Below are 231017 nucleotides of genomic sequence, written 5' to 3'. Positions count from 1 at the left end.
CAGAATCCCAGTGTGGTTGGTTTTACCCTCCTCTTTGCCTTGGTTGCATAGGGTAGTAGTGGACAAGAATTTTCTTTTTTAAGTTCATATGTTGGAAATAGGAAAAGGGGTATGTCAAGGTTGTATATTGTCACCCTGCTTATTTAACTTATATGCAGAGTACATCATGAGGAACGCTGGGCTGGAAGAAGCACAATCTGGAATCAAGATTGCTGGGTGAAATATCAATAACCTCAGATACGCAGATGACACCACTCTTATGGCAGAAAGTGAAGAGGAACTCAAAAGCCTCTTGATGAAAGTGAAAGAGGAGAGTGAAAAGGTTGAAGCTCAACATTCAGAAAACAAAGATCATGGCATCTGGTCCCATCACTTCATGGAAAATGGATGGGAAAACAGTGGAAACAGTGTCAGACTTTATTTTTTGGGGCTCCAAAATCACTGCAGATGCTGATTGTAGCCATGAAATTAAAAGACGCTTACTCCTTGGAAGGAAAGTTATGACCAACCTAGATAGTATATTAAAAGCAGAGACATTACTTTGCCAACAAAGATCCGTCTAGTCAAGGCTATGGTTTTTCCCATGGTCACGTATGGATGTGAGAGTTGGACTGTGAAGAAAGCTGATTGCCGAAGAATGGATGCTTTTGAACTGTGGTGTTGGAGAAGACTCTTGAGAGTCCCTTGGACTGCAAGGAGATGCAACCAGTCCATTCTAGAGGAGATCAGTCCTGGGTGTTCATTGGAAGGACTGATGCTAAAGCTGAAACTGCAATACTTTGGCCACCTCATGCGACGAGTTGACTCACTGGAAAAGAGTCTGATGCTGGGAAGGATTGGGGGCGGGAGAAGGGGAGGACAGAGAATGAGATGGCTGGATGGCATCACTGACTCGATGGACATGAGTTTGAGCGTACTCTGGGAGTTGGTGATGGACAGGGAGGCCTGGTATGCTGTGATTCATGGGGTTCCAAAGAGTCGGACTCGACTGAGTGACTGAACTGAACTGAACTTGGTTGCATAGGGTAGTAGTGGACAAGAATTTTCTTTTTTAAGTTCATATGTTGGAGATGAATCAAGAAGACCATGAGCATGAAAAGAAAAGTGTGATTTGCTTTCAGTTCAGTTCAGTTGCTCAGTCGTGTCCGACTCTCCGCGACCCCATGAATCACAGCACGCCAGGCCTCCCTGTCCACTTACTATAAAGCTAACTGTAAATAAGAGCATACGGAATTCCAGTGGTTAGACTCCTCGCTTTCACTGCAAGGCCCCAGTTGAATCCCTGGTCTGGGAACTAAGACCTCACAACCTTCTCAGCACAGACAAAAAAAAAAAAAAAGCCACAAGAGTATGGTTTTGTCTGTGTATAAGATAGAGTGCAGTACAGAGGGAGCGTTTCAAATCATTGGGGAAATATTTCTGGCACAGTTGAATGTCTAGGGAATAGGAACACTACATAGCTAATCCCCTGCATTATGTGTGTCTGACTCTTTGTGACCCGTGAACTGTAGCCCACCAGGTTCCTCTGTGGGATTTTCCAAGCAAGAGTACTATAGTGGGTTGCCATTCCCTTCTTCAGAAGATCTTCCTGACTCAGGAACTGAACCCATGTCTCTTGCATTGTCTGCATTTTCAGGCAGATTCTTTATCACTGAGCCACCTGGGAAGCTCACCCCTGCGTTATACCATATATGAAAAATTCCAGATAGAACTTATTTATTTATTTATTGTTAATGGTGGGTTTTTTTTTTGTTTGTTTTGGCCACACCATATGGCTTCTGGGATCTTAGTTCCCCAAGCAGGGATTGAACCCAGGCCCTCAGCAGTGAGAGCATGGAGTCCCAAACATTAGACCACCGGGGAACTCCAAGATACAATTCAAATATTAATATATGTATTTAGAGAAAATTTAGGAGAAAAATTGTATAACCTTGAGTAAAAAGGTGCTTCCTAAGCAATATGGGAAACAAACTATAAAGAAAAAATAGTCATTTAAGTGCATAAATTTTTAGTAAAAATTACTTATTAAAAGGCATTATAATAAAAGAAAGAAGTATATTTGTAACAAGTAAGATAGTAAAAGGCTAATATTCCTAATGTGAAAAGTACTCCCCATAAATTGATAAGAAAAAGACAATCCCATAGAAAAATGGGCAAAGAATGTGGATAGGTCCTATTTTATACTTTTTCAGATAATGAATTTATCAAATCTTCATAATAACCCTCAAAGTGGATACTATTATTGTCCTCATTTTAAAAATGGGAAAACTGAGGCACACAGGCAAAATGAGTACTGAGTGGCAAAACTAGCTCCAGTATTTACATATGTAACCACTATTTTTTGCTCTTTCTTAGGAAAAAAATTCAAATGGACCATAAATGAGAAAAATATGCTCAATCTCATTAATCAAATAAATGTGCATGCGTGCTAAGTTGCTTCAGTAATGGCTGACTGTTTGGGACCCCTTGAATCCATCAGGCTCCCCTGACAATGGGATTCTCCGGGCAAGAATACTGGAGTGGGTTGCCATGCCCTCCTCCAGGGGATCTTTCCGACCCAGGAATCAAACCCTCATCTAAGCAAATATGAAATACTGTTTTCTGTCTAGCATACTGGCAAAAATAAAAAGTAACAGAAACAAGGATTTCCCTAGTGGTCCAGTGCTTAAGACTCTGCGCTCCCAACGCAGAGGGCCCTGGTTGGAACCCTGGTAGGGGAACTAGATCCCGAATGCTGCAACTAAGACTTCATAAGCTGAAACTAAGGATCCTGCAGGCCCCAACTGAGATCTAGTGCAGCCAAATAAATAACTAAAAAAAGAAAAACAAGAACAGAAACAGTGTTATGGAGACTATAGGGAAATAGACAATTTGCTCATATTTATCAAAATTAAAGATATTTGGAAAAAAATATTTAGGATACTTTGATCCCCAAATCCAACTTTTGCTGCAAGAGACTATAGTACTTAAGAATGTAATCACAAGAATGTTTATTGCAGCTTTATTTGTTGTGGCGAAAACTGAAAACAGCCTGAATTATAAATGCTCGGATTATAGTATATTCAAACTATGGGAAAGTATATAATATTTTATGTAATTTACATGTAATATATGAGTTAAATAATAGAGTAAATGAAATAGTTCTACTTTTATTTAAGATGTTAGAATATACCTATTTTTAGTTATTAGAATTGGAAGAGAAGGGACTTCCCTGGTGGTCCAGTGGCTGAGACTTTGCACTCTCAATGCAGGGGCCCTGGGTTTGATCCCTGGTCAGGGATGCTGCAACTAAGACCCAGCACAGCCAAAAAAATAAAAATTTTAAAATGAATTAGAAGAGGAATATCCATGATATTTTGGAAAAAAGGATCAAAGAATAATATGTGCGGTATGATCCCATTTGGGTAAACAAATAAAAGCCTGTCAGTCTACGCATGAAAGGATATACACCAGACTGTTAACACTGTTAACTCAAGAAAGGGTGGTAATTGAAGTGAGGAGTAGAGATGAAAAGATACAAACATAATCTAAGCATGGGCTAGATTACAGAAAACTATAACCAATTTTATGTTTTCCTAATGGTCCATTTCTAGACAAATTATGTCAATTCGCCTGTATTACTGTGGGTACCTGGAGAGTTGTGTTCCTTGAGTATGTATTAACTTGTCATAGCTAGGTAGTTCTGGTCACTAAGATCATCCATTCCTGTTTATTCAGAGATCACCAAACAGTCAGCCGATCGTAATTTCATTTTTGTGAGGACTTTCTTTTTTTTAATTTTTTTGAATTGAAATATAGTTGATTTATAATGTGTTAGTTTCAGGTGTTCAGCGAAGTAATTGCATTATGTATTATGTATATGTATATATGTGTGTTTATATATATTCTTTTTCAGATTCTCTTCCATTTAGATTATTACAAGATATTAAATATAGTTCCCTGTGCTACACAGTAAATCCTTGTTGTTTATCTATTTTATATATAGTAGTGTGTATCTGTTAATTTATCCTTCTCCCCCACCCTTTCCCTTTTGTTTTTCTGTGTCTGTGAGTGTTTCTGTTTTGTAAGTTCATTTGTATCATTTTTTTTTAGATTCCACATATAAGTGATATCATGTGGTATTTGTCTTTCTCTGACTTACATATATGATAATCTCTAGGTCCATCCATATTGCTGCAAATGACAATATTTCATGCTTTTATGGTTGAGTAATATTCCATTTTACATACAAACCACATCTTCTTTATCCATTTATCTCTTGTTGGACACTTCCATTGCTTCCATATCTTGACTGTTGTAAACAATGCTGCTGTGAACATTGGAGTGCATGTATCTTTTAAACTTAGAGTTTTCAGCTTTTCCTGATAAATACCCAGGAGTGGGATTACTAGATCATAGGATAACTGTTTTTAATTTTTTAAGGAACTTCCGTACTGTTTTCTATAGTGGCTACCCCAATTTATATTCCCACTAACAGTATAGAAAATTTCCCTTTTCTCCACACTCTTTCCAGAATTTATTATTTGTAGACTTTTTGATGATAGCCATTCTGACTGTGCGAGGTGATACTTCATTGTAGTTTTGACTTGCATTTCTTTAAGAATCAGCGATGTCAAACATCTCATGCGTTCATTGGCCATCTGTATGGCTTCTTTTGAGAAATGTCTATTTAAGTCTTCTGCCAAGTTTTTGATTGGGTTGTTTCCTTTTGATATTGAGTTGTCTGAGCTTTTTGTATGTATTGGAAATTAAGCACTTATCGATTGCATTATTTGCATATATTTTCTCCTATTCCATAGGTTTGTCCTTTTGTTTTATTAATGTCCTTTTGCTGTGCAAAAGCTTGTAAATTTGATTAGGTCTTATTTGTTTATTTTTACTTTTATTTCTTTTGCCTTGGGAGATTGATCTTAGTATTGCTACAATTGACTACAGAAAATGTTTTGCCTGTGTTTTCTTCTAGGAGCTTTTTGGTGTTACATCTTATATTTAAGTCTTTAAGTCATTTTGAGTTTATTTTTGTGTATGGTGTGAGGACATGTTCTGACGTCATTGATTTACTGGGACTGTCCAACTTTCCCAACACCACTTGCTGGAGAGACTGTCTTTTCTCCATTGTATGTTTTTGCCTTTCTTGTCAAAGATTAATTGACCAGATGTGTTTGGACTTATTTTTGGACTCTATTATGTTCCGCTCAACCTTTTGTCTGTTTTTGTGCCAATACTACTCTGTTTTGATTATTGTAGCTTTGAGATATTGTTTGAAGTCTGAGAGGGTTATGCCTCCAGCTTTGTCCTTTTTTTTCAGCATTGCTTTGGTAATTCTGGGTCTTTTGTGGTTCTGTGTACATTTTCCCATTATTTATTAAGAGGACCTTCTTGCAGGCAAAAGGAAATTCTGCCTTGTGGGTGCAGCTACTTTATATTTTCATTTTAAACTTGTGAATTAAGGTTCTATCTTATCAACCAGCATCTTGTGAGCTTGACTTGCACCACTGCCCCAAGCCTGATCACTTCTGAGGAAAATGATAAAACCGAGTAGCTAGACCTCCAGAGTATCAGACTCTGAATTTGTGGCAAACCTAATAAAGTCCTGGAAACTTCTCAAGGGCCATCCTGGCCACTCTTATGTCATTTTTCTAGATCACACCCTGACCCACCTCCAAACATCTGCTCCCAGCCTGCTGAGAATTCCTGAAGAAAATCCTATACTGACTGGCAGCTTTGCACATTTATGGTTTCTAATCTCAGCTGACCCTTCAACGTGCTTCAGCAATCCCTTATTTTATTTGCTTCTCAGATAAAATGTTTTGCAACCCTCTTCCTGAAACTCTCAGCATGTAACCTCACTTCATGCAGCACACAGAAAAGTAAAAGCCACAAAACTCAGTACTTCCTTCCTCCCACTGAAGACTACGTACAATGAGTCACCCTCAGAAATTCTGAACTGTAAGGCATGCCCAGACCACTAACAGCTTTTGAGAATGTGGGCATTTTCAGATTTAGTATTGAGGGAATTTATAAACACTGTGATTTGTTTGTTCATTTTAAATAAAACATTTACATGATTCAAAAGTCAAAGTGCACTTAAGAGTATCCATTGAAACACCTGCCTCCAGTCCCTATCTGCAGCCATCTACTTCCCCTTTCTATTGACAGCCACAGTTACCAGTTTCTTGCTGCATATCTTTGTGTCCTTCCAGAAATAGTCCAGCATGTAAAATGTGTGTGTTTATATACATATGTATTATATAACAGAAATGGCATCATAGAATACACACTTTTGCACCTTCTTTTACTTAACAGTATATCTTGGAGCTAATCCACACTTAATATAGCAGTAAAGTATTTCATTGCATGATGTTCCATAATTTATTCAACTGGTCTCTGAAAGGGAGCAAAATGTGTGACCCCAAAATATGCCACTTTGGCATGTGGATTATCTTGAATGGAGGACAATCAAGGTGCAACTGACTTCAGAAACACATGTACCTCTTTCCTCACTATCTAAAAGAAAGTAGATGGGGGCCTGGCCCAGAGACAGCTATTACCAAAGATAGATTTTGTCTGAATGACCTATCTCTGTGGCAAGGCAAACATCCTAATTGCCAGACATCTGCTTCTCTTACTGTCCTCTGAATTACTGCCCTTCCCTCTGGAAGCCCCAGACCCCTATCCCACTTCCTAGCTCAGGATGACTCATAAGCTTTAACTTGCTCTAGTTGCTTGCTTCTATGGGACTCTGCTACATACAAAATTAAGTTTGTTTCTCTTGTGTTTTATGTCCATTTGGTTATTATCTACGCTAGAAGCAAGTCCACAAATTTTTAGGTTTCCCAATGCATACACATATGTTTACACTACACTGTAGTCTGTTCACAATGAAATGTCTCCAAAAACAATGTACAAACCTTAATTAAAAAATAATGCTGTGGGAAAGATAGCACTGATAGACCTGTTCCACAATGAGTTGCCGCAAAGCTTCAATTTGTAAAAAGTGCAGTATCCGCACAGCACAATAAAGCAAAGCAGGTTAAAACTTTCAGCCCCACCCCCTGCCTCCTGGGAATGTGGCAGACAGAAGAGGGCAAGGAAGAGCCTTGCGCCCCGCCCCCCATACTTTGCCCTGTGCATCTCTTCCATTTGGCTATTCCTGAGCTGTAATCCTGTAAAATAAGCGTAAACATAAAGTATTTTTTTTCTTTTCTGAGTTCTGTAAGTCAAATTATCAAAACTTAGGGGGAAGAGGGTCATGAGAGTCCTCAAATTGGTAACCAATTAGGCACCTGGTGGCTCAGATGGTAAGGAATCTGCCCACATTGCGGGAGTCCCAGGTTCAATCCCTGGGTCGGGAAGATCCTCTGGAGAAGGAAATGGCAATCCACTTCAGTATTCTTGCCTAGAAGAGGAGCCTAGTGGGTACAGTCCATGGATTCGCAAAGAATCAGACATGACTGAGCGACTAACACTTTCACTTTTCAGGCAGCAGGCAGAAGCGAGTAGCTTAGGTACCCCATTTAAGGCTGGTGTCTGCAGTCTGTGGGTCTAAGTCTTTAACCTGCAGGGTCTGTGTTAACTCTGGGTAGTGAGTGTCAGAATTGAATTGTTGCATACCCAGCTGGGGTTGGAGAATCAGAAGCTTTGGAGATGATGTTAAGCCTTTCTAGGAACATATCAGATAGTCTCTATCCTTCTCTTAAAGTTGTTTTCTACTTCCACGATCAGGAAGGGGTAAGTGCAGGGGTTTGCTCCCTGGACTGAGAGTTTAGGGTCTTGGGGAAGCTAATACTTTAGTTGAACATATCTTCACATTGATCTTTTTGGTATTTTTGTTCATGATTTCTTTTAAAGGAGAGGCAAGTAACTTTCCTGACAACTCAGTGGTTAAGACTCTGCACTTCCACTGCAAGAGGCATGGTTTGATCCACATTTGGGGAGCTAAGATCCTCCATGTGTGCCACGTGACAAAAAAAAAAAAAGAAGAAGAAGCGGCAAGACCAGGAGTGAGCCACTCAGCAAAATAAGTCTAGTAAATGTGACTCACAGAAGGCAGGTTAGTGAGCACCTGTTGATCTGTTGTGTTTTGGGCATACCCTTTGAGGGATATTACTCCCCACCCTGAGACACACTCAGTTTTGTCTAACACATACATAATTCTCCATTTTGTTACGCGTGTGTGTGTGATTTAGTGTCTCTTCTGTATTGGTAAACCAGGCAGTACCCAGATGGTTGTGTCAACATCAGAAACCCCCTCTCTTGCTATTTTCAAGTTCTTCCCCATCAATTAAGCCATTTTCCCTATATCTTGTCTTTACCCTTTGTGGTAGCCATAAGAATGTGCCTCTCAGCTCTCTAGCCTCAGGAAACAGAATTAACCAATGACCTCAGCTGCTATGCGCTGAAATTTCATTACTGCATTTGCTCTGAGTCCACATTTCCCATGGTTGCTCCCAGCTGAATGCTGAGTACACCAACCAATGGTTGAGGACTGCTCAGCCATCAGGAATATAGGACCCATTACTGGGTGAGGAGGGACTCCCCTCTTATAGATGACTTTGGATCCAATGTCTGGAAGAGTCAAAAGCAGCCACGACAATGAGCGATTTCTGTCCCTGGTCAAGTGGTTGACTTCTGAAAAAAATAGAAAGGCACAGGATTCCTTTTGAAATTGAAAGTCTATGATATCATACAGTGTGACTGATTTCAACCATATAAGGTTAGGCAAGGTTAGTGCAAACCTGAATTGGGGTGAAAATATGCAAGTCCTCAGCTGCAGGAACAGTGGGAACCAGGTATTTGTATTCCTTCTCTCAAGAAAATGGATTATGAACTTTCTGAGTAAAGAGCCATCAATGCTCAGAGCAGTGTTCCTCAATCATTCATATGCCCACAGCTCACCTGGGGATTGGGCAGAACTACAGATTCTGATACAGGAGTTCTAGGATGAGGCCTGAGATTTTGCATTTCTGGCAAGTTCTAGAAAATGCCATTGTTGCTGGTCTCCAGACTGTAGCAGATAGAAAGGATCTAGAGAATCTCAAGAATGCCATATATATTGATTTGTTGGTGGGGCAGGGAGAGGGCCATTTCCAGAACCAATGGCATTATGTGGTGTCCTTAGCTGAGTAGATATGTCCCCCTTAGAACTCTTAAATCCTTCTAGCCATTCATGTGACAAACAGTTGCTAAGCAAGTGCTGTGAGCCAAGTGCTGTGCTAGGAAAGGAGGGAAGGTGGTGAACAAGATAACAGTTTTTATTTACAGGATCTTTCAGTATGGTCATAGGGACCTGCCAGTAGAGTGTGATGAGAGCCACATAGCCTAGTCTCGAGGGGAGTAGAGAAAGAATTCCAGAAGGAAGCAACAGTAAACATGGGACTTGAAGTTGGTGTGTGACACACAAAGCATCTGTGATTTGGGTGTGCCTCTGTGTGGGAGGTACATTCCAGAGATAGAGGTAAACATATGCCGAGGCCCAGAGGAAAGCACTGCTGGGGAACTCCAGGTAGTTAGCACTACTGGATGAAAGAGCAAAATGACAAGGACTAAGGCCAGAAGGCATTTCAGCCAATGTTTACAGTTCTGGACATTATCTAGAGACATTCTAAAGGAAACCACTGAATGAGAGTGACTTGATTTTTAGTTTAGAAAGATCACTCTGGCAGAACTAAGGTGGTAGCAGTGGGAATGTAGAGAAGAGAATGGACTTGAGAAATAATTGCCCCTGTATGGATGTGAGAGTTGGACCAAAAAGAGAGCTGGGCACCGAAGAATTGATGCTTTTGAACTGTGGTGTTGGAGAAGACTCTTGAGAGTCCCTTGGACTGCAAGAAGATCCAACCAGTCCATTCTAAAGGAAATCAGTCCTGAATATTCATTGGAAGGACTGATGCTGAAGCAAACTCCAATACTTTGGCCACCTGCTGTGAAGAACTGACTCGTTGGAAAAGACCCTGGTGCTGGGAAAGATTGAAAGCAGGAGGAGAAGGGGACAACAGAGGATGACCAACTCAATGGACATGAGTTTGAGTAAACTCGGGGAGTTGATGATTGACAGGGAAGTCTGGCGTGCTGCAGTCTATGGGGTTACAAAGAGTAGGACACGACTGAGCGACTGAACTGAACTGAACTGCTCTGCACCTGTTTCTTTGATTTGACCTAAAGAAGGGACTGCATTAAGAAATGGAGGACTATCCAGACTGGATATCTGTGAGATGCCAAATCTCAGGATGCAAACAGCACCATAACTCCTATAGGGAGGAGAAAGTCCTGGCCAATCTGTGTGAAATGGTGTCAGCATTCTAGTGAAAGGCCTTGCCACCAGAATACCAGCTTTGGTTCCTAGTTGTGTCTGCAAAGGAAGTAAGCTCTTCTAACTACATTTAGGAATGCATCTTCATAGGTGTTGTATTTGGCCAGAACCTGTGGATTTTTTTTTTTTTTTTTATTTTGTCAAGTGTTTTGTTTGTTTCTTTGTTTTTTTTTATTTTGGTTGCACTGGGTCTTTGTTGCTGCACAGGCTTTTCTCTAGTGTGACAAACGTGGTCTACTCTCTAGTTGTGTTCATGGGCTTCTCATTTCACTGGCTTCTATGGTTGTGGAGCATGAGCTCTAGGCTGCACAGGCTTTAGTAGCTGCGGAGCCTGGGCTCAGGAATTGCCCCTCCTGAGCTCTAGAGCACAGGTGTGCAGGCATGTCAAACCTTCACAGACCAGGGATCAAACCCATGTCTCCTGCACTGGCAGGTGGATTCTTAACCACTAGGCCAACAGGTAAGTCTTGTGGATTGGTTTTGATAGAGAGATTGACCAGTCCTGCTGCAACAAGGCTTGATTCACTCAGCTGCTTAATGCTCCCAGATTTATACTTACCTCAGTCTAGAGTACGGGCATATTACTACAGTGTTTGCCACCCCCACACCCACACACACTCACCCAGGCAACCTTGTGCTATTTCTGTTTGTTGTCCTATTGACTGTCTAAGTCAGTCTCATCCCACTTATTCTTAAGCAATTCCTCTGATATTTACATCCTTTCTGCTGTAAATCACTTGTGAGTCATCTTTCTTTTCTCCTTTCTCATCTACTCTTCACCCCGCCCCCCGCCATATCTTAGTTTGGTTAGACTGCAGAATTCTCCATACTGCCTTACTTTCTCTAATCTCTTCTATCCATTACGCAGAATACTAGCATGATTTACACATCACCATTGATATGTTTTTGTACTAGAAATATTTCTCATCTAGAAATTTATACTTTACATAAACGTGTCTGACTTGAAGACTGTACTATGAGCAAATCATATTCTATTAAGTCAGGGTTTGGTAGAACATGGGAAAAATCCTTAGTAGATGAGCAACCCTAGAAAAGTTACTTTGCCTGCCTGTGCCTCTGTTTCTTTGTGTATAAAATGGGGACAACAATAGTATCTACCTTACAAGGTGGTTATGAGCATTGAGAATTAATATTTGTAAAACACTGAGAACAGTACCAGACATGTGGTAAGCCCTGAAATGCCTAGAATCTGTGAAGGAGATTGGAAATGACCTTATCTAGGAAGAAAGAATGTGGTTGGAAAATCATAGGAAGAAGCCTTGAAGCTATGATTAGAAGTGACTGGTGGTGTATGGCTAGGTCTGTGAGCAGATGATATTCAATCAGTGTTGCAACTAAATGAATCAAGTACTCAAAAGCTTGATCCTCTTGACCAGAAAGCTGAGCTTAAATCTACTGACAGAATGTTTCAAAGCCTTTATTTATCTACTGTCATTTTAGATTCAAAACATTAGGTTTTCATAGGCATTTCTGTCTAAGGTAATGTCAGTTAATTAGGTCCCAAGTAAAACATCTGGCATGGGAGATTTACATTACCATAGCCTGCATATGCGAAAGTCAAAAATTTCAAAATATCGTTAGTTCCAGAGTATATTTTTGATAAACCAGCTTGAATACTGCCTTGTGGATAACAAGGTTAAATAAAGGTTCTAATAAGACAAACAACGACAATTTAAATAAATCAGATGTTTTTGTCGAAGATTACTCTGTGATTTTCTCCAATTATTCATGACATTTCACCCATTCATATTGTGATCTGCTTTAATAGTGGAAGGAAAAAAAACCTTGTCTCCTTGTTTATTCTTTGTTCTCAAGGAGATAAGCTGTTTATAAAGATACGTTATTTGTTATTTAAATCACTTTTACTGAAGTTGTTTATTTCCTTGTTTCAGTTTCTAAAAATATTGCAACAATTGTAATGCTTCTTAGAGATGTCTATTCAATTCACAGTGATTTGTACTGAAATTCTTTGCTAAATGGGCACAGGTGCTATGTGTATAACATGCTAGAGTGAGTCAAAACTAATAAACGCTAAACAACAACAAAAAAGACAACAGGAGTATACTTGTATTAATTTTCAAAATCTGGGATTAAACATTTTAGACCTAACATCTTGGAGAAGGAAATGGCAACCCACTCCAGTGTTCCTGCCTGGAGAATCCCAGGGACGGGGGAGCCTGGTGGGCTTCCGTCCATGGGGTCACACAGAGTCGGACACGACTGAAGTGACTTAGCAGCAGCAGACCTAACATCTCAGATATTTGTAAATGTCAAACTCTATACTTGCCATTTCATAACTATTTAATAATAGTAATAACATAATAGTAACTTAGATAACACCAAAAGTATAAGCAGAAAAATTGTGTAATTTAAGTCCAGAAATCTATTTCTTAGAAAATGCCCTTTTTAGACTTTCAAGATCGCTAATATATAAAAGTAATTAAATAAAAAGAAAACTTAGCTGGTATTATTCTTGCCTGGAGAATCCCATGGACGGAGAAGCCTGGTAGGCTACAGTCCACGGGGTCGCAAAGAGTCGGACACGACTGAGCGACGGAACGGAACGGAAAGTATCAAATTAAAGCTGAAAAACAGTACCTATAAACAGAATTATATTAAAAAAAATTGTTGAGTAGCAAACACAGGAAGTCATATCTCTTGTTTCTCTCTTTGCTATGCATAAAATCACTTCCAGGATAAATTTTAGTAATTTAACACTATAAAACTGGATAGTAGTATAGCATGCAACACTAAAATACATGCCTTGCATATCAGTCTGTAAACTCAAACTATGGCTTGTCTTGAGTAATCAACAGGATTGATATGTGAAATAAAGCCAAGTAGATTTGATATTTTAAGGGACAGTTGATTATTTCCAAGAACAAAAGCTTCAAAATCCAGCTGGGTTGATTTGGACTAAAGAATGAAGCCTGGTATCATGAATTATAGTATGTATTCCTGCTGAGTAAGCCCTGGATATGGCAAACTCAGATCTGTGGATGCACATCACTCCCTTTGAAGCTGATGAGAATTACTTGGCCTAAGTGAGGTACATGCTGGGAAAATTGGGCCCTTATTATTGGTGTATATAGACATTAGCTGTCTCATGATCCTTTCCTCATCTGGTGCCTTAGTTTTCTCTAGTCTTGGTTTTGGCAGAAGACACCCTTCTTGAGTTAGATATGTCCCATGACCAAAAGGTATTTAAGTTTTATCATCTAGAAAGTCTAGCTTGAGAACTTCTCTATTATCGGTAAAGTTGGATAATTATTTATCCAAGTAATCTTCCCAAGATGTCCATTTGAAAATAAAACACCAGCTGATTCCTTTGAAGTCTAGGCCAAATCATGGCTAATTCTGAGTGTTGACTACTACCTGGTGCAAGAACTAACACTTATAAACAAATGAGTTCACACAGCTTTATGATTGCATCTTTGAGTCTTGATGAATAGCTGCAATTTAATTTTAGTTCCTCTGAAAAAACAATCTATAGAACTGAACAATATTGAGTCTATTTGATTGCCTGGATATGCATTGCATCAAATTTAACTAACCAGACAACAAAACTAGATTGATTATGACCATCACTATGTGACAATCAAAATTCTTATAGCACAGTATATTTTTTGCCTATATATAGGTCTCATTTCAAGACCATTTGAAGAAATATCTAATTAAATAAATAAGTTTTCAGTCTCTTTTACTGTTCAGTTAATTTCAAGAATGAGCGGTGCCTGTGTTATCTTGGGTAAATTATTCTCTCTTAGGATCACTGAGTCTCAATATGTAAAATTCAGTTCAGTTCAGTCGCTCAATAGTGTCTGACTCTTTGCGACCCCATGGACTGCAGCATGCCAGACTTCCCTGTCCATCACCAACTCCCAGAGCTTACTCAAACTCATGTCCATCTTGGGAATATGTAAAATGGCTGGGTTAAAATCAGATCTTTAAGGTACCTTTAAGATTTAGAAGTTACCTGGCTTCCCTGATGACTCAGATGGTAAAGAATCTGCCTGCAGTGCAAAAGACCCAGGTTCAATCCCTGAGTCAGGAAGATCCCTGGAGGAGGAAATGGCAACCCATTCCAGTACTCTTGCCTGGAGAATTCCATGGATAGGCTATAGGTGATATACAATCCACGGGGTTGCAAAGAGTTGGACACAACTGAGCGACTAACACACACACAAGATTTAAAAATAACTTTTCTCATAAATCTGGATATCCATATACATGGCATTTTTTTGTTTTTGTAATGATAAATACTGAATACATATGCAGTATTAAACCTGGAACATTCTTGGAGTTGCCCTGGAAATATTCAATTACTAGTTTTCATGATTCTTTTTTTAAAATTGAAGTATGGTTGAACAAATGTGTTAGTTTTTGGTATACAGCAAAATGATTCAGTTACACACATATACATACATATTCTTTTCCATTATGGTTTATTACAGGATATTGAATATAGCTCTCTGTGCTACACAGGAGGACTTGTTGTTTATATAATGTATATATAGTAATTTGTATCTGCTAATCCCAGTAGTTATTTTTTTTTTTCTAATTAAAAAAGTATCAGAACACACTTAGGAAATAAAGTTGGGGATAGGGAGTAGGAAGATGAGATCAGTTTTCCAGTTTTTTTGAAAATAATATATATGGAGATTCCTGAGAACAAATGAGATACGTAAATCACAGGGCTCCATTCATTCAATATGAGAAGACAGTAAGGTAGGTAGGAACCATATCTTGATTTTTTAAAGGTACATAATAAGTTGTATTTCCTTCCATAGACTTCAGGGAGGCATTACAAGTTTAGAATCTGTGATGGAATGCAGTCAGATAAGTCATATTTTTGGATTTTTACTTTTTAAAGTGGACTTCCCTGTGGCTCAGATGGTAAAGCATCTGTCTACAATGTGGGAGACCTGGGTTCGATCCCTGGGTTGGGAAGATCCCCTGGAAAAGGAAATGGCAACCTACTCCAGTACTCTTGCCTGGAAAATCCCATGCATGGAGGAGCCTGGTAGGCTGCAGTCCATGGGGTCACTAGGAGTCAGACAGAATCTGTGATGGAATGTAGTCAGATAGGTCATACTTTTGGATTTTTATTTTTAAAAAATTATTGATTTATTTGGCTGAGCCAGGTCTTAGTTGCAGCATGTGGGATCTAGTTGCCTGACCAGGGATGGAACCTAGACCCCTTGTATTGGGAGTGTGGCGTGTTAGCCACTGGAACACCAGGGAAGTCCCTGGGATTGATGTTTTAATAAAATAGTTTTACAATGGCTACTTGATTAGTCTTCTATCATAATAAATTCTCTTGAATACAAAAAATGTAATTTATTTCTAAGCTACCTTATATTTGTACACAATAAAGTTCATTTGCCATGTTTCTGTCCACTTGTATAGTCATGTGAACATTTCCTGTAAATCTTCCTAGAACTTCCTATACGTGAGTTCTTATTTTACTTCCATAATTATTAAACTTAGAATCTTTAACAAGAGGTAATTTCATTGACCAAGACAAGCAGTAGTTTTCCAAGAGCAAATAAAATGATACTCAGACACTCTCCGAAAGTCTTGAGTGTGATATATGTGTAAGACAAGGAAGAAATAGTCCAATTTTTTTCAAAAGGTCTTTCACAAAGTGTCACACCAAAAATTAGTGATATTAAATGAAACAAACATGCAGGAATAGTTCATCCTTTCAGACGTAATTAAACATAGAAAAAAATAATTTGACAACATATTTTGGAAGACAATCAAAATAATTTTTCCATAAATGATTTGACAGTCAGTAGGGACGGCGGAGCCTGGTTGGCTGCCGTCTATGGGGTTGCACAGACTGAGTCGGACACGACTGAAGCGACTTAGCAGCAGCAGCAGCAGGGAAGTCTCCAAAATATTATACCGTGCTACATGCTCTCTTTTTCCTGTTTCTTTGGAATCTTCTATCGTAGAAGATTTTGTCAGAACTCTTCACTATGACTGGCCCCTCCTGGGTGGCCCTGCAGGGCCTGGCTCATGGCTGCATTGAGTCAGCCAAGTCCTTTCACCACCACAAGGCTGTGATGGGTTAGAAGGTCTACTGTAGACCAACCACCCAATTTTCTGGAACTCTTTCTAGTATAGTTTGAAACTTGGCTTTCTCCTTCCTGTAATCCATATTTTCTTTCCTGCCTTAACTCACTCTATTCCTTGTTCTTGGAAGGTCTTCATTTCCCGTTGAAAGTAAAGCTTCTAGAAGGTCTTCCTGATTTCCCAGCCAAAGTGTTCTGTCATTGATTCCACAACACATTTTAAACCTTTTGTGGTTGTCTTTATCCCTCCTACTGGATTGACTGACTCTTCAGGTCAGCAGTTTGTATTTCCAATGTATTTAGCATAGTGACTCAAAACAGTTTTTGGTTAATCAAAATAGGGCAGATCACTTAGAAATTCTTCTTTAGATACACTGTCCCACGGCCACTCTATCCACTCATTCATTTTGGGCCATTGGGTTTCCCATGTTACATACATTTCCCCATGTTTTTAAAAACATTTGAGTGCACGCCACATCAAAAATAATTTATGGTATTAAAATACAGAAAGCAAAAGTGGTAGGAGCACATTTCAGATACTCTGCTGAAGATGAGTTGGATGCTGGAGGCAAATAAACTGGGGCCACCATTTATGGACGGTGACATCAATATTTCGTTAAAATATGAGCCTTCACTTTAGGTTTTGGAACCTCGGTCAGGTTCTCTAACCTAAAAGGCCCAGGGATGGCTGTTTGAATACAAGCTGTAATCACGTCCTAACTCCTAGAAAGTGTTTTGGAATCCTCTGCTGCAGCCTCCGGGTGGACAATTGTCCCTCTCTCCAGGCTTGAGCTGCCCGCCCCGCCCTTGGTGCCGCCGCACTGCATGCTGGGAGTCGTAGTCCAGATTTGCTGTGTCGGGAAGGAGCCAAAGGGCATCGGAGGCCAGCCCGCCCCCTGGCTACTAGAGGTCGAGTTCTTCCGCTGCTCATTCTCCCGGGCGGAGCCTTCTGTGAACCCGGCTACGTTTGTCTGTGCTACCGTCTCTCTTCTGGGTTTCAATAAAGTTTTCCCCTTCCTCCCCTGGTACGGAGCTCAAGATGGCGGCCTCATGGTCGCCCTTGGTTACCCTGCGCTTAACGCAGAGCCGGCTGAGAGGGAGATGTGTTGGGTGCAGGGCTTGGGCCTCTGCTCTCACCCCTTCGGCCACCGCCCCTGGAAACCCTCTTTGTAAAGGTTAGTGACTGTGTCTGGAGTAAGCCGAGCCCACTGCTTATGACCCAGGAAGCCTCGGGGCAATCAGCCCTCCTCGAGCTCCATATGTACTGCCGCTTTGGTTCCGTTTTCGACAGATTTCCTCCTCTCGTGCTCTCCTGTTATTGCCTGCTCCAGGAGGAGCACTGAGCACCGAGGGAGGTAGCCCAGAATGACCTTTCATTTTGAGGGTCAGGGGTCGACTCAGGGTTTGTTGTCCCCCGGACCCCGGCTGTCAGAGTTGAGACTTTGTAAGCCCAGGTGTGGGAGTACCTGGCTTGAAGGGATTCAAGTGTGGGGTTGAGCTCTGGGAACTCTTCCAGCCTGCCAGTCGCAGTCCCAAGGTCTCCAGGCTGGTCCCCGGACTGTAATGAAAAGCCAAGCCTCTGACACCTGCAGGCTCCGCGAGCTCTCTGGATGCTGGGATTGCAAATGTACAAGCATTCTCAGATTGAGGGATCGAGTTCTCATGTACTTTTCAAGTTACTAGAGGCTTCAGCGAAGTGTATTTTGTAACCAGGCTTGCACCATTCATTCATTTGAATTGTTATGTATTCATGAATGAATGAACATATATTTTTAAGTGAACAAGCCCACCAGGAGTGCTAATTTTATTGCTCTGTTCATATACTTACACTTAATTGCAGGTTACTCAAAGGCAAGGACCAGATGTCAGTTTCCTCAGCACTTAGCACAATGTTTGGCGCCTAATATATATATAAATATATATTTTTTTGAGTGATGTTATTCTTATTGCTCCCTCATCTACATAACTTTCTTTTAAAAAAAAACAAAACAAAACTCCAGGCCTCTCCCCCCATAGATCTCGATAAATTGTTTCTCATTGTCTAATTTAGCTAAAACTCTATCAGTCTTTGATTATTATCAACAATATAATTGAAATTAATACTGGAACTGTGATTAAGTCCCTTTAGGTTTTATTGTAAAGTTTAGCATAATCCACCTCCTATATTGGAGAAGGAAATGGCAACCCACTCCAGTATTCTTGCCTGGAGAATCCCATGGATAGAGCAGCCTGGCAGACTACAGTCCATAGGGTGGCACAGAGTAGAACAAGACTGAAATGGCTTAGTACACTTACTATATAATGGAATATTTTGGTAGCATGAGGTTTCTTCGATCATAATATAATATTAGATTTTTTTTTTAATTTTGCAGAATAGACACTAGAAGTAAACAATACAAAATTCAAAGGTACAAAAAGGAATTAGGTAAAATGTTGACTTTCTTCCACCCCTGTCCCACAGCCACTTAGTCTTTCTTCCCAGAAGCAACTACTGATACTTGTTTCTTGTGTATTCTCCCAGAGACATTCTGTGTGTGTGTACATGTATATACACATATATATATTTATAAATATCTGTGGTAAAGAAAAATAGAAGTGGTAATGTACTGCACACACTTTTCTGTCCTTTTTTTTTTTCATGTATTGATACTATATCTTGGCAGTCATTCCACATCAATAATGTGTAGAACTGCCTCACATTTTAAATGGTTAAAATAGAATTCCACTCTATACATGTACCATTTGGATGGGGTCATACAGTATGCTAAGTGCTTTCTACATACCTTACCTTGTTTAATTCTCATTATCCTTATTTTGGGGATGAGAAACTCAAGGTTGCAAAAGTTATATGGCTAGTTAAGTGACAGAACTTGTGGATTCAAGTAATTTGGACTTACATCTGAGCCTAAGGCCAGTGCTATTAACCTGAACTCATACTATCTCCTATACTCAAGATTTAGCCAGTTTTGAATGTGGACATTTGATGAAAATGCAATTAGGGTAGAAGTCAATTTAACTGTAAAATTGCTCCCTCCCCTTCTTTAAGTAAAAGAAGAAATTTAAGTTAAATGTTATTCAGTATTTGGAGTCTGATTTAAGTTTGTTTTCTATCCTTTTCTTGATTTTTTTTTTGATGGGGTTACTTACTGTTTATATTTTAAAAATTTATATTTTACATTGAAATATAGTTGATTAACAACATTGTGTTTTGGGTATAAAGTGATTCAGTTGTACATATACATATATTCATTCTTTTTCAGATTCTTTTCCATATAAGTTATTACAGAATCTTGAGTAGAGTTTCCTGTGCTATTTATGTAAAGTTGTTATCTCTATTTTGTAGATAAACAGTCTGACCACTCTAGTGGTATTTGAACCCAGGCATTTTTGCTCCAGAAGCACAAACTTAATCACTATGTTCTACTAGCTCTTTAGCAAGATGATGAACATTAACACCAACATAATCTAGGCTCATCTGAAGTCCTGTAGGACTACACAAAAGAAAGCAGCTTTGCTTGAAAATGGAAGGGCTTTTAAGCAAAAGTGTAGAAGTGGGTTGTGACTGTCCCTTATTGGTGTACGTATAGTCCCTCAAGGGGAGTAGGTAGAGATGAAGCTTGGCAGGTGGGCCAGATTCTGGTTAGAAGAGTCTTGTATAGTATGCAAACATGTAGGCTCAGGGTGATTTTGTTGAATATTTCTTGAGAAGTGATCAGGTCCACTTTAGCATAATTGTCCTTGGGGCCACCTGAAAAACAGATCAGGAATGCCTGAATGGGGAAATACTGGAAGCATGATGATTATCTAGGAGAGTGACTTAGGGCCTGAATTACTAGTAAAAATGGTAAGAATGGAGAAAGTGAAGTCGCTCAGTCATGTCCCACTCTTTGCAACCCCATGGACTATAGCCCACCAGGCTCCTCCATCCATGGAATTTTCTAGGCAAGAGTACTGGAGTGGGTTACTATTTCCTTTTCCAGGGGATCTTTCCCAACCAGGGGAGCAGGGCAGCAAAGGAGGGAGTTCAGAGATACTGTTTTGGTAAAATCAACCCGCTCTGGGGGAGACAAGGAAAGAGCAGAGTTAAGGTCAGTTTGGGTTTCCTAGTTTGGGCAACTTAATGGCATCATATTCCATCTATCAAAGAAAACTAAACAAACAAAAAGTAAGGCCAGAGGTATTTTAGGGGAGGTTCCATTTTGAATATATTAAATTTGAGACATTAGTGATAATTCCAGGTAAATAAATCTAATTAGTTGTAGGAAATATGAGCTATGCATCTAAGAAGGGAAGTAGGAGGTGCTGAGAGACATGAGAATGGAAGAACTAGCTTGGTAATATTTGTAGAATGAAAAGGAGGAAAGGCTAGGAATGACTTCTTAAGGAAAACTTATTTTATGAGCAAAAGAATGTGACCTTGTCATGGAGCAGTTAGAGAGGTCATAGGAGTAATAGGAGAGAAACCAAGGAGGAGAATGCTTTTAATTTTTCTAGAACTTAAAATCAGCATATCTGTTTTACTTAAGCTAGCCTTAGAAATGCAGAAGGCAATGGCAAGCCACTCCAGTACTCTTGCCTAGAAAATCCCATGGATGGAGGCCTGGTAGGCTGCAGTCCGTGGGGTCGCTAAGGGTCGGACTCGACTGAGCGACTTCACTTTCACTTTTCGCTTTCACACATTGGAGAAGGAAATGGCAACCCACTCCAGTGTTCTTGCCTGGAGAATCCCAGGGACGGGGCAGCCTGGTGGGCTGCCGTCTATGGGGTCACACAGAGTCGGACAAGACTGAAGTGACTTAGCAGCAGCAGCCTTAGAAATCGTTTGTTTCATAGAGGTGAGAGAATATGAGAGTCACATCTTGTGATTTCTTATTATTATACTGTCCTTCTGCATCTCAATGTTATATTTTTAGATCTCTCTGTTAACTGATGATTCATATTTACCTTTAGCTCACAATCTCTTTTTTAGTACATGCACGTTGGAGATCCTCATTAGGTATTAATGTGAATAGAACTCAACCGTTTGAGTTAGTATTATTTATCGGTGGTATAGATTAGTGATTAAGAAAATGGACTTTGGACTTTTACTACCCAATTAGATGAATACCCTGTGTGAACTTCATGTTTCTTGGATTTCCACTAACATTTATTATTGTATTAGAAAAGAATATTCATGCCTCCTCCTGAGACTGATTAACTTCATGATAATGGTTTCTTTAGGCTTCCCTGGTGGCTCAGTGGTAAAGATTCCACCTGCCAGTACAGGAGATGTGAGTTTGATCCCTGGGTGGGGAAGATCCTCTGGAGAAGGAAATGGCAACCCACTCCAGTATTCTTGCCTGGGAAATCCCATGGACAGAGGAGCCTGGCGTGCTGCAGTCCATAGGGTCGCAAAAGAGTCGGATACGACTTCAGTTTCGTTTCAGTTTAGTCGCTCAGTCGTGTCTGACTCTCTGCGACCCCATGAATCACAGCACACCAGGCCTCCCTGTCCATCACCAACTCCCGGAGTTCACTCAAACTCATGTCCACAGAGTCGGTGATGCCATCCAGCCATCTCGTTCTCTGTCGTCCCCTTCTCCTCCCGCCCCCAACCTTTCCCAGCATCAGAGTCTTTTCCAGTGAGTCAACTCGTCACATGAGGTGGCCAAAGTATTGCAGTTTCAGCTTTAGCATCAGTCCTTCCAGTGAACACCCAGGATTGATCTCCTTTAGAATGGACTGGTTGGATCTCCTTGCAGCCAGTGACTAAACAACAACAGGTTTCTTTCAGTTAATTTTTTTAAAGCATAGTACAACTTACTACATGGCATCAGTTCAGTTCAGTTCAGTCTCTCAGTCGTGTCCGACTCTCCGCGACCCCATGAACTACAGCATGCCAGGCTTCCCTGTCCATCACCAACTCCCGGAGTTCACTCAAACTCATGTCCACAGAGTTGGTGATGCCATCCAGCCATCTCATTCTCCGTCGTCCCCTTCTCCTCCCGCCCCCAACCTTTCCCAGCATCAGAGTCTTTTCCAGTGAAAATGTAATTCTGGGGTTGAGGGTTGGCAGATGAAATAGGATGGATTCAAGAGTGGAACTTTTGAACAGGGCTACCTTGATAGCTCAGTTGGTAAAGAATCCGCCTGCAATGCAGGAGACCCCAGTTTGATTCCTGGGTCGGGAAGATCCACTGGAGAAGGGGTAAGCTACCCACTCCAGTATTCTTGGGCTTCCCTTGTGGCTCAGCTGGTAAAGAATCTGCATGCAATGCGGGAGACCTGTGTTTCATCCCTGAATTGGGAAGATCCCCTGGAGAAGGAAAAGGCTACCCACTCCAGTATTCTGGCCTAGAGAATTCCATGGACTGTCTTAGTCCATGGGGTCTCAAAGAGTTGAACACAACTGAGCCACTTTCACTTACTTACTTAAGAGTGGAACCCATTAAAAAGGAACTTTAGAGGTCTAGAGACATTACTGATCTTCCGAAGATTAGCACTGCTTTTTACCTCATGATCTTCATTCTCTTTAAGTGAATCTTGAATGTTTAAATGGATTTAATTATTTTGGATTTGTCTTTTCACAGAAGTACTACAGAAATAATTGTTGTCAATAGTCTTGAAATTGATAGTTCAACTTTGGCACCAGTACATTAATATGCTCTATAAATTGACAGAAGGTTATGCAGGCTCAGCTTGATTATCTCTCACACTGTTTCCCTAGGTCTCTCATGATTTTCTCTGACTAGTGACTAAGATTTGTTCTAATTTCTCTCTTAAGAGCCTTTTGAATATGTCTGTTCTTCCTGCTGTGTTTTGTCTTCCTTTCCTGAAGTCCTCTTTTGAGGTTTCATTTCTGTGTGTACCCTGCTGGAGGTAACTCATACTTTAATCTTTGGAATCTTTTTCATAACCTTCTTTCACTGTCTTTCTTGTCCTTCTTATTTCTTCTCTCCATTCAGCTCATCCTCAAAGATACTTTTCTACATTATCTGTCCATGTTCTTGACCAGGTACACCTGTTTTCAGCAATTTTTAAAGCTTGAACATGTGGATCTTAGTTACTTTAAAGCTCCATAATGCAATTTATATCTTAAATATAACTCCTATAGATTCCATTTAAAAATTCTCTTTTATATATGTGTGTAAAAAATTTTAAATGAACATAACAAATAGATGTTATTTTTCTTTATTGTTTGAAAGAAAATAGATCCCTTAGATTTCATTATTAAGTAGTGTTTGGAAAGAGTGAATATTAAGGAGTTACTCAGTATGCTAGGCCATGCCTATAATTACTTCAGAATAGCTTTATTCAGATTTTTAGGCAGTATTTTACTGATTTGTTATGAAATTTAAAGTACTGTTTTTTTTTCCTTTTGTAAAGTTACACACATTGACAGATTGAAGATTAACTAGCTTCTAAAGGAAAAGAATGATAACTGGCAAGCATTTAGTTTCAATTTTCATAATTTTTCTATTTAAATCAAAAGCACCCTTTTAAAGCCCCTAAATCAGCCATTTATAAATAAAGTAAATCATCTTGTGATGCATTCCTTGATGATGGCTTATGTTGTTTTTCTAAAGAAAGAGTTTAATTAAGATTTGATTTTCTTCTATTCTGCACTTTGTTTATTCATCACTGAATCAAACCATAGGTCTTTTAGTGTCACTGGTAAATCTGACTTTTTGGGTCATTGATGACCATTGCAGTTTTCAGAAAGGCAGCTGAATATTTTTCTTTGGGTATGAATAGACCATAATAGAGCATAAACAGGCTGCATATGACCTTAGTATGGGCTTCTGTCATTGTAGGAAAACGTTTCTGGTCAGTGGCCACTGTTTATAGTTTGTTAAAATCAACACAAATGTACAAAACACTCATGAATAATTGTGAACACAGTATTTGAATGGATGTTTAATAAATATGCATTAAAAATCTAATTACAGTAATGAAGTTTACAGCTGAAATTTTAATCCAACCCTTTAGAAATATTAAACGTGCTTTTCCTGATTGTGCATTTTTCTCACAGCAGTTGGGTAAACATTTTAAACTGGAAATCTAAATTCCTCATATAGTTTTGATTTCATTTAACTAAGCGTGTGTTCTTTTTGGCAACAGTCTTCTTTCTCTTTGTGAAAAAGTAAAGCTCCTTTTATCCCATAACTATTACTTAGAAGAATTCTGATCAGTTCTGTTTTAGGACTAATGAACATATGGGATACATGATGAATAATAAAATGTAACCTGGGAAGACTAGATTGTGATTTTGGTTTCATCCTCTGGTACTGGATCAGTCATTTAATTTGATATTTCCTTTTTCTTATCTGTCGAATGGGATTAGTCATCCTAACAAACATGTCATCATGAGGCTTAAATGTCATCTGTGAGGCTCAAATAAGTTATTGTATGAGAAAGTCCTTTGAAAACCATAAGAAATGTTATTTAAATGTGGGGCTATGCCAGGAGTAATTGAAATAGTAATATTGAAATGGTAGAGGTGGTGTATTCCAGTCAGGAAAAGGAATAGGATGAACTCAACTCTATGTATAATTACTAAAACCTTTTTGATTTGGGGGGAAGACTCACTTATATTAACAATGGCAAAGGACTCAGTCTGATTTCAATGCTTTGAATTCTAGAAAATGCAATTTTGATTTTTCTAAGATTGTGTGGAGGGCCTCTACAGATAACCAGGATGGTTGTTGTTATCCTGGATTTAACTACCTTTTCTCTGATTATTCTGAATATATCTAGAGGGTCTTAGAAAATATGAGCTACTGCTTTCATCATGATGTTTCAAAGACAGCTGTTGAAATTTGATTTATAGTATGCAGGTAAGTCACTTAGGTAACATATCTTCATTTAGTAAGATATTGTTTATGGATACTGTTTTCAAAGTAACTCTAGTTGTTAATTATTTGCTGTGCAGCAAGATATGACGATAACATTTCATAGGATCATAGAATAATAGAGCTAAAGAGGACCTCTGGGTTATGTAGTCAAATGTCAGATGGGAATGTACTTTCTGCGTTTATTGTTTCTTTTTGAGGCATTCTGTTCATTTTTGGGTAGAACTAATTGCTAGAAAATACTTTAATAGGCTGAGATTTGAGCTTTTCTGTAACTTCTCCTTATTCATCTTGACTCTTTCCCCAGGGACAGCTTATGTAACTCTAGTTCTCATTGTTCTTATGCCAGTTTTCTAAGTATATCAAGACTGATGATATATATCTTAATTTATATAGTCATTTATTAATTTATCACATTTCCTTGTCCCAATTCCATTTGACAGCCTTTGAAACATCAAAGACGTATTTCTCCCATTCATCTGTTCATTCATTCTGCAAATATTTCTTGGTGCCCCCTGTATGCTAGACACAAAGTGCTGGGATGTTGTTACTCTCTCCTCAGTGTCAGCCATCTCTTGTCTTATCAGTCACATCTTATGACAGTCTTATGAAATCTTATGGTTTCTAGATCCTTGAAGTACTTCCCTTCTTGAGACTACGGTATGGTTTCTGAATGTCACTCTGAAAAAGTGGTCCACATATCAGTATAATCCTTTGGACATTTCTGGCCAGAACAGGACTTTAGGTTACCTTTTCTGTATCCTGTTGCATTAACTTGGTGGCCAGATAATATTCATGTCTCACCTTAAGACTCCTTGGGCTATTAAGACAGGTCTCCTTTGTTTATACTTGATGAGTTATCTTTTTCTATTAAAAGTAAATTATTTTTATTATAAAAATACTGCATGTGCATAGTAGAAAATACAGGAAAGATAATTACTGTGAACTTCATTTTTAAGTATACTTATTAAAGTATACGATTCATTTAGAAAAGTACACAAGCGGTAATTGTAAAGCCTACTGAATTTTTATAAACAGATTTGTGTAAATACAACCCAAATCAAGAGCAGAACATTTGTAGTACTCAAAGGCTCACATTTTGTACCCTTAAAGTCATTAGTTTTTTACTCAAAATGGCAGCCAACACCCTGGTTTATGTTACTGTTGATTTATCCTTTCATATGTTGATTTACACTTGTTTTCATGTGTTGGCTATTTAAATAATGCTGCAATGGACAGAGGAGCCTGACAGGCCACAGTTCATGGGGTCACAAAGAGTGGGACACAACTTAGTGGCTGAGCGTGCATGCACACAGCGGACATGGGGGTGCAGTTATTTTTTTGGGATAGTGATTTTGTTTCCTTCAGAGAAATACTCATAGGTGAAATTGTTGGATTCTATCTCTTGATGAATTATGTCAGATTATAGATTGCAAATGTTTTCTCCCATTCTGCGGGTTGTATCATCACTTTCTTGGCCATGTCCTTTAGAATACAAATGTATTAATTTTGATGAAGTCCAATTTATTTTTTCTTTGGTCGCTTTTGCTTTTGGTCTCATAACTAAGAAATCATTGCCTAATCCAAGGTCATGAAGATTTACAATGATGTTTTCTTCTAAACATTTTATAATTTTAGCTCTTATGGTTATGTTTTTGATCCATTACTACAGGGATTTAATTGGGATTCATTAAGTCTGAGTTTCACAGACGATTGTCATTGTCCAGACAGGATTGGTTTTAGAGAGTCCACACCTGTTAGAGTAAGTCAGGGATTGGCAACCTTTTTCTGGAAAGGGTCAGGTAATACTTTTGTCCTTGCCTGCCATGGTCTCTGTTGCAACTGTAATTGGCCATCCTTATTTTTGAGTTGAACATCTGCGGATACAGAGGGCCAACTGTATTTATTGTACTGTACCATTTTATATCAGGGACTTGAGCATTTGTGGATTTTGGTATATGAAGGGGCTCCTTGAACCAATCTCCTGCAGATACCAAGAAACAACTGTACTCAATTCTGGTACTGTGAAAACAGCCAGAGACAATAGACTAATGAGCATAGCTGTTTGGCCTGCTGGCCATAGTTTGCAGACCACTGGACTAGGAAGATATTCACCTGTACTTTATTTTTTTGGTTTGAAATTTTTAATGTATCTACATTTTAAAGCCATCTGGAAAGTATTTTGGTATGTACTATGACTTTGCCAACCAAGGTCCGTCTAGTCAAGGCTATGGTTTTTCCAGTGGTCATGCATGGATGTGAGTTGGACTGTGAAGAAAACTGATCGCTGAAGAATTGATGCTTTTGAACTGTGGTGCTGGAGAAGACTCTTGAGAGTCCCTTGGACTGCAAGGAGATCCAGCCAGTCCATTCTAAAGGAGATCAGTCCTGGGTGTTCATTGGAAGGACTGATGTTAAAGCTGAAACTCCAATACTTTGGCCACCTCATGCGAAGAGTTGACTCACTGGAAAAGACTTTGATGCTGGGAGGGATTGGGGGCAGGAAGAGAAGGGGACGACCGAGAATGAAATGGCTGGATGGCATCACCAACTCGATGGAGGTGAGTTTGAGTGTACTCCGGGAGTTGGTGATGGACAGGGAGGCCTGGCGTGCTGTGATTCATGGGGTCGCAAAGAGTTGGACACGACTGAGCGACTGAACTGAACTGATGAGGGGATAATCTAAATTAACTTTTCTATTGTGTTCCAGTTGTCTAGCTGTCACTTGTTGAATGATCTCTTGGCTCCCATTGCTTAATTCATTTATTCAACAAATATTTATTGTGTGCCTATCATATGCCAGGCATTGTAGGTGCAAGGTATACAGTAAATTAAACAGACATGATATATTCTCTTTTGGCTTTCCTGCTGGTAAAGAATCCTCCTGCAGTGCAAGAGACCTGGGTTCTATCCCTGGTTGGGAAAATCTCCTGGAGAAAGGAAGGGCTATTCACTGAACTATTTTGGCCTGGAGAACTCCAAGGACTATGTAGTCCATTGGGTCGCAAATAGTCAGACAAGGCTGAATGAATTTTACCTTCCCTTTTGTGACTTGTAGTCTAGTTGAGAGAGACAGACATAAAGTAAATAACAAAGAAATAATTTCAAGTTGGGTGATAAAAGAACAGTGATAAGATTTAGTATACCTTCCTTTTTTATTATCTGTATTAAGTTATTTCATGAAGAGTTGCTTTGGAATATCTATTCTGTTCATTGATCTTTGGATCACAGTGTTTTATAATTATTTTCTCATCTGGTAGATAAGATCCTCATTACTTCACATCTTCATGATTTTCTAAAGATGTTGAATTTGGAATTTGATAGAACTGTATTTAATCTGTAAATTAATTTGTGAAGAATTGACAGTGTTATAATGTTGTGACTTTCTTTTCCATAACATTGTGTCCAGTTTTCCAAATTTTCATTTATGCCTTTGAAAATTTATTTCTCTTCACACAGATCTTACACATTGATTGTTAATACGACTTCTTTATTTTAGACTTTTTAATCTTAATTGTAAGTGGGATCCTTTTTTCCCTGTTTGCAACAGGTCATTGCTACTATGTCAGAAGGATGAAGCTGTTAAATTGTTTTCCAGTATCCTTCTCCTTGCGCTTTTCTGGTGGCTCAAACAGTAAAGAATCCGCCTGCAATATGGGAGACCAGGGTTCGATCCCTGGGTTGGGAAGATCCCCTGGAGGAGGGCATGGCAACCCACTCCAGTATTCTTGCCTGGAGAATCCCCATGGACAGAGGAGCCTGGCAGACCACAGTTCATGGGCTCTCAGGGAGTCAGACACAGCTGAACAACTAAGCACAGCACAGCACAGCATCCTTCTCCTTTGCTTTAGAGGAGGTGTAATTAAGCCACCAAGTTCTTTAAAACTCATAAGTGGCTCCCTGGTATCTTCAGTATTAAATTAAAAAACTATTGAATTTATCTTTAAATTTACTATTGTAAAGCCCTGTGTCACCTGGTTTCTTTTTATTTTTCTAGTATCTTAATTCTTGCCCCCTGTGCCTTTAATATTTTATCTCAGTACTGAACTTGTTTCATTTTCTTTAGTGTACCATCCTCTCATATTTCAGAGCCTTCTCTCAGCCTGATGCACTTCCTTCTCTTTTTTTCCTATTTTTCCTGGCTAACTCCTGTTTCTCTTTTTTGCTCTCCAACATCATTTCCTGAGTAACCTTACTTAACCTTCTTAACCTAGGTTACTGGCTTTGGCTCTGATCTCATAGCATCCTTCTCTTCCCTTTACTTGGTACCACACTTTATTAAAGTTGTTTATCCACTTGTTTAAATCTCCCCCAGTGCCCTGTTGGCATTTTGAGTGCAGTTACAATGTCTGTCTAGATGGTTGTGTTTGAAGTTTTTAGTACAGAACTTTATACTCTATGGCTACTTTATTTGTTGTTCGTTATTCAATTCTTCTGCTGAATAGGTTTTCAATAGATTCTTTTCAGTCTAATTAAGTTTTTGAACCTGTTTACACCTTTTGGTACTTTTATCCCATTTTGTGGCACATCAACATCATTTTGAATCACAACTGTGATCCAGCATTGGTCTGTCTCCTAACTTTGTATCATCTTTGTTTTTGAGAGCTAGGTCTTCATTTAGTGCCAAATATGTTAATACTTGGTTCTCAAAACTCAAAAAGGTGTACATTAATCTAGTTAGTCAGAATTCTTAAGAGCCAGTTATGTGAAATATAAGAGCTTTTATATTTATATAGAAGGAATTTCTTTCCTCTAACATTTCAACTTTGGGCTTTTAGTAAAAAAGCTGCTGATTCATACATATAGGAAAAAAACTTATGATTACCACGGAGGAGTGGAGAGAGGAGAGATAAATCAGGAGTAAACAACAAGGACCTACTATCTGGAACCATCAACTATATTCAATATCTTATAATAGCCTGTAATGAAACAAAATCTGAAAAAAGCATATAGATGTGTGCAACTGAGTCACTTTGTTGTACAGCTGAAACTAACACAGCATTGTAAACCAACTATACTTCAGTAAAAAAAAAATCTGCTGCTGCTGCTGGGTTTTGGAAGAGTACTGTTTATTAGCAGAGGGAGGTTGACCCCAGAGTGCAGGCAGGTCAGAGCTCTAGCTGGGCCTAAGTAGGGTGGAAACCCAGGAGTGGGTCAATGGTTGCTCCAGGAGGCTTGAGTACTTCAAATTAGAGGGCCTGAGAGAGGTTTGTGTTTTGATTTTCTGTTGCCTGGCTGCGATAAATGTGAGCACAGTCTTCACTTGTCTATAGTGTTATGGTGATTTTAATGAGTGCAGTATCCTGGTGGTTTGGGGTCGTTTAGCTTGAGCTCCTGTCTTGCACATTTACTTAACATTTTCTCACTTTTTGTAGTTCCCTCATTTGTAAGGAATAGCAATGCCTACCTTAGATTTTTTTGGAGAAGTAAGATAATATATAGAACATGGTGTCTGTACGCTGGCTACGTAGGAGGCACTTGTTAGTGTTTTCTTTAACTTTCAGGATTCTATTTCTCATGTTTTCAAATGAATCGAAGCTTTTCAAAGAAAATCTTAAGTTGTTAAAATGAACATAAAGCACATGACTTTTCTGGGTTACAAAAGTACCTCTTGTAATCTGTTGATTTTATATAATGTCCTTAATTCTAGTGAAGTAAACACATGCAATGTTTTCAAATAGACTCATCAAAAATTTTATTGAATATTTTTGGACATATAGCTGTCTTGGAAGGAAGAATGCAAAAAGATAATTTTCTTTACCTTGAAAACTCTTTAAATTTGTATGATCATGTGTTATCTTGCATATCTTCAGTTCTTTAATCACAGGATATTTTTGAGCTGAGAATTCTTCACTAGTATGTTTTTGAGCTGAACTACTTTACCAACAAGTTGTATGTAAAATTTCTGCACATTAAACAACATCTCTACCGATTTTGAGTATGAAGTTGGAGATGGGTTCTCAAAAATATTTAATACCAAGTTAAAACCCTTAAGGGTGAAACAAACCTGTAAAATAGCATTTCTGAAAGAAAAATGCTTACTTTCTGTTGAAATAGCCTGGTCCACCATTTTAATTAAATCTTTAAGATTTTCTTAACTATCTACTTTGTGTAGAATTTGAAATTCCATTCCTATTTAAAGCCCAAAGAGCACAGACACCATACATCCCCTTTGCTATTATTACTCTAGCTCTATGGAAACACAGTTAAGCTTTATGACGTATATTTTAGTCAGGGTTCTCCAGAGATTTATTATAAGAGGTTTATTAGATTTATTAGAAAGAGATTTATTATAAGAAATCATCAGCTCATGCAATTATGGAGGTTGACAAGTGCCAAGATCTACAGTCTACTGGTATGCTGAAGACCCAGAGACCCAGGAGAGTTGGTGGTGTTAATTCCCATCTGAGTCCAAAGGCCTGAGAGCCAGGAGTGCAAATAGTGTAGTTCTAGTCCGAAGACTGGTAGGCTTAAGACCCAGGAAGAACCAACATTTCAGTTTGAGTCTAAAGGCAGGAGAAAACCAGTGTTACAGCTTAAAGGCATCCAGGTTCAAGGAGTTCCCTCTTACTCAGGGGAAGATGAGTCTTCTGTTCAGGACTTCAACTGATTGGATGACACCCTCCCACATAATGGAGAGCAGTCTACTCAGTCTACTGCTTCAGATGTTAATCTTATCAGAAATACCCTCACAGACGCATCTAGAGTAGTGTTTGACCAGATGTATTGGCACTCCATGGCCCGGTCAAGTTGACACATAAAATTAACTATCACAACATATATCAAGATTATTGTTGTCCTCAGTGTGTCAGTGGCATTTCCTTTCATGTTCTGAAGGTACTTGCAGCAGTCCAGGTATGTTGATTTCACAGGTAAAAGTACAGAGGCAGGAAGGAATGAGTTTCTGTCCTAGTCATCTTTTGAAGAGCATCAGGAGAACTCTGGCAGAAGTTAACTTCCTCTTAGGCATCATTGACTAGGACTGTGATCTTGTGACCAACTTGCTATGATCCAGAGTCGAAATGGTGGAGTCAGGAGATAAAGCTGGAGGGTATGACTCCAGAGCCCATGCCCCTTCCACCATAACATCCTGCCTCCCTGCTGGACCTAGGTACAAATGCTGGCTCTGCCACTACCTAGCAATGGGGACATGGACAAGTTACTTACTTAGTCCCTTTGTGCTTCAGTTTCTTTAAGTTAGGGATAATGTTAGTACCTACATCAAAAGATGGTTGTGAAGATTAAATGATTTGAAGTGTGTAAAGTACTGAGAAAAGTACTCGGCACTTTGTGAGTACTCACTAAAGGTTGGCAATTTTTGCTGCTGTTGTTATTACTATATGATCTTGGTCAGTTTACTTAACCTGCAATGCTAACTCTTTGGTCTAAATCATAGATATCTCTGAACTGTACTGTTCTTAGAGTTTCCTAACTGGTCTCTCTGCCTTTTTTAAAAAAAAGAAAAGGAAAGAAAAATTCTTCTACTTGATCTTATCAAATCCATGCTATTTACCATGGTTTGTAAGACCCTGCATGATCTGGTACTTCCTCTCTTTTCCAACTTCATTTTATAACATATTCTGCACCTTGTGAACTTTCTCATCCTTCCTTGAAAATGTGAAGCTTATTTCCGTTTTCATTTTAAGGTTTTGCCAGAGCTCTTTTCTCTTCCTGGGCAGTTCTCCCAGTTCTTCCTTAGGACCACTCTTTCGGATATTAGGTGTCAACTTATGTTACTTCCACAGGAAGGCTTTTCTTAATAATCTATAGGAGTCCTCAATCCTTCCCTAGCATAGTGCTTCTCAGACTTCAGTGTGCATATGAAACACCTATATATTTTGTTAAAAATGCAAATTTTGATTCAGACCCCTGGGGTGGTGCCTAAAATTCTGTACGTTTGTTGAGCTCCCTGGGGAGGTCAGAGGTCCTGGGATATCGCTCAGTTTTATTTTCACCACTATACTGATCATTACATGATCCTTTGTTGCTTCTTCATTTAATTTTTTTGTCTGTCTTTCCCTTGACTGGAGGGAAGTCTCTACAAGGAAAGGTATTTAAGTGTAGTTTCACTGGTGATAAGAATAGTGCCTGAGCTACAAAGTTGGTTCTCAAGAAATGTGAATGAATGAATTGATGAACAGATTCATTTATGTGTGTTTTTAGTTATTTGTATAATAGGATTATTGTGCAGAGTAAAGCAAATAATTATGTGAAGTTACTTAACCTAGTCCCTAGTACACTGTAGGTGCTCAATAAATGTGAGCTGCTATTAATAGAATTTTCTTTTAAACTCAAAATTTTGACAATTCTTTTTAAAACAGTGATTCTTAAGCAGTTTTTGTTCACTTGTTTGAAATTCTGAAGGAATCTGTAGTATATTTAGAGATCTTACCTCAAGAAAAATGCACAAACGTACACACAGATACTATTTAATTTCAGAAAGCTCTCAGACTCCCCCCCTCCCATTCACTGCCAGCCTGTTACGACCCTAAGGATTCGTGTCAATGTATGGCAAAAACAACCAATATATTAATGTAAAGTAATTAGCCTCCAAAAACAAAAAAAGTGAAGAAAAAAAAATGATACAGGATGCTCGGGGCTGGTGTACGGGGATGACCCAGAGGGAGGATATGGGGAGGAGGGAGGTGGGAGGGGGGTTCAAGAAGGGGAACACATGTACACCCGGGGCGGATTCATGTCAATGTATGGCAAAACCAACCAATATAATATTGTAAAGTAATTAGCCTCCAATAAAAAAATAAAATTAAAAAATGATAATAGTAAAAAAAAATAAAAGACCTTATTTAAAAAAATACAAAAAACAATCCATGTGTATATAACAATTCTTGTTAGGCTGTTTGCGTCAATTTGCCTTTTTCTAATTTCTTAACAGTTGTACTGTCGAATTGCCTCTTCTTTCTGCGTTATAAGTTATTACGTGCCATTAAGAAGAACATGAGTGCTTGTGTGCTCAGTCGCTCAGTTATGTCCTACTCTTTGTGACCCCATGAGCTGTAGCCTGCCAGTCTCCTCTGTTCATGGGATTTTCCAGGCAAGGATACTAGAATAGGTTGCCATGCCCTCCTCCAGGGATCTTTTGGACCCAGGGATTGAACTCATGGCTCTTGCTTCTCCTGCTTTGGTGGATTCTTTACCACGGAGTCACCTGGAAAGCCCCAAAAGAGCATAATGGCGGTTTATACTATTAATGCAATGAGATTATTTAAGTGGAACATGTTAGCATAGACTTTAAGAGTGCAGAACTTAAGACTTTTTTTGTTCTAAGTCTCTGTTTTAAGATGAAATCTTAAATATTGGGGGAACTCCCTTCTTTTCCTGCCAGTAGCGCCCCCGCAACAGATGTGATTTGTGTTCTTAAAACTTGCTGGACTTCTGTAAGAAGTGTGCCAAGCATTAAACCCACAAAGTGACACAGGACACGAAGGGCAAGGATTCTTTGAATGCCCAGGAAAAGTAGTCTTATGACAGGAAGCAGAGAGGCTATGATGGGCAGCTGAGCTGCTTTTCTGGAAAAAAGGCTAAAATTACAAAAGGTGATTGTGCTGAGGCTTGAATTCATTGAGCCTAGGAAGTGCTGCAAATTTAGAGTGCTGACTGTTAAGACCTGCAAGCATTTTGAACTGGGAGGAGATAAAAGGGCTAACTGGTCCAGTCCTGAGCTTCATCTTTTATTTTTTTATGAAGACAGTAAAATCTTAAGCTTATGTTCATTAAAAAAAAAAAAGTTGGTGGAGGGGTAGCTGAAGTAATAACAAATAAACCTATTAAAGCCTGGGGAAACTAATTTTTTTTTTCCTTAGGGAGAAAAATAGATGTAATTGTTAGAATACTATCTAGAAAATTATAATAGATTATTCAGATGCTAAAATATCATGATATTGACTAAATCTTATAGCAGGTGGGCTATGGAGTGTAGTAGAATCTTCCTAAAACTTAGTTTAGGAGAGAGTAGTGAAATAAGGTAGAAAATTGAGGTATTAAAACAGTTTAGTTTGGGTTTTTTTGCCTCTAAAATCTCCCATTTATGTTTGTGGATTAGTGTGTGGATCTTCAGAATGGCATTTTCCCACTGTCCATTTGGAGTACAATAAGGCAAATTAATACAAATCAAAATAATATGGCATCAGCATCACATAATTTGTGTACACTGATGTAGTAACAGATTTAATTTAGTGCAGCTTTTGAGAAGTCTTTTGTGTTTCAATTTATACAGCTGCTATCCAGGCCTAAGCTGGCCAATCTTTCAGCCTTGAGCATCTTGCCTGACTGATTCTTTCTTTTTAAAAAGACTGTATTATTTGTTTTAGAGCAGTTTTAGGTTCACAGCAAAATTCAGAGAAAGGTACAGAGATTTGCCAAATACCCGCTGCCTGCCCCTCAACATGTCCCCATTATCACTGTCCCATCCAGAGAGGTACATTTGTTACAGTTGATGAACCTCCATTGACACAGCATCATCATCCAAAGTCCATAGTAGGGTTCACTCTTGGTGTGGTATAGTCTGCAAATGTGGACAAATGTATAATGACATGTATCCATCAGTATAGTATATTTTAAGGTATTTTCACTACCCTAAAAATCCTCTGTGTTCTGCCTATTCACACCTTCTTCCTATCTACTTGCTTCCTTTTTCTACTACTGATCTTTTTACTATCTTCACAGTTTTGCTTTTTCTGGAATGTCGTTGTCGTATAATTAGGATATAGGACCTTACAGTACATAGCTTTTTCAAATTGATCTTTCACTTAGTTATGTGCTTTTACATTTTTTTTTTTAATTTATGTGTTTTCATGGTTTGATAGACTCATTTCCTTTTAGTGCTGAGTAATATTCCATTTTCAGGGTGTGCCAGTTTATTTATCCATTCTCCTTCTGAAGGACATCTTGGTTGCTTCCAAGTTATGGCAATTATGAATATATATGTGTGCAGGTTTTTTGTGGACTAAGTTTCCAGCTTCTGTGGGTAAATACCAAGGAGCATAATTGTTGGATTGTATGATAAGAGTATGTTTAGTTTTGTAACAAACCACCAAATTGTCTTTTAAAGTGGCTGTACCATTTTGCATGCTTATCAAGAAAGAGAGGTCCTATTGCTCCACATCCTGGCCAGCGTTTGTCAGTGTTCTGGATTTTGGCCATTCTAATAGGCGTGTAGTGGTATCTCATTGTTGTTTTAATTTGCATTTCTGTGATGGCATATGATGTGGAGATCTTTTCATATGCTTCTTTGTCATATGTGTATCTTCTTTGGTGAGGTTTCTGTTAAAGTTTTTAGCCCAGTTCTTAATCAGATTGTTTTCTAGTGAGTTTTTAGAGTTCGTTATGTGTTTTGGAAAATATTCTTTTATCAGATGGGTCTTTGGCAAATATTTTCTCCCAGTCTGTGGCTTGTCTTCTTATGAGACCATGACATTGTCTTTTGCAGAATTGAAGTTTTTAATTAAGTCTAGCTTATCAAAATGATTTCTCTCACGAATTGTACCTTTGGTATTATATCTAAAAAGTTAAAACAGTACCCAAGATCATCTAGGTTTTGTCTGTATTTCTTGCATGATATCCTCTAAGAGTTTTATAGTTTGATTTTTTACATTTAGTCCTATGATGCATATTTTAAAAAATATTTATTTATTTGGCTGCATCTGGTCTCAGTTGTGGCATGTGAACTCTTGATTGAGGCATGTGGTATCTAGTTCCCTGACTAGGGATCGAACTGGGCCCCCCTGCATTGGGAGTGCAGAGTTTTAGTCACTGGACCACCAAGGAAGACCGCCTATGAGGCAATCTGAGTTAATTTTTGTGAGGTGTAAGGTCTGTGTCTAGATTCACTTTTTTGCATGTGGATGTGCTGTTGTCCCAGGATCATTTATTGAAAAGATTGTCTTTGCTTCACTGTATTACCTTTACTCCTCTGTCATAATTAATTGACTATATTTATGTGGTTGTATTTCTGGACTCTCTATTCTGTTTTATTGCTCTGTTTGTCTGTTCTTTTGGCAATACGGTGCTATCATGATTATTGTAGCTTTATAGTAGGTCTTGAAGTTGGGTAGGTTCAGTCCTCCAATTTTGTTCTTCTCCATTGGTATTGTATTGGTTATTTTGGGTCTCTCTTGCTTCTTCATTTAAACTTTAGAATTATTTGTCAGTATCCACAAACTAACTTGCCAGAATTTTAATTGAGATTCCGTTGAATCTGTAGATCAAGTTGGGAAGAACTGACATTTTGACAATATTTAGTCTATCCGTGAGCATAGAATATTTCTCCATTTTTAAATTCTTTGATTTTGTTCATCAGTGTTCTGTCATTTTCTGCGTATAGATCTTTTACATATTTTGTTAGATTTACACCTTAGTATTTCATTTTTGGGAGTGATAATGTAAGTGGTATTTTAAAAAAATTATTAATTCAGCTGTGCTGGTCTTAGTTGTGGCACACAAGATCTTTGATCTTACATTGGGGCGTGTGGGAATCTTTAGCTGTGGCATGGGGGATCTAGTTCCATGACCAGGGATTGAACCTGGGCTCCCTGTGTTGGGAGTGGAGAATCTTAGCCACTGGACCACCAGGGAAGTCCTTAAATGCTATTGTTTTTAATTTTACATTCCACTGTTCACTGCAGGCATACATGAAAGTGATTGACTTTTGTATATTAACCTTGTATCTTATAACCTTACGGGAGTTGCTTGTTAGTCCTAGAAATCTTATTTTGATGTTTCTTTTGTATTTTCTATATAGACAATTATGTCATTTGGGAACAGAATATTTTATTTCTTCCTTTTCAGTCTGCATACCTTTTATTTCCTCTTTTTGTCTTAAGGCATTATTTAATGCTGGGCTGATACGGAGTGAAGAGAGGGGACATCCTTTCCTTGTTCTTGATCTTAGTGGGACACTTCTAGGCTCTTACTGTTCAGTATATTTTTAGCTGTAGGGTTTTTGTAGATATTCTTTATCGAGATAAGGAAGTTCCCTCCATTCTTAGTTTACTGAGTGTTCTTATCATGAACTGGTGTTCAGTTCAGTTCAGTCGCTCAGTCGTGTCCGACTCTCCGCGACCCCATGAATCACAGCACGCCAGGCCTCCCTGTCCATCACCAACTCCCGAGTACACTCAAACTCATGTCCACAGAGTCGGTGATGCCATCCAGCCATCTCATTCTCCGTCGTCCCCTTCTCCTCCCGCCCCCAACCTTTCCAGCATCAGAGTCTTTTCCAGTGAGTCAGCTCGTCGCATGAGGTGGCCAAAGTATTGCAGCTTCAGCTTTAGCATCAGTCCCTCCAATGAACATCCAGGATTGATCTCCTCTAGAATGGACTGGTTGGATATCCTTGCAGTATAAGGAACTCTCAAGAGTCTTCTCCAACACCACAGTTCAAAAGCATCGATTCTTCGGCGATCAGCTTTCTTCACAGTCCAACTCTCACATCCATACATGACCACTGGAAAAACCATTGCCTTGACTAGTCAAATGCTTTTTCTGTGTTTATTGATTCCTTGAACCTCAGAATGAGAACACCTTCTGTGTTGGGGATCCCCTTAAGACTACCCTCTGGTGATTTACTAAAAGACTTAGAGGACTCAGCATACAGTTGTACTCAAGGCTACCATTTATTATTGTGAAAGGATACAAAGCACAGTCAGCAAAGGGGAAAGGCATGTGGGGGAAAGTTTGGGGAAAAATTAGAAGCTTATAAGCATCTTATCTCAGTGGAGTCAAACAGAGCATGCTTAATACCTCCAGAAACTTTGACAACAGGTGTGAAATGTTGTCTGTTAGGAAGATTCATTAGAGACTCAAGGCCTAGGGTCGAGTGGTAGTTATGGACGCACCCTCTGCCTGTCCATGCACGCGTGCTTAGTTGCTTCAGTCATGTCTGACTCTGCAGCTCTATGGACTGTAGGCCGCCAGGCTCCTCCTTCCATGGGCAAGAATACTGGAGTGGGTTGCCATGGTCTCCGTCAGGGGATCTTCCCTACCCAGGGATTAAACCTGCATCTCTTATACCTCCTGCATTGGGAGGTGGGTTCTTTACTACTAGTGCCACCTGGGAAGCCCATCCTCTGCCTAGCCTGTGCCAAAATTCCAGACTTGTAGAAGGAAACTTGGTGTTCAGCATAAACCATATTGCTTATATATAATACAAGCATTTAGGCACAGTGAGTCACTCTTACTCTTTCTGGGATTGATGGGAACTCTCTGGGAATTCAAGTTCCTAGTCAAGGTCCCACTTTTGCAAGCAGGCATTTCTGAGCTCTGCAGTCTGAGGCCTGCTGCGTTAACTCTTTTCTGTGCACTGTTCTCACTTAATGTGATCCTATAAGGTGGGGAAGAGGCCTTAGGGGCTACTTTGGAAATGAAGGGATATGAGTGTCAGAATGAGGGAGATGTGGAGAGGACGGGACTTTGTTACCCCTTTCTTCTTTTCTCTTAAGTAAATTTAGGATCCAGTGGAAGGTTTTGTATATAAAAAAGGTGCTGCTGTTAAAATTACATTTGAAAATCACTCCTTTAAACAATGAGATGAATTTTATGCCAAATATTGATAAAATCACATTTGGATTTTAGCAGGATCATTTCTGTTGTTGATGGAAGATATGTTTTTAAGAGATTGTGGTCAAGATAAATTTGAGGCTGGAGATGATCAGAGGCAGGGAGACTAAGCCAGAGATAATTAAGAGCCTCGGCTGGAGTGGTTATATGAAGAAGGAGGAGGGAATAGATTAGAGAGACTTAAGGATGTAAAATTGGGTAGAGAGCTTCTCTGATGGCTCAGACGGTAGAGAGTCTGCCTGCAGTGTGAGAGACTTGGGTTTGATCCCTGGGATGCGAAGATCCCCTGGAGAAGGAAATGGCAACCCACTCTAGTATTCTTGCCTGGAAAAATCCCTTCGACGGAGGAGCCTGGTGGGCTACAGTCCATGGAGTTGCAAAGAGTCACACACAACTGAGAGACTAACATAAACACAGAAAATTGGGTAGCATTGATGATTGATTGGCTGAGGACCTGGTTGCAGTCTGGGGAAGGGGTTTGGGGATGGGGAAGGAAATTAGCATTATCTTAGGTATTTTACTTAGTTGATTCCAGGGAGTGGAAAAGAGCATTTTCCCTGGTTGTGAAAGTCTCAAATCCTCCAACACTACTGGGTATCCAGTAGTGGATACCTACACTATCTACCTGAAGGTAGTAGCATCAGCTCCCACATGTTAAAGGCCAATTCCATAAAAATGGTGCTACTTCAGAGGCCAGCTGCAACTGTGCTGCCCTGCTTCCCACCCTTCTGCGTGGCTGAATTCAAATTCAGGGGGTTGATAATTGCTAAGTTTGATAATTTTCTAGTAATGGTCATAGAACTCAGAAACAAACACTTTAAATATGTTTATCAGTTTGTTATAAAAGGTACGTACAACTCAGGAACAGGCAAATGGAAGGGATGCACAGGGTAAGGGATTGTGCTTCCATGCCCTCTCTGGGTACGTCACCTTCCCTTGATGTGTTCACCATCCTGGATGCTTTCCAAATCTTATTGTTCAAGAGTGTTTATAGAGTTTAATCTCCAGCCTCCCTTCCCCTCATAGGTTGGTGGGTGGGACTGAAAGTTCCAACTTTCTAAACACTTGGTCTTTCTGGGAACCAGCCCTGTCCTGAGACTATTTTCAGGACCTTCCCTGAGTTCATTAGCATATGTGTGATGGAAAGAGGCTCATTATGAATAACAAAAGATGTTCTATCACTTAGGAAATTCCAAGGATTTTATGAGCTCTGTGCCAGGGACTGTGGACCAACTGCAAGTATGTTTCTTAAACCACCCTGGTAAACATCTCAAATCACTGGAAACCTCTGCGGAACTCTCAACCTGTGCCTTCAGTTTCAGCATGAACCCAAATCTTGTCCTTGTCCTGTGAGGCCTAGGATCCCAGGAGACCCTTAGTTTGGTTCTCTATTGCAGGCTGTAAGCCCCATGTATTAGTTAGGGTACAATTTAGGCCTCTGTAACAAAGAGACCCCAAAATACACTGCTTGAAAAGCAAGATAGACGTTTATTTTACATAAAAATCCAGGCAGGTGGTCCAGAGCTGGTTTGGCAGCTCAGCATTGTTGGGGAACTTTGCTCTGCTTTGCTCAGCATTCTGTGTGCCTCTCCTTGCCAGGTTGGCTCTTCCAGCTGCAGCCATGGCACTTTCTTTCCAGACAGAGGGAGGGGAGGGAAAGAGAGGAGGGGAATTTGCCCTTTCCCTTTAAGTGCTCCAGAGCAGAGCACACAAATTTCAGCTTACATCCCATTGGTCACGTGGCCATCCTCGCTGCCAGAGAGACCAGGGTATGGAATATTTTACTGGGCTGACTTGGACCCAGCTAAAACCCCTATTTAGAAAGGGAGAACAGTTATTAGGGGATAGCCCTGCCCTATCCTCAACAGTCACAGTATATTTAAGGATTTTTTTCCCTTTCTTAGAAAAAGATGAAAATAATGTTGTGACTTAATTTTTTTTTCTAAATTAAGTAATTTTCATATCATTTAAACAGAGGAAACATGGTATTCAATGAAACAAGAGAAACTCTGGCAAAATACCCTTGCAAAATCTTTGCCTAAAAATGTGCCAGCTTGAACCTGCCCCAAATAAGGAATGGAGTTATAACTGGACCTTACCAGAGATAATCAGTTTTCTTCCTTGAGAAGCTAAAAATAGGATGAACACACCTCCCTGCTTTGAAACACTCTTCTTGTCTGTCAGCTCTTTGTGTTCAACCTAAAGGTAATGGAAAAAGAGAAAGAATCTTGTAAACAGAGAACTGAATTCAACATGGTAACGTCTGAATGCTGTGTTGTTTTGGATAGGGATTAAAGAGGCAATGGAAAACCCTTTGTGACTAGTCTCTAAATCTCTGCCTTGGTATTAAAGAGCCAGATTTAGGCCTAATGCAAAGAAAGGCACCACCTCTGCTGTGGGGAAGGATGCAGTGAACCTTGGTGGCATTCAATGGAGTGGAGGTAAAGCTGGCACTGTAGAGGGGGTTAGACTTCCTAGAGGGCTTCTCTGGTGATTCAGACAGTAAAGAATCCACCTGCAATGCAGGAGACCTGGGTTCAATCCCTGGGTTGGGACGATCTCCTGAAGGAGGGCATGGCAAACCACTCCAGTATTCGTGCCTGGAAAAATCCCATGGACAGAGGAGCCTACAGTCTGTGGGGTCACAAAGAGTAGAACATGACTGAGTGACTAAACACACACAAAGGCTTCCTAGAAGAGGGGTTATAGTGATAGGTTATGAGTTTGGGGTTTATTAAATTGAGTCAATCATTTATATATTTATTGCACAAAATGTGTATGCTTTTAAAAAATTATTTATTTATTTGGCTGCTCTGAGTCTTAGTGGTAGCATGTGAGATCTAGTTCCCTAACCAGGGATCCAACCAGACCCCCTGCGTTGGGAACACAGAGTCTTAATCACTGGACCACCGGAGAAGTCCCCAAAGCGTGTTTTATATTTTGGTTTTCATCAAAATGATTTTTACAACAGCTGCTCAAATATGTACAGTTGTAAGTGGTTAAAAGTTTAAAGAAACAGTATCAAGCACTATGAAATGCCTTCATTTCAGAAAGTCTTAAATCTTATATATATATATTTGTTTATAGCCTATTCAGTTCAGCCCCCTGAGAGTATGTCTCCAACTGCTGCTACAGAGGCTTATTCAAAAGCTTTAGCTGTTTGCGATGGACCATTGGACCACTATGACTTTCTGATCAAAGCTCGTGAGCTAAAGGATGATGAACATCAAAGAAGAGTCATACAATGTCTGCAGAAACTGCATGAGGACCTTAAAGGATACAGGATAGAGGAAGAAGGCCTTTTTTCTAAGGTAAGATTTGTGTCATGTTAAAGATGGAACAGTTAAAAGTGTGAGCATTTTAGAAATGGATTAAATGCAGTTGGGTACACTCATGAAAGAGCTTGAAAATTTCCTACCAGTTCCTTTAAACAAGCTCTGTTGGATCCCCATTTCTGACCTCTTGATGTTCTGTAGCTTTCTTTTACCTTCGAGGGGATTCAAATAGCTTCATACTGAGGTAGTAAAAAGAATACCTAAATACTAGTTACAGTGAAAACTTGTATGCAATTCAAAGCTTCCCCCTTGCTCTAGCTCAGGCCTGGCCTGGGATCAGTAGCAGAGAAGAAGGAGTGACTTGTTCTTTTTTCTCTCCCCTTCTCCTCTCTCTGCTAGCTTGGCTTCCCTAGGGTCAGAATGAGGGGGATAGAAGATTAGAGTGAAACAGCAGAGTCTTGAGTGACTAGTTAAGGGCCATTTGTGTGGTAGAAGCTGACGTGCTAGCTCTCTGTGAGGAGCGTTATGTGCGTTCTTCAGGACTCCAATGAGGACCTCCCCGCTGCTTCACTGTGACCGATCTCCTATGACTCTAAGGAACAGACATCTCACAGCATGGCCTTGTGGTATGGGGATGGCCTTGCCCTTGCACTTAGCCTTCTTCAGTGGGGTCCTTTCAGGACAGCTCTAGCCAGGTCACCTTTGTGGTGTCTACTGAGACCACCCCAAGTAACACACCTCCTTTCTCCAAACCCTACTGCATGGGCAGCTTCAGTCAGTCTCCTGCCCTTAGACTTCTGCAGATATAAGAAGCAAACACCAGTGTCTGTTCTCTGTACTCCTGGGGTCACGTACATGTCAGGTTCTTCTGTGAACTCTTTCACACCCTACTTGGGTAGCTGTCTGCAGATTTTCTCCACGTAAGTGAGCATCCAGCTGGGGAGAGGATGCCCATTTTGCCTTAATTCTAATCTGTTTGGATGTTTCTCTTGGGGACCCCTTGCACTTGACATGAGGTTGGTTCATCCAGGGGAAATGCCACAGAATTCTTTACCCAGCTAACAATTTTCTACCTTGATTACTTTGGTTGTAGGGCTGTTTTTTATTCCCATCCCCCTCTTTTTAAGGAATTCCTGCATATATACAACTAGTGCCTCTCTTTAGTGTCTAGGAGGACCTGTTTCTCTTGTCCTCAGCTTTGAGTTTTTGCTGAAATTCTGAAACAACAGAGAAAACTCCCATTCCTTGTCCTGCTATAGAAGATCTGTTATCAGTGGTGTCATCCTTGAATTATAAGGGATATTAATAGTAATAAGAGTTAGAATATGGTTCAACCTAGGAAACTAGTTTTCCTTTAATCAACTGGCCAAACTACTTACCCCCCTTAACACAAATATCCTTTTATTATAAGGTCCTTATAAGAAAGGTACTGTATAACAATATAACTGTAACAATAGTACTTTATTTATAAGTTCTACTGAAAGTAATTTTACTCTTTAAAAAGCACTTGAGAATGCAACAAAATAGTTTTATTTTTATGTAAGGGAAAACACTACATTGTATTAACATGTTTTGGTTAAAAACAATAAAGTATTATTTAGGCTTGAGAAAGAAATGGAGATGTAGGATAAGATTATAAAAGAAAATAGCAACAAAGAGCCTCTCCATCACTCAGCCAGGCCTCACAGAGCCTGCACCAGCTCTTGGCACCATTCTCAGGTGGCGCAGCGGTAAAAAATCCACCTGCCAGTGCAGGAGATGCAAGAGACATGGGTTCAGTCCCTGGGTTGGGAAGATTCCCTGGAGAAGGAAGTGGCAACCCACTCCAATTTTCTTTCCTGGAGAATTCCTTGGATGAGGAACCTGGCAGGCTACAGTCCACGCTGTTGCAGTCAGACACGACTGAGCAACTGAGCACCGTGGCTCTGAAAGCTCTGATGACTTGTAGGAAGTGGCCCCTGTTGATTCTTCAGTGCCCTGCCATTCATAAAGAGTGATCTGTTTACTCTTTGCTCCTTTTCCCCATTCTCTTTCCCACTCTGTTCATCCTACCAGCTCCTCATTTCTTTTCCTGTATCTGTGGTTTAAGTTCCCGAGGAAGAATCTGAGAGGCCACCCAAACCCTTCATCCCTGTTTGGGCAGAAGTTTCACACCAGCTTTCCAGGGGCTGCTAGTCAGCACAAAGATTGGCTCTCTGTGTAAGGTGCTATCCAGTGCTCCCGTGAGCAGGGCAGTTTCCCTTAGAAGTGGACTGTGAGGCTGGGCACCAGGGTGTGTTGGCTAGTCCAACACAATGGTTATGGGAAATAATGATGAATTATCCCTTTTGATGGCCAATGTTTTCTCTTTTTCTTGTGTTCCCAAAAGTTTATGAGTGAATCAAGAAGTAAGAAGTTTGGAAAACATAGATTGCTTAAGTACTACATACTTAATTATAGTTTGTATTACAGGAGGTCTTCCAAATAAAATAATGACTTTGTTATGTGTCCTAGCCAGGAGACAAGATGTTTTACTTACCAGATTTTTGTTGTTATCTGAAAATTAAAATTTCTCTCATGACTTTTGTATCTTATTCCACCTTTGATATATGAATTGGCTATGCTGAATCTGCCTCTAAATAGACAGCTATTTAGCAGTAAGTAAATGCAATACTTTACTATCTAGAGGCCCTTGTTTTATTGTGTAATTCTTATGTAAGGAGGAAATTTGACAAGTCAGGTGGTTTCTAATGTGTCTAGTGAAAGCTTATATTTGTTAATCCCAATGCATATGTGAATGAATATTTAGTAGATTGATCAACATCTTTTTGTGGTAGTATTTGTCCTGTCATTTCTTAAGCCCACAAAATATTTAGCATTGCAGAAGACCCAAATAACAAATTTAGTCTGAATAAACCATGTAAAACCTCAGTTTTGAAGATTATAAAGATGCCACAAGACTATTTCTTCTAAAAATACTGACATGCCAATTATCAGAGAAGGAAAATTTAAACTGTTAGATTTTCTAGCAATAGAACTTTGTTAGTAGTGTAGAGTCCCTTTTTTTAAAAAATAATGTTATTTATGTCTGTGCTGGATCTTTGTTGCTGTGTGGGCTATTCTCTAGTTACTGTGAGATGGGGCTCCTCTCCAGTTGCAGTGTGTAGGCTTCTCATTGTGGTGGCTCCTCTTGTTGCAGAGCACAGGCTCTGGGGCATGTGGGCTCTAGTAGTTATGGCATGTGGGCTCAGGGCTCAGTAGTTGCAGTTCCTGGGCTCTAGGACACAGGCTAAAGAGTTATGGTGTACAGTCTTAGTTTCTCTGTGGCATGTGGGATCTTTCTGGACCGGGATCAAACCCGTGTCTCCTGCATTGGCAATCTGATTCTTTACCACTGAGCCACCAGAGAAGCCCAGTATGTAGAATTTTTGATTTTCATAAATAGGGTTTACAATTTCATGGACATTTGATTCTTCCTCCAGCTTTATTGAGATATTATTGACAGATAACATACCTAAGTTTAAATTGTGCAGTGTGATGATTCATACCTGAATACATTGCTAAATGAGTCTGTCAGGCGAGTGTATTCTCCTCGGTTTTACCTCTCACAACAAAGATTTGGAGCGACGGGCTTTAATCCGTGCGTCACAGCTCTCGGGTCTTGGACAAACTGTGTTATAACTCTTAGACAAGTCAGTGTTGCAGCTCTATTTTATTTAGAAGATAGCAGGAGAATCCATCCTCAAAGTGTAAGGGCATGCCGACCCAAAGACGGGAAGAGAAGAGAGTGGAGGAGCATGCCAGTACACGTGGGAGGGGGGAGAGAGAGAGAGAGAAAGCGCTTTGGCTTCTCCTTTTATATGTTTTTTCCTCCCCCTGGGTCTGCCCTATGCAAATTGGGCTTAGCCAGGAGTGCTGTTTGTTCTACCTGAGGTCCTCACTCCAGTCCTCGGACCTTCCTTTGACCTTTCTTTGTTCTATTTTCCCAGGCTTTTCCCTTCCTTGTCTTTTAGCTATTTTGGATTCCTGTTTCCTATTCTAACTACCTAACAATTCCGTAATAAAATTAGTTAACCCCTATATCCCCTGACTGGAGAAGGAAATGGCAACCCACTCCAGTGTTCTTGCCTGGAGAATCCCAGGGACGGGGGAGCCTGATGGGCTGCCGTCTATGGGGTCACACAGAGTCGGATACGACTGAAGTGACTTAGCAGCAGCAGCAGCATATCCCCTGACATCGGAGAAGGCAATGGCTCCCCACTCCAGTACTGTTGCCTGGAAAATCCCATGGACAGAGGAGCCTGGTAGGCTGCAATCCATGGGGTCGCTAAGAGCCGGACACGACTGAGCGACTTCACTTTCACTCTTCACTTGCATGCATTGTAGAAGGAAATGGCAACCCACTCCAGTGTTCTTGCCTGAAGAATTCCAGGGACGGGGGAGCCTGGTGGGCGTCGTCTATGGGGTCGCACAGAGTTGGACACGACTGAAGCGACTTAGCAGCAGCAGCAGCAGCATATCCCCTGACATAATTACTATTTCTTTTTGTGGTGAAAATATTTAAGATCTACTCTTCTGACAACTTTCAAATATTAATATACTATTGTATTACTAATTATAGTCACCATGCTGTACATTAGATCTTATAGTTGGGAGGTTGTACCCTTTGACCAATATTTCACCATTTCCCCTGCCCCACAGCTCTTGATAACCACCATCCTATGAGTTAGGCTCTTGTAAAATTATGCCTGTAAGTGAGAACATACAGGACTGTCTTTGTCTGACTTAATTTCAGTTAGCATATATGCAGATTTGATTTTGTTTTTGTACAGATGTTTAAATATTCACTTTGGTGGACTTAAAAAAAATTGTACTCCTAAGAAACGTTCCATAATGCACATAATGTTAGAATAAAATGCACATTCTCCGCAAAATGCTGGAGTTATTTATCAGTGAGGAGAATTGGTGGCAGACCATTAGGCTGCTTTCACTTACCTATGTAACAGTTTTCTCTAGTAAAAATTTGAAAGAGTTATGAGCAGATGACCGAGCTATATGAGCAACAAACTAGGAAGAATGAGCATTTATGAACACTTTACTTTTGTTATCAAATAAAACTTACAACCAGGTTAGTCTGACACATTTAATGTATGCATAATTGTTATTGTGCTGTGAGGTAATTAGGCATAAATGGTAAGTAGTTCATGTAAATCACTATAATTAGTATTACTTTTACACAGCCAAATCAAGCATTTCTAGAGTCATGGGGGAAAGAATTAAACAGGGTGTGGAGCTGCTCTGAAAATCTCTGTTTCCATTAATCAGGGGTATATAGGCAGCTAGGTTTTTTCATCTCTGGGGAGGAGACACCATAGCCAAAGAGACCCAGGAACTGGGAAGGGGAGCAGGGGTCAAAATTCCTATTCCTTTTCTCCTGCTCTCTACAAAATAATTTTGTTTTTCCCTAATGAGAAATTATTGTTTCAGACTTCCTTTTACGACCTATTATGGTCTTTTATTTGGATACCTCTCCTCACTCTCCTAAGAACAATGCATGTAGCAGGTAGAAATGACCTGCGCTGCCTTGAATTCAGCTGGTGTAAGGTCTTGGTGCTTTCTGTGATCTGGCTCCTAGCACCTGGCAGCTGTGAGCTAGATACCTGGAATGCTGTACTGTGGACTTTTCAGGAGATGCAGGAGACCCGTTGTCTGGATCCCTTCAGTTATTTATCCAAGACTAGCTAGTTTGCTGGTTTTTCCTCAGTTCCTCCCTTCTCTCCTCCAGCTAAGGAAGTGAGCCCTTACTCAGTTCCTTTTCTTAAAACTGACATTTCCTGTAGGTGAAGTAGGTTGAGCAGTGTGATTTAAGTAAAGCTTCCCTGTTCTCTGGTAATTTAGCCTTTAGAACATAATAAGCAGCATTGACTTTGGAATAGATATCTATCACTACAGCTTTATTAAAGACCAGAAATATTTTTAAATGTATATTTTTTTGTATCGAATTTTTATGAAAGCCCAAGCAAAAGATTATGTCCTAACCCAATGACAGCTTTATCTGTAAGGAAGCAAGATTGGGAGTCAAACTGCATTGTTTTTTGGGAACTTAAACACATGCCAAAGACTCATTTATGTCTGAAATTTGAGAAAGAGAGTGTAATGGGCCTGCTTCCATCTCCAGAATAATTAACAAATGTATTCAATTACATTTTAAATTTGTCATGGTTCCAGAGGTAAAATTATGCTGTCAGTGTAGATGAGAATGTGTATTTTTGTTTTTTTTCTTCCAGTTTTATTGAGATATATTTGATATATGGCACTATATAACTAAGGTGTAGACCATACTAATTTGACTTACATGCATGTGTGGTGCTAAATCGCTTCAGTTGTGTCAGACTCTTTGCGACCCTATGGACTGTAGCCTGCTAGCCTCCTCTGTCAGATCCTCCAGACAAGGATACTGGAGTGGGTTGCCATTTCCTCCTCCAGGGGGTCTTCCCAACCTCAGAATCAAACCTGCATCTCTTGTGTCCCGTGCATTGGCAGGTGGCTTCTTTACTGCTAGCATCACCTGACTTACATGCATGGTGGAATGATTACCATTGAAGTCCAGTGAACATCCATCATCTCATGTAGATACAAAAAAAAATAAAGAAAAAAAATTTTGTGTGTGTGATAAGAACTCTCAGGATTCACTCTCCAAACAACTTTCACATATAACATGTATCAGTATTAATTATATTAATCATGTTGTACATTATATCCCTGTTATTTATCTTATAACTAGAAGTTTGTACTTTTGGACTGCCTTCATCCATTTCTCCCCCACACCCCCTCACTAGATGAGAATATCTTTTATAAATTCCTTAAAGTAAATTGAAAGAAAAGGGGAATAACCCTAATGTCTTAAGATAGGAATTTTATTGTCATTGTCAGCCAAAACTGACTACTTTGGTTATGGCAGCAGAATTATGTAGGCCATAAAGAGGCATTGGAGCCATGGGATCTACGGTGAGATTTTGGTCAGGTCTTTAGATCAGGGGCTGGTGAATATTTTCTGTAAAGGACCATGTAGGAAATCTTTTAGGTTTTAGGGACCATATGATCTCTGGCATAGCTCTTCAGTTCTGCCATTGTAGTCAAAGTAGCCACGGACAATACATAAATAAATGAATTTTGATAAATATTTATTTATAAAAACAGATGTCAGGCTGGATTTAGCCCACAGGCCAAAACTTGCTGACCCCTGCTATAGATGGATGACTGCCTCCTGACTGGATTTGAGGGTGGTGGGAGACCATTAATAGTATTCAAAGTTCTACCAGAAATGTACTTAGTCTAGGTTTCCAGTCTAATTTTCTGTTACTTTCCTATATATATGTCTGCCTCTAGTCAACAGAACTATTCACTGATCACTTATTATATAGACAAACAGACAAGTGGAACAAAATAGAATACATGAAGACCTGATACACCATTGAACTGGCACTGAAAATCAGTGGAAAAGATGCTCTAGTCAGTATGGGATGACAGTTGATTATCTTTGTGAAAAGTAAAATTAGATATCTACCTTTCTAAACATAAACATAAGTTCCACAGAATCAGTGTCCTAAATTTAAAGTGAACCTTTAAAACTTCTTGAATAAAATGTAGAGGATTATCTTTGTGACCGTGGGGAAAGGAAGACCGGCTTATACAAGATATGAAGGCTTAAGTTATAAAGGTAAGTTGGATACATTTGACCCTACTAAAATTTAAAACTTATAGTCGACAAAAAGCACTCTAGAAAGGTTAAAAGGCAGACCACAGACTGGAAGAAAATATTTACATAAAAAATAATTGACTTAGGGAGGTGGGAGCGAGGTTCAAAAGAAAGCTGACATATGTATACCTATGGCTTATTCATGTTGATGTATGGCAAGAAACTAACACAATATTGTAAGGCAGTTATCCTCCAATTAAGAATAAAAAAAATTGACCGTAGATTGCTATCTAGAATATATAAAGAACTCCTACCAAAAAGAGAAAAAAAATCAAACAAGCTGGTAGAAAAATGGTCAAAGAAGAGTCTTTTTTGGGGGAATAAGTAGTAGATGCCACAAAAAGATAAGTAAATCAGAACATACTTTTAAAATGAAATGTTCACTCTGAGGAAGAAGGGCACAAAACTGGGGGGGGGCATCAACTGTATCTAATTTTTTTTAACTTTTGGAATAAATATGCCAAAATATAAAGATTTGATAAAGTTGAAAACGAAGTAACCAGGTGGTCAATATTTTCTCCAATTTAGCCTATTTATAATATTCCATAATGAAAGTATCTTTAAGTTTAATTGCAAGATATTGCAACAGGTTTGTTGATTTTAAAAAATAATTTTAAGGAAATTATAACTTTCCCTGATAATATAATTCTACTAGTTCAGCATTTGCTTCTTACAAATAGACTGAGGAAGGGGTGAGCTCAGAAAGTACTCAGCAAAGCATGGGAAATATCTTAGTAAAAGGTTTTTGGCTGAGTGAAAACCTCTATTTGGAAATGAGAGAACTATAAAGAAAAAGCAATTCTAACCCATGCTATCATCTCCAGTGGAGATGTGCAGATATTAGGACCTGAACACTGAATGTACATTTCAGGCCAAAGTGCCACAGCCATGTGTAGCTTTTTCAGAAGTGTGAAGCATAGCTTCAACGCATCCATAGTCTCTTCATGGCAATGAAAAGCACCACAGAAGTGCATTCAGTTAACTTTGCCCTGCTGCTGCTGCTGCTAAGTCACTTCAGTCGTGTCCGACTCTGTGTGACCCCATGACGGAAGCCCACCACACTCCCCCGTCCCTGGGACTCTCCAGGCAAGAACAGTGGAGTGGGTTGCCATTTCCTTCTCCAATGTGTGAAAGTGAAAGTGAAGTCGCTCAGTCGTGTCCGACCCTTAGCGACCCCACGGACTGCAGCCTACCAGGCTCCTCCATCCATGGGATTTCCTAGGCAATAGTACTGGAGTGGCTTGCCATTGCCTTCTCCGAACTTTGCCCTGATGAACCACAAAAAGTCCCCATAAGTATTTCTCCCTGAATCACACTAACACCTGGCAGGGGTGGCTTGTCAGCAGAGCAGATACAGGTAGTTTTGCCTTTTCCTCCAGTTTCCTCTCATCATCCACGCTGTATCAATAATGATATTTATAACAGATAACCTGGTTGGGCCATTCTCCTGCTTAAGGCTTCCCAGTGCCCTCCAGATAAAGTACAAACTCTTGAGCGTGTTCTACATAGTTCCTGAGAGCCTGCCTGGTCCCTGCCTCTTACCAGCCTCATCTGTCTTTGTTATCATCTGTCCCCAGTTGTGACAAGCTACTTAAAGATTGTTAAACAAGACAGAAACCTTCTCTTGCCTCTGGGTTTTTGTTAAGGCTGCCTGTCTCCCCATCCTTTTACTTATGGCTCATCTCACATGGCCTACCTGGTGACCACACATTGCTTTAGTACATACCATGTCACTGTTTTCTGGATTGCCTAGATCTGCAGACCTTAGTTCACTGCCTGATACAAAGTAGGTGCTTGATGTTCAATTCATGTCTCTGGAATAAATTAAAAAAGACAAAGGAAGATTTGAATGAATAACAAAGCAATCACTGAAGATTCACAAAATAGTTGCCCATGAGCCTATCCTTATGTCTGTGTGAGGGTATAGGTGTTTTTGTGAGTTTTACATTCACTTGCTTCTCTGTGGACATGTTTGTGTTCTCATTTCCTCCATAGTGCCAGTTCTTTGAAAATCCAGGAAAAGCCTGGATGGCCATTTTAATCCCTCAAATTCAGAACCTCAACTGGGTTCAGAATGGAATATTTTCCACATCTTTCTTTTGATAAACTCCAGGTCAGTTTGAAAATTATACTTATGTCCTAGATGTCCCTCTGAACAAGTGGTGGACTTGGAGTAGGTCACACCTAAGCTAGTCCAGAATTTCAATTCAGTCAGGAGTGAGTAAACTGGAAGGATTTGCTGAAGAAATTAGCTCATTTGTCTGACATGTATAGACGCTTAGAAATGCTTGTTACTTGAATGCATGCAGCATTAAAAAGTCATTTGCATCTTGCAATTCTGTTGTAATCAGAAATTGAGCCATTTCTTAGGCCAGTTGTTTTAGAGATTTAAACTCCCTCCCACCCTCCTCCTGCTAGTTGTTTAGCTACTTAAAGGCTTAATTATACTAGTAAACTGAACAAATCGGTGTGCTTTAGGTTACAGGGATTCTTTTGCAGCTGAAGACATTTAACAAAAGACTTTCATTTAAAGAGAATTTACGGGGGCTAACATATAGTTCAGTTTTTTAGTTTTTAATGGTCTTCGAAACCTGAAGTGGTCTACTTTTATCAAACAGTGGTTTATGTTGAGAATGATATAATGTTTATTTTTAAAAGATGTAATTATGTTCAGCATTCCAGCTGGAATCATTGTTTCTGATTCTGTCATTTTGGGAGATAATAATGGAATGGTGAGGGGTGTGTGGAGAAGCAGGAAAAGTAATATTCCTGCATTTTAAACAAATTGAAAGCTCTTTTTATTTTAAAGCACCATTATCTTAATTGCCCTAACGGAAATTATGCTTGACTAGCAAGTGGACAGTAACCCAGAAAGGTGGAGGACATGCTATTTTAATTTACAGCTTTGATGAGAATCACCTTGGATTATTTTTAATGCTTGAATTTTAATATTATAAGGAACAAAGGATAAAGTTAGAATGATTAAATCAAAATATTTGGAACGATGGATGACAAATGTTTACTTTGCAGAAGTTAAATAAATAGTTTTGAAAGCAATTGTCTAAAATGCAAATATGTAGATACTTTTGGAATAATTTAAGACTTAGTTCAAAAGTAAAAGTAATACAGTAATTAATCACTGTTACAAATTTTGCATTTTGTTTTATCCAACTTTTTATTTTGAAAAATTTCAACAATACCCTTAAAACGGTCAACATTTTGCCGCCTTAGGGCTTTTTTCTCTCAGTATTTTCTCTTTAATCATCTGAAAATAAGTTGTAATATTAAAACACTTGACCTCCAAAAACATCATTATGTATCTCCTAACAAGGACCTTTCCCTGCATAACTATATTACCATTATCACACCAAGAAACTTTGTTTTTATTGGACTATAATTGCTTTATAATATTGTGCTAGTTTCTGCTGTACAAGGAAGTGAATAGACTATGTGTACACATCTATTCTCTCCCTCTTGAGCCTCCCTTCCCCTCTCCCTCCATTCCCACCCATCCAGGTTCTCACAGAGCACAGAGCTGAACTCCCTATGCTACACAGCAGGTTCTCACTGGCTATTTATTCTATACATGGTAGTGTGTATATGTGCATCTTAATCTCCCAATTCATCCCACCCATCCCTTCCCCTGCCTGTGTTCCACATGTCTGTTCTCTACATCTGTGTCTCTATTCCTGCCCTGGAAATAGTTTCACCTATGCCATTTTTCTAGATTCCACATAAATGCATTAATATACAACATTTATTTTTCTCTTTTTGACTTATTTCACTCTGTATGACAGACTCTAGGTCCATCTACATCTCTACAAATGATCCAGTTTCATTCCTTTTTATGGCTGAGTAATTTTCCACTGTATATATGTACCATATCTTCTTTTTAAAAAAATTAATTATATTTTTGGCTGGGCTGGGTTTCATTGCTGTGTGCAGGCTTTCCCTAGTCGCTGGGAATGGGGCCTACTCTCAAGTCGCAGTGCTTGGGCTTCTCATTGCGGTGGCCTCTCTTGTTGTGGAGCATGGGCTCTAGGGCGCTCAGGCTTCTGTAGTTGTGGCTCGTGGGCTTAATTGCTCCCCGGCATGTGGGATCTTCCCAGACTGGGGATGGAACCTGTGTCCTTTGCGTTGGCAGGCAGATTCTTAACCACTGGGCCACCAAGGAAGTCCCTGTACCATATCCTCTTTATCCATTTATCTGTTGCTAGACAGTTAGACATTTAGGTTGTTTCCATGTCCTGGCTATTGTAAATAGTGCTACAGTGAACACTGAGGTATGTGTGTCATTTTGAATTATGCCTAGATTTTCTCAGGGTATACGTCCAGTAGTGGGATTGCTGGGTCATATGGTAGTTCTGATTTTAGTTTTGTAAGGAACCTTTATACTATTCTCCATAGTGGCTATATCAATTTACATTCCCACCAACAATGCAAGAGAGTTCCCTTTCCTCTACACCCTCTCCAGTATTTATTGTTTGTAGACTTTTTGATGATCGCTATTCTGACGGGTGGTTAGAATGTGGTAACTCATTGTAGTTTTTTTTAAACATATGTTTGGCTGTGCTGGGTCCTAGTTGCCTCACTCAGGATCTTTGGTCCATCTTCCTTATGGCATGCGGGATCTTTAGCGGCGACATGTAGGATCTAGTTCTTTGACCAGGAATTGAACCCAGGCCCTCTGCAGTGGGTGGGGAGGCTTAGCCACTGGACTACCAAGGAAGTCCCTCTCATTGTAGTTTTGATTTGAATTTATCTAGTAATGAGCAGTGTTGAGCATCTTTGCATGTATTTGTTGGTCATCTGTATATTTTCTTTGGAGAAATGTCTGTTTAGGTCTTCCACCATTTTTTGATTGGATTGTTTACTTTTTCTTTTGACATTGAGCTCCATGAGTTGTTTGTATATTTTGGAGATTAATCCCTTCTTGCTTCATTTGCAAGTATTTTCTCTTAATGTTGATGCAGTGATATATAAAATAGGGTCACTCAATTTAGCAAATAAAAATAAAGTCCAAATAAACTTGAATTTCAGATAGTTAGGTAGGTAGTTCAGTCACTCAGTCATGTCTGACTCTTTGCGACCCCATGAATCACAGCACGCCAGGCCTCCCTGTCCATCACCAACTCCCGGAGTTCACTCAGACTCATGTCCATCGAGTCGGTGATGCCATCCAGCCATCTCATTCTCTGTCGTCCCCTTCTCCACCCACCCCCAGTCCTTCCCAGCATCAGAGTCTTTTCCAGTGAGTCAACTCGTCGCATGAGGTGGCCAAAGTATTGCAGTTTCAGCTTTAGCATCAGTCCTTCCAATGAACACCCAAGATTGATCTCCTTTAGAATGGACTGGTTGGATCTCCTTGCAGTCCAAGGGACTCTCAAGAGTCTTCTCCAGCACCACAGTTCAAAAGCATCAATTCTTTGGTGATCAGCTTTATTCACAGTCCAACACTCACATCCATACATGACCACTGGAAAAACCATAGCCTTGACTAGACGGACTTTTGTTGGCAAAGTAATGTCTCTGCTTTTTAATATAGTATCTAGGTTGGTCATAACTTTCCGTCCAAGGAGTAAGCATCTTTTAATTTCCTGGCTGCAGTCAGCATCCGCAGTGATTTTGGAGCCCCCCAAAATAAAGTCTGACACTGTTTCCACTGTTTCCCCATCTATTTCCCATGAAGTGATGGGGCCAGATGCCGTGATCTTTGTTTTCTGAATGTTGAGCTTCAAGCCAACCTTTTCACTCTTTCACTTTCATCAAGAGGCTTTTTAGTTCCTCTTCACTTTCTGCCATAAGTGTGCTGTCATCTATATATCTGAGGTTATTGATATTTCTCCCGGCAGTCTTGATTCCAGCTTGTGCTTCTTCCAGCCCAGCGTTCCTCATGATGTACTCTGCGTATAAGTTAAATAGGCAGGGTGACAATATACAACCTTGACGTACTCCTTTTCCTATTTGGAACCAGTCTGTTGTTCCATGTCCAGTTCTAACTGTTGCTTCCTGACCTGCATACAGGTTTCTCAAGAGGCAGGTCAGGTGGTATTGTATTCCCATCTCTTGAAGAATGTTCCACAGTTTATTGCGATCCACACAGTCAAAGTCTTTGGCATAGTCAATGAAGCAGAAATAGATGTTTTTCTGGAACTCTCTTGCTTTCTCCATGATCCAGCAGATGTTGGCAATTTGATCTTTGGTGCCTCTGCCTTTTCTAAAACCTGCTTGAACATCTGGAAGTTCACGGTTCACATATTGCTGACGCCTGGCTTGGAGAATTTTGAGCATGACTTTACTAGCGTGTGAGATGAGTGCAATTTCAGATAAATAATAGTATTTTAGTGTATGTATGTCCCATTCAACATTATATGATATCAGTGTGAAACTCAGATTTAACTGGGCATCTGGTATTTTATCTCATAATATAAAGTAATTAATATGGGCTAAATATGAAGTCCATATTTATATTTCTTCAGTTGTCCCCCAAATGTTCTTTTAACTATATGTGTGTATGTGAATCCAGTAATCATGTTTTACATTTGACTTTGTCTAATAAAATTTTGATAGAATAATTATCAGGTATTTACTTTAAAAATATGAACCTCATGTACAAAAGATTCTTTGTGTGAAAGTGGGCTTTCCATGTATATGCAATTAAAAACATAAATTTTTACTAAATTTAGTGGTTTGGAGTGTCATCCCCAAAATGTCTGACAACTAGGACCCCAAGCACTTGTGACATTAGCACATTTCCTTGTTGGACAACTGGCAATTTAGTCATTATGTTTAAAAAAAATTTTATAACATTGTTTCTGACAGCTGCTTTTCTTGTTATCCTCCCTTTTGATTTTGTGTTATAGTATTCTATTACTTATTATAGTAAATCTCCTAAACTTGATATGCTCTCTTGACTCATTACCTGTGAGTTTAGTTGTTTTTTAGATTCCATGTATGAGTTCATACATTGTCTTTCTTTGTCTGATTTATTTCTCTTAGCTTAATGCCTTCAGTGTCCATCAGTGTTGTCACAAATGTCAGAATTCCTTTCTTTTTTAATGGTTGAATAATTTCCCTTCTGTGTGTGTGTATAACACTTAGGTTGTTACCATTTTTTGGCTATTGTAAATAATGCTGCAATGAACAGGGAGTTGTAGATCTCTCTTTGAGCTAGTGTTTTCATTTGGATAAATATCCAGAAGTGGAATTGCTAAATTATATGGTAGTGCTATTTTTAATTTTTTGAGGAACCTGCATACTGTTTTTCACAGTGGCTGTACCAATGTACATTCCAACAGTGCATGAGGTTCCCTTTCTCTCAGCAACACTTACTTCAAGCAGGGGCTCCTCTTTGGTTGCAGTGTGAGGGTTTCTCATTGTGGCGGCTTCTCTTATTAAGGAGCATGATCTCTAAGCACATGGGCTTCAGTAATTGTGGCATGTGGGCTCAGTAGTTGTGGCTCCCAGGCTCTGGAGCAAAGGCTCAGTAGTTGTCACGCATGGACTTAGTTGCTCCGAGGCACGTGGAACCTTCCCAGATGAGGGATCAAATCCATGTCTCCTATGTTGGCAGGTGGATTCTTTACCACTGGGCCACCAGGGAAGAAGCCCTGGAGATCTTCTTTATCTTGTCCTCCTGATTATTTTGACTTTGTGTTCAGCTTGACTTATGTCAGAGTAGCAAACTGGCATCACATCTATGCAGCGTACTGCCCAGAAGACAAGAGCTCTTTTACCTGGAGATGAATAACAGAACTCCCCTTGGTTGAACTTAGTCATAAACTTTCCCCTGAAACCCTCATCTGGTTGTGGAGGATAGAGCAGGGAGTAATGACTATTCTCATCTAAAGGACATGGCTGTTGCACAGTTGTATAAGACTGTTGAGAAGAGTCTGAAAACCCTGAGGAGTACCCCTCCATTTTGTCAACAAATCTATTTCACTGGGTAGTTTACTCTGTCTCTGAACAATTCTCTCGAGCCTTCTTAGCTCCCTTCAAGCTAAACTACACTTCCCCCATCACTTTCAACAGATGTCTTCGTCTTTATAAAGAGAAAACAGAAGGCATTGTGTTGGCCCTCCTTCAGCCTCCTATATGAAGTTGCAATCCCAGAAGTCTGGGTGAATGTGAAGGAATGTGAAAGAAAGTCAGTATCTTAGGATGAGTTTTTTCTGTTTTTAGCTATCCTTCCATATTTAATTTTATTCCATTAGGTAGGAGTACAGTGATTCTTTGAATATATATAGATTTCTTCTATTGCTTAGAATATGAATAGTATTTGAAAATGTGCTCCCTGTTCTTGAATATATTCTTGATTTGTTTGGTAGAATTTATATAGATATGAAATAGCTTAAGTGTACATTAATGTTCAGATCTTTGAGAGGGGTGTGTCAAAGGGTGTGATGTTTCTTCTTTTGTGGCCCGTAGGTTTGGATAGAGGTGGGTATCAGTACATGAAGTTTGCAGTCTTCAGTGTGAGTGAGTGGGCCTTGTGATTAGGCGTGCAGAGGTGGGCAGTGGATGGGAACTCCCCTGTGCTGTGCCCTGAATCCAATAGATAAGGAAGCAGCAGAGCCTAGAGTTGGTGTGGCTTACCCAGAGTCAGATAGCTAATAAGTAGCAGAATCAGAATTTGTACCAAGATCTTTTCAGTTCAGCTCTACTACTCTTTCCTTGTGGAGGCAGGTGATAGTTTTCCACTGTCTTCCAACATCATCCTTATGCTTACTCTCTGCAGAGTCTATAATACAGTATCACTGTATCCCTATCAAAAACCCATTAGAGAAGGTGTCATGATCCTACTTCACAAATTCCCTAAGATATAGTTAATGTGACAGATTTTACAGCTGGTCACTTGAGAAACTTACATTCAGATTTCCAAGTTTTTGTCTAGTATGAAGTGTGTGTATTTTAGAGGTTGGGCATGTATCAGAGTTCTGGTAGGAAACTGTTCACAGCAGTTTCAAATAAAGACTGAATCAATAAATGACTTAGAGTTGTGGGCAGGGCGTCCTAAGGCGGCAAACAGGGCATGGAGGAGTGAAGGAGTAGCCTGCAGAGAGCTGGAGCTGTGGCACAGGACCTCATGGCTCTGGAGGGAAGCCTCTCTGCCCGAGACACACCCTGGAAGCAGGGAGGCAGCGGGACAGAATGACCAGGCTTTCTCTCCACCCATTCCCTCCTGCCTCCTACAAGCAGTGCCTCCCAGAGGCTGAACCCAGCTAGCAGCCATCCATCAAGGTTTCCCCCTAGGGTAGAGAGCAGAACATCGGAGGCTTGTTGGGGGATCGGAGCATGTGGCGCATCCCAGCACCTAGGAACTAGGCCAGGGTGGCGTGCTCTGAGACATAAGAATACATTACAGGAAATTAAAACATTGAGAAAGGGAAATTAATGGACCTGAAAAATAGGGTAAATTGTGAGAAAATATAAATTAGGAGCATGTAAATGATGTGAGTTCCTGTATAGTTATTTTGAAGAAACTGTGTGAACCTGACTCTCCCTGAATTCACTACGATGAATAAAGAACTTAGAAACTTCTTTAGGACCCATTTTACAGCCTTGTAAATAGTTTTACTGTTCTCCATTCAATCCTCTGACTTTCCCATTAAAATATAGATTTTTAATCCTTTGAAATAATTACAATAATTTTTGGAAGACTGAAATTTTATTAGGAGAAAATCAGCTTGCCTCTCCAAGTGAAAATACTTGGTGCATATAATACAGTTTAGATGGGTGATATCTAACATTTATCATTAGGGGAGTATCCATTGTGTTTATCAACTTCTTTGGAGTAAAATCTTTCATTGGAGTAAAATCTGCATCTTAAATAGTATTTATGCTATACTGCTGCTGCTGCTGCTAAGTCGCTTCAGTCGTGTCTGACTCTGTGCGACCCCATAGATGGCGGCCCACCAGGCTCCGCCGTCCCTGAGATTCTCTAGGCAAGAACACTGGAGTGGGTTGCCATTTCCTTCTCCGATGCATGCAAGTGAAAAGTGAAAGTGAAGTCTCTCAGTCGTGTCCGACTCTTTGCGACCCCATGGACTGCAGCCTACCAGGCTCCTCCGTCCATGGGATTTTCCGGGCAAGAGTACTGGAGTGGGTTACCATTGCCTTCTCCGTTACGCTATACGAGATATCTGTGATTTCACATGTTTGAGAATCTTTTTCTTTGGTACTCTATAACCATCTGTTACCTCTTTATCATCTTCTAAATGTTGCCTTAAATATAATATAAATTATCTATGTGATATATAATGTAGTATGATGGTGGTGGTGGTTCAGTCGCTAAGTCATGTCTGACTCTTGGAACCGCATGGACTGTAGCCTGCCAGGCTACTCTGTTCATGGGATTCTCCAGGCAAGAATACTGGAGTGGGTTGCCATTTCCTTCTCCAATAATGCAGTATAATATTTGCCAAACTGCTTTTTCAAAAATACATTCAGTTCAGTTTAGTTCAGTCGCTCAGTCGTGTCCGACTCTTTGCAACGCCATGAATCACAGCACACCTTGAATTTCACTGATTCAGCGCATGTTGATTATATTCTGACTAGACCATGGACAATTTCTGTAAATTATGTTCAGTCAAGTTCAGTTCAGTTGCTCAGTCATGTCCAACTCTTTGCGATCCCATGGACTGCAGCATGCCAGGCTTCGCTATTTATCACCGACTCCCGAAGCTTGCTCAAACTCATGTCCATCAAGTTGTTGATGCCATCCAACCATCTCATCTTCTGTCATCCCCTTCTTCTCCTGCCTTCGATCTTTCCCAGCATCAGGGTCTTTTCCAGTGAGTCAGTTCTTTGCATCAGGTGGCCAAAATATTGGAGTTTCAGCTTCAGCATCAGTCCTTCCAATGACTATTCAGGACTGATTTCCTTTAAGATTGACTGGTTTGATCTTGCAGAGCAAGGGACTCTCAAAAGAGTCTTCTCCAACACCACAGTTCAGAAGCATCAACTGTGCGGTACTCAGCTTTCTTTATAGTCCAACTCTCACATCCGTACATGACTACTAAAGAAACCATAGCTTTGACTAGATGGACATTTGTTGGCAAAGTAATGTCTCTGCTTTTTAATATGCTGTCTAGGTTGGTCATAACTTTTCTTCCAAGGAGCAAGCGTCTTTTAATTTCATGGCTGCAGTGATTTTGGAGCCCAAAAAACTAAAGTCTCTCACTGTTTCCATTGTTTTCCCACCTATTTGCCATGAACTGATGGGACTGGATGCTGTGAGCTTCGTTTTCTAAATGTTGAGTTTTAAACCAACTTTTCCACTCTCCTCTTTCACTTTCATCAAGAGGATTTTTAGTTCTTCTTCGCTTTCTACCATAAGGGTGGTGTCATCTGTTTATCTAAGGTTATTGATATTTCTCCCAGCAATCTCGATTCCAGCTTCTGCTTTATCCAGCCCAGCATTTCACATGATATACTCTGCATATAAGTTAAATAAGCAGGGTGACAGTATCCAACCTTGACGTACTCCTTTTCTTATTTGGAATCAGTCTGTTGTTCCATGTCCAGTTCTAACTGTTGCTTCCTCACCTCTGTACAGATTTCTCAGAAGGCAGGTCAGGTGGTCTGGTATTCCCATCTCTTGAAGAATTTTCCACAGTTTGTTGTGATCCACACAGTCAAAGTCTTTGGCATAGTCAATAAAGCAGAAGCAGATATTTTTCTGGAACTCTTGCTTTTTCAATGATCCAATGGATGTTGGCAACTTGATCTCTGGTTCCTGTGCCTTTTCTAAATCCAGCTTGAACATCTGGAAGTTCATGGCTCATGTACTGTTGAAGCCTGGCTTGGAGAATTTTGAGCATTACTTTGCTAGCATGAGAGATGAGTGCAGTTGTGCAGTAGTTTGAACATTCTTTGGCATTGCCTTTCTTTGGAATGAAAATTGAACTTTTCCAGTTCTGTGGCCACTGCTGAGTTTTCCATATTTGCTGGCATTCTGAGTGCAGCACTTTAACAGCATCCTCTTTTAGGATTTGAAATAGCTCAAGTGGAATTCCATCACCTCCATTAGCTTTGTTTGTAGTGATGCTTCCTAAGGCCCACTTGACTTTACATTCCAGAATGTCTGGCTCTAGGTGAGTGATCACACCATCGTGGTTATCTGGGTCAGGAAGATGTTTTTTTGTATAGTTCTTCTGTTGATTCGTGCCGCCTCTTAATATCTTCTGCTTCTGTTAGGTCCATGCCATTTCTGTCCTTTATTGAGCCCATCGTTGCATGAAATGTTCCCTTGGTATCACTAATTTTCTTGAAGAGATCTCTAGTCCTTCCCATTCTGTTATTTCCCTCTATTTCTTTGCATTGGTCACTGAGGAAGGCTTTCTTCTCCATCCTATTCTTTGGAACTCTATATTGAAATGGGTATATCTTTCCTTTTCTCCCTTGCTTTTAGCTTCTCTTCTTTTCTCAGCTACTTGTAAGGCCTCCTCAGACAACCATTTTTCCTTTTTGCATTTCTTTTTGTTGGGGATGGTCTTAATCACTGCCTCCTGTATAATGTCACAAACCTCCGTTCATAGTTCTTCAGGTACTCTGTCTGTCAGATCTAATCCCTTGAATCTATTTGAATCACAGCAAAATATGTTGTGAGGAAGTAATCAGTTGCTGTGACATTGCCAGTTACTTTATGCAAAAGTTGTTTTCAAAAGATTTCTAATACATAAAATGTACTTAGAGATTATTAGGTTGTATATAAGTTTTCTAATTTGAAGCTGTTTTAAAATTACTGAGGAACATATTGGTTTTTTCCTGGAAAGTTGAAAATAGAATAACCAATGTATAAGAATGGTTCATGTAAGATATTAAAACAAGACAAATTAAGAAGTTTTGGCAGGAGTAGTTTCTTCTTTCTGTTGAGATTTAAGAATAGATGGAGAGTTAATTTGCAGAAGAACACAGGGAAGGCATCCAGTTGGCAGAATCAAAGCAAAGCAGATTCTTTTGCCTAAACTGTGGTGAAGGTTCTTCTGGAAGGGGCTGATGAAGTCAGGGGCTGGATTTATAGAGAAAGCTAAGAGACAGGAAAGCAAGAGAGGTTTCTGAGCCTTACCGGAGTGAATCCACATATTAAAAAATAAAAGCATTATTTTATAATGTTTTATAAGCGTTTATAAAGATCCTGAAATCTAGCTTTTGCAAATGTTCTCTGTCAAATTATCTACTGCTGTGGTTGGTGCTAAATGGCATAACCTTTGCTTCCTTCTGCTTTTGTTGTTGCTTAGTCATTAAGTCATGTCCGACTCTTTGGCACCACCAGGCTCCTTTGTCCAGGGGATTTCCCCGGCAAGAATGCTGGCATGGGTTGCCATTTCCTTCTCTAGGGGATCTTCCTGACCCAGGGATCAAACCTGCATCTTCTGCTTTGGCAGGTGGATTCTTTACTACTGAGCCACCTGCTGCTGCTAAGTCACTTCAGTCGTGGCCGACTCTGTGCGACCCCATAGACGGAAGCCCACCAGGCTCCCCCGTCCCTGGAAGCCCCCTTTTCTGCTTTTATTCTTTCTGCACTCTCTTGTACCTGGCTCACCTTCGTTTTTACATAGGTGTCTAGGGAACTGTCATGGAGTTTGAAGGTTACTCTTCTAAGTGGGACAAAATTTAGAATGGTAATTTGGGTTGATAATGTCAGACAAAGAGAAGTTCCATTTTGTTTCTTTTTTGAAGCCTTCATCTTCCTGTTTTGGTCTGTACTTGATTGCTTTCTTGTCCTGCTTGTGCCACTGTGGTTCTAGAGCAACTCTATCTTATCAGGGTGTTCTTCCCAGGATCCTCTGTATTTCATGGAGCCTAGGTGTTCATATTTCTGTTGGGGAGGATTTTTTAAGACCCTGTAAATATGGAATGTCAATTTCCATTTTCACACTTGATGGTTAGATTGGAAATCATTGTCTCTCAAATTTTACTCAAATTTTATCAGTTTTTTATGACTTGTCTCTATCACCTCCCTCCTCCACTGCCACCTTGGATGTTTGTAAGATTTTCTTTATATTCCTTGTGTCAGAAATTTCAGGATTGTGACTTGGTGAGTGAGAATGAGCTAAGTTGCTTCAGTCGTGTCCAACTCTTTGTGACCTCATGGACTGTAACCCACCAGGCTCCTCTGTTCATGGGATTCTCCAGGCAAGAATACTGGAGTGGGTTGCCATGCCCACCTCCACAGGATCTTTGCAACCCAGGGATTGAACTGGTGTCTCTTATGTCTCCTGCATTGGCAGGCAGGATCTTTACCACTAGCACCACCTGGGAGGCTCTTGTGACTTGGTATGGGTCTTAATTCCCTCATTGTGCTGGACACTTACTCTGTCCTCCTCATCTTGAAAGTTCATCCTTCAGATCTGAAAAAGTCTTAGATAATTTCCTTCTCTCTTTTTTAGCTTTTCCCTTTCTGGAATTCCTTTTGGCTAGCTCTTGGACCTCCTGAATTAATCCCATAATTTTGTTATATTTTCCATCTTTTATTGTTACCATTTGTTTTATTTCTGGCATTTTATTTCTGGTACTGTATGTTAAATTTCAAAGTACTCTCTTCTGTTCTTAGTATTCCTTTTAAAAATTGCATTTTTTTCTTGCTTTATAGTTTTAATAACTTATTTTCCTCAGCATATTAGTTATACTGGTTACAGTTTTATTTTGAAGTTTCCTTTTGCTGTCTGTGTAATCTCTGTTTCCTCTGTGTATTTGCTGTGGTCTCCAACTTTTGTAATGAGAATTTTTTTTTTTCCTTCCAATTTCTATTGATTCTAAGCTGTCAAATCATTTTAGTGTCATTTCAGATACTAATGAGCTGATTGAAGGCTGTATCTTAAGAGATTTGTTGACTAGTGTGCTTTACTGTAAGGTGATCTGATAGGCATCCCGTTCTTTCTTTGGGTGAAACCAACACACAAGTGCCTTTTTTTCTGGAAACCATTTAGTTTCTCCATAAAAAGTCTTTCGATCTCTTGGTTGCTGGGAATGAACTAGGCTGTCATTGTTTGGGGAGCCCATTTGCAAAAGAGTGGGACGAATACATGGTTAGTAAATGGTGAAGGAGGTGTAAACTTAAGTTGTGTGATTTCAGAGCTTTGCTCTGAGCTACTGATTCTTGCCTTCTATGTTAAAATCTAAGTGGGACATTCATAGCCTTTACATCAAGTTTTTTGTACTTACTGTGTGCAGTAGCCTGTTTCACTCCTACATATAGCTTGGTTAGGAACACTATGTGTATGATGATATTCATTTATTTCCACATTGGAGATTTATAATTTGTTCTTAATTTGCAGCTTTTTTCAAGGAGCAAGCCTCCAAGGGGCCTGTATGTTTATGGAGATGTGGGTAAGTGTTTTAAAATAAGTTTTAAGTGGTCTGAACAAAAAGTTTCCTAGCTTTCACTCAGCGATAACTTCCATTTCTATCTTTCAACCCACCACCAGCAGGAATAGGATGGGGTGAGGCAAAATAGGGGAGAGGAGAGGATTGTAGATTTCTTAGTTTTTACTTTTATTTCTCATGGGCTGTGACTGTAGTTGAAGGCATGATTAGTTAGCATGTTAAGGTGCAAACATTGTTTTAATGTATAAAGTCAGTCGATCTCCGTGACAGAAATCACCTCTAGATAGGTTATTTAATAAATCAGAATCTCATTGCTCTGTGCTATTTGACTCAGCTTAATAACTTAAAACAATAAGTTGCTCATTTTTACTTTTAATTTCCACTAATACTTCTACTCATAATCTAAACTCTTGCCCCTAATTTAGTTATCTTTAGTATAGTGATGACTGCACATTCTAAACATATAAGTGGTAACATTTCCTTCTCGCACTTCCAGTCATTGGGCACGAAGACTCATTTTCTTGGAAACTTTGTGAACTGTCAGTTTCTGTAATATGTGGGCATGCTCAGTCATGTTCGATTCTTTGCAGCCCTGTGAACCGTAACCCGACAGGCTCCCCTATCCATGGAATTTTCCAGGCAGGAATAGTGGAGTGGGTTGCCATTTCCTACTCCAGGAGATCTTCCTGACCCAGGGATTGAACCCACATCTCTGGTGTCTCCTGCATTGGCGGGTGAATGAGCCACCTGGTAAACCTTTCTGTAATAGATTTTCCTAATCAGTTGGCTTGCTTCTTCCTTGACTGCATTATTGATGAAGTTGTCTGTTTTCTGGCTTCAGTTTTCCTTCAACCAAATCCTGTTGTTCTAGTCCTAAACCTTTCCGTAGTTATCCACCTTCACTGATGTCATGAAAGTGGCTCTTCTGTCATCTGGCCTTATGGCTTGTCAGTCACTTCAGTTTTAGTCCTTGACTGATCAACAAGCTTCAGACTCCCCTGTAGCCATAACAAATTTTCATTGTGAGGAAGTGGTGGCAGAGGTTTATTATCTTAGTAAGAATTTTAGGATAATAGGAGTTGGATAAGCAGTTACACTGCCTTAAAGGTCAGACTGTTCTTTTCTTTTCTTGGTCGTCTCTCTTACTCTGATGTTTAGTAATTCCTCTAAATGCCTGTTTTACATTTATAGATTTAGCAAATGTAATAAATGATTATTGTTCAGTTTTTAAAAAGGGAATGATAGAGATTCCTGAAGTCCTTTTGTATTTCTTTCTAAATTATTAAAAACATTTTTATTGGCGTTTAGCTGCTTTACAATGTCATGTTAGTTTCTGCTCCATAGGAGAGTGAGTCAGCTCTACCTACACATATATCCCCTCTTTGTAACTGCAGAGCATTGAGTAGAGGGTCCTGTGCTTTGCAGTGGCTTCTCCTTAGTTTTCTGTTTCATGCATCAGTTCAGTTCAGTTCAGTCGCTCAGTCGTGTCCGACTCTCCGCGACCCCATGAATCACAGCACGCCAGGCCTCCCTGTCCATCACCAACTCCCGGAGCTCACTCAAACTCATGTCCACAGAGTCGGTGATGCCATCCAGCCATCTCATTCTCCGTCGTCCCCTTCTCCTCCCACCCCCAACCTTTCCCAGCATCAGAGTCTTTTCCAGTGAGTCAACTCGTCGCATGAGGTGGCCAAAGTATTGCAGTTTCAGCTTTAGCATCAGTCCCTCCAATGAACATCCAGGATTGATCTCCTTTAGAATGGACTGGTTGGATCTCCTTGCAGTATAATGGACTCTCAAGAGTCTTCTCCAACACCACAGTTCAAAAGCATCGATTCTTCGGCGATCAGCCTTCTTCACAGTCCAACTCTCACATCCATACATGACCACGGGAAAAACCATTGCCTTGACTAGATGGACCTTGGTTGGCAAAGTAATGTCTCTGCTTTTTAATATACTATCAAGGTTGGTCATAACTTTCCTTCCAAGGAGCAAGCGTCTTTTAATTTCATGGCTGCAATCAGCATCTGCAGTGATTCTGGAGCCCAAAAAAACAAAGTCTGACACTGTTTCCACTGTTTTTCCATCTATTTCCCATGAAGTGATGGGACCAGATGCCATGATCTTTGTTTTCTGAATGTTGAGCTTCATAGCAGTGTATATATGTCAGGCCCAGTCTCCCAATTCATCCCATCCACCCTTTCCCCTCTTGGTGTCCATACGTTTGTTCTCTGTGTCTTTGTCTCTATATCTGCTTTGCAGGTAGGTTCATTTGAACCATTTTTCTAGATCCCACATATACGTGTAAATATGATATTTGTTTTTCTCTTTTAAGTTCTTGAAACTTGTAGATTTAAAAAATGTGAAAGAATCTCAAACTATTCTTTTTCTTTGTTCATCAGCTAATTGATATTTCTGAGACCAATGTATGCTTACTTAGCATCTAATTTATATCAGGTACTTGATCAGGTTTATGTGTCTGCACCTTTGGCTATCGCTGGGCGATCTCATTTTTTTGCCTCTTTGGAGAACATTTACTTCCTGTACCTTTACTTTCTTGTTCAGTCATTGCTAAAATCAGAATCTTTGTTTCCCCTGTTATTTTAACCACTTAACCATAAATGAAGATGGTTAGTAAAGCACAACTGTTTCCACTTCTGCAAAAGGACTTAAAAAAAAAAGCACAAATATGGAGGTTGTTGGGTTTTAGTTTTGAAAATACAACCATATTCTAATACATTGAAGGGAGGTACAATAAACATAATTCATCTGAATGAAAGAATTGGAAAAGATGTGATAACATGCTATATTCATGTTATCATGAATAGGCTGGATGTGTGGTAATCTTTGGCTAGGCACATCTTCATAATGTAGAGAGGGGAAGAGAAAGGAATTCTGAAACAGGAAGTGAGGTGAACATTTTAGTGGCTTTACTCTTTAGTTTAGAATTCTTACAAAGCAGATAATAAAAGATAGGTCAAATTTTCATTTTTGTGGGGCTTGCTGGCTGGGAGAGTAGCCTTGGAATGTCTTCACAAGCTCTTATTCTTTGTTATTTTTCTTTTTTAGACTTGGGAAACAAGTATTCAATTTTAAAGAGACTTGATGGAAAAGATGTCTGTTTTATAGCAATCCCTTTTCCTCTCCTTATTCCTGCCCTTGGCTTGGGCTCTGTTATACCCACTTCACTCTGCTCTTATCTTCATAGGTGTGTTGAGATAATTGATCAGGTAGGCTAGGGAACCCCAGGAACATTGATATCATCATGGTTCAATCTTGAGATGTTTCATTAATAAAAAGCTTATTATATCTCATGCAAAAACCAAAGGCTGCAGTAGTAGTATTTTGTGGCTTCATTCTTATCCTACAACTGGCTTTCTTACAGCAAGGTTTCAGCTCTAGACTAACAGAATGTGTGATATGACAGGGTTAATGATTTCTCTCGTATATTAGAAGAGAATAAAGTCCCTTTTTTGCAGTCTCCTGGTTTAACCTCACCTTTAATTTTACCAGTGGAAAGGTAGACTGGTTTTAAGGTTAGGTGTTGGAAAGCAAAATTCTGCTGAGTGGGAGGCAATGATGGAAGTACAATAAGGAGCACTTCCAGCTCCTTCTGTGGGGGAGTTGGGGGAGGAGGGTGTCAGCTGTGAAAAGGGCACCACTAGAGGGGGCTCTTGAGTAATCATTTTTGGCTTCCCAGCTATGGGCTTAAAAGTTAGAATTTACTAGAGTTTACATGGCTTCCCAGGTGGCACTAGTGATAAAGAGTCCTCCTGCCATTGCAGGAGATACGAGATGCAGCTTTGATCCCTGGGTTGGAATGATCCCCTGGAGAAGGGCATGGCAACCCTCTCCAGTATTTTTGCCTGGACAGTTCCATGGACAGAGGAACCTGGTGGGCTACAGTCCATAAGGTTGCAAAGAGTCCGGTGTGATTGAAGCGACTTATCACGCACAAGAGTTTAGGTTTTATAAATGAGTCCCCTAGTAAGATTGTCTTGAGAAAATTACAAGGTTTTATTTAGGATTCTGTAGATGCCAAAGCAAAATTGTGAGGTAAGGGAAATTTAGTGTTGGTTGCTTCCCTACTTTTCCCCAACATTCTTCCAGTTACTTGACAAATAAGCACCTGCCTTGTGCCAGGTCGTCTGATGTTTCTGGAAATGTCATGGTGAATGAAAGCAGACACAGCCTTTGCTCACTCAAGGTTTACAAGCTGTGTCAATGGCTTTTTGGGATGTGATGCACAGTCATTTACTTTACATCCTGAGGTAGTATAGCCTTGGGTGTGTGCACACCACACACATATAAACTTCTTTATCCTGTAGGATTTCCTATAACCTGGACATTGCTGATGCACACTGAAGTGTGATGTGAGTCTTCCAATTTTGTCTTTTTCAAGATTATTTTGGCTATTCTATTGCCTTTGCATTTCCACGTTCATTTTAGAATTAGTTTGTTCATTAAAAAAAAAATCCTGATCCTGGGATTTTGACTGGGAGTATGTTAAAAATCAATGTCTACAGAGAATTGATAGCTTAAAATATTGAGCATTCCAATCTATCAGCATGGTATATTTCTTAATTTTAAAATATTTTCTTTAATTTCTCTCAGTGGTGTTCTTTAGTTTGTAGTACAGAGGTCTGCCATGTGTTTCGATAAATTTATTCCAGTGACCAGTGTTTTCTGTGTTTTCTAATGCTACTGCAAATGGTTGTTGTTGGTCGTCGCTCAGTCGTGTCTGACTCTTTGTAACTCCATGGACTGCAGCACGCCAGGCTTCCCTGTCCTTCACCATCTTCCAGAGCTTGATCAAACTCATGTCCATTGAGTTGGTGATGCCACCATCCTACCATCTCATTCTCTGTCATCCCCTTCTCCTCCTGTCTTCAATCTTTTCCAACATCAGAGTCTTTTCTAATGAGTCAGGTCTTTGCATCAGATGGCCAGAGTATTGGAGCTTCAGCTTCAGCATCAGTCCTTTCAATGAATATTCAGGATTGATTTCTTTTGGGATTGACTAGTTAGATCTCCTTACAGTCCAAGGGAATCTAGAGAGTCTTCACCAACACCAAGTTCCAAAGCATCAATTCTTCAGCGCTCAGCCTTCTTTGTGGTCCAACTCTCACATCCATACATGACCACTGGAAAAACCATAGCTTTGACTAGATGGACCTTTGTTGGCAAAGTAATGTCGCTGCTTTTTAATATGCTATCTAGGTTTATCATAGCTTTTCTTCCAAGGAACAAGCATCTTTTAATTTCATGGCTGTAGTCACCATCCCCAGTGATTTTGGAGCCTAAGAAAATGAAATCTGTCACTGTTCCACTTTATCACCTCTCATTTGCCATGAAGTGATGGAACCGGATGCCATGATCTTCGTGTTTTGAATGTTGAGTTTTAAGCCAGCTTTTTCACTCTCCTCTTTCACCTTCATCAGGAGGCTCTTTAATTCTTCACTTTCTGCCATAAGGGTGGTGTCATCTGCATATCTGAGGTTATTGATATTTCTCCCAGCAATCTTGATTCCAGCTTGTGCTTCATCCAGACCGGCATTTCACATGATGTATTCTGCATATAAATTAAATAAGCACGGTGACAATATACAGCCTTGACGTACTCCTTTCCCTATTTGGAACCAGTGCGTTGTTCCATGTCTGGTTCTAACTGTTGCTTTTTGACTTGCATACAGGTTTCTCAGGAGGCAGGTAAGGTAGTCTGGTATTCCCATCTCTTGAATTTTCCAGTTTGTTGTGATCCACACAGTCAAAAGCTTTAGCAAATGGTATTGTATGTTAACATTTAAATTTCCAGTTGATCACTGCTAATATGTAGAATCAATTGATTTTTTGATGACTTTGCTAAACTCAGTTATTAACTCTAGTGGTTATTTGGTATGCAATCATGTCTGTAAATAAAAGCAGTTTACTTTCTCCCTTTATAATGTCTATGCCTTCTGTTCAATAGTTATTTTTGTTGCCTCATTTCATTAGCTAGAATGCCGTACAGTGTTGAATAGAAGTCATGACAGTGGGTGTCCTTGTGTCAAATTTTAGGGAGAAGTGTTCAGTCTTCCTTAGTAAGTATGATGTTGACTATAGGGGGTGTGTGTGTTAATGTATTAGTTTTTTGTTGTGGTGGTGGTGGCAACATATATATAAATTTTATTTTTTAACTGTATGGTTCAAAGGCATTAAGTACATTGAAATTGTTGTGCAGATATCACCTCTATTTGTCTCCAAACACTTTCGTCTTCCCTAACTGAAACTCTGTACCTATTAAACAATAATACCCCATTCTATAACTCCTCCCTCTCAGTCCCTGGCAACCAACATTCTACTTCTGTCTCTAGGAATTTGACTACTTTTAGTTCAGTTGCTCAGTTGTGTCTGACTCCCTGTGACACCATGGAGTACAGCACGCCAGGCCTCCCTGTCCATCATCAACTCCTGAAGCTTTCTCAAACCCATGTGCATCGAGTTGGTGATGTCATCCAACTATCTCATCCTCTGTCATCCCCTTCTCCTCCTGCCTTCAATCTTCCCAGCATCAGGGTCTTTTCCAGTAAGTTAGTTCTTCGCATCTGGTGGCCAAAGATTTGGAGTTTCAGGTTCAGCATCAGTTCTTCCAGTCAATATTCAGGACTGATTTCCTTTAGGATGGACTGGTTGGATCTCCTTGCAGTCCATGAGATTCTCAAGAGTTTTCTCCAACACTTCAGTTCAAAAGCATCAATTCTTTGGTGCTCAGCTTTCTTTCTGATCCAACTCTCATGTCCACACATGACTGCTGAAAAACCGTAGCTTTGACTATATGGACCTTTGTTGGCAAAGTAATGTCCTCTGCCTTTTAATATGCTGTCTAGGTTGGTCATAGCTTCTCTTCCAAGGAGCAAGCGTCTTTTAATTTCCTGACTGCAGTCACCATCTGCAGTGATCTTGGATCACTCACTGCTACTTTAGGACCTCTTGTAAGTAGGATCGTATAATGCTTACTTATCCTTTTGTTTCTGAGTCATTTCATCTAGCATAGTGTCTTCAGGATTCATCCGTGTTGTAGTGTATGTCAGAATTTCATGCTTTCTTAAAGGCTAAATAATATTCTATCGTATTGTTTATACCAGTTTTGTTTATTCATTCATCTACTGATGGATGTTTGGGTTGTTCCCATCTTTTGACTAGTGAATAATGCTGCTGTAAACATTGATGTACAAATATTGTTTGAATCCCAACTTTCAGTTGTTTTGTATATATCCAGTAGTGGAATTGCTAGATCACCTGATCATTTTATGTTTAATTTTTTTAGGAACTGCCATACTGTTTTCCATAGCAACGGCACCATTTTACATTCCCGCCAGTAATGTACAAGTTTTCCCATTTTTCCGCATCTTTATCAACCTGACTTTGTTTGTTGTTTTCATAATATCTATCGTAATGGATATGAAGTTGTATCTCATTGTAGTTTTAATTCGAATTTTTGAAAGGTTATTGAGTATCTTTTCACTGTAGGTTTTTTGGCATTTGTCCTTTATGAGGTCAAGGAAGTTTGCTTCTTTTTGTAGTTTGCTCAGTTTTTACTGTGAATGTGTGTTGAATTTTTTCACATTTTTTTTCAAACAATGTGAGAATTATATAATCTTTAAAAGTTTTTAACAGGAATGTAGTTGATTTACAATGTTGTGTTACTTTCTGCTATACAGCGGAGTGAATCAGTTTATATATATATACATACACCCACTCCTTTTTAGATTCTTTTCCCATATAGACCATTACAGGGTACTGAGTAGGTTTCCCTATGCTATACAGCAGGTTCTAATTGTTTTCTGTTTTACATATAATAGTATGTATGTGGGCTTTCCTGGTGGCTCAGATGGTAAAGAATCCGCCTGTAATGCAGGAGACCTGAGTTCAATCCCTGGGTCGGGAAGATCCCCTGGAGGAGGGCATGGCAACCCACTTCAGTATTCTTGCCTGGAGAATCCCATGGACAGAGGAGCCTGGTGGGCTACAATCCATAGGGTCTCAAAGAGTCAGACATGACTGAGGCAACTTAGTACACATGCACAGTATATATATATGTCAGTCCCAATCTCCCGGTTTATCCCTCCCTTCTCCTTATCCTCTGGTAACTCTAAGTTTGTTTCCTATATCTTTGACTCTACTTCTGTTTTGGAAATAAGTTCACTTATACCCTTTTTTTAAGATTCCACATGTAAGCCATATCATATGGTATTTGTCTTTCTGTTGTCTGACTTACTTCACTCATTGTGATAATCTCTAAGTCCCTCCAAGTTGCTGTAAGAGGCATTATTTTGTTCTTTTTCATTGTTGAATAACATTCCATCGTATATATGTATCACATCTTCTTTATCCATTACTCTGTTGATTGACATTTAGGTTGCTTCCATGTCCTGGCTATTGTAAATAGTGTTGCAGTGAACATTTGGGTGCCTATATCTTTTTGAATTATTGTTTTCTTTGGGTATATGCCCAGTTGTGGGATTGTTGGATGATATGGTAATTCTATTTTTAGTTTCTTAAGGAACCTCCATACTATTCTCCATAATGGCTGTACTACTTTACATTCCCACCAACAGTATAGGAGGATTCCAGGATTATCTAATTTTTTTTAATTGACAAGTTTTTCTAGTTTTATTGAGATGTAATTCATATATAACATTATGATTCATATATGACATATGTAAGCTTAAGTTGAACAACACAGTGAATGTATTGCAAAACTAAACTTATTTCAAACTTACAGCAATAAGTTTAGTTTCCATTCATCATCTCAGTTTAATATAAATATATATGGATGTGAGAGTTGGACTATAAAGATAGCTGAGCACTGAAGAATTGATGCTTTTGAACTGTGGTGTTAGAGAAGACTTGAGAGTCCCTTGGACTGCAAGGAGATCCAACCAGTCCATCCTAAAGGAGATCAGTCCTGAGTGTTCATTGGAATGACTGATGTTAAAGCTGAAACTCCAATATTTTGGCCACCTGATGCGAAGAGCTGACTCATTTGAAAAGACCCTGATGCTGGGAAAGATTGAAGGTAGGAGAAGGGATGACAGAGGATGAGATGGTTGGATGGCATCACCAACTCAATGGACATGAGTTTGGGTAAACTACGGGAGTTGGTGATGGACAGGGAGGCCTGAGGTGCTGCAGTCCGTGGGGTTGCGGAATGTTGGACACGACTGAGCGACTGAACTGAGCTGAACTGAACAGTATAGGAGGGTTCCAGGAGTATCTAATTTTTATCTGTTGAATTTTATGGTGACAGGTAGTTAAGTTACTTACATGCCAGCTTGATTTATTTGAAGTAATTTTTATTTGAAAATGTCATTGAGATAATTATAGATTCAGATGGAGTTATAAGAAGTAATGCAGAGAGATCTCTATGCACTTTACTCATTTCCCTGCTAAGGCAACATTTTGCAAAAGTGTAGTATAAATATCAAAACCAGGATATTGACATTGATTCAATTCACTGATCCTATTCAGATTTCTCCAGCTTTACTTGTATAGTCATCCCTAGGTATCCACAGGGTATTGGTTCCAGTAGTCCTCGAGGATATAAAAATTTGGTAATATTCATGTCCCTTATATAAAATGGCATAGTGCAAGGAATGCACTTGGCCCTCTGTATCTGGGAGTTCCACATCGGCTGTGCTGTACTCACTTAGGTGTATATATTTATTTCTATACAGTTTATCACCTATGTAAGTTCATATATCCACTGCCCTAGTCAAGGTACTGAACGGTTGTATTACCACAAGATTTCCTTGTATTGCCCATCATTTTATAACCATACCTATTCACTCTCCATTTCTACATCCTGGCAACCACTCCTCTCTTCTCCATTTCTAAAATTCTGTCATTTCAAGAATGTTATATAAATAAGAAAGCTTGTAGCTTTTTAAGATTGGCTTCCTTTTTTTCACTCAGCATAATTCAGTGGACCGTCATTCAAGTCGTTGTATGTATCAGTATCTCTGGAAATGGCTCATCTCACAGCTTTCTTTGCCTCGAGTCATGAGGTATCACCTTACATGTAAACAGCTGTTATTCAGTGAAAGACTGAAGAGTGCCCACGGGGCTCTTTCATTATATAACTGCCCCTTCTCTGGCACTTTGCCTCACAATTTTCACCTGCATTTTGGACTCCCACAATCCTCATCTCTTAGCCCAACTCAGTTAGACCTGGGTGTTTTACTTGGATTCCCTCTTTCTGTGCAGCGATCTGGAGAGTGCCTGCAAGCTAAAATCTGGAGTGACACAGGGCTCATCTTCTTAACCCAGTTGTCTGCTGATGGGCAGTTGGGTTGCTTCCACATCTTGGCTGCTGTAAATAGTGCTTCCGTGAACATTGTGATGCATGCATCTTTTAAAGTTGGTGTTTTCATTCTTTCCAGATATATACCCAAGAGTAGAATTGCTGGATCACATGGTAGTTCTATTTTTAGTTTTTAAAGCTATCTCCATACTGTTTTCCATAGATACTGCACCAATTTACATTCCCACCAACAGTGTACAAGGGATAGTAGAGGAAGCCGTGAGGATGAGAGACAAGACCAGCATTCCCTGGCCTGCCTGCTGGGGAATGCTGGGTGTGAAATGAACTTGATCACTTGCAGTGTCCCCAGAGCTCTGGGCTTTCTGTGAGGGAATAGGCTTCCTGTGCATGCCTTGTTAAATGCTCAGGCTGTTGATTCTTCGATTACTAATGTGATCATAGTGATTGAAAGTTTCAGAGTGTGTGTATTTATTTAACTTTAAAATTATTAAAGTTGGATAATTTAATTATAAAGGTTAACCATATCTGAATTTAACTGTATCTGTATCTGAATTTCTTTTAAAAGCCTATATTCTCAGCTTTTTAAAAAAGTATTATAATTGTCAGTTATCCAGCTCTAATCTACAGCTATTATTTATTTGCAGTTTTTATGTTAGAGCTAGTCTATATTTTCTTATTTTTACTGGTGAATTTTCTATAGTACCTAAGACAGTTCTACCGGCTTCCCTGGTGGCTCAGATGATAAAGAATCTGCCTAGGATGAGGGAAACCCAGGTTTGATCCTCGGGTCTGGAAGATACCCTGGAGAAGGGAATGGCTAGCCACTCCAATATTCTTGCCTGGAGAATTCCATGGACAGAGGAGCCTGGTGGGCTCAGTCCACAGGGTTGCAAGAAGTCAGACATGACTGAGTTACTGACACTTTTTTTCATGCTAAGTAAGGGCCATTACTTATTTTATTATCATTTTAAATAATAAAATAATTATTTTATTTATTCTTGTGCCTTTCAGAAGAGAAACTGACTGATAAATAATCTGTAAATCTTGCCAGTTATGAACATAGTTCTCTGGAGGATAATAGTCCCCAAAGTGCTAGCTAGATGTTGTATTTCCTAAAAACAGGATTTTTAACAGAAAAGAATAATATCAACATTTTATTTTTAGGTAGTTTAACATAAGAAATAAACACTCCTTTAAAAAAAAAAAAGTAACATAGTATTAAGTTTTCCAGTAGCAGAGTGTGGGTTCATTATGCCAAAGCTAATGAACAATCGGTAGAGCAATCAGTACCTACTGTTTTTAATAGTATTTTTTTTTTTAAGGTACAGGGAAAACAATGGTGATGGACATGTTTTATGCTTATGTGGAAATGAAGAGGAAAAAACGTGTTCATTTTCATGGTTTCATGCTAGACGTTCACCAAAGTAAGTTGATGATCTGAAAGAAGTGATTTTTAAGTGGCCAAACACTACAGAGTAATTTTCCTCATTTTAAAGTTCTTAATCTAAAAAATTAGATTTTTGCTAAAAGTAAGATTTTGTTTAGTTTCATTTGTTTTGTGCTATATTGAAATAATTAGTAATGTGTCCAGAGTTGGTCCTAGAGACAAATTCATTCCTTCCAAATCAGAGAGCAGAGGTTACTCTGTGAAGGCCAGACATTTCCTCTGTCTACTAAAGATCGGTAAGAAATGTTAAAGCCTCACCTGTCTCACCAAGGTATTCTTGATTAGGCCCTTTCCTCTGTGTCACCTTAGCATGTAGGCGTTCAGTTTGTTCTTGTATGTATGCTTTATTGCTTTGTCAGTGCTCTTAGGTTATTTCATCTTTGCATTATTTGTTTACCAGCCATACTGTAACCTCCTCAGGGCAGGAATATTGTACTTTTCTTTGAATACTTTCAGCATTTAGTAATATATCCACCTGACCTGCCTCTTGAGAAACCTGTATGCAGGTCAGGAAGCAACAGTTAGAACTGGACATGCAACAACAGACTGGTTCCAAATAGGAAAAGGAGTACATCAAGGTTGTATATTATCACCCTGCTTATTTAACTTATATGCAGAGTGCATCATGAGGAACGCTGGGCTGGAAGAAGCACAAGCTGGAATCAAGATTGCCGGGAGAAATATCAATAACCTCAGATATGCAGATGACACCACCCTTATGGCAGAAAGTGAAGAGGAACTCAAAAGCCTCTTGATGAAAGTGAAAGAGGAGAGTGCAAAGGTCGGCTTGAAGCTCAACATTCAGAAAACTAAGATCATGGCATCTGGTCCCATCACTTCATGGGAAATAGGGAAACAGTGGAAACAGTGTCAGACTTTATTTTTTTGGGCTCCAAAATCACTGAAGATGCTGATTGCAGCCAGGAAATTAAAAGACGCTTACTCCTTGGAAGGAAAGTTATGACCAACCTAGATAGCATATTGAAAAGCAGAGATATTACTTTGCCAACCAAGGTCCATCTAGTCAAGGCTATGGTTTTTCCCCTGGTCATGTATGGATGTGAGAGTTGGACTGTGAAGAAAGCTGATCGCCGAAGAATTGATGCTTTTGAACTGTGGCGCTGGAGAAGACTCTTGAGAGTCCCTTGGACTGCAAGGAGATCCACCCAGTCCATTCTAAAGGAGATCAATCCTGGGTGTTCATTGGAAGGACTGATGCTAAAGCTGAAACTGCAATACTTTGGCCACCTCATGCGACGAGTTGACTCACTGGAAAAGACTCTGATGCTGGGAGGGATTGGGGGTGGGAGGAGATGGGGACGACAGAGAATGAGATGGCTGGATGGCATCACTGACTCGATGGACATGAGTTTGAGTGAACTCCGGGAGTTGGTGATGGACAGGGAGGCCTGGCGTACTGTGATTCATGGGGTCGCAGAGAGTCGGACACGACTGAGCGACTGAACTGAACTGAAGTGAATGAGTGTGACTGGCTGGAAGTAAGGGAACATCTTGATTAGCCATGCAAGACACAGAGGGCAGGATGACCTCTTGCGCCTACATCCCTGAAGTCCTCAGGGCTAAAATCCATCTGTTGATCTATCAGCCACCATCTAATTATCTGTTCTGTCACTTTGTCATCTCCAAAGTGGCTGAAGAGTGGAAATGGAATGACCACAGAGTGTCCTTACAACCATGGGAATGTAGTAATATGTGAACAACTTATTTCAAGGTAGAGAAACTGCAACCAGCCTCAAAAATCATATTTGCTTATATGTGAAATGTAAACTTCATTTGTATATTTACAGTGTTTCATTTAGAGGTTTAAAAAGTGTGTACTTAGTTGTCTAAAATGTACTTTTAGTACAATATTTGATTTGTGTTTAATTTCATCCATTTAAGGAATACACCGCCTTAAACAGAGTTTGCCAAAGAGGAAACCGGGATTCATGGCTAAATCATATGATCCAATAGCTCCTATAGCTGAAGAAATTAGTGAAGAAGCATGTCTCTTATGTTTTGATGAATTTCAGGTAAGGTAAAGATGTTTCATAGATGTAGAATGGTGTACTGAGTTAAGTGTGAGTATTTCAATTCTGTTCCTGATTTTATCAGTTTTTATAAATTAATTTAATACTTTATCTCTTAAGACTTTAATTTTATTTATCTAGTCCTTGAGTCAGCACAGCATCACTTGCACAGGGCAAACTGACCCATCTACTTTTGAATGGCCAGTGAGAAAAGAAAGATTTTTATATTTTTTTAAAGAAGGAAAAGAGGGCTTTCCTGGTGGCTCATTGGTAAAGAATCCACCTGCCAGTGCAGGGAGGCAAGTTCTTTCCCTGGCCTGGGGAGATCCCACGTGCTGTGAAGCAACTAAGCCCACAGATATTGAGTCTGCGCTTAAGCCTGGAAACCTCAACTATCAACTCCTGAAGCCCGTGCACCTAGAGCCTGTGCCCCTCAACAAGAGAAGCCACCACAATAAGTTTGCACGCTGTTACGAAGCATAACCTCTGTTCACCACAAGTAGAGAAAGGCCTGCACAGCAACAAAGACCCAGAACAGCCAAAAATAAATAAATGAAATTATTAAAAAAAAAAAACACGTGAAAGTGCATCAGATAATCTATATGGCTGGCAAAGCCTAAAATGTTTACTATTCTTCCTTTTGTAGGAAGATTTTGGGCTCCAGAATCACTGCAGATGCTGATTGTAGCCAGGAAATTAAAAGACGCTTACTCCTTGGAAGGAAAGTTATGACCAACCTAGACAGCATATTAAAAAGCAGAGATATTACTTTGCCAACCAAGGTCCGTCTATTCAAGGCTATGGTTTTTCCCCTGGTCATGCCTATCCTATATTCTAATCAATGGATTCACATTTCCCCTGCATCATGATGTACATCATATGCAGGGGAAATAATAATATGATTACAAAATAATATCTTTAAAGATATTTGAAGTATTTAAGTGTTATATAAAAAATAAGGGATTCACACATCTCATTTAAGCCTCATCACTTATCTGTGATGAAGGAAGGGAATTGCTTGAGTTGAAATTTTAAAGTTTGTTCTGGTTTTAGGATTTGAAATTGTGCATTTGAATTGGTAAGACGTTATTTCCTGGTCTTTATTTCCTTTGAGAGCAATTTTCGCATCAAGGCAAACACCATCTTATGCTTATTCTGTACCCTTCTGTATCCCAGTGTTACGATAGTAGTGGTAGGAAAAATAACAGCAACAACAATAGTAATGATACAAGATACTCTAGGTTAAGAATTATTTTCTCTTTATTTGACTGTTCTTTTTGGTAGTTCTGAAATGTTTTTTCTAAGATGCAATTGGTTATTGGAATGAAAATAGAAAAATCCACGAGTACGGAATATAAGCTTAAAATAAATCCATGAGTACTAAATATAAGTTTAAAAATAGGGCGTCACACCCAAAACTTTTGAAAAAATATTTCTGGACCCGAATGCAGAAACTCCTGTGTCTGATTGCCTAGAATAAAGGCCGAGAGAACTTTAAAGAGTAGGAGACTAACATTAGTTATATGCCTACCCATGACTCAACTGGTAAAGATTCTGCCTGCCATGCGGGAGACCTGAGTTCAATCCGTAGGTGGGGAAGATCCCCTGGAGAAGGGAACGGCTACCCACTCCATTATTCTGGCCTGGAGAATTCCATGAACTATAGTCCATGGGGGTCTCAAAGAGTCCGATACGACTGGGCGACTTTCACTTTTCACTTTACCTCAAGGCAGGCCCTGGGTGACTCATTCATCTCATCTAAGCCGCACAATGTATTTGTAATGAAGTGAGGAAATTGCCCTGGTTGAATTTTAAAGTTTCTTCCAGTTTTAAGATTCTCTGAAATTATGCATTTAGATTGGTAGTGCATTATTTCCTGTTCTTCTGTGCGAGCTAGTGGGTAGATCTATGGCCAGGATGCCTTTATCCCAAATGAGGCAAGTAGGTCTCCTCTAGCAACTCAATACACACAGCTCACAACGGTCTCAGTTTATGATAGAGGAGAAAGGAGAATCTTTTTTTTTAAACCAGGAATGGTGTTACACTGAACCATCTGGAGAGGAGGAATTTTTACCTCTTTCTCCCTTCAGTCATATTCAGACAGCCTGGCATTCACATTCACCCTTTGTATTGTCAACCTACAAAGGTCTTCAGAAGAAAGGCTTATGGAAAGAGATGTTCCTCAGCTGCTCTGAAGGGGTGCACTAAGTACACGAGTGTACTACAGAAAGAGAAGGGCCTTATTTAGTTCTAAAAATAGCACTGAGTTAACAGTTATGTGGCCTTCAACAAGTCAGTGATGAATCACTGAAGGCCATCTCTCTTGGTTTCTCATGAGTTTTAACCAAAATATCTCTAAAAAAATTTGAATCGACAGAGTTAAATTTTTTTTCCCCTTAGAAACAGAAGTTTTACTGAAACAGGGAAACCAGTGATGTGAACAAAGCACTACTTCTGTATGTTACTTGTGTTGTGTCAGCTTTTTAAAACAAAATAAACTTTTAGGTACATGACTCTCAGTAGCTTCTTTGGCCACAGTTATCAGGTATTCAACGCATTAAATTTTTGATTAAAGGTATTGAAATTAAAAATTTTAAAATATATTATTACCCAAACTTGTTAAGTAATTCATGGCTTACAAAGTATCCTTACTTCACTTAATTCTATTAAATAGTTATTCTGCATGATGGAAATAACTAATAGAATTGGCAGGACCATTGACAGGACTGTTTAAGAAAGTTAGGAGAAGATAGAAATCTGGCTGTGCAAAGATCCTGAGAAGATTTATGCCAAGCAGGGCCAAATTACCCACTAGGCACAACAGGTGCAGTGCTGAGGGTCCGTGATACTTTTAGGGGCCCATGAAAATAATTTCTTTTATAATTTGGAGAAGAAATGAATATATCAATAATGAATCCAGCCTGTATCTGTCTGTATCTGTACTATATTTGTTTATACCAACACAGTTATAAAATACAATTTATATGTATATAGATGTATATTTATATATATATATTTAAATAAATTTATATTGTAATTGAGGAAAGGTCTTCTGAAGGGCCCATGAAAATCATATTGCTATCCTGATAGTGAGGTCCTAACAGAAACCTGTCTGATTGCTGGGTATTCTCTGTTGAGTTCAAATTTTAGAAGACTGATACATGGTTGTGAAAAAGGAAACAAAAGCAACTATCTATCGGGATGAATCAAAGTAAATGAAATGTAAGGCAACAGAAAAGATTTTTCAAATGATATATTAAGGGAGATCAAGAGGGAGACAGACCCCTTGCTTATAAAATGTTGCTTGCTAATAGGAGGTCAATCCTGGGTGTTCATTGGAAGGACTGATGCTAAAGCTGAAACTGCAATTCTTTGGCCACTTCATGCGACAAGTTGACTCACTGGAAAAGACTCTGATGCTGGGAAAGGTTGGGAGCGGGAGGAGAAGGGGACGACAGAGAATGAGATGGCTGGATGGCATCACCGACTCTGTGGACATGAGTTTGAGTGAACTCCGGGAGTTGGTGATGGACAGGGAGGCCAGGCGTGCTGTGATTCATGGGGTCGCGGAGAGTCAGACACGACTGAGCGACTGAACTGAACTGAACAAAGAGAAAGTGAATGTGAAGGAGCTGTCTGTCATCTCCTACTTTATCCAGAGCTGGTTCATTTATTCATTTAGTCATTTACCCCAGTTGTCTTAAAGACCCTTATTCCTTTCTGTAGGACCCTATCTGTCCCACAGTCACTTGGATCATGTCAGGACATCTGATCTATGAGTAGCTAGTCTACAAGCTTGTCAACATGCTTGGACTTGCATGGTGTGGCCTAGTGATTAAGCCAGTCATACACTTTTTCTTGTGTATTTGAAGTAAAGGGTACAGAGGGAAGTTCCCACTTAGTAATGAGCCAGGAACAAAGAGATTTAGGAAGTAGCTGAATCACATTAGCAGAAGGAGTACCAGGGTGCTCCCTAGACAGCTGCTGAGCTCTCCAGAGCAACCTGTAATTTCAGGCGAATTTCCAGCACCAGTTCCCAGAAGGTGCTTTCAGTGCTATTTCATCCTGGGATCTCAAGTATAAACAACCCCTTTCCTTTAGCTGAATCTCCTGTTTCTTGCCAAGAGTTTTGATGAGAAAGGAACTATTCAATTTATGTCTTGCTTTTATCTTCTGTATTGAAAAAATTTTTCCTGTGATCTAGAACAGATAGAGTGAATAGAAGTGAAGTAATGTGAGGAAATGTCATCTTGCTTAGTATCTGTTACCTCTAATGGGAGGAGGTTTACCTTGATGAACCAAAGCCTAAGAAAAGCAAAGAGAAGAGGTATACATTAGGATGCTTTTGGCTGCAGGTAACAGAAAACCCAACTTAAAAGGGCTTAAACTCTAAGGGAGGATATATTGTAAGATGGGATTATAAGGTAGGAGAAAGGAATGGCAACCCACTCCGGAATTCTTGCCTGGGAAATCCCATGGACAGAGGAGTCTGGCAGGCTACAGTCCATGGGGGTCACAAAAAGTCGGACACTGAGACTTTCACTTTTCAAGATGGTGTCATCCCCCTTGTTCAACCCCCTCCCCCGCCCCCCGCTTCCTCCCTAACCTTATCACCCTTACTTTCAGACTCACTGAATGCTCCCTACTTTTTTCAGTCCTATTTTCTTCATAGATTAGGGAACCATAGGTAATGGCGGTTTTTATACCAAATGCTTGTTTCGCACCAGAGTTCTGAAAAAAATATGCACAAAGACAACAGAATAAGACTGAAAAACAGCTTGAGTGCTTTTATTTGCCCCCGTATTTCAGGGGAGCATGCTAGTATGGTAGCGTTTACCCTCTTCCCTTGGGCACAGTTGGCCTGAATGTCCTAGAATGAAAAGTGTTAATAGTCTTGCACTTTTGTTTTCCCTGCAGTACCAAACTTGAACCTTGGAGCTTACCACTGCATGCAAGAAAAGACTAATATCTGCATATACCTTTTGGAGAAAAGCCAAGGGAAGCGAGAATATAAGGACAAGAATGAGGGCAGAGTTGATCACTGAGCAGAGCCTAGATTTCTTAATTTCAGTATCCTGTGAACTGTCTTCCACTGGTCTTAGAAAAGCTCCTTCTAGAACATCAAAACTGGGTTAACTGCCAGTTCAGGTCTCTACTTGTCCTCCTTTTCTAAAAATCAAGAAGGTAAAATGATACCTCAGAGTATTGCTGCACCAGCACTCTGACCCCAGCGTCTATACAGTTTAGAACAGACAAGCCAAGCCTTTGCACTTTCTGCATGGAATGGCCTCCCCTACATGTCCATCATGATACTCTCTTACTTCTTCAGATCTTTGCTTAGTTATACCCTTAACAAGGCCGATACCCTGTTTAAAAATACGATTGACTATCACAATCAAAAGTTACTAAAGCCCCTATCCTTTTATTTCCCATAACATATATTACCTCTGACATATATCTACTTATTTATTGTTTACTACTTATTATACATATTTCTCTACAGGAATCTAAACTCAAAGGTTGTTTTGCTGATTGATATATCTCAAATGTCTAGAACAGTGCTCAAGTGTAAATGAATGAACAAATAATAATGAGTGAGCAAATGAATGAATAAATCTTCAGTTCAGTTCAGTCGCTCAGTCGTGTCCGACTCTCCGCGACCCCATGAATCACAGCACGCCAGGCCTCCCTGTCCATCACCAACTCCCAGAGATCACTCAAACTCATGTCCATCGAGTGGGTGATGCCATCCAGCCATCTCATTCTCTGTCGTTCCCGTCTCCTCCCACCCCCAATCCTTCCTAGCATCAGACTCTTTTCCAGTGAGTCAATTAATAACTACTGAAGTTATTGAAGTGGTCCCCCAACTAAGCCCACTTCCTTCATATATAACAACCTGCATTTTTTCCTGTCAGTGTTCTGAATTATCTTAGCATTTTTGTCTAATGGATGAAAAATGGGATCTCATTGTTTTAATTATTTTCTTTTAAGTAATAATATGGTTTGTCTTTTCTGTATCTATTTGCTTATGTTAAATCCATCTTTTGTGAACTAACTGTTGGATTCAATGACCATTTATTTATTAGGGTGCTTTTATTCTATTAGTATATGCTGTAATAATATTAGCTGTTGTTTACTGAGTGTTTTCTATGTGCCTGTGTTCCTAACTACTGTACTATGCTATGCATCATTCCATCCGCAGCTAAAATTCTATACAGTTATATATAAATCATATGGTCTTATCCTAGCATACATAACATACAGAGGTAACAGTCATAATGAACATTTCTTGAGGATTTACTATATGTATCATAATGATTTTGCAAGGTAGTTGTTGTTACTGCCTTTATTGGATGGATGAGAGAATTAAGGGTCAGAGAAGCTGAGTTACTTTTCCAAGGTTACAGAGCTGGTAACTCAGTTTGAATCCATCATCAGTGTTCTTATTCACTAGTAATAAAGGCTATGTTGTATGTTCTTTTTGCTATATGTCTTCTATTATATGTTTAAATATATAGACCTAGAACTAGGTGGGCTTTTAGAAAATCTTTTAATGATAGAGTGTAGAAATTATCCGTAAGCCTAGTACATCCATTGCTGATTTGCTAGCGCAGAGTTTTTAGGCACTTTAATCTCTATGACAGTGTGTCTGCAATCACCACTTCACTTTTAAAATTGAATCCTATTACTGGTCTTGATTTTTAACTAGTTATTATTGACCATTAGATGGTGTTAATTAATATAATATTTATTTTATAGGGGGATGAATAGGAACAATTGTTGCTTAAAAACAATAATATATTGTTTCTTTTCTCTTAAATTTAGGGCTTTTTTAAGATTATGTTTTGGTAGCATTCGGATTACATTTACAGAAGGTCAGTTTTACCAAGCGTAGTATTTCAATTTTACCTGTGTTATCAAATACACTGTTCTTGTTTGAGAGATTTGTCTAGATAGAATATTTTTATGTGTTTTAATTACTAATTACTGAAATAGAAGAATAGGTTTTCCTTAAAGTTTTCTTTAGGGTCTTCGTTATATTCTCTTTGAATATTAATGTTTATTATTAAGCCATTTATGATTCTGAAGATATCAGAATACTGAAGGAGACTGAATTTTTAAAAAAATGTTTTCTCATGTTTCTTTTAGGGACACTGGATAGATGTTTTACTAATATGGTCCAAAAAAAAAGAAATCTGATGAGCAGAGTATCATGCAAAATTCTCCTCTATAAGCTATCAATATCATTTAAAAAATAGTTTTGACCGTTTTTATAAAACAGGAAAGCTATTAAAGACTGCTAATAAAAAATAGGTGCTTATTTTTGTGCTAATACTAATTACTAATAATGCATGCTTATGTTTGTCACTCATTACATGGCCCTGTACCAATCAGTAGATGACTGAGACTCAAGTACTTACACATGTAAATTAACCATTAGATTTTTTTCCCCTTTTTTTTACTTAAGTGAGTCATGATGGAAAGCAACTCTAGGTCATAAAAAAATCTTTTCTCTTTAATGCTAATGAAATGTCTCCACTCTGTATTAGCAGACTACCCTTAGTGGTAATCTGTAGCCTTCTCTTTTGTTCCTGGTGGTAATGAAATGCTGGGTGATGAAAAAGCTCGCTCTTCAAGAATGTGTGGCCAGTTGTCTTCTGTTCACTTATACTGTAAAATTACTGTTCCCCAGCAAAGCTGAACAAGTGTAAGGACAAGATCAAAAGAGTATGCATTGGCACCCGGCTACCCCAAGTGACTCCTGCTTTATTAATTAGCCATAGCTTCTCCAAGTTAATTTACTCTGCTAGAGCAAAAACATTCTGTAATACAAAAACAACAAATTGTAATTCAACCACCAGTCCTTATTGCTTGCTTTTTCAACTTTCAGTTTAAACCTTTGCACAGTGTTATAAGCTGTCCCTTCACTTATCTGAACCTTAGGGCACAAAAGCTATTTTAATTTTTTTCAAGAAAATCAGTAAGATAGTCAAATAATCATTTTTATTCTCTAAAACTGGGTGATTTTAATTAATAACCATTCTTTTAAAAAGTCAGTATATTGGGAATCCAATTTAAAAGTGCAGTTGCTCCTAAAATTTGCAAGCTTGTTCTGTCCTCTCATCAGAAATGCCACTGGTGTTTAAGCATTTGAAAAGGGCCTTCTCTGTGAGTGTTTTGGCGGAAGCAAAATTTGACAGTGATCCTAAGCTCCAAATTAAATAATATCAGTACCACTTTCCTTTTAATCACCACTTTGTAAGTTCTTTAGATCTTTTTAATTTTTTTTAGTTAATGGTTTAAAGTTAAAGCCTGAGACAGCAAAAAAAAAAAAAAAGATCTGCAAATTCCCATATCCTGGTTTGATTTGGTTTTGTTCAGGTGGGAAGGAAATAATTAAACTTTTGAGTGAGATATCAGCTAAAAGAGAGAAGTGATTTAGACTTCTGTCACCCAGGTTGTTGTTAGTTGTGTTATAACCATTTAGTTGGTCACTTTTAGTGTTTTGATCTAATTTGAAAGAATGTCACTAGTTTCTGTTTACTTTAGCATGGTTTAAAAATAACAATGTGATATATATTGTGTGATATATTTTTGTGAATATAAAATAAGTTTTATTGAGATTACCTAAAATGTGCTGTTAAAGGAAGATCAAAACATTTTTACACTGAGAGTATCTAAAACCATGTTATTATATTCATAGGGTAAGATGCAATAATTAATATCAACCTTCACTATATATTTGTGAAGTCAACTTCCTTCCCTCCCTAATTTCTATATTTCTTTGTGATTTTAAAAAGCTTTTTTAAGATTGCTTGTTAATTGTGTATTAAAAAATAATCTTAGAAAGTATCAGTGGTCATATTATCTCTGTAACTTAGATGAAATAGTTTTATCTGCATTGTTTATTTCTGTTTTAGTCAGAAGCTGTTTTTTTTTTTTCAACACCATGTTAACCATTCTTATAAGGTTGGTTTTTTTGCTTTTTTTTTTTGTAGAAGGAATATTTGTGTTTGCGAAGGTTAGCAGAGGCTGGCTGTGCTGGAAATGACTGCAGTGCCTTTTGATTATTCATGGACAGTAATAGAAGGCACTTAAAAAGAACAATGAAATTGCTTATTTTTGTGATGGGCCATCTGTTGAATTGTTTTGTGCAACAATCGCACAATAGTATCTATGTCATATCATTCTATTTTCAACAGCAGCTGATTTTGTCTCACAGGCTACTTGTCCTTATTTCAAAAGTCCCATGACCATTTAAAGTCACCTTTTCAGGGACCTTTGCCAGAAAGGTGTTAGAAATCTCAAACAGCCTGTGTATTTTTTTTTTCTCTCTTTTTTCCTCTCTCCTCTTTATTTGGGGAGAGAGGCTGTAATGGGAGTAGGAGGGGGAGTAGGAGGGGGGAGTTGGTTATGTTCGTTCTAATTAGTTAGATTTCCTAAATGTTTAGGACAATTATCTGTGCTTTCCACCTGTAGTTCTATGAAAGAAGTTAACATAGAATCATTTGATAATTTGCGTAGAAATGATAGGCTTGCAAAAAAGAAGAGTCAAGTTTAACCGACTACAGTCTTTCATGCTTTTAATTATCTACTCTTTTCTTCATGATAATTAGAATTTTTCTCTTGGAATTCACTTCCATATTAAAAAAAAAAAAAGATGAGCCATTAGCAAATTTGTTAGAGCAGAAGTGAAATTAAAATAAAACAAATGTGTTGCTGTCCATAGGTCACTGACATTGCTGATGCCATGATTCTGAAACAGCTTTTTGAAAATCTGTTCAAAAACGGGGTCGTCGTTGTGGCAACATCCAACAGGCCACCGGAAGGTAAAAACAAACATTGTGCTAGTCTTATCCAATTAGGTGGAAATGAATAAGCTTTTAAAAATTCATAATTTTGTACTCATTTTATTATGTTAATAAATCTGATGACTTTGTTTTATCCTAAGTTTTATAACTGACTTAATTTGAAAAATCAGTCGGTATTTGTATTTGAAAATGTTTTAGCAAGCTAAATCCAGGTGATCGCCTGTGTTTGATGCACTTGCAGTTTTTCTCTGAGTATTAGATATGCATATTAAAAATACTGGCCTTTCTAACTGCTTTTTATGGGTCATAAAAGAAACTCAGTGAAATGAAAGGAAAAATTCCTAATTGAATCTTGGGAAAAGACTTAAAGCTTGCTTGCATAAGTGGTTTCTGATACTTCATTTATCATTTCTGAAAAAGCACTCGTGGCTTATTAGGACATTATTTAAGAATTAAAATATAAGAATATATAGATAAAAATAGCAAGTTAAAATCTTGTATCTTTCAGCCCATCATGTGGTCAATTGAAGGTTGAATACTACCAAAAAATAGTATTTTATGTTTTCTTAATGTTAGCATCTGATTGGAATGCTATTATACCAGATATCTGCATGGTTAAGTCCTTACCTCTTTCAGGTCTTTGCTCAAAGTTTATTTTGCCAATGACACCTAGACTCATTTCCCATTTGAATCTACAAAACATCCATTTCCCCTGGCATCGCTTCTTCTTACCTGCTCTGTTTTTTTCATGTAGCATTTATGGATCTACCATGTACTTTATTTATTTATTTATTTTACTGTATTTATAGTTTATTATCTGTGCTCTTCCAGGATGCAAAAGCTTCAGGAGGGCAACAACTTTTACCTCTTCTTTTCACATATATATGTATTTTAAGCACCTGAAACAATGCCTTGCACATATTTGGATCTCAGTAAATAGTCTTAGAACGAATATTGAGTAAATGTGTATTTTTAACGGAGAAGGCAATGGCAAGCCACTCCAGTACTATTGCCTAGAAAATCCCATGGAAGGAGGAGCCTGGTAGGCTGCAGTCTGTGGGGTCGCTAAGGGTTGGACACGACTGAGCGACTTCACTTTCACTTTTCACTTTCACACATTGGAGAAGGAAATGGCAACCCACTCCAGTGTTCTTGCCTGGAGAATCCCAGGGACAGGGGAGCCTGGTGGGCTTCCGTCTATGGGGTCGCACAGAGTCGGACACGACTGAAGTGACTTAGCAGCAGCAGCAGCAGCAGTGTATTTTTAAAGGTTCTCTCTGCAGTATTGAGAATAGATTGTGGGTGTGAGGTTTCAAGGTTGGAAGTCGGGAGACCGTTTAGAAGATGACTGTAACAATCCTGAGGGCAGATGATGGAGCAGTGAAGGTGGTGAGAGTAGTCAGGTTTTGTAGGCAGTCAAAAGGATTTAATGATGGAATGAATATGGGTTATTAAAAAAAAAAGATCAAGAGTGGCTCAAAGATTGTGACCTGAGCAATTGGAAGGATAACTTGGCTGTTTATTGTAATGGGAAAGACTATAGGAGAAGCTAATTTGGGAAGGGAGGTGGAAGTAGGGTTCTGGGGTTTCTATGGTTATGAGGCTGCTGCTGCTGCTGAGTCACTTCAGTCGTGTCCAACTCTGTGTGACCCCATAGACGGAAGCCCACCAGGCTCCCCCGTCCCTGGGATTCTCCAGGCAAGAACACTGGAGTGGGTTGCCATTTCCTTCTCCAATGTGTGAAAGTGAAAAGTGAAAGTGAAGTCGCTCAGTCGTGTCCGACCCTTAGCGACCCCACGGACTGCAGCCTACCAGGCTCCTCCATCCATGGGATTTTCTAGGTTATGAGGCAGATGCATATAAATTTGGATTTCAAAGAAAGGTTTGAACTGGAGATAGAAATTTGGGAGTCATCCGTCCTAAAGGAAGCTTGTAAGAGCTGCCAGTGAGTAGGAGAGCCAAGAAGAGTATGTTGAACAAGGAAAATGGAAGTGGTACAAAAAAGATGGATGATCACCTTTGTTAAATGCTGCTAGGAGGTGAAAAATGAGGTTGAGAGTTGATCATTGGAATTGGTGACATGGAGCTCATCACTGAACCTGAAAAGAGCAATGTAATGGTGTGAGTTTTTTGTTCTGTTTTTTTTTAATTGTCATGTCACATTAATGACTTATAGTGAGTCTGTAATCTACTAATATGCCCAGATATTACTGTGTGAGCTGCTGTCAAACTAGGTCTCTCTCTTTCTCTATTTTTATAGTTGATCTCTTTTTTCTTCCTATTTCAGCTTCCTATTAGTTTGTCTGTGTTTTTCCATATTATTGACTTATGTTGATATTTCTTGAAGCATGATTCTAACATTATTTTTAGCTACCCCTACTAGCTATGACATTTATAAGCTTAGTAACTGTGCTTCTATATCTTCAGCTGTTCATTAATTAAAATGTATAAATAGGGTTAGGCCAAGTTTAGACTCCTCTCGAATACCATGAGATGCCATATTTTAGGGAAACATTAATTAGTTCATCAGTACCTTAAGATCTAGTTATTCAAACAATTATAGTTATATGTAATCTGTTATACTATAGAGAATTATGAATGATTTTTCAGATGCATTTATTAAACGCCTTATAATATTCTGTATCTCATTCTTGTGATTTACTAGTCTAACACCCCTATGAGACAAGGCAATGAGTTTTTTCATATTAGATCATCAATGGGGACAGAAGGCTTGACTCTACTCCTGCCACTCGTTGACTTAATAGTACCTTCAGTATTACCTTTAGGCATTCAGGATAAGCTGTGTTCATAAAGAGCAAGGTGCTTGAACAAGCTTGGAATGACTCCCCAAGCAAAGACTGCTGAGAAGAAAATTGCTGGCGGCTGCTCAAGCTACTGCAGTGTGTAAACTGAGGAGGGCCAGCCACAGGAGAGGTTAGCAACATTCTGGAGCTCATATCTTTGTTGGAGTAAACAAAGTTACATGCCCACCAAGGTAGCACATAAAAATCTGAGATGGAACCGTCCCTATGGAGCAGACTGAAGGTCCAAGATGCAGGATTCCAAAAATGGGGCATTAGCCACAAATTTAAAGAAAGCCTTTTCTAAATATGAACCTAGATGGGATGCTTAGCATACACCAGGTTTTTTAACCATGGCAGACAATCCGTCATCATAGTAACTTACTATTTTAATATAAAGAAGATGGTATCTATGTTATATATATATGCCATCTCCTGCTGGTGTGTGTGTGTGTTTCTTCATGAATGACGAAACAAGACTTAGGAAGATTAGGAAAAGGTAAATGTGTAGGACAGAGAATGGGTCAGTGGTTGCCAGGGGCCTGGAGTGATAAGGTGTGTGACTACAAAAGGCCAGCACCAGAGAATTTGACGGGGAGTTTGGAACTATTTTGTATCCTGATTGTACTGGTGGTTACATGTGTTAAACTTCATAGAATTGGACAACAAAAAAGTTAGTTTTCCTGTTTATAGATTACAAAGAAATCCCATGGATAGCAAGTGACAGGACAGAGACTAGAATGTAGGTTTGGGGACTCTCTGACACACTGTCCTCTATCTTTCCTTCTTGTTGGTCATCACTGATCTCTGTCTACCCCATCCCAGGCATAGTGTGTCCTCTTTTCCCGCCAACAGAATGCATTCAGCTTTTTCTTTAGGTTACTGCTTTTAACCTACAGTCCCCGGGTACTTATTATTGTTTTCAAAAAAGCTTCTGCTTATTCTCAGAGTGTTTGGCAGAGGGTTGAGGCAAAGCGCAGTGATTGGAGAGAGGATGACCTGTTTGAGGAACTGAAAGATAACCAATGTGGCTGGAATACACTGATGAAGGGGAAGTAGTATATAGTGAGGTACAGGATGAATCTGGAGAAGTGAGAGCTAGGACCTTATAAAGCAGTAATAAGGATTTTGGATTTTATTATAAGAGAAATGGGAAGCCACTATAGTGTTTTAAGTAGAGACTGGTAAGATTGGATTTGGAATACCACTCTGGTTATAGTATGGAGAATGGGTTATCGGATGGGGTACAGTAATATGGTGGATTCAGGGAGACACTCTAGTAGGTAATTGCTATATACACTGGACAAGAAATGATAATAACTTGGTATAAGGCAGTGATCTCATCTTGGGGGCTGTTTTGCAAACCAGGAGCTATTTGGCAATATTGGAGACATCTTTGGTTGTCACCACCAGGCAGTAAGGAGGAGTTGGTGCTGCTACTGGCATCTCATAGTAGAAGTCAGAAATTCTGCCAAACCAGGGATACCCCCCCAAAACTGAGAATTATCAAGTCTAAAATATCAATAGATATGAGGTTGAGAAAACTTGATATAGGATACAGAGAGGATAGATTTGAAAAATAGTTAAGAAGTAAAATGGGTATCACCTGGTTATATGTTGGATATTGAGGAAAAGGAAAGGACAATTTCTAAATTTCTGGCTTGTACAACTGGGTGGGTGGTAGTGCCTTTATTCAGTAAAGACAGAATAATCTGGAGGCTGGAAGTCCAGAAGATACTGCCTAGTGGAGAAGAACACTGTATTCCCACCCCCTCTCTGTTATCTTTAGCTGCTATGCTTAACTTTCTTCCACATCATTCATCTTATCCCCTCCATTTCTCGTTAGAATGCATCAATTTCCTGGATAAGAATAAAGGTTGTTGTTGGTAGAAATTACAGTTATACCTTTATTGTCAATTTGTAGATAAATAAGTTATTAATTTTAACAGAAAGTGATTCAGTTCAGTTCAGTTGCTCAGTCGTGTCTGACTCTTTGCGACCCCATGAATCACAGCACGCCAGGCCTCCCTGTCCATCACCAACTCCCGGAGTTCACTCACACTCATGTCCATTGAGTCAGTGGTGCCATCCAGCCATCTCATTCTCTGTCGTCCCCTTCTCCTGCCCCCAATCCCTCCCAGCATCAGAGTCTTTTCCAGTGAGTCAACTCTTCACATGAGGTGACCAAAGTATTGAAGTTCCAGCTTTAGCATCAGTCTTTCCAATGAACACCCAGGACTGATCTCCTTTAGAATGGACTGGTTGGATCTCCTTTCAGTCCAAGGGACTCTCAAGAGTCTTCTCCAACACCACAGTTCAAAAGCATCAATTCTTCGGCGATCAGCTTTCTTCACAGTTCAACTCTCACATCCATACATGACCACGGGAAAAACCATAGCCTTGACTAGACGGACCTTGGTTGGCAAAGTAATGTCTCTGCTTTTTAATATGCTGTCTCGGTTGGTCATAACTTTCCTTCCAAGGAGTAAGTGTCTTTTAATTTCATGGCTGCAGTCAGCATCCGCAGTGATTTTGGAGCCCCCCAAATTAGAAACCTTTAGTTTTAATAGAAAATAATTGTTAGCCAAGTAAAAGCAAGACCAGAATTTAGGAACTTGGAAGAGAAAATAGCTCTGGAGGTAGTAGTCTGGGAAAGTCCAGTACAAGTAAAGAAAGGGAAGCAATACTTGAGGGGTGAAGGGAATAAGGTACCAAAGAGTGACTGCCTGTGTGTCACTGTTTTTTCAGTCCTCACTTCTAAGTTCTACATTGCTCCGGTCCATGGCCTCATTGTCTGCACCACATAGTTGTTAAAATCTCAAACCAGTGTCAGCTCATGATTACTACTTTGGCTTTTAGCTCCCTGATTGTTTACTGGTTTGGAGGGATTTTTCTATTTTCTTGTAAGCTCAAAATATGTTTAATGTATTTTAAACATTTGTAACATAGCATTTGGAGTGCTGTTTTACATTTTCTAGGGTAATCTGGTTAAGATTCTTGAACTTTAAGCAGAGAGGATCCACAGGAATAGGGAATTGCTGGGAAGTTTTTAGATAAAATATATCTAGGTTTATATTCAATTTCTTACTTTTATAAACTCTCAAGTAAATGATTTATTTAGCATTTTTGTCATTTAGGTAAATACAAATGTACATGTACAAATGCTTATGTACAAATAGGCATATTTTTACATTTTGAAGATGATACTGTCAGATCATTAGAAGAGCCAGAAACAAAATCCATAATTAAAATATATATATGCTGCTGCTGCTAAGTCACTTCAGTCGTGTCCGACTCTATGTGACCCCATAGACAGCAGCCCACCAGGCTCCCCATCCCCAGGATTCTCCAGGCAAGAACACTGGAGTGGGTTGCCATTTCCTTCTCCCATATATATGCTACTCACTTTCTAACAAAATTTTCTTAATTTCATGATATTCTAGTAGGAAAAAGCAATGCTATAGATTAAGTGCATGGAGACTCTAAGAATAAATTAATAATAGATTGGTAGATTAAGTTAATTAAATTGAAATTAATAATTAAACTTAAGAACTTGTTCAATCAAAAATACGAATATATTTTTGTAAAGAAAAAGAATATGCAAGTTGAAATGGCTGTGCTTTTTGACAGTAAAACAAAAACTGCTAAAAGAAAAAAATCCCTTGTTGACTGAGGAATGCATTGTGGACTTCTAGTTTCTTATTTATTTATTTATTTTTGCTGCTGCTGAGTCTTCATTGCTGAACATGGGCTTCCTCTGGTTGCGGTGAGCTGGGGCTTGCACTGTTCGTTGCAGTGCAAGGGCATCTCATTGTGGTGGCTTCCCCTGTGGAGCACAGGCGCTAGGTGTGTGGGCTTCAGCAGTTGTGGCGCACAGGCCCAGTAGTTGTGACCTGCGGGCCCTAGAGCACAGGATCAGTAGTTGTGGCACACAGGGCTTAGTTGTTCACCGCACGTGGAATCTTCTTGGACCAGGGATTGAACCTGTGTCCTCTGCATTGGCAGGCGGATTCTTATCCACTGGACCACTGGGGAAGTCTCCTGGACTTTTTAGTTTTTAATTCACTATTTATTATAATGAAAATACTATAGATAGCCTTAAAATGTTCAAGAATAATCCTGTGCTACTTAGATTATCAGGCAACAACACTGTGTGATTCTTACTCAAGCCAATCTGTTTGTAGTAAATAAAAGACTGGATATCACTGGGAAGTTGGTACATGCACACACACACATGCTCATGTAATTTATCATATTAATACTTCTAGGGGGTCTTCCCTGGTTGCTCAGATGGTAAAGAATCCACCTTCAATGTGGGACACCTGGGTTCGATCCCTGGGTGGGGAAGATCCCCTGGAGGAGGTGGTGGCACCCCACTCCAGTATTCTTGCCTGGAGAATCCCCATGGACAGAGGAGCCTGGCAGGCTACAGTCCATGGGGTTGCAAAGAGTCAGACACGACTGAGCAACTAAGCGTGCGCACACACACACAATACTTCTTGGGAGAAATAATCCATTGATGTTCTCCATAAAAGCATGAAAGAGCACTTGACAAAATTCAACGTCTTGATATAATCACACCATGACATATAAATAGATGGAGAGTTTCTTAATGTGATACCAAGTATATGTATGTCAGTTCAAAAGACAGAATTATGCTTACTGGAAACATCGTGGTATATCTACTACAAGAATGAACAAGACAAGGATGTCAGTTATCACTTTTTAACATTGATAACATTGAACTACAGTATAGACTGAAATATTATAAGAACGACTAGGTGGGTAGGGAAAGAGGAATCCCCATATATCTTAGATTACAGGAGCTCTTGAAGATTAGTCATACCACTCCTTTTTCAAGGTTATGTAAATAGAAAACACTTTAATATGGGAACAATAAGTAGGAAAGAGAAGTAAGCAAGCATTAGAAGATTGTTTTGTATTCTTTAAAAATAAAGGAAGCATAGACTCTGTAATATAGAAGATCTAAGCTGAGAGAAGACAAAAAAATGTGTTGAAAACCTTTTCACTAAGAATTCAGATGAAATTTAAAAAAACTACATGCAATAAAGGGGTTTAAATTAAATCAGTTAAAATCAGTATTAGAAACACTGAAATGTAGAATTGAAACCATAGAAAATGAAATCAGTGATGAAGGAAAACCACTTATGAAGCTCTGGCAGTGTGCAGAAAGAGGATAAAGAATGAAAAAAATTTTTTAAAAAGTCATTGAGTCCTCTGGAAGAAAGAGGTCTTAAAATATGAACTTATTAAAAAGAAGTGTTGGAAATAAGAAAACTGATCATAACAGTGAATTGAGTTTAAGTGGATATTTGTAGTTTCTGCTTGCTTATTTATTTGTAAATTTTGTGCCCCTTGGAGAGAGAGTTTACAGATCCTAAGTGATAGTGTCAATATTTGTGGCACTGAACACTAGGGAAAAAATAATATATATGTTGTCAAGTATATTAGAATTTAAGATACCCCGTCTACTTTTCAAATTGCTAGAAAAGATGAGGGATCAAAGTAAAAGTATTTCTTAAAGCAAAAGCTGGAAAGCAGAAGAAACAGCAAAAAAAAAAAAGAATAAAAAGCATGAAACACAATCAAGCATGTCAATGACAGGAAATATAAATGGGTTACATCCTCTATTAAAAACTAAAACTTCTTCTGGTGTGGCTGAATAAGCTCTTAACCAAAAGACCTTCTTGCAGACAGCCATAATACATTCTAAACAAAATAAACACAACTATCTGAAGCTCCCAGAAAGATTATAGAAGGGAGACAAAGCTTGGAAGAGAACCAAAATGAAGAGAATTTTCTTTTAATTTTTTTTCTTTCTTTCTTTTTAAAAAATGGTTATCAGCTTTAGGGCAGATAAAGTTAGTGATGCATTTGATGACTAAAATTCTGATAGAAAAACCACACTGTTTGTGGCTAGAATAACCAGATTACAGCGTTTAGGGCAAGTATAGCTGCTGGAAAATGAAAAATGAATCCCAGGGAGAACTAGATTGATATAGCCCCAGGTTCTCAAATTCTGTGTATAAATTCTCTGCCTGGCCTCTGAACCATACAGTTGCAGAGCAAACTAGAAGCTTCCTAAGGATAGGATACTGAATTTAGATTTGAATTTATAGTTTTAGTCCAACCAAGGTAATTTCCTGTTAAGACAAAAATATCAACGGTCTTCCGAAACAGAATCCAGAAGGTCCAGAATACCACCCAAAAGTGAAGAATGAGGAGATATTACCCATTTTCAAGAGAAAAAACCATCAGCAGATAACAACTCCAGTATGCCCAAGATATTGGAATTAATAAACAAGGACTAAAGCAAGGACTGTAACTATAATTTAGGGGGAAATGAGGTAAAGAAAATATGTTTGTAATAGACGGGGACGACAGAGAATGAGATGGCTGGATGGCATCACCGACTCGATGGACATGAGTTTGAGTGAGCTCTGGGAGTGGGTGATGGACAGGGAGGCCTGGCGTGCTGTGATTCATGGGGTCGCAAAGAGTCGGACACAACTGAACTGAACTGAACTGAATGAATGAAAGGATAAGGAATGTCAGCAGAGAAATACAAACCATAAAAAAGTACCAAATTTAAATTTTAAAACTGAAAGAAGACAGTATTTTAAATAAAAATTCACTTCAAGAGCTTAATAGCAGAATGGGGATAACAGACAAAGAGCTAGAAGAAAACTTAAAATTAGCCAATGTGAAGAATAGAAAACGACAGAAGTAAAGAAAAAGAGGCTTAAGAATTTGTGGAGCTATAACAAGCTTTCTAATATATTTCTAATTGGAATCCCAGAAGGCAAGGAGAGATAATGGGTAGAAAAACTTTTGAAGAAATAATGATCGAAAATTTCCCCAACTTGAGTGAAGACATAAATTTACATATTCAAGAACCTCAGTGAAATCCAAGCAGAATAAATACAAGAAAGTACTGCTTAGACACGTTGTAATTGAATTTCTAAAAGCCTATGGTAAAGAGGAAATCTAGAAAGCAGCAGAGAAAAATGATGTTAAATACAGGAAACAATGATTTTCTCTTGATGACTTCCATTAGAAACTGTGGAGGCCAGAGACAGTGGAATGACATCTTTAAAATGCTGGGGAAGTTATCAACCAAGAATTTTATAGCAAATAAAAATTTCCTTCAAGAATAAAGACAAAATAAAGATATTCTGATACCAAAGAAAGCTAAACAAATTCATTAGCATCAGATATGCAATACAAGCTATTCTAAAAGAAGTTCTACAGGTAGAAAGGAAATGATATTTGGATCCTCAAGAAGAAAAGAAGAGCATCAGAAATGGTAAATACTGGAGTAAATATAAGTAACTACTTTTTATTTTTAATTTATTAAAAATAGAAATTACTGTTTTGTGAGAAATTATCATCTTCTGGGACTTATAATGTATGTAGATATGATGCAAATGACACATAGTACAAAGTAGGGTGTTTAGATGGACTTATGTGGATGCAAAGTTTCTACATTTTTTTGTGTGAAGTGGTATGATATTAATTCTAAGTGTGAAAAGTTAAGGATACTGGTAAGCTTGGAAATATTGCAGGTTTGATCCTCAGTTCAGTTCAGTTGTTCAGTCGTGTCCAACTCTGTGACTCCATGGACTGCAGCACACCAAGCCTCCCTGTCCATCACCAACTCCTGGAGTTTACTCAAACTTATGACCATTGGGTTGGTGATGCCATCCAACCATCTCATCTTCTGTCATCCCCTTCTCCTCCCGCCTTCAATCTTTCCCAGCATCAGGGTCTTTTCCAGTGAGTCAGTTCTTTGCATCAGGTGGCCAAAGTATTGGAGTTTCAACTTCAGCATCAATCCTTCCAATGAATACTCAGGACTGATTTCCTTTAGGATGGACTGGTTGGATTTCCTTGCAGTCCAAGGGACTCTGAAGAGTCTTCTCCAACACTACAATTCAAAAGCATCAATTCTTCAGCGCTCAGCTTGCTTTATAGTCCAACTCTCACATCCATACATGACTACTGGAAAAACCATAGCCTTGACTAGATGGACCTTGGTTGGCAAAGTAATGTCTCTGCTTTTTAATATGCTGTCTAGGTTTATCACAGTTTCTTTTCCAAGGAGCAAGCATCTTTTAATTTCATGGCTGCAATCACCGTCTGCAGTGATTTTCGGCCCCCCCCTAAAAAAAAAATGTCTGTCACTGTTTCCATTGTTTCGCTATCTAGTTGCCGTGAAGTGATGGGACCAGATGCCATGTTCTTTGTTTTCTGAATGTTGAGCTTTTAGCCAACTTTTTCACTCTCCTCTTTCACTTTCATCAAGAGGCTCTTTAGTTCTTCTTCACTTTCTGCCATAAGGGTGGTGTCATCTGCATATCTGAGGTTATTGATATTTTTCCTGGCAATCTTGATTCCAGCTTGTGCTTCATCCAGCCCGGCATTTCACGTGATGTACTCTGCATATAAGTTAAATAAGCAGGGTGACAATATACAGCCTTGACGGACTCCTTTCCTGATTTGGAACCAGTCTGTTGTTCCATGTCCAGTTTTAACTGTTGCTTCTTGACTGGCATACAGATTTCTTAGGAGGCAGGTCAAGTGGTCTGGTATTCCATCTCTTGAAGAATTTTCCAGTTTGTTGTGATCCACACAGTCAAAGGCTTTGTCATAGTCAATAAAACAGAAGTAGATGTTTTCCTGGAACTCTTTCACTTTTTTGATGATCCAGCAGATGTTGGCAGTTGATCTCTGGTTCCTCTGCCTTTTCTAAATCCAACTTGAATATCTGGAAGTTCATGGTTTGGTTCTAGACCACTGCAATAAAGTGAATCACATGATTTTTTTGACTTCCTAGTGCATCTGTCGCACAGAGTCGAACACGACTAAAGCGACTTAGGAGCAGCAGCAGCAGCAGTGCATCTGAAGATTTTGTTTATACTACTGTAGTCTATAAATATGTAATAGCATTATGTCTGAAAAAGCAACATATACACCTTAATTAAAAAATATTTTATTGCCAAGAAATACAAATCATTATCTGAGCCTTTAGTGAGCTGATATCTTTTTATAATAGTAATATAACCAAACCCAGATTTGATTGCTTGCTGCTCATAAGCCAATAATTTGAGAAGCAAGTGTCAGTAGAAAAGAAAGTTGCTTTAATCATAAAAGGCAGCAATCTGGACAGAAGGTAGACTCATGTCCAGAAACCAACTCCAAAGATTCTGCTTAGCCATGACAGTTTTTAAAGGGAAAAATGACAGTTTTTAAAAGAATCTCAGTGAATCATTGAGGATGTTGGGTTTTGCATCATTCTTCATTGAGTGCAGACTGGCTGACTCTTCAGATGTTATCTCACCTTCATGATCTGCCTGCGAGATTGCTAAAGAGGCTGTTGAGGGTAGAGAGCTAGTAATTTTGTAACTGCTTGATTCTTCATTCTTTCTTTTTATCTAGGAAAAGAATCAACAGATTTGACAAGGCATGGCACAGCATTCAAGAGAGCTTAAATCAGGAGTTAGTTTCAATTGCTTAGTAACCGCATTCCTGTAATTAGACTCTTTTATTAATTATAGAGGGGAACAGAAATGGACAAGCAGGAAAGGGGCCAAAGAGCTGCTTTCAGTAACATAAAAGGTCACTAACTGTAGATCACCATAACAAATATAATAATAAGGGAAAAGTTTGAAATATTGTGAAAATTACCAAAATATGACATTGAGATATGAAGTGCACAAATGCTGTTAAAAATATGGTGCTGATAGGCAACACAGGGTTGCCATAAACTTTCAATTTGAAAAAAATGCAGTATCTGCAAAGCTCAGTACAGCAAAGCAATATAAAATGAGGTTAATATAGTGTCAGCCCTAGAACAACAACAAAAATAAAATAAAGGCCAGCTGACAAAAAGGAATTTTAAGATATATTCAAATAATTTTTAAAAAGGCAAGAAAAGAACAGATGAAGAAAAAGCAGAAGAGACAAAAAGAAAACAATAATTAAATCATAGCCCTAAATATTAAATGCTAAACGATCTTGAAAAAGAAGAATGGAGCTGGAGGAATCAACCTTCCTGACTTCAAACTATACTACAAAGCTTCAGTCATTAAGACAATATGATACTGGCACAAAAACAGAAATATAGACCAGTGGAAAAGGTAGAAAGCTTGGAGATAAATCCATGCACCTGTGGGCACTTTATCTTTGACAAAGGAGGCAAAAATACACAATAGAGAAAAGACAGTCTCTCAATAAGCAGTGCTGTGAAAACTGGTCATGTACATGTAAAAGAATGAAATTAGAACACTTCCTAACACCATAGTTCAAAAACATCAATTCTTCGGTGCTCAGCCTTCTTTATCGTCCAACTCTCACATCCATACACAACTACTGGGCTTCCCAGGTGGTACTAGTGGTAAAGAACCCACCTGCCAACGCAGGAGACATAAGAGATGTGGGTTTGATTCCACGTCTGAGATGCGGGTTCAATCCTTGGGTCAGGAAGATCCTCTGAAGGAGGGCACAGCAACCCACTCCACTATTCTTGCCTCGAGAATCCCATGGACAGAGGAGCCTGGTGAGCTACAGTCCATAGGGTGGGAAAGAGTCTTTTACATGTACATGTAAAGTCTGTACATTAATATACAGTATTTGTCTGAAGAGACTTAGCACTCACACACACTTCAGACTCCAAAGACAACCTTCAGGGCCAAAGTGAAAGCTGTTGGCTGAGCCTCAGCCTGTCACAGTTGATAATGAAATAGATGGTTCTAAAAGTTAACCAAAGAGTCGAGGTCTCTGCCATTAGTTTTTGCCTGACTGCTTTGGGGTCGTTTTTGTGTACAGGGATTCCCCAAAGTACCTAAGGTTTGTTTTCTCATTGAAGACTCCAGTCATTATATTTCCATTCATTGATTCTGTATATAAAATGAAACTCTGGTGTGAAAAACTACTTCATTCGTGTTTGACCTACTGAAAGTAAATATATAAGTGTATGGATGGTAGTATTTTTGTAATCAAGATTTTATGTAACACTTTGTTGTTTCTCTTTCGTTGTTGTTTTTTTATTCCTGTGGAGCTTTTTGCTTGGACCCCTGTTATCACTGTTATAGGGAATTGCAGCATTTAAAATGTCATAGGATATCTAAAATGGGGGCTGGCAGTTATTATTTGAATAAAAAGATAGATTCAATTTATAGGACTATTCATAGAATTGATGGATAGGATTTCATCTTCCTGACTTCTCTAAAGCAGTTTTCATTCAAGATACTAGCGAAGGATACATTTGGTAAATTATCATCAGCAACAGTAAAGGTGCAAGATGACCCTAACTTCTCTTTCAGATTTTTAAATCTGTGTGTTGCTAAACACATTGTTGACACTAGCAGTGAGAAGGAATGAGCACATCACAACATGGATAAATTTTAGAAAGGAGTTAAAGCAGCCTTATACGAAGGAATATATACTCTATAATTTCATTTTTATGGAGTTTTATATAAGGCTTTATGGTTTGCTTTGAGATTTTAGTACATATGCTTAACTTATCACAGTCTACCATCAAGTGATATTAGACTGTTTCAGGTAAAGTATAAGAACTTAGCATAGTATATACCCATTTTTCTCCTTCCAAACTTTGTGCCATTGTTTCCATACACTTTACTTCCATGTTATTAATCCCACAATATATTGCTATTATTTTAGCTTTAAATTGTGATCTTTTAAAAGGATTTAGATAGTAACTTTTAAAAGGCTCCTGTCTGTCCAGAGTTGCCATTTCTGGTGCTCTTTACTCCTTTATGTGTTCCAGGGTTCCATCCAATATTATTTTTCTCCCTGAGGACTTTAAAAGATTTCTTATAGTTTTGGTGTTTTGGGAATGAATTCTTTCAGCATTTGTATGTCACAGAAAGTCCCTACTTAGGAAGATATTTTTGTACAGGGTAGAATCATATGTTGACAGTTTTGTTTCTTTTCTTTTGACCTTTAAAAATGTTGCTCCAGTGTGTTCTGGCTTGTGTTGTTTCAAGTGAGAAGTTACTATCATTCTAATCCTTCTGTATGTAATGTATCTTTTTTCTCTCCATGCTTCCTTTGACTGTTTTCTATTGCCATGATCTAAAGCTCAGATTCTAAAGGAAATCAATCCTGGGTGTTCATTGGAGGGACTGATGCTAAAGCTGAAACTCCAATACTTTGGCCACCTCATGTGACAAGTTGACTCACTGGAAAAGAGTCTGATGCTGGGTGGGATTGGGGGTGCGAGGAGAAGGGACGACAGAGAATGAGATGGCTGGATGGCATCACCGACTGGATGGACATGAGTTTGAGTGAACTCCGGGAGTTGGTGATGGACAGGGAGGCCTGGCGTGCTGTGATTCATGGGGTCGCGGAGAGTCGGACACGACTGAGCGACTGAACTGAGTTGAAAGCTCAGTAATATTTTCTTCTGCAGTATCTAATCTGCTGTTATTCCCATCCAGCATATTTTTTGTCTCACATATTATAGTTTCCATCTTGAAAAATTCTTCTTCAGTTAAAAAAATTTTTTTTCCACGTCTTTATTTGATATGCTTACTCTTCCCGTTGCTTGAACACATCAGTTCAGTTCAGTTCAGTCGCTCAGTCGTGTCCGACTCTTTGCGACCCCATGAATCACAGCACGCCAGCCCTCCCTGTCCATCACCAACTCCCGGAGTTCACTCAAACTCATGTCCATTGAGTCGGTGATGCCACCCAGCCATCTCATTCTCTGTCATCTACTCTCCTCCTGCCCCCAATCCCTTCCAGCATCAGAGTCTTTTCCAGTGAGTCAACTCTTCCCATGAGGTGGCCAAAGTATTGGAGTTTCAGCTTCAACATCAGTCCTTCCAATGAACACCCAGGACTGATCTCCTTTAGAATGGACTGTTTGGATCTCCTTGCAGTCCAAGGGACTCTCAAGAGTCTTCTCCAACACCACAGTTCAAAAGCATCAATTCTTCGGCGATCAGCTTTCTTCACAGTCCAACTCTCACATCCATACATGACCACTGGAAAAACCATAGCCTTGACTAGATGGACCTTGGTTGGCAAAGTAATGTCTCTGCTTTTTAATATGCTATCTCGGTTGGTCATAACTTTCCTTCCCAGGAGTAAACGTCTTAATACATAGAATATAGCAAAACTGTTTTAATGTTTTTCTAAATTTATTATCTTTGTCATTCCTTGGTCTGTTTCTGTTGACTGAATTTTTTCCTTTTTGTTCTGGGCCATATTTTCCTGTTTCCCTGCATGCCTGGTAATTTTTTTTTTATTATTAGATGTCAAACAATATGAATTTTACTTGATTGGATATTGGATATTTTTATATCCCTATATACATTCTTGAGCTCTGTTCTCTTTCTTACAAACAATTTGATTCTTTTAGCTATTGCTTTTAAATTTTGTATGGCAGGACTAGAGCATATTTAGTCTAGGACTAATTTTTCTTGCTACTGAGATAAATCTCTTCTCAATATTCTGCTCAGTACCCTGTAAATTTAGAAGTTTTCCAGTCTGTCTGGTAGAGACAGGCACTATTCCTAGCCATGTGTGAGCCCTAGTGATGGTTTTCTTGAGTACTTTTGAATGATTCTTCTCTTGGCTTTAGGTAGCTTCCTCACACATTTATGCTGGTCAGTACTCACCTGGGAACTCAGCTGGGACCCTCGTCAGGTCCTTAGCACTTTTTCACTAAGCAGCTCTCTTTACTCTGGTACACTGACTGCCCTGTGAACTCTAGCTACGTTTTCTTCTCTAGACTCTCACCCATCTCTTCAGTTGGGGAATCTGAGCCAGGCTTTGCTGGGGTTCCCCCTCCTAGTGCAAAAATGCTTAAGTTTCCTATTTTCCAGGCACAAAGTAAGCTTAAGTTTCCTATTCTCAGAACCGTCCCTTTTTTTCTGATGTCCAGTGTTTATACAAAGCTGTGCTGACCAGGACTAGCATTATGGAATGCCACTCTTGAAGTCTGCCCGCAATAGTGTATTCAAGGAAGGCTTGTTAGAAAATGTGGATTTGAGCCGTAGATTGTATAGAAAAGAAAGTAAAGTCATGAGCTGGGGCTCACTCTTCTGCCAGGGATACCCTTCCTTTCTCTCTGCTTGGTGGCACCCTGATTATTTTTCCAAGGTACTCTAGTCCCATGGTTACCTGCAAAGCTGCCTTTGAACCCAGATGAGATGAATAGTTCTCATTCTTTATGTTGTGTTTATACCTTGTATCCTTTTATACCTTGTATCCTGGTTATGATCTGGTTGCGTCTGTCAGCTGCAACAAGTCCAGCTGGTTACACTGTGGTTCTGAAAAAGTCTATTAGTTTTAACCTCATTAAAGGTCTTCCTCTGAACTTTCTAGATATACCAATTACTAGCTGGAAATCAGCAAATTATTTTAAAAAATCTGAGTGTCAGTTTCTTTGTCTGTAAAATAGAGATAGAAATATTTACTATGTAGGATTATTAAGATTATCGTTTGTGTGAAATGTCTAACAAATTGCCTGACTCGTGCTAGGTATTCTGTAGATGCTAGTTCCTTCTTTTATTTATTTTTTGGCCTCAGCAATCATTTCAGTGCAAATAATAGGAATACATGAATGTATGTTGAATTGATTATAAAATTGTAGTATGCCATCAAATGGACATATTTAATTCACTATAATATCTACACATTTGGTATAAAATTGTTTGAACTCCAGTTAGATTTTTTAAAAGAAGCTGAGTAGCTCTTCCTGCTTACATGGCTTAAAGATGCCGTTTTGTTTTAATCTACACTAAAACAAGCATCTCCTGGAAGGGTAAACCAGGTTGGTTCTATAGAATCATATAAGTATTTTATGTTAATTTTTAGGAAAACTCCATTTAATTACCTATCTTAAAAGTTTTTCTTACTCAAAACCCCTATTTCTTATATAAATAGGTGTTATTCATCCTGGTCATTTTGACCCTGGATTTTAAGGAAAAGATCTACATTTCTGTGGGCATCTCCAAAGTATTTATGTAGATCCTTGTAGTTACTTTAAAAGTCCTCTTTGCATGTATTTCATCTGTAAGTATTATTACAGTTATTCACTGTGGAGAATGTAGAGGTCCTTATACCATTCTCAAAAAATGAATGTCCTATGATTCCAGTACTCTCTCTTATATGACCGAGTGCTCATTTAGCTCTGGTTAGTGATCATTTAAAAATTGTAGGCAAGAACTTCTGTTGAATTTTAAAATGCTATTTAGTAAATAATGACAAATGTTGATTTAAATATATTATAAAATCTTTATGTCTAAGAAAAATAATATTAAACAACTAAATATTAAAAATTCTGGTAGCTAAATAACATTTCAAGAGATGTATCTATTGTATTGATAATTAGCATAATATTTGAATTGCAAAAACTCTTCAGTTTAACAAGTACAGTCCTTTTTCACTTAAGTGTCCTATAAAAACCTAAAGGTTTTCAAGCCAAATGAATTCTGTTTAGAATTTTGTTTAGAAAATACTTCCCAGATCATGAAGTTTGAATTATATATCCTGTTAAAGGCTGATTTTTTTAAAGTTAAAGCTTTAAAACTTAAATCTCAAAGATTTGAAAGCATTATTATTGTACTTTAATTTTGCTCAGTGGAAATCTTTTAATCAAGAATATTACAAGTGGGCCTTTAGATTTCTCATTGCCATTAACCTTCTGAACAGTGCATGCCTATTAATCTACATCTTGTGTGAATGCATGCTAAGTTGCTTCAGTTGTGTCCCGACTCTTTACGACCCCGTGGACTGTGGCCTGCCAGGGTCCTCTGTCCATGGGATTCTCCAGGCAAGAATACTGGAGTGGGTTGCCTTGCCCTCCTCCAGAAACTACATCTTAAGGTGTGCCCTATGCTGCTTATGTCCAACTCTGTGCGACCCCATAGACGGAAGCCCACCAGGCTGCCCTGTCCCTGGGATTCTCCAGGCCAGAACACTGGAGTGGGTTGCCATTTCCTTTTCCAGTGCATGAAAGTGAAAAGTGAAGTCACTCAGTTGTGTCCGACTCTTAGCGACCCCACGGACTGTAGCCTACCAGGCTTCTCTTTCCATGGGGTTTTCCAGGCAGGAGTACTGGAGTGGGTTGCCATTGCCTTCCCCAAAGGTGTGCCCTATATGTCCATTCAAAAAGATATTTTGTGAGTAAGACCAAAAGCCAAAAAGTTACTTAACATAGATTAAACTTTCATTAGTGTACTATTTTGGTTTTAATTCTGTTTAACATTTCATTTTTTTTATATTCACTAGTGTTGTGTATGTTTCTTTCCCTAATAAATTTTCAAAGAGCTTATTAAATCATAACTGACATACAATAAATGGCACGTTTTTAAAGGATGCAATAATAATACAATATTACAATTATAATGCAGTAATACTGACATAGGTATATATCTGTGAAATCATCACCACAATCAATATAATTAACATTTCCATCACATCCCCAGTGTTCCTCCTTCCTTGTTTCATCTCTCCCTGCCATCGCTGTCCCAATCTGTCCCTTCTTGAGAAAACTGATTTGCTTTGTATTGCTATAGATGAGTCAGCTTTTTGTAGAGTTTTTTTATACATGGGATCACACATTCTGGTACTCTTTTTTTAAGGGGTGGAGGGTATTACTTCTTTTACTCCGTATAATTATTTTAAGATCCATCTATTTTTTGGTATCCATAAATAGTTTGTCTTTTTTATTGCTGAGTACTATTTCACTATGCAGATGTGCCACAATTTGTCCATTCACCTAATGATGGCCATCTGGATTCCTTCCAGTTTTTGGCTGTTACAGATAAATCTACAGTTTCTAGCTGTTATGATAGAGCTGCTGTAAACATTGTGTGTGTTTAAAAATTATTTCATTTTTGATTTTTATTACTTACTGGCAATCATGACCGTTGATTCTTTATCATATAGCAATATTTTTATGCACATTCCCCAACAACTTTATAACTAGGGAAGACTATGGAAACATCTTGCTTTAAACCCATTTCCTACATTTTACCCATTTTACTCATTTGAGGTATTGATTATAGGAAAAAAAGATCTCATTTTCAATTTTGAGATCCTTACAATCTGGCTAGCATTATCTTACTTTTTGTAATATCACTAAATAAAAATTTTAAATGTAACTGAATTTAAAGCCTGTAGTCCTTAATTAACCAAAGAGCTTATGCAAATACTTTCTTCGCTATAATGATGTTATGATGAATATTTTTCTAAAGAGAATAAATGTTTTCTAATGACCATATTTTATTTCCAGAAGTAAGTGTGGCACTTGAAATCTTAGTTACCAAATTTTCTTTAAACAAGAAAATATAGAAAGCAGCCCATAATGCAATACTTAAAAAGGAAAATTGAGACATTAACTTGTAATTTTTATCATTTGGAAGACTTTACTGTTATTTTTATACTTTTTTATTTTTTAAATCTTATTACTTTATAGAGTTGACTTTTAAAAGGAATGCTTTATTTATTTTGGCTGTGCCATGCAGCTTGTGGGATCTTAATTCTCCTACCAGGGACTGAACTTGGGCCCTCAGCAGTAAGTGCATGGAGTCTTAACCACTGGACTGCCAGGGAATTTCCTAAAAGTAATGTTTAATATTCAATAAAATTTCAACCTTCTGAAAAAATATTCCAAGTCTCCATTTTTAACAAAAAATATGCAAAGCTTAACATTTGTTTCCTTTTCCCCACTTACTGGTCCTTAATAATGTGTGTTTATGTATGTGTATATGTGTATGAACATATACTGCGGCACGTGCACATACATAAATCACCATTCTAAGACAGTAAAAACTACCTGTTTATGATATATAGCTATGTTAAATTTATAGTCTAGTAAGAATGGAGTTTTAATCCCTAGGTAGTTTCTTTTTTCCTTCAATTTTGGCTGTGCTGGGTCTTCATTGCAGTGCACAAGCTCTTTGTGGTGCTCAGGCTTTTCTGTGGTTGCAGCATGTTGGCTCTGAGTTATGGCATGTGGGTTCTGCAGTTGCAATATGCAGGTTCTCCAGTTGTGGCGCTCAGGCTTGGTTGCCCTGTGGTATGTGGAATCTTAGTTCACTGACCAGGGATTGAACCTGCATATCCTGCATTGGAAGGCAGATTTTAAACCACTGGACCACCAAGGAAGTCATTAGGTAGTTTCTTTTAAAGTAGAGTGTCCCTAATGTTATTTACTTTAATGGCAAATATATAACTTTGACACAAATACATACACAATTCTATCTATTGGTGTGTTTTCTTAAAAGGCACTGTATTACACAGTTTTCTGTACTGAGAACTTTTATTATGGGTGAGGTAAGGGGGATATAATTTGTTTCCTGATAGAATCTAGGTGTTCAAATAATAATAATTTTAAATAGATCATCTATTTAAAACATTGAGTTATTGATTTAGGATCATTTGTGATATCGTCCAAATTTTTTGCTTGCATTTTATTATAGTTTAAAGCTAATTTGGTCGAAGGTCTTTTGATGTTCTTTCTATGATTGTTAATTTTTTCTATTATTAAGAACATAACAAATTTTGTATAGTACCAGAATAGAGACGAATTTTGGTTATTTTTATTCTCCTTCGCTGCTTTATCTTTTTCATCAGTAGAAAGCTTTATTTGTTTGGCTAAAATATAACCTAACATTATGATTTAGTCTAAGTGAAAAGCTAATACTAGTTTTTTCTTTCAGATCTCTATAAAAATGGACTCCAAAGAGCTAATTTTGTCCCATTCATAGCTGTCCTGAAGGTAAGAAAAATCACTTACTTGTGTTCAGTGACTAATATCATATTGATTGGTAATCAAGGACTTTTACAGGATCACTATGATCTTGCATTCAAGCAGAATTTATTTTGATATTTATAGTAATAGTTAAAGATACTAAAGAAGAAAGAACTCTTTTTTATATGGTATTCATCAATTTGTATGCAGGAAAAATTGCAAAATATGGTATAAATTATTGTCTAGCTGAAACATTCGATAGTTTGCATTTTATGAATTTTAATTTGAGGTTTGCTCATAAATATTATAGTGGAATGTTTGAACTTATACATTGCTTTCTGAAAAAACACTTAATGTTCCTTGTTTCCTTCTGGTTAATGACCATTAACCTGTTTTCCCAGCTGTTAAAGTTGCTATTTTAGAGTAGCATTATTACAAAAATATTCTAATATATTTAAATGTGATTGCCATCAAGTTATCATGAAATTATGTCAAGTTGAGGCACATAGTTTAAATATTTGTGTGTATCATCACTGCATAGAGTTTAAAACAGTCTTCATTACAATATGATTAAGAATAAAGTAGTCACCTTTTTTACTGTTAATTTTAATAATTTTAATGCAATTATTTAATAATTATGCATTCTACCAATATTTATTGGGAACCTACTATGTGCAAAGTACTACATTAGGTATAATGGATAATATGATCATTAAGTAAGTTGTGTTTCTTGCAAGTCATTTGTAATCTAGTTGGGTATATACTATGTACCCAAATACCTCTAACATAAAGCAGAATGTGATAAGTATTAAAAAGAAGCACATATGCCCAAAATAATTCCTGTAATTCTCAGGCACATTTTTCACTGTCCATGAAAGCATATCGAAAGAAAGGATAGAACTGTATTTTTTTTAAAAGACGTAAAACTCAAAAATTCTTACCAAGAAGGAGGAGTAAAAAAATATTCTGAAGATGTAGTCGGACAATCTTTTTGAAATATACTTCAGTGGGAGCTATTGTTAGTGCCAAACTTTATTCCCTGTGTTATCCAAACATCTGTTTCCTTGACCAGTTTTAGGCTCCCAGAGGATTTTAATTTCTCTGAGATATTTATAGATATAGGAAAAAGTACTTTTTGAAGATTTATGCTGTTAATATTTTTTTCCCCTTTATATTCTTATTTTACATTTGAGGAGAAGGTAGATTTGCAGTATTTTCTCCACCTGGGAGTCTAAAGTAATGTGGTGTATGTAGATACCAAAATATAAACAGGGAAGCTAAGAAAAATAGATGCTAAAAATAGTTTCTTCATGTAGCATAAAATACACAAAGTACAAAGAGAAGGCTCACAGAATGAAACAAATTAAAAGGTTCTCAGACATCTTTGTAGCTGTACATTTTTTTAAACCCCAAACCTTAGTTTTTGTGATATTTTAACATATCATTGCTAATAGGAAACAAAATTGGCCAGGTTGAATTTAATTCCTTCCCTTTCCTACCCTTAATTTTTTTTCTTTTTGTTATTTGGAAACTCAGAGCCATATTTTTCCATAGATACAAAAATATAAATGGAATAATTGTAAAAAGGGAAAAAGAAAGCAGTGATGGGAATGTCTTTCTTTCCCAAGTTTAGAGGATTTGTTAAGTAAATTATAGTATAGTCACATGAGGGAATATAGTATAGTTATTTAGAATGACATTTTTAAAAATTGTATGATAATATAAAATAATGCTCAAGGATAATATGAGTGGAAAAATACAGTGTAAGTATATCTATTACTCTTCTTGGAAATAATATACATACATAGAAAATACTGAAAATAAATATCCCTAAATGTAAACAGAACTTTTTTCTGAATGATAAGATTATAGATGATTTAAAATTATCTGTTTTAGACCTTTCAAAGATTTCTGGAATGATATTGAATTATTTTTATACTAAAAACTTTTTAGTATAAGTAAAAAGTTCCTAGAAAATCAGCAGACCTGAATAAGACTACCCATATTCAAAACTGGGAAATCAGCAGAAGGTAAAATAAACTGAACATGGGTTCCATGTAGAGACTATTAAAAAAATGAAATGGCAGCAATAAGAAGGAAGTATCAGGAGTAGATGGGGGAGAGGTAGGCATGAACTAAACAAGTGAAAACACATGAAAACTTGCTTTAGAAGAATTATCCCAGGAAATGGGAGATTTTTTTCAGTTAAAACTTTGTTATATTTTAAAAGAAACTAAAGTTATGGTACCAATGAAATAAGAAACCAGAGATGAAAAACTGTAAGATTAGATGAAAAATAAGCTGGCAGAGCAAAGAAAAGACTGAAGGCAGATCCATTAAAAAGTGAAAAGCATCTTACCAAAAATAAGTCAAAGAATCAACACTACTGAAAATAAAACCAGTGATAAAGAGATCAGACTTATGAAAAGAAATCACACAAAATGAAGCCAAAATAGTCAGAAATTAAAAACTATTACAGAGAAGGTGTTAGTATGGAAACTAGACAACAGATCAAATATTCACATAATTTGTATTTCTAAAAAAGAAAACATAAACATAAAATAGAAGAATAATGTGCTTTTCTAGTGTAAAACTGAACTTAAAGGATAGAGACTCCTACAATTATGTAGAAGAAGAACCAATGGGAAAAAAATCAAGCTGGACTGAGACTTTTTCACCTAAAGCTGGTTCTGCAATAATGTAGAATAGTTTTTACTAAATTGAAAAAGAATAGATGTGCCCTCTTGTCAACTGGACTGTTATGAAAATCCAAGCCCAAAATGTGTATTTTTGGATATATGGTAATTCAAAAATTACAATCCTCATGAAGCTTCCTGAACAAACTAAGATTTTGCTGTACCAGTCAAAATTAATAACTTATTAATGGAGATATTATGGTAAGAAAATATTGGTGGTGGTCACTGAATTTGATTTAATAGTGTCTTGGGCATTGTCTACAATCAGACAATAAAGTTTTTTTGTTTTCATTTCATTGTCTACAATCAGACAATAAAGTTTTTTTGTTTTCTGTAGTATTTAAGTTAACTACAGAGTGCAGAGTATAAAAAAGAGACCTCAGCCCACACTAGTAGTTTGAGTAGAGGAAATGGCACATGTCAGGATTATTTCCAAAGAGCAGGTTATGAAAAATTAGTTACCAGACAAAGCAGGAAAGGGCATTCAACATGGAGGAAAAAGCTGATGGGAAAAGCATGAGAATTATATAGATTAAAAATGTTGTGCTTAGTACTTAGCTCATTGAATTTTCATAGAATAGTAACTACTGTTCTTCTGTTTACTTGAGACTTGGGATTTTATTTAAAACTCAGATTCCCTTCGCCCAAAATAAAAGCAGAGTATGTTTGGTATTGTGTGTAAGTGTATAAAAAAAAATCGGCAGTTAACATTTCCTGATTTATATAAAAAGATGGTTAATATTTTGCTTATTGTGCCTACTTGAAACTTCATATTACTTAATATTCTGATTTTGATGATTTATTCTTGAAGAATCTTTGTCTTGATTTTAATAAAACCTAGGTAATTCTTTTTAAGTATGCAAACAGATATAGTTGTGAAAGCATTTGTTGGTATCTACATAGCACCAATTTATAAAATTAAATATATCTGTCTCAGTTTCTGCACTGCAGTATTTTAGAGTAGACTGCTAATCTATACCAGGGGTTAATAAACTACAGACAGTGGTCAAATCTCGCTTGTGCCTGTTTATGTAAATAAAGTTTTATTGAAAAGCTTAATGCTCCTTTGTTTATATTTTGTCTATTTCTATTTTCCCACTGTCGTTGTAGAGTTATGTAATTGTGGCAGAGAAGTATGGTCTTTAAAGTCTGAAATGTTTACTCTCTGGCTCTTTAAAGAATTTGTTACCCCTAATCTATGCAATATACAAAGGACAGAGAGACAAACAACTGTTAAAAACAACACATAAATAGCACTTGTTTTCTATAAATTTGTTTTATGTGGTGGAAAACATGTGTCAGCATAGATTCATTAGTAGGTCTTGGAGAAAGTGACATTTTGAGAACTTGCTGGATAAATGGTTGACTGAAGGGAGAATGCTTGATGAACTAAAGGCAAGAGAGTGGTCTAGCATCAGCTTCAAATAATTTGGTAGCCTAAGAAACATCAGCTTTGTTAGGATCAGCTTTCTTAGAATGTCTTCTGTTGTATACATTTAAAAAGAATAATGTCTTAAGTGTACATGCATTTAATAACATTTGAACATAATCTCACTGCGTTGCATGCATTATTTGAAACTACTGAGGTTGAAAAAGGGAACCGGTTGATATTTTGGTCCTAAGAAAGTTTCTTGGGTTAATTTCATCTAGACTATTATTGGTCTCCTTGATAAATGGATTGCCTGGCAAACACTGCTCTTCCCATTTGGTCAAATCTTGTACACTATCATATTTTGGAGGATGTTTTCTGTTTGGGTTAAAAAAAAAATCTCTGTTCACTCCATCACTTACACCCACATCAACCATTTTGTTTGATTCATTCTGTAATGAGCCCTGAAAGAGATAAATGCTGTCATAATTTTTAGAGTTAAAATCTCCATGTAAATTTCATTAACTTTCTTTTTATGATTTTCTTATTTCATTTAACAGTATGGACAAATCTAAAATAATTCCCCCGAGGAAATATTCTTATGCAATATAAAAGTGTAGTGTTTTTGCCACATGGTGATAGATTCTATTGTCAATAATATAGCACTTTAACTCTCACTGATAGTAACATTTTAGAAAACTAATTATTAAGTTTTTTACTTTTGTTTAAAATTAAGTGAGTTAGATGATTAATAGATTATTGAAATGATAACTGTAAATTGATCAGAAGTAACCAACAAGGGATTCGACAGTGTAATTTTCTCTTTGGTGAGTGTCAGATGAAGAAATTAGAAAAAACAAGATACTAACATTAACACTTATAAATGTGAATTTTCCCTTTCCTGATGAAGAGTTGCCCCTTTGGAAAGCATCATAATCTGCTTTAGTTTAACATTTGTTGAGTTGAAATATGCAGTACATAAAAATACTTTATAATCTAAGGTAGTAATAGTTTTGTTATTATAATTTTTATAATACTTGTTTAATGTTCAAGCAATGACTTCATTTCTTCTACTTGGTTGTTAATATTTCTAAGCTGTTATGCATCCTTTATTTAAAACTTAAATTTACCTATGTACTAGCATTTGTGTTTTTGTTTTCCTGAGGAATTTTTCTGAATTTTATACCTACTGTGAACTCTTTGAGGCTATTACCATGGTGTGATCTCTAGTTATAAACTAGCAAAATTGTGTATAACCCTTATGTAAAGTGCTTCAGTGTTCAGCCTTTGTTCAGCCACCTGCATTAGGATTTATAGACTTGCTAAGTGTATGTTTGCCATTTTTTTCCTGCCACAATTTTCATTTCATTGGTGAAATTGATTTGTCAGTTTGTTCATTACCACTTTCAATACTGGAGCTTTCACAGGGCTAAATAATCAGAATCAGCCTTTGAGGTCAGTGTCAGCCCCGCTGACCTCTACTGTGTTGTCACCTGAGTCAGCCTAGCAAGGATTAACCCTTTGTTAGTGTGATAATGTCTTTACTTATGAGTTGGCTTTTTAATACTTAAGATTGAAAGAAACAAAAAACAGAACAAAAGTAGTTAACTGAACTCCCAAAGTGAAAAGAGTTTTGGCTTTCCCCTATAAATCACTGAAGTATTCATTTGAATTTTAGTATTTAATATTTTAAGATATAAAAATTACTATTTGACTTCTAAAATATTCCTATAATTACCAAGTTTGAGGCAAATAAAGTACATAAATTACCTGAGATATTTTTATAAACCTATTTTATATATATTTGAGGAAAAATATTTTTTAAAAATTGGCTTCAGTACAAGTGCTAAGCTTTATGTGTAGTAGTGTTTTGTGCTGTGTCCATGAAATTAATAAGTATCTAGAATAAAAATTGTTGTTATAGGACTTAAAATGTAATTCTTGTCCATCTTCATACCAGAATATATACCTTCTATTAGTCTGAGCCTACCTATGTAAACGTAACTTGGGGTGTATGCCTTTTAAAATATTATTTCCCATAAATGTCTTATATAAAATGAGAATAACAATTTCCCATGAAATATTTAAATATATATTTGTATCTATATAATTATGTATAAAAAATATATAACTACATATTTATATCAAACTGGAACATAGCAAGCTATTGCTTATGTAAAACACGTACTGTTTAGGTCTTGAATTCTCTTCTCTTAGAATAATAAATAGTTATTTTTGGTTAAATTACAAGAAATCAATTCTTTGATGACGAAAATGGTTTAAGGGAAGTGTGTCTTAAATATGAATTAGTTGTTTCTTTGACTCATGAGACAAATTAGTTTAATTACATGTGGCGATTTTCTTGGCTAGTGATGTAATGTGAAATAAAATTCTCCCTTTCCCCTCCCTGAAAACTCAAGCCAATTAATAGAACTTTTAAGCTCTTTGTCATAGGCCACCATGGAGGTCTGCAGAGAAGAACTTTAATCCAATAAACATTTCATTTAGATCATGAAAAGAAAGCCTGAGGAGAAGCTCCTGTAAGAGAGGGTGTTACTATGATTCCAACCATGAAGAGATGTGAGGAATTTGCCAAATTAACCAAGAGGTCCTCATATTTAACGCATAAATGTGTCAAAACTAACAGAATAATTATTTAATTTGCTTGAACTCTATATTGAGAAAACTCTAAAAAGCCATGACTGTTTTCTTCAAAGCCTTCACTGTTGGGCTGGATGGACAGGGCAAAGGGAGGTTGTGAGAAATCCAGATAGCAAATAACACTGGCCGGAGCTGGTCAGAAAAGGGAATAGATAATTAGACGTAATTAGCGTGTATGAATTGTTGTCTCTCTGCCCTTAGCTTGAATAAATTTTGAAGAAAAAACCCTAGTGGTGAAAATCCTTTGATGTAGGAAGAGTCATTGTGGCTTGGCAGCATAAAGGCAGTGTTTTATACTGCTTACATAATGGTGGTGATACAGAAAGAGTGAATGGATTCGCACTCCCCTGTCTGCTTTATAGCAAGGACTTTTGGATTCTCTTGAAACAAAATGCATCACAAGTTTTCAGTTGTTAGTAATGAGGTAGCAGCAGACCTCATCAGTGCTCAGAGGAAGCCATCTTTAGCTTTTGTTTAAATCTTAATCACATTTTTTTTTTTCCTTTCTGGGAAATCTGTTTTCTTGAATCAAAACTTCTTTTCTCTTCTTTGCTTGTGCCTCCAATAAGAGAAAGGAATAACGATCAAGAAAACTTAATAAAGAGTCAAACAAAAATTATCACATTAAAGACTTATTTTTTGTTGTTTTTAAATTCATGTGTAAAAGATGCTTATTATATTACTTTTTGCCTCATATTGTTATTTGCCTCATAACATTCTAGTGAGGTTGCTTTATAATATGTATGAGAAAACATATAGTGATTTTAGATTGACTTTCAAAAGAACTTACTTTTCAAATTGAAATTACACAAAGTAAAATGATAACTATGTTTCTATTTCACTGTAGTTAAGTTTTTAAATGGAAATCAGTTTAGTTTAAAAATGTCACTCAGTAGATTTACCATAAACTTTACTTAATTTGAGGTACTTAGTGGAAATCCAGGTTTGGGAATCTGTTCTGTATGGGTATTCTATATCTACTACTGGAAACACAAGAAATATCCTTGAGAAAGCATTGCATTTATTTTCAAATTTTCTAAGACTCTGAGACAGTAAATCATCTAAAATGTAGTAACAATTTATTCAGGTAGTTAATTATGTTACTTTGGCTATCTAAAATATTTTAAAAAATTAGTCCTCAGCAAAAAGAGAAATTAGCTATTTCAGAACTCTAGTGTAAATCATGTATTTGGTGGGGGTGGCTAAAACACTTTACATATTATCTTCAATATCAGAATAGTATCTCTAAGTTTATATTTCTGATTAATTTTTACCCTGTTCCATCAGCTCTTTTGGAATTGTGTTTTTTTAAAATTTGCCCTTCAGATACTTAAGTGTTCAGATTTCCTTCTAATTAATATTCTTCTTTTAACATATTTTATTTAAAAGATTTTCTGCAGTAGTTGTCAGTGATCTGTTTCTTAATGTGTAATCTATGAATCTATTTTTATAAGTACTGCTTTGCTTTAGTGTATTTTTGTTCTGACATTTTGATTCTGGATAGACTTCTTTCAAGCCACAATGCTCTGAGATGCTTTGGCTACTTAACCCATTTTGCATATTGTGCCATTTGTAGAATAAAGTAGCCTTTTATACTTGAAGTTGATTTGAACTCTGAAAGGCAACACCTGAACATCTCACAAAACTGGATAATTATGGCTGATTGTGTTTTTCAGGTATAGGTCACAGGAAATTCATTTGGGGTAAAGTATGTACAAAGCTAAGAAATATGCAGATTTTCTGTTGTAGGATTGTGTAAAAATTATTTACAGTTAATACTTGCATAAAGGTTAGAAAGGTTGATGAAGTGATATTTAGTTTTGCTTTACTATTCACTGCATGTCAGAATGTAATTATGACTGATTCATGAAACTGTCTTAGAAACGAACCATCTTTATTAAAATGCTGATCAAGATAAGAGCTGACAGTAATAAAGAATAGAACATTTTAGTCTTGTTGCTTTTGAATGATTGCTAATTACCCCAGAGGTCATGTATAGTGCTTGGTAGGATTCATTGACATTATTTCTTTTAAGTCTGCTGTTTCAACAACATCTGAGCATGAAGACGCAAACTGTGTGCATATTGAACAATAGTTTGGCCAAGTTTTTAAACCTTCAAGATATCCAAGAAATCTTTTTCTGCTATAATAAGTTTAGCTTCTTTCTCAAAATTATAGTATTTCAGGGGTGCTTGGTCCAAAAGACTTTATATATTTATTTACTACTGATTGTAGTAACTGATCTATACCTCCCATTTTTAAGTTGGTGTTAAATAGTATATGTAGATTACTGAGACAATGAATATACACACAAACACATAAAATTAATAAGAACAAAATGTAGATTGGCACTTAAATTAGACTTAATAGAAAAGACTTCTTAATGTGTAATTAGAATGTACCCTTAATATCTGTGGTTAGTGTTCAGTTTGTTTTTGTGGTTATTAAATGTAAATTTTGTAATTTGTTTCTAAAGACATGTGAAAGTCCTTTTAGTGTATTCCTCAGCAAATAGTGAATGAATAATAATTGCTGGGTTTCATAGATTATAAAGATATAGCTCATCAACTGAATAAACTCTGGCATAATGTCTAAAATAACTTAAATTATTAAAATTCTTAAAACTGAAAGTAGAAGAAACCATGTAGTCATGTCACATATTTACATGGTTTCCATGATATAACAGAAAACACAATGGATTAAGAAGACTGTCTGTTGTGAACCTGGCTATGTCACTGACTTTGGGCAAGTTTCAAGTCCTAGGCTAGCTAGTCTACAGAAGTGTGACTGCCCAAGAAGCTCAAATATTACACCTTTGTAAAATAAAATAGAAGATGATAATATTTAGATTTTGACATGCACTTAATAGTGCCTAGTCACTGGAGTTACAGTGAGGAATATTGTCCTGAGGTGAATCCTGCCATCAAGGAAATCAGTCAAATTCTAGTCAAGGAATTAGAAACACCAACAAATAATTATAATATAGGAAAAATATCATGCTACAGTACAAAATGAGTGAAGAATGATTAACTGTATGTTGGGAGAGTATAATGTTAACAGTTATATAAGACAACAGTGTATTAAAATAAAGCCACAAATTCTAAATAAGTTTTCTACCTTCTAGAAATGCTGGTAATTATGGGGAATGAGTGAATGAAATGGAAATTTATATGAATTTTGAATGGACTCCTTTTAAGTGTCTACAAATTTCAGAAGGTTGATGAAACTGGAGCTTTGTTTTGTCTTTAAAATTTTTTTAAAAATTTATTTTGCTTTCTTTGTGTTTTGTTTTTGGTTTTGTGTGTTTGGCCTTTTAATTTCTCTATTTGGATGTATCACTACCATCATTCTTAGTTTAATAATCATGCTTATGATATTTTCTTGCTCTAATTGGAATGAAGTAGAGGCTTTCTTGAGAAAACTACACAAGGTTTAGAAGGGAGAAGGTGAAAGCAGAGGAAGAAAGCTAAAAATAGTTTCAGTGTATGTGGGAAGTTACTTGACATGGAACTAAATAAGGTATGAGTGAACTAAATAAGAAACTCAATGAGGTGAGAGATGAGAAATACAGAACAGAAAATGTACAGAAACTTTTTGAGGGAGGAGAAAGGTAGTAGGAAGGAATTGTACTCTTAAATTTTAACTGGAGGTTAAGGAGGGCCTATTTAACTTTGGAATATCCTCATTGTGTGTGGAAGGCAGACTGCAAACATAGGGATATACATGTTAGACAGTTTGTAATTTGGAGGTGGTTGTAAATAGGATGATAATTCACACTGTTTAACAACTGGTACAGCATTGACAGACCAATCAGAACAGGTGCTGGCCTATGAACAGTCAGTCATGCCTTACTGGTGTGAGCTAGTGAGTACCAGCCTTGCCTGTAAATAAAAGTATGTATATGTGTGTGTACATACAGCGTGTCAGTTTGAAGGAGAAACATTTATCTTACCACCTTGTGGGGCAGTGGAGGTAACTGACTCATGCCTTAGATCACCCAGCTACTGGCAGAGCCAAGTCTAAATAAGTTTCCTGCTTTTTATTGAGAGTTCTTTCTTCCAAACCATGTTGCACTGTGTGTGTGTGTGTGTGTGTGTGTGTATGTATTAACATTATATATTCATTATATTTATATATTATAATCTTACTGTAATTGGGTAGAATTAATTATATTCTTAGTTGCTTTTATCAATAAGGCCCTTTTTATCCTTTATAAAAGTGTAATTTATTAGTCTACCTTTGGTTATATGCAATGATAAATTAAATATAGTGATATCTCAATATTGTTTTAGCTAATAGCTTAAAGTTTACTCTTCAGATCTTTTATCAGTGATAAGAATAAGCTGAAAGATTGCATTTGTCTTCTTTCCCTTCCTCTTTTCATCTTCAAATAAAAGTGCTAATGAACAGTGAAGTGACAAAAAGTTGAGCAAATACAATGAAGAAAGAGCAGAATCAGAATTTAGAATATTTATAAATGCTTCCCTGGTTACTGAAAGTCTTAATAATGAACTCTCTGAAAATAGAAATATATTATGAGGTTTAATTTTTCTTATTATTCTGGAAGTTGTGATTATAGTGTGAATGAATTGTATGCATTATGGACTTTGTATATTTGTAGTGCAGTTATACATTTTGAGATAGAAAAGTTATTTACCTCTGATTATTTGTTTAGGAGAAGGAAAAATATTGTGGATAAATTTATTAAATTTGAAAAAATAGAGTTTGCAAAACTGCATATATAGTGGGAAATTCCTGTTCACCTGGGAATGTATTACACAGTTCCTTTTTGTGGGAGAAAATGAAAGCTTATAGGAGCTGCAGTTTGTATTTGGTAGCAAGCATTGCTTGTGGCTCAGCTGGTAAAGAGAATCTGCCTGCAATGCAGGAGACTTGGGTTTAATCCCTGGGTTGGGAAGATCCCTTGGAGAAGGGAAAGGCTATCCACTCCAGTATTCTGGCCTAGAGAATTCCATGGACTGCATAGTCCATGGGGTTGCAAAGAGTCGGACATGACTGAACGACTTTCACTTCACCTGCTTATAAAAAGGATTCTCAATAGGTATAGGTATCGACTTTTTCTAGTCTGTTGTATGTCATTCTTATGATTTTCTTTTTTTAACTTCCAGAATGAGAACTCTGGTTTTCTTGGATAAAGTAAATAGTGGGAGAACAATGGAATATTAATTAAAATTCTGTTTGTTATGAAAAAGCTGGAAATCTATAATAGCTGTGATTTCAGTAAGATAGCTATCAGCTTTTTCCAGGCACTACTGCTGCTGCTGCTGCTAAGTCACTTCAGTCATGTCCGACTCTCTGTGACCCCATAGACGGAAGCCCACCAGGCTCCCCCGTCCCTGGGATTCTCCAGGCAAGAACACTAGAGTGGGTTGCCATTTTCTTCTCCAATGCATGAAAGTGAAAAGTGAAGTCACTCAGTCGTGTCCGACCCTTAGCAACCCCACGGACTGCAGCCTACCAGGCTCCTCCATCCATGGGATTTTCTAGGCAAGAGTACTGGAGTGGCTTGCCATTGCCTTCTCCTCAGGCACTACTATTTGGGCATAATACGTGGAATTCTGTAAGATCTTTCTTTTTATACAATTTCATGAAAGATAAGTGAATGTGTTAAGTTAAAAAGTCCAAACATCAGTTTAGTGTGTATATATATATATATATATCGGAGAAGGCAATGGCAAGCCACTCCAGTACTATTGCCTAGAAAATCCCATGGATGGAGGAGCCTGGTAGGCTGCAGTCCGTGGGGTCGCTAAGGGTCAGACACGACTGAGCGACTTCACTTTCACTTTTCACTTTCCACTTTCACACATTGGAGAAGGAAATGGCAACCCACTCCAGTGTTCTTGCCTGGAGAATCCCAGGGACGGGGGAGCCTGGTGGGCTTCCGTCTATGGGGTCACACAGAGTCGGACACGACTGAAGTGACGCAGCAGCAGCAGCAGCAGCATATATATATATATATATATATATATATACACACTGCATATTGAAATCTCCCCCTTCACTACTCTCTCCCCATTTTCTCCCACCTTCCACCCTGACCTCATTACTACTTTCCTCCTCAGGAGTAACCGCTCTTAAAAATGGAATGTGGAGAATTGACATCAGCACCAAGGCTAAATAAGATACCTTGCGTTCATGTTCCCCCCTCCACTGCCAATAATTTGGCATCCATCCACAGACAGAAGTAACTTTGTGAGATTCAGCACCATACACCAAGGGACCTGGGAGGACACTGCCCACCCATGTGTCAGGAAACATATATATAGACCTCAGTCTTTGCTGTGGACCCTACAGTGGCCATGAACCAGCTCCAGCCATCCTGACCGTGTTCTGGGAGCCCCTGGATACACTATCTTAAACAGTCGCACAGGACAAGGGAAAGCTTTTGTGGATGTCCAGATTTTTAGTGGAGAAGTTCCAGTACACTGTTGGAGCAAAAACAAATATGACTTTGGATTCATGGGAAAGGGTAAGAGAAATACTTTGACTTTTTATCCACATCACTCTTCCGCAGGCAGCACAGCTTGGGGCCAGGAGAGATTTCTTGGATGTGAGCTGCGTGCCTGGAGCATGGGAAGAGGTTGAGAGAGCAGCAGATAGGATTCTAGGAAGGAGGATCCTACTAACTGCTTCATGGATGCCTTCAAGAAGCTTGCCTGCCAGCTATGGGGGGCACCTTGCCCACTTATCCCCATCATGTGGCCCTAGTCGTCCCCAGGGTTTTATGTGCCTCCTCTCATCACACCCCCCAACTCTGAGACTGGTGCCCTGTGAGTGCCCCTAATGGTGCTAGTGAGAGCTTTGGCAGATGGTTTGTGAGCATGTTCAGAAAATCAGCCTGAAAATGTGGGCCAGGGAGAGACCACAAATTTGAGCTTCAGTCTTATCTTTGGAAAAACAGAAGGGAGTCTGTCAGCACGAGGCTTGGTGTGTTACAGGATCCAGAGAGGGCATACAAGCTTAAGAATTCTTCCACAAGAGGGAGCAAGAATCATCAAGTAGTGAGTGAAGCTGCTCAGCTTTTCTGACTCTTTGCAACCTCATGGACTATATATAGTCTATGGAATTCTCCAGGCCAGAATACTGGAGTGGGTACCCTTTCCCTTCTACAGTGGATCTTCCCAACCCAGGGATCGAACCCAGGTCTCCTGCATTGCGGGTGGATTCTTCAATAGCTGAGCCACAGGGAAGTCCAAGAATACTGGAGTGTGTAGCCTATCCCTTCGCCAGCAGATCTTCCTGACCCAGGAGTCGAACCAGGGGCTCCTGTATTGCAGGCGGATTCTTTACCAACTGAGCTATCAGGGAAGCCCTGTAGCCTTAGAAGGTCTGAGAAAGCCTCGACATCTCTACTAGGGCTGATGGAAGATATTTCTGTCCTTAAAGCAATTAGTAAAGACTAGACGAGATGACTGCTCCCCTGGAGAAGGGATAGGCTACCCTCTCCAGTATTCTTGGGCTGCCCTTGTGGCTCAGCTGGTAAAGAATCTGCCTGCAATGCAGGAGACCTGGGTTCGATCCCTGGGTTGGGAAGATCCCCTGGAGAAGGGAAAGGCTACCCACTCCAGTATTCTGGCCTGGAGAATTCTATGGACTGTATAGCCCATGGGGTCACAAAGAGTCAGACACAACTGAGCATCAGTAAGGCTGAGAGGAGAGACAACTGCTACTTAAAATGTGAAGACAGCACAAAACAGCAGGGACAGAAAAAGTGAGGAGTGTGACACCACAGGGCCACAGAAAGCATCCAACAACTGATCCCAGAGATGTGGAAGTATGAGATTTACCCCGCAAAGAATTTAGAAAAGTTGTTTTAAGGAAATTCAGTAGCTATAAGAAAACACAAAGATAATTGGACAAAATCAAGAAAAAATGCATTACGTGAAAAGTTTAACAAAGATATAAAAATCATAAAAAAGAATCAAGCAGAAATTGTGAAACTGAAGAATACAATGAATGCAATGAGCAAACATGCCATAGAGAACATTCAGTATTACAGCTGATCAAGGAGAAGAAAGAATCCATGAGGTTGAAGACAGGAACTTTAAAATTATTCAGTTGAAGGAGAATAAAGAAAAGACAGAAAGACTACATAATCTATGAGATACCTTCAAAAGAATCTGTGAATTGTTGGGGTTCCAGAAGAAGAAGAAAAGGGAAAGGGAGTAGAAAGCTTATTTAAAGAAATAATGGCTAAGACCTTCCTAGTCCTGGTGAGAGATTTATATATCCAGGTTCATGAAGCTTCTAGATCATCAAACAATCTCAACTTAAAGAATCCTCTCCAAGACACCTTATAATAAAACGGTCAAAAGTCAAAGACAAAGAGAGGATCTTAAAAGCTGCCAAAGAAAAGAAACTTGTGTCTTATTAGGGGAACCTCTGTAAGGCTATTAGCAGATTTTTTAGCAGAAACCTTACAGGCCAGGAGAGAGAGGGATGTGTTTTATTTCAAAGTGCTATTAAAACTGGCCAACCAAGAGTTATCCTTTTGAAAAACAGTGTAGATAGCAACTTTCCCTGGCAACTAGAAGCTGAGGTCGTACATTACTGCTAGATCTGCCTGACAAGAAATGCTTAAAGAGGTTCTTCAAACTGAAACAAAAGGACAATAGTAACATGAAACATGAAAATAACACACTGGTAGAGATATGGCAAGCCACTCCAGTACTATTGCCTAGAAAATCCCACGGATGGAGGAGCCTGGTAGGCTGCAGTCCATGGGGTCGCTGAGGGTCGGACATGACTGAGCAACTTCACTTTCACTTTTCACTTTCACACATTGGAGAAGGAAATGGCAACCCACTCCAGTGTTCTTGCCTGGAGAATCCCAGGGACGGGGGAGCCTGGTGGGCTTCCGTCTATGGGGTCACACAGAGTCGGACACGACTGAAGTGACTCAGCAGCAGCAGCAGAGATAAGTACATAGTCAAATTCAGGATACCCTAATACTGTAAGGTGGTGTGTTAGCCATTTAGCTCTAGTATAAAGGTTAAATGGAAAGAGTATTAAAAATAACTACAGTAACAATAATTTGTTAATGGACATACAATATAAAATAGGTGAATTGTGACATCAAAAACGAAAAAGATGGGTAGTAAAAGGGTAGAGTTTTTGCATGTGATTGAAGTTAAGTTGTTATCAATGTAAAATAGACTGCTGTATACCAGTCCATTCTAAAGGAGATCAATCCTGGGTGTTCATTGGAAGGACTGATGCTAAAGCTGAAACTCCAATACTTTGGCCACCTCATGCGACGAGTTGACTCACTGGAAAAGACTCTGATGCTGGGAGGGACTGGGGGCGGGAGGAGACGGGGACGACAGAGGATGAGATGGCTGGATGGCATCACCAAATCGATGGACATGAGTTTGAGTGAACTCCGTGGGTTGGTGATGGACAGGGAGGCCTGGCGTGCTGTGATTCATGGGGTCGCGGAGAGTTGGACATGACTGAGCGACTGAACTGAACTGAATGCATAATATGTTTTATGTAAGCCTCATGGTAACCACAAAACAAAAACCTAGAGTAGGTTCACAGACAATAAAGAGAAGGGAGTTATAGCATACCACTAAGGAAAATCATCTGTTTGCAAAGGAAGGCAGCTAGAGAGGAAGGAGGGGACAAGGGCACTATAAAACTTAACAAGATGGCAGTAATAAGTCCTCTCCTATCAATAATTACTCTAAATGTAAATAGATTAACTCTCCAGTCAAAAGGTATAGAGTAGCTGGATGGATCGGAAAAAAAAAAGACCAAACTATATGCTGCCTACATGAGACACACTTGAGCTTTAAGGACACATAGGCTCAAGATGAAGGGATTGAAAAAGATATTCAGTACAAGTGGAAACCAAGAGTAGGGATAGCTATACGTATATCAAAGTAGACTTTAAATAAAAAAGCTGCAATAAGAGGCAAAAAAAATCATAATAATGATAAAAGGATCAATTCATCCCAAGATATAACAATAATAAATACGAATGCATGCAGTATTGGAGCGACTAAGTATATTAAGCAAATACTAACAGATCTGAAGGGAAAACTAGGCCACTAGTACACTGTTAATAGGATACTTCTAAAAATGGACAGAGGAACTGAATAGACATTTTTCCAAAGAAGATATACAAATGGCCAACAAGTATCTGAAAAGATGCTCAAAATCAATAATCACATCAGGGCAATGGAAATCAAAATGACAGTGCTGTATCGCCTCTCATCCATTAAAACAGCTGCTCTCCAAAGGATAAGAGATAAATGCTGAGAATGTGGAGAAAAGGGAATCCTCACGTACTGCCAGTGGGGCTGTGAATTGTTGCAGCCACTATGGAAAACAGCATAGAAGTTGCTCAGAAAATTAAGAATAGAGCTGGCATATTATCCAGCAGTCCCACTTCTGGGTATTTATTCAGAGGAGACGAAATCTTTTTCTCAATGGGGAGAAAATGCCTGCATCTCCATGTTCCTTGCAGCATTTTTCATAGTAGTGAAAATGTAGAAGCAACCTAAGTTTCAGTCAGTGGGTGAATGGATAAAAATGCTGTCTCTCTGTCTGTCTCTCACACACACACACACAGAGGAATATTTTTCAGCCATGAGAAAGAAGGAAATCCTGCCATTTATGATAAAATAGATGAACCTTGAGGACATTATGCTAAGTGAAACAGAGAAGAGAAAGACAGATATTAGATGATATCTCTTCCGTGTGGAATCTAAAAAATCTGAACTGATGGAAACAGAATAGATGGTGTTTTCCAGGGGCTTGAAGATGGGGGAAATGAGGAAATGTTGGTTAAAAGGTACAAACTTTTCAGTTATGAGATGATTAATGTACAGTATAGTGATTATGGTTCAGGATATTGTATTATATACTGGAAAGTTGCTAAGAGAGTAAGTATATTCTTACCACAAAAAGAAACGACAATTATGTAGTGTGATGGAGGTGTTAACCAATGCTGCTGTGGTAATTTTTGCAATATACCAAGTATATCAGTTATACAACTTAAACTTACACAAGGTTATATGTCAATTATATCACTTTAAGCTGGAAAAAATTTAGTGTATCTTTTCAAGCATTTATGCATATATATATCTCTATATATTACCTAAATATACAATTTTGTTTTGTTGTAAATCAGTGGGGTTACAATAGTTACATCTTAATCTGACTTGTGCTTTTATCCATTGTAAATATCCTGGAGATCTTTTGATCCCAAATTTGACGCTATCTTATTCTTTTAAATGGCTGCTTTGTAGTTTACATTATGTCTGCAGTGTCATTTTTATAACTAATCTGCTATTTTTGTATACTTAGGTTTATTTTAGTTATTTGCTTTTCAGATAGTGCTTAAAAAATGTGTTTACAAATGTTTAATCACATGAGTCAGTGTTTCCCTAGGTTAGACTCCTATAAATGGAACTTGTGGATCAAAGGTTCTATGCAATTAAAGCTTTGTTAGATTTTGTCAAATTACTCTTTACTTGTGTATTGGCTAACCCTGAAAATTAGATGGTGAAATTGAATTTACAAATGGTAACATTCCATATTTTTATGAAGCCACATTAACCCTTGTGCAACAGAGTAGGTTATAAATAAATGACAAGAAATCATGCGGAGTTGCTGACTTACAGGCTTGAAACAAATCTGTTTCTATTATCTCAGTCATTGTAGGGAAACTTCAGACTCTTATGTACAATATAATATAGCTGAACAGAATCTCTAAAAATCTGCCCTGTGTCATTTTTGTGTGAAGTTAGTTTGGATGTAGATAAGCAGATCTGTTCATTGTAACATAGCTGCTTCTCCAGATAACCATCAAGACTAGAGGCCTTACTCAGCATATGAACAACAAAAGTAGGACTTTTCCCCAGCAGGCTGACAGTGTACCGCAACTTCCCAGTAAGCCTATGTGAATATTCAGTTGCTTTGTATATCCAAGCAAGAGCCCTGATTGCTTGAACATACCTTAAGGTGTCAATATGGCAAAGTAGTTAAGAATATAAACACTGCAACCAAAATGCTTGGGTTGAATCCTACCACTTTTATGCTCTTTGACAATGGGCAAGTTTCATAACTTCTCTGTGCTTTATTTCTTTATTCCTCTGTAAAATGAGAAGAAGAAGAATGCCTACTTTTTAGAGTGGTAGTCACTAATAAGAATATTATTAATAATTAAATACAGAGCATTTAGAATGGATCCTGGCACTTTGCTCCTTGATAATGTTGATGATATAGGCCCACTTATTTACATCGCAAATTCTTTTACTGAGTTTATGGCAGTTTTATTGAGATATTTAAAAAATATGAACAGAATCTTCATCTGTAGTTTATAGAAGAGAATCATCATTAAAGGTTAGTTTGTACTTTCCTTTTTCTTCCCATGATAGGAAGATCATCACCACATTGGACTCCAGTCCAACTTTGTAGGGCCTGTGAGTACATGCAGCAAGTTAAGCAGGCAGACACTGCTCTTGGAGTTTACCTTCCAAGACAGACAGCATTGGTATAGATGATCAAGTAAAGGTCATAAAAATAGTGGACTATGAGTTGACCAGACACTTTAAACATAGAAGATGTCCTATACAATGGAAATTTACTGTATTGTAACCCATTAAGGTATAGAGTTTAGTAGCGGGTACATATATCTCACATGGTTTTGCACTAAATACTTAGAGGAAATCATAATAGAATCATACAGTGTGGACCTCCAGAAGAGTGATTAGGAAATTTATACTGGGCAGAGGTAATTACTGTGGAACAGGGATAGAGGAGTTGGGGAGCAAAAATTAATCCTGTAAATTGTATAAAGTAAAAGAAAACAGATCCTGTGGCTACTGCTTAACAAAGCAGTGTGACATGGTGGGAAGACTTGATATGGTGGGTAGACCATGGATTTGGGGGCAAGAATAACCTGGGCAAATCATGGCTCAGCTATTTGCAGACTCTGTGACCTCTCTGGACCTCTTTAAATTCTAAGGAAAGCTGTTTTCCCTTCCAACTGTAGCTACAGAAAAGGTAAGATTTGTAGTTCAACTTAGAAGCAGGTGTATTCTGGTGTGCTTTTTCATTTCAGCCCTGACTTTTTTTTTTTAATTTCATAATTATTTCTTTCCTTTTACTCTTAAAAAATGCTTTCCTGTGTACTTATTAATGGAGTAAGAATATTAGTGATTGTATTGATTAAGGCTACCATAACAAAATACCACAGCCTGGATGGCTCAAATCACAGAAATGTATTTTCTCATAGTTCTGGAGGTTAGAAGTCCAAAATCAAGGTATTGAGGGGGATGATTTCCTCTGAGGTTTCTCTCCTTGACTTGAAGATGGCTGTCTTCTTTCTGTCTTCTCATGGTCCTTCCTTTGTGCATACACATGTCTGTGTCCTAATTTCCTCCTCTTATAAGGACACCAGTCATACTGAATTGGGACCCACCATAAACACTTCACTTTTTTTCCCACTTGTCACAACAAACACTTCACTTTAATGCAGTCACCTTTCAGAGACTCTCATCTCTTTCATAGTCACATTCTGAGTATTTAAGATTAGGACTTTAACATATGAATTTGCAGGGGACACAGTTTAACCCATGACAGTGATTTAAGAAAAAAATAACCTCCCTCATAAATTTCCTTAACTGTAAAATGGGCATATAAAAATGATTACCTTGTTCTATGTATGATTATTGTAAGGATTATAATGAGATAAATTCAAGTCAGTTTCCTGGCACAACTGAGTCATATAATAGGTACTTTGCAGGTGTTAAATGTCTTCCTTTCCTGCTTTTTGACAGGGGAAAGAAATTTTGAAATTGCGGGATAAAAAGGAGAGATACAGATCTTCCTTGCTGAGGTGATAGGGTGTGGGTATTTTTTTTTAGCTTTTTATTTTATATTGGATCATAGCTGATTAACAGTGTTGTGATAGTTTCAGGTGAACAGCAAAGAGACTCAACCATATATAACTGTATACATTCAACTGTATACATTCTCTCCCAAACTCCCCTTCTGTTCAGGCTGCCACATAACATTGAGCAGAGTTCCATGTTCCATACAGTAGGTTCTTGTTGGTTACCAATTTTTAATATAGCAATGTGTACATGTCCATCCCAAATTTCCTATCTCTTCCCCCTGGCAGCCATAAGTTTATTTTCTAAGTCCTTGAATTTCTTTCTGTTTTGTATATAAATTCATTTGTTCATTTTTTAATATTCTGTATATAAGTGATACCATATGATATTGGTCTTTTTCTGTCTGACTTCCTTCACTCAGTATGACAATCTCTGGGTCCATCCATGTTACTGCAAATAGCATTATTTCATCCTTTTTAATGGTTGAGTAATATTGCGACATTATATACCAGTGTCTCCTACATTACAGGCAGATTCTTTACCCACTGAGCCATCCATCAGGGAAGCCCCAGTATATGTATCACATCTTCTTTATCCATTCTGTCAATGAACGTTTAGGTTGCTTCCATGTTGGTTATTGTAAACAGTGCTGCAATGAGCATTGGGGTGCACATAACCTTTTAGATCATGTTTTTCTCCAGGCATACGCCCAGCAGTAGGATTGCAGGGTCATATGGTAGCTCTACTTTTAGTTTTTTTAAGGAACCTCTATACTTTTCTTCATAGTGACTGTACCAGCTTATAGTTCCACCAGCAGAGTAGGAGGGTTCCCTTCTCTCCAGGTTGTGGATGTTTTAAGTGTCAGAGAAACTGGGATAGCCAGTGTAGGAGGGGTGGGGCAGTGGAGAAAAAAGTTTTTATTTACTTTGGAGCATGAAATGATCAAGAGCAAAGGAGCTGAGGTGACTTGAGGTAGGCTCTGGGGCTGGGGTCTACTCCAGAATTCAAAAAACCCAGAGAAGGTCTTAGCCCTGAACTGAGAGAACTTCAGCAATAACATTAAGAATTGTAGACTGAAAAGGATCATGATTCAATTCCTTATTTTATGGAGGAGAAAGCTGACATCCAGAGAGATTAAGTGACAGGCTAAATCATAGAGCTAAGCAATTGGTGGAAGACTAAATCTGAAAAATTATGCTTGTGATTGGAAGGAGAAGGATATGATAACTTGAGGAAAACATCTGAATTCTACCAGACTTTCAGAGCTAAAGCTATATCTTATTCATTATTGTATTTCCAGTAACCAAGGATATGCCCAACATTTAGTATTCAATGATAATTGTTAAGTTGATTCAAAATAAATATTGAATTTGCAGGGGACTTGTTAAACCGTAGGTAGTTGTACATTTTTGTAAGTAAAACAATGCAGCATGTTTATGAAATATATGGACCATCTATAGTATAATCCTAAAAATCATACATAAAAAATTACTTCAATAAGTGAGTTTCTAAAACTGCTGAATCTAAGGACACTATTCAAAAACTGATTGTTTTACTTTATACCAGTAGCAAATACATAATTATAAATTCCCATACACTTCTATTGGGAGTGTAGATTGCACAATCACCTTGGAAAATTGGCAGTATCCTCTAAAGCTGAGTATGCTCTTACCCAAACAATAGAATGGGAAAGACTAGAGATCTCTTCAAGAAAATTAGAGATGCCAAGGGAACATTTCATGCAAAGATGTGCACAATAAAGCACGGAAACGGTATGGACCTAACAGAAGCACAAGATATTAAGAAGAGGTGGCAAGAATACACAGAAGAACTATACAAAAAAGATCTTCATGACCAGATAACCACAATGGTGTAATCAATCACCAGACATCCTGAAATGTGAAGTCAGGTGGGCCTTAGGAAGCATCACTAAGGAAGTGGGCCTTAGGAAGCTAGTGGAGGTGATGGAATTCCAGTTGAGCTATTTCAAATCCTAAAAGAGGATGCTGTGAAAGTGCTGCATCCAACATGCCAACAAATTTGGAAAACTCAGCAGTGGCCACAGGACTGGAAAAGGTCAGTTTTCATTCCAGTCCCAAGAAAAGGCAATGCCAAAGAATGTTCAAACTACCACACAATTGTAGTCATCTCACATGTTAGCAAAGTCATGCTCAAAATTCTCCCAGCCAGGCTTCAACACTATATGAACTGTGAACTTCCAGATGTTCAAGCTGGTTTAGAAAAGGCAGAGGAACCAGAGATCAAATTGCCAACATCCACTAGATCATCAAAAAAACAAGAGAGTTCCAGGAAAACATCTACTTCTGCTTTATTGACTACACCAAAGCCTTTGACTGTGTGGATCACAAAAAACTGGAAAATTCTTCAAGAGATGGGACCACTATCTCTTGAAGTATACCAGAAGTATACCAGACCACCTGAAGTATACCAGACCACCTGAAGTATACCAGACCACCTGACCTGCCTCCTGAGAAATCTGTATGGAGGTCAGGAAGCAATAGTTAGAACTGGACATGAAACAATGGACTGGTTCCAAGTTGGGAAAGGAGTACATCAAGGCTGTATATTGTCACTCTGCCTATTTAACGTATATGCAGAGTACATAATGTGAAATGCCGGGCTGAATGAAGCACAAATTGGAATCAAGATTGCCGGGAAAAATATCAATAACCTCAGATATGCAGATGACACCACCCTTATGGCAGAAAGCGAAGAACTAAAGAGCCTCTTGATGAAAGTGAAAGAGGAGAGTGAAAAAGTTGGCTTAAAATGCAACATTCAGAAAACTAAGATCATGGCATCTGGTCCCATCACTTCCTGGCAAATAGATGGGGAAACAGTGGAAACAATGGCTGACTTTATTTTTCTGGGCTCCAAAATCACTGCAGATGGTGATTGCAGCCATGAAATTAAAAGACGCTTGCTCCTTGGAAGGAAAGTTATGACCAACCTAGATAGCATATTAAAAAGCAGAGACATTACTTTGCCAACCAAGGTCCGTCTAGTCAAGGCTATGGTTTTTCCAGTGGTCATGTGTGGATGTGAGAGTTGGACTGTAAAGAAAGCTGAGGGCTGAAGAATTGATGCTTTTGAACTGTGGTGTTGGAGAAGACTCTTGAGAGTCCCTTGGACTGCAAGGAGATCCAGCCTGTCCATCCTAGAGGAGATCAATCCTGGGTGTTCATTGGAAGGACTGATGCCGAAGTTGAAACTCCAATACTTTGGCCACCTAATGCGAAGAACTGGCTCATTTGAAAAGACCCTGATGCTGGGAAAGATTGAGGGCAGGAGGAGAAGGGGACGACAGAGGATAAGATAGTTGGATGGCATTACCAACTTGACGGACATGAGTTTGAGTAAGCTCTGGGAGTTGGTGATGAACAGGGAGGCCTGGCATGCTGCAGTCCTTGGGGTCGCAAAGAGTCAGACACAACTGAGCGACTGATGATCAAGTAGTTAACTCTTTGGGTAGTATATATCCAGCAAGAGCATGTATGCATATGTACTAAAAATTATGTGCAGGAATGTTTGCGGCTGCATTATTTGAAAGAGCTAGTAACTAGAAACAGCCCAAATGTCCATCAACAGTAGAATGAATAAATCATGCTTATTCACACTGTGGGTATGACACAGCAATCAATAAACTACAAATACATAATACATATGGATGAATAAATCTTGTAAAACAAAAAATAGCCCAGTCACAAAAGAATGCATATTGAATACTGTATAATTTCACTTTTATATAAAGCTCCAGAAACAGGCAAAATTCTATGATACTAGAATCAGGATACTGGTTACGTTTGGAAAGGTGAAAAAGGATAATAGAGGGGCCTTAGAAGTGCTAGTAATGTTCTGTTTCTTGATTGAGCTGGATGCTTATTTTTAGATTTTTATATATTTGTTATACTTAAATTACAAAAGGCTTAGAAGTGTATAGAAGTTTGTGTATTGAATTTTTATATATCATTGCTTAAGCTTCGAAATGGTAGCACGTAAGTATTTTAAATGAGATTGAAGCAGCTATCTTAGAATGTATAGCTGCTTCAGTATATATATTTAGATGTATAGCTGCCTAAAAACATAAATAAAATTTGAAAAGACATCCCCACCCAGTCTCCCACCCTTTTTTTGGTTCAGCGTATTTTTTGTACTCTTACTTGGCATTTATTTATGGAATTGTATTTTTAGTAAACAGAATAGTAGGGTATGCAGTATAGCTTTCCAGTATTTAAAGATAATAGTTATTTCTCTCACAGAACTTTTAAGATATCAAAAAGGATTAAGCTTAGAAGTGTGTATAATATGCTCCCAATTTCTCTTTCTATCATCATCTCTACATGTAAAGGAAAAACTTGAAGGATATAAGCTGTATACATACTTTTTTCTGAGAAGGTGATAAACTTTCTATTTTTATATGTTTGATATTTGAAGTTTTTGAAATAAGCATGGGTCACTTTTTGGTTTGAAAAATGTAAACTTTTTAAGAATTAAGCAAAAAGATAAATCTTAGTTATTACAATATTTTACATTATAGAACTAGAAAAATTCTCAATTTTTTTCCTTTTATGCTTTCTTATTAAAACTGTATAAAACTTACCAGTTGAATACTATCAAGAAAAATCTTTTCATCTTTGAATTCCCAATTAATGTAATAATTTAGATAAGCATAAAACTTTGATTTATGTGGTTGGTTTTTTCTTCCTATTTTCCAAATTTCCTGGCCTGAGCATTAGTACTTTTATAATAAAAGAGTATTTAACAAACAGAAATCTTTATTATTTCAATTTTTGCTTACAAGATTAATACATTGTACCTTTAAAGGATTTTTCTCTGCAATATTTATTGTTCTTTTGTTCCAACTGGGAAGGGAAAAACCAGACTGCAAGCTGTAAGAAGTTATTTTTGTGAGATGCTATTTTTCTAACAGTATTATCCAGAATTGCTAAAAATACACACAGTAGATCTTGAAAATGTAAACTCTGGAATACGATCCTTTTAGTTGTATATTTTTCTTTCCAGAGTCAAGGCCTTTGACTCATGAGTATGCTCCCAAGGTGTTAACCTCCCTCCTTTTCCTCCTTGAATTTCCTAATTGCATTTTTAGCTTGTATAATTGTATTTGTCCTCTGTATACATAAATATACAAACCGTCTTAAAATAAATTCAGTTTGATGGCTGATTAGTTGTATGCATTTGAATTGGTTGGTGATAAGAGGTCACAGGTCTTGTAAATATCCTTGGAAATTAGGAGATTGCTTAGAGATCATACCCTTTTGACTAGATTCATCCTCAACTTGGAAATAGCCTAGTTTTCACCCCCCTCCATTCTCCTGCAAAGTGGTCTGAAGACTCTAACTTAAGTGAATGAAATCAGAAATTTAGAGGTTTATTTTTCTTTAAAAATATAAACTGAGTGTTAGTATTTTTCAGACAATTAAGAACTAACATCTAAGGGCTTTGGTTATATTTCTTATGCTGCTGATTAGGTATTCCTTGGAGGTGATTAGTGGATGTACAAATGCAATCATTTGGTAGGGCTTAATCACTCATATGAGAGAGAAGTTAGTTACCCAGAAGGAAAAATTGAAACTTGTATAACTTTCATTAGCCTTATTTTTTTAATAGCAAAAAAAAAAAGAACAATATTTGACTAAATTTAGGAATATTGAGTAATATAAGATAAATTGTTGTTTAAAAGAAATAGAGAACCTGGGGGATACACTTATATGAAGATACTGGTCCACTGTGTAGTATATTGTCTGTAGTACAGGTAGATTATGAATAGTTGACCCTTATCAAACCAGGACAGATTTCCCTCATAGAGACAGAGAGAAAGAAGTGTACCCGAACAAGTGCATCTCCTTCTTTCTTTGTATTGGGTAGTTGAAACCCAAATTTATAGCAGGTTTACTACATTACTCAAATTGAGAAGAAGAGAAATGTATGGCTATACCTTTTTTTTCTCCACAGGTCATCTGAGGCAAGGGGAGAGTGAAATGCATATATTTGGGCAATGCTGTATTTCTCTGTGGTGAGATGGGTTAAGGGCATGAGTCCTGAGGGTGGTTTAGAACCACTTGGAATGATGAGCTAGGGATGTGTGGGTGGTGGCTTAGGCCAAGCATTGCACGGTGCTGTGACTGTTAGGTTCAGAAGTGACTCTTTAAAGGTGTAGTTCAAAAGCTTAGCTTTGTAGGCTATCTAAAGGCCTGGCCTTTTACTGGGGATTATTCTAACCTGATTCAGTTCAGTTCTGTTCAGTCGCTCAGTTGTGTCTGACTCTTTGTGACCCCATGGACTGCAGCATGCCAGGCGCCCCTTTCCATCACCAACTCCTGGAGCTTGCTCAAACTCATATCCATCTAGTCGGTGATGCCATCCAACCATCTCATCGTCTGTTGTCCCCTGCTCCTCTTGCCTTCAATCTTTCCCAGCATCAGGGTCTTTTCCAGTGAGTCATTTCTTCGAATCAGGTGGCCAGAGTATTGGAGCTTCAGCTTCAGCATCTGTCCTTCCAATGAATATTCAGGGTTGATTACCTTTAGGATTGACTGGTTTGATCTTGCCGTTCAAGGGACTCTCAAGAGTCTTCTCCAACACCACAGTTCAAAAGCATCTATTCTTTGGCGCTCACCTTTCTTTGTGGTCCAACTCTCACATCCATACATGAGTACTGGAAAAACCATAGCCTTGACTGGACGGACCTTTGTTGGCAAAGTAATATCTTTGCTTTTTAATATGCTATGTTGGTCATAGCTTTTCTTCCAAGGAGCAAGCACCTTTAATTTCATGGCTGCAGTCACCATCTGCAGTGATTTTGGAGCCCAAGAAAATAAAGTCTGTCACTGTTTCCATTGTTTCCTCATCTATTTGCCATGAACTGATAGGACCAGATGCCATGATTTTAGTTTTTTGAATGTTGAATTTTAAGCCAACTTTTTCTCTCTCCTCTTTCATTTTCATCAAGAGGCTCTTCAGTTCCTCTTCGCTTTCTGCCATAAGGGTGGTATCATCTGCATATCTGAGGTTATTGATATTTCTCCTGGCAATCTTGATTATAGCTTGTGCTTCATCCAGCCTGGCATTTCACGTGACGTACCCTGCATATAAGTTAAATAAGCAGGGTGACAATATACAGCCTTGACATACTCCTTCCCCTATTTGAAACCAGTTGTTCCATGTCTGGTTCTAACTGTTGCTTCTTGTCCTGCATACAGATTTCTCAGGATGCAGGTCAGGTGATCTGGTATTCCCATCTCTTGAAGAATTTTCCAGAGTTTGTTGTGATCCACGCAGTCAAAGGGTTTGGCGTAGTTGATAAAGCAGAAGTAGATGTTTTTCTGGAACTCTGTTGCTTTTTCTATGATTCAACAGATGTTGACAATTTGATCTCTGGTTCCTCTGCCTTTTCTAAATCCAGCTTGAACATCTGGAAGTTCTTGGTTCACATACTATTGCAGCCTGGCTTGGATAATTTTGAGCATTCCTTTGCTAGTGTGTGAGATGAGTGCAATTGTGCGGTAGTTTGAACTTTCTTTGGGATTGCCTTTCCTTGGGATTGGAATGAAAACTGACCTTTTCCAGTTCTGTGGCCACTGCTGAGTTTTCCACGTTTGCTGGCATGTTGGGTGCAGCACTTTCACAGCATCCTCTTTTAGGATTTGAAATAGCTCAAGTGGAATTCCATCACCTCCACTAGCTTTGTTCATAGTGATGCTTCATAAGGCCCCCTTTGACTTCGCATTCCAGGATGTCTGGCTCTAGGTGAGTGAACACACCATCGTGGTTATCTGGGTCATTAAGTTCTTTTTTGTATAGTTCTTCTGTGTATTCTTGCTCCCTCTTCTTAATATCTTCTGCTTCTGTTAGGTCCATACCATTTCTGTCCTTTATTGTGCCCATCTTTGCATGAAATGTTCCCTTGGTATCTCTGATTTTCTTGAAGTGATCTCTAGTCTTCCCCATTCTGTTGTTTTCCTCTATTTCTTTGCACTGATCACTTAGGAAGGCTTTCTTTTCTCTCCTTGCTTTTTGTTGGAACTCTGCATTCAGATGGGTTTATCTTTCCTTTTCTCCTTTTCCTTCCGCTTCTCTTCTTTTCTCAGCTATTTGTAAGGCCTCCTCAGACAACCATTTTGCCTTTTTGCATTTCTTTTTGTTGGGGATGGTCTTAATCACTGCCTCCTATACAATGTCATGAACCTCTAATCATAGTTCTTTAGGCACTCTGTCTATCAGATCTAATCCCTGAATCTGTTTGTCACTTCCACTGTATAATTGTTAGGCATTTGACTTCGGTTATACCTGAATGGTCTGGTTTCCCCTACTTTCTTCATTTGAAGTATGAATTTTGCAATAAGGAGTTCATGATTTGAGCCATGGTCAGCTCCAGGTCTTGTTTTTTCTGACTGTATAGAGCTTCTCCATCTTCCACTGCAAAGAATATCATCAATATGATTTCAATATTGACCATCTGGTGATGTACATGTGTAGAGTCATCTCTTGTGTTGTTGGAAGAGAGTGTTTATGACCAATGTGTTCTCTTGGCAAAACTCTGTTAGCCTTGGCCCTGCTTCATTTTGTACTCCAAGGTCAAACTTGCCTGTTACTCCTTGACTCCCTACTTTTGCATTCCTGTCCCCTATGATGAAAAGGACGTCTTTTTTTTGGTTTTAGTTGTAGAAGGTCTTGCACGGAACCATTCACCTTCAGCTTCTTCAGCATTAGTGGTTGGGGCATAGACTTGGATTACTGTGATATTGAATGGTTTGCCTTGGAAATGAACAGAGATAAGATCATTCTGTCTTTTTGAGATTGCACCCAAGTACTGCATTTCAGACTTTTTTGTTGACTATGAGGGCTACTCCATTTCTTCTAAGGGATTCTTGCCAACAGAAATAGGTGTAATGGTCATCTGAATTAAATATGCCCATTCCAGTCCATTTTAGTTCACTGATTCCTAAAATGTTGATGTTCACTACTCCTGCATCTCCTGTATGACCATTTCCAGTTTACCTTGATTCAATTTACCTTGAATCCATCCAGGATTTTCGATCCATCCAGGCCAGATTTCAGGGCCTTCTCTCCGAGGGTGCCCATGACTTTTGTGGTGTTAGCACTGAAAATGTTGCTTCAAGAAAAAACCCTCAATCTTGGGGAAACTTCTCAGTCTCAGATGGATGGTTGATCAGCCTGACTTACTTCCCTGAGCCCCTTAGCTGCTGTCCCATGGGAGGAGGGGAAATCCATTCTCACTGCCACCGTGTACAGTCTGCTCCCTGTGGTGCAGATGCTGAGCAGTGCCTGCAGAGGAGTACTTTCCAGGATGTAATTTCAGGGAGGAGGAATGTCGCTGTCTCCCAAGTGTGCCCAGATGGTGCTCTTCTGACTTACCTATTGCTGCATAACAAATGACTGCAAAATTTAGAGGCTTAAAATAATGTTCTGTTATCCTCCTGATTTCTGTGTTTCTGGGATTTGAGAAAAGCTCAGCTGACAATTGTGGATCCCTCACTGAATTAGCAGCTACAACTGGAACAGCTGGGGACTGGTCAGACACCTCTTGTCTTCATGTCATCTTAAGGTGTCTCTGTACAGGCTAAACTTCAAGCTCTCCTCGTTGTCTCCAGGCAGGTGGTACTTACCTGACAGTTTAGGGTGCCAGAGCAAGTGTTCCAGCCAACAAGTAGGAAGCTGCCTCAAATGTCACATCAGGTATTATTGCACAGCATCATTTTCACCATAGCCACAGGATTCAGGTGATGTGCGTAGACTTCTTGATGATTAGAAGGTCTGTTGGGATGGAGACATTACTGCAACCATCTTTGGAAGATATAATCTTGAAAAATTATCTTAGAGGTTAGAAGATCTGTTGAGATGGAGACATTATTGCACCTATCTTTGGAAAATACAATCTGCCACAGTTACCTTAGCTTCCAAATATAGTTTTTCATTAGTAAAAGTAGTGAAGTTGTCAAAATATTATTTTTCCTTCTCAATTTTTGTAATGCAATTTTTATTTTGCTTGAAAACAAAAAGATCAGACTGTAAATGTTTCTTGAATTATTCTGAAAACCCTTTACCATGTTCTACTAGAATGAGTAAGTATATATGTGTATGTGTTTGTATTACATGTATGTATGTGTGTGACTCTCTCTTTATATATATATATTCCAGAAAAGTCAACTGACCTGGTGTGGCAAGAGTTCATTTGCTTCCATAGTAAGAATTTTCGGATGTGTGAGTGATGTATGGCAGTTTCCATACACATATGCACCCCAGAGGCTAGAAAGGAAAGAATAATTGTGAGGAGGCAACTACAGTAGGGGCTTAGGATCACTTCAGGTTGAAGAAGGGGTCCATAGCAGGCTAGAACTCCGAAGACATGGGGGCTGGAGAGGGAGCCAAGGAACAAGGGCAGTGGCTATCATTTAGAAGTGAAGGGCAGGTATACGTGTAACATCCCTTTGGTATCATCATTCAGTTTGAAATGGGGATACTAATGCTGTGATGCAGCTTTCTTAGACTGTCTGACTCCCATTGTGATGCTTAAGATCTGTGAATCATTCTTTCTGATAGCCTCCATCTTCTCACTTCAGAGTAATGGAAATTGGAATTTTAAAAAATCCAATGCAATTTTTTGGGGAATTTGCTGACAGTGCAGTTTTAGCAAAGTTTCAGGAAAGCATGCTACAAATCTGAATTTTATTAAACTGATATTTTTTGGTTTGATATGTGTTTTATATTGCAACATTTACAATTCTTACATGAGTTCTATTGTTTTGTCCTAAACATTTTATTGAGGAAAATTTCAAAAATTAAAATGGGATAGCAGAAAGATTATAATTCTAAGCAACCATTTGTTTAAAAAGATATTTTATGTGTTTGAATTGCAGGAATACTGTAATACAGTCCAGCTAGATTCTGGGATAGATTATCGGAAAAGGGAACTTCCTGCTGCAGGAAAACTCTACTACCTGTAAGTTTTATTTTTAATTTTAATGTTCTTAAGTTTAATATCTAATAATTTATCAGGAAAAGATGAGAAAAATAAGCAAGGTAATTATTAGAACGTGAAAGGCTAATTCTGAAGCCTGTGATTTTGCAAATACAAAATGTTGTAATGTTAACTTCTTTAAACTGTGTTTTTTGCCATCCACATTTGCATGATTTATAATGTGTGATTGGAGGAAACCCTAATTAGTTTTTTAGGGAGGAGTGATGACAGATGGTTAGAAAGTAATGAGTATCCTCTTATAAGAAACTCTAGTATTAAGAGAATATCTTTATTGTGCTAAAGTAATTAATTATTTGTGGACATCTTCTGACAAATGTGTCATTTCTGTTCCCTGAAAATTGTGTTTTATTTTGTCAGACAATCTGTTTGTATTTATCACTGTTGATTGACTTCCATACATAACTATGTAAAATATATATACACAAGTACAACTGGATATATTTTGTCTTCTAGAAGCTCATTCTCCCAAGTAGGAGCAATTTATAATAATAGATGTAGTCAGCTTGTGTAGTTAATGCTGAAAACAAGTATAGTTTGTTTTAAAATGTCACTTGTGAGAACCTGAAAAGGAAAAAGTTGCTTTACCAATGCAAGTGTGTTTAGCATATGCTGCTAATGTTGGACGCATAGTGGGTTCTCAGTAAATAGATCTGTCTAAGGGCTAATTGTGATTTTACTCAAAGGCATGTTTCTACTAATTTAAATTTTGATGACAATGTGCGTGTGAGAGGTTCAGGAAAGTTCTCGTCTCTGCCACCTTGTAAGCAGAAGTACTTTACTGTTTTTGAAGCAGAAATTAGCTAGAAAAATCACGTAATTAAAATTGCATACTTTAGTGTACCAAGGGGACTATTTCAGTTTATTATTCAGATTCTGATGATTATTATAGGAGGTTCTTCATCTGCCCTTAAGTGCTTTGTCTTTAAAGTACTTTATAATTTTGAAAAATTCTTAGAGCACTTTTTTTCTGCTTTAACTAGGACTTTTTCCTCTCCATTTCTTTTATCTTTGGGCTTTCCTGTCTTTTATTTTCCTGACCTTCACAAGATTTCCCTGAAGCTTTGCTACCTATTTCTCAATATGCCAGATGTATGGTACTTAGAAATTAATTTATTACTATTCCTTTTATTTTTTCAACAAATCCTTGTTCCCTGTTTTCCCACAAAATATATCCTTATGTCGAAGAATTGAAACATTTTCCTGAAAGGAAATCCCTTCACTAAAGATGGTTGTCTAAGTCATGAAATTTGTTTCTTGGACCTTGAGAGGTCTCAGTGGAATTTACAGGAGGTGGAAAGTCTGCTTTTGCTTCAGCAGAGCCTCTTTTTCTCTGAGCTACCCTGTGTTGCTTCTTCCTCTTCCTGATGAAAGTAATATAATTCTAACACATCGAAATTCAGGTTTGTACTTTAAACATGTACTGGAAGAAGTCAGAATCTAACAACATCCCAGAGTCCAGAAAACGAGAATGTACAAAGGCTACCATGAAACTCTGGAATAGCTTTCTTAAAAATATATAAATTCTTTAATCCTCAAAGAAAGTAGATTTATTTATGAATTTAACATCAAAAGAGCTTTACCACAGTCTGATAATGAAGAATAGAGAGCCTGGGGGCACACCTCAGAGGGAAGGCAGATATGTGCACCAGAGAAGAATTAGGAATTAAAGTCATCTCAGAAGTGGGAGAATAAAGATGCCCAGATGGGATGCTAGGGTTTTCATTTATATTGTTGCACAGGAACCTTTGGGTAGAACTTCTTTCATGAGAAAGTAAAAGAAGAGTTCCTGGGGTCATGTTAACATTTCTGATTTAATTAGGTTTCGTTTTATCTTGTTCCTGCAGGAAAATTTATTAATTTCCCCTCTATGACAGATTTTAATATGCCATGTTATTTATTGCCCTTTTATGACAGGAAACACCACTGCTGAGGGGTCCATAGGTTGCTGCCCCTGACCATTTTGCTGTCAGTCCTGTGAAAGGTTTTGTTTTCCTGAAGAGAGGGGATCAGATCACCTTAGACTCACCCTCCCTCTCTGTCTCTTTTCCTTTTTCATTCAGGATCTGAGTGGTACAGGTTCTTTTTTTCTGACTAAATCTGTTGAAGAAAGTTCCTGTTCAAACACTGTATCTCTACCATGCTCACATGCAAACACCCTGCCCCCAGCATGGAAGCCATGGCCTCAATGGAATATTTTAAACTGAACCAAAAAGGGTAGAGGCAGGTGTTGGGATTTGATTTTGGATTTGATTTTGCCCTACTTACGAAGTAATAGCTTTGCCTGTATTGTTTCATGGATGCTGGCAGAAGACACAAGAAACCTGTGTCAGAGACAAAGGATTTTATTACTCTAGGCACAGATAGCATGTTGAGTCAGTTCCCTTCTCGCTTCCTAGTCCCATTAGGGAGGGGAAGAGGAGTTTTGCTGAGGGCCCAGATGGATGCCTGCACATGCAATGAGTTGTGTTACAGGAGAGGGACTCTGAGTATGGGGAATGGACCACTTAATAGCCAGAAGTAAGCAAGACTACTTTTTGTCTCAAAGGAGATATTGCCTCATCATTCAAGGCTTCTTGCTACAAACACACCTTAAGAGACGGTTAAGGCCTTGCATTCTTGGCATACTCAGCAAGCCGTATGGGTGAGTGGGAGACTCAGAGAAGACTGTCTGTCCTCACAGGGGATGTCTAACAGACTTTTATCCTTTATTTATTAAAGAAATAAAATTTCCCTTTATTTCCCTTGATTCCTATCTGCCAAAATCATCTACCACTTCAACAAATTACTTCTGACTACCATTCAGTTATTTAACCCCTGAATTGTTTCAAGACCATTTCAGCTCCATGTATATGGAAACTATGATCATACTGAAATGAACATTTTATGTTACAACTCACCTACCAATGCAGAAGACGTAAGAGACGTGAGTTTGACCCCTGGGTTGGGAAGATCCCCTGGAGGAGGACATGGTAACCCACTCCAATATTCTTGCCTGGAGAATTCCATGGACAGAGGAGCCTAGTGGGCTATGGACCACAGGGCCACAAAGAGTCAGAAATGACTGAAGCTACTTAGCACAGCACGGCACATGTGTTACAACTATTCAGGCACAGACCAAATACTCACATATTTTTACCTGACTAATATAATACATGTATTCATCCATCTTTTGAACAGTTTTAAGGAGTTTATGGATGGAGGTTTGTGACATTGTATGGGAGACAAGGATCAAGACCATCCCCATGGAAAAGAAATTCAAAAAACAAAATGGCTGTCTGGGGAGGCCTTACAAATAGCTGTGAAAAGAAGAGAAGCAAAAAGCAAAGGAGAAAAGGAAAGATACAAGCATCTGAATGCAGAGTTCCAGAGAATAGCAAGGAGAGATAAGAAAGCCTTCCTCAGCAATCAATGCAAAGAAATAGAGGAAAACAATAGAATAGGAAAGACTAGAGATCTCTTCATGAAAATTAGAGAATCCAAGGGAACATTTCATGCAAAGATGGGCTCAATATAATAAAGGACAGAAATGGTATGGACCTAACAGAAGCAGAAGATATTAAGAAGAGGTGACAAGAATACACAGAAGAACTTTACAAAAGATCTTCACGACCCAGATAATCACGATGATGTGATCACTCACCAAGAGCCAGACATCCTGGAATGTGAAGTCAAGTGGGCCTTAGAAAGCATCACCATGAACAAAGCTAGTGGAGGTGATAGAATTCCAGTTGAGCTATTTCAAATCCTAAAAGATGATGCTGTGAAGGTGCTGCACTCAATATGCCAGCAAATTTGGAAAACTCAGCAGTGGCCACAGGACTGGAAAAGGTCAGTTTTCGTTCCAATCCCAAAGAAAGGCAATGCCAAAGAATGCTCAAACTACCGCACAATTGCACTCATCTCACGCGCTAGTGAAGTCATGCTCAAAATTCTCCAAGCCAGGCTTTAGCAATATGTGAACCGTGAACTTCCAGATGTTCAAGCTGGTTTTAGAAAAGGCAGAGGAACCAGAGATCAAATTGCCAACATCTGCTGGATCATGGAAAAAGCAAGAGAGTTCCAGAAAAACATCTATTTCTGCTTCATTGACTATGCCAAAGCCTTGGACTGTGTGGATCACAATAAACTGGAAAATTCTGAAAGAGATGGGGATACCAGACCACCTGACCTGCCTCTTGAGAAACCTGTATGCAGGTCAGGAAGCAACAGTTAGAACTGGACATGGAACAACAGACTGGTTCCAAATAGGAAAAGGAGTACGTCAAGGCTGTAGGTTGTCACCCTGCTTATTTAACTTATATGCAGAGTACATCATGAGAAACGCTGGGCTGGAGGAAGCACAAGCTGGAATCAAGATTGCTGGGAGAAATATCAATAACCTCAGATATGCAGATGACACCACCCTTATGGCAGAAAGTGAAGAGGAGCTAAAGAGCCTCTTGATGAAAGTGAAAGAGGAGAGTGAAAAAGTTGGCTTGAAGCTCAACATTGAGAAAACGAAGATCATGGCATCTGGTCCCATCACTTCATGGGAAATAGATGTGGAAACAGTGTCAGACTTTATTTTCTTGGGCTCCAAAATCACTGCAGATGGTGATTGCAGCCATGAAATTAAAAGACGCTTACTCCTTGGAAGGAAAGTTATGACCAACCTAGACAGCATATTAAAAAGCAGAGACATTACTTTGCCAACAAAGGTCCGTCTAGTCAAAGCTATAGTTTTTCCAGTGGTCATGTGTGGATGTGAGAGTTGGACTGTGAAGAAAGCTGATCTCCGAAGAATTGATGCTTTTGAACTGTGGTGTTGAAGAAGACTCTTGAGAGTCCCTTGGACTGCAGGGAGATCCAACCAGTCCATTCTAGAGGAGATCGATCCTGGGTGTTCATTGAAAGGACTGATGCTAAAGCTGAAACTCCAATACTTTGGCCACCTCATGCGACGAGTTTACTCATTGGAAAAGACTGTGATGCTGGGAGGGATTGGGGGTAGGAGGAGAAGGGGATGATAGAGGATGAGATGGCTGGATGGCATCACCGACTCGATGGACATGAGTCGAGTTGAGTAAACTCTGGGAGTTGGTGATGGACAGGGAGGCCTGGCGTGCTGTGATTCATGGGGTCGCTAAGAGTCAGACACGACTGAGTGACCGAACTGAACTGAAGTGAAGGAGTTTATTCTTAAATACTTTTACCAATGGAAACTTCACGTCCCAAGTGCTCTTAATTTTCCGCTTCGGAAACGTCTATTCCAAATAGGAAATTACTTCTAAGAATATATCTTCGAGCATCATTAAAAAAAAAATTTGCTGCTAGAAAAACACAGCTCTTCAAGGTTCGAGCTCTGTTTTAGAAGAAAAGTCTGTGAAAACAAAGACTGGAACTCATCCATGTTGAAACTTACTCCCTTGCAATTAAAAACTTCTGTGTTTACCTCTGACATTCCCTGCTCATGTTCCCCTGCCCCCAACTGGGACAACGATCGATGAAAATATAAAGCATTTTGTTAGCTTGACTGTCACATCTTCTCATCCCTAAAACTTCGACAGAGATCTGTCCTCTGCCTGAAAGGTTGCCACCTTCTGGATCAGCAGAATCTCTAGGGCATCTTGGGGCCTTCTCCCCATCCCCCATCATTACCATTAAAGGTGTTTCTGAAACAGACATTGAAATCTGCAGTTTCAGTCTTAGTTTTTCTAATCAAATATCAATCCAGTCATTTCCTGTTTCACTTCCCACTGAGGAACCTCTGAAATATCTGCCAACAGAAGCAACTTGAAAATTGCTGAGTTAGCCCCCTCCTGTTTAGACTGCGATTTGTTTCATTTCTGTGAACTTGACTGCCCAAGGTCCCTACAGCAGGGTCTGTGTGTTACTTCACTGAAACACTTGATCTCTGGTCACCTACAACAAAGTTTTTGTAGTTTGATGCTAAACCACGGGCCTGCTGTACTTTCTCTAAAATCTCTCATGTATCTTTTAGAGTCTTCAACATTCAAGTTAGTCTTACTTCTGATGCTAGTGCATGGTGTCACAGTGGAGCTGTGTTGGTATTGAAGAGAAGATGGCACACATTTAAAGATTATGAAATTTGTCTAGCACCAAAGGTATAGAAACACATCCATATGGAGGCAGTTAGACAAAACAGAAGACAACATAGCATATTCTCATTGAAAGTTTGTTTCTCCAGCCCATGAAGCTGACAATATAGCCCCTGATCAGCATGAGGATCCCAGCAGGTTATGTTTATCATTCTTGGTTGAGTGGTTTAGAGAGACTCTGGCTACGTGCCTGCCTGTTCACCAGGTGTTGTTGTGTCTTGTTTAGTCACTCAGTCATGTCCGACACTTTGTGACACCATAAACTTTAGCCTGCCAGGCTCCTCTATCCTTGGGATTCTCCAGGCAAGAATACTAGAGTGGGTTGCCATGCCCTTCTCCAGGGGATCTTCCCAACCCAGGGATCGAACCCAGGTCTCCTGCATTGCAGGTGGATTCTTTACCATCTGAGCCACCAAGGAAGCCCGTTCACCAGGTACAATGACCAGATACAAATCCTAGGACGAGCCTGAATGTTCACTGTCAATCAGTGTGAATCAAAGTTCAGTTTCTCATCCTTAGTTAAGACTAGACTCTGCCTTCCTGAAATCTGTTCCTTAGAGGGTAGAGGACAGAATTTCTGCCTCTGGCAGTTAGAGAAACTGTCTAGTTTAATGAGGTTCAGGCTGTTGATTTGGTTATTTCTTAAGTCTGGGGAAGGGATGAAGACTGTTGGGGACATTTTTGATGTTTATAGATTAAATTTTATTGTTAGCTTTATGACACAGAACATATAGGTTTATCTACTTAAGTCATCAACATAGTCAAAAACTAAAGTGTGTGTTAGTCGCTCAGTCGTGTCTGACTCTTTGTGACTCCATGGACTGTACAGCCCTCCAGGCTCTTCTGTCCATGGGATTTTCCAGGCAAGGATACTGGAGCGGGTTGCCATTTTCTTCTCCAATAAACTAAAGTATTAACAGATAAAATAATACAGTGTATGGGATGTGCTTTAAAATAATCCAGGGTGGAAGAATTGAGAGGAGGTATAGATGAAACAATAGTGCCCATGTACTGAGTGTTACATCATGATTGTTACATCAGGTTTATTGTACTATTGTTGTCTTTATGTGTATATATGTGTGAAATTTTCTACAATAAAAAGGTTTTTTTTGAAAAAAGTTTAAATTTTCTCTATTTTTTCTGATTAGGCTAGTGAGAGTTTTATTAATCTATTCATCTTCTCAGAGAAATAGCTTTTGTTTTATTGTCTCTATTGCTTAAAGTTTTATTGATTTCTTTTCATTTTGTCAATAATTTCCTTTGCTGTGCAAAAGTTTTTAAGTCTAATTCAGTTCAGTTCAGTTCAGTTCAGTTGCTCAGTCGTGTCCGACTCTCTGCGACCCCATAAATCACAGCACGCCAGGCCTCCCTGTCCGTCACCAACTCCCGGAGTTCACCCAAACTCATGTCCACAGAGTTGGTGATGCCATCCAGCCATCTCATTCTCTGTCGTCCCCTTCTCCTCCCGCCCCCAACCTTTCCCAGCATCAGAGTCTTTTCCAGTGAGTGAACTCGTCGCATGAGGTGGCCAGAGTATTGCAGTTTCAACTTTAGCATCAGTCCCTCCAAGGAACACCCAGGATTGATCTCCCCTAGAATGGACTGGTTGGATCTCCTTGCAGTCCAAGGGACTCTCAAGAGTCTTCTCCAACACCACAGTTCAAAAGCATCAATTCTTTGGCGATCAGCCTTCTTCATAGTCCAACTCTCACATCCATACATGACCATGGGAAAGACCATAGCCTTGACTAGACGGACCTTTGTTGGCAAAGTAATGTCTCTGCTTTTTAATATACTATCTAGGTTGGTCATAACTTTCCTTCCAAGGATTAAGCGTCTTTTAATTACATGGCTGCAATCAGCATCTGCAGTGATTTTGGAGCCCAAAAAAATAAAGTCTGACACTTAGGTCCCATTTATTTGTTTTTACTTCTGTTTCCTTTCCTCTAGGAGATTGATCCAAAAAAAATATTGCCATGATTTCTGTCAGCATTTTTGGCTTATATTTTCTTATAGGAGTTTTATGGTTTCGGGTCTTACATTTAGGTCTTTAGTCCATTTTGAGTTTATTTTCAATTTATATATGATGTGAGAAACTGTTCTAATTTCATTCTTATACATATTTTGCCTATTTTTAAATTCGATCATTTGTCTTTTTATTATTGAATTTTAAGTGTCTTTATTCTAGATACAAGTCACTTGTCAGATATATGATTTGCAAATATTCTCACATTCTGTTTTTTTTTTTAAATTTTCTTGACAGTGTCTTTGAAGCACAAAATTTAAAAATTTTAATTAAGATCAATGTATTTTTTCTTTTGTTGCTTATGCTTTTGGTGTGTCACATTTGAGAAACTGTTGTCTAATCCAGGGTCACAATAATTTTTACCTATATTTTCTTCTAAGAGTTTTACAGTTTTAGCTCTTATATTTGTGTGTTTGGTTAATTTCAAGTTATTTTATATGTGGTGCGAACAAGTTATTTTTATATTTTTTATATATTTTTATATGTGGTCTATCTTCTTTCTGTTGCTTGGAGATACTCAGTTGGCCTAGTACTGTTTGTTGAAAAGAGTATTCTTGCCCTAGTGAATTGTATTGACCTCAACGATCAGTGCAAAGAAATAGAGGGAAACAACAGAATAGGAAAAACAAGAGATCTCTTCAAGAAAATTAGAGATTCCAAGGGAACATTTCATGCAAAGATGGGCTCGATAAAGGACAGAAATGGTATGGACCTAACAGAAGCAGAAGATATTAAGAAGTGGCAAGAACACACAGAAGAACTGTACAAAAAAGATCTTCACAACCCAAATAATCACGATGGTGTGATCACTCACCTAGAGCCAGACATCCTGGAATGTGAAGTCAAGTGGGCCTTAGAAAGCATCACCATGAACAAAGCTAGTGGAGGTGATAGAATTCCAGTTGAGCTATTTCAAATCCTAAAAGATGATGCTGTGAAGGTGCTGCACTTAATATGCCAGCAAATTTGGAAAACTCAGCAGTGGCCACAGGACTGGAAAAGGTCAGTTTTTGTTCCAATCCCAAAGAAAGGCAATGCCAAAGAATGCTCAAACTATTGCACAATTGCACTCATCTCACGTGCTAGTAAAGTCATGCTCAAAATTCTCCAAGCCAGGCTTCAGCAATATGTGAACCGTGAACTTCCAGATGTTCAAGCTGGTTTTAGAAAAGGCAGAGGAACCAGAGATCAAATTGCCAACATCTGCTGAATCATGGAAAAAGCAAGAGAGTTCCAGAAAAACATCTATTTCTGCTTCATTGACTATGCCAAAGCCTTTGACTGTGTGGATCACAATAAACTGGAAAATTCTGAAAGAGATGGGGATACCAGACCACCTGACCTGCCTCTTGAGAAACCTGTATGCAGGTCAGGAAGCAACAGTTAGAACTGGACATGGAACAACAGACTGGTTCCAAATAGGAAAAGGAGTACGTCAAGGCTGTAGGTTGTCACCCTGCTTATTTAACTTATATGCAGAGTACATCATGAGAAACGCTGGGCTGGAGGAAGCACAAGCTGGAATCAAGATTGCTGGGAGAAATATCAATAACCTCAGATATGCAGATGACACCACCCTTATGGCAGAAAGTGACGAGGAGCTAAAGAGCCTCTTGATGAAAGTGAAAGAGGAGAGTGAAAAGTTGGCTTAAAGCTCAACATTGAGAAAACGAAGATCATGGCATCTGGTCCCATCACTTCATGGGAAATAGATGTGGAAACCATGTCAGACTTTATTTTTCTGGGCTCCAAAATCACTGCAGATGGTGACTGCAGCCATGAAATTAAAAGATGCTTACTCCTTGGAAGGAAAGTCTTGACCAACCTAGACAGCATATTAAAAAGCAGAGACATTACTTTGCCAACAAAGGTCCATCTTGTCAAGGCTATGTTTTTTCCCATGGTCTTGTATGGATGTGAGAGTTGGACTGTGAAGAAAGCTGATTGCCAAAGAATTGATGCTTTTGAACTGTGATGCTGGAGAAGACTCTTGAGAGTCCCTTGGACTGCAAGGAGATCCAGCCAGTCCATCCTAAGGGAGATCAGTCCTGGGTGTTCATTGGAAGGACTGATCCTAAAGCTGAAACTCCAATACTTTGGCCACCTGATATGCAGAGCTGACTCATTGGAAAAGACCCTGATGCTGGGAAAGATTGAGGGCAGGAGGAGAAGGGGACGAAGAGGATAAGATGGTTGGATGGCATTACTGACTCAAGGGACATGGGTTTTGGTGGACTCCCGGAGTTGGTAATGGACAGGGAGGCCTGGCGTGCTGGGGTTTATGGGGTCGCAAAGAGTCGGACACGACTGAGCGACTGAACTGAACTGATGTCTTTGTCTGATTTTCCTGTCAAGGTAATACTGGCCTCATAGAATGAGTTTTGAAGAATTCCCTCCTGTTCTATTTAGCTTTTATCTTTTTTCTTGAGTCAGCTTCAGTGATACGTGTCTTTCTAGGAATTTTCCTGTTTATCGAAGTTACCTATTTTATTGGTACAGTTGTTAATATTATTCCCTTATAATTCTTTTTTATTTCTATAAGGTTGGTAGTAATGTACTCTCTTTCATCTCTGATTTTAGTACTTTTAGTTTTCATTCTTTTCTTTAGCTAAAAGGTTGTCCATTTTATTCCCCTTTGCAAAGAATTAACTTTTGTTTTTATTATTTGGTCTATTATTTTTATATTCTTTACTTCATTAATTTCCACTCTAATCTTTATTATTTCTACTTGTTTTAGATTAATTTTCTAAGAGTCTTATGGTAGAAAGTTAGATTATTAGTTTGAGATTTTTCTTCTTTTTTAATGTAGGCATTTATAGCTATAAATTTACCCATAAGCACTACTTCAGCTGCATCTCATAAGTTTGGTATATTATGTCTTCATTTTCTTTGTTTCAAAGTATTTTCTAATTTTCTTTTTCATTTCTCTTTTTGACCCATTGGTTACTTAGGAGTGTGCTGTTTTATTTCCACACATTTGTGAATTTTCCAAATACGTCTTTGTTACCAATTTCTAATTTCACACTGCTGTGACTAGAGAATATTCTGCATAATTTCAATTCCTTTTAATTGAAAAATTGTTTTATGGCATAAGATATGATCTTTCTTTGAGAATGTTTCAAGTGCATTTGAGAAAAATGTATATTTCTTGGTTATTGAGTGGAGTGTTTATATGTTAGTCTAATTTGTGTGTAGTGTATTCAAGTCTTATTATTTCTTGTTGATCTTCCCCCTAGATGTTCTTTCTACTATTGAAAGTTGGATATTGAAGTCTCCAAACTATTACTGTTGGATTGTCTATTTCTCCTTTCAGTTATGTCAGTTTTTGCTTCATGAATTTTGAGGGCTTTGTTTCTATGCACATACATATTTATAATTGTTATATCATCCTGATAGCTCGATATTTTTATTATTATAAAATGTTCCTTTTAGTTTCTAATCACATTTTTGTTGTTTTAAAGTCTGTTTTGTCTGATATTAATAGTGGTTGCTTTTTTCATGATATATCTTCTTTTCATTCTTTTATTTTCAACCTATTTGTATCTTTGAATGTAAAGTATATCTTCTATAGATAGCATATAGTTGTAACTCACTTTTTTATCCAGTCCACCAATCTCTGCCTTTTGATTAAATTGTTTAATTCATTCACAAATTATGTTATTATTGATATAATTGGATTTACATCAGCTTTTACTTTTCATTTTCTGTATGCTTCATTACTTTTTGTTTCTCTGTTCTTCCTTATTTCTCTTACATTAAGTATGTGTTTTTAGTGTAACATTTTCATCCTTTTAATGAATTTTCCATTATATTTTTGGTCATTTTTTAGTGAAGAACTTTTATCTCTATGAAACATGTAAAATATAATGTTTCATTCAAACTGAAATGTCTCAAATTCAAAATGAAGTATTGTATGTTGCTATATGTTTTGATAATTAAAATGTCAGTAATGGTAATGAATCTTTACTCTAACGTCACCTGTAGGGAAAAGATAATTGATTCTCCAAAGTAGTTTACACAGTAGTATCTTTGTCATAAGAACTCCTCAGTTCAGTTCAGTTCAGTCGCTCAGTCATGTCCGACTCTTTGCAACCCCATGAATCACAGCACGCCAGGCCTCCCTGTCCATCACCAACTCCCGGAGTTCACTCAAACTCATGTCCATCGAGTTGGTGATGCCATCCATCCATCTCATTCTCTGTCGTCCCCGTCTCCTCCCGCCCCCAATCCCTCCCAGCATCAGACTCTTTTCCAGTGAGTCAACTCATCTCATGAGGTGGCCAAAGTATTGGAGTTTCAGTTTTAGCATCAGTCCTTCCAGTGAACACCCAGGACTGATATCCTTTAGAATGGACTGGTTGGATCTCCCTGCAGTCCAAGGGACTCTCAAGAGTCTTCTCCAACACCACAGTTCAAAAGCATCGATTCTTCGGCAGTCAGCCTTCTTCACAGTCCAACTCTCACATCCATACATGACCACGGGAAAAACCATAGCCTTGACTAGATGGACCTTTGTTGGCAAAGTAATGTCTCTGCTTTTTAATATGCTATCTAGGTTGGTCATAACTTTCCTTCCAAGGAGTAAACGTCTTTTAATTTCATGGCTGCAATCACCATCTGCAGTGATTTTGGAGCCCAAGAAAATAAAGTCTGACACTGCTTCCACTGTTTCCCCATCTATTTCCCATGAAGTGATGGGACCAGATGCCATGATCTTTGTTTTCTGAATGTTGAGCTTCAAGCCAACCTTTTCACTCTCCTCTTTCACTTTCATCAAGAGGCTTTTGAGTTCCTCTTCACTTTCTGCCATAAGGGTAGTGTCATCTGCATATCTGAGGTTATTGATATTTCTCCCGGCAATCTTGATTCTCGCTTGTGCTTCTTCCAGCCCAGCGTTCCTCATGATGTACTCTGCATAGAAGTTAAATAAGCAGGGTGACAATATACAGCCTTGACGCACTCCTTTTCCTATTTGGAACCAGTCTGTTGTTCCATGTCATTTTATCTATGAGTGACTCTGTGTGACATTGCAAGCTTACAGCTGTATCAGTTCAGTCGCTCAGTCATGTCCGATTCTTTGGGACCCCATGGACTGCAGCACGCCAGGCCTCCCTGTCCATCACAAACTCCTGGAGTCTACCCAAACTCATGTCCATTGAGTTGGTGATGCCATCCAACCATCTCATCCTCTGTCGTCCCCTTCTTCTCCGGCCTTCAATCTTTACAACTGTATACTAGTAAAATATAACAGTAACAGTTTTCTATTTTATATACTATAGGACATAGTCAGGTAGGCCATTTATTGTGTCTTTCAAAAATCACAAAATTGTCTTATTTGGCATAATTTATATGTAAATTAAAATTTATTAATTTTATATTACCTTAAGGACTCCTGAATTAAAATGTCAAGGATTTGAAATTTGAATATTTGAAATATTTGAAACAGCAGCAAAAGAAGTCCATCTTCTATGTATTTCAGTATTAGTTTCCATTATTCAGCTCAGCATACCTTTTATCATCTATCCATTTATTGAGCTGTAATTTAACAGCATATTACAGTGTTTATTTTTCAGCAGCCTAGACAGGACCAGAATGGAGCTGTCCATTTGGTCCACCATTTCCAGCTACACATATTGACAAAAATGTTCAGTTGTATGACTGTACTCATCTAGTAAAGTATAAATAGGCTATATATATAATATGTACATGTGTAGATAATATATATACTTACACATATAAAAGTACAGAGGAAAGTTGCTAACTTTCCTTAGAATTCTTATCTTGTTATTTCATCTTCAAATATATCACGTTTATAAGTAAAAATCTTCAACATAAGTCAAGCTGATCTGGCAAAAGCCCTATGTCTTTAGTTAATTTTGCTGTGTACCTTTTTTTTTTAACCTACTGAAACTCCCTGGCCTCTTTTTCTGAGGTGGATGTGACTATCTTCTTCACTTAAACAGGAGTTAGAGATTCTTATTCTCCAGCTTCCTTTTTGTTTTTATTATTGTTGTTTAAAATGTTCAATTATTTTAGCCTTTCTGAAAATTTAAGAAAAATAATTATTTTTGGATCTACCAAGTTGCAATTTTACTTGTTACACCATTGATTTATTTGTGGGCAATGTAATATATAGATTTAGTAGAAATTTTATATGGAGAGTGGGACTGAGAAGGAGGGTTGAAGGTCTGGAATTTGAGAGTTAAAGGCACTAGATCCTGCTTGCTTGCATTATACATAGGTCAAGATTAATGGAACCAGTTAAGTTACTCCCCAGGTGATTGAGAAGGGTGGGAAATTTAGAGACTGAAATGGATCTCTGCACAATCAATTAAGTCTTTGAGTGATTGTGAGGAAGATAAGTACTCGGACAAAATCTACCCTAACAACTGATTCTGTTATGTAAAACAAACCTACAGGATTTGAAATGCAACCAAGTCTGTTTCATATTAAGGCGAGTATAAACCAACTTAATCTTAGACCTGCCTCCAGCCCCAGATTATGTTTGGTATGAGCACAAAGAGCTGTACAGCGTGAATGCACAAGGAATCAGTAGAGTGAGAAGGCTCACTGCCAGGGAAGTTTGGCACAAGAACTCTAAGAGGAAGGGGAAATTTCTCCCTCGTTGAATCAACTTTGGCTCTGTGGAATAGAGAACATGAAGAGAGAGGGACCAAGGAAAGCCAATGCTATTCTACTTGTTGATACCTTAACAAGCTGTTGATTTTTAAAGGGGGATAAAGGGGCAAAGTGTGGGTAGCATTCTGTTCCTCTGAGTCAATCCTAATGAAGTAGGAGGTTCTTGAAGAAATCAATTTCCATTTAAATTCATGTGTGACCCTCTTCTAGAAACCTCCCCTTGTTTTGGAATTTTTGTTGAGAATTTCAAACAATTCAGCAACAATAAGGTCTCTTTTGACATACTCTGTTTCTTGAGTGTAAGTTTTATGTTGAATGCCTGATTTTAGCCATAGAAATTTTCTCAAAATTGAGATTACTGATTACTTTCCTCTCTGTTTACTAATTCATTATGGAAAAATAAATTACGATTCTCATACTTTTGAAGCAGTCAGGCTTTTAATCCAGGATTCCTATAGTTGTTGATGCCAAATTTCCTGGCAATGAAATAGTGGTCGATTCCAGGGCTTTTCTGACTTAAAGACACAGTAGTTCTACTTGACAGAAAATAGAAACCTGCCCCTCTACTGCAATTTCTGAGTCTAGCATAAAAGTGACAGAAGCAATGAAATAGGTGGATTTTACACAGAGCATTTAGAACAGAGGAAAAAGAGTCTGTGCTCTGCTTGGGTCCCTCATACTCTGACCCCTGCCAAGAAAAAAAACATTGGAAAAGAGTGACTCTGCTTATTCTTCAAATATGACTTAATTCTCTGACCATAGTCACCTTTTGATTATCTGTGAGCAGATTTTCTGTTTTGCATCTCATCTGCTCTACCGAGGCATCCCATTGATGGGACAGTTATCCAGAATTAGAATTCCCTTAAATTCTTTATCCCTACTCACTTGTAGGAGCTTATGTTTCTGTCTTCCCTTATGAGAGAAAAGGGAATATGATTCAGAGCATCTGAGCTTAATTCCTGTATTTTCTCCTGATCGTTTGATGCTACTCAAGTCACTCTTCTTTAAGATATGCCTCTGTGGTTAAAATTGAACTACACAAAGCTGAGCAGAACACATTCTTCCATCCATGTGACATGATATTCTTATAGCCCCAGAAGAAAATTCTGAATTTAGCTCCCCTTTTACACTGAAAAAAATTATGTTTAATTTAGTGGCATCTTTATGCTCTAGCTTTTCCATGCAACTGCTTTTGACTACCAGGCTTCATCCCTCCTTAGTTTTACTGGTTAGGCTGGAATACTTTCAAGTATGTTTGTAATTTGAGAGTAATTTTAATCACTATTTGTATTTTATATAGTCTATATCCTTGTGTGGTTTTTGTACATTTGTTTTCTGAATACACCTGTTGACAACCTTACATTGTATGTTCTAAACACTAGTTTTGTTTTTGTTTTTTTTGAAGCTAGCTGACCCTTAACCTTTTTTAGAGCTTCACAGAAATGATTGTACCTCTGAGAATAGATTTTTAGCGTAAGATAATGCTGCTGTCTTTTTAAATAGTTTCACTGGAAAACTGACAAGAGGGTCCTGGAGTTGCAGAATCACTGCTGTTACTCTTGTTTTTCTCCATTATAAGTGCATTTACGCCCACCCCCCTTTTGGAAGTTAAAGACATTTTCTCTGGTTGAAATTTTTATAATAAAGTTATATTCTTGAAATTTACTACTTAAAAAAAGTCAAGCGATCTTAGGCGTTTTAAGAATAGATTTAAATTTTTCCATGTATATCATAGCTTCATTTTACCAAGAAAATGCTTCTGGATTAACTGTTGCAGTGATTAAATCATATTTGTATTTTTATTTCATTTCTAAAAATAATATGAGGCAATTTAGATTAAAATTATTTATCATATGTCTACCATAATCACTAAAATGGAATATAAGGAGAATACCAAGTGTTGGCAAAGATATGGAACAAGTAGAACTTTTTGTGCACTGCAAGTGTGAGAATAAATTGCTTCAACTCCTTTGGAAAGCTGCAGTATCTGCAGTAGATACTGGTCGTTTCTACTAAGCTGAATGCAGATTTATCCTATGAATAGCAATTCTACTCTAGCAAACATGTATAAGACATTTACCAAAAGGCTCATACTAGAATGTTCACAGTAGTACTATTCATAGTAGCCCCAAACTATAAATTACACAAATGCTCATTGTTAGGGACTGAATTGTGTTCCTCTAAAATTCATAGTTGGAGTCCTAACTCAAATGGGACTGTATTTGGGGGTAGGGCCTTTAAGGAGGTAATTAATTACATGAGGTCATATGGGTGGAACCCTCATCTCATAGGACTGGTGCTTCTATAAGAAGAGGAAGAGACGCCAGAGGAAAGCCCATGTGAGGACATAGCAATGAGATGGCCATGTGCAAGCCAAGATAAACTTCAAAAGAAATGAAACCTGACTACAATTTGGTCTTAAGACTTCCATCCTCCAGAACTGTGATAAAATATATTTCTGTTGTTTAAGCCACCAGTCTGTGGTATTCTTTTGTGGCAGCCCTAGCAGACTAATATATTCATCAACAGTAGAATAATAAATTGTGGTGTTTTAATGCAATAGAATATACCGTACAGGAAAAAAAATACATTGGTCAATAAGGATGCTGCTGCTGCTGCTGCTGCTAAGTCACTTCAGTCGTATCCGACTCTGTGTGACCCCATAGACGGAAGCCCACCAGGCTCCCCCGTCCCTGGGATTCTCCAGGCAAGAACACTGGAGTGGGTTGCTATTTCCTTCTCCAATGTGTGAAAGTGAAAAGTGAAAGTGAAGTCGCTCAGTCGTGTCCGACCCTTAGCGACCCCACGGACTGCAGCCCACCAGGCTCCTCCATCCATGGGATTCTCCAGGCAACAGTACTGGAGTGGCCTGCCATTGCCTTCTCCGCAATAAGGATGAATCTCACATAATATTGAGTAAACAAACCAGACACTTGCTATTAAAGGAAATGAGTTTATATGAAGCAATATGTATCCTAATACCCAAGTTGAAAATGATTCAGGACACACTGTCATTGATTTGATCAATATAGGTACAAAATCAAAGACATTTTCCTGTGTTTGGAATATTTATTAACCAGAAAAGGTCAGGACTATCAGATTTGGTAATTAATACTATGTGCTTTAAAAAACTTTTAAAAATAATAAATATAAAAACTTTAAAAAATGATGACTTTCACATATTAAATTTCTGATGTATTTAAATTTTAAAATACTTTTGTTTAGCATTTATTTTGTGTTAATATTTCCTTCTAATGTTTTCTACTATCATAAGTCTTTATCAGGTAAAGATCATTTTCATACTATTGAAGTACATAATCTTGTCATAGTATATTGACTTATACTAGTGATAAGCCATGAATTTATTATTATTATAAAGTTTTTTGGATTGGAAACTGCTGAAACTTTTAGTATAACCCTATAATAGAAAAATGATTCATTGTTTGTTATTATGGACACTCATTATTTGAGGACACATGAAGTATTGTGATAAATACAGATTTACTTAGAATTTCAGAAATTTTCCAGATTGATATCTTTTGGCAACTTAGAAACACTTTTTCTGAAATTCCCCCTGGTTTTCCAGCTCTGTGATTACCTGCTACTCTCCTCTGGTTCTTCATGCTTTAAGGACTGTAGGTTTTCTATTGGGATTTTAGTTACCCTGAGCAGTATGATTTTATTGTCTTTAGTCTGAAAGCTATAAAAATGAGTATCATGCCATTTTCCCCTTCTCCCAAGGGTGGGTTTCTTCTAGAATCTACCTGCTTTCCAGTGCCTTCAAGTTACCTATTCTTGTACCTTGTGCCGTGTTTACAGCCGTCATCATCAGGAGAGTCAGTTAGGGCAGAGCTTCGTCCTCCAAGCAGTATAACTCTTCTCTCTGTTCTGATAGAGCACACCTTCCACTATCTTCCTGAGAAGACTGCATGGGAAATATATATTTTTGAGGGTCCATCTGTCCAAAAATGTCCTTATTTGATTTGATTAATAATTAGGGTGTGAATAATTTGACAGTAATTTTACATAATAATTTGAATGTTCCCTTCAAAACTTCTAGGCACTATAACCATTAATCTTCACATTTCCATTATTGCTGTTGTGAAGTTTGACGTGAAAGTTTCTTGATCTTTTATGTTTGACCTGTTTTTCTCTTTGAAATTCTTTAGGATATTTTTTCTTTATTCCTACTTTCCTGAAACTTGATGATAATGTGCCTTAGAATGTTTTTTTCCTACCCTTCTTTGTGCTTGGTATTCATTGGATTCTTTCAATTTAGAAAATCATGTCCTTCAGTTCTAGAAAATGTAGTTTTCTTTTTTCTTTGATAATTTGATTCTTCATTCTCCCCACCACCCCAGACTTTAGAATGACTCCCAGTTAGATATTGAACCTTCTGGATTTATCTTCTAATTTTTAAATTTTCTATTTTCCATCTTTTTTCTATTTCTGCTATATTTTCTGAAAGATTGCTTCAATCTTTTCCCTTAAATTTCTCTATTTTTAGCTTTTTATTTTGTATTGGGATATAGCCAATTAACAAACAATGTTCTGATAGTTTCAGGTGACCATTTCCCTAAATTTCTTATTTAGCATTCTTATTCAGAGCTCTTTCTTAGGCCCTAATTGTCCTTTTGGTTTATAGCATTTATGCAATGCAATGTGCCTATATAAAAGGCATATTAGAGTATAACTTTCCCCTTTTGGTCTCTGTATTTTTTTTCTTCCCTTCCTCCAAGATCCTTTTCTCTATTTCTTTATGTGATCTTTATCTTTTATCCTAGAGGATTTCTTTAAATGCCTAGAAATGCTTTTGTTGTCCATTCACCTTAAGAATGAAGCTTATGAGAAGTTTGTGTGCATAGATGGGGTTTTATTGATTGGTGGACTTAACAAGAGGGTAATAAGGTAGCAGGTCAGGTTTTCCATTGAAGAACCCCCAAATGTCAGTATCAGCAGGTCTTTATTTTTTTCACTATTCATTTCCTCCAGAAAGTTGTCTCCAGTCTTTCTGTCTGCTTCTTGGGATGGAAGCTTCCTAGACTGGTAGAGTTCTGGATGCTGAAGAGGTAAGGACTGTTGGTTTCGTTGTTTACTTTGAAGAATTGCAGTTTAGTGACTTTCAACCTTTCTCAGTGTTAAAACTGTCCCAGACAGTAAATGTACCGGTTTCAGCTGGAGTGGAGGTGTTACAGGAGTCTGGCTGTCCAGGTGAAAAGAGGGAATCTAAGGAATTGCCTTTGTGTTATTTTCAGACAATGCTCTTGTCTCCAGCCTGACCCTCACCTGTGTCTTTGAGTGTATCTAGTACTGTCAAACCTTGGTGGTGGTGGTAGTGGCCGGGGGTAGGGTGGGGGAGGCTGTTGTGAGAAATGAATTGCTTCATCTCGGCCCACCTACCTTCTGATTTCTTAGTCTGCTAAGGTCCTGCTTATCAAAAGCAATGCCAGTCTTTCCTTCTTCCAGTCCTCCCTTATCTTGCCTCATGATATTCTTAGAATCACTTTCCCTCATCACTTGTTTTGCGGGGAGTAAATCACCCTCTTCTCTCCTAAAGGGAAGGGAGGGAAAAAGCTCTCATCACAAATATGAGACACAAAAGCCAGCAATTCCTGACTTTCTTTCCCCTCCTTCTAAAGACACTATGGTGTGGTAGGGGTGCATGACATTTGCAATAGGACTGGTTATTCTCATGATTTAACCACAGGGGCAAGAGCCTGAATCCAGTTATTGGTGGCTTATTGGTGGTTCTTTCTAGCAATTTGGGGGTACTTACCACTTCTACCCATCAACTTTGAGCCTTAATTACAATTCTAGGACAAGAGGGGAAAATTGCATATAATGACCTATTGTATAAGTGGATCCAAATGTACTTCAAATTCCCCATTGTTGGACATTTTGGTTCTTTACACTTTAAAAAGAATGTATTTACTTTTGGTTGGGATAGGTCTCCCTTACTCTGTGTGGGTTTTCTTTAGTTGTGATGAGTGGAGGCTACTATTTGTTGTGGTGCTCAGCCTTCTCACTTTGATGGCTTCTCTTGTTGTGGAGCAAAGATTCTGGGCTCATGGGCTTCAGTAGCTGCAGCACATGGGTTCAGTAGTTTCAGCTCCTGGGCTCTAGAGCGCGGGCTCAGTAGTTGTGTTGCATGGGCTTAGTTGCTCCCGGGCATGTGGAATCTTTCTGGACCAAGGATCCGACTCATGTCCCCTGTGTTGGTAGGTGGACTGTTAGCCACTATACCACCAAGGAAGCCCTCTTTTATACTTTTTTTTGATGCTAGCAGTGTCACAGTGAACATCCGTACAGTCATTAACCATTATTATTTACACATGAGATTCCTATGAGTGGAATAGTGGGGTGATATGATATGCATGTTTTTAATGCTTTTATTACATATTATCTGGTTACCTTGAACTCTTGTACCAATTTTACATTCTATGGTGCATGAGAAGGTTCTTTTCCCCCTTACCTATGCTTGTTCCAGCTATTTTATCTTTTTCCTTATCTCTGCCAGTTTGGATAAAACAATGGTCTGTCATGATTTTACACTGCATTTTTATCACTAGTAAGAATGAACCACTTTACATATGCATTTTGCCCACTGAGCTATTTTTTTTTAATGCCATTTGCCTGTTCAGGTCATTTGACAGTTTTCCTATTGGAGTATTCAATTTTCTATATATGCCATAAATGTTGCCTATGTGTTTCCCAGTTTAATGTGCCTATATATTTTATTTATAATACTTTCCATTATACAAAGAATTTAAAATTTTATGTATTCAGATCTTATATAAAATGACCTATTTCTCTGAGTTTCATTTTTCTCTTTAATAAAAATGTGATAATAATACATACTACATGGCAAGTAGGGATGGTATAGGTAAACTTACTGCTGCATAATAGCTGTTCAACAAATGATAGCTTTTTTATTCCATGTGTGACACATTGAAAATGTTTAGAATCATCCAAATTTTTGACTAGAATTACAAAACACACTCAATATGTTTAAACCAGATATATATGAACATGAATGTTCATAAACTATCTTTAGGCTGGTAGAGACAGGTAAACTTTAATTTCTCTTGTTACTTGTCTAATTTTTATTCTTAAAAAAATTGATGAGCTCTGACTGATGCATCCTCTTAAGTAAGGAAATCTGAAGTCTGAATGGAATGTGAGACTAGTGTTATCATTTAAGTTATTGTTAAGGAATTAAGAATATATTCATTTCTGATAATGATTTCTTTCATTGCATGTTTATTTTATATCAGTATAGATACATCTGATAAAACCAAAATCACACACTCACTCATCCTTCTGTTAAACAATATGAAGATAAGGTTTCTATCATCCAGAAGGTCAGTAGAACTTACTCCCTGAGGTCAAGTGCAAGTTGGCCTTAGGTGGATAACAATATGTTCAGTTGTGAGCTTACATAAACTGCTTTTATGAATGTTATTTTTAGACTAATTTATAAAAATAAAAATTTTTATTTTAGGTGTTGTAACCTCTGAGCAATCTTTTATGATAATATAATGGATTTCTTATACAATGCTGTTATAATAAAAATAATTTTATCATTTCACATATAATTTCACTATAAATGAAATCACTTATAGTAATTTCACAGATGTGGCCTGACTAAAGTCTAGTGAGCCATATTTTAATATTATAGTATATTTGAGCACAGAATAAAGAGAATCACCACTGAGGAAGTTTATAAGAAACTGTTTGTTTACCAGATACGCTTTTAGAAACATCAGTTCAGTTCAGTTCAGTCGATCAGTCATGTCCGACTCTTTGAGACCCCATGAATTGCAGCACGCCAGGCCTCCCTGTCCATCACCAACTCCCGGAGTTCACTCAACCTCATGTCCATCAAGTCGGTGATGCCATCCAGCCATCTCATTCTCTATCGTCCCCTTTTCCTCCCGCCCGCAATCCCTCCCAGCATCAGAGTCTTTTCCAGTGAGTCAACTCTTTGCATGAGGTGGCCAAAGTATTGGAGTTTCCGCTTCAGCGTCAGTCCTTCCAATGAACACCCAGGACTGATCTCCTTTAGAATGGACTGGTTGGATCTCCTTGCAGCAAGGGACTCTCAAGAGTCTTCTCCAGCACCACAGTTCAAAAGCATCAATTCTTCGGCGATCAGCTTTCTTCACAGTTCAACTCTCACATCCATACATGACCACTGGAAAAACCATAGCGTTGACTAGACGGACCTTTATTGGCAAAGTAACATCTCTGCTTTTTAATATGCTATCTAGGTTGGTCATAACTTTCCTTCCAAGGAGTAAGTGTCTTTTAATTTCATGGCTGCAGTCACCATCTTCAGTGATTTTGGAGCCCAAAAAAATAAAATCTGACACTATTTCCACTGTTTCCCCATCTAACTGTCTTCTATTTTGGTTATTTTTCCAAATTCATTTTCCCCTCTTTACTGGGTAACATGCCTAACATAAGGACAGGGTAACTTACTGAAAGCCAGCAGATGTCCAGGGTTGTCGACATTGTTCTCTTCTTTATATATCCATTAAAAAATATCTCCCTTATCCATCAGTTGTGTGTATATACACCACTATTGCAAAGTAGAGATGATTCCAAATGAATCCCTGTGAATGATGTTGGCAAAGCCATCTAAACATACATGTGCTTGGTGTGGGCACTGACATTTATGTTAGTTTGTAGGATTTCTTTGTGCCTTCAAAATTATTTATTCTCTCTATAATCACTCTTTCTGTAGTGTCATTTTATTACCTTAATACAGCTCTATTCAATTATCATACAAGTCTTTATATAAGTCAAATAGCATTCCCCTGCAAAGCTAACCATTGCAAATGATATTTTAAAGATCCTTGAGGTAGAGTGGTTACTACTTGAAATGTGACAGTTCCAAACTCTTCATAGTGACTGTGTGCTTTGTTGCATTTTAAAGACATTTACTGTAGAACATTTGAAGAATTAGGTGCTTGTGTGTTAAATGCCTGCCACCTGACAATTATCTCAAGGAAGAAATTATTTCGGTTTAGTTTAAGCTTAATGTAAAGAAAAAATAATTTATAAGTTTTGAATAAGACTTTAAGATGGATTCCAGAACTGAGTTTAATTGCTTCCACACCTAGATAAGAGTGATTTGTGTGTCAAAATTAAGCATATTGGCAGGTCATCCTGTGTAAGTTTGTACATAGAGTTGAAGTAAACTTATATTTTCACTTGAAGTTTTTTTAACAGCATTTATTTCTTCTGCCAGTTATTTTGGTTTATTGACTGTTAATTTATCAACCCATCTTTAAAAAAAATGTGAGAGGAAAAAAGGCCATAGTATTATCACATTTGTATATGTGGGTTTCCTAAACCATATGGTGATTTCTAATTAGAATACAAAGGATTCTTTGAGGAGACTAACTTCATAGTATCTGCAATGGTGGGCATCACAGAAGAAGAGAATTTTCTTGGATTTCCAACAAGGATATTTTTGAGAGAAACTGTGTGGTCTGTAATCGTCCTTGTATTCGAAGTCTGATAAAGTTATTGATGTGCAGATCAAGTTGGTATTTTGAAGCTGGTAATTTAATTCTGGATGTTTGATCCTCTCAGTCAGTGGTTTGACTTGATTTTTTTAAAAGGCAGCTTCAATATTTAATTTCACATGTACCCTCTCAGTAGAGATTTCAAAGGATACTTTGCTGGATCCTTGACTGCCTTGTCTATTTGTTCTTGTTTTGCATGCAAGAGAGAGCCAGAAGCCTTTCTTCTCATTGTGTACACATAGTATTAATGGATTTACTCTGCCTGTATCGTCTCATTACTGGAAACAGCCAGAAGCACAGAAGTCTTTCAGTGTATGCAAATAAGGCAGAATCATCTACCTGAGAGTTAATATTCTCTGCTTTTAAGTGTATTCTAAATCTAATGTTTGTATTTAGAGCATAACATCCTGTTCTTTTTTTTATAGGCAAAAAGCTAAGCAGGCTCAGGCAGCTGTTTGATGTTGGCTTCAAGTGTTATTAATTTCATATTCTATTATTCTTTTCACTGTAGCACAAGTGAAGCTGATGTGGAGGCTGTCATGGATAAGTTGTTTGATGAGCTGGCTCAGAAACAAAATGATTGTACGTAAGTTAATTTCTCTTGAAAGAGAATACATTTAGAACACAATGCCCAATCTCCACTGACCAATTAATAAGTTCCATTGCTGTATATGGGTTGATGCCATGCTCAAGTGGCAGTCATTGTATCAGCATTTTGTCTAATTTATGTGTTGAATCATGTGCTATTATTCATCAAGCTATGCATTTCCTATCTGTAAGAGATGAATTTTATAGTAATTATCCAGACAAGATTGAGTCTTTGTTCATGTTCCCATAGTAACTAGACCAAGGATTCTAAAAGTGCAAGGCAGAGAGCTGCGGCTGAATAAAGCCTGTGGAACCATTGCCGACTGCACATTTGAAGAGCTGTGTGAGAGAGTGAGTATCCAGACACATTCAGACTCAGTGGCCTTTCACATGTTAAAATACTTCATATTTTCCTCTGTGCCTGTTTCAAATTTTAAAATTCAGTTTACCAAGTCAGAACTGGTTTATTAGTCTCATTAAGAGAAATACTCATCTGTATATGCCCATGTGCTTTTTATAGATATTGGCAAAAAATTTACACTTAGAAGGGCTCTAACACAAAATTAGAAATACAGAGAGAGCTGTCAACTATTGCTGGAAGCAAAACTAAAATGGGCTTTAGGGATATTGTGTAAAAGTCAAACGTAAGAAAAAAATTTTTTTAAAAAGATGTGAGGTTAGTATGTGGGGAAAAGAAGATGACGTAATACGACCGTGATCCAGGAAGTATGATGTAAAAGAGTTTCCATTCCTTGTTCTCATGGATCCTCAGTCATTGTTATAATATCTGACTCATTTGGGTCAGGTTAAGGAAAGTGAATTTTTTAAACTGTGACATCTATATTATATAACAGTATACCAACAGAGAAAAAAATATATACACACATTTTCATATAAATAAGAGAGACATTGATTGCAAATTAATTATAGATATGAATTCTTTCTTTTAAAAGCTCTGGGAATTCTCAGGACTCAATGAGTATTCAGTTGACTATAAATCTTAAGAAAAACAAAGTCAATTAAATATAACTTTAAGCATAATACCTCATTGTCATGTATAATTTATCATTCCAACTGGTCTCTCTGATTTATCTTGACTTTTAGGTAGCTAAAGGAATTACTTTTCAGGGAGAAGAGAAAATATTTTTTATACCTGCTAGCCAATTTATGGCTACTTTTCTTAAAAACTAGTAACTTCATTACTTCTAAATTTGTAATTTTCAACCCGGAGAGATGAATCCAATCTACAGATGTTATCACGGTAATAAAGCACTTCAAGACCCATAATGATTAGAATGAATTAGAATCCTCAGACAGGTTGATAATGTCAAGTGTCTGGTTATGAAAGTCATTCTGGGTGATATGGACCCTTCATACTTCTATTGGGTCAATCTCATCAAGGTCCAAATAACCTAATCTCTTTAGGCATAATTTTATTAGGGCTTCCATTTAAGTTTTACTTACTTTGCCCAAGAAATAAACTTGGGAAAAATCTTATATTATCTGAGAAGCTGGCTTCCATTTAAGTTTTACTTACTTTGCCCAAGAAATAAACTTGGGAAAAATCTTATATTATCTGAGAAGCTTACCCTACTTCCATAGAAGGGGACCTAGTGAGGAAAGGGAAGGACAGATCAATTGTGTCTTGGGGTAGTAGGGCAAAGGTAGGTCTCTTGGAACAACTACTGAGTTTTTGTCTCTTTTTTTTCTATGTGCTTATTATTTCAGGATACTTAGTACCAAGAAAAGGTCACTAATCAGGGACTAAAATCTTCATGGTCTACTGTATGGGGGTCGTGAGGAAGAAGAGTGATTGGAACATTACCTTGAAAAATTGAGATAACACATAAAAATAATTATTTTTATCTTATTTGACCAAAAAATGGATTATAATAGCAACTAAGAACTAAATTCCTAAAATAAACAATGAACAAATTACTATTTATTTTTTGGCATACCTTTCTTGACAAAATTTTAGGGTGATGAAATAGTATATCCTATGTTTCATAATTTGGTTGTTTGAGTACATGGAAAGCCCTGTTTAATTCATGACTATTTCAGTTACTTTCTTTTAAAGTTCTTATGGTGTCATTGTCCTTGTTGAGTTTTTTCTTTCTTCAAGTTGGCTAGATCTTCATTTGTCAGTGACTTTGCTTGAATACATTTGCTTTATATCCATATTGTAATTGTGGGATACTTACTACATCAGACTGGATGACTGACATTGAATATTGACATGGTAGGTTGGATTAAGCTAGTATTAAGCTGTGATGCAAGTTTGAGGAAGGATTATATTTTTTTTTAATTGAAGTATAACTGACCTACTAACGTATTAGTTTCTGGTGTACGACAGTGATTTCAATACTTTTATACATTGCAAAATGACCACCACAGTAAGTCTAGTTAACACCTATTACCTTATATAGTTAAAACTATTTTTTTTGTAATGAGAATTTTTAAGATCTACTAGCAACTTTCATGGAGAAGGAAATGGCACCCCACTCCAGTGTTCTTGCCTGGAGAATCCCAGGGACGGGGGAGCCTGGTAGACTGCCGTCTGTGGGGTCACACAGAGTCGGACACGACTGAAGTGACTTTGCAGCAGCAGCAGCAGCAACTTTCAAATATGCAATATAATATTATTAATTATAATTCTCATGCTATACATTATATCCCTATGACTTATTTATTTTATAACTGAAAGTTTGTACCTTTTGACCTCTTTCACCCATTTCTCCCACTCCGCAAGTCCCATCCCTTGCAGCCACCAATCTGCTGTCTGTAGGTATAAGCTTGTTTTCTTGTTTTGTTTTTGTATTTTTAGATTCCACATGTAAGTGAGATCATGCAGTATTTGTCTTTCTCTCTCTAACTTACTTCACTTAGCATAATGCCCTCAAGGTCAATCCATGTTGTTGCAAATGGCAAGATTTCATTCTTTTTTATGGCCGAATAATATTTCATCTTTCATTATGTAGGTATACCACATTTGCTTTCATTTATTGACTGGCACTTAGGTTGTTTCCATGTCTGCTGCTGCTGCTGCTGCTGCGTCACTTCAGTTGTGTCCGACTCTGTGTGACCCCATAGACAGCAGCCCACCAGGCTCCCGCGTCCCTGGGATTCTCCAGGCAAGAACACTGGAGTGTATTGTAAATAATGCTGCAGTGATTATGTGGTACATATTATAATTTCAAGTTACTGTCTTTATTGTCTTCAGATAAACACTGAGTAGTAGAACTGCTGGATCATATGGTAGTTCTATTTTTAATTTTTCAAGGAACTTCCATAATGTTTTCCATGCTATCTGCACCAATTTACATTACCACCAATAGTGTTCAAGAGTCCTTTTTCTCTATACCCTCACCAACGCTTATATCTTGTCTTTTTTATGCTAGCCATTCCAACTGATGTAAGGTGATATTTCACTGTGGATTTGAATTGTATTTCCCTGAGGATTAGTGATGTTACACATTATCTGATGGCCATCTATATTTTCTTTGGAAAAATATCTGTTTAGGTCATCTGCCCGTTTTAAAATTGGATTTTATCTATTTTTTTGCTATTGAATGAGTTCTTCATATATTTTGGATATTAACCCCTTATCAGATGTATGATTTGCAAATTTTCTTCCATTCAATAGGTTGCCTTTTCATTTTGCTGATGGTTTCCTTTACTGTGCAGAAGTTTTTTAGTCTGATGTATTCCCACTTTATTTTTGATTTTGTTGCTTTTGGTTTTCATGCTAGATTTAAAAAACATCACCAAGGTCTAGGTTAAGGAGCTTACTGCCCATGTTTTCTTCTAAGAGTTTTATGGTTTCAGGTGTTACCTTCAATTTTTTAATCCATTTTGAGTTAATTTTTGTATTTGGGGTAAGATAGTGATCAAGTTTCATTCTTTTGCATGTGGCTGTCCACTTTTCACACCCTTTATTGGAAAGACTGTCCTTTCCCTATTGTATGTTCTTGGCTCCTTTGTCATTAATTAATTGACCATATACATGGATTCATTTCTGGGTTCTCTGTTCTGTTCCATTAATCTATGTACCTGCTGCTGCTGCTGCTAAGTCACTTCAGTCGTGTCCGACTCTGTGTGACCCCACAGACGGAAGCCCACCAGACTCCCCCGTCCCTGGGATTCTCCAGGCAACAACACTGGAGTGGAGTTGCCATTTCCTTCTCCAATGTGTGAAAGTGAAAAGTGAAAGTGAAGTCGCTCAGTCATGTCCGACCCTTAGCGACCCCACGGGCTGCAGCCTACCAGGCTCCTCCATCCATGGGATTTTCTAGGCAACAGTACTGGAGTGGCTTACCATTGCCTTCTCCGAATCTATGTACCTTGTTTCATACAAATATTATACTGTTTTGGTTGCTATCTGTTCCGTTCCGTCGCTCACGACTCTTTGCGACCCCGTGGACTGTAGCCTACCAGGCTTCTCCGTCCATGGGATTCTCCAGGCAAGAATACCGGAGTGGGTTACCGTTTCCTTCTCCAGGGTATCTTCCCGATGCAGGGATCGAACCCGGGTCCCCCGCATTGGAGGCAGACGCTTTAACCTCTGAGCCACCAGGGATAGCATTGTAATATAGTTTGAAATTGGAGAGCATGATGCCTATAGCCGACAAAAATTCTCAAGATTTCTTTGGGTATTCAGGCTCTTCTTTAGTTCTACATAAATTTTTTGATTTTTCTATTTTTATGAAAAGTACCATTGGAGTTTTGATAGGGATTGCATTGGGTCTATAGATTGCTTTGGGTAGTGCGGACATTTTAACAATATTAATTCTTCTGATCCATAAGCGTGGACTATCCTTTCATTTATTTGTATCTTCTTTCATTTCTTTCATTAATCTCTTGTAGTTTTCAGCAAATAGGTCTTTCCTCCTCTTAGTTAAATTTATTCTCAAGTATTTTATTCTTTTTGATGCAGTTATAAATCAGATTGTTTTCTTAATTTCTCTTTCTGATAGTTTGTTATTAATATATAGAAACATAAATTTTTGTATATGATTTTGTATCCTATGACTTTGCTGAATTCTTTTTATTAGTTTTAACAGTTTTTTGGTGGAGTCTTTAGAGTGTTCTATATATGGCATGGCATCTGCAAACAGTGACAGTTTTATTTCTTCCCTTTCAATTTGGATGCCTTTTACTTCTTTTTCTTGCTTAATTGCTCTAGCTAAAACTTGCAATAATATGTTGAATGAGAGTTCTGAGAGTGGGCATCTTTGTCTTGTTCTTGATCTGAGAGGAAAAACTTTTAACTTTTTGCCATAGAGTCTAATGTTAGCTATGGGCTTATTATATATGTTCTTTACCATACTGAGGTACATTACCTCTGTATCCACTTTGTTTAAAATTTTTATCATAAATGGATGTTGAATTGTGTCCAAATGCTTTTACTGAATCTCTTGAGATCATTAAATGATTTATATCCTTCATTGTGTTAATTTAGTGTGCCCAAATTGACTACTTTGCACATGTTGAACCATCCTTGCATAACTGGAATAAATCCCAATTCCATTTTAATATTGTGTGATCCTTTTAATGTATTGTTGAACTTGGTTTGCTAGTATTTTTTCAAGATTTTTGCATCTGTGTTCCTCAGGGATATGCATTCTCGGTTGTGTCTGATTCTTTGTGACCACATGGACTGTAGCCCAGCAGGTTTCTCTGTCCGTGTGATTATCCTGGCAAGAATACTGGAATGGGTTGGCATTTCCTCCTCTAGGGGATCTTCCCAACCCAGGGATCTAACCTGTGTCTCCTGCATTGCAGGCGGATTCTTTACCACTCAGTCACTTGGGAAGCCATCAGGGGTATTGGCCTATAATTTTCTTTTCTTATGACATCCTTGTCTGGTTTTGGTATCAGGATAATGCCAGGCTTGTTAAATGAATTTGGAAGTGTTACCTCTTCTATTGTTTAGAAAAGTTTGGGAAGTATTGGTATTACTTCTTCTTTGAATGCTTCATAGAATTCACCAGTGAAACTGTCTGGTTTTTGATTTGGGGAGGTTTTTGATTTTTGATTCAATGTCACTGCTAAATTTGCTGTATTTTTTTAATGATTCAGTCTTGGTACGTTGTATGCTTCTAGGAATTTATCCATTTCTTCTAGGTTGTCAAATTTGTTGATGTGTAATTGTTCATAAGAGTCTCTTTTTAATTTAATTTTTAAATTGAAGTATAGTTGATTTACAGTGTTGTGCCAATCTCTGCTATACAGCAAAGTGACTCAAACACATATAGACATTCAGTTTTTTTAAAAGTATTCTTTTCCATTATGATTTATCACAGGATATTGAATATAGTTCCCTATGCTATGTCGTAGGACCTTGTTATTTATCCACCTTATATATGGTAGTTTACATCTGCTAATTCTACACTCTCAGTCCTCCCCATCCCTCTCCCCCTCCCCCTTGGAAACCACAAGTCTATTCTCTGTGTCTGTGTCTATTTCTGTTTTGTGGATATGCTTATTTGTGCCATATTTTAGATTCCATGTATAAGTAATATCACATGGTATTTGTCTTTCTCTTTCTGACTGACTTCACTTAGTGTGATAATCTCTGGTTGTATCCATATTGCTGCAAATGACATTATTTTCCTGTTTTTTTATGGGTGAGTAGTATTTCATTATATATAGGGACCACATCTTTTTTATCCATTCATCAGCCAGACATTTAGGTTGTCTCTATGTTTTGGTTATTGTAAATAATACTTCTGTGTACACATAATAGTCTCTTTGATCCCTTGTATTTCTGTGGTACCAATTGTAATGTATCCTCTTTAATTTCTGATTTTATTTAAGTCCTCTGTTTTTCTCTTGGTGAATCTAGCTAAAGGTTTGTGAATTTTATGTTTTCAAAGAACCAGTTCCTAGTTTTATTGATCTTTTCCATTGTCTTTGTAGGCTCTATTTTATTTATTTCCATGCTGATCTTTGTTATTTCATGAAGGGCTACATTTTAAAGTTTGTTTGTTAGTATTTTCTTGGTATGATGATTTTGCTTTTCTCTGCAACCCTTAAAAACTATCAGTTCAGATATTGAATACTTTGCAGGAAGAGGACTCCTATACCCCTCCCAGCTCCAAGCACAGTTCCTCAGATCTGGAATCCTGCAACTGAACATCTGGTCTTTTGGTCTGTGGGATTCCCATTCTCTGCTAATCTACAGTTCAACACTATCCTGCCCAGAGAAACAGTCTCAATTAGGAGACCCACGGAGAAGCCTGGTAGGCTACAGTCCACGGGGTCGCAAAGAGTTGGACACGACTGAGCGACTGAACGGAACGGAACGGAACGGATAGTACCTTCATAGTAATAGTAGCAAACATTACCATGTACAGGCATCATTCTAAGTACTTTGTATATATTAATTAATTTAATATTTAAAATAGGTAGTTACTACTATCCCAATTTATAGGTGGAGAAATTGAGGCACCAAGATATTAAGTTACTTTCCCAAGATCACATAGCTAGTCAGTGGCAGAGCCCAAGACTTGAACTCCTTGGTAGTCTAGGAGTCAGATTCTGTGCTCTTAATCACTACAGTATATCTGAAATACTGTTCTGGAAAAATTCTACATCAAATCTTTAATATAATTCTGATTCTCCCATGAAGTACAATCAGGTACTTTGTGAATTGCCACATCTGAGCTAAACCTTAAGCCTTATGTAAAGCATGAAACTGGCTGGGGAGAAGATAGCCTCCAGTCTGAGAGACCTGCCTCTTTGTTAGAACCTTGGTGCAGAACTGTCCAACTCACATACCTTGGAATGTCCACTGGGAATGGGCCCAGCTACTGACCTCTCCATCCTCCTAAAGGCAACCTAGGGCCTGTACCTTCAGGATAGGGGCCTCAAGCCTTAGGCAGCCGCATTCCTTTACTCCTTAGTAAAAAGTATCATTTTTTACCTCCCAATCATGATATGAAAAAAGTTGGGAAGCCCTGCCTCAGAGAACTGTGGGAAGGTAAAAGAGAATAAGTTTGAATGATCTTTGTTCCCTGTCACTCCCTCCACATTAGACCTGTGGTAAGGAAAGTGGAACAAATTCATTTCTTCAGACATAACATGAACTTTAGGGTTTCCTTTCCTTTCCTTGACATAGTTACTTGGCTTAATCACAGGGTGATGGAGAAGTCAGAAATATCATTAGTTAAGTCAGTGGTTTTTGAAGTGTGGTTCTTAGAAGTCCAGGGGCTAGAGACACTTTCAGAAGTCCTGGGGGTCAAAACTCTCTATAATAATACTAGGATACTGTTTGCCTTTTTCATTGTGGTGACATTTGCAGTAATAGAGCAAAAGCAATGGTGGCTAAAACTGGTGGCGCTTTAGCATGAATCAAGGCAATGGCACCAAACAATGTTATATTCTTCATTGCCCATGTACTTACAGTTCCACTCTAAAATGCCCTTGAAGAAGCAGTAAAAATGATTGATATTGTTAAATCTCACCTGTTGAGAAACATGGTCATGAAGGAAGAATATATAAAGTTCTCTTGCTGTATTCCAAATATGAGGGTTGTCTTTAGTAAAAGCATTTGTGCAGTTGTTTGATTTGTTAGCTAAACTACCTACTTTTTTCATGGAACACCATTTTCACTTGGAAGGATAAGTGATAGACAGACTATGGTTGGGTTTGGCAGACATTTTCTCACAGTGTTTAACAGACATTTTCTTGAAAATGAATAAAGAAAAAAGTTCACTTCTTTCACTTTAAGAAAGCAACTACCAGTATTTGTTGCCAATGATAAAATTTGAGCAAATGAGTGAAAAGTAGAATTTTGGAAAACTTGTTGCTGCCACCATGAACTTGGTATCTCTTCCCAGTTCTTAAATATTTTTTTTTCCTGATGAGATTGATAGTGATATTAACAAAGTTCTGGTATTATATAATTAAATACATTTAGAAGATATCCATAACTCTTTGAATGAATATTTTCCAGTAACCAATGTATACTCTTATGGTGAAGGTCCATTTAAAATACAAGAAAGATTAATGGATTTTAATATAACAGAATTTTAAAAATATGCTAATATAGTTTCATATTCTACATTACAACTGTCATTTTAAAAATTAATTCTTGTCAAATTTTTAAAAAATTTTGAATAGACTTATTTTTTAGAATTTTAAACTTATAGAAAACTTGAGAAGGTAGTCCAGAGAGTTTCCGTATACTCCCAAATCCAGCTTGCCCTGTTATTAACATCATACATTACTATGGTATATTTGTTGTCATTAATGAGCCAATATTGATAGTATTATTATTTTATCTATTTATTCATTTATTTAGCTGCATCAAGTCTTGGTTGCACGGTGCATAGTCTGGGTAGTTATGTAGCTTGGGCTTAGTTGCCCTGTGGCATGTGGGATCTTAGTTTCCTGACCAGGAATCACCCCTGCGTCTCCTGCACTGGAAGGCCGGTTCTTAACCATTGGACCAGGGAAGTCCCTATATTGAATTGTTAACTAAAGTTCATATATTATTCAGATTTCCTAGTTTTTACCCAGTCTTCATTTTCTGTTCCAGGATCCATCCAGAGCGCCACATTACCTTTAGTCATCGTGCCTCCTTAGATTCCTCTTGGTTGTAACAGTTTCTCAGACTTTCCTTGTTTTTGATGACCCTGACAATTTTGAGGCTTGCTGGTCAGTTATTTTGTAGAATGTCCGTCAGTTGAGATTTGTGTGGTGTTTTCTGCTATCTTGACTGGAAATGTGGACTTCAGGAGGAAGACCACAGAGGTCAAGTATTATTTTCATCAGATCATATCAAAGGTACATATTATTAACATGACTTATCACTGTTGATGTTAACCTTGATCACACTTGTCTGATGTAGTGTTTTTTGGGCTTCTCCACAATAAAGTTACCCTTTTCCTCCTTTTTCCATAGTGAGCTCTTTGGAAGGAAGTTCTTATTGAGTTTTCATATAGCAGCAAAGAAGAAAATCCACATTTATCTAATAAGGCTGTTAAAAGACTTTTCCCTTTTCCACTGCATATTTGTGTGAGGCTAGATTTTCTTCAACCAATCTAAGGTTGGTTCAACCAAAGCAACATGTCACAGTATTTTGACTATAGAAGCAGGTTGAGAATTCCACTGTCTTCTATCATGCCAGGCATTAAAAAGATGTGCAAAAAGTATAAAACAATGCTATTCCTCTTATAAAATTATTTTCATTTTAGAAAATATAATTATTTTCACAAAAGTTTGATTTCTGTTATTTTATAGGTTGAATATCAGTTTTATCATTGCTATTTTAAATAAATTAATATTTTAGAATTTTTTCAGTTTTCATTTCTAATACAGTAAATATTGGGAGATGTAACCCAATATTTCTTCAATATTCTTTTTATTCAATAGTTCTTCAATAGTTTTCAAGAGTGTTAGGGAGTTCTGAAACCAAAAAGTTTGGGAACTACTTTCTTTTGAGTTAAATTTCTGTGAACCTAAAATGAAAGTACCCTTTATTCAAAGAAAGCAAACTAAAACTGAATTCTAAAGGCTTAATGAGTGAACTGACTATACCTAAATTTTCCTTATTGAGAAATGTAATTTTTACACCTGCAGAAAATTGTTTTCTCAACTGATAACTGTGCTCACAAGTAACTGTTTGCAAGAGTAGTTTGTTATTTGTGTCTTAAAAATAATGACAGGTGGCCAGGTGTGTTTGCGAAAAGTCTGAGCACAGAATGTATCAGTTGATGCATATGCATGGGTGTATACGTTGTTCACTGTCAACTTTTTGTTCATTAGCTTTCTTCTTTGGTTCTTAGTATTCAAGGAATGGAGATCCATCAGATATGTGTTTTGCTTTTCAACTGTCTATTAGTCTTGATTATATCATATTAATTTGTATATTGTTAGACTTATCAAACTGTATCAAACAGAATCTTTTGGGGAGTGTTGCTAAAAGAGGTTTCCGTTCTCATTCTTTGTTCTGTCTCTATTTCATTTGTTGCATTCCAAATGAAACCACTGAATAGGGACTACTTCTGGTTTGTGTACCTGGTACACTCTCAGTAAATACTGAAGGATGAATAGCTTTTATTTCCACTGTTTGGCCGAGAGTCAAGGCTGATGGTGTTTGGATGCCAGTGGTGGTGATTAGCATCAGGGAATAAGGGCATTAATCACCAGAGCTGAGGCAGCCCAAGAATCTCCTTGGCTGTTTACCTTCCTGGCAGCAAAACCATTCTGGTAACATGGCTGATCCATGTGTGTCTGTTCCCCAGATACTCTGACCTCTGTCTGAATAAGGCAGTCTACCACCCTGGCTAAAGCATAGGAACAGGTAGGGCAGAAGTGAGATTCCAAAGAGCTGAGTAGAGAATGGTTCAAATTATTGCAGGGAGGAAGGTAAATCCAATGTCAAAAATGAGTCTTAGGTCTTTCTGTCCTTTACCCTGACCTCATTCCCAGTCGACCTTTTAGGTAAAGTCATAGTCGATGTTGAAAGTCACCTTGAAAGCCATCTTATCTACCAACCATTTATCCAATCCTGAATTTTCCCTACAAACCCTTGCTTGCCTTGCTGTGCCAGTTTGAGGGGTGCAATTAAATGTATGAGAAGGAATTTAGGACATATGTAGTAAGATGATTGGGGAGAATGGAATTGTAGCATGTATATTATCATAAGTGACCAGTCTAGGTTCGACGCATAAATTTTCCTCTGTTCATTTCTTTGCATTTTTGCTTTTTTAATAAAAATACTTTTAACTGTAAAAAAAAAAAAAAAAAGTTTCAACATACGTACCTGGACCCAACTGTTTCATATTGGCCCTCCGGATTATGAGGAAAGTTTTTGGAATGAAACCTCATAATTGACCTATACCATGATCTGATTTAAAAAGCTAAGGTATATACTAGTAACTTTTAACCTGAATCTACATAATTATCCTGAAATTTTAAAAATGAAAAAATAAGAATTTGCTGTAAGGTTGGAAGTTAGAGTGAAAGATCAGTTTTTACTAATTGTTGATGATAATTAGTCTTTTTCAGGGAAATAACTATATATTGGGTTAAAAGTTATGTTTTGTGTGTGTGTGTGTTTACTATTTTAAAGAAAAAAGACTTTAAGAGAAATGCCCATTTAAAAGGGGGCTGCTGCTGTTGCTGCCAAGTCGCGTCAGTCGTGTCCAACTCTGTGCGATCCCAGAGATAGCAGCCCACCAGGCTCCCCTGTCCCTGGGATTCTGCAGGCAAGAACACTGGATTGGGTTGCCATTTCCTTCTCCAGTGCATGAAAGTGAAAAGTGAAAGGGAAGTCGCTCAGTTGTGTCTGACTCTTAGCGACCCCACGGACTGCAGCCTACCAGGCTCCTCCATCCATGGGAGTTTCCAGGTGAGAGTACTGGAGTGGGGTGCCATTGCCTTCTCCAAAAAGGGGCTAGATTAGAAATTAGAAAACTGTGGCCACTTAGAATAATTGTGGTCATTTTCATGATATAAATGGAGGTAAAAATAATCTGAAGGACTGGAGAAAAACTGGGTGGAGAGAGCACCTTCCTAGTTTATTCATATGGGAAGTTTTCACACAGACACACTGTGAGACTAAGTAGTCTTGCTCAGCTTCTGTTCCTAGATTGGAGTAAGGACATCTCCTTAGCTGATGCAGCGCGTATGACAACAAAAATTTAAGCTCTTCAGGCCATGGACTTAGACACAGCTGCTTGAAGCCTTTCTTAGGGAGAAAATTTATTTTCATTTTCTTGAATTATATTTATGTCATGTTGCTAACTTAAATAATTTAAAATGTATTCAGTCCCTGTAACTGGAGAGAAGTTGCTTCAGGATTCCCAGGGGGTCTGAAGGGAAGAGGAAGTGTGCTGAGAACTGTATACCTTCAACATGTCCTTTTTTTCCCTTAGAAATAAAATTACTTTGAGGCTCAGATCTAGTAGTAGATGCAACTCCTCATATTCCTCTCAAAATCACTTCTACTCTAGGAAGGCCTGACAAAGTAGTATTTAATACTTGCTTCGGTCTTTGGAAGGAGTGTGTCTACTGTTCCAACAATGCTTTAGTTCAGTTCAGTTCAGTTCAGTCGCTCTGTCGTGTCCGACTCTCCGCGACCCCATGAATCACAGCACGCCAGGCCTCCCTGTCCATCACCAACTCCCGGAGTTCACTCAAACTTATGTCCACAGAGTTGGTGATGCCATCCAGCCATCTCATTCTCTGTCGTCCCCTTCTCCTCCCGCCCCTAACCTTTCCCAGCATCAGAGTCTTTTCCAGTGAGTCAACTCGTTTCATGAGGTGGCCAAAGTATTGCAGCTTCAGCTTTAGCATCAGTCCTTACAATGAACACCCAGGATTGATCTCCTTTAGAATGGACTGGTTGGATCTCCTTGCAGTCCAAGGGACTCTCAAGAGTCTTCTCCAGCACCACGGTTCAAAAGCATCCATTCTTTGGCGATCAGCCTTCTTCACAGTCCAACTCTCACATCCATACATGACCACAGGAAAAACCATAGCCTTGACTAGACGGACCTTGGTTGGCAAAGTAATGTCTCTGCTTTTTAATACACTATCAAGGTTGGTCATAACTTTCCTTCCAAGGAGTAAGCGTCTTTTAATTTCATGGCTGCAATCAGCATCTGCAGTGATTTTGGAGCCCAAAAAACTAAAGTCTGTCACTGTTTCCACTGTTTTTCCATCTATTTCCCATGAAGTGATGGGACCAGATACCATGATCTTTGTTTTCTGAACATTGAGCTTCAAGCCAACCTTTTCACTCTCCTCTTTCACTTTCATCAAGAGGCTTTTGAGTTTCTCTTCACTTTCTGCCATAAGGGTAGTGTCATCTGCATATCTGAGGTTATTGATATTTCTCCCGGCAATCTTGATTCCAGCTTGTGCTTCTTCCAGCCCAGCGTTCCTCATGATGTACTCTGCATATAAGTTAAATGAGCAAGGTGACAATATACAGCCTTGACGTACTCCTTTTCCTATTTGGAACCAGTCTGTTGTTCCATGTACAGTTCTGACTGTTGCTTCCTGACTTGCGTACAGGTTTCTCCAGAGGCAGGTCAGGTGGTCTGGTATCCCCATCTCTTTCAGAATTTTCCACAGTTTATTGTGATCCACACAGTCCAAGGCTTTGGCATAGTCAATGAAGCAGAAATAGATGTTTTTCTGGAACTCTCTTGCTTTCTCCATGAGGTGTAAATTAAAAATTTAAATTAAAGAGGTTATTAACTTTGTAAAATGAGAATTTAATGTACATGGTATCACTTGACTTTTAATAATACATGTATCATAGCCCTAAATAATAGTCAGGAATAGTTCCCTAAACAGAAGACCTGTGTAATGAAATGATGAGTAAAGGGTTAGGAAAATCTAGGCCAGTCAGTTAACATGACTATAAAACACTTTAAACATACTTGTTTGATTTTTTAAAAGAGCTCTAACACTGGTGGTTTTCCTAATACCAACCTGCAATTGGCTTGATTTTTTTTTTTTTAAGAAAAAAAATTTTAACCAAGTATTCCTTTGATTTGTAATTTTAAAGTTTTTCTATTTCTCATTGTAAAGTATATGATTTGATATATTTCATAGTACCTTCCCCTAGATTGGATCAGTTAACTCAAAATTAGTAATTACTCCCTACATTGCTAATTAAAATATTCAGTAAGGTACATCTCACTAGACATATTATTACTTTGAGATGTAAATATTTTATAGAAAGAAGCAGGAAAATTATTAGAATATACTGTTTTGTTTCTTAAAATAACTTTTGAAGACACTGTTGAGTCAGGGAGAAGATTATGAGAAAAAAAGCTAGAAGTGAGGGATAGTATTATGAAATTATGAGATTTCCAAGTATTTTAGGGTATCAACTAGAAAAAGAGCACATGTGAGAGCTGTGAGTTCAGTTTCATTTGAGGACTTCCTGAGGACTCTAGTCCAGAGACAGCCTCTCAGATAGGTCTGTGGGACTGCTTCGAAGAGCTAAGGGCTAGGTCAGTATATACGTAATTTTGGCTAAGAGGATACGTGCAATTAAGCATACACCAAGGTTGCTGTTAGTCTTGAGGAGCAGATGCTTCTGTTAGTGATTTTCATGCTTTTCTAAGTAAGAGAAGATGCAAGAAATTCGGTTCATAAAATTTTTTCTCAAAAAAATCTATCTGAAGGCCTGTTCTGCCAGTTTTCCCGGAGAACAGAGTGCTTCCTTCCTGATCTCCACCCTGAACTCCTTTCAGAGCATGTTAAAGGTCAGCAACTACCATGGCTGCTGCTGCTGCTGCTGCTGCTAAGTCACTTCAGTCGTGTCCGACTCTGTGTGACCCCATAGACGGAAGCCCACCAGGCTCCCCCGTCCCTGGGATTCTCCAGGCAAGAACACTGGAGTGGGTTGCCATTTCCTTCTCCAACCATGCCTAGTGGCTTCATTCTTATAGAACCAGAACAACATTATTTGTTGTCAAGGATCAAGTTCTATTTAACTCTATTAATCAAAACACATGTGTTTTGTAAGGTTTCCCTCCCAAGTTTCCTACAATGATTCAGTGGTCAGCAACTATTTCTTAAGTGCCTCCATATCAATATGCCACAGTGTTATGAGCAATATAAAAAGAGTGGAAGGAGTTTCTTTCAAAGAGTTTATAATTTAATAAGGGAAATCACATGAATCAAATACTAGACAATGCAGTAGAGTGGAAAGAGGCCTAGCTTAATCAAGAAATATGAATCCCAGTTGTTACTCAGGTACTATATAGCTGAGTGGCCTTAGGTCACTTAATCTCTCTGGGTTCAAGTACTGTACCTCATCTGTAAAATGCATGATGTGATCAGCTAATTTCTTTCACTCTTTTCAGCTTTAACAGTCTATTTTAAAGAGCTGTGCTTTTTAAGTACATATTATGAGTACATCAGGAGGTCAGGATGATAAGAATTAGGAAGGCTCTGAGGAGACATGAGATTTAAGGAAAAAAGTGATCTTGCCCTTGAAAGACAAGTAGAATTCAGATGAGCAGACTGAAGATGATCTGAAGGCAAGCAACAGTGTTACAGGAGGAAGAGAAGATACTTGCCTAATGAGAGCAGAGTGCCATGTTGGAGAGAAAAGGGAAGTAAGAATGAAAATCCCAGACAGATTAGCCATAAAATCAGGCAGAGGAGCATATACTTCTTAACCTGATTCACAGAGAGTCATCAGCAGAGGTTTTGAGCAGAACATGGTATATAAAACAATGTTTTAGGAAAACTAATGGGGCAGTAAACTCTAGAAAAGGTTATAACTTTCACCAGCATGTGCTAGTGGATAGGCAAATAGTATCTCCTCTTGAGAATGTTATCTTTTCAGGAAGGAAACTTCCTAAATAAATAAGCCAACATGCTAGTTATTGGAGTAATCTTTAAATAAAGTAGGATAGCAGAGAGAGTCCTACCCATTTTATATTAATATTTATAGCCCTTTCCTCCAGTCATTCAACAGATATTCACTGAGTACAGTAGTCCCCCTGTATCTGTGGGGGATATGTTCCAATCCTGAAACGTATTGGATACTTGCAATTAAGAGTGGGTGGGTGCCTGAAACTGTTAATACTATATATACAATTGTTTTTCCTACACATACATATCTATGATAAAGTTTAATTTATATAAATTAGGCATAGTACTCCTTGGAAGGAAAGTTATGACCAAGCCAGATAGTATATTAAAAAGCAGAGACATTACTTTGCCAACAAAGGTCCGTCTAGTCAAGGCTATGGTTTTTCCAGTGGTCATGTATGGATGTGAGAGTTGGACTGTGAAGAAAGCTGATCACCGAAGAATTGATGCTTTTGAACTGTGGTGCTGGAGAAGACTCTTGAGAGTCCCTTAGACTGCAAGGAGATCCAACCAGTCCATTCTAAAGGAGATCAATCCTGGGTGTTCATTGGAAGGACTGATGCTGAAACTGAAACTCCAATACTTTGGCCACCTCATGCGACGAGTTGACTCACTGGAAAAGAGTCTGATGCTGGGAGGGATTGGGGGTGGGAGGAGATGGGGACGACAGAGAATGAGATGGCTGGATGGCATCACTGACTCGATGGACATGAGTTTGAGTGAACTCTGGGAGCTGGTGATGGCCAGGGAGGCCTGGCGTGTTGTGATTCATGGGGTCGCAAAGAGTCGGACACGACTGAGCGACTGAACTGAAGACAATAACAACAGTAACTAATAGTAAAATAGGTTAATTATCCACCAGGTTGCAAAAGAGTCAGACACAACTTAGTGACTAAACAACAACAGCTATGATAAAAGTTTTAAGAATATGGTCTCTCTCTCAGAGTATCTTATTGTACAAATATAATGCCTTTTCCATCTTAACTAGGCACTTGTCATGCACTGTGGCTGTAACTTTTACAGTTTAAGATGCAGCAGCAAAGTTAGCATGAAATTCTTTTTCCTTCACAATTTTGCAAGGAGATGATTCATTCTTACCATAGATTTTAGCAATCTCAGCATAAATTTTGTTTTCATTCCTTATTCAGTCGGGAACATTTACCTTTTCACTAAAAGGAAGCACCTTACGGTTTCTCTTTGGTATATCTGAATTACCAACATCACTACTTTTGCACTTTGGGCCATTATTAAGTAAAATAAGGGTTACTTCAACCTAAGCACTGGGATATCCAGAGAATTGATCTGATACTTGAGATGGCTACTAAGTGACAACTGGGTGGAATACCCTTGACCAAGGTGTGATTCACATTCTGAACTGGATGGTGCAAGATTTTATCACACTACACAGAACAATGTGCAATTTAAAGACTTATGAATTGTTTATTTCTGGAATTTTCCATTTAATGTTTTCAGACCAGGGTTCACCACAGTTAATGGAAATTGTAGAAAGTGAAACCTACTGTACTTAATGGAAAGCTAAGTGTGGTAGGTAGATGTATAAGAGTCAGTCACCACTTAGTTTAGAGGAGGAAATCTGAGTAGAATATAGCATGTGAGGAAGATTATAATTAGGGCCTGTACGACCAGACTCCGGTAGGTAGTCAGAGAGGGACTGAGCATTGAAGGCTGCAGGGTTGGAGACACTGCTGGCGCAGGAAAGGAGGGTGAGGGCGTGAGGGGTGGCTGTTTGGTTGTTCCTAAGGATGAGGAGGGATCATGAGGGCAACATTTGTGATCTCTTCCTCCTCTGAGGTTTTATGCTTCTATGAAAAACACAGAAGTAGAAAATTTCAGAGTATATTTAGAGATTTGAAGACCCCAGAGGGTCCTCCTTCCACTAATAATAGAGTATCTCCTGTCTGACCAACCGACCTATAGATCACAACTGTCACTCTGGACAAAATCTAAAGAATAATTATCTGGAAGGCATTATTGAGCTACCAAAAGCAGGGAGAAAGTGGAGCACTATCCACACATGGGGAAAATATTGACTCTGATGAATTCTTATTTTTATAGTTGTTTTTTTTTTTTTGGCCTGAGAGCAGATCACAGTTGACTTTTTATGGGCTATCTACAAATAGATGGAAACCTGCAGTATTCCTAACTTGAGGAATCAGAGGAGAGTGACCATAGCAGCTGGAGAATAAGAGGAGAACTTATGGAAATGAGAGAAAGAGTCCAACATTCTTCATATAAACTCTGCCTAAGTCTTGGGTTAAACTATATATGTGCAACTAAGGCTAAAAATAAATTGAACAGAGATTTTTAGTCCCTGCCCATCACAGAGGAGACAGAGTTTGGAGTTTGAGACTAGCCAGATTAATTATCTGCTAAGATAGCAACAACAACAAAATCAGTATACTTTGGTGGAATATAAAAGAATCTTAAGTCTCTACAACATATCATCTACAATATTAAGAATATAATAAAAAATTACTAAATATTTTTGGAAATCTGACCCATTTTAAAAGAGAAAAAGGTGATCAATAGAAACTGAACCTGAAATGACACAGATGGTAGAATTATAGGCGAAGATTTTGAAGTAGCTTTTATATTTATACTCAGGAATATGAAAGAGCTATATACTGGTATTGAATGAACAAAAAGGAAATCATAAAAGAGAAATTGAAACTATAAAAAAAGAACCAAATGAAAGTTCTAAGACTTCTGGAAGAGACACAGGTGTATAGAACAGTCTTTGGGACTCTGTGGGAGAGGGTGAGGGTGGGATGATTTGGGAGAATGGCATTGAAACATGTATATTATCATATGTGCAATGAATCACCAGTCCAGTTTCAACACATGATACAGGATGCTCGGGCTGGTGCACGGGGATGAACCAGAGGGAGGATATGGGGAGGAGGGAGGTGGGAGGGGGGTTCAAGAAGGGGAACACATGTACACCTGGGGCGGATTCATGTCAATGTATGGCAAAACCAACCAATATAATATTGTAAAGTAATTAGCCTCCAATTAAAAAAAAAAAAAAGAAAAAAAAAACCCAAACAAAAAGAAAAGAAATTCTAGACTAAAAATTTTAAGTTTACCATATGTACTTAACACTAGATTGCAAATGGTAAGAGAGTAGGTACGCTTAAAGATAGATCAGTAGAAGTTTTTAAAACTATTTATTTATTATTTTTGGCTGTGCTGGGTCTTTGCTGCTGTGCTTGGGCTTTCTTTAGTTGCGGGGAGCAGGGGCTTCTCTCTAGTTGTGGGGCACGGGCTTCCCATTGAGGTGGCGTCTCTTGAAGAGCACAGGCTCCACACTGGTTCTAGGGAGTGAGCTTCAAGCACATGGGCTTTTTTACCCCTCAGCACATGAAATCTTCAGGGACCAGGGACTGAACTCGTATCCTCTGCATTGGCAGGTGGATTCTTAACCACTGGACCATGAGGGAGGTCTGGAGATGAAGAGAAATTATGTCATCTGAAAAACAGAAAAAGATTTTTTAAAACAAAGCCTCCTGACTTAAACTATATCAAAAGGTTTAACTCATATGTCATTAGAATCCCAGAAAGAAAAAGGAGACAGACTAGGGCCGAAAAAAATTTTTGAAGAAAAAATGGCTGAAATTTAGTAAAAGATGTAATTTTACAGATTCTTGAAGCTCAAAAAACTTTGAGATAGCAGATACAAAGAAAATCACTCCTAAGCACGTCATGGTCAAACTGTTGAAAATCAAAGATAAAATTTCAAAGCAGCTAGAGGAACAAGGATATAATTAAGGACCAACTTCTCATTGAAAGCGATGGAAACCTGAAAACTACAACAGCATCTTTAAAGTGCCGAAAGGAAAAAACTGATGATTCAAAATTCCGTCTAGAGAATTTAAGAGTCTTGGCTGGAACTTACGTGTGGGAGAGTGATGTGCACTCAGGCAGGATAGAAGGGTTGAAGTCAGTGTAAAGGGGCTTGCGTTATCAGGTAGTAGAGTTTGGATGAGAACCTTCTTCAGCATAAAGCAAACTAGTCATTATTTTTTTTAGCAGATCTGTATGGGATAATCTGGCAAAGAAATACAGAATTGGCTCTGCTGCTCCCATATGTGGAGCCTTGTATGCATTAGATAAAGCTGCCCTTGAAGATGGACATGGACCTAAGTGAGCAGTAATGCCATTATGTGGAAAAAAGTGTGCCCTTTCCTCTTGATGGATGCTTCCCCTCATCAAGGTGCATGGCTTAGCAAACAGAGCATGGACTGGATTTGAGCTCCTAGTTGCCCCATCACCCAGAGACATAAACCAAATTTTCACAATAGATTGAAAGAACAGATGAATATGAGAGAGATCTGTTGGATATAGAAGGATCTTAGGTCCAAGGCGAGTCACTGAGAGCTCTGACATTTTCAGTTTGGATGAGCAGAGGAACAGCAGGACCCTTAACAGAAATACCAGAAGTAAGAGAAGGGTTGTTACAAACGATTGGAAGTCTAGTATGGAAGTTATAGACCTGGAAGATATTTATAGGGGTGTATTAATTTGGAGCCTCAAGGGGTCAATGAAATCACCTGAACTGACATAAAAAATGGAAGAGATGTAGGGGTGGGTTTGGAAAATACATTATCACGAGAGTCAGTTGAAGGAAACAGAGAAAGGTGCTAGCATAGATGAATCAAAGGTTCAGCAGGAATAATAGTATTTCCCACCCTTTTAAAGAATTTTTAAACATGGAAGTAACTTACTAGATGGTAGCATCTTGGGATTTGGATATTGCTTTGTAGAAGGCCTTAATAGACCATAACAAGCACCTCATCTTAATCTAATTTTACAGCTTTCACCTTTAATGTATGTAGAAACTCTGTAAACAGCAAATTATTATACACATTTACATGAAGATATAAAAATTATCTTGCATACCTTTTGGTATTATCAGCTTCCGTGAACTTCTACATTTCTCTGTCATGTCCTAATACAAATCCAAATTTTTAAACATTCACTTCATTCTGGACTGCTGCAGCCTCTACAGTACATTTCCTAATCTCCTTCACTGCTTTATTAAGGCCAGTGATGGTTTGCTTTTGTCAAGCTTCTTCTTCCTTCACCAAATTGCATTTAATTCTACATTTATGGAGTAGATTTCTACTTTCCTACACCAGAAAATTTCCTTTTCCATTGAAAAACCCACCTTCTCTAATACCACTCTCTACATTTAGTACTATGTAACTGATGGGTGTTCAGTACATACTTGTTAAATGACAAAACTAAGAGGCACTGCTGTTTATTATTTAGGGCTCCCCTGGTGGCTCAGATGGTTTACCATCTGAATCCAGACCTGTGACTGATGCCTGGGTTGGGAAGATCCCCTGGAGAAGGAAATGGCTATCCACTTCAGTATGCTTGCCTGGGAAACCCCATGGACAGAGGACCCTGATGGGCTATATAGTCCATGGGGTCTAAAAAGAGTCATACATGACTGAGTGACAGAGCACAAGCAAACACTGTTTATTATCTGAAGTTCTTGCTGACATTTTATTTCCCTGTTTCTTTTTTATTTCCTTTTTAAAAGCAAAATAAGTAACAAATAAGCTTTAAAAAGAAATAGAAAAAGAGTTGATTTTGGTGTGTATTTATTTATATCTTACTTGATTCCAAGAAGTATTTTGTGTGTGTGTGTACATATATGTATACACAGACACCCACTTACACACACAAAGAATTAAATAGACTTAAAAAAATTAGAGCAAAGAGAAAGTAGACAATAGTAAAGTTGAAAGACAGGAAAAGTTATTATCTATCAGTTCATGTCAGAAACTTCTACGAAGTTCTTAAAATGGAAAGATTAAATCAACACTCACTCTCCCTTCAGCCAAAGAGCGGAAAGGATATTTAGTAAGTTAGAAGATAGAAGCAGGTTAGTCCTTCAGAAGAAGTGAAGATGGGGCTTACCTGGTAGCTCAGCTGGTAAAGAATCCACCTGCAATGCAGGACACCCTGGTTTGACTTCTGGGTCGGGAAGATCCCCTGGAGAAGAAGGGATAGGCTGCCCAGAGAAGAGGTAGGCTATGCATGCCAGTATTCTTGGACTTCCCTGGTGGATCAGATCGTAAAGAATCCGCCTGCAATGTGGGGGACCTGGGTTCGATCCCTGGGTTGGGAAGATCCCCTGGAGGAGGGCATAGCAATCCACTCCAGTATTCTCGCCTGGAGAATCCCCATGGACAGAGGAGCCTGGCGGGCTACAGTTCGTGGTGTTGCAGAGAGTCACTGAGCACAAAGCACAGCACGGCACTTGGACCTTTCATAGAGGGACACCTGAAGGATGCCAATGGACGTTTCCCAGCAACATTCCTGCTACTAGCATAGGTTTGTATTGTGCAGATTCTTACATATAAGCTGGGGGCATAATGACAAATTACAATTCAATGAAACCAGTGCTATAGAAATTTTTTTTTAAAAAGTACTTTACAACTAAGTTTTTCTCTTTATTATTTGATTTGATCTAGAGAAATAGTTTTCAATGTTAAGTGGATAGACTAACTTTCAAGCCTTTCACGAATGTTGTATCTTTTTTAAAAACTTGGGGAGTAGATAATTCAAAGTTGTCTTTTTGACAGGAAGATGGAGTGAAGAATTCTATTGGTTTTAATCAGTTTCAAGGAGTTGGCCCTTTGTGTAACCAGCAGTACAAGGGGCATATAACCTTGCTCTGTTTCACATTTTAATATCCTTAGAATGTAAAGTTAGCATTTTTCACTGAATATTTCCATAATTTGAAAAGCAGAAGAGTACAAGGAAAAATAACTTTTTGATATCTATGTTTCTTGCTCTGCCTAGGCTTTTCTAATATTCACCGCTAAGAGGATTCAGTTTCTTCCCAATGAATGTTCACAAAGCAAAATAAAGCCTCTTCATTTGTTAGACTTTTACACGTTCAGAAGCCATCATTCTCAAATTTAAAACACTTTCTTTGCTATTCTAAAGTTCTTTGCAAAGTTACTTTTTATTGTCCTAAATATTACTTTTCATGCCCCTGAAATACAAAGGGTAAAGTTAGCACTGACTGACCTTTCATTTCATATTCACACCTCGAACCAGTAGCAAAGGGCACAGAACCTCATATTGCATCATGGGAGTAATCTTTCACATTCTTCTGGATAGATCTCAAAGCCAAAGAAATTTATAACACAGACTTTCCTCCCACCAGGTGTAGCAAATACTGCCCTCTACTGAGGGATGCTCAGGATGGCTCAGTTACATTAACTAGTCTGTCAGTTCCTGTTTTCAATGATTTTGGTAGTATTGTTACTAATCACTTTATTATTATCATATACATTCTTAAAAAGTCATTATATTAAAAATAGAAAAGGATAGAAACATGTATCAGCCTTGGCCACATATGTTTATTACCTTCTGTAGTCTATACAATCAGATATCATAATGTCTGAGGCATTAGCAATAATGTTTAATTTTCCATTTGTTTTGAACTAGCTAAGGAAATGCCTTCTGCAGTGGGAAATTAGAACAGGTTTTTTTTTAGCATTATTTTAACAAATGACTTTCTAAAATAATTCTAGCAACCATTGGGCTGATTTTCTTCCCCTTGCCAATATTTTTTTCAGTGTCTGCTGGGTTATTAATACCTAGGTTAAGCATTTCAAAGAACTAGCTGCTTGTGCAGTTAAAATAAAATTTCCTCATTGTTTATCATCTTAAAAGATTAATTATACATGGTTACTTAAAAATAAAGAACCATGTTAAACTAGATACCGTCCAACCAAAAGCTCCTTAAAGAAACTAACTAGTGAAATATTCATACACACATGCATTTGTATACAACATAGTTTTTGGAAAGTGTTTTGCTGCCTGTGTTCCGGACATGGAGAATATGAGCTTTCTTATCAGGCTAATATAATGCGTTGTTCAGCTCACTTGTTCCCATTTTTCTAGGATCTGGTTAGAACTGGCTTAAAGCTAAGCAAGTTTTGGTAGTCATTATAAACAAAGCCTAGTAATTCAAAGTATTGCCATGGCTTCTTGTAAAATCTAAAGCATAAACCTCTCATTACCTTCATTCAGAAACTTTAGATACCCTGAAAACTAGCTAGAGAGTCTACCCAGGTTGAATAATCTTATGGTGAGGGTAGATTCTAGGAGATAATTAGCCAGCCAAGATCTGTGAGGGAGGCTGTGAAGACTCATTTACCTCAGACTTAAAAACCAAAGAACCTGTCCTGTTTTGTATTGACTCTAGACTGCTTTCTATCATACATAGTTAAATTGAAAACTTAAGAGTGAAGTACCTGGGCAGGACATTCTAATTCTAGAAATATTTAGGGTCTTTCTGAATGGATGGTTCTACTGCTGCTACTGCTGCTAAGTCACTTCAGTCGTATCCGACCCTTAGCGACCCCACGGACTGCAGCCTACCAGGCTCCTCTGTCCATGGGATTTTCTAGGCAAGAGTACTGGAGTGGCTTGCCATTGCCTTCTCCATGGATGGTTCTAAACTACACTACTTCATTCATGATGTTAATTTTGTTGGCATGGTCAAATCCAGTTGTCTCATTCCTAAAAGGGTAACTCTTGATGCTTCTCAAATTTTAGATGTCTATTAAACAATTGGACATCCTAGTCAGATGCCAACTAATTGCTTAAAAATTATAGTCACTATTTACTCAATTGCAGGTGGTTGGTATAATTAATCCATTCCAATAATTCTTACCATCTCATGGAGATTCTTTTGCAGTTTTAATGTATTACCTTGGAGTGGTATTAATTCTTACACTCAGTGGTGCTTATTAACAATAATGATGATGCTAATGATAATGATTTCCTACTTCTTAATGTTCTTCTAATGTTGTATTTTTAACCTATTTCCATAATTTTCATTTTGGTTTTCTATGCTGCAGGCAATAAGTCAAATGTTTTTAATGCCAATTTTGTTGGGGTTTTCTACTCTCCAGTTGAACTTCGAAGAATTCCTACAAATAAACCCAGCATAGTGCTTTTCACATTGTAGGCACTCAGATATGATATGGTTTGTGTTTTGAGAAGTTTTCAGGTTCAGAATCTCCAGAATTAGATATCTCCAGGATTTGGAGCCCTATTAGATATGCAGAGCTAGATGCATCAAAGTGGGGAGAGGGTGAAATCTTGTCTCTGGGGTGCCATGTTGACTTTTGTTGTTGTTGAGTCATTGTTTTTACAAACCCTGTTAAAAATATGACACTCCCTCCAAGAGAATACCATATTAACCATTATTATTTGGCCGTAGAGGGGATAGTATGTGTGTGTGTGCTCAGTTGCGTCCGACTCTGCAACCCACTGGACTGCAGCCTGCCAGTTTCCTCTATCCATGGGATTCTCCAGGCAAGAATACTGGAGTGGGTTGCCGTTTCCTTCGCCAGAGGATCTTTCCAACTGAGGGGTCGAACTCATGTCTTCTGCATTACAGGTGGATTCTTTACCACTGAGCCACCCAGGAGGCCCCAGAGGGCTTAGAGAGTTTAACAAAGATCTGGCAGATCTAGGCAGAACCTCCTGCTGTTAAGACTGTATAAATCAAGAAGTAAGACTTTTCCTCAGCACAAAAAGAACATCTTCTGAAGTAGAATGTGTACAGGTTGACAGTATTTTCTGGAATAGTGAGATATTTCCTGGCTGGGTGTTATGGTCTTCATATTAATAAGATTTCTCATATTAAGGTGCCATATCACCAACCTTGAGAAATTATTTGTACACATATCAGTGCTGTTTTTCTAGTTATTATCTTTATTAGTTTGGTGCACATAGTTGTTTTAACATCAGTTCTTTTGATATTTTGTTTGTTTTGAAAAGGACAGTCATCCAAATACCATTCAAGCATTTTTTTCTGTTAAAAGGCACTTCTCTTTTAAGATTTGAGATATTGTCATTTCTGTGTAAACAAAGCAAGGTGCCACACATATTTGTTTAATGAGGAGCTATCAGGGCATCACTACAAGGAATTTATAAAGAGGAGCCTATACAGATAAAGAGTAACCCTTAGGACAGTATTATCTAGACAGCGCTTGAAATAATAATTGTCCTACTTGAGCTGAAATAATGGTGGTGGAACAAGCATTAGCCAGGCAGAAAAAAAAGAAACTCAAGCTGACAGCTCATTCCTGTTGCTGAAGTGGATCAACCGCTCATTGCAGGGCAGACAGCAGCCCAGTGGTAAGGCTCATGCCTTTCACATTGGTGGGCATTGAGAAAATCCTCACTCCACTCCTGGTACCGGGTCAAACCAAAGCAGACAGCTGTTGTGTTTCTCATACAGGAGAAAGAGGATGGCAGGAAAGCTCTTTTATTCCTAAAAGTTTGTCAGAAAAGCTATGCTACATACAATCCAGTTGTATGTTCTTGGTAATTAAGGAAAACAAATGCTCTTTGCAAACTCATTATATATTTTAAGTTCTTTAAGTTTTCATCAGGTTTCCACAGAAACAAAGAGTTTGAAACAATAGTCGAGAATGTATAAACCATCGAATAAGTGGATTTTAATTGTTCTTGTTTAGAAAATTATTCAGATAACCAGTCACATCAAAGACTATGAAACTTTTTAATTGCTCAGGTAGAAAGATGGAGACTGTCATCATTATCTTTCATGAAAAGAATCTTCATTCGGTAATGCTACTTGAATTTTGAGCTAAAATAACATCCTTAAGGATGCTACTAACTAGAGTGCCATTTAGTACTAAAAAATAATCATATGCCTTACTTATTCACAGGACACAATGCATGAATTTATAATACTAATTATGATTTCAAACAGTGTCTTATGCTATGGTTTACTTATATAGGCAGATCAGTTAAGGCAGAACAGACCTATAAATATTTGCACCTACCATAGGTATCTGCTGCTGCTGCTAAGTTGCTTCAGCCATGTCCAACTCTGTGCAACCCCATAGACGGAAGCCCACCAGGCTCCCCCGTCCCTGGGATTCTCCAGGCAAGAACACTGGAGTGGGTTGCCATTTCCTTCTCCAATGCATGAAAGTGGAAAGTGAAAGTGAAGTCTCTCAGTCGTGTCCAACTATTAGTGACCCCATGGACTGCAGCCCACCAGGCTCCTCCATCCATGGGATTTTCCAGGCAAGAGTACTGGAGTGGGGTGCCATTGCCTTCTCCGACCATAGGTATCATGTGCATGCAATTTAGTGCTATGTTAGTGAAGTCAGAAGAGTGGAGAAATGTGTCATCTCTGTATTTTGCAAAGCCCTTGTAGGACTTAATATAATGCCTTGTATTTCTTAAACATTCAGTAAATGTAACTTTTTTCAATTTTGTTTATTTATTGTTGGCTGTGCTGGGTCTTTGTTGCTGCGTGGGCTTTTCTCTAGTTGCAGTCGTGGGGTCTGCTCCCTAGTGGGGGTGTTCAGGCTTCTCATTGTGGTAGCTTCTCTTGTGGAGCACAGGCTCAATAGTTATGGTGCATGGATTTAGTTGCTCTGTGGCATGTGGGATTCTCTTGCATCGGGGATCAAACCTGTGTCTCCTGCATTGGCAGGCAGCTTCTTTACCACTGAGTCCCCCGGGATACTTTCCGTAAATATAATTGATTTTGAAGAATTGGTGACAGTGTATTCATTTATTCAGCAGTCTTGGATTGTGCAAGATTCTGTTCCCTGGTCTGTGCAAGGTGCTAGGGACCCTGAGGTGAATAAACAGTACAATTGACCCTTGAACCATACGGAAATAGTGCTGCCGGCCCTCTACACAGTTGAAGATCCATGTGAAAGTTATAGTTGACCCTCTGTATACTTTGTTCCTCCACACCTGAGGTTCTGCACCCTTGGATTCAACCAACCATGGATCATGTAGCACTTCGGTGTTTACTACCAAAAAAAAAAATCTGTGTTTAAGTGGACCCACATGGCTCAACTGAAATAACTCCAGAAAGAATGAAGGGATGGAGCCAAAGCAAAACAAATACACAGTTGTGGATGTGACTGGTGATAGAAGCAAGGTCCGATGCTGTAAAGAGCAATATTGCATAGGAACCTGGAATGTTAGGTCCATGAATCAAGGCAAATTGGAAGTGGTCAAACAGATGACAAGAGTGAACGTAGACATTCTAGGAATCAGTGAACTAAAATGGACTGGAATGGGTGAATTTAACTCAGATGACCATTATATCCACTACTAAGGGCAGGAATCCCTTAGAAGAAATGGAGTAGCCATCATGGTCAACAAAAGAGTCCGAAATGCAGTACTTGGATGCAATCTTAAAAACGACAGAATGATTTCTGTTCGTTTCCAAGGCAATCCATTCAATATTACAGTAATCCAAGCCTATGCCCCAACCAGTAATGCTGAAGAAGCCGAAGTTGAACGGTTCTATGAAGACCTACAAGACCTTTTAGAACTAACACCCAAAAAAGATGTCCTTTTCATTATAGGGGACTGGAATGCAAAAGTAGGAAGTCAAGAAACACCTGGGGTAACAGGCAAATTTGGCCTTGGAACACGAAATGAAGCAGGGCAAAGGCTAATAGAGTTTTGCCAAGAGAACACACTGGTCATAACAAACATGCTCTTCCAACAACACAAGAGAAGACTCTACACATGGACATCACCTGATGGTCAACACCGAAATCAGATTGATTATATTCTTTGCAGCCAAAGATGGAGAAGCTCTATCCAGTTAGCAAAAACAAAACCAGGAGCTGACTGTGGCTCAGATCATGAACTCCTTATTGCCAAATTCAGACTGAAATTGAAGAAAGTAGGGAAAACCACTAGACCATTCAGATATGAGCTAAATCAAATCCCTTATGAGTATACAATGGAAGTAAGAAATAGATTTAAGGGACTAGATCTGATAGATAGAGTGCCTGATGAACTATGGACGGAGGTTCATGATATTGTACAGGAGACAGGGACCAAGACCATCCCCATGGAAAAGAAATGCAAAAATGCAAAATGGCTGTCTGAGGAGGCCTTGCCAATAGCTGTGAAAAGAAGAGAAGGGAAAAGCAAAGGAGAAAAGGAAAGATAGAAGCATCTGAATGCAGAGTTCCAAAGAATAGCAAGAAGAGACAAGAAAGCCTTCCTCAGTGATCAATGCAAAGAAATAGAGGAAAACAACAGAATAGGAAAAACAAGAGATCTCTTCAAGAAAATTAGAGATATCAAGGGAACATTTCATGCAAAGATGGGCTTGATAAAGGACAGAAATGGTATGGACCTAACGGAAGCAGAAGATATTAAGAAGAGGTGTCAAGAATACACAGAAGAACTGTACAAAAAAGATCTTCACGACCAAGATAGTCACGATGGCGTGATCACTCACCTGGAGCCAGACATCTTGGAATGTGAAGTCAAGTGGGCCTTAGAAAGCATCACGATGAACAAAGCTAGTGGAGGTGATGGAATTCCAATTGAGCTATTTCAAATCCTGAAAGATGATGCTGTGAAGGTGCTGCACTCAATGTGCCAGCAAATTTGGAAAACTCAGCAGTGGCCACAGGCCTGGAAAAGGTCAGTCTTCATTCCAATCCCAAAGAAAGGCAATGCCAAAGAATGCTCAAACTACCACACAGTTGTACTCATCTCACACGCTAGTAAAGTCATGCTCAAAATTCTCCAAGCCAGGCTTCAGCAATATGTGAACCGTGAACTTCCAGATGTTCAAGCAGGTTTTAGAAAAGGCAGGGGAACCAGAGATCAAATTGCCAACATCCGCTGGATCATGGAGAAAGCAAGAGAGTTCCAGAAAAACATCTATTTCTGCTTTATTGACTATGCCAAAGCCTTTGACTGTGTGGATCACAATAAACTGTGGAACATTCTGAAAGAGATGGGAATACAAGACCACCTGACCTGCCTCTTGAGAAACCTGTACGCAGGTCAGGAAGCAACAGTTAGAACTGTACATGGAACAACAGACTGGTTCCAAATAGGAAAAGCAGTACGTCAAGGTTGTATATTGTCACCCTGCTTATTTAACTTATATGCAGAGTACATCATGAGGAACGCTGGACTGGAAGAAGCACAAGCTGTAATCAAGATTGCTGGGAGAAATATCAATAACCTCAGATATGCAGATGACACCACCCTTATAGCAGAAAGTGAAGAGGATCTAGAAAGTCTCTTGATGAAAGTGAAAGAGGAGAGTGAAAAGGTTGGCTTGAAGCTCATCATTCAGAAAAAAAAAATCATGGCATCTGGTCCCATCACTTCATGGGAAATAGATGGGGAAACAGTGTCAGACTTTATGTTTTTGGGCTGATTGCAGCCATGAAATTAAAAGACGCTTACTCCTTGGAAGGAAAGTTATGACCAACCTAGACAGCATATTAAAAAGCAGAGACATTACTTTGCCAACAAAGGTCCGTCTAGTCAAGGCTATGGTTTTTCCCGTGGTCATGTATGGATGTGAGAGTTGGACTGTGAAGAAAGCTGGTCGCCGAAGAATTGATGCTTTTGAACTGTGGTGCTGGAGAAGACTCTTGAGAGTCCCTTGGACTGCAAGGAGATCCAACCAGTCCATTCTAAAAGAGATCAATCCTGGGTATTCATTGGAAGGACTGATGCTAAAGCTGAAACTCCAATACTTTGGCCACCTCATGCGATGAGTTGACTCACTGGAAAAGACTCATGCTGGGAGGGATTGGGGGCGGGAGGAGACGGGGATGACAGAGAATGAGATGGCTGGATGGCATCACCGACTGGATGGACATGAGTTTGAGTGCACTCCGGGAGTTGGTGATGGACAGGGAGGCCTGGCGTGCTGTGATTCATGCGGTTGCAAAGAGTCGGACACGACTGAGCGACTGAAGTGAACTGAACTTAACATGGCTCAAACTGTATTTTTCACAAATCAACAGTACTGACAGTTTTGGGAATCCAGTCTCATACACTGGAGTAAGGGTGAGTTGCAACTGCAGATTTAAATAGTCTTAAATAGATTTAATCGTGAGTCTTCAAGCTCTTTCATTTATGTTGAATATTTTATACAAAGGGCAGATGAGTGAAGTGAAGTGAAAGTAGCTTAGCTGTGTCAGACTCTTTGTGAACCCCTTGCACTGTACAGTCCATGGGATTCTCCAGGCCAGAATACTGGAGTGGGTAGCCTTTCCCTTCTCCAGGGGAATCCTCCCAACCCAGGGATAGAACTCAGGTCTCCCACATTGCAGGTGGATTCTTTCATCAGCTGAGCTACCAGGGAAGTCCAAGAATACTGGAGTGGTAGCCTATCCCTTCTCCAGCAGATCTTCCCAACCCAGGAATCAGACTGGAGTCTCCTGCATTGCAGGTGGATTCTTTACCAACTGAGCTATCAGGGAAGCCCAGGCAAGATGAAGGGGACTACATAGCTGAAAAACAAAAACAAAGAGTGTTTTTTGTTTGGAATTAGTAAAGATCTCAAAAAAGCAGAGACATTACTTTGCCAACAAGTCTATGGTTTTTCCAGTAGTCATGTATGGATGTGAGAGTTGAACTATAAAGAAAGCTGAGCACTGAAGAATTGGTGCTTTTGAACTGTGGTGTTGGAGAAGACTCTTGAGAGTCCCTTGGACTGCAAGGAGATCCAACCAGTCCATTCTAAAGGTGATCAATCCTGGGTGTTCATTGGAAGGACTGATGTTGAAGCTGAGACTCCAATACTTTGGCCACCTCATGCGAAGAGCTGACTCATTTGAAAAGACCCTGATGGTGGGAAAGATTGAGGGCAGGAGGAGAAGGGGACGACAGAGGATGAGATGGTTGGATGACATCACCGACTCAATGGACATGGGTTTGGGTAGACTCTGGGAGTTGGTGATGGACAGGGTGGCCTGGTGTGCTGCGGTTCATGGGGTCGTAAAGAGTCGTACGTGACTGAGCAACTGAACTGAACTGAGCAAACATTGTTTTGCTATACCAATTCTGTTTTTATGCTTTTATGGCTATGATATATTCTCAGACCCTTTAGAAAATACAAAAGAAACTAAAAAATATAGTAGATTAAAAAAAACCTTCTGTCATTCAGACCATCTAGAGATGGCAACTATTAGTGTTTTTTACATATTTATGTAGCCTTTGTCCTACATATATATTTTGAATACAATTATAATTTTACATTGTCCTGTTTCCACTTAGCTTTTTACCATAAGTGTGTTTCTATATCATAAAATATTTTTCGTAAGCACCATTATTTGTTGGGAACATATTATTCCATTATATTAATGTGCCCTATTGAGCCATTCGTCTTGTTTGTTATACTTTAAAGTTGATTTTTGATTCTCATAGTCATAAATAATCCTTGTGTATAGCCTTTTGTTGAATTTTTGGTTATTTCCTGTAGATTGATTTCTAGAAGCAGAATGACAGGGTCAAATTTATGACTTCTTTAAGGTTCTTCAGTTCCATTCCGTTCATTTGCTCAGTCCTGTCCGACTCTTTGCGACCCCGTGGACTGTAGCCTACCAGGCTTCTCCATCCATGGGATTCTCCAGGCAAGAATACTGGAGTGGGTTATCATCTCCTTCTCCAGGGGATCTTCCCGACCTGGGGATCGAACCCGGGTCTCCTGCATTGGAGACAGACGCTTTAACCTCCTAGCCACCAGGGAAGCCCCTAAAGGCTCTTAATACAATAAAATTTTTTTTTTCTGACTGATTTAATCATCCAACAGCAATGGATAATATGCCTTCCAGCATTGAGTAGTATAATTTATTTTTTAAAATAACTTTATTTATTGATTTTTGGTTACCCTGGGTCTTCATTGCTATGTGCAGCTTTATCTAGTGGCAGTCTGGAACTACTCTTTGCTGTGGTGCTAGGGCTTCTCATTGTGGTGGCTTCTCTTGTTGCGGAGCACAGGCTCTAGGTACACGGGCTTCAGTAGTTGTGGTGTGCGGGCTCAGTAGTTGTGGCACATGGGCTTAGTTGCTCCCTCCACGGGATGTGAAATCTTCGCAGAGCAGGGACTGAAACCATGTCCCCAGGATTGGCAGGTGGATTCTTATCCACTGTGCCACCAGGGGAATCCCCATTTATTTTTCTTTGCAAAATTGCTGTATGGAAAATGATACATCATTCTTATTTTGTCTTTGGTTACCACTGAGCTTGACTATATTTTTCGCTTATTAGCCCCTTATGCTTCTTATGTATTTTTGTTCCATGAACTATCTATTCAAATTATTTATTTATCTAATGGAATATCTTACAATTTTAGTTCTATTGCAACGAGTTCTGGTCCCCCTCCGAATTCCATCTTCGTGTCACTTTGCTTTCTCTCTATGGCTTTCTATTTTCATTCAGTTGGGTCTTTGTCATCTTGTGATCTGTGTAAGGATGCCACATAATTTTATGGCTTTTTTTCTGGTTCTTATATACAGTAAATCATAAGTTTTATACTGTACCATAAAAATTCCAAAATTGATTACAAAAATAAATGAGCATAAAATAAATGGCACTCTGTGCTAACATATATTTATCACTTAGGTAAAATCTATCTTTCGCTATAAAAGCTAAGTCATATTTTTTCTACATGTGCTGTACTTGCTAATGACTTCTAAAACATGGGCGTTAGTAAATCTCTCTGTATCAAGTGTAGTATTTCAGTGAATTACCCTCCAAATTCAGTGACTTAAAACAAAAAAAGCGTTTACTATCCCTCTGTAGTTAGCTAGAAAGTTGGGAAGTGAGGTGGGAAGTTATTTTGATCAATTTTGCATTCACTTATGTATCAACACTCAGCCTTGCTGCTCTTGCTTGCTCATCTTTTTGGGGGCCTGGCTGGCTATGGATGTGAGAGTTGGACTGTGAAGAAAGCTGATCGCCGAAGAATCGATGCTTTTGAACTGTGGTGTTGGAGAAGACTCTTGAGAGTCCCTTATACTGCAAGGAGATCCAACCAGTCCATTCTAAAGGAGATCAATCCTGGGTGTTCATTGGAAGGACTGATGCTAAAGCTGAAACTCTAATACTTTGGCCACCTCATGCGACAAGTTGACTCACTGGAAAAGAGTCTGATGCTGGGAGGGATTGGGGGTGGGAGGAGACGGGGACGACAGAGAATGAGATGGCTGGATGGCATCACCGACTCGATGGACATGAGTTTGAGTGAACTCCGGGAGTTGGTGATGGACAGGGAGGCCTGGCGTGCTGTGATTCATGGGGTCGCGGAGAGTCGGACACGACTGAGCGACTGAACTGAACTGAACTGATGTGTGGGTTGGTGAAAACATTTATTATACTTCTGTATGTTATGTAATCATGAGGGGGAAAAATAAATTTATAAAGGTGTTTTAAGTATATCAAATACTGAATTTGAACAAAACTTTCAGATAAAATCTTTTCACATTTGTAATGAGAAAAGTTACCTCCATGAGCATAACTTTTAAAGAAATGTGCTTTTGGCTGTTCTGGGTCTTGATTACTCTCTAGTTGCGGTACGCAGGCTTCTCATTGAGGTGCCGTCTCTTGTTGCGGAGCACAGGCTCTAGGGCACGTGGGCTTCAGTAGTTGCGGCATGTAGGCTCAGTGGTTATGGCATGCTGGCTTAGTTGCCCCATGGCATGTGGAGTCTTCCTGGATCGGGGATGGAACCCATGTCTCCTGCATTGGCAGGTGGATCCTTAACCATTGGACCACCAGGGAAGTCCCATGAATGTAACTTTTTAAGAATCAGATTTGATGTTGGAAATGGCTAAATGCAGTTCCTGATTTAAAAAATTTTAGTGATAATCTGAAGAAAATTTGAAGAGAAATTTTTGATAGTTAACATCTTATGTGAATAAGAATCCTTGTTCACACAGGAAGTGTTTGGAAGTCTTCCACTTCCAGTAATGGTGGGCTCTTTGTCAGTAATTTGCACCAACCTTGTAGTTAGGGCAATGAAGGGAAGCTGGATGAATTAAGTATCAGATTAGGCTAACTGCAGAAACAGATAACCTCCAGTTTCAGAGGCTTAACAAATTAGCATGTGTTTCTTGCTCGTCCCACTGTCCAGTGTAAGTTGGCCAGGAAACTGCTCCAGGGGGTCCCTCATGGATCCAGGCTTCATCCCCATTGTGCGTCCACCCTTCTTTAAGTCCTCAGCGGCCTCTCTCTTCAACCAGTGTGTGAGTAAAGAAAGCGAGGAGTCTGTGTGGGAGTTTTATGGGCCAGATCTAGAGGTGATTCATATCACTTTCTGTTACATTCCACTGCCCTGAGCCTGATTGCGCGGCCCCACCTAAATGCAAGAGAGGCTGGGAAATGTAATCTAGCTGTGCACTCAGGAAAACGAAGAAGACATAGATATTGGTGAGCACTAGTAATCTTCTTTTAAAAGTTCTGAGCTTGCTTTTGGCAGCCTTACTGGGTTATTGAGACAAAGGGCAGAGACTAGGGCCAGCCAAGGATGGGGACCTACTAAGCTGCTCCCCACTTTGGTTGGAGCCCTGAAGGATTGTACTCTAGGAATAAGTGTGAGCTTGAACTAAACCAGATCTCTGTGGACTTCAGTCAAACTTTGTGTGAACCAAGTAACTCAGAATACTTCAGGTCTTGAACTTGAAATTTTTTATTTGAGTGTTTTATTAAAGATATAATCCAGTACACAAAGATAACCAAACATATGAGGAGACAGGACAGTAAAATTAAAACATAAGATATTGGAATTATGAGTTCATATTTTCAACAATTAAGCTTACATATTCATAGAGATTTAAAAAGAAAGCTAGGCTTGGAAGTTTAAGTGTAGGTATCTAGAAATTATAAAAAGAGCGATATCAGCTTTGAGAAAGAACCAGTATAATTTCCAGAACTGTAAAGTATGTAACCAAAATTAAGAACTTTGTGGATGAGATTAAGAGCAGATAAAACACAGCTCAGGAGAAACAGAGGAAATTATCCAAAATGAATCATGAAGAAGTGTAAAGAAAGGAAAATACAAAAGAAAGGATAAAAGAAATGGAGATGATGTAGTGTAACTTGGGTTCATTTAGAACAGCAGAAGGAGGAGAGAGAGAAAGAGAAGGTGGAACAGGTAATACACACATGCAGAGGGACTGGATGTTGTCTGACAATTATGGGAAAAGAAACACTGACAACATGGTAATCAAAATTGCTCACATTAAGAAGGTATCAGTGGGAGTATATCAACCTGCCTGTGACTTGCATTTTGACGTTACTTGGGCTTTGATTACGGGGACTCTGGTACTTGGCCATGAGGGCTAAACGTGACCTATTTGGAAGTGGTGCCATTTGCCCCATCCCCTCCCTCCCTTCTTGTCTCCCTGGTGTAAAGAATCATTAGCTGAATGTTGACTGTACAACTGAAGTTAGATTTTATCCCAAGTATCAGATCCATTTTCCTTTTGTCAAACTTTAAAGAAGAACATACACATTCAGCTTATGATTTATTTTTTTAAATGTCCCTGAAAACATCCTGCATCTATAGATTAGAAAATTTAGAAAGAATAAATAAAAAGAAAAATTAGAGATAAAGAGAGAAATGTCCGTGACAAAAACTAATATGATGATCTCACACAGATGAGGCATAAATGATAAGATGCCCACTATAAAAATGACCTCCAAGAAGGCATTATTATTTTGCTATTCAAAAAATCCAAGAAACAAAATTAATCTTTCATTCCACTATCCAAGGATGACCAGTGTTTACATTATGTCCTATATCTTCTCTGGAATGCTCCTAAATGTATATTCTATGGTATACAACAAAGGCTTACCTTGGGAGTGAGGAATTGGGGCCAACTGAGAAAAGGTGTTTCAATTTCTTTGGTGACTGCTGCTGCTGCTGCTGCGTCACTTCAGTTGTGTCCGACTCTGTGTGACCCCATAGACAGAAGCCCACCAGGCTCCCCCATCCCTGGGATTCTCCAGGCAAGAACACAAGAGTGGGTTGCCATTTCCTTCTCCAATGTGTGAAAGTGAAGTCGCTCAGTCGTGTCCGACTCTTAGCGACCCCACGGGTATAAAAGAAGGAGTAAGCCTGCTCCCCAGGCTATGTTGTATTTTATTCATATATTCACTCAATGCACTCAGCAAATATTAAGCACTTCCTATGTGACATGAACAGGATTAGAGGCTGTGCATTTTGTGGTCCTGGGGCTTTCCCCCACATGAGTAAGTGCTCATGGTATTACCTTCACAAGACATGTGGGAGGGAGAGGGCCTGGGACAGATGCTGTGTCTGTCATCTAGGGATGACTTCATGGAGGGCTGAGGTGCCAAGGAGGGCAGATATTTTGTTGGACTAGAGACAGTGGGAGGGAGAGGGAGTGGCTGTTGCTCGTAAGTGCAAAAGCAGAGGCAGACTGGATTGTCGAACTGTTCACTTGCCTGGCTTTGTGAGCTGAGGAAAAGGTTATTTAATAGTTAATAAAAAAAATAGTGCTTAGTCACTCAGTTGTGACTCCTTGCGACCCCATGAATTGTAGCCCACCAGGCTCCTCTGTCCATAGGAATTCTCCAGGCAAGAGTACTGGAGTGGGTTGCCATGCCCTCCTCCAGGGGATCTTCCCAACCCAGGGATTGAACCCAGGTCTCCCACATTGCAGGTTGAGTCTTTACTGTCTGAGCCACCAGGGAAGCTAATAAAAGAACAGGTACTATTTATTAGGTGTCTGTTGTATGCTAACAGCATACAGTGCATAAATCATTTTACTTACTTCTCATATGGGGGCTTCCCAGGTGGCTCTAGTGGTAAAGAATCCACTTGCCAATGCAGAGGACATAGGAGACTCCAGTTTGATCCATGGGTCAGGAAGATCCCCAGGAGGAAGAAATGGCAACCCTCTCCAGTATTCTTGCCAGGAGAATTCCTTGGAGAGTGGAGCCTGGTGGGCTACAGTCCATGGGGTATAAAGAGTCAGACATGATTGAGTGTCTGAGTGCAATACTTCTCATGTGAACTCTGCAAATTAATATTTAACTAACATTTATTGATCAGCCACCATTGATGTAAGATTTTATATGCAATCAATACATCAAATCCTTGGGACAAACCTATGAGACAGGTTATGATCCCCCTTTTACAGATGAGGAAACAGGCATTGATGAAGACTTGCTCAAGGTCACATACTAGACCTGACAGGCCATAATTCCAAAGTTTCTGTGGTATTTTCATTCACAGCTATTTAACTTAAGTAATGAAAAATAGTGTTTCTCATTAATAAGAAACCCCCATCTCTCCCCAAATTCAATCCTAGGGATCTTTGTTGAGTGTCATTTCTTAGACACTTCAATATTGAAGCTGGAATAAGAAAACACACTCTTTTAAATACTTATTTTTTAAAAAAGAAAAACCTTTATATTTTAAATTAAGTTTAACCTTTCTGGAGCTGATTTCTTTGGGGAAAAGACATCCTTCTTTGATTAATACATTTCATTCTTCTTTTTCATAATTTTAAAGAAAAAGGTGATATTACTTTCTCGATAGCCTAAATTGAAATTTCTTTTGCAACTAGTAAGCTCTCCTTTATTTAAAGACTATTTATGACTGTGGTTAAATAATACATAACATAAAATATACCATTTTAATTATTTTTAAAAGTATACAGATCAGTGGCATTAATTATACTCATGTTGTGCAAACATCACAACACTCCATCTCTAGAACCTTTGCATCATCCTAAACTAAAATTCTGTACCCATTAACCAATAACTCCCCGCCCCTCAATGACCATTGTTCTTAAAGGAAATAGATAACTGTGTTAAGCTTAGTTTTCTTTACATGAATGAGCACATAATTATCTTAGGGATATGAAGGAAAGGGATATTTGCCAGCCTAATGGCAAATGCAGAGCCTACTGACAAAGGTATATAATTTGTAAAAATAGCTGAGTGGGCAGAATTCTGATTTTCAGCTGCCCTAGGCACTTCAGTGCACTTCTGATAATGATTTTCCTTGGGCATGTAGTTATACTGATAGAAATCATATGCATGCATAAAGAGTGAGCTTAATTATATATAACTGCATACCTAAAATGAGGCTTTACATTTTTTTTTTCATATACTGCCTGATTTACAAAAGATGAGACACTAAATTCTAACTGATCTCCTAGAAGTAGCGTGTGTCACCCTCAGAATGTGAGTGTCTTATTGTAGAGTTCTCCTTTTTCTGGGAAGACACTGTATCTTGCCTTCCCCCTCACCCCTTCGGGAATTGTTTTCATTGTATGGGATTTCACAGTCTCATCTGATTCCTGCTGTGACTGTGAGGATAGGAAAATGCACAAAGGCTGATTTAGGGTTTTGGATGTAATTAGGGGTAGTGAGCAAAGCAAAAGTGAGTTGAGCATCTGTTCCAGGTGCTGTGTTAAACGCTTTACATGTATTATTTTGTTTAATCCTCACAACCCTGTGAGATAGGAATCAATCCCCATTTTGCAGATGGGAAAACTAAGGAACAGGAAGATGAGGTTACTTGCTAAAGACACATCACTGATAAATGCCAGACTGAGGACCCAGGCTCTGTAGAGCTCTTGTTCCAAGCTGCTCTGTTAACACACCCTCCTGGCCCACATCAGGCTTGACAGCAGCGTTAAACCACACACACATATGCGAGCCCTTGTGTGGCTGAGGTGAGTGGGGAGTCTCAGCTAAGATCAGACACTGGGTCTAGAGATAGAGGCTGTCCAGTCAGCGAAGGGAAACGGGGAAACACAGGTCATCTCCGGCCCCGCTTGTTACCTGGTTGGTGGAGGAGAGGGGAGAAGGGGCGTCTCTAAGCAGGTCTCAAGGCGTCAGCTCTTCCTTGTGCCCACGCTCTGGTGTTGTGCCCCTGGGCTCGTAGTTGCTGCGCATCCTTCTTAGAGCTGCTTTTCTTGAGGGAACCACCTCCCCAAGGCCTCCCTCTCCAATTTACTCTTACCACCCCACACCTGCAGGAAAAGTTTTCTGAGTATAGTTGATTTCAGCTAGTTGTTAGGAGAGTGGCAGGTGTAAAGGGTGGACTCTAAGGTGAGGATGACTCTCCCCCTCCTTGCAGTTCCCTGATTCTCCCGGGAACATAACTGTATCTACATTTCTGAAAGCAGAAGTTTTAATGTAAACAACCACCCCAATGAGGGAGACATTCTTTTTTTTAAAAAAAAAAAATTATTTAGTTTATTTATTTTTTACTATACTTGGTCTTTATTGCTGCGAGGGCTTTTCTCTAGTTGTGGCGAGCGGGGTGATTCTCTAGTTGCCGTGTGCTGGCTTCTCATTGCGATGGCTCCTCTTGTGGAGCACAGGATCTAGGGCACATGGACTTCTGTAGTTGTGGCTCCCAGGCTCTAGAACACAGGCTCAATATTTGTGGCGCACGGGCTTAGTTGCTCTACGGTATGTGTGATCTTCTCGGATCAGGGATTAAGCCTGTGTCTCTTGCACTGGCAGGCAGATTCTTTACCACTGAGCCACCAGGGAAGTCCAAGGGAGACATTCTTAAACAGGGAGGGGTATTGATAAATTCTGCCAGAAGTTGAAGAGGCTTAGCTATCTGGGTCCCAGGCATCAGTTGTTGGGATCTGAGAGCTTCCAGAGGGACCTGAGAGCAGCTCCTGGCCTTTGAGTCTCTCTGCATTCTCCCACAGCCAGAAACTTTCTCCTGACCCTTGCTCATGGCTCCTGTTACAGGGTACAGCCATTCACACCCAACTTAAAATGAGAAGTGACTCTCCTGGGAGTGTTTCTGACCCCAGAGAATGTGTGGATTCTTTTCATAACTGTCCTGAATTACCTTCGTGTTTTAGGAACAAGCACATTACACCTGCAGGCAGCACCTTTGTGATGGTTCTACGGACCCCGAGGGTTGCATCCTCCTTGTGTGGGGAGGCAACAGGTGCATCAAGCTATGCTCGAGGGCTCGTTCTACTTTTGTATGAAGACCCTCTGGCAGAGGTTAGCAGTGTTTACTACATTGTATTTCAGTAATTGTACCTCAGTCAGTCAGTCAGTTCAGTCCTCAAATTAAACTAAAAAATACTGTCTGATGCTTTTTATACTGGAGCATAGTCTTTATTTCAAAGTGGTGACATAACATCCAGCTGCTGTCATAAGGCAGCTGCGTTTACCAGTAGTGACAGTTTGCAGTTGAGTCACAGGAAGGATTCCTTTGGACGTGTTTAAAGTCATGTCATGTAAATGTAAAGAGTGAAGACCAGATTTAGGGTGTGGGCCTGCAGGATGCCAGCTGAGGTGGCTAGGGTTATTCTTTCACGCCCACCACGCGCTTGTCTTCTCCTTCCCTTCTGTTTGTATCCCTGTTAGGTGAGGTGTACACTGTCCTCAGCCTGCTCTGCAAACACCACTGTGTTTGGTCAGGTTACCTCAAAGCTATACCTAGATCACACCGTGACGAGAAAAAGAGATATTTTCAACCAGAATTGACTTATTTCAATTTTCTGTTTTCTATTGCATTTTAATTATAGCCACTTGGAGCCAGTGACTATTTGGAACTGTCAAAGAATTTTGATACAGTATTTTTACGAAACATTCCACAATTTACCCTGGCAAAGAGGACCCAAGCTCGGAGATTCATAACTCTCATTGATAACTTTTATGATTTCAAGGTAAGGATGTGGTGCATTTTCTCAGAACTAAACATTCTGGACTGTGGGGCGATTGTTTGGGCTGGAATCCTGGTCTACCACTTACTTTACTTCTTTGTGCCTCAGTTTTGTCACACACAAATCCAAGATACTACTCTGAAGTAGTATTTTCTTCAGACAGTTATTGTGAGGACAGAATAAACTAATCCAGGTAAATCTTTTAAAACAGCACTTGGTACGAGCTGATGCTGCACAAGTACTATTGGTGGTGGCAGTAATAGTAATCGTACTATATTAAAAATCCCGTCATGAGACACTCTGCTATACTCCCAACCCCGTCATTCACCTAGACGTATCATGTGCTCTGTCTGTGAGGATGCAGAGCACAATGCCTTACCTCGATAGAGTGCTCAGCAAACATTTGCTGCATGAATAAACTATTGGACTGATGAAATAATGAATGAACAAAATGAATGAATGAATGACTAAAGGGCCATTCTCAGGATTAGAGTTTTCTCTCCCTCTGACTTGGAAACCCCAGTAACTATCATTGTCCCTAAACAAGCAAGAAAAACCCTTATCTTATTACCAGCATGAGTCGCTGAGCCTTGGTCCATTCATCAGAGGCATTATTGCCTAGTGGTTAAGGAGTGGACCCTGGGACCAAGCTGAATACCTTGAAGATCAACTTAGCTTCAATTGCCTTCTTTAGAAAAAGGGGGTAATAATGGTATTTACCTCATAAGATTGTTGTGAGGAAGAAATGAGCGGGTAAAATACTTAGAACATTGTGCGGCATACGGTAAGCTTTCAATGCGGTGAGCCACTAGCATCACTGACTCAATGGACATTAATTTGAGCAAACTCCAGGAGATGGTAAAGGACAGGGGAGCCTGGCATGCTGCAGTCCATGGGGTCGAAAAGAGCTGGACATGACAGAACAACAACAGTGAGCCACTAATAATAATATATACCTGTAAATATACTTACAGTAAAGTTAAAGTACCACTTCGAGGTAGAGTGAAATATTGTTTTACCGTTAGTTACAGTTTTCCCTCCTTATTCCTTGTACTGAAATAGAGCAGTGATTCTAAAGTTGAAGGGGCCTTGAGGGGAGGAGAAAGTACCAGAATCTGCTGGGAGGGAGAGGTGAGATTTTTAATGTTTCCTTTATTCATTCATTCAGCAATCTTCACACCAAGCACAGTGCTAATTCAGTGACAAGCAAAGCCAGGCAATGCTGCCTGCCTTCATGGAGCTGATAGTCTAGTGCTGAAGAGATACTGATTAAATGTGTGCAGAACTGAGTGTAAATGTTCTGAGAACTGAGTGTGGGATGTTCTCTTGGAGAGAGAGGGGACTTGGTGCTGTGAGAGTCCAGGAGGACAGTAGACTGATCTTTGTGTGGGAACTGGGGGCAGGCCGAGGAAGTCCTTCTGAGGACCAGCTGCACCAGAATCATCTGAGTTCCTTAAGATCCAGATTCCCGAACTCACCCCACCCCACACCAGCAGATGAAGACCAGGGATGGGGCCTGGAGCCTGCTGGTTCACCGGCTCCTCAGGTGCTGCTCATAAACACTGAGCTGTGATGGCTGGGCTCCACGTGCAGAGTAGGGAGTTGGCAGCACAGGCCCTGTGATGGGCCTGAGCATGAAAGGCAACCTGCCTTAGTGAGTGCCATTAGAATCTGCGGCCTGCTCTCAGGGGGCCCTGTGAGCAGGAAGCTGAGAACACCAGGGCTGGGGATCAAGGTCTGTTACTTGTCTCCTTCTGGATTACTCATCAAGAGACTCTGCTCTGAAATAATCATGTGGGGTCTGGCATACATTGCCCAGAGGTAGCAATCTGTTTTCAGAGGGCAGTGCTTCAGGAAGAAAGTGGGAGGGGTGCATTGGTAGGTGGTTCTTAGAGTGGCAGAGTGGTAAACTCATTTTTGAAAGTAAACTCATTATGATCCCCACCCCTCAGTCCCACCACCTGATCCTCCCTCCCCACACTGTTTCACTTCTTCATTAGACAAAAAGATTTTTCTGTCAATATGATGGAATGTCAGAACTACTCTCCTAACATTTGTTTTAACTAAAGCACACATCTAAAGTTTATACTTTTTAAAAAATGTAGCCGAAATTCTTATTTCAGAAATTGGAAGCATTAAACAGACATCGTTTTAGAATGTATTTATAGAAATCTGTGAAATAAGGACATTTCCATCTAAGTAATGAAAAAAGTGTCATTTGTGGTTAAAATAATTTATAAGAGGAGGTAGAAGGTTATTTGTATACGGAAGGACTAGTCCCAAACATCAATACATTGTTTTAAAATACTGATAGCACGTGTGTGCTTAGTCACCTCTGACTCTTTGCAGCCTCATGGACTGTAGCCCTCCAGGCTCCTATGTCTGTGGATATCAGCATATTTACTTAAATAATGATTTTAAAAGGATGGCTGTGAATCCTGAAAACAAATTCAAATCTCCTGAAACATCAGGAAGAGTATGTTTTAAACTAGTGGACATAAAATTTATTAAGTTGTGATTACACATGGACATTCACTCAAACACTTATGTAATCAAGAAATATTCATGCCAAGCTTAGTGTTTTTCAAGAATGTCTGGCTGGATGCTGGTATAAATGCAGGTTCTGGTAACTCAGGGTGTAATTAGAGGAGCAGTACACTGGACTTAGCTGTCACATGTGCAGCAAAGGGGTAATGGTGCATCGGGGGAGCATCTCTGATGGCACAGAGATGGGCTTCTCACAGTCAAGTGAAAATGTCAACCTCAGAGGAAATGGAAAAGCCACTGGACTTAGAACTGGAAGAGATCAGGACTGGTGTCATGAGCTGAGACTCTCCAGGCCTGGAGCTGCCCCCTAAAACCTTTGTTCCCTACTTCAGAAGGCAGTGTAAGCTGTGTGGAAGTATTTGTAAAGTACTGTGCAGTTTAAAAATAGCACCTTAAAGAGACTATTAGAATCGGAGAAGGCAATGGCAAGCCATTCCAGTACTCTTGCCTAGAAAATCCCATGGATGGAGGAGCCTGGTAGGCTGCAGTCCGTGGGGTCGCTAAGGGTCGGACACGACTGAGCGACTTCACTTTCACTTTTCACTTTCCACTTTCACACATTGGAGAAGGAAATGGCAACCCACTCCAGTGTTCTTGCCTGGAGAATCCCAGGGAAGGGGGAGCCTGGTGGGCTTCCGTCTATGGGGTCACACAGAGTCGGACACGACTGAAGTGACTTAGCAGCAGCAGCAGCAGCAGCAGCATGAGAATGGTCAAAAGGTTTTCCTAAAAAAAGTATTTTGTTTCAAAAATACATTTGGAAACGTCTGTGATCCCAGACTATCTGAATATAGCTTATGTGGTGTGTCTATTTACATTTAGAGATATTCCAGAAATAGAAAAAAACGTTTCCCAAATATTGAAATCCAATGTAAAGAAATGCTATATTCACTTATTTATGCAAGATTTTTTTTTCATTAATGAAGCAGATACAGTGTAGATGGGTCCTGCCAGTTTTGAAATTTTGACAGCCATATATTGCTTATGCTCTTTTTGTGGACTTTAAAACATGGAGATTAATAAAAATGTTAGTAGCTTTAGAGTAACTTTTGGATATTTAGGTAAAATCTCTAATTAGAAAAACAGATTAATGAAACAGGAAAAAATGTGATAGATTGAAGCTTTAAAAAATTTTTTTTCCAAAATAAAGATAGGACTTGGAGAAAATGTGTAGAAGGAGAAATGAAGTTAAGACTGTTACTTAGATTGAAAGAGAGGAGTTTAAGGCATTGTTCTTTATAAATACGCATTCTGTAAGCTCATAAAAGTATATTTTCACCAAGTACCAATTTTGCTACATATATGTAGAACCATTTAAAAGCAAAAATCTTAAGCTCCCCGTTATAACAGATTTTTATTTTATGAGAAATTTGGTTTTGCCTTCAACTTGCTAAAGGTAAGGAGTAACACCATTTGCTTGTTTTCTGTTTCAGGTGCGCATAATTTGCTCTGCATCAGCTCCTATATCAAGCTTATTTTTGTATGATCATCATGACAGTGAGTTGGAGCAAAGCAGAATACTGATGGATGATTTGGGGCTGAGCCAGGTAGGTGATATTAACATAATCTCTTTTTATTATAAAACAACTTAATTGTTTTGGTTTGATGCATGGCTACGTTTTAAAGAAGGAATGCAGTATGTATTTAACCACTGATTTGCCACTTTCTTCTAAAGCCAGTATAGCAGATGTATCCTCAACATCAGTAAATATAGGGAATGATAGCGTTAGAGTGGAAGGAATCTTTGTGATAAAAGCCAAGTCCAGGGAGGTGGACTAAGGGGCTTGCAGTTACACCACTGACCAATGGCAGGCCAGAGCGGGCCACCGGGCACCTGTGTCTGGTTCTGGACTCCCTGAGCCAGGCCATGCTGCCTTTTCTGGATATACTCCTTCACGTCTGCTGGATCTGTAGAGCACATGATACAGTATCCAATCATGTGGACTGGCTGTTCTAGGACTTTGTGCCTGACAAGGCCCTTTGTTTAAAAAGAAATCCAGGATTCATCTCCTAACCCCATTATGTAGACATTTGTGGAGAACCCATGGGTGCCAGGCTCTGAGGACACTGTGTCGGAAACCAGCTGATGCTGGCCCAATTCTCCTGGAGCTTGGGGGGTATGGTGATTCACTGCAGGCCAAACAGAAGTGGCTTTGCATTTCCTTTTTCTGTATGAATATTACAGGGTATATTTCTCAACTGTAGACAACTGAAATATTAGTAAAAAATTTAAAACTCTAAACACTCACCCCCCAAATGAGGGGAGCCCCATTCTTTCAACCCCAGTAGTAAAAGACCATTTGGAATGAGGAAACTATTCCTTATTGACCTGAGTTGAAATTATGCATTCATAGGAGTTTGGGAAATGAGGCCAATAATTATTTAAATAGTGAACTTTCAAAATATGATTTTTAAATCTACATGTAGAAATACATAGCTGCTGTGATCCCATTTCTCTGAGAGCAATATATCCAAATAATGTCTTTTGACAATTTGAAAGAATATACTTAAGGGGATACTTCATCTCAGTTTCTGAAATTCTTTAAATCATTGACTTTTGAATTTTTCTTCTGATCAGAGTTCAGATATAGGGCAAAGTACGCTCAGCAATTAGGGCCAATAATACATGAAGAAATCCTGGCACGTGGTATAGGGTCATGCAGTTTTACAGTAGGTCAGTAATTTGGACTTAGGAGTGCAGAACTTTTCTCTGAGAGAGTATAATAGCAAACTCCTAAGGAAAGAGGCAAGATCCAGTGTTCACTTACAGGCTATAGCCTGTGTTGAAATCACCAGTCCCAGGTTATTTACTAGCCTCATGGAGGGCTCCCCAACTTAACCCTCCATGGGAGGATCAAGTGTCCCAGCAGCTCAAGACCAAAAACAGCTCTGGCCTTCCCAAAGCTCACTCCCAGACACAATTTTCAGGTCCACAGAAGACCTCTCAGTCACCCAGTTTGGAAAAAGAGATTAGCCCTCAGACCTCCCCTTGGGAACATGTCCCTGACTGTGAAGCTTCAAGGGAGAGTCTCAGCCACATATTGATATACCGGAACTTCTGGGTTTTGTTGTTGCTTCTTTCTTTTTTAAAACAATATGTATTTATTTTTATATATTTGGCTGTGCAGGGTCTTAGTTTTGGCATAACAGATCTAGTTTCCTGACTGGGGCTGGAACCCAGGCTCCCTGCAATGGGAGCTTGGAGTCTTAGCCAGTGGGCCACCAGGGAAGTCCTGATGTTACTTCCTTATGGCATGCGCTTTTTGAGAAAGAATTCCTTTTCTGTCTGGAATGTCCTTCCTTTAGATTTTGTAGAGAACTTTCATCTGAGCAAAAGTTTTATTATTTGGATTTTAGGGTGTTGTTTCAGCTTTAATTATTCGTCTAATGTTTTCTTCCTGGTAATTTGTTCTGGTTATTGATTACTGGTTTAAATTAGTTGATTCTCTAGTCTAATTTATATTAGCTGATTCTCTAGTCTAATGTAATTGTTGGGTAAAATTAGTTGATTCTCTAGTCTAATTTAATGAAAACAATTTGTAGAATATTTTATAATCTAAGCTCAAAAAGTATTTTTTAAACTTGTGCTTAGTTCTTTAAATTTTTAGTTGCAGAGGTTTTAACTGGTGCTGGATTGTTGTTTTATTTTTTTGATGATTAGGACTCAGCGGAAGGACTCGCCATGTTTACTGGAGAAGAGGAAATCTTTGCATTTCAGCGCACAATTTCCCGACTCACAGAAATGCAGACTGAACAGTACTGGAATGAAGGAGACAGAAGCAAGAAGTAACCGTCACTTTTGCGTGAATAAAATTCTGGACAAATGATTACCGCAGGGAGAACCCTTTATTACGGGACTTGAAGGAATCATTTTCTCATCATTAATTATGCACTTTGTCCTCTGGACCATTTTTATCTAAAATTGCTATCAAAGATATAGTGGTTTAGTAAGTTAAAGCCATTTTTAGGTCTACTTTTTGCCTGTTTATTTGGCCTTATTTCTATACCACAAAATTAAAATCAGCACTCTTATCAAGCTGAATGTAGGACCAGGCATTTTGGTTTCATATTAAGCTACCTGAATGAACCTTGAATACACACACAGTCAGTAAACTCAGGGTGTCTGGGCATCTGTGAACTTTTGGCTACCTGGTAGCTGCGTGATAGAAACACATCCTTATGAGAGTGGAAGAGAAAAACCTACATTTCAATTCAAAACAAAAAAAGATTTCTGATGGACTTATCTCTGATTGTTGGGGGTTGTAAGTTACTTTAAATCTCCCAAGTCTTCATGCTTCCTTACAGCAGAGAGTATGTTTTCTACCCTGAGTTCAAGCTTTGCAGGCAGGACCTGATTGCCAGTGGACACACAGCTGACTGAAAAAAATCAAGGATTATGAAACCATAGAATAAGAAACAGGGGTGTCAAATTTCAACCAACAGGCAGATTCCCCCAACTCTGACAGCCCAGAAGACAAACACCAGGAATGGGGACCAGTGAGAGAGTGTCGGGAGGGGTAGCGTCCTGGACGCTAAGCAGCAGAATGGACTCTGCTCACTTGAGGCTCCTTCCCGCTGCTCACGTGTGTTTGCTCTGCTCGCAGATGTCACTCCCACCCTTGCCTCTGCTGCTGCAGTGCGACGGGCTTAACAGTAAATGGGAAAGAATGTTCACTTGACGAATCTACTTAAATGAAATCTGATTTGCCCTCCATGCTAGTCATTCTTTGACTTATTCAAATACAACCTGACTTTGCTAACTGTCACTCACAGAAGGAATCTTGGTTGAGACTGTTGCTGCTGCTGCTGCTGGTTGAGACTGTTACAAGCGTCTAAATCCCTATTCAAGGAAAAAAAAGAGAAAAGAAAAAGAATTGAAATCCACAAATCTTGTGAAAGTTAAATATTTTGGGAGAGTAGGCACAGGTGAGTCAGTTTAAATGATTACAATTATCAACATAAGTAAACTCTTGAAACTATGTCCTTTATAAGTTAATAATCTACCCAGACTAGTCTATTTTGGACCTTAACCTAAGTCAATCAGATGGATAGGTAGGGTACCCAAGAATAGAGAAACATTTAAATCAAAACTTCTGAAAATTAAATGCAATTTGAAAATATTTTTATTGAAGTGAAACGGTGAGTTCAAAAAGATGTTAAACAGGTTATAAGGGAGAAAGGACAGGAAATAACCACTGTGCCAGATTTATTGCTAGAAATTTCTAAATCTTGCATAAAAATATAATCCTCAAGAGACAATGTAACCATCCCTGTTTATAGACCAGAAGATTGAGGCTCAGAAAAGTAGCTTGACTGGAGATTCATAGTTTACAACTACAAAACTCACGTACTATGTTTTTTACCATACCACCTCTATAAAAACAAGATCATTTTTAAGAGTAATTATTTTTTGTTTAATAAATTTATAGCAGAACCATTACTTTGTACTCAGTATAAAATATTTTAGTCTTTCAATCTTAGCTTTTTGTTTTCACAGTTTTTTTTTTTTGCCAGAGATATGTTATCCTTTAATAAAAAGACAGTGTGAATGCTAGACAAACTGATTGGTGGACAGTCTGCTTGATAGAAAGAGGAACTGTCCCTGAGTGTGTGGGTATACATGAATAGTCCCGCACTCAAGTTCTGTTGTACAAGTTCATCTGAGGTCAGGTATTTGAAACGAGAATTTGGTTTTTCCATAGAAACAATAATGTGATATTAGTTAGGGCCCTGGCTAAATGTACAGAAGCTTATGGAGTTCTCAGTGCAAATGCCTTATAATTTTGGTACTAAAGAACTTAAACTCCTTTTAAAATACAGTTGCTGCAAGGTAAAACTATAGTTCGGGTTCCACCTGCGTACCCAGATCATGTCTACACTTCTGTCCTGCCCTCTAGGCCCCCTTTCCTGGACCTGGTGGGACAGGCCATAGTGGAATGGGCTCGCTGAGAGTGGGGTCTGTGGAGATGGGATGAGGATGTGTAAGGGTCTGTTATATCGGCCTAAGTGCCAGAAAGGAGAGGAGGGATTATTAGGAGGTAGCTGGAAATGGCACAATGTTATTTCCATCTCCTCTCCACAAATTGTTTCATAAAAGAGCCTACAAGAAAAAGAAGCAAAAGCCTTCAAGAAAACCTATTACCAGGAAACAATATGGTAATTCTACTAAAAAGAAAATTAATGCCACAATGAGAGGAAAATGACTCCTAGATCGGAAAGCAACATTTCACTATATGTATGTGTTGTTTCTTCCAAGTCCTGCCCCAGTTGCCATCTCAGCATTCCAGTCTTTCTCCCTGGGATCACGTGAAATCTCTCAGAGCAGATGCTCTGTCTCTCTTTTTGAACTGCTTTTAATTTGTACTCGAAGATGAGGTTTGAACTGACTGTTGCTGTGTTACACTCCCATTCACTTAAGAGGTGATCAAGGGTCATGCTGAGGGTTTTTATTGTTGGGAATATGCCTCCAAAATGACCACTAATTTCCAAATTTAGAAGAAATCAAGTGGAGAAAAAGAAACACATTTTAAAAAGAGAGAGAGAAACATCTGATCACTGCATTATTCTTGTATTTCTTTAGACAATAGATAGGCTTATCTGTTAACATCAGTAATAATGACATGGAAGACTTAAAGAATTTTTAACCTATTTCTGATGTTTACAAGGTTCCAAAGACTAGAACTGTTCTAATCAAATTTATGCATTTTCAGTGGGATTTCAAGTTTTAGTCATAAGGCATTATTTTATGCCCTTTGAATCTCATACACCTATAGGTGTACAAATAACATAATTTAAAAATTACTTGGAATTTGGAAAATTAAAATTTTATTTGTAAAGTATGTAAATGGACATACTCATATCCATTTATTTATTTAGCATTATTTAAGAAACACATTGTGCTTACTATGTGCCAGGCGTGGTTCTAAGTGCTTTATAAATAAACTGTTTGGTCCTTATGATAATTCTATGAGATAGGTACTGTTCTACCACTTGCAGACAGTGAAGCTGAGATAAAGAAAATGGGTCCAACAACTTACTGAATTGTGGCATCACCGACTCTGTGGACACGAGTTTGAGTGAACTCCGGGAGTTGGTGATGGACAGGGAGGCCTGGCGTGCTGTGATTCAGGGGGTCACAAAGAGTCGGACACGACTGAGCGACTGAACTGAACTGAACTGAAGATGTACACTGGAGTCAGTAAAGTGATCAAAGTACTGACTTAATAAACTTTCATGTAACTGCTTCTGTCCTGAAAACATTCTTCTTACTCCAAGTAATTTAAGCCTACAGTTGCAGCCCCTTCATCTGGGATAAAAAACACCCAGAGGAATTGGGGTCCTGGGTCCTGACATTTGGGTTCCTGATCGATTATGAAACTCTGGTAGTAAATCTGTGATCTTGTATATAACCTTCCTCAGATCCACTAGCCTCGTAAGACATCACTGGCTGGTAGAAAATGATTTTTTTTTTTTTGGAGATGAGTCTGTTAAATTTTTCTTTAAGACAGATTCTTCTTTCTCATTGGCACAGCAGTTCATTTTCCTGGAAAATTTAAAATAATCCAGTCTGTCTTCTTATCGAGTCTCTGCTGCCTCTACATTACTCTGCACTAGAAACTTCACATTTGTCACCTCAGCTCCTCACTGAACCCAGTCAAACGTATCATCTACTGACCTGTTTGTCATATGTGACAGTGTGAAACTCCAGAAGGATATCTATCTGTCCGTCTTTCAAACCCGCTCAGGAAGGCAGCAGGGGTTGTCCGAGAAGCTTCTTCTCTCAGGGCTGTACTTGTCGGGGCCGTATCCATTGAGAGCTGGTCTCTGATGCACCTCTCTCTTTATCCAAGTAGGTGGGAAGGGCCCTGAATCTGGTTCTGCCAGCTTTTGCTTCGTAACCTTGAACTAGTGCTTTGAGCCTTGGTTTTCTTATCTATAAATGACAACGATAATAGCCATTTCATAAAGTTATTCTGAGGATAGTTGGTGAAAAGTACTTTGCACATGGTAAAAGGTTAAAGGAATATTAGTTGTTATTGATTGTAATGATTTTGATCAGAAAGCAACAATAAATGCCTACTCTGCTTTGTAACAGAGAAGGCAATGGCAAGCCACTCCAGTACTCTTGCCTAGAAAATCCCATGGATGGAGGAGCCTGGTAGGCTGCAGTCCGTGGGGTCACTAAGGGTCGGACATGACTGAGCGACTTCACTTTTCACTTTCATGCATTGGAGAAGGAAATGGCAACCCACTCCAGTGTTCTTGCCTGGAGAATCCCAGGGACAGGGGAGCCTGGTGGGCTTACATCTATGGGGTCACACAGAGTCGGACACGACTGAAGTGACTTAGCAGCAGTAGCAGTAGCAGCTGCTTTGTAACAAGAGATGACCTGTCCTAATCCGGTATGGTCTCTAGCAGAAGGGAAAGGTGCACATTACACAGCTGGACAACTTGGGCATAGAATTCTGGCTTAATGAGATGCTGTGAAGACTGTTAATTTCAAACCCATTCTTTCAGGAGTAATAAAGAAAATGAATTGTTGAACATCAGAGGTTTCCCAGAAAGAGAGCACCATCTTGTGGTCAGTGAGAAGAAATGACAGCAAAAAAGTCCAAGAATCACACAGAGCTGGAGAGTTGAGGTTCTCAAAGTTGCCGTTCCCAGGCCTACCTCCCACACCAGAGAGTCAGATGCAATTGGTGAGATGTGGAGATCTGGTCGGTACTTGGTAATGCTCCCCATGGGATGCTAATGTGAAGCCAGGGTTGATAACCCCTGACCACACAGCCAGTACGCACACAGAGGTGGGCCTGTGTGGGTCTCCTGACTCTGCACCAGGGCACTTCCCAGGGAGACAAGGCTGCTGCTGTGTCCCTCAGGGGACCTGGGGCTTGGGACCACTGGCACACCAAGGCCTGCCTGCTGCCTCCCAGAGCTTGTTTTTCGTCTTCCCTCCTCTGCTTTTCCTCCTTCCCTCGACTTTCCTGCCTTCTCCACCCCCACTAATAACAGAATAGCTAACCCAGCATTGCTTTCCACTTTGCAGAGCACTCGCTTCTATTCTCTCGTTTCGTCTACAGCAGTTCTCTGAAAGTATGGTTACCCCTACCTCCTACGAGGAAACGGAGGCCCGAGGTGACACAGCCAGGAAATATGTTTTCTAGTCCCAAATCCTGTACTAATGGCCTTGTCTGTCCCCATTTACTGAGCCCTCATGGACCTTGAGGGTTAGGACAGGAAGGATGTGGGTGTGGGGGCATTGACAAGAGGGTTGCTCCTCATAGCATCATTTAGATGGCAGAGAACTGGAACATGGTGATTGGAAAAACTTTGAAGTATCAGTTGGCACAATCATTATGTAAAAGGAGGTATTATCATCACCAGTCTTTTTGTCTGATGAGAAAACTGAGTGTCAAAGTGATGGATTAACTGGAGGCCGCCTGGAGTCTCACTAAGGGAGTGAATCGCTACGGAAAGTGGAGTCTGCCCACAAGGAAATCCTCTGCAGCATCAGAAGCAATGAACCGTGTTTATGTATGGACAACAGTCACACACCACTGAGGGAGAATTAGATTCAACATCATTAATACAAGTTTGGAAAGTGAAAGTTGTTCAGTCGTATCCGACTCTTTGTGACCCCGTGGACTATACAGTCCATGGAATTCTCCAGGCCAGAATACTGAAGTGGGCAGCTATTCCCTTCTACAGGGGATCTTCCCAACCCAGGGATCAAACCCAGGTTTCCTGCATTCAGGAGAATTCTTTACCAGCTGAGCCACAAGGGAAGCCCCAAGTTTGGAAACCCACTTTTAAAATAACACTTAATATTTTTCTAAGGCACAAAATCTAAATATATTTATGGCACTAGATGAAAGGAAAACAACATACACTAGAGTGGATGCTTATGGGAGGAAGGAAATGAGGTTGAATATGGTAGATAAGAGGAAAAATAAAAAGGCTGCCTTCCCTGGGCAAATGATGTCAACGTGTCTTAAACTGAGGAGTATGATCAACACAATTTGTTGCACCAGAGGTCCCTCAAAAGACAGAAGAATGGAAAATATTTTGGACAGAGTCGTCAGAATTTCTCCAGCACACCTCCAGAGAGGTGCAAAGACAACAGACATTTTTTGGATTGGCAGTGAGGGTTTGTAGAAAGTCTGCAAGAGTGGGACAAATAGGATGTAATTAAAGTTAAAATCATTTGCACAGCAAAGGAAACCAGTCCACAAAGTGAAAAGACAACCTACAGACTGAGAGGAAGTATTTTTAAATGATGCGCCTGACAAGGACTTAATTCCCAAAATGTACAAACAGCTCATATAGCCATATTAAAACAAACAACCCTGTCGAAAAAGGGCAGAAGCCCTAATTAGATATTTCTCTAAAGAAGACATACAGATGGCCAACAGGCATTGTAAAATCAAGCAGCGCTAGAGCATATGCATATCCTGACTCATAAGGAATCCAGACACTTCATTCATCCAGGGGGAAGGATCCAGAGGACCTGACAGAAGGGCCAGGAGGCAAGAACAGAGCACTGTTTAGGAGTCAGGAGTGTACTTGAGACCTTGTGTTGCTAAACCTTCCATGACTTAACACTACTCTTTGGGCTTCATCTATGAAGCTTTTTCTGTGAAGTGCTCTTGTTTATAATTTGATTAAATAGTGTACGGATATAAGTGGCCAATAAACGCATGAAAAAAATGTTCAATAATTCCTTAGGGAGTTGCAAATCAAAACAACGATCTATTTCAGACCACTAGGATGGCTAGAATCAGAAAGAGATAAAACAAGGGTTGGCAAGGAGGTAGAGAAACTGGAACCCTCAGAAACTGCTGGTGAAAATGTAAAATGGTGCAGCTTTGGAAAATAGCTTGGCAGTTCACAACATATTAAACATTTGAAGTTACTATATAGGGACTTTCCTGGTGGTTCAGTGGTTAAGACTCCAAGATCCCAAAGCAGGGGCCTAAGTTTGATCCCCGGTCAGGGAATTGCGTTCATTTCACATGCTAGCAAGGAATGCTCAAAATTCTTCAAGTTAGGCTTCAACAGTATGTGAACCGAGAACTTCCAGATCTGCAAGCTGGATTTAGAAAACGCGAAGGAACCGGAGATCAAATTGTCAACATTTGTTGGATCACAGAGAAAACAAGAGAATTCCAGAAAAACATATGCTTCATTGACTATGCTAAAGCCTTTGACTATGTGGATCACAACAAACTGGAAAATTCTTAAATAGATGGGAATATCGGACCACCTTACCTGCCTCCTAAGAAACCTATATGCAGGTCAAGAAGCAATAGTTAGAACTGGACATGGAACAACGGACTATTTCCAAATTGGGAAAGGAGTACATCAAGGCTGTATATTGTTACCCTGCTTATTTAATTTATATCCAGAGTACATTATGTGAAATGCTGGACTGGATGATTCACAAGCTGGAATCAAGCTTGCCAGCAGAAATATCAACAACCTCAGACATGCAGAAGAAACTACCCTTATGGCAGAAAGTGAAGATGAACTAAAAAACCTCTTGATGAAGGTGAAAGAAGAGAGTGAAAAAGCTGGTTTAAAACTTAGCATTCAAAAAACTAAGATCATGGCATCTGGTCCCATCACTTCATGACAAATAGATGGGGAAAAAGAGGAAACAGATTTTATTTTCTTGGACTCCAAAATCACCGTGGACAGTGACTGCAGCCATGAAATTAAAAGATGCTTGCTCCTTGGAAGAAAAGATAGGACAAACCTAGACAGTGTATTAAAAAGTAGAGATGTCACTTTGCCAACAAAGGTCCATTATAGCCAAAGTTATGATTTTTCCAGTAGTCGTGTGTGGCTGTGAGAGTTGGACAGTAAAGGAGTACTGAAGAATTGATGTTTTTGAATTGATGCTGGAGAAGACTCTTGAGAGTCCCTTGGACAGCAAGGAGATCAAACCAGTCAATTCTAAAGCAAAACAACCTTGAATATTCATTGGAAGGACTGACGCTGAAGCTGAAGCTCCAAACTTTGGCCACCTGATGCAAAGAGCTGACTCATTAGAAAAGACCCTGATGCTGGGGAAGATTGAAGGCAGGAGGAGAAGGGGACAACAGAAGATGAGATAGTTTGATGGCATCACCGACTCAATGGACATGGGTTTGAACAAACTCTGGGAGATAATGAAGGACAGGGAAGCCTGGCGTGCTGCAGTCCGTGGGCTCACAAAGAGTTGGATACAACTTAGTGACTGGACAACAACAACAGCAGGGAACGGAGATCCTGTATGCTACAACTGAGACCCAGCACAGCCAAAATAAATAAATATTATAAAAATGCTATTTATTATTAAGTAAATATTTTAAAATAAAAAGGTTGCTATATAATTCAGCAGTTCCACTCCTAGGTATAATATATACCCAATTGAATGAAAATACATGTCCCCACAAAAACTGTACATGAATGTTCATAGACGGCATTATCTATGTTAGCACCAAAGTGAAACAACCTAAATATCCTCCAGCTGATAAACTGATACACATAATGTGGTATATCCGCACAACGGGTTATTATTCAACATTTAAAACGTGAAGTATCAGTACACGCTACAATATAGACAAACCCGGAACAGATTGTGCTAAATGAAAGAAGCCAGTCACCAAGGCCAACATACTGTATGATTCCATATATGTGAAATGTCCAGAGTAAGCAAATCCCTGGAGACCCAAAGTAGGGCCTAGAGGTGGTGGCAGGAATGTGGAATAACTGCTAATGGGTACTGGTTTTTTTTTCTAGGGATGATTTCAGGGGGTTTGAAATGAGAGTGTGGTCATGATTGCACAATTCTGAGAATATACTGAAAACTACCGAACTGTACACTTGGCATGGTAGAATTTTAGGGTATGTGAATGATATCCCAACAAAGCTGTTAAACATCGTGTACAGATATTCACCAATCATTCATCACTTACTTGCTGTCTCCTCTGCCAGGAGCTAGGCACACCGAAGTGAATGAGCCAAACGTTCACCATGATGAGCTGCTGCTCTTCTGGGACAATACACGGATATAGTGTAGGGAGCGCCAAGAGGGCAGCTTGCCCAGGGATCCTGGGAACATTGACAGCACTGAAGTCAGACAGGAGGTTAGTGAAAGGCAGAGGAAAGGACAGAGCCACAGATGTTGTGTGCTGGGGGAGAGGGTGCAGGGTGACACGACCCGCCCCTCCTGTCCAGGAGATGAACTGAGTGTGGAAACACAGCTCTGATACATGGGGCAGCTTGTGGTAGCTACCATGAGAAATACTGAAGAAATTCAGAAGAGGGAGATACAGTGACTTGAATGTTACTCTTCTGAATGATCAGAGAGAACTAGGATGTAACTTGGTCCTCCCAGACTCAATGGTTCATCTTTAGAACCCCAAATTTAGGGTGCAAATTTAAGCTGCTGACGTCATTGAAACATGCCCCTTGTTTTGCACTAATAACCTATCATACTTTTACCAAATTCTGTAGCATGCAGAATATTAAATTCAGTTGCTAAAGAAGTATCGATTGATTTCTGTGGATTAAAATAACATAGTCTGTAGAATTAAAAGTAATTGCTTATACCTTTGAGGTACTGACATACTTGGATTTAGCAGCACAAAGATAATCCTCAAAATATGAAGAGGTAACATAGTTTGGGGCAAAACAGACTTCCAGTGTGTGGGTGAGCTACATCCTCAGGGTGGGACCCCCACACCCTAATGTAGATGTAGGGACCCCTTGGACCCCTGTGATGTAGCCCACGCTGGGAGGAGGAAGAGAAGGAGTGGACACCGGTTTCCTCTGAAGGCTGAGCGGTGGCCTGAGCAACCTCCCTATGAACTTAGAGGCTGTCGCCACCCCTGCACTCCCGCCCCAGACTCTGGCTGGGGTAGCCCACTTCTCACCCTCAGGTTTCCTCCTGCGGACCTTGCCCCGTGTGTGTTTGTTCTTCTGCAGCAGCGAGAGGCAGGCCCCCACCTCTGGCCCCAGCACAGACCTGCCCCTGTGGGGTAGGAAAGCCGATTGGCACTGTGATGCTGTGAAAATAACGGCCTCATTCTCTAAGCTGAGTCGTGGGGTTCACAGAGAACGTAGGACGAATGCTCAGGAAACTCCTCTCACTGTAACTGAAAGTCTGCCGAAGTTCTGCACACAGATCCTTGAGGCCGCTGCGTGGATTCTTGAGGGGCCCACGGATGCTACATTAAGAACCTGACAGTCAGGGTCACTCCACGTATGTGTGCAGCAGCCTCTCCCAGGAAGGGAAGGGCTCAGAGTGCTGGCCTGCTCTCTGGAAGGTAACAGGGTCAGGGTCAGGGTGGCCCCCCACCCCCAGGAGCAGCTGCTGGTAACACTGAGGGTGCAGAGGAGACTGAAGCCCTGCACCGACCTCCTCCTTTAGGCCAAAGGCCCTCGGCCGCCCACGAGGCCCCTGAGGTATCCTGCAGGTTCAGGGAAGAGTGCGGCCTAGTGTCAACATTATAATCAGCAAATTGTAAGGAAGATCTCGGGCTTCCCTGGTGGGTCAGATGGTAAAGAATCTGCCTGCAATGCAGGAGACCTGGGTTCGAGCCCTGTGTTGGGATGATTCCCTGGAGACGGGAACAGCTACCCACTCCAGTATTCTGGCCTGGAGAATTCCGTGGACCAAATAGTCCTTGGGGTCACAAAGAGTCAGACACAACTGAGCGACTTTCACTCACTCACTCACTCAAACAACATCTTATACTTCTTCAACACTGTTTCCCCTACAGGAATGAGCTTTCAAGCAGCAGAGTGAACCAGTGATACTGTTTTCTAGATACGGGTATAGAATGATTTGTATATTGTGTGTTCCCCAAACCTATTGAACCAGCGGAATCACCTGGGAAGCTTCATAGAGATTATTGGACCCCACCCCAAACTTACTGAATCTGAATCTTTAGTGGAGGGGCCTGGGAATCTGTACTTCCGACAGTGCTCCCAGAGAAACTGTGGTTAACTGAAATTGAGAAAGACTCCATACCTTTAATGTTCCTAAAGAAATTTGCCGAGAAATCAAATACTCAGAATTTACACACCCCAAATATTTGTTAATGTATTTATTAGTTTTACCACATTTTTCTGTAACCTAAGGCATCTCTGAGAGGTACATAAAACCCAGAAATTAATTTGAATAGGAGTTTGAAGTTGCCTGGTAGCCTCATACATCTGATTTCCCTGGACAAATTACCTCTCTCTTATGTTCCTCTGCCTGTCTATCTCCCTCCCCCTCTCTTTTTTTCCCCCATAAGTGGATTTAGGATAATCTTTAGTTGGACCATTTCATCAAAATGACCTTACAGCAAGTATTTTAAGAGGACCTAGGTAAGGTCACTCACTCAACATGTATGCTTGGTGATTGCAGCAGCCCTGACCCTTGCATTTGTTGGTGGGGGGAGCGGGAGGGGGACACCTGTTAACAAATCATCATGAAAATTTTTTTTTTGTTGTTTCAATTGTTTATTATTTTTTTTCCTTTAAAAACTTAATAGCATTTATACATTGAAGGTATTTGATTTTCTTGTAACTAGCACTTTAAATGCAACAAGCATTTGAAGCAACAAGCATTTGACCCAACAAGTAAAACTTTCTACAGTTCATAACTTTTATAAATAAAATAAATTAAATGTACAGTGAATAAGTTCTCTGAAATATTTCAATATTTCTGCAGGTTTAGTAACATCATAAAATACATTTCAACTAAAATTCACAAATCTAAAAACCTGTTAGGCATTTTTAGGCGTTTTAAGTTGGAAATGAAGACCAATGTTACATCGTAATATGCCAATTACAAATAGTACTTCAAATAGCAAATACTACAGTTTGTCCCAAACTTTAAAAACTATTCATGAACTCAACACTGAACTATTGATGGCTATGAGAATTATTTCCTGGCCTTTTTGAAAATTTCAATCCATTTACGTTTAAGGTAATTATTGATAAGTACGATCCCGTAGCCATTTTCTTTATTGCTTTGAGTTCAAGTTTATACACTCTTTCTGTGTTTCCTGTCTATAGAAGATCCTTTAGCATTTGTTGGAGAGCTGGTTTGGTGATGCTGAATTCCCTCAGCTTTTGCTTGTCTGTAAAGCTTTTGATTTCTCCTTCATATTTGAATGAGATCCTTGCTGGGTATAGTAATCTGGGCTGTAGGGTATTTTCTTTCATCACTTTAAGTATGTCTTGCCACTCCCTTCTGGCCTGAAGAGTTTCTGTTGAAAGATCAGCTGTTATCCTTATGGGAATCCCCTTATGTGTTATTTGCTGCTTTTCCCTTGCTGCTTTTAATATTTGTTCTTTGTGTTTGATCTTTGTTAATTTGATTAATATGTGTCTTGGAGTATTTCGCCTTGGGTTTATCCTGTTGGGGACTCTCTGGGTTTCTTGGACTTCGGTGATTATTTCTTTCTCTATTTTAGGGAAGTTTTCAACTAATATCTCCTCAAGTATTCTCTCATGGTCTTTCTTTTTGTCTTCTTCTTCTGGGACTCCTATGATTCGAATGTTGGAGCGTTTAACATTGTCCCAGAGGTCTCTAATATTGTCCTCATTTCTTTTAATTCGTTTTTCTTTTTTCCTCTCTGTTTCATTTATTTCTACAATTCTATCTTCTAGTTCGCTTATCCTGTCTTCTGCCTCTGTTATTCTACTGTTTGTTCCCTCCAGAGTGTTTCTGATCTCATCTATTGCATTATTCATTGTATATTGACTCTTTTTTATTTCTTCTAAGTCCTTATTAAATCTTTCTTCCATCTTCTCAATCCTTTTCTCCAGGTTATTTATCTGTAACTCCATTTTGCTTTCAAGATTTTGAATCATTTTCACCATCAAAATTTGAAATTCTTTATCAGGTAAATTCCCTATATCTTCTTCTTTTGTTTGTGTTGGTGGGCAATTATCTTGTTCCTTTACTTGCTGGGTATTTCTCTGCCTCTTCATCTTGCTTATATTGCTTTGCTTGGGGTGGCCTTTCCCTCTTCTTGCAGTTTGTGGAGTTCTCTTTATTATGTAGTTTCTTCGCTGTGTGTGGGGTTGGACGGGTGACTTGTCCGGGTTCCCTGGTTAGGGAAGCATGTGTCGGTGTTCTGGTGGGTGGAGCTGGATTTCTTCTCTCTCCTTTAGAAGACAATGGGCTGCTTTTCTGGGAGCCTGATGTCCTCTGCCAGTATTCTGAAGTTGTTTTGTGGACTTTACTCCGCGTTCAAATGTTCTTTTGATGAATTTGTGGGGGAGAGAGTGGTCTCGCCGTCTTATCCCTCCGCCATCTTGTTCCTTCCTCCCCAGAACACTGGATTCTTATATTCCACTTGGTCGTGGAGTATCTCTTCCCAGCTGCTCCAGCAAGGCGCAGCCACTGTACCTTACCTTGGACGAGGGGTATCTCCTCAAGGCCGCGCCTCCTGCTTTGAATGTGGATCAGCTCCTCTCAGCCCTCCGGTGCCCAAGCAGCCACCGCCTCCTGGACGTGGTACAGCTCCTCTCGGCCACCGCCCTAACCCTGGGCGCGGGGCAGCTCCTCTCAGCCACGATTCTGCACGTGGTCGGTTGCGCCGGAGCCGGGAGTCTCCGGCGTCTGCACCACCGGAGCTGGGGGTCTCTCGCGTAGTCCTACTTCTATACACTTTCTCCATCATGAAAATAAACAAGGAGACATCAGGGTGTTTAGTGCTGAGACTAAAAGGGAGGGTGATGTGGTAGAAAGTGCCTGAGTGCCCCTCAGTTAGGAGCTCAGAGAAGCCCTCTTAGCAGGGATCTGAGTGCATCTGCACGCATCCCCGAATGACACAGGACCGGCCGTGTGACCCTCCAGGGAGGGCATTCTGGACAGAGGGAAGCTACTGCAAGGACCCTAAGGTTAAAGACCACATTACCAATGTGGGGAGAAGAGGAAGAACATCCGGAAGTCCACAGCTCATGACCGTCTTCCCATGAGGCAAACATTTTTATTAAAGCCCAGTGTATCTGGAGTACTCTTACAATGTCCCAGCCCATCACCTGTGGAATTTTTTAGTTTGTCCTTGAGAGTGATCTGGTGAGCTCTCCGTCCTCCACCTATACTTTCTCCCTACAGGCCCTCCTCCTTGACGAGGGGCTTCCCTGGTGGCTCAAACGGTGAAGAATCTGCCTGCGATGCGGGAGACCTGGGTTCTATCCCTGGGTCGGGAAGATCCGCTGGAGAAGGGAATGGCAACCCACTCTAGTATTCTTGCCTGAAGAATTCCATGGACAGAAGAGCCTCGTGGGCTACAGTCCATGGGGTCGCAGAGAGTCGGACACAAATGAGCGACTTTCACTTTCCTAAAGGCTACCTCGTCCTCTTCTCTCTCTCCTTTCTCCTTGTTTCAACGGTACAAAAACCTGTACCACTGAACAAAATACCACCTCCCCCAGAAAGCCTTTCACAATCCTTCTAGGGAGAATGAGCAAGAACCCAGGGTCTTTTACTCCTTTTTCCTACACCTTTTCTAGCATGTCTCCGGCAGCTCCTACTTCATTCTGCCCTGGGTTGTATGCCATCTCATGTTTATACATCCCTCAGGCCAGTACATGAGGAAGACTCAAGAACAGGGCCTGGAATTTATTCCTCTCTGAGCCCTACCCCACAGCTGGGTCTGCACGGGCATCAGCGCATCCCAGAGCTTCCAGCTGGCAGAATGCCGGCATCCATTCATCCAGCATCATGAAGCATCCAACCCTGCACCAGGTCCTCGGAGGGATGGGAAGGTCCAGGCCAGCCC

General features: G+C 38.8%; 1 protein-coding gene across 4 annotated transcripts; it reads left to right on the top strand.

Annotated features, from left to right (window-relative positions):
* The first annotated feature begins 17387 nt into the window (after window positions 1-17387).
* Window positions 17388-219481, top strand: AFG1L (AFG1 like ATPase). 4 transcript variants are annotated; one of them, XM_088840655.1, is made up of 14 exons: window positions 17388-17588; window positions 42906-43129; window positions 66113-66164; window positions 77787-77888; window positions 79814-79944; window positions 89672-89771; window positions 111274-111332; window positions 142822-142904; window positions 167751-167821; window positions 168078-168178; window positions 209560-209700; window positions 213678-213791; window positions 215906-216030; window positions 216849-219481. In XM_088840655.1, exons 1-14 carry the CDS (start codon window positions 17453-17455, stop codon window positions 216934-216936), a joined length of 1527 nt encoding a protein of 508 aa, XP_088696781.1. In that variant the 5' UTR covers window positions 17388-17452; the 3' UTR covers window positions 216937-219481. The 4 variants fall into 4 exon arrangements, with proteins under 4 accessions (XP_088696781.1, XP_055289028.2, XP_055289027.2 ...); XM_055433052.2 differs by having other exon boundaries at window positions 17408-17588; window positions 215906-219481; XM_055433053.2 differs by lacking the exon at window positions 209560-209700 and having other exon boundaries at window positions 17390-17588; window positions 215906-219481.
* The last annotated feature ends 11536 nt before the right edge of the window (window positions 219482-231017 follow it).

The sequence above is a fragment of the Moschus berezovskii genome, chromosome 10 (assembly GCF_049115385.1).
Source record: "Moschus berezovskii isolate FMDL1 chromosome 10, NW_MosBer_1.0, whole genome shotgun sequence".
Taxonomy (NCBI): domain Eukaryota; kingdom Metazoa; phylum Chordata; class Mammalia; order Artiodactyla; family Moschidae; genus Moschus; species Moschus berezovskii.
This window is presented reverse-complemented; position numbering and strand designations above follow the sequence as displayed.

Coding starts and splice junctions, on each gene's coding strand:
- AFG1L (XM_088840655.1), top strand. CDS start 17,453: ATGGCGGCCTCATGGTCGCCCTTGGTTACCCTGCGCTTAACGCAGAGC. Junction 17,589..42,905: donor TGGAAACCCTCTTTGTAAAG/GTTAGTGACTGT, acceptor ATTTGTTTATAG/CCTATTCAGTTCAGCCCCCT. Junction 216,031..216,848: donor GAAGGAGACAGAAGCAAGAA/GTAACCGTCACT, acceptor CTCTGCTCGCAG/ATGTCACTCCCACCCTTGCC.